The sequence below is a fragment of the Rana temporaria genome, chromosome 2 (assembly GCF_905171775.1).
Source record: "Rana temporaria chromosome 2, aRanTem1.1, whole genome shotgun sequence".
NCBI lineage: Eukaryota > Metazoa > Chordata > Amphibia > Anura > Ranidae > Rana > Rana temporaria.
The window spans coordinates 394,777,392-395,065,749 of NC_053490.1; the positions used below are offsets into that span (position 1 = coordinate 394,777,392).

Consider the following 288,358-nt stretch of genomic DNA (forward strand, 5'->3'; position numbering starts at 1 on the left):
CCCACAGTACTTTGGTGCAGTGCCACATTCACCCATTGTGGCTTTAAGGTGTGGCATTGCCCAGAGTAGGGCTGTGGTGACATTATAGGGTCCCAGGTGGGTGGTTACTAGGGCCTCTCTCTGGGGGGCTGTTGGGGATGTATAGCCCAGCTCCCTTTGTTGGACTGCATGCAATCCTTTTTCCTGATTTAGGTGAAGATCTTTTATTGAGAGTGGGTTTGGGGAGGTTTTTGATAGCTTGGGGGTTTTCTCTGCAGGGTCAGGAGGTGGATGCTTTTAGTGGGGTTTTTGATGTTGTTATGTGCTGCAGTTTTGTCATAGCCATAATAAATTTTGTGGAGGTAACTGTGTTTGGGTGTGTTTTGTCTTTCCTATTTTTTGTTTTTTAGTTTCTTCACATACATATTTTTGATTACACCCTCTATTTATTATCATTGGATGAGTACCCCACTGCATATTTAGAGCAGGATTGCCATATCCATATTAATTTTGTATATTTTATAAAAAAAACAACAACATATTTAGTTCTATGAAGCCAGGTAAGCATATTCACTGTTGGTTTTAAATAACTATTCTTAACTACTCATCACAAACAAGATTATAATATAAAATGACAGCCTGAGGTGGCTCTGGAAAATATAGACTATTTTTCTCCTGAAAGGAAGACCCAATTTTATTTATTTATACTGTTGCACAAAAATGTGTGGCAAGGTAAGGCTGCTGCCACAGGTATCAGTGATATCCCTAATAAACAAAAGGAGTCGCGCTATATAAATGTGATAACAGAAACACCAATTTTTGAAATACAAATTTAAAAAGTGACTGTTAGAATAACATAAATATCTCCACGGTAGTAAACGCAAATGGAATAAGAGCAAGCCAAGAGGTTTAAAAGGAGTCCAAAGGAATGGTGATGAGATAGTCCCAGATGTCAGTGATTGTTAACCACGCTGTGATCCGGACAAACAGGAGACCTCCACCACAGATATTACTGACTCTTACCGCAAAAAAATGAAATAACAGCAGAAAGGGTAACAGATCCACAGCAGCAGCCACAATGATCAATCCTCCAGTAAAGGTGTCTCTAGCCTAGGATTTCCCATTCAAAAAAGCTCCAGACATATGTAAAGAAACACCAGGGAACATACATAGTGTAATACTGCGCAGACTTTAATGAAGGAAGTAAAGTAGCCAATTGCTTACTTACATTTAGGACTCACTCACGTGAACAAGTCCCCATTGTGACGAAACGTCGGGAGGAGACGCCTTGACCGTCACCGCGTTTACACGTGTGAGGATCCGGATATCCGGACGCACGCCCACACACAGACCGGCTGGCTGTGTTTTTTTATCGTCTGATTTTTATGTACGCTTGAAGCCTGCTTTTTAAGTCCTAAATGTAAGTAAGCAATTGGCTACTTTACTTCCTTCATTAAAGTCTGCGCAGTATTACACTATGTATGTTCCCTGGTGTTTCTTTACATATGTCTGGAGCTGATTGCTGGCTGCCATTTGAATGGGAAATCCTAGGCTAGAGACACCTTTACTGGAGGATTGATCATTGTGGCTGCTGCTGTGGATCTGTTACCCTTTCTGCTGTTATTTCATTTTTTTGCGGTAAGAGTCAGTAATATCTGTGGTGGAGGTCTCCTGTTTGTCCGGATCACAGCGTGGTTAACAATCACTGACATCTGGGACTATCTCATCACCATTCCTTTGGACTCCTTTTAAACCTCTTGGCTTGCTCTTATTCCATTTGCGTTTACTACCGTGGAGATATTTATGTTATTCTTTTTTTTTCATATTTAACCTTTTTTTTTTATTTTCTTGTAGTCAAGGTCACAGAGTAATAACACAGCATAAATCATAAATACATAGACATATAAGAATCAACTGTACATTCTAATAGAGAGTCAGCTTGAAAGCAAACCAGAAACAACCTAGACAGATAGTGGGAAACCAGAGCTATAACCGTCCCGGTTCCCTTACTCTGTTCTTGTTTTAACTATCTTTTTGTCTCTGCCATGCCCTCCACTCTCCCCCAGAACCCCGTGTTGATCCATACTTCTGTCCCACTCTGTTCCCTTTACCTACCCCGTGCCCTACCTATCGACTCCCAAAACTTAAAACCAAATCAAACCCTCACAACCACAAAATGAAAAAAAAAAAAAAAAAAAAGAGGAAAAGAAAAGAGAGAGAAAAAAAAAAATGAAAAAAACAAACTTATATCAATGTCCTCCCCTCCCCCCTCCCCCCTCTCCCCTCCTCCTCCTCACCAGAGACAGATATAACCTTGTTTAGGTTATTTATGTTATTCTAACAGTCACTTTTTAAATTTGTATTTCACAATATTGGTGTTTCTGTTATCACATTTATATAGCGCGACTCCTTTTGTTTATTATGTTTGTTTTGTGCTGTATGGCACACTTGAGACGCAGCTGATGTATGCACTATAGGTTGGGTGTGCGCAATATTTTTCTTTTTTTTGCGCCATCGTAAATCCTAATCTGGCCCGGCCTATCTATGCGACTGATTCTTAGAATCAGTTACGCATAGATATCCCTTAGATCTGACAAGCGTAAGGCTCTTACGCTGTCAGATCTTAAATGCATTTTTTTTCCCGCCGCTAGGTGTCGCCGATGTCGTTTTCTCCCTCGCTTATGTAAATTAGCAATTTACGACGATTCCCGAACGTACGCGCGAACGACGCAGAGAATTTACGACGTTTACGTAAGCGTAAAATTGCCCCTGCTAATATGAGGGGCAAGTTTACGTAGGTCCGTCGTATGCCATGTTAAGTATGGCGTCGGGTCAGCGTCGACTTGTTCCGTCGGTTACGTCGTTTTCCTAAGTCGTCCGTGAATACGACTTTACGTCAATGACGCCCACGTCGGCGTCATTGACGTTTTCTGTCGAGAACTGGAGCATGCGCACTGGGCTATTTTAAGCCCGGCGCATGCGCAGTTCGATCGGCGCGGGGGCGCGCTTAATTTAAATACAAGCCGCCCCCTTTGAATTATGCGGCCTTACGCCGGGCAAATTACACTATGCCAACACAAATTACGGAGCAAGTGCTTGGAGAATACGGCACTTGCTCCAGTAAGTTGCGGCGGCGTAGTGTAAATGGCTTACGCTATGCCGCCGCAGATTCTACAAGAATCTGGCCCTATAGTTTTAAGTGGTATTACAAAGAAATGCATCTGACTGATCTTGTATAAAAAACTTTCCTGGGAACAATATGAAACAAATTTTCACAACCAGTCCTACACCACATTCTACAGATGGTTATTCCACAGCTAGCTCTTATCATTCTTTTGGCATGTTCCCCATCCCCACCCAAAACGTGTCACCTTCCTCATTCCACAGTCAGGGTAATCCATTGCTAAGCCAGGTACTCCTCCATATTTTATAGCCAAACAACCCTTCCTCGTCATGCCAGGCCTCTCTATAAAAGATACTTTTTCCTGTCCCTCATATACACCCTCAAAATACCGTATTTTCCGGCGTATAAGACAGCATTTTATACTTAAAAATATCCCCCAAAAATCGTGGGCCATCTTATACGCCGGTATAAAAGGTCAGCCCGCTGGATGTTTCATAATACTATATGTAGCTTTCGCCAATCACAGCGAGCGATGTATTCTATTAACCACTTGGCATCCTGCCTATTATCAAAAGACGGCCACAAGGTGGCTCTCAATTGCCGGGAGGATGTCTTTAGACGTCCTCGGCTCCTCCGGCCACTGGGGGGCGCGCGCGCGCGCCGCATCACTGAGATGCCGATGCACGTGCCTGGCGGCTGCGATGTCCGCCAGGCACCCGCGATCGGCGGTTACACAGACAAGGACGTGGATCTGTGTGTGTGTGAACACACAGATCCACATCCTGTCAGGAAAAGGAGGCCGATGCTGTGTCCCTTGTACATAAGGACACAGATCGGTCACCTACCCCAGTCAGTCCCCTCCCCCCACAGTTAGAAACACTATGCAGGGTACACATTTAACCCCTTCCTCGCCCTCTATTGTTAACCCCTTCCCTGCCAGTTACATTTATACAGTAAATAGTGCATATTTATAGCACTGATCACTGTATGAATGTGAATGGTCCCAAAAATGTGTCAAAAGTGTCCGATGTGTTGGTCATAATGTCGTAGTCCCAATAAAAATCGCAGATTGCCGCCATTACTAGTAAAAAAAAATATATATATATAATAATTCTGTCCCCTATTTTGTAGGCGCTATAACTTTTGCGCAAACCAGTCGCTTATTGCGATTTTTTTTTTTTACCAAAAATATGTAGAAGAATACGTATCGGCCTAAACTGAGGAAAAAAAATGTTTATTTATATATTTTTGGGGATATTTATTATTGCAAAGTAAACAATATTGATTTTTTTTCAAAATGGTCCCTCTATTTTGTTTATAGCGCAAAAAATAAAAACAACAGAGGTGATCAAATACAACCAAAAGTAAGCTCTATTTGTGAGGAAAAAGGGACATCAATTTTGTTTGGGAGCCATGTCGCACGACCGCGCCATTGTCAGTTAAAGCGACGCAGTGCTGGAAGCTGAAATTTTGTCTGGGCAGGAGGGGGGAATATGTGCCCAGTAAGCAAGTGGTTAATCAATACAAAGTCTGCTCGGATTGGAGTAACAACCTCTACCAATCCGAATAGGCTACATACAGTATACTGTATACTGTACAGTATACTGTACACAGGCAGATCCCCTTTCTGCCCCAGTGTAACGCGATCACGGGTCGCCGGTGAACATTGAGTTCGCGGGACCCGCGGGCACACTCTCGTAGTATGCCCTCAGTGTCACATGTAACATTATCAGCCTGCGACTCTCTGACTCTCAAAGCCAGTTCGAGCAGGCAGTAATTATACTTTCTATTCCATTATAGTCTATTCTATTCAATTATTTTCTATTCTTATGTATTCGAATCCAAACGTATTATATTTGAAATTCGAATTTCAGAAGATGGTTACAGTATATTCTTTTTATTCTATTAAATTATTTTTTATTCTATTCAATTCTTTTCCATTCAATTATGTTTTTTCTATTCTATTCTATTTCATTCTCTTTGGAAATTGGAAAGCAAATTGAAAACTTTTCGAATTGGAAAATCTTTTGAATTCGGATTCGAAAACCTTTCCAAATTGAAAACTTTGGAATTCAAAAATGTTTTGAATTTGAAAACTATTCCATTTAGAAAACTATTCAAATCCATTTAAATACAAATTTCATCTGAATTTATTTTTCGTTTAAATTCGCATTTGTTTAAATTCGGTACTATTGTAAATGGAAAATTAGTCTGAATTTCAATTTGGAATGAAACAAACTGAACATGTCTACTGGGTACAATCTACATAAAAACAGAATGCAATGTTTTTAAAATCGTAAAAAAACAGAATGCAATGTTTTTAAAATCGTAAAATAGAAAATAGAAAACATATCAAATATTTAACCAAACTTCCAATTTGAATTAGGCGGGCTTACGCCGGCCTATTTACGCTATGCCGCCGCAACTTACAGAGCAAGTGCTTTGAGAATACAGCACTTGCCCGTCTAAGTTGCTAAGGCGTAACGTAAATCGGATACGTTACGCCCGCGCAAAGATACGCCGATCTACGAGAATCTGGCCCTTAGGGCCAGATTCACAAAAGGGATACGACGGCGTATCTCCTGATACGCCGTCGTATCTATGTTTCTATCTATGCGACTGATTCATAGAATCAGTTACGCATAGATATCCATAAGATCCGACAGGTGTAATTGTTTTACACTGTCGGATCTCAGGATGCAGTACCGCGGCCGCCGCTGGGGGGAGTTTGCGTCGTAAACCAGCGTTGGGTATGCAAATTAGGAGTTACGGCGATCCACGAAGATTTTTCCCGTCGTTACGTCGTCGCAAGTGTTAGATTTCCGTCGCAAAGATAGGGCACCTTTAACATGGTGTAAAAGTACTCCACCATGTTAAAGTATGCCCGTCTTTCCCGCGTCGCTTTTGAATTTTTTAAAAAAAATATATTTTTCCCGGCGTAAGTGCTTTGTTGACGTCGCGATTCACAAAACGACGGCGCATCGTAATTTCGCGCAAAGCACGTCAGGAAATTTACGACGGGAGCATGCGCAGTACGTCCGGCGCGGGAGCGCGCCTAATTTAAATGGTACCCGCCCCATTTGAATTGGGCCGCCTTGCGCCGGACGTGTTTACGATACACCGCCGCAAATTTCCAGGTAAGTGCTTTGTGGATCGGGCACTAAATCGGAAAACTTGCGGCGGTGTAACGTAAACGGGTTACGTTACGCTGCGCCGCCTGTATGTGAATCTGGCCCATAGTGTCTACAAAATAGGGGATAGTTTTATGGCATTTTTGTTATTTTTTTTTATTTAATATGTAATGGTGGTGATCTGCGATTTTTATTGTGACTGCGACATTATGGTGGACACATCAGGCACTTTTGACACATTTTTGGGACCATTGTCATTTATACAGCAATTAATGCTATAAAAATGCACCGATTACTGTGTAAATGAAACTAGCAGGGAAGGTGTTAAACACTACGGGGCGATCAAGGGGTTAAGTGTGTCCTAGGGAGTGATTCTAACTGGGGGGGCTGGTCTCACTAGCACATGACAGAGATCATTGCTCCTGATGACAGGGAGCAGTAGATCTCTGTCATGTTGCTAGGCAGAAAAAGGGAAACACCTTGTTTACATAGACATCCCCGTTCTGCTGCTCCGAGACACGATCGCGGGCACCCAGCGGACATAGAGTTTGTGGGATACTCGGTCATACTCACGAAGCATGTGGCGCATGCCCACTATGACGCGATTTAAAGGTCGTGCGGTGGTCGGCAAGTGTTTAAACTTAGAAAATTTACCAGTTTACAAAAAAATAAGGTAACGTTGAAATTGATGGCAGCAACAAGTCTCAAAATAGTTAAAAAATAAATAAAATAAAAAATAGCAAATAACACACTGAATTTTTGACAAGTTTTTTAATAATAATAAAAAAAAAATGACCCATAATGTAAATCCATCATCATTCACGTTATCCAGTGGTAGCTATGCAAGGCAAATTAAAAAAAATCCCACTGACCCCTGACATGATCTGCTCCTGTTGCCTTCTTGAGCCAAATCTCCTGGGGCCCCCTCTGCTAAAAGTAATTAAAGTGGTGGGATCTCACGGTTGATATTGACCAAATACGGACATGTCATTAGAGGAATCCAGCCTGTGGAGAAGCTGTAACAACCAGCAGCTCATCATTTCTATATATATATACTGTATATATACAGTACAGACCAGAAGTTTGGACACACCTTCTCATTCAAAGAGTTTTCTTTATTTTCATGACTATGAAAATTGTAGATTCACACTGAAGGCATCAAAACTATGAATTAACACATGTGGAATTATACATAACAAAAAAGTGTGAAACAACTGAAAATATATTTCATATTCTAAGTTCTTCAAAGTAGCCACCTTTTGTTTTGATTACTGCTTGGCACACTCTTGGCATTCTCTTGATGAGCTTCATGAGGTAGTCACCTGGCGCAGCACCCCATCACTCTCCTTCTTGGTCAAATAGCCCTTACACAACCTGGAGGTGTGTTTGGGGCCATTGTCCTGTTGAAAAATAAATTATGGTCCAACTAAACGCAAACCGGATGGAATAGCATGCCGCTGCAAGATGCTGTGGTAGCCATGGTGGTTCAATATGCCTTCAATTTTGAATAAATCCCCAACATTATCACCAGCAAAGCACCCCCACACCATCACACCTCCTCCTCCATGCTTCACAGTGGGAACCAGGCATGTAGAGTCCATCCGTTCACCTTTTCTGCGTCGCACAAAGACACGGGGGTTGGAACCAAAGATCTCAAGTTTGGACTCATCAGACCAAAGCACAGATTTCCACTGGTCTAAGGTCCATTCCTTGTGTTCTTTATCCCAAACAAGTCTCTTCTGCTTGTTGCCTTTCTTTAGCAGTGGTTTCCTAGCAGATATTCTACCATGAAGGCCTGATTCACACAGTCTCCTCTTACCAGTTCTAGAGATGTGTCTGCTGCAAAAGGTGGCTACTTTGAAGAACCTAGAATATGAAATATATTTTCAGTTGTTTCACACTTTTTTGTTATGTATAATTCCACATGTGTTAATTCATAGTTTTGATGCCTTCAGTGTGAATCTACAATTTTCATAGTCATGAAAATAAAGAAAACTCTTTGAATAAGAAGGTGTGTCCAAACTTTTGGTCTGTGCTGTATGTTTTTTTTTATTTACTTTTTTTTATCCTTATGTTTTATATTTAATGTTCTTAAAAGTGTAAAAAAAATATATAAATTTTGGTGAGAAAATTAGTATATTGTTATAGTCAAATTGACCAATGCATACTGATGCTGCTAAATGTATGTGTCAATGACCTCTGGGCACTAAAGGGTGAATTATAAACCCATATGACAATAAACAAATACAAATAACTAAAACCCTTTACAGAAGGTTCTTTTTTGTTTGATATAAGACAAACATTTGACCGAAAATGTGAACAATAAATTTGGAGCAGCACAAGCAAACCATTTTCCATTCAGTTAACAACTGCAAAAGCCACAGCGCTTTAGTTGATCAGGGTCACATCAATAAGAAAATTTGTACAATAAAACTGAAGCATGTTGATGTATTCCGATTCAAAAGGAAGCAAGGAGAAAGCAGCAAATTGAAAACCCCGACCTTCACTCTCACATAGAAATACATTTTACTGATATAAATACTGTACATAGAACCTCAAGGATGCAAGGCACTTCAAATTAAAGTATTAATGTATGATTTTAAAATTCCACTAAATTACAGAAGTGCTTTTGTATACAGTATAACTCATACACACGTTCAGAATATACTTTTGAAGTGGCCAATCTTGATATATTTAATTCTCAAAACTTGTTTTTGTTTTTTAAGTGCTTCCAGCAGGAGGAAATCAACAAAAAGAGAGAGAGAGAGTATAATGGAATCATGCAAATCCCAAAGATTCTTGGTTTATTTAAAGTGCTTTTAGTAGGGAGAAATTTGCAGTAAAAAGCATGCAAGTACAAAAAAAAGTCCCCTAGCACTGCACTTTCACTTGGTTGCCAACATTAAATTATGTTAGATATTGATGACTAAGTTCACCTTTTGAGAAAAAATAATAAAAGCACATATTTTTGAAGGGAGAAAAAAGTGAATTTAGATTTTTTTTCTCCTCAGGAGCCTGCAAAGCATTGTACCAGTGATCAGAGGTGCAATATCAGGTTCCTGCAGACAAGCCCTGTAGCTCTCAGCCTGTACCTCCGATACAGACTTAGGGCCCATTCACACGGACGTGTCCGTGTACAGGCTCCACTTTGCTCAGCAGGGATCGCTCCGTCGATCCCCGCTGAGCAGGCAGATGACAGTTCTTTCTCTGCACACTGTGCAGGGACCAACCTGTCAGAGCGCCGCTCTCCTCTATCGGGGATCAGATGGAGACGGACCGTAGGGTCCGTTCTCATCCGATCTGCCAGACGGATGGAAAATAGGGTTTCCATCTATCACACTTTAGCGGATCAGAGTGGGTCGGATGTCAGCGGACGTGTCACCATTAACATCCGTCGCTCCATAGACCTGTATGGAGTGTCCCTTCAGGTCACCTTTCTTTAAAACTGACAGGCGGACCTAAACGGTCTGCCCGTGTGAAAGGGGCCTAACTGTTTACATGCTACAGGGCTTGTGAATGAACTATGAGAGAGCTCACCAGCACCCTCACAGATCATTGAGAACTACATGATGTCAGCCACAATGGATGACTGTACTTGTAGTTCTCTCATTCACAGATCGCTGTGAATGAATGACAAGGCTATGTAAGCAGAGCATGTTACACATTACACCCGAATTATGGGTTAAAACATGTAACATGCTCTGAAAGGTGAACCTGTCCTTTAATACTAACCTGGTGCTACTTAGCTTGTTTCTATTGCCCCTACAATTCCATAAAACAGTATTTACTAATACACACCTACATATTGAATTTACTAGGACTAGAGCAGCCAGGGTGGTAGATAAGAGGGGAGGGGGATCCAAGCTCCCCCAGAGCATCTTCCCAGTGGCACTAGTCAGCAACAACGCAGCTGTAGCAGTAAATCAAATTGTCCACCAGGTGACAGGCGGAAGGATCCACAGCTACTTATCACAATGTGATGTAACATTACCCCCCTGCTGCTTATGTACCACCCACCTTACTCTACTTTTGGCACCTTGTACTGCAACAGGAGTCAGGAGACTGCAATCAAGAGACAAGTAGCAAAGGCAAGCAAGTACCTGAACATCTCCCACGGCTTATTACTTGTCCTTTCACAAACCAGTAAATCAGTTAGTGCCAGCTGGTGGGTTCTCCTTTTGGTAGGGTGGCAAATGTACACCAACACCACCATTCTGCAGGTGGCACGGCACTGACCACCCAAGGCCACGCGGCACTGACCACAGCGGCACCCGCCGGACTGACCTCCCACGACACTGACCACCAGCAGGACCACCCGTGCAATCAATGAGCAGTAACAATATGCTCCAACCTCTAGCAACCAATCACAATTTCTGCCTGACCTGATTTTGAGTCTAGCTGCTATTTATTGTATTTCTCAGAAAAGGGGAGAGGGAAGCTGGGGGGTCCAAAGGAAATGTTTGCCCAGGGTTCAACCAATATTAAAGACGGCCCTGCTGAGAACCATGGTTTAATTGTTGGATTTTCGGTGCTACAGGCTCCTATCTAACCAAATGGTTCCTTGCTTCCAGAATATTTCACATATGGTTGACTTACTGAAACTATTTCAAATTTACTTTGGCCAATGATCTGCATATATGAAACAAGGAAGACTTTTTTTTTTGATGTATGGTTTGTGTACATACCTTTTAACCATATAGACTGTGTACCACATATCAATAAAGGCCTGGGGAATGCCCAGGAAAAACCAAGCCTACTTACCAACCAGCTTACAGACAACCAATTAACTGGTCTAACAGTATGCGTTAAAAACAGGGGTTTTGTCTGCATGCATTTGCAAACGCATGCGTGAGCCACAGAGCCACAGAGTCACGTCACGGCACCCTGGAGTCTGTGGTCCTAACATTAAAGTATGAGTGTCCCCACAATGGAGGCACATGCATTCTGATGGATAGATGAGAACAGGTGGACTGAAGGGCAGCCCATCCCTTCTAAAGGTACAGGAGCACACCAGATACCCAGCATGTAGCACAATGGCTGCAAAGGTGCTGGTGCGCTGCTGGATCAATACAAACACCAAAAGGTGAAACAGACATGTCCACCGCCCTCATCTATAGCTGGCCATCACAGTAAGCAGCATTGGGAGGCTGAAACAGATATCAACAAAGGCCTAGGAGATGCCCAGGAAAAACCAAGCCCACTTACCGACCAGCTCGCAGACAACCAATTAACCTGTCTAATAGTATGCATTAAAAACAGGGGTTTTGTCCGCACGCATTTGCAAACACATGCGTGAGCCACAGAGCCACGTTATATACAGTCAGGGCTACTGATAGGGCAGTACACTCAGTCCCGTTGTACTGGGCCCCGTCCCCATCAGGGGCCCCAGCAACTTTTTAGTCAATGTCTGCCAAATAAAGAAATGGGGCTTACTAATGTAGCGGGTGCCGATGTCCGTGCCGATCAAACCCCCCCCCACACACATTCGAAAGAAGGGTACTACTCAGGGCAGTGACAGGGCGGACTTTTCAGGCAATAACAAGGACATAGAGTTTTTTAGAAAAATATATAAGTTTAATTACAAAATACATAAAATAAATTTCAATAAAATATGATGAAAAAAATAGAGAATGCCGTCAAAAGCAGTGTTTTCAATCGTCTCGCCTACGCGTTTCGCCTAGCGGCTTCTTCAGGACGAGTTTTGAGAAAATGTTTTAGACACTAGAGTATTGCTGATTTCAAATCTAAAATGAGATATGAAGACTTTATGACATACAGGAGACATGAAAAATTAAAACACTGAAAGTCAATATGCAACAAAGAATCTCAAACAATACCAATTGAATTGTTAGCCATCCACGTGCGTCGAGGACCAGGTGGAGTAAAGGATGTACAGGTGAAATCAATGGTGGTAAAAGCTGAAAAAACAAATAGTATATTGTACTGTATATGCTTGCATTGGACGTTAGGACATAGGTTTGAAAATTAATAGCACACCTACCCCATTGAAAGGAGAGAAGAAAGTCTCCTATGGCTAGCAACGAGTCATGATGTATCAAAATATATCAATAAGTAGGTTCTAGGGGGTAAGAAAAAAGGTGAAAAATGAATCGGTACGTCCATGTATGCTCACTAGCAGAAAAGAGGTTTGAGGATAAATTACAGAGAATATGTGTTTACCTGACATAAAGGTAAAAACCAAATCAAACCGGGACCAGTGAGGCAAGGAGCAGGTGGAGAGAGCCAAAAGGGAAAACAAATCCAGCCAGAAGGCAGCCAACACTGCTGTGTCTATTGGTGGACAATCCAAACAAATGGAAGCCTGAATAGAGTTTAAAATGAGAAAAACAGCTTTGAGCAGAAATTAAATAATTAAAGCAAACGGGCAATGAGTCTGCCCAGAGAAGACGGAGCATAAGGAGAGAGATCATACCTCAATGTGGAGAGATCCTTGTGTGTCCCGGGGGGTAGCCTGTGCTGCACGCCGAGTACTCGCTGTTGCAAGTGGCAATATATAGGGTAGAGAGAGAGAGGGGGCGGGTGCTGGCGTCACATGCAAAAGACGCGCTGACGTCATATCTGGAGCGTCACGAGTGGTGGCGCATAAACAAAGAAGGAGTAAGTGTGGAATAGACCGGGTGCTGTGATACGCCGAGGCCCCGCCCACCCGAGTCGGCGATAAGCCATAGAGGGAGCAGGCATCCATAGGAGGCGGCGTTTAAGCAAGCCATCGGGTCCCGCCCCAATCCATCAATCAGGATGGACTGGGTGTGTCAGAAGGCAGTGACATTCAGATCGCAGCGTCGTGTCTAGTCTGTCCTATCAGAGGGCGAGTATGACACTTAACCAGCCACAGTAAACAAGGCATCTCAAACATTCGAAATTAGGGACAGAGATGACCCGATAAGGGAGCCCTACAACAGCGGCAAGCATCTGCCCTGAAATCAGGGAGTGAGGCATATTCAGGATTACATTTAAATGCCAAACCAAAGCAAAAAAACGGCTAAAGCCACCAGACAAGAAAACCCCCATATATGTAATTTGCAAATTGGGTTCACACACACACACACATTCCACCAGCCAGGACAGTGGCACTGAAACTGACAGACTCATTGAAGGGATACAGACAGAGCCGCAGCTGTAGGAGATTTCCTCCCCCTCCCCTTTACACAGAGAGCAGGGCAGGTCAGGACTACTGCCTGCTCTCTTCCTTTGCTCATTGTCTGTGGCCACGGCCAATGAGAGGCAAGAGTCAGAGCAGGAGAGGATCTTGGGACATGTAGTCACAGGTACCAGTGACCCCATGGCGACCTCTCCACAGGGAATCACCTGTTGATGATATTCTACTTGTCAGTCCTGCTTACTTAAGCCGTCCAGCCCAGATCTTCTTTGCCTTTGCCTGATCAACATCACAGAGACTCTCTCCTGCGTGGCTGTTAAAGACTTGCTTGGCTGATGTCTCTTCTGGTTCCAGATCCTGCTTGCTGTTCCACTATGCTGATTCCTGGCTTGTCTGACTATTCATTCCGGTTACTGAACTTTGGCTATGTTTTGACTACGTTTGTTCTATTTACTTTTATTATTATTATTAAACAAGTGTGATTTAGCTATACTTCTGTCATGGTCTGATTCACGGTTTTTGACAGTAGGCGAAGGCCATGAATTCGGAACATGCAGTTAATCCGTTTGTTGGTAATATTTTTTCCAGATTGGATGACCAGGATCACCGCGGCTCACCTGGAATCTCCCACTGTGGCTGCTCCGGTACAACCTGTGTTGCAGGCCATCCCTGCTGCTACTCCCGTTTCTGTGCAGGCACCTGCCTTGAGTATTACCACTGTAAGAGGTATATCTGGTTTCACTATGCTTTCCCATTGATTTGGGGGCGATCCAGTTCAATGCATAGGGTTTCTCAACCAGGTTGGGATATGCTTTGAGATGCTGCCCCAGGCGTTTCCGACGGACAGAAGAAAAGTTGGTTTTGTGATACCTTTGCTTTCTGAGAGAGCCTTGGCATGGGCAAACCCTCTATGGGAGACACAAAAACAATTGTCCTGGTTTACCCAGAGTTTGTGGCTTCCTTTAAAGGGGTATTTGATGTTCCTGCACGCTCCACTTCAGCTGCCAAAATATGTTGCCGATTATGCCATTGACTTCCGTACTTTGGCAGCAGAGGTTGTGTGGAACAATGAGAACAATGAGACCCCCGTGGTTGCTTTTTCTCATGGTCTCTTGGATAACATCAAAGATGGGATAGCAGCCCGAGACATACCCACTGAGCTGGAGAGGTTGATCTCTCATTCTCATTGACTCCAGACTCCGGGAGAGACCTACCTTTAAGGAGTGCTTGCGGAGGCCTCCTGTACCTTTTGGCTCCAAGCTTTGCAGTCCCACCTTTGCCTCCCTCACCTCCCATGCATCCTGGTACAGAGTCGTTCAGTGAAGGTGAACTCATGCACTTGGGCTTCACACGTCTCTCTGCGGATGAGAGAGCCCTTAGGAGGAGGGAGAGATTGTGCCTTTATTTTGGCCAGGCAGGTCACTTTTTGAAATTTTGTCCTACCCATCCAGGGAATGCCCGAACCTTGAGGTCCTGTCACGAACAGATCTTAGGTGGTGTTGTTTCGTCCCCAGTTATCCAGAAGGATAAGTCCCTGGTTCCAGTTACCCTTTCTTAGGCTCAGTCGTCCGTCGATATACAGGCTCTAATTGACTCTGGGGCTGCAGGCCTGTTCATTGATATAAGTCCTTTGTATCGAAGCACTCGATTCCGCTGCAGCTGCGTGCCACTCCACTTGCCATTGAGGCTCTTGATGGGAGACGTCTACAGCCTGCACATGTGACTCATGAGACTGCTTCGTTGTCCATGGCCGTAGGGGCTCTTCACCATGAGATAATTCAATTACAAGTTATTTCCCAACCTAAGATTCCGCTGGTTATTGGTTATCCTTGGTTACAACCCCTCTTTGGATTGGCTTTGTGCTGAGGTTCTCTCCTGGTCACCACAATGCAGTAAGATATGCTTTCAGAAGGTGGCTAAGGTCCTGTGCACCTATTCACTCTCCACCCTGCCGCAGGAGTACTGTGATTTTAGCGATGTCTTTGAAAAAGGTCAAGCCTGTAGTTTGCCTCCACACCGGTCATATGATTGCGCAATTGACCTTCAACCTGGCGCCATACCCCCTCGTGGCCCGGGTTTACCCTTTGTCGGTCTCAAAGGATAAGGCCATGGAGGAGTATGTTGCAGACGCATTTTCTCGTGGTTTCATCTGCAAATCCTCATCTACTGTCGGCGCTGATTTCTCCTTTGTAAAGAAGAAGAGTGGTGGACTGAGACCTTGTATTGTTTATAAGGGTCTCAATCATTTCAAGATTAAGAATGCATATCTGATTCCGCAGATTACAGAGTTATTTGACTGCCTCAAGGGAGCAACATTTCAAGAAGCTTGATTTGAGAGGGTCATACAATCTCGTGAGGATTAAGGAGGGTGACGAAAGCAAGACTGTGTTTAAAGCGGGGGTTCACCCTATATAAAAAATTATTTATTTATTTTTTTCCTCTAGCATTAAATTCGGCATAGTAGCGCGAGCTACAGTATGCCTGTCTGTATTTTTTTATCCCCGTACTCACTGTGCTATTGTACATTGAAGATTCCGGGGAATGGGCGTTCCTATGGAGAGAGAAGGTGATTGACGGCCGGCCCTGGCATGTCACGCTTCTCCGGAAATAGCCGAAATAGGCTTGGCTCTTCACGGCGCCTGCGCATAGCCTGTGCGCAGGCGCCGTGAAGAGCCGAGACCTACTCCGGCTGTCTTCGGGGAGCGTGACGTGTCAGAGCCGGCCGTCAATCATCCTCCCTCTCCATAGGCACGCCCATTCCCCGCGGGAGTCGGAATCTTCAATGTACAATAGCACAGTGAGTACGGGGATAAAAAAATACAGACAGGCATACTGTAGCTCGCGCTACTATGCCGAATGTAATGCTAGACTGTTGTTAAGGAGGGTGAACCACCGCTTTAATACCAGAACAGGCCATTATGAGTACCTCGTAAAGCCATTTGGCCATTGTAACGCTCTGGCAATTTTCCATGATTTATTAACAATGTCCTTAGAGATTTGTTGCAGTTATGTGTGGTGGTTTATCCTTATATTGTCCAAGTCCCTAGAGAGCCACCACACAGATGTTTGTCCAGTGCTTCAGAAACTAAGAGAGAACAATCTCTATACAATCTCTATTGTAAATTGGAGAAGTGCGAGTTCCATCATGAACAGGTTAAATTCCTGGGTTACGTCATTTACACCGCTGTTTTTTTATGGACCCAGAGAAACTTTCAGCAGTGCTACAGTGGCCCCGACCCATGGGTTTACGTCCTCTGCAAAGTTTATTCATAACTTTTCATCTCTGGTCAAGCCCCTGACTGATATGACCAGAAAGGACGGTAACTCACAGAGTTGGTCTCTAGAGTTCATTAGGGCATTTGAGAGTTTCTGCTCCTGTGTTGGAACATCCTGACCCTACGTTACCCTTTATCCTTGAGGTTGATGCTTTTGAGACTGCAGTCGGCACCCTTCTGTCTCAATGTCCTACCTCTAAGAGCGCTATGCATCCTTGTGGCTATTGTCACCTGCAGAATGCAACTACGAGATTCGAGACAGAGCTGTTAGCGATCATTTTAGCCCTGAAAGAATGGAGACATCTCCTCGAAGGTACCACTGTTCCGGTTCTCATTCTTACTGACCAAAAGAACCTCACATTCTTGTCTGAGGCTAAACGCCTCTCCCCCAGTTTCAATTACATGGTCTCATTCTTACCCGGTACTAAGAATGTAAGGGCTGACGCTTTGTCGCAACAATTTTCCTCCACCTCTAAGATGGAGTCGGTTCCTGTAATTCCTCCTGATTATATTCTGGCTACGGTTCGCACCAGTCTCACGTCTCCTTTGGGTGATGAAATTCTTGCCGCTCAGGACCATGCTCCTCTTGAGAAACCTTGTGACTGCTGCTTTGTCCCTGAGAGTCTCTGTACTGCCGTGCTCCAGACTTGCCATTCTCTCAAGGCTGCTTTGCCATTCTCTCAAGGCTGCTGGTCACCCTGGGAAGAATCAACTCTTTTGGGCCATTTATCAACAATTCTGGTGGCTTAGTCTATGTGCTGATACAGCCGCCTTCATAGCTTCTTTTTTCCGTGTGTGCTCAGATTAAGACTCCACGACACCTTCCAGTGGGTCTCCTACAACCAGGGCTTTTTTTCTGCTGGAACTTGCCGGAACGCAGTTCCGCCACCTCAGGCAGCCCTCTCCTCTGCAGTCTGTCACATAAAACAGAAGCCGATAGAGGAAGTTTTCTATACCATCCACAGCTGACTGATCAGTGCCCGCAACTATCGGCATTGATGGGGGATTTCAGAGGCAGCTATCCCCACCTGCTGTCTGTCATATCTGTGTAGCATGGAACCAAGTTAAGCTCTCTGAAACTCCTCCTCGGTTCTGTGTTCACACTGTTCTGACAGGTGGAGCTGCACTACTGCACAGTAAGCTGAAGGGAAAAAAAGCCTGATTTGACAGAACAGAAGTCTGCTCTCTGCTGCATGGCTCTAATACCAATGAAGGTGAGATATTTGTGGAGGGAAAGGGGGAGAAAGGGGGGCTGGTTGTGCAGAGAGAGTGTAAACTGAAGTTGTGGATGTTCTGCAGAGGTCAGGGCTGGGGGGGGGGGGGGGTAGATTGTGCAATGTGAGAGTTGTGAGCAGGGGAAAGGTGAGCAGAAGTGAAATGTGGAGGGGGAGATAGGCTGTGGATGGGAGTGCAGAGGTGATTGTGGACTGGAGGTGTAAGCTGTGGATGGGGGGTGTGCAGAGGTGACATGTTGACAGAGGTTAAAAGAGGAATTGTGGATGGGGGGAGGGGACTGCACATGGTAATGTGAATTGTGAAATGTAGGGGCCAAGGGGGTGAGCTGGTTGTGGATGGAGGGGGATAGTGAACTGTGGAGAGTGGGGAGAGGGGGAGGTGAACTGTGGAGAGGGTGAGCTATGGGGGGGGGTGAACTGAGAAGAGAAGGTAACCTCTGCATGGAGGGAAAGGTAACCTGCGTGTGTGTGTGGGGGGGTGAGCTGTGGACAAGAGAAGAGAAAGTGACCTGTGGATGGGGAGGTGAGCTGTGGACAGGGAGAGAGAAGGTAAAGAACACTTTACTTCTCTTTCCCAACGAATTGCGGCATTGAGGGCGGGAATAGGGGTGGGTTGGGGGGGTAAAGGGGGCGGGGAGTTGACTGGGGAGGTTGGGTTCCTGCACCTATTCCCTGAGAAAAAAAGCCCTGCGTACAACTCATACCCAATGGACAGAGGTATTGGACCCACCTGTCTATGGATTTCATTGTGGAGTTATCCAACTCTCAGGGCAACACAGTCATTCTTATGGTGGTTGACCGGTTTTCGAAAATGTCTCATTGTATTCCACTTAAAGTGGAGGTTCACCCAAAAAAATCAATTTTTAACATTAGATTGGGCCTAATTACGGGAAGCAGAATCGGGTGTTTTGTTTAAAATCAATGCAGTACTTACCGTTTTAGAGATAGATGTTCTCCGTGGCTTCCGGGTATGGGCAGCGGGACTGGGCGTTCCTATTTGATTGACAGCCTTCCGACCCTCGCATACAGCACGTCACCAGTTTCCGAAAGTAGCCGAACGTCGGTGCGCAGGCGCCGTATAGAGCCGCACCGACGTTCGGCAACTCGTGACGCGCTGTATGCGACCGTCGGAAGGCTGTCAATCAAATAGAAACGCCCAGTCCCGACGACCATACCCGGAAGCGGCGGAGAACATCTATCTCTAAAACGGTAAATACTGCATTGATTTAAAAAAAACACCCGATTCTGCTTCCTGTAATTAGCCTCAATCTAATGTAAAAAAAAATGTTTTCGGGTGAACCCCTGCTTTAAGAAGTTGACCACATCTAAGGAACTGGTTTCCATTTTTTCCCGGGAGATCTTCTGCTTACATGGGCTACCCAAGGTGATCGTCTCCGACATGGTAGTCAGTTTGTGTCCCGGTTCCTGGTGAGCCTTTTGTGCACAGTTGGGAATCTAGCCTGCTTTTTCCTTTGCGTATCACCCGCAGTCTAATGGGGCCGCAGAACAAGCTAACCAGTCCTTGGAGCAGTTCCTATGTTGCTATATTTCTGAGCATCATAACAACTGGTCAGACCTCTTACCTTGGGAGGAGTTTTCTCACAATAGTGCCTTGAATTCTGCTTCCCGATTGTTTATGGTGTTTATGTATTTATGGTGAACTATGGTTTCCAACCTTCCATGTTGCCTGACTCATTTGTTCCACAGAGTATTCCTGCGTTAGAGGAGCATCTCCGATGTCTTCATTCCACTTGGGCACAAGTCCAGGAGGCTTTGCGACATGCCAATGAGAGGTACAGACTCCATGCTGACCGCAGACACCTGCCTGCGCCTTCCTACCAGGTACCTCGCAACCTCCAACTCCGTGTTCCCTCTCTGAAGTTGGCACCTCGGTTTATTGGACCTTTCCATATTCTCTGCAGGATTAACCCAGTGGCTTACGCTTTAGACCTTCCTTCTAATATGCATATCTCAAATGTTTTCCTTGTCTCCTTATTAAAACCTTTGGTCTGCAACCGCTTTACCACCTCGGTGCCATGTCCTCACCCTGTACAGGGTGAGAACCATGAGGAGTATGACGTACAGTCCATTGTTGACTCCCGTAGGTTCAGTGTGCGCATACAATACCTGGTGCATCGGGGTACAGTCTGGAGGAACGCTCTTGGGTCTCATCCTCAGACGTACATGCCCCTGTCCTCCTCTGTGATTTCGATAGACATTTCCCCCTCAAGCTTGGAGAGCCTCCTCCGAGGAGGGGTCATTGAGGAGGGGGTACTGTCAGGGCTGGGCTCAGCTCTTCCTTCTCTGAGCTGGCTTCTGAGCTGTCGGTTATTTGCTAGCTCCTATCTCTCCACAGGGACTCACCTGTTGATGATATCCTGCTTGTCAGTCCTGCTTACTTAAGCCGTCCAGCCCAGATCTTCTCTTCCTTCGCCTGGTCAACATCACAGAGGCTCTCTCCTGCATGCCTGTTAAAGACTTGCTTGGCTGACGTCCTTTATGGTTCCAGATCCTGCTTGCTGTTCCACTACGCTGATCCCTGATTTCCTGATTTGTCTGACTATCCGTGCCGGTTACTGAACTTTGGCTATGTTTTGACTAAGTTTGTTCTATTTACCTCTATTATTATTATTATTATTATTATTATTATCATCAAGTGTGATTTAACTACTTCTGTCTCGGTCTGATTCATGGATTCTGACAGACATTGAGTCTGGCTGCGTGCACGCGGCCCACAGTATCGATTGCATGAAACTATGTACAGGTATGTCGTTTCATGCAATAGAGCTGCCCTGCCGCAGTATATGTGTGGTGGGCGGTCTTAAAGTGGTTAAAACTTTGTTAGTTATAATGTGCATTTGTCTCAGGGCTATGCTGCTCAATAATTAGAGTTGGTTATAGATAGTTATTACTTGGCTATATACTACTGTTTGCTTTATTACAAAGAAAAAAAAAAGGTGTTTCAGTAAATATACTCTATCTGGTTTACAGCTGTTGTGTCTACAATATTGTTTAATTACTAGGTGTGTGTTACGGAACCATGAACCAGACGTACAACAAGAGATAAGTGAAAATAAGAAGGCTTTATTGAAAATCAAGCTGTAAAGCAAAAGTCCAAACGGATGGTGAAACCAGAGGTCAGGAACCAGAAGGGTAGTCAGACGAAGCCAGGATCAGGAACCAGCAGGGAAGTCAGACGAAGCCAGGATCAGGAACCAGCAGGGAAGTCAGACGAAGCCAGGATCAGGAACCAGCAGGGAAGTCAGACGAAGCCAGGATCAGAACCAGAAGCAGCAGCAGCAGTCTTAGAAGCATGTGAACACAGGAGGACCAAGCAAGGAACTGAAGCCACAGACCTCCTATATATGTGAGCCAGGCATCCAGCTCCTCCCAGTGGGAAGGAGGAGCCGCAGGGTGGGAGGCTACAAGAGACCTAGAAACCAAGATGGCCGCCAGCACATGTCAAATGAAGGAGACAGGAGAGAGGTAAGACCATGACAGTACCTCCCCCTCAAGGGCCCCTCCTCCGCGGTGCAAAAAACGGTTTCTGAGGGAAGCGTGCGTGGAAGGCTCGGAGCAAGGCAGGAGCATGGACATCTGCGGAGGGAACCCAGGAACGCTCCTCTGGACCATAACCACGCCAGTGGACCAAAAACTGCACCCGACCGCGGACCAGGCGTGAGTGCAGGATATTGCTCACCTCATACTCCTCATGATTGCCCACTTGGACCGGACGAGGCCGAGGAACCGAGGAAGTTAAGCGATTGCACACCAGTGGCTTCAACAGGGAGACATGAAACACGTTGGAGATCCGCATGCCAGGAGGAAGCGCAAGGGCATAGGCTACCGGGTTTACCCTGCGAAGCACTCGGAAGGGACCAACAAAGCGAGGGGCCAGCTTGGGAGTGGGCACTCGAAGGTTGAGGTTGCGAGTGGACAACCATACACGGTCTCCGACCTGGTAGGAAGGAGCAGGCGCTCGTCTGCGATCAGCCTGGAGTTTCTGGCGCTGCGCAGAGACCTCAAGGGACTTCTGGATCTGTACCCAAGAGGCGCGTAGGACGGAAAGGTGATCCTCCACAGCCGGAATATCCTGGGGAGAGAATGCCTCCGGTAACACGGCAGGTTGGAACCCATAATTGGCCATGAAGGGAGACGTCCCAGAGGAAGAGTTCACAGCCGTGTTCCTGGCAAACTCAGCCCAAGGCAGGAGGTCAACCCAATTGTCCTGGTGATCGGAGACATAGCAACGAAGGAATTGCTCCAAGGCCTGATTGGATCGTTCTGCGGCCCCATTGGACTGAGGGTGGTAGGCCGAGGAGAAGGAGAGATGAATCCCCAACTGGGAGCAAAAGGTGCGCCAGAACCTGGACGCAAACTGACTCCCCCGATCCGACACTATCTCCTTGGGCAAACCGTGCAACCGGAAGACCTCCCGGGCAAAAATCGTGGCCAACTCTTGTGCAGAGGGTAACTTCTTGAGAGGAACACAGTGGCACATTTTGGAAAACCGATCCACAATCATGAGAATGACCGTATGGCCTCGGGATGCAGGGAGGTCCACAATGAAATCCATCCCCAGGTGTGACCATGGGTTGCAGCAGGCCCAACGGAAGGTGCCGAGGGGACTTACTTTGGGCACAAACGGAGCATGCCGCTACATATGCGGCGATGTCGGAACGTAGGGAAGGCCACCAGAACAGACGTGAAACAGCCCAGGACAGCTGATTCTTACCAGGATTCCCCGCGGTCTTGGAGTTATGGTAGGTTCGCAACAACCGAGTGCGCAACTCCTCAGGCACAAAACATCTGCCGTTGGGTCTCCCAGAGGGAGCACCAGACTGAGCCGCCAAAATCTGCTCACCAAGGGGAGAGGTCAGGCTGGTGCGAATGGCGGCCAGGATCTAATTCGGAGGTATGACCGAAGTCGGTATAGATTCCTCCCTGGACAGCTCGGAGTACTGCCGTGATAAGGCATCCGCCCTGATGTTCTTGGAACCAGGTAGGTAGGAGACCACGTAATTAAAACGTGACAAGAACAGAGCCCATCTGGCCTGACGTGGTGTCAATCTCTTGGCCTCAGAAAGGTAGGTCAGATTCTTGTGGTCCGTCAGGATGAGAACCGGAACCACCGAGCCCTCGAGCAAGTGCCTCCACTCTTTGAGAGCCTGCACTATGGCCAATAACTCCCTGTCACCAATCTGATAGTTGCACTCCGCGGGTGACAGTTTCCGGGAGTAAAACCCACAAGGAAGCAGCGGACCCTCTGGTGTTCTACGCTGAGACAGAAGGCCGCCTACTCCCGTCTCAGACGCGTCCACCTCGAGGACAAAGGGCAACCCAGGGTTGGGATGAGACAGAATCGGAGCCGACACAAAGGCGGATTTTAGGGCCTCAAAAGCCCGGATGGCCTCGAGCGGCCAGACCTGGGAATTACTGCCCTTCCTGGTCAGATCCGTGAGAGGCTTGGCCAGCATGGAGAAGTCCCTGATGAACTTCCGATAATAATTGGCGAAGCCCAAAAAGCGCTGCAAGGAACGAAGACCACTGGGCTGAGGCCACTGTAAGACAGCCGAAACCTTCTCAGGGTCCATGGAGAACCCCTCAGCGGAAATGATGTAACCTAAGAAGGTTACCTGGGATCGGTGAAATTCGCATTTCTCAAGCTTACCGAACAGCTAGTTCTCTCGTAACCGTTGCAACACTCGCTTGACATCCAGAATGTGGGCCTCCATGGATTCAGAGTATACCAAGATGTCATCCAAATAGACCACCACACACTGCTGCAACAGGTCACGGAAAACATCGTTGATGAATTCCTGAAAGACTGCGGGCGCATTGCACAACCCAAAGGGCATAACCAAGGATTCATAATGCCCAGTCCTGGTGTTAAACGCGGTCTTCCACTCATCGCCCACCTTGATCCTTACCAGGTTATATGCCGCCCTCAGGTCGAGTTTGGTAAAGACCGTGGCCCCCTTAAGGCGATCGAACAGCTCGGAAATCAAGGGTATCGGGTAAGCGTTCTTGATCGTGATGCGATTAAGGCCCCTGTAATCGATGCAAGGCCTCAACTCACCGCCCTTCTTTTTCACAAAGAAAAATCCAGCCCCTGCCGGGGACGCGGATTTGCGAATGTGACCACGGGACAGCGCCTCCCTCACGTACTCCTCCATGGCCTCATTTTCCGCAACCGACAGTGGATAGACCCTGCCGCGAGGAGGAACGGCACCAGGTTGTAACTCTATGGCACAATCGTATGGGCGGTGCGGAGGTAGGGCAACTGCGCGCACCTTATCGAATACATCCCGGTACTCCTCGTATTCAGGAGGCAACAGAGAGTCCGAGGAAGTACACAGCAACTTGACAGGCCCATGGATGCAACTAGCCCCACACTGTGGTGACCATGAGAGGATCTCGGCCGATCTCCAGTTGAAAGTCGGATTATGCTTCTGGAGCCAGGGGTACCCCAAGACCACCGAGTAGTGTGGAGACGAAATAACCTGGAAGCAGACCGACTCTCTGTGAACGGCACCAATGGCTATCCCCACTGGAAGGGTCTCATGAGTCACGTGTGACGGCTGGAGGGGTCTGCCGTCTATCGCCTCTAGAGCCAGCGGGGAACCTCGAGCCTGCAGAGGAATGGAATTGGCGAGTCCACCAACCCCTGGGTCGTCACCGAGCCCCCGACCCAGGAGAGGACAACAGTGATCAGTGGTTTATCAACACGGGAAACCGGGGACGAGGAGACTCCACCCAAGATCTGCCCCCGACAGGATCTCAGGTGCGAGCGTTTCCCGGACGGTTCGGACATGCCAACCGAAAATGCCCACCGAGACCACAGTACATGCATCGGCCCTCTCGTCTCCGGAGTACCCTCTCCCCCTCGGACAGGCGAGCAAACCCCAGCTGCATGGGTTCACCCCCAGACAAGTCAACCCCAGGAGGCATGGGAGGAGAGGGAGGCACGGGTGGGACAGCAAACGTAGGCGCCAAACTGTTAGGAGGCCTCCGCAGGCTCTCCTTAAAGGAAGGTCTCTCCCTGAGTCTGGTGTCAATCAAAATCAGGAAAGAAATAAGAGCCTCGAGCTCCACTGGTAGGTCCTTAGCTGCAACCTCATCCTTCAAGGCATCCGAGAGACCATGAGAGAAAGCAGCGACCAGAGCCTCATTATTCCAGCCCACCTCTGCTGCCAGGGTACGAAACTCAATGGCGTATTCGGCTACGGATCGTGAACCCTGTCTGACGGACATAAGGAGCTTCGCAGCAGAGGCGGCGCGAGCCGGCACATCGAATACCTTCCGAAGAGAAGCAACAAAACCGGAAAACTCGGCAACCACCGGATTGTTGTTCTCCCATAAAGGGCTGGCCCAGGCCAGGGCCTTGTCCGAGAGCAGCGAGATCAAGAAGCCCACCTTTGATCTCTCAGTGGGAAAGGCATGTGGCAGCAACTCGAAATAAATGCCCACTTGGTTAAGGAAACCTCGGCACTGAGTTGGCTCTCCCCCAAATCGCTGTGGAAGGGGGGCAGAACCGGTCATACCCCGAAACACCGCAGGCGCAACAACAGGTGTCGGGGTAGACTCTGGCGCAACAACCGGAGCGGCAGTAGGAGCGGGCCCAGGAGCGACAACCGACCCATCGGCAACGGGAGCGAAATGAACCGTGCGTTCAAGCAGGGTTTGCAACGCCACGGCGAACTGACCCAACAGGTAATCCTGCTGATCAAGTCTGGCAACCAGCGTGGGTAGCAAGGATGGCCCTGTACCGTCAAAATTCATGGCTTGGTCCTAATGTTACGGAACCATGAACCAGATGTACAACAAGAGATAAGTGAAAATAAGAAGGCTTTATTGAAAATCAAGCTGTAAAGCAAAAGTCCAAACGGATGGTGAAACCAGAGGTCAGGAACCAGAAGGGTAGTCAGACGAAGCCAGGATCAGGAACCAGCAGGGAAGTCAGACGAAGCCAGGATCAGGAACCAGCAGGGAAGTCAGACGAAGCCAGGATCAGGAACCAGCAGGGAAGTCAGACGAAGCCAGGATCAGAACCAGAAGCAGCAGCAGCAGTCTTAGAAGCATGTGAACACAGGAGGACCAAGCAAGGAACTGAAGCCACAGACCTCCTATATATGTGAGCCAGGCATCCAGCTCCTCCCAGTGGGAAGGAGGAGCCGCAGGGTGGGAGGCTACAAGAGACCTAGAAACCAAGATGGCCGCCAGCACATGTCAAACGAAGGAGACAGGAGAGAGGTAAGACCATGACAGTGTGTTAGAGGGTCTGAGTCTGTTCTGGGGGTTGAGTACAGAGTACAGAACCAAATAAATATACTCCAGCGGCTCCTATGAGGTAGCGCTACCCTAAAATACACCCCCCCACTCCTATATGCTTTGGGGGTGTATAAACACATTTTCCTGGGTCCCATCAGGTCAGCTGTGGGGCAGAGAAGGTCAGAGCATTGCAGGGACTTTTTGATAATCAAGGCATAAGTACATACTTGCAACCTGTTTTGCTAAATTATAGTTCAGGTCATCTGGCTGCCTTCACAGGCTGATTTTGTGTACATGCTCCACTCCCTCAGGACAGATGCAGAGGCTGACTTGAGACTGCCGACACTGACAGGTGTAGTGATCTCAATGTGTAGTGTCCAGTCCGGTTAGATAATTGATATTTAGATGTTATTAGTATGATGACTATAATTCAGGTTGTTTCGCAGCAACACACAGGCTCTCCAGAGAACGCATTTTTAATTAACTTCCAATAACGAACAAAGTTCAAATTCCACAGATGATACAAATCCAACAGAGTATATTGTGAAGGATGCTTCAGTTTAAATTCTCCCTGCTTGGTTAATGCTGTTAGAAGGTGATTTCAGGTGTGACTCACTCCTCTAACAGACTATTGATATGTTAATGACCCTTCCTCAGCCAGCTCCCTATTTCAAAGGGTAAATTGATCTATTGTGTGTGTGAAGAAGCCCTGTGGTTACTGTTTACTGTGATTAGAAGGGGCTCATGTTAATTATTCTGATTGCTTCATTGTGGTAATTATCCCTTCTATCCACGGGGCCAAGCTGTCTAGATAATGTATTCTGTTTGAACTAGTAATTAACGTCACTGATGTCATTATCTAAAGAAATGTCGTCAGGGACGGCTCCGTCGTGTCTGCCTAATCATCTGTATGGGAGCCCCCACTGTGTGAGGGGGCGGAGATTTGTCATTGTAACAGTTTGTAAAATTACATATAAGCTCTGTGTTATACCATTAAAACCTGTCTTGTTCCAGCAGTAAGCGCTGACCCATGTGTGGCTTATTGGGGCGATTCCAGGAATGTTCCTCCTCGTGGAATATTGGGTGATGCTCTTTATGGAAGAAGGGAATATTTGACGGGGATATCATTCTAATACCGTCACAATTGGTTGGCAGCAGCGGGATTTTCCCTTCTACTCTACTTTACACCCGGATTCCAAGCAGACACTGGAAGAACTACTGGAAGTCGTGGAAGGATTGCTAGCAACAAAACCAAGCGGGGCATCATAGCAGAATTAATGGAGCTAGACCAGGAGAACTTGGTTGCAGCAACGCCAGCAGTACAAGAGATGGAGACACCAGTGATTCAGGAAGAGGAATCACCAGCCAACAAGCTAATGAGAGAGAAGCTAGCATGGTTCGGTCCGAACCCAACGGCGGATGTGGTGCTGAAAGTGATGGACCTGTTAGCGGAGGAGGCTAAACAAATAAGAGACGCAGAACTACAGGAGGCTAAACAAATAAGAGACGCAGAACTACAGAAGGATAAACAAATAAGAGACGCAGAACTACAGTTAAAACTGGCAGCAGTCCAACAAGCAGCCGCACATTCTCCAAACAGTGAGTACAGCACAGCAGACGCAAGGAAGATTCCGTTTAGCGCTTTTAAAGCTTTTGATGAAAAAGACTGTGAAATTGATAACTACCTGGCAGATTTTGAGCGACAATGTAACCTGCACCGAATAGCTAGAAGAGAGTGGGTTGCAATATTGTCAGGCAAACTGTCAGGCAAAGCTTCTGATGCTTTCCGGACCGTGCCAGATCAGGATATCCATAGCTACGCCCAGGTTAAAGAAGTGCTCCTGGCTCGTTATGCAGTAACCCCAGAGTCCCACCGACAGAAGTTCAGGGATTCACGCAAAACCACGAAAGACTCTTACGCGGAATGGGCATGCCAGTTACCCCTGTCGGCCTCTAACTGGGTTAACAGCAGCCAGGCCACCACCGCAGAGGACATTTTGCAACCTGGAGCAATTTTACAATCACATCCAGACAGACGTCAAAGACTGGGTGAGAGATCGCAGCCCCATGACTCTACCAGAGGCCGCTAAGTTGGCGGATGAATATGCGTATACTCGCAAGACGAACCAGGTCACACCACAGGAACAACCTCCACGACCAACGGTGCCCTCACACCCACCAACCGCTAGATACCAACCTCCTAACAGACCGATGACATCTAGCCCTCGCTATCCACGCCAGGAGGACAACGAACAACGCTGCTTCCGGTGCAAACAGCTGGGTCACTTCAAGCAGAATTGCCCCATGAATGACAACACCAGGTCAAATTGGTCTCAACCTGGGTACCGCCCACCAGCAGCAGCCCATTGTGTAGACTCGGCTTGGGATCTCCAGGAGCTGGGTCAGGAAGAACCATTGGGCACCCCTTACGAAGTCCTCATGGTACAATCTGTTATTACGGACAACAGGGAACACCATTGTCAGCTGGTCATGGGTAACGGAAAAACCGCCCGGGGATTAAGAGACGGCCAGGTGGGCGACAGCCATGAGCCGGAGGGGCCCTGGAGGGAGCTGGGCAGAAAGAGGCACCGCCGGCTACCCTCCAAGAAGAAGAGGTACTGGAAGCCGTATAACAAGCTGACCTGGGAGGAGAAGAAGCGACTGGAGGAGAGGGAGAGGCAGCGGGCGTCCCAGATGCGGGCCGAGATGTTCGCCAAGGGCCCACCGGTGGCCCCTTACACCACCACCCAGTTCCTGATGATGAAGGACCACGTGGAGAGCCTGCAGGACATGAGCAAGCAGGAGCTGATCCGTGAGTACATGGAGCTGGAGGAGTGCATAAGCCGCATGGAGGAGGAGAACAACCACCTGAGGTCACAGCCGGCTGACCCCCCCAGGCTCCATGAACTGGAGATGGAGCTGGAGAAGCTCAAAGAGGAGAACCGGCGGCTGCGGAGGGAGCAGAGGGTGGCTGACCCTATGGGGCACTGATTCCCCCCCCCCGGAACTCTGAGCACCAGTGCTACAGCATTTCAACAAATATAACTTTTTCTTTTTTTTATGAATCTCCTGTGATTGTCACTTCAGAGCCATAACCTCCCCCTCCCATAGCGGGAGGCGCACAGACCCATTCGCCGTCTTCACACTGACTTCTGGTGACTCTGCAGATCGCACAAAGACTTGGGGACTGACCGGCGTGTGATCTGACGACCCGGTGGCATACCTGAGTCTGGAGCAGTTGCCAAGGGAGGTCAGTCACGCCAAACGGAGTTAACCTCGGACTAAAAGCTCTGAACCCGTCAACCCTACTGGACCAGGGAAGGTCCAACCGGGTTGCCGGAGCAGGGAGAAAAAGGGGGGCCATTGTGAAGGATGCTTCAGTTTAAATTCTCCCTGCTTGGTTAATGCTGTGTTAGAAGGTGATTTCATGTGTGACTCACTCCTCTAACAGACTATTGATATGTTAATGACCCTTCCTCAGCCAGCTCCCTATTTCAAAGGGTTAATTGATCTATTGTGTGTGTGAAGAAGCCCTGTGGTTACTGTTTACTGTGATTAGAAGGGGCTCATGTTAATTATTCTGATTGCTTCATTGTGGTAATTATCACTTCTATCCACAGGGGCCAAGCTGTCTAGATAATGTATTCTGTTTGAACTAGTAATTAACGTCACTGATGTCATTATCTAAAGAAATGTCGTCAGGGACGGCTCCGTCGTGTCTGCCTAATCATCTGTATGGGAGCCCCCACTGTGTGAGGGGGCGGAGATTTGTCATTGTAACAGTTTGTAAAATTACATTTAAGCTCTGTGTTATACCATTAAAACCTGTCTTGTTCCAGCAGTAAGCGCTGACCCATGTGTGGCTTATTGGGGCGATTCCAGGAATGTTTCTCTTCGTGGAATATTGGGTGATGCTCTTTATGGAAGAAGGGAATATTTGACGGGGATATCATTCTAATACCGTCACATATATAATTCAAACCTCTTCCTAGACATGTGCTATATTTCTCAGTGACAAGACCAACTGAATGCCAGCTTGACTGCCTCAAAAGCTGGTCTCACACTGGAGGGAGGGGTTCTTCCAGGTCAACCAAATGTTTCCCTGAATGAATACCCCCATCAAGTACCAGGCCATCTCACACACCTAGGTAGTCTTAGATAAGATTAACACATCAAAGGGTCCTCTGTACCTCTTGATCTGTGTTTGGCCACTAAACCTTTTGGTCAGCAAACATCCTTTGATGTGTAACCTTGAATGCCTGTATGTAACACACAAATACCATGCCATACATATAACACAATATTTTAAATACCTACACATCTATATTAATATTACAACAACAGGGAGCGGAGGCGGCGGTGTGGCAGCAGTGCATCACATAGTGAGTGACACCAGTATCCAAATAGAGTGCCCAGAATCCTCACTGTGTCATATAAACATCACAATTAGGATATACACACAGCAGTTGCGGTCAAGGGAGAAACCAAGGGTGGGACTGAGGGCGGGGCCAAGAGTGGAGTCAAAGGCAGGGCCAAAGGGGCCCCCCATCAGGTAGGCTGTACAGGCCCCATGATTTCTAACAGCAGCTCTGTATACAGTACCCACATGCCACAATCGTATTAAGTAATATGGCGAAAAGGTGACTGTACTTGTCAATGTGGTTACAATGCAGTTAGAGATCTCAGTCATGTATCATTTGGAAACCAAACCAGCAAGCACAATGATGCAAAACATTGCAAAAAAAAGTTCTAATACTATGGGACGGATAAATTAATCAAACTAAGTCTTGAATGCAAGCAATTTGAAAATCAAAGAAGACCAATTACAATGCTGAGACAATTTAATTCAAGTCTGATAGTTTTCTTTTTACTTCTTTCACATAAATATAATCTGTGAATATGCAGAACACACAGACGGTTTTGATAAGCTGTTGATGCTCTTGCCAAGTATTAGCTTCCCTTGGGCAATCTTCCAGTGGTCCTTTAACTTAGATTTTTCAGTAAGACACAAGTCTACAAAATGTAGGCCTTTAACAGGGAAGAAAAAGAATGTGATGGACGAGAAGAAAAAAGTAACTAATCTTTTTGCAAATGAAATCACAAACAGAAGACACATTGCAACTATGTATGAGGACAATAAATTATCATAAATGACAATGTTGACTAATGGTTTTGGCTGAGATCTGCTAAATCTTAGAAGTTTACAACAAAGAATTGTTTATTTCTGTTTAATATTATTCTGTCAGTACCAGCAAATGTGCACCTGTTAATTGAATGGTAATTTCCAATGCTGCAAGGTATATATTTTTTATTAGGCTTCTTTCATTTCTAGCTGAATAAAAGAGAAGCAATTAGGCAAAACAAAGCACTTATTATGTGCACTGTACAGTAACGAATAACAACCAGAAATTACTTTTTGAAGGATCAGTAGTAGCTAGGTAACTTCAAACTTGCCTCGTTTCCCTGTATCTCCAGCTCATAGGAATGCATCTCTGCTCAGCTGTTCTGCTTACCAAGTAGAAATGAATGGGCCACACACTGATGCCCTCAAAATGTGGCAGACGACGTGGCAAGTGACAATCCACAATGTGTGGTAGGTGACGTGGCAAGTGACAATTCACAATGTGTGTCAGGGTACTAGCTCCATCTCTGACAGATTCCCGCACATGCCCAGTAGAATGACATTTCGGCGCATGCCTGTGCGTGGTTTGCGCGCACGCATGCGCGGTACGGCAGCGCGCCGTGTGCGTGGAAGCGCGCACGTGCACGTATGCGGCAACCCTGGGGCCAATCAGAGGCCAGACATTCCTATTTAAACCAGCAGCCTTCCCTGAACAGGTTGCTGGTTTGTCTTCAGCTCCTATGTGTTTACCTGTTGCCGTACCTGCCTGTTTTGACCCGGAATTCCTGACGACTCTCCTCTCACCTGGAACCTCTGACCCTTTGGCTAACGTTACCTGGATTGCTGTTGTCTCCTGCCCCTTGACCTTGGCTTGCTCTCATGGACTCCCTCTGAACTCTCCTGCCCTTGACCCTCGGCTTGTGACTCGGATTTGCCCTCATCTCCTGTGGACCCTACCAGACTCACCTACCAGTTCCTGCCTGACCAACGCTTGTCTCCAGTCTTCTGCACCTGCCCTGCTTCTGTCAGCTGCACCAAGTCTTCCTGCCAGCTCCCGGCGCCGGTGCCTCCTTGTGCCGTCCCTCCTCTGTCCCAACTCCAGGGAGTGGTCTGCACAGGGTCGCAAAGGTGAGCCGCCCTCAGCATCTCGGTCTCGGTGAGTACAGGTCCTGACAGTACAAACCAGCCAGATGTCTGAGACCGACAGGGCGCGCTCACCCTTTGAGACGCTGTGCCAACAGGTCTCCGCCTTAACAGAGGCAGTCCAGAAGCTTCAGGAAGGCTACCTCCAGATTGATGGCCGCCTCCAACAACTGGCCGGTTCCCCAGGTCCATCCACTGCGGCCCTAGCCTCTTCACCCGGACCTTCTGCTGCCCAAGCTCCTGCAAGCCCTGCCATGATGGGGAGTAATCCCGAACCCCGGGTCTCCATGCCCGAGCGATTCTCAGGCGACCGCCGGAAATATCGGGCTTTCAAGAATGCCTGTTCCCTTTACCTGGCCTTGCAACCTAGAACTTTTGCGACCGAAGCTGTTAAGGTTGGATTCGTAATCTCTCTCCTTTCTGAGGAGCCTCAAGCATGGGCACACTCCTTAATGGAACAACGCAGTCCAATACTTGACTCTATGGACACCTTCTTCACCCACATGGGGAAATTATACGACGACCCCCTACGTGCAGCCACCGCAGAGGGTACTCTGCACAGCTTAAATCAAGGGAGACGGCCGGTGGAAGCCTACACCGCCAAATTTAGAAAGTGGTCTGCTGACACAGGCTGGAATGAGTTGGCCCTCAGGTACCAATACCGCCAGGGCCTCTCTGAGAACCTAAAGGATGAGCTTGCAAGGTCGGCACCCCATGCCTCTCTGGAGGATTTAATCCAAACCGCCACTCAGCTGGATAGGCGCCTTCGAGAACGTCGTTCGGAGAGGTTCCAGTCCAACCGGCCTAACTGGGTTCCACCAAGATATGCTCCAGTACCTCCGCCTCACCCAGCTCCACCAAACACCTCATTACCCGACCCAGAGCCAATGCAGCTTGGTATAGTACGGGCCCCTCTGACTCCAGAAGAAAGACTCCGGAGGCGTCAATCTAACCTCTGTCTGTACTGTGGAGCCGCCGGACACTTTTTGCGCACTTGCCCAGTAAGGCCTTGTAAGTCGAAACCTCCATCTGCTATCAATTTCCCTGTTACCAGTTTGCCTCAGACTTATGTTATCCTCTTTCTTTCCCTACAGCTCCCGGAAGGGGCAACACGTCTGCCGGCGATAATTGATTCCGGGGCCTGCAGCTGCTTCTTGGACTCATCCTTGGCCCAAAAGCTGCGTATCCCCTGCCGTACCAAGGATTTTCAGCTGCAAGTTCATCTGGCTGATGGCTCTCTTCCCCGTTCCGGATTGATTACCCAGGAAACCCTTCCTCTTTGTGCCATCTCAGATTCTGGGCACCGGGAGTTCCTCTGTTTGGACTTGATCCCGTCCCCCATGTTCCCTATCATTCTGGGTCTCCCTTGGCTACAAGTTCATCTGCCCTGCATTGATTGGCTCAAGAAAGAAGTCAGCTTCCCTTCCACCTACTGTTCCCAGCACTGTCTCGCACCTGCTCCAGTCGCCTGCTCCACGCTAGCTACTCCACCTGAAGACCTACAGCATGTTCCTCCAGCCTACCTAGACTTCAAGGATGTCTTTGACAAAAAACAAGCCGATTGTCTCCCACCACATCGGTCATATGACTGCCCCATTGACCTCTTGCCCGGATCTGAAATTCCCTTTGGGCGCATATTCCCCTTGTCAGAGACTGAGTTGAAGACCCTCAAGGTCTATATTGAAGAAAATTTAAGTAAGAAGTTCATCCGTCCCTCCTCCTCGCCAGCGGGGGCGGGGATCTTCTTTGTCGAGAAAAAAGATGGATCGCTTAGACCCTGCATTGATTATAGGGAGTTAAACAAAATTACCATCAAGAACCGGTACCCGCTGCCTCTAATCCCCGAGCTCTTTCAAAGGTTCCGATCAGCTCGGGTTTTTTCTAAATTGGACCTTCGGGGCGCCTACAATTTGGTCCGAATAAGGGCAGGAGATGAGTGGAAGACAGCGTTCAGGTCCAGATTCGGGCACTTCGAGTATCTGGTCATGCCCTTTGGGCTCTGTAATGCGCCCGCCACCTTCCAGCATCTAGTCAATGACATTTTTCGACAATTTTTAGATGACTTCCTCGTAGTCTACTTGGACGATATTCTCATCTTTTCAGCCACAAAAGAATTACATCGGCAACATGTCAGGCAGGTTCTCACCATCTTGAGACAACACCGTCTTTATCTCAAATCAGAAAAATGCGAGTTCGAAAAGACATCAGTGCAATTTTTAGGATTTATCATTTCTGTGCATGGGGTAGCCATGGATCCCCAGAAAATCAGTGCTATTCAGGAGTGGGCACCTCCAACAGACAAAAAGGGCGTTCAGCGCTTCATTGGCTTCGCCAATTTTTATAGACGATTCATCATCGGTTTTTCATCAATTGTTTCTCCCATCACCAAGTTGACCCGCCAGGGGCACCGCTTCCAGTGGCCACAAGAGGCTCAGGAGGCCTTTATCAAACTCAAAACGGCCTTTACCTCGGCACCTGTACTTTGTCATCCGGATTCTACGTTACCTTTTGTTCTAGAAGTGGACGCCTCGGAATCTGCTACAGGCGCTATTCTTTCCCAGAGACAGGGACCGAAGTCGCTTCTTCACCCAGTAGCCTACGCCTCTCGGAAACTAAGTCCTCCTGAGCGCAATTACGACGTAGGCGATAGAGAACTACTGGCCATAAAATTTGCACTGGAGGAGTGGAGGTACCTGCTGGAGGGGGCAGCGCATCCCATTATCATTTTCACTGACCACAGGAACCTGGAATACTTACGGTCTGCAAAACGCCTTAGGCCCAGACAAGCCCGTTGGGCTCTTTTTTTTGCTCGCTTCAATTTCCATATTACCTATCGTCCTGGCGCAAAAAATAGAAAAGCTGATGCCCTCTCCAGGATGTTTCCAGAGACGCCCGATACTTCCGAGCCCAGCACGATCCTGTCACCTCAAAATTTTTTGCTTCTCCCTCAAACAGATTTGTTGACTGCTCTAAAGACCGCATGCCAACGGTGCCCTGATCATGAGGTTTCCTCCTTGGAGAAAAAGGACGACCTGCTGTGGTCTCGTGGGAAGATTTTTGTTCCAACAGAGGCAAGACAGTTAATCCTCAGCACCTTCCATGATCGTAAATTGGCTGGCCATTTTGGTACCCGTAAAACTTCCGAACTGATCTCTCGCTCCTTCTGGTGGCCTAAATGGAGGTCCGACTGCAAGGATTATGTCTCTTCCTGCATTCGCTGCCAGCGGAGTAAGGGGCCAAACACGAAGACCTGGGGGCTGCTGAAACCCCTTCCTATCCCAGAACGGCCCTGGATTGACATCTCCATGGACTTTATTGTCGATTTGCCTCCTTCAGCCGGGTTTACCACGATCCTAGTCGTGGTGGACCGTCTGTCCAAGATGGCGCATTTTTTGCCCATGGTGGGTACGCCCTCCGCGGCAGACACAGCCAAAATCTTTTTTAAAGAGATTATCAAGCTCCATGGAGTGCCCAAAAGCATAGTATCTGACAGAGGTACTCAATTCACATCCAAATTTTGGAAGGAACTTTGCAGAGCTTTGGAAGTGAAGATCTGTCTGTCCTCGGCCTATCACCCTCAAAGTAATGGCCAGACAGAGCGCACTAATCAAACGCTAGAACAGTATCTACGATGCTTTTGCTCAGTCTCCCAAGACGATTGGTCCTCCTTGTTATCTACAGCCGAGTTCGCTTACAATAATTCCATACATTCTTCCACAAACCAAACCCCGTTCTGGGCTAACTTCGGTTTCCATCCTTCCTTTTTGCCGGACTCCATCCCGGAAACATCTGTGCCAGCGGTCCAGGAACGTGTGACCTGCATCCAGCAAAACTTTCAGAAGTTACAGGAAAGCATGCAGCAAGCTCAGCAGGACTATAAGAGGTTCCATGACAAGGGGAGGAAGGATTGCCCTGTCTTCAAAGTGGGTGAGAAGGTCTGGCTATCCGCCATCAACCTCAAGTTACCTATTCCCTCTCGGAAGCTGGGTCCAAGGTTCATCGGGCCATTTGAGATCAGGCGAGAAATCAACCCAGTAGCTTTTGAGTTGGCTTTACCCAGGTCCTACAAGATCCACCCTGTGTTTCACGCCTCTCTGCTTAAGCCCGTTGTGTCTGACCCCTTCAACGGTAGAGAAGAACTGCCACCTCCACCAGTGGAGATTGAGGGTGAAAAAGAATTTGAGGTGGAGGCTATCTTGAGCTGCAGGAAAAGAGGAAGGCAGTTGCAATACCTTATAAAGTGGAAGGGATATCCCCCTGAAGATAACTCTTGGGAGCCTTCCCGGAATCTCCATGCCCCTCGCCTGATTCGGGCCTTTCACCTGGAACACCCGGAGTTAATGACCAGTTTGGGCGTCCGGAGTCCGCCCCTTGGGGGGGGGGGCACTGTCAGGGTACTAGCTCCATCTCTGACAGATTCCCGCACATGCCCAGTAGAATGACATTTCGGCGCATGCCTGTGCGTGGTTTGCGCGCACGCATGCGCGGTACGGCAGCGCGCCGTGTGCGTGGAAGCGCGCACGTGCACGTATGCGGCAACCCTGGGGCCAATCAGAGGCCAGACATTCCTATTTAAACCAGCAGCCTTCCCTGAACAGGTTGCTGGTTTGTCTTCAGCTCCTATGTGTTTACCTGTTGCCGTACCTGCCTGTTTTGACCCGGAATTCCTGACGACTCTCCTCTCACCTGGAACCTCTGACCCTTTGGCTAACGTTACCTGGATTGCTGTTGTCTCCTGCCCCTTGACCTTGGCTTGCTCTCATGGACTCCCTCTGAACTCTCCTGCCCTTGACCCTCGGCTTGTGACTCGGATTTGCCCTCATCTCCTGTGGACCCTACCAGACTCACCTACCAGTTCCTGCCTGACCAACGCTTGTCTCCAGTCTTCTGCACCTGCCCTGCTTCTGTCAGCTGCACCAAGTCTTCCTGCCAGCTCCCGGCGCCGGTGCCTCCTTGTGCCGTCCCTCCTCTGTCCCAACTCCAGGGAGTGGTCTGCACAGGGTCGCAAAGGTGAGCCGCCCTCAGCATCTCGGTCTCGGTGAGTACAGGTCCTGACAATGTGTGGCAGGTGACGTGGCAAGTGACAATCCACATCTGGTAACAGGCGACGTGGCAGGTGACACACTCAGGGCTCCCACTGATTCTGCATTATGGTGAGTTGAACTTTTTCATTTTTATATTACAATGTAATAATAGAAATAATGCGCTTCAATCATCCTGACACCATAACGACAATGGTGCCAGGATAATTACCAACCATTTCCCCGATAAATTGCCCCCCAAAAAAAGTATTTTCTGGCAGTGCCCCTCCCGGGGCAAGACTCTGGATCCGCCCCTGTTGACAGGTATACCTGTCAACCTCCTTCTGTACTACATTTGACCTTGTTTTAAGCTGATTAACCTAAGCTGCTTGTAAATTCTTTTTGACTTGTATCGGGGGGGGGGGGGGGGGGGGGTGCGGGGGGAGGAGTTCTGATGTGAGCCAAAGCCCACCAACACAAGCCTTTACTATGGTATACTGTTAAATCAAAATTTTATATAAGCCACGGCAAAGTCCCATTTTCTATCAACCTGGCAACCTTTTATGACCGCAACACTCTCCCAAGAGGACTACAACACCTTCAACCAATACTCTTTCTCGTACTTTAAGTCTCCTCCACCTGTATCCTCGGGTGGAGACACGTCACCTGTTGCACTTTCCACCACTCCCGACTAAACTGGGCTGAACTGTTGCTACTGGTCTGGATGTCACCACCCCCCCCCCACCCCCCCTCCCTCCTTGGTGCTCATCTGAGCACTGCTTTTATCATGGTGCCCCCCCCTCCTCACCTTTTAGATCTCCTCCCTGCTTGAGTTCTCTTTGTTCCACTACAATGATGCAATGCCACTTATAGCTGTTGGTATCTAGGGATCATCCTTCAGGTGCACCCTGGTCACATCTTTATCTATCGTCCAGATCCCACCAGTTCATATCCATGTGGAGGCGGTATCCTCCTTGGCATCCCCCTCCTGGTTTGGGGGTATGCGGACGAGGATCCTGCCTCTACCGTGACTTATACCCGACTATTTGATTGTTTGAATGTCCTGTTTCTGCTCCGCTAAATATAATGTTTCTGTTACACGTATGTTAATGCATTGCTGGGGCTGCGCCCTCCTCTTGCTACGTTTTCTAACTTGCATCGTTGATCCTATTTGCTGTATTTTGTGAAAACTCAATAAATACTTTTTGAATTTTTTTTTTTTTTTTTATATATATAGCTACCCTGCTAGTCTAAATAATATTCAATCAGCATAAAAAAGCCCCCAACCAGATCTTACTTGTCCCTGTCTGACGAATAAAATGTTGCAATGGCAATTATAAATCTGTAAAATATGTTAATTATAAATATTAGCACTTAAGTTGCAAACAAAATTATTGCGAATCTAAAGCAAAATGAGATGTAGCATAATTCAAATAGAACAGATGCCCAATTCACATTTCCCCTTCCAAATAAAATCCTTTATCCTGTAAAAATTTAAAAAAAATTGCATTTGATAACAATAGAATTTAATTCTATATTTCAGTTAAAATACACAGAGATGCCATCTAGTGGCTGCATCTGACTGTGTACACATCTAACTGCCAATAGGACAAATCTGCAAAAATGTAATTGTTTAGTAATGTAATTGTTTCACAAAAAAGCTCCAAAAATGTAACATGTAGTGTAATATTAAGAAATACAAATTGGGAAGGATTTATAATGCCAAAATGAAGCCTAAAGTGTTTAACTCTTTCACTGCCAGGACCTACAGAACAGCTTGTAGCTGGTCAGGCCCGTACGCCGTACGGTCCTCATTCCTCTTTGTGTTATAAGTTCATGGTCACTTCAGTGACCATGAACTTATATCAGAACTGTTCAGCAGACCCTGCTGAACAAAACCTTAACTCTGATCAGTGGATGAGTATCCGCTGATCAGAGCTATAACCCCAAAAAGAGCCCACCCCGCCGCAGCGGCTACACTGACATTTCTCCCTGCTTTACCCTAAGGTAACCCCTTCCCCACCTAACTAATCCCTACAGCACCTCTTACTAACTGCGTACATTAACCCCCCGCATTAATTCCTCACCACCTGTTTTAACCCCATTTTTTATGATAAAATGTGCCGCATCTGTATGCATTGCACGTAGTTGTGGGGCGTTTGCGACGCTCCCCCTTTAAATGTGTAGCGTTCAGTGTTTTAAAAAAAATCTATGGTTTAGGGGGTCTTTTACAAACTCTGAAAGATATAAGTGAAAAGTGTCTCCAGCTCATCAGAGTACCCGAGTACCTGTCACCAGCCCATCAAAGTACCCGAGTACCTGTCTCCAGCCCATCAGAGTACCCGAGTACTTGTCACCAGCCCATCAGAGTAACCGGGTACCTGTCACCAGCACATCAGAGTACCTGAGTACCTGTCATCAGTCCATCAGAGTACCCGAGTACTTGTCACCAGCCCATCAGATTAACCAATTACCTGCCACCAGCCCATCAGAGTACCTGTCATCAGCCCATCAGAGTACTTGAGTAACTGTCACCAGCCCATCATGCCGCGTATACGCGACCATTTTTAATGATCTAGAAAAAACAAAGTTTTTTTCAACCCGATTCTTGTCAAGCCTGCCTTGCCTACACACAATTGTGAAAAAAAAATGCTCTAGCAAAGCGTGATGACGTACAACGGCACTATAAAGGGGAAGTTCCATTCGGATGGCGCCACCCTTTGGGCTGCTTTTGCTGATTTTGTGTTATTAAAAGTTTGGTGAGAGATGATTCGCGCTTTTCAGTCTTCATGCTTTTCAGTCTGTTACAGCGTGACAAATGTGCTATCTCCATAACGAACGCTATATTTACCAGAACAAGCGCTCCCGTCTCATAACTTGCTTCTGAGCATGCACGTTTTTTTCACAGCGTTAAAGCCTACACACGACCGTTTTTTACGACGTGAAAAACGACAACGTGAAAAACGACGCCAAAAAATAGAGCATGTTCTAAATTTTTAATTTTAATTTACATCATGAAAAATGCTCTGGAGCCCACACATCGTTTTTAATGACATAAAACAAAAATGTAATTTTTCACGTCATGAAAAACGGTTGTGTGTACGCGGCATCAGAGTACCCGAGTACCTGTCACCAGCCCATCAGAGTACCCGAGTACCTGTCACCAGTCCATCAAAGTACCCGAGTACCTGTCACCAGCCCATCAGAGTAACCAAATACCTGTCATCAGCCCATCAGAGTACCCGAGTTCCTGTCACCAGCCCATCAGAGTACCCGAGTACCTGTCACCAGTCCATCAGAGTAACCAAGCAACATTGTGACCTGGGGATTAGACGTTACAAGATTCCAGTAACACATAGCATGTTTTACAATTGTGTATTGATCTGTGTCTCCAAAAATAATTTAAACGCTGTCAGGCTAATACTAACAATTTAATTATAGGAAGTAAGACTTATGTCTCCAAAATCCCACCAAACATGGCCGCTGCCTAAATATTTGTGGTCTTCGGTCTTCAAAAACCTACCCAAAATGGTGGGCGATCTATTTAAGGCTCCAGTCTTCAATATTACACCCAAAATGGTGGCAGACAGGTCACGGTCTGCTATAAAAAGGAAGTGAAAGTGACGCTCAGCGTGTTCCAGATGAAGTAACACGACGAAACCGGTAGAACACGATACGAACGCATCGTACTTTTGTCAGACTTTTGTCAACATTATATGCCATACTGTTTTTGTCTACATGTGAGTACCCATTTTTCGTTTATTTAAATAAAGTATAAAACAATACTACACTATCTGGGGCTCCTTTCTCTCCTATGTATGGGCTATTACTGGACTAACATCATCAGCGCAGGGGGACGAGTATTGGCCAGAGGGCTACACAGTGGCCTATACTGTGAAGGCACCAGACCCTAAAAAGTTGGTGAGTGCGGGGTGTATAAGAGCATGGATTGCAGTGATTACGGCATACAACAAGAGCACAAAGCACTTTTAGAATCACTCAGCACTTGGCAATTGGATTTGTTAACTTCCAATAAGGACATTATAAAAAATGTTGTTTATCAGCACATCTTTTAACCACTTCCATACCGGGCACTTACGCACCTTCCTGCCCAAGCCAATTTTCAGCTTTCAGCACTGTCGCACTTTGAATGATAATTGCGCGGTCGTGCTACACTGTACCCAAACAATTTTTTTATCATTTTGTTCCCACAAATAGAGCTTTCTTTTGGTGGTATTTGATCACCTCTGCGGTTTTTATTTTTTGCGCTATAAACAAAAGAAGAGTGACAATTTAAAAAAAAAAACACAATTTTTTACTTTTTTATTTAATAAATATCACAATTTTTTTTAAAAAAACTTTTTTTTTCCTCAGTTTAGGCCGATACGTATTCTATTTTATTAATTTTTTTACTAGTATTGGCGGCGATTTGCGATTTTTTTACTGTCACCGTGACATTGCGGCGAACACATCGGACACTTTTGACACGTTTTTGGCGCCATTCACATTTATACAGCGATTAATGCGATAAATATGCACTAATTACTGTATAAATGTGACTGGCATTCAAGGGGTTAACACTAGGGGGTGAGGAAGGGGTTAATATGTATACCTGTATTGTGTTCTAACTGTGGGGGAAGGGGGGTGACTGGGGGAGGTGACCGATCTGTGTCCCTATGTACAAGAGACACAGATCGGTCTCCTCTGTCCCCTGACAGGACGTGGAGCTCTGTGTTTACACACAGAGCTCCACATCACTGCTCTTTCGTTACCGATCGCTGGTACTTGGCGGACATCGCGACCGCCAGGCACGCGCATCGGCATCTCGGGGACGCGCCGGGCGCGCGCGCCCGCCGCCGGCGCGCTCGCGCGCCCCCCAGTGGCCGGAGGAATCCAGGACGTCATATGACGTCCTGTTGAGTTTTCAGAGTCACCGTGGAGCCGTCATTTGACGATGGCCCGGTACTCTAGTGGTTAAAGGGTACCCCAATGGTACAGGAATTTTATGTTCTGCACATTTTCTTTACCTAGCAGTGTTTACATAGGCACAATAGCATTTTAATTTGCACAGCACTGTGATATATATGCTAAGGCAAGAAAATAAATGTATTTAACACTGTCAAATGACAACACTTGTAAACCAAAATTCAATGATAAGGCAGCTGGTTCAACACAATGGGAAACAAAATGTATTAATAGATGACCACAAAGCCGCTCTGCATATAACTTCAGGTGCGACATGACGTGAGGCTGCCCAAGAAGTCGACATACTCCAGTTTGAGTGTGCAGACACTGCCTCTGGAGGAGCCAAGCCCTGGGCTTTGTATGCCCTCTGGATTGTCTGAACTATCCAAGCTGCAATGGATCTGATTGAGGCCCGTTTTCCTTTGTTCTTTCCATGAAGAAAAATTTAAAGAAAATCAGTTTGTCTGAAAGATTCTGTCATTTCCAGATATTGACTTAATGTGTGCCCCACATCAAGGGGATGAATACTTTAATCTTCAGATAACCCAAAAGTGGGCAGTACAATTTCCTGATTTTCATGAAAAATGGATGTAACTTTAAGATTTGAGCCCAGCATAGGAATTAATACTGCTCTATCTGGAAAGAAGGTCAAAAATGGTTCTTTTGAACCCAGATTTCTGATGTCAGAGACTCTTTTAGCTGAAGTCACCATTACTAGAATGATGGTTTTGAGAATAAGATCCTTGGCTGATAGTGGTTTATCCGGATCAGAGCTAATCGTGGTAAGATAGTCCAGGACAAGAGGCAGGTCCCATTTGGGGAACCTCGGTTTCCTCTGGGGTCTAAGCCAGATGGCACCCTTGAAGAACTGGTGAACCAAAGGATGATTGGCCCAAGAGATTCCAGTAAGTGCAGAGATGGCTGAGATTTGCACTCAGAATGAACTGATTGCTAAAGGCAAGTCCAAACCTGTTTGTAAAAACTAAGTATATCTTGGACCTCGGGGGAACTGCAAGGGTTAGCTCTGGAAGACATATGATCTGTAAATTTTGACCAGATACGCTCGTAAACTTTGTTAGTACTATTTCTTCTAGCGTTAAGAGTTGAAATGACTTCTTCTGGACATCCTAATGCTTCAAGCCTTCCCCTCTCAAGAACCACACCCTGAGGTGCAGATGAGCTGGACATGGGTGCAACGTTGTGCCCTGAGAGAGGAGATCCGGTCTGAGAGGAAGAGGGATCAAGTCCCGGTAACTGAGAAGCATTAGGAGGGAAAACCATGGCCTGTTGGGCCAAAATGGAATCACTGCTAGGATTTCTACATCCTTTGATCTGAGTCGGCGAAGAAACTGAAGAATCACAGTTACTGGTGGAAAGGCATATGTTATGCTGAATTTCCATCGATCTGTGAGAGCATCTATTCTATCCCATAGGCTTGGGGATCCCGGAACCTCGAATAATACTTGATCAACTTGTGGTTGTATGGGGACGCAAACAGATCCACTTCTGGGGACACTCCCAGTGTTAGAAGCCAATTGAACACTTCTATGTGCAGAGACCATTCGTTGTTGTTCAATTGGATTTGTAATAGAAAGTCCGCTTGAACATTCTGGACCCCTGGAATGTACACTGCCCAGATGTTGGCTAGGTTCTTCTGGGCCCAATTCATAATTGTCTCCACCTCTTGGAGTAAGGACCAGCTGTGGGTCCCACCCTGCTTCCTTATGTAAGCAACAGCGGTTGTGTTGTCCAGCCTGAGCATCACATAGGAATACATTAATAGATGACGGAAGGATATGAGCGCCTAAAAGGCAGCTCGTAGCTCCAGTATGTTGGATACAGTTCCTTGAGAAGGTGTACTCCACTTGCCCTGAGCTATTTCTGACAGGCAATGAGCGCCCCAGCCCTGATTGTTGGCATCCGAGGTTATTGTAACCCAAGTGATGGGATGGATAAAATGACAGTTGCGGAGAATCTTCCCCTGAAGCCACCACAGAAGAGACTTTCTCATGGGTTGAGTGAGCATGATGCGTTGACTCTTGCTGGGGAAGTCCCATTGCTGGAGAAACCCTTTTGGAATGGGTGATTGTGTCACTGAGCCCACTTCACCATAGGAAACTGCCATGGTACCATATCATCGGCCGATCTTGATCGTAGGAACAATCGTCTTCAGGTAGGAGAACCAAAAACACATGGTCCTACAGAGGAGGACAAAAAGGAACATGGCTGAGAGCCCACAGCTGAAATTTATAGGGAGGGATCCTATTGGGTAGTTATGGAAACATGCCAACCCACACGTATGTTGCCATGGAGCATGTCAAATATTTTTTTTGGTCACTGTGTTGCAAAACTAATTGCACTCCTGTGACCCTTAGGAGAAGTACAGCCTAAAAAGCAGGCACAATTTTGAAGCATGACATGTTGGGTATCAATTTACTCAGTGTAACATTATCCTTCACAACATAAAATAAATTGGGCTAACTTTACTGTTGTCTTATTTTTAGGTAAAAAAAAGTGTATTTTTTACCAAAACATTTGCGCTTGTAAGACCGCTGTGCAAATATGGTGTGACGTAAAGTAATGCAACAACCACCATTTTATTCTCTAGGGTGTCTGAAAAAATATATATAATGTTTAGGGGTTCAAAGTACCGTATATACTCGAGTATAAGCCAAGTTTTTCAGCCCTTTTTTTAGGGTGAAAATTACCCCCTCGGCTTATGTCTTGTTTTAGTGTGTTCCGGCAGTCACTCAGGGGTCTCCGTATCACGGCGCGCAGCTAGTATCACTCCCGCAGTGAATTTCTCCCTGCGTCTTTCTCCGCTGCGCTGACAAAGCTGCCGCCGCTGTAACTCAAGCCCATGCCGTGCACTAGGATTGTCTGCTGGGAATGCCATGTCCCAGCACCCAGTGACGCTGTGCACTAGGATTGGCTGCTGGGACTGCCATGTCCCAGCAGCCAGTGATCATTGTAGCTCCTCCCGACTACCTGCCTGCATGTTTATTAGATACTCCTGCAGCGGGCGGGAGTCAGGAGGTAAAGCGGATGTGAGGCAAGGAATAAACAGTGTGGTGGCTTTAACGATGTGAAAAATGTTTTTTTCTTTAAGGCTGTTCCTGGTCGACCGTTCCAAATTTCTTCCAGCCATTTTTTTGTTCCGTCTTCATCCAACCAGCCTTTAAAGGGGTTGTAAAGACCAAAATATTTTCCTCTTGAATTAAAGTCTGACAGTAGCTGATAAAGTAAAAAGTAATGTTTTGCATTATAACTAGTTTGATACCTGTTGAAATCGAGCTGTTTTATTCACCTCCGTCACTCCTGAATCATTATTCTCACTGACTTCCTGGTTTGCGGTGCGCATTCATTCTTGCTACATCACGGCCTAATGGGAACTACAGTTCCTATTAGGCTTGGCCTCCATGCCTGTGAGGGATAAGAGAGCATCTTCACGCAGGGCTGTAGTCATAGGGAGGGGGTGAGCACATTCTGCTTTCCACCATGCAAAACAGCTCAGATGCTGGTGGAAAGCAAGAAGAGGAGAGACAGGAAATGGTATTTTCAAACCTAGATTACTGTATTTTGGAGGTCAAAAGGAAAAACGAGGTAAGTGATATTTAAATGCTCTTGCTTACAGCAATCAATTGATCTAATAAAAAACAAACCTTTAGTGTTCCTTTAATATGAGTGTGCACTGTAATTCCAAGTGGGAATTTGACCTTTTTAGGCAAAGTCCTTCTTTTAAAAATAATGACAGGCCGCAGCTTAGTTCCATTAGCCAAACATGACAGAACAACTGTGAAATGTTTTTTTTTCATTTCCTGTGGTTCTGAGAAAAATATTTTTTCTCCCAAACTTGCCACGGTTCTGTTGTTTGGAAGATCAAAGGTCCATGGGTGTTTCGTCCATATTCCCAATAACTCCCAGGTCATAGTTATGAATCCTTCTTTGTTTTATGATGAATGAATGGAATGACATCACTTTTTCTTCAAGGTCTTTTGGCAACTTCTGCAAAATCTTCTGAGAAAAATGCTCTGGAGCCCACACACAATCGTTTTTAATGACATTAAAAAAAACGTAATTTAAATTTTTTACAACCCGAAAAATGGTCGTGTAAACGCGGCAAAAGATTTCGCAGAAGTTGCCAAAAGACCTTGAAGAAAAAGTGATGTCATTCCATTCATTCATCATAAAACAAATATTGGGAATATGGACGAAACACCCATGGACCTTTGATCTTCCAAGCAACAGAACCGTGGCAAGTTTGGGAGAAAAAAATATTTTTCTCAGAACCACAGGAAATGAAAAAAAAACATTGGAACTAAGCTGCGGCCTGTCATTATTTTTAAAAAAAAGACCTTGCCTAAAAAGGTCAAATTCCCACCACGAATTACAGTGCGCACACATATTAAAGGCTGGATGGATGAAGACGGAACAAAAAAATGGCTGGAAGAAATTTGGAACGGTCGACCAGGAACAGCCTTAAAGAAAAAAACATCATTGCTAGTTTGGGATATGTTCAGAGCCCACACATCTGATGCCATAAAAACATTGGCAAAGTCTTCTCAAGTTACTTTGGCCATTATTCCAGGTGGGCTTACATCTGTATTGCAGCCCCTAGATGTGTTTAAATTAACCCTTCAAAGATCGTGTGCGAAAGATGTGGCATGAATGGATGTCATCTGGTCAAGCCTGACTGACAAAAGTTGGAAATCTGGTGAATTGATAGCGAAGTGGGTTCGTGATGCATGGGAAGAGATTCCAAAGGACATGGTGCAACACACCTTCAAGAAATGTGGCATTAGTAATGCTATGGATGGCAGTGAAGACAGCGTTTTGTATGAGAACGATGGTGATGACTGCGAACTCAGTGATGATGACAATTTCTACGCTGATAACCTCACAGCAGCTAATGCTGAAGCTCTCTTTGGACATACAGATGATGAGGAGGAATCCAGTTTTGAAGGATTTTAACTTGTGTTTTAGCATTTAGCTTGGTTGCTGATTGAGCTACCATATTGTTTTTGTTGACCCTCTTTTGCACTTACAGAGCTAGTTTACTGTTTGTCTTTTAAATCATTTTTTCAACAACATTTAATCTACTGATACCTCAATTAATGTAAATTTATTGGTAACTATTTTTATTTTGGAAATTTACCATACCAGTAGCTGTAGCAGTAGCTCAATACGTTTTCAGTTTTTTGTGGTAAAATTAGGTGCCTCGGCTTATACTCGGGTCGGCTTATACTCAGGGGCGGACTGACCATTGAGGCACTCGGGCACTGCCCGAGGGCCCCATGCCACTAGGGGGCCCCATCAGTGTTGCCAGGCTCAGTAAAACCAGGGACAGTATGTAAAAATTTGTGTTTTTTTTTACACCTGTCCCTGATATGTCTGAAACCGACATGCTTTTGATGTGAAAATCCCGAGATTTTAGCTGCCCCGCCTCTGCACTGCATCCTGGCGTGGTGACTATCTGTAAGCCCAGTTGTCAGTCCGGCCCTGCTTATACTCAAGTATATACAGTAATTTTCTAGCAAAAAAAAGTGTCAGAAAGAAGCTCTGCCTTTAAAGTGGTGTTCCGGACAATTATTTTTTGATCTGAGCATTAATAATTATTCATTTAAAAACCGAGTATACAATGTTCGTTTTGGATGTTGCTGAAATCAAAATTTTATACTCACAATTTTGTCCCTCCTGTTGTGGCCGTTTCCATCATGATTGTGGGCATCTGAAGCCCAATCGCTAATTCTTCCTGGATAAGCTTTGCAGAGGTGCATGCTGGCTAACCAGCATGCACCTCTCGATCTCGCACATGCGCAGTTCACCGGCGGCTAATTACAGCACTGCCCAGAGACTCATGGGAAATGATGACACATAATTTCCCAGGAGCACAGGCGAGAGAGAAAGTGACGAGGACTTCATAGCAACAGGGCGATTTTGGTAAATAAAAATCTTTTTTTTTTATAGGTTTAGAGTAATCTAATGCTAAAAAAAATATTTTCAGGGTGGAACTCCGCTTTAAGTGGTTAATTAAAGCGGAGTTCCACCCAAAAATGGAACTTCCGCTTATTGTAATCCTCCCCCTCTCCGGTGTCACATTTGGCACCTTTCAGGGGGGAGGAGGGAGCAGATACCTGTGTAATCCAGGTATTTGCTCCCACTTCCGGGCATAGATAACTGGGGTGACCTACGCCACGTCCGGCACCTACTCTGCCCCCCCGCTGTCTTCTGGGAGACACATGTCCCAGAAGACAGCAAGGACCAGTGGGATCGCGCAGCACGACTCACACATGCGCAGTAGGGAACCAGGAAGCTTCAGGTGGCAGCACCCGAGAGCCAAGGGAGAGATCGCTTCGGGTGCCAACATCACAGGCGCCCAGGTCAGGTAAGGGCCCTTTCACACGGGACTTGCTCAGCGTGGATTGCTCCATTGATCACCGCTAAGCCAGGGGATGACAGGGCGATCCCCGCACAGGCACTGTGCAGGGACCACCCTTTCAGATCTCCGTTCTCCCCTATGGGGGGATCGGATGAACATGGACCGTCTGTCTGTGTTCATCCGATCCGATGAAGGATGGAAAAATAGGGTTTTCCTCCGTCTGCAGAATCGGAGGATTGCGGACCCGGATGAGATCAGGTGTCTCATAGGGATCAATGTATGTCCCTTTTTCATCCGTAAAGGAATGGATGAAAAAACGGACATACGTTCCGCATGTGTGAAAGGGGCCTAATGCCGCGTACACACGACCGTTTTTCGGGTTCTAAAAAACAAAGTTTTTAAGGGTCTAGAAAAACAAAGTTTTTTTCAAAAATGCTCTAGCAAAGCGCGTGACGTACAACACGTACGACGGCACTATAAAGGGGAAGTTCCATTCGCATGGCGCCACCCTTTGGGCTGCTTTAGCTGATTTTGTGTTAGTAAAAGACGATTAGCGATTTTCTGTCTGTTACAGCGTGATGAATGTGCTTACTCCATTACGAACGGTAGTTTTACCAGAACGAGCGCTCCCGTCTCATAACTTGCTTCTAAGCATGCGTGGATTTTTCATGTCGTTAAAGCCCACACGACCATTTTTTACAACCTTAAAAACGTCGTGAAAAAATAGAGCATGTTCGAAAAAAAAATTGCCCGTTTTTTAGAACCCGAAAAATGCTCTGAAGCCAACACACGATCGTTTTTAATGACATTAAAAAAAAACTTCATTTTTTAGAACCCGAAAAACGGCCGTGTGTACGCGGCATAAGTGTCCATGTACCTGCATTAAATGTCAGCAGCTGCAGTATTTGTATTTCGGCAGAACTCCGCTTTAAACAATTGTTTTTTACAAACAAATCCAATTTACAAAGCTAACTTGAGATCACTTTAACAGAATGTACAAAATCTACCAAAAATATCTTGTATTTATGCAAATTCCAGGCTCAATAAATAAGAACAACAGAATGGCTCAGTATCTGCTGCAGACTGCACAGTCAAACTGGTGCTCCACTCTACACAGAAATCATGCACAGGAAACATGTGACCTCCACTTCCTGTAGTATCGTCTAGTTGTTGTTTGTTACATTAAAGTTCATATAAAAAAGGTGGAGGTCACACGTTTCCTGTGACAGTGGAGCTCCAGCTGTAGACAATTCACAATAAAGTTCAGTAAAAAAAAAAAAAAAAAAAGAAGTGGAGTGGAGGTCACATGCTTCCTGTCATCGGCGATGCTCCACTTTGCAGCCATCTGCATCAAATGCGTGCTGTACGTGATTGCATCACCCACCAAAATAGCCAGAGAAGTCATGGCTGCCAGGAGAGGTAGGAGACGAGGGGTCATTGGTGTACAATGGGTGGGGAATGTGTGTAGATAGCGGGAGCTGGGTGTATAGAGCAGTATGTGTGTGGAGAATGTTCTTCTCTGTTCTGAAAAATTGTTACAGCAAACTGAATTGAGGGGGGCTACAGGGGGCGGGGTAAGGGTTCATGTCACGTATGATAAGATAGGTAGATACTGCTGGGTTATAGTGAGAGGAAAATCCCTGAGTAACACCTCATATCGATCCCTCATATCTTAGTGGACTGGATATCTTCCTGAGTTTGATCTCTAGAATTCTGGGACCTGAGCAGGAAGTCTGATTACAAAACTTCCTATCCCTGAGGAATTCTCTACCGACCTCTGCGACTCCTAGACTGAAAGTGAAAGAAGTGTTGTAGGAAATCTGTGGATATTACTTAAAGGGGAGTTCCAGCCTTTTTTTTAAGTTTATTAAAAGTCAGCAGCTACAAAAAGTGTAGCTGCTGGCTTTTAATAAACAGACACTTACCTGGTCCACGGTTTCAGCTCCTCGCCGGCCGGGGCTCCGCTCCTCGCCGGCCGGTGTCTTCATTCCTAGTGTGGGCACCCGGCAGTGACAGCTTTCGGCTTCACGGCCGGTGCATTGCCACGAAATGAGATTTGCCATGGAATGAGATGGTCCGCCTCCATCACATCCTATTGGCTCACTCCTGTCACGTGACATATTTAAACATCAAGTGTCGACGCAAACATCAGTCTCAGCTAGGCTATCATAGGGAGAGGATGTCCTCTCCCTGTGATAGCCGAAGCTGCACGGAGCTCGCTGTCATGCCTCCCCGCGAGCGCGATAGATCCACAGCGCTATCGGATCCCAATGCCCGATAGCGCTGTCAGCGTGCCTCCCGCCAGCGCTAACTACACCCCACGCCCGCAGCTCTACTCCCCGTCCCCCGTTAAGGCTCAGGGAACGGGGAACAGAAAGTACAGCATCGGGTGCAGATAAAGTAGTAGTGCGCAGGCACTACTGTGAAATCATACATAGAATTTCATACATAGTGTGAAAACTACATCTGTGAAAATTGCTAATTGCTATGCATGCGCTAGTCTACGCTATTAGGTGCATTGGGATCCCGATAGCGCTGTGGATCTATCGCGTTCGCGGGGAGGCATGACAGCGAGCTCCGTGCAGCTTCAGCTATCACAGGGAGAGGAGATCCTCTCCCTATGATAGCCTAGCTGAGACTGATGTTTGCGTCGATACTTGACGTTTAAATATGTCACGTGACAGGAGTGAGCCAATAGGATGTGATGGAGGCGGACCATCTCATTCCATGGCAAATCTCATTTCGTGGCAATGCACCGGGCACCCACTGCGCATGCGGCGCCGTCCGATTGGACAGGCGCTCGCCTACAGGGAGGGGCTGCAATAAGGCGATTAAGCTAATCGCCTTACCAGCCCCTCGGCGGAAGGAGGAAGTGGGACAGGAAGTCCCACTCCTCCTGACCCCCCACTACCCCCCCCCAAAAAAAAATTACATGCCAAATGTGGCATGTAAGGGGGGAAGGAGTGGATTAAGCGGAAGTTCCATTTTTAGGTGGAACTCCGCTTTAACCACTTGCTACCCAGGCCACTTCGCTCCTACATGTAAAAATCATATTTATTTTTTTATCTAGGAAAAAAAAAAATAATAAAAAAATAAAATAATATATATATATATATATATATATATATATATATATATATATATATATATATATATATATATATATATATATATATATATATATATATATATATAGTTTTTTTTTTTTATATAGCAAAGACCCTAGGCAATAAATAAAAATCGTTGCAACTTTTTATCTCGCACGGTATTTGTGCAGTCATTTTTTAAACGCGCCTTTTAAGACCCTTTCACACTGGAGCCTAAGGTGGCGGTAAGGCGTCGCTACTTTTAGCGGCGCTTTACAGTTGGAATTGCGGTGGTATTTGGCTGCTAGCGGCTAAAAAAGGGTTAATACCGCTCGCAATGCGCCTCTGCAGAGGCGCGTTGCTGGCGGTATAGCCGCGGTGTCCCATTGCCTTCAATGAGAAGGAGCGGTAAACGCACAGCTCCTTCACTGCTCCAAAGATGTGGCTAGCAGGACTTTTGGAGCGGTCCTGCTAGCGCACCGCGAGAGCTTTCACACTGGAGAAACAGCAGCCGCTGTTTCAGGTCGGTTTGCAGATGCTATTTTTAGTGCAATAGCGCCTGAAAACCGCCCCAATGTGAAAGGGCCTTATTGTTTGACAGTTTCGGTCGGGAGCCTCTGTACTGACCATGCAAGGTTAGTCCAGCGATCTCGCCCCCTGCCGCTGAGCTGTTGTGTTCTGACAGAGGGACCCCCTCCGAACACTCCGATCAGTGCTCTTTGCCATTGGCTGAGCGTGCTGATCGGGAGTCAGTTGGCTGCTGGTTTTTAAGAATGAGCTTGAGCGTGTTCGCAAACCTGAGCACAACAGGAAGTTGGCACTGCGCTAATTGCAGGCAGTGACACATATCCTGATCTCTGCAGCCGCGCATCAGGACAATGTCTGACTGCCTGTGATTAGTGCAGTGCTAACTTCCTGGTGGGGTTTGCGAACACACCCGCGCTCATCCTTGCTGGTTTTCCAGCATGCACGTCTGACAAAAGCCAGCCGAACAACCAGCTTCTGTCGGGTTGACAGACATACACATGGGCAGAATGTCAGCCTTTTTTATCTGCAAATGTCTCCCGACAATCTACCTTTTGTGTACAGGGCTTTTTTCTGACACTTTTTGGGGACCAGTGACACTAATACAGTAATCAATGCTAAAACAATTGCATTGTCACTGTACTAATGACACTGGCTGGGAAGGGGTTAACATTAGGGGCAATCGAAGGGTTAGCCAGTGTTTTACTTTACTGTGTGAGGTGCTTTTACTAGGTGAAGAGATGGAATTTATTCCCTGCTTTGCAGAGACACAAGTTCCATCCCTTCCCTCAGAACGGCAATCTGCCTCATCCACATAGACTGATCGCAGTTCTGTCTTGCTGCCTAATGATCAGCGGGTGTCAGAGGACATCGGGTACTGTGCATCCACCGGTCGGCTTCTGCCGTGTAATCGCAGGGGAAGCAAGGTGGTGTACATGTGTGCCCCCCTACCTAGAAGTCTTAAATCACGTGTGTGTAAATAAAAATATATGATCTGGCTAGTTAACGGAGATGTTTGCGTTTTATAAAAAATAAAAGTGTAATTCATTGCTGCAGCTTTCCTTCACGAGAGAACGGAGTGATTGCTCAGTTCTCAGTCCACATCGTAGGGCAGTGCCATGACTGTCAGCCACTGGAGCAGAGGGGTAGGTACAGCTGGCTTTAGTTCTGAGTTGTGTGCTGGGAGGCGGAGTCAGCTGTCAATCCAGCAGCTAGGTGGACCCTGACTAAATGATTGGGATCTTTCCAGAGCTGCTCTGCCACATCAGCTGACAGCAGGCAATAGGTCACTAACTCTGGGCCACAGGAAAGCGAACATAAGGGAAGTCTTGTGGCCTACAAGGAAGTCTCCCCGCTGTCGGGACAAAATTACACAGCGGGTAGGACTTCTACATCAAGTGTGTGGATGGGGCAATCGGGTCAGTGTTTTTTTTTTTTTTTTTTTTTTTTTTTTTTTAACCTGCTCGACTCGTATGGCCGTCTTGAGTAAGCAGCTTCCTTGGCTGTAAAGGATAGGAGGGTTCAGTTCCATATTAAAGCCCAAGCACTAGAAAAATTCTAAATTTTCAGAGCCCAGCCCCACTGCAAGGGTTAATAGTTTTTTTTTTTGTCTGTCTAGGAAAGAGGCAAACTGTTTTACTTGATCCTCCGCTCCCCCAGCACATGTCGCTCCCCCTCGATCCACGGTGTCATTGTGTTTAATGCAGGGCTATGGATCCTACTTTTGGTCTTGATGATGCCAGGAACCTAGACTGCAGGAGCGTGGGGGAGAAGAAACTCTGGGGAAGAGCAGAGGGTTGGGTAAGTAAGTCCTCCCCCCCCCCCCCCCCTAGGAACAAACTTAGCAATTAAACCTTGCAGTGTGAGCACAGTCCAATTTTTTTTTTTTTTTTTTTAGTTTCCTGCAATGACTAGGGTGATAAGTTAGTTCCACGTTAGGACTCATTCACATGGGTGCTCTGCCCTGGACAGCATGAAGAGCCCTATGTTTACTTTTCTGATTTAGCGCTAAGCTGTGTGCGGCAGTTCATATTAGTGAATGGATTGCATCTGCTGTGCCTTCTTTTTGCACAGCTGAGTTTGACACTTACACAGTGGCGGGTACATGGATCTCAACAGCCGTGCACCCGTCATTGTGTATTTGTTAGACTTGACTGTGCAGCTGATGTGTGTCCATTCACTAATATGGACTGGCTGCATGCCAACAGAAAAGTAAACCTAGGGCTCTTCATGCAGTATGGGCTTCCTGCTATTGGCTGATGCGGGTGGGTGAGTGGATGGCGTCTATCAGTTTCTTCCTGTGATTGTACCTGCGGCTGTCTCTGAAATGTATACAGCACTACTGAAAACTTTTTTTTTTTTCACCAGGTTTTCTTCTGGTTGTAACAACCTCTGTAAGCTCCCGAACCACTTATTTTCCTCTCCACTACCATTTGTGTGGAGTTAGCAATGCACATTGGTTGAGGCCACATACACTGTTCTTGTCACACTACAAATCCTATAATCCATACTCCATCTTGGGAGATATCCATGAGAGGGCAGCTATGTTAATACATACAGTGAGACCAATGAGAATGAGTGTAGCTATCCTCTAACAGGAAGTCACAGCAGCAAAAAAATAGGAATTTGGAGGGCAAGAGTAATAGAAGGCACTTTATTGCGTTAAAACAGTACTAAAGGAGAAGTATGGGTTTATTTTTTAATTTTAGATTCATATTTCCCTTGGTGGATGAAGCATCAGACCGATGCTCCATCTGTCCCCGCCGTCTCTGCACTGAGAACCGAGCCACCGAACATCGCCGCTGGCTCGGTTCTCACAGATCCCAGAGAGGAAAGAAGCTGACTGTCAGTCAGCCTCTTTCCTCTCTACTTCTCCACGCTCATTGGAGTGCTGAGCCGTGGAGGGGTGGGTAGAGGCTGTCTCAGCGGCTTGCTGATACGCTGACTTGGGAAGTCATGATGACGTGCTGCCCCCGACTGATGGCAATGACGTCAGCTGAGAGTGGACTTCAGACTGCTCTCCACTGAAAACGGGTCACAGGAGTGCAAAACAAATTGCACTCCCGTGACCCAGAGGAGAAGCCCAGCCGAAAAAGCTCTTCTTCTTTAAGCACAAAAGCCAATATTTATTATGTTGCAGCTTACCAATTCTTAGATGTGATGGCTGTACTGATGATGATTATTCTTATTATATACATCAGGGCTTGACAAATTTGCTTGGAATCTACGAGCCAGCTAAAAAAGTTAGGAGCCAGGAATGCGCCCTGTCCTGACAAGCTTGCATGCAGAAGCGAACGCATATGTGAGTAGCGCCCACATATGAAAGCGGTATTCAAACCACACATGTGAGGTATCGTCGTGATTGGTAGAGTGAGAGCAATAATTCTAGCCCTAGACCTCTTCTGTAACTCAAAACATACAACCTGTAGATTTTTTTTTAAACCTCGCCTATGGAGATTTTAAAGGGTAAAAATGTATCGCCATTCCATTAGCGGATGCAATTTTGAAGCGTGACATGTTGGGTATTAATTTACTCGGCGTAACATTATCTTTCACAATATAAAAAAAATTGGGTTAACTTTTACTGTCTTTTTTTCCAAAAAGTGTGCTTTAAAGGCCGCTGCGCAAATACAGTGTGACAAAGTATTTCAACGACCGCCATTTTATTCTCTAGGGTGTTAGAATAAAAAAATCATATAATGTTTGGGGGTACAAAGAGCCAGGAGATTGTCAGGCAATGAAAACATTCAGGGAAGCTCCATTAGCATTGCTAGTTGTCTTGTCATACCAACGGCCACCACAAGAGGGCGCCAGATTCCAGAAAGAAGCATAGGACTGCAGAAGGCCGCGGCCTCAATTACCGGCCGGCGTGGCCTGATGCGCCAGGCCGCTAATTCTAGTCGCAATTGCAAAATGGCACCCGGGGTTTGTCGAGCCCTGAGAGAGATATATATATATATATATATATATATATATATATATATATATATATATATATATAGGCTTTTGTCTTTTATTTTAACCTGGTGATCCTGCCAGTTTCTCTGTTGTATTTCAGCAGAACAAGCTGTCCTGCAGATTTAGCAGTTAGAGGGTTGAGACAAACAATTTAACACTGATAAGGGGGATTATAATGATCTGTTTCTGTAACTGCTTAAAACGTGTTGGGCTCAATTTGTTAGTGCATTACATTAAATCTGCTATCTAGTACATTGAATACTCACCTCACCCTACGCTAACAATGCTGCTATCCAAAGGAGTCTCTGTTGCTCTTTTATCCAGAGTACAGGCACTCTAATACAGGAGGTATGTTACTGGCATGCTCACCAGGTGAAAACAGCCTAAAAAAGGAAAACAAATGCAGCCACCACATCTAATGATTGGTAAGCTGCACTATAATACATTTTTGGTTTTGTTTATTACCGCTTTAAGATTACATACTTGAATAGAATTTTCTATTCAAATTAATAGACAGTGACAGTTACTTGCCCCTGGATGATTCTAGGTGTGTGATCTCTATTGCCGAAGATTTTGTCACAAAGTGGAGTATTCTTCCAGAAGATGGCTCTTTTGATTCTCACATTACCAAAGTTTTAACCATTCCTATCATAGACGCTCCATCCTTTTAAACAAGACCACTAGCATGCGGGGGTTTGAGGGCCAGAGAACGGTCTTGTGCTTGGAGGATCGGTGGATTAGGCAAGTATATCTCCGCTCTTCTCAGCCCTAGACTGAGCAGTTAACAATGCAGTGGAATTCAGTGGAGACCTGACTGACAAGAAGTTGGAAGCATTTTTTTGATCCATCTACTTTTTTGGTGGGATTGCTTTCAGCCTTGCTTGCCCATCATTCTTATTTCCACTTCTTTAGCTGGTGATAGTTGTCACATTTTATGTGGACACGGTGCTAAATGTTGATGGAACAGCGTAGGAAGCCTTTAAAATAACTACCTTTTGCGGAAAAAGGTCTTTTCAGCTCCTTGTTTGGAGAACATTTTGAAAAAAGCAGTAGGAGTTAAAAGTACTCACATGCCCAGCTATTGAAAAAGAAGGGTCAGTGGCAGAGGTTGACACCTTATTCTGGCACGGATGTTTCTTTGTCAGGTTTCAGTTCCTTTGTGTCAAGTTCCATTTCCCAGGCCCACAAGTCTTCTTCCACTACCTTGGGCTAACGACTTGCAGAGCTGCGAGGAGGGAGCAGGGGGCGTTGCGTGCCCAGTGCTGTGTGTTTGAATGGGCGCACACACAAGGTGGTTCCTTACTAGCTGTCTAGTGATAGGAGACACCCACACACCAGAGAGGCAGGGTAATGGTTTAGAGATTGGCAGAACCAGAAAAAGAGAAAAATTCCAAGGAAGAAGACTACACATATTATGTAAGTCTTAACTTCCATAACTGAAATAAACATATATATTGGGTTAAATGTCCTATTAATGTTTTATCACAGACACTAAAATGTATTCATTGAAGAATACCCACTAAACCCAGGGGAGGGAAGTTCCGCTTTAAGTATTGAAGGAAAACTACTTTGAAACGAAAAGCTTTGTTGACCGCTAAAGTCCATATGACGCCCCGGAACAGCTCATGTGTTTGTCGCCCCCTTCAGGTTGGGGTGATCTTTATTTTTTTGTTTACAAACATTTATTATTGAAAAAAAATTGTGGTACAAATCCATACAATTAAGGCATATACAAAAAGAAGGATAAAACCTATGACAATTAGGGGCGTCTGGAGAGCCATGGGTTGTGGGCTTTTTGCGGTACTATCATATAAGTAGGAGCTTTATTATGGCGCTCACACGACTGGTTTTAACACTACTGTTTGCCTGTTCTGGAGGATTTCATTGAATAAGTATTTTGGGGATAGGGCATATATTCTCCCGGCTCGGGTATGTTAGATGGACTTGACACATCTCTTGCATGTACCATTGTTCAATGTCATGTTGTTATTTGAAAAACCTTCAATAAAAACCTTTAAATATAAAAACCTATGACAAGTCTGTCTGTGTACATACATTAATACAGAGCTTAAAGGCCACATTAATTTATTCATATTAGCAGAATTCTAAACAGGAAGCAGTGCAGCGGCCTAGTGCATTACCACAAAAAACACCCTTTATTAATAAAGGGACACATAAATACTCACACCGGCTTTGAATGCACAAGCATATTGTGGACCCTGTGGCAGGATCTCTTCACACCTGGAAGGACTGAATACCAAATAGGAAGATCTGTGGAACACTGCGCTGCAAGAACTTGTGCATTTCGAGGGATATACCCTCTTTTTTGGAGTTTAAAGAAATTGGTGTTTAGTGGTAATGCACTAAGCCCGTGCACATTATTATTATTATATATATTTTTTGTTTTTATTTATTTTCAGGTTTCTGACAAGATCCTTCAATATTTTAAAGGAAATGTTGTTTTTGTTGGCCACAGCAATAATTGTTAGTGTTTACCCTTGCAGGTTTCCAATACAGCATTGAAAAATGAATGAAAGTACCAGTTTGCCAGTGGCAGCCAGAACAGTTCTTCGCACATTTTCCATCCTTAGGCCTCTTTCACACTGGGCGGATCAGTAATGATCCGCCCCGTGCACCTCCGATCGCTCCGTTGATCCCCTCTGAGCCAGCGGATGACGGGGCGGTCCCCGCACACTGTGCAGGGACCGCCCTGTCTTTTCTCCGCTCCCCCCGTTCCGATCCGCCAGACGGAAGGAAAAGTAGGTTTTTCCTCCGTCACACTTTGGTGGATCGGAGCGGGTCGGATGTCAGCGGGCATGTCACCGCTGACATGCGCGGCTCCATATAGGAGCACGGAGCGCCCGTACAGGTCCGCAAAAAAAATTGACAGACGGACCTGTACGGGTGTGTGTGTGTTTATGTGTTTATGTGTGTTTATTATTTATTTAGAATAATATATGTTCCTATAAATGTAGATTTGCTAATAAAGGTATTTACTGAGTGGATGAAAGCACTGTGCGGTTACAATAGTGCCTTTTACATATACAGTTAAGGTGCACTTTCCATAACTGTCCCCTTTCCCTCCACAAGCAGTTTGGTCATTCTTTATACATGTTACAGTCCCTAAATGGTTTTTTATTCACCTTTTTACTGCATGTGCACTGTGGTCTCCGTTTGCTTTGGTGTAAAGCACACTCACAGCTTGTCAGTTTGAAGGCACACTTTGTATTAACCTCCCTGGCGGTATGATTCTGTCAGAAAAAACATGCTAAAAGCGGTACCATTATTTGCAAGGAAATTTGGCGTTTTATATTGTAGGTCTGTAATTTTTAGAAATAACTCACTTAAATCTGACCAAACAAGATTCTAATAGGCATCCCAGGTATGACATTTTTTTAAAAACAAAATTATAAATTATAATATAATAAATAATTATAAATAATTATAACAAATAATAATATAATTATAATAAAAATTATTCAATAATGTAATCAAATCAAAATCACTGAAATTTGCTCAGTTGCAGAATTGTTGCTGTCATTATTTTTTTTTTTATGACGAATTTCCCCACAAATCGCTATCGCACATTTCTGCAAGTGATTATAATTTATTATCGCTGTTTTTTAGCTGATCTAAAACTATTTTTGACATAAAGGGACACTTTTGGTTGCTATGGACAATCTACAGTTTGCAGGGAGAAAGAAACGTTTTTATTATATAAAATGACATGCATGACACAGGACAGACCACTAGGGACAAGGGGGGTGTGTTTTTTTTACATACAGTACTGTAATCTATAAGATTACAGTATACTGTATGTAAGGTGTTTGTTTACTTTTTTGAATTTGGCGCCGTTCTCCGTCCCCGTGCGTCGTAACGTCGCAGGGAACGGAGATCGGCGTCACACGGAGGCACTGTGTGAATCGAGCGAGGTCCCGCTCGCTCACACAGCGCGGTGGCATCGCTGGATCCAGGGACAAGGTAAGTAACTTGTGCCTGTGGATCTAGCGAGGCAAGCCCGAGTCTGACTCGGGGTTTCCGCTCGCAGCAGGAAAATCAAACCCCGAGTCAGACTCGGGAAGACCGCCAGGCAGGTTAAGATTAACAGGTTGCACATAATGCCTTGTACACACGAGCGGAATTTCCGGCGGAAGCTTTTCATCGGATATTCCGTCCGTGTGTATGTCGCATCGGATTTTTTCCGTCGGAAATTCTGACGGAATTAGATAGAGAACATGTTCTCAATTTTTTGAGATGAAAAAAATTTCTATCGCCATTTCCGTTCGTCTGGATGCAATTCCGACGGACTAAAAAACACGCATGCTCCGAATCAAGTCGACACATGCTCAGAAGCATTGAACTTAATTTTTCTCGGCTCGAGTGTTGTACGTCACTGCGTTCTTGGCGGTCGGAATTTGATGTGACCGTCTGTATGCAAGACGGCTTGAGCGGAATTCCGTCAGAAAAACCGTCGAATTTATTCCGGGGGGGAAACCGGTTGTGTGTACATTGCATAAGAGAATATTTTGCAGTAGCAGAGTTTCTAGTGAAAGTATAGAGGCGACTATAGCTCGCATATTATGTTTACCTCTCTAACACACTGCTGTCCAAACTTTTGTAGTGCTGTTCTTTAAACTGCAATAACAAAATGTATTGTATGCTTATGGTTTTTATGGTTTGCTATCTTTTAAAGAACCGAGCAGCGATGATGAATCTTATGAAGTATTGGACCTCACGGATTATGCTAGACGGCACCATTGGTGGAGTCGAGTCTTTGGACGAAACTCTGGGCCTCTTACAGAAAAGTATTCGGTAGCTACTCAGATTGTAATGGGTGGAGTATCGGGCTGGTAAGGTGACACTGATTTTATTTTATAATTCAAACTGTTGCTTTTATGGGAAAATTTTAATACAACCTAACACAGTGGACAAAGTCTTCCGCTCACACGTTACTAACCTTGACCTTGTTTTCTCCCATCTTTGCGCTCCCGACAACCTCACCAACACCTTTCCTCTCTCTGATCACAACCTAATCACTTTCACAGTGTCCTTGTCTTCAACCACCTATCTCTCCAAACGGCAAACAATTACGCGTAGAAACCTTTGCCACTTAAACCCTTTTTTCTACTCTGCAACTAACCACCTCTATGACAAATCGCCCTCCCTGTCCTGCCCTGACCTGGCCACTTCTGTTTACAACAGTTCGCTCTCATCCACACGGGACTCGCTTACTCCTCTCACTACACAAAGTATGAGCCCCCAACGATTACAACCTTGGTAGACTGACGACACCAGAAATCTTAAAAGACCTGGCCATGCACTGGAGTGATTGTGGCGTAAAACCAAATCCCAGCAGGCATTCACCCTATATAAACCCGCCTTCTTAAAATACAATTCCTCCCTTCATGCTGACAAACAAGCCTACTTTGTCACTCTCATTAAAACATAACCCTCTACTTTCTCCACCATCACCTCCACCCAATAACCTTGCTCACGAGATTGAAAATCGGTTCAAAAACAAGATTGATGCAATTTGTGGGGGCATCTCCACTGCACAGATATCTATCCCACCTAACATACCCTGTACAAAAGCACCCTCAACACTCCCCTCTCTTGACTTTGCTACCTACCAAAGAGGTCCTAAACTTTTCTCAGAAACCTGCCTTACCACCTGTTCTCTCACAACTCCTACGGTCACCTTCTTCTACCCTTTGCTTCCTTAGTCATATCTTCAATCTCTCCTTCTCTACTAGCATCTTCACCTCTCCTCAAAAACATGTGCCGATCACCCCCCACACTTAAAAAGCAACTTAAGACCCATCTCCTTGCTCTGGTTTACTTCTAAACTTTTAGAACCTTTAGTCTACAGCTGTCTGAGCTCCTACTTCACTGACAACCTTCTTGACCCCTTACAGTCTGGCTTCCACTTGCTACACTCCACTGAAACTAGTACTAAAACTCACTAATGATTTATTCACTGCTAAAACCAATGGTCCCTACTCCATACTCTTACTACTAGACCTCTCTGCAGCTTTTGATACTATTGACCATCCCCTCCTCTTGGCCTGCAAAGCCCTGATCTCTCCTGGTTCTCCTCCTACCTATCACAGCACTTCTTATTTCTGTAGGGGTCCTCCAAGGTTCTGTCCACGGACTCCTCCCTTGTTCACATGATAAATTCCCATGGCTTCCAGTACAATATCTATGCTGTTGACACTCAAATCTATCTGTAGTTCTCGCCTCACTCCTTTAGTCTCCTCTCGTATTACTAACTGACATATCAGCATGGATGTCGCACCACTTCCTCAAACTCAATCTTTCTAAAATTGAGCTCATAATATTCCCTCCTGCCCATGCCCCCTCTCCTGATTTCTCCACCAAGATCAATAATACAAATGTCAGTCCCTCCTCTCATGCCAGAGTGCTAGGTGTAACCCTGGACTCTAAACTGTCCTTTCAGCCCCAAATCCAATCACTGTCCAAATCTTGTAGATTTCACCTCTGTAACATCTCCAGAATATGCCCCTTTTTAACCGTTGAAGCCACTAAGCAACTTATTTACTCCCTTGTTGGCTCTCCCCTTAACTATAGTAACTCACTCCTCATTGGCCAACTCTTCGCAGGCTATCCCCTCTTCATTCTATCATGATGGAATGCTAGACTCATCCACCTTACCATCTGTTCAGTTTCTGTCACCAGTCTCTGCTAATCTTTTCACTGGCTTACCATTGCACTGCAAATAAAATCCAAAACATTAACAATAACATACAAATAACTCTGCCCCGAGCTTTTCTCCAAATATCACCCAAACCATCCCCTCTACTCCTCCCAAGATCTCCTGCTCCCTTGTCTCCTTCTCCCATGTTCGTTTCCAAGACTTGTTCAGAGCCTCTCCCATCCTCTAAAACTCCCTATGCCAATCTGTCTGGCTTTCTCCTACTCCTATTTTTAGACCATTCCAAAAAGTTATCTCTTCAGGGAAGCCTATCCTGCCTTCATTTAATAACCAAATCTTCTCTTTCTTCCATCAGTACATCCATCAGTTATCTTTCCACCAGCCCCTCCCTATTAGATTGTAAGCTTGCAGGAGCAGGGCCCTCTTAACCCTTGTGTTTTGTTTGCCTTTATATTTTAAAGTGCAGTGCAAACTGTTGGCGCTATATAAATCCTGAACAATATAGAGCATAAGACTGTCTTTGTACCAAGCTGATTATATTTATATATATATATATACATACAACTTATAATTTGCATTTTTACTGTCCAATTAGTTCAAAAGGTTTAAAATATATCCATTTTATAATAAAAAGAGGATTAGCAGACAAAATAAAGTATTTTCTTTCGGCCATTCAACACTGGACATTAGAGCTGCTTCTCTCCCAATACAAGTCTATAAGAATGCAAAAACATATTGAAGTAGGTAATAAGGTGGACAACTGCAGGTCAAATGCACCTGTCGTAAATTCAGAACGATCTTGGAAGTGGTTTGAACTGATGTCAAGTGCCAGTTCGTCTATACCAGGGATATGCAATTAGCGGACCTCCAGCTGTTGCAGAACTACAATTCCCATGAGGCAAAGCAAGATTCAGACATCCACAAGCATGAACCCAGAGGCATGATGGGACTTGTAGTTTTGCAACAGCTGGAGGTCCGCTAATTGCATATCACTGGTCTATACTATCCCTCAGCAACTACCAAGATGCAGAGAAAGGGCGTCAGGCAGTAGGTATGGTGGTGGTATATTTTGCAAATGTAACATTTTAATTTTTCATACTGAAAGCCCTAGCTACCTATGGACACAGAGAAAGCATATGGTTTTTTGATATTTGGGATATTATTTTCTTGAATCATGGATATATTAGGAAATAATCATTGGTTTTCTTCTGTAGGTGTGCGGGCTTCTTGTTCCAGAAAGTTGGAAAGCTTGCTGCAACGGCAGTTGGTGGTGGCTTCCTTCTACTTCAGGTATTTTATTGACCTGTTACATAGGAACTCTTGCTTCATTAGATAATTAAAGGCTGTCAGCCCTAAAAAAAAAAAAAAACTATTCTTGCCTTTTAGTTTTGGCTATTCCATGCTGGTAAAACCTCCCGTGGCAATGTGGTAAGCTGCATTGAGTGGAAAGCAGAATTTATATGGCTAACACATGATTTAAAATGGTTCTAAAGAACCAAGCTTTTTTTTTTTTTTTTCTATGCATGATGGTATAAAACTTTCTCTGTGCAGCAGCCCCCCCTAATACCTACCAGAGCCCCATCGCGATCCAGTGATGTGCACGAGAGCCATAGATTCCCGGGGACTCTCCTTCCTCATTGGATGAGACAGTCAGTCACAGCCAAGCCACGGCTCTGTGTGTAAATGGACATGCAGAGCAGCAGCTCAGGAGCAAGTATGCTTGGGTGCCCCCATAGCAAACTGCTTGCTCTAGGGGCACTCGGTAGGAAGCGTGCATGGCGTGGGGGACCCGATAAGAGGAGGATCAGGGGGTGCTTTATGCAAAACTAATGTACAGAGCAGGTAAGTGTTTTATTTTGTTGTTGTAAAATAAACTAATCGTCTTTTAATATCACTTTAAAGTAGACATGTTAAAAACCAAGTATGAGTGCTCACCCCCCCTCCCACACCACCACTGTTTATAGCAGTGGTTCTCAACCTTTTATAGTGCTGTGACCCCTTGATAACATTTAGTTGTGGGGACCCCCAACTGTAGAATTTTCATAGCGTGGGTTGTCAGCACCCAGGGCAAGACAAGTATTTTGTGCCCCTAACCCACGGACATTTGGCGCTCCCTGAGTCCCTTCCACTCAAACAGTATTAAAACCCCCTCATGGTACATTTTAGGATCTCTCTCTGTTTCTCTCTCTGTCTCTCTCTGTCTCTCTCTCTCTCTCTCTGTCTCTCTCTGTCTCTCTCTGTCTCTCTCTGTCTCTCTCTGTCTCTCTCTGTCTCTCTCTGTCTCTCTCTGTCTCTGTCTCTCTCTGTCTCTCTCTTAATTTCTTGTTTTTTCACCTATCCCTCTCTCTAGCTGTCTTTCCTGTTCGTTCTCTGATTCTTTCTCCCCCTTTTTTCTTTGTTCCTCCCCCTCTTTTCCTCTCCCTTCCATGTATTCTCTATTTGTTTTCCTTCTCTTACTCCTTGGGGGGAGGGGTTGGGATGAGTGGCAGTGCTGATCAGCCAGCTTAGGTGCTCTTGATCAAGGTCATCTGCTGATCTGAGAACTGTAGTGGGGACTTTAAATGGCAACTATAATCACAGGTAGTGTTACTCACTGTGTCTTCAGCTCTGTGGTGTCTCGCAGCAGTGACACCTATGACAACATCAGGAGATGGGGTCTCCTCCAGCCCCTCACACTTCACATTTCTCACCAGTCTGCTGACCTCTAGTCCATGCTCCACAGCCATGCTGTGAACTGAATGGGCGGCCGAGGGCTCCAGTAGTAGTTTTATGCTTTAGTTGTTTAGTAACTGGACTAAATGTGTGTTCATTGACACTAATTAAATGCTTTGTTTTTCTAGATTGCCAGCCATGGGGGTTATATACAGATAGATTGGAAAAGGGTGGAAAAGGACGTTAACAAGGCTAAGAGGAAGATAAAGAAACAGGCAAATAAATCTGTACCCGAAATCCACAATTTAATTGAAGAGGTAAGATGATGTTTTATGTGCTCTGTTTTAAAGCACATTATGATTTAGCAGCTATGTTTTTCTCAATTTTCAATTTTCAGCTTTCAGCACTGTCACACTTTGAATGACAATTGCGTGGTCATGCTACACTGTAACCATTTGACATTTTTATAGTTTTGTTCACACAGAACTTTCTTTTGGTGTTTTTTTTATTTTTTGCAAAAAAATAAATGAGGTTTCATAGTTATAAATACAATTTTGAGAACGGGTAATTTTTTTCTCCATTGATGAGGCTGTACTCATGGGCATTCATAGGTTACACTGCACCGATGGTTGGCACTGAAGGGCATTGATGGGATGTACCTGTAGATGGCACTGGTGGGCACTGCATAGCAGCAGTGCCTCTCCCTGTTCGGGACCGATGTCCCTCTGTTAGAAGCCGGTGATCGGTTTTTATTTTTCCCTCACGCTGTTGGCGTAAGGGAAAGAAAAAAGCTGATTACCGATTTCATTGGCTGACAGCTGATCACGTGGTAAGGGGCTGGAATCGGCCCCTTACTGCGATCTGTGATCAGCCGAGTCTCATTGACTCTGTGATCACAGAGCGCGCAGGCAGCTCATGCACAGGAGGATGTCTATTGACGCCCTCCCGGCAATTAGGGCCTGCGCTGTAGCCATCATTCAGCTATAGCACGGGCGGAGGAGGTTAAAAATCTTTCTTGTTCGCATTTTTTTTTTTTTTTTTCTTTTAGGTAATGTTTTGTTTCAAGGGAAGGACAGAAATTCTTTATCTGCTCTGCTCTGGTTTATAATCTAAGTTTTGAAATAAATAGGTCACCATGACAACTTGGCAAGTATTACTTCAGCAAGGGAAGTCAACAATGGATGGGTTCCTTATTTCTCTCATGACCACTTTTCTTTAATATAATTGTTGGTAACATCACTTTACTTTTCAGATGAGATGATTCACTTCAGATCTTCTTTATCTGCTGAGTTATTTGATAAATGGACTCTTCCCCCTATATGTGTATTTTTTCCATTCAGATATTGTTTCTCTTCAAGCAAAAATCCTATGGTATAGTAACCTAACAATGCATATGTGTGATTTTTGTGTAACTGTAGACCCAGCGAATTGACCATTCTTTTGTGTTTTCTTGTGTGTTTTTTTTTTTTGCAGTCAACCGACTTTCTTAAGCAGAACATTGTCGTATCTGGTGGATTTCTAGGCGGTTTCTTACTGGGTCTTGCCTCTTAAGTGACAGTGAAGCAGAAGCTGTGAATTGTCTCTCAGTACTGGAATCTGAGTGGAAGTGAAAATCAAGATGATGGAAAATACCTGTCTGCTAACAAAGATGCCTTGGTTTGTGTTTTCTCTAGAGCGGGTTTTCTTAAAACGCTTATCTATAGGGAGTGCTTGCAAAGATTTCATGGTATAGTCTGCGCCATCATCTAAGGACTGAACTGTGTTCTTTATACCAGATCACTACTTGTATTGCTGTTTGTCTACTGATATTAGTTAAGAACAAAAGCATATTTCTGGACTTCTTCATTCTGTTTTGTGGTTTTACCATGGCTGTCAACATGATAGGTCTACAGATGTTCGTGTTAACTCGTATGTCTACTTTTTATATTTATTTAATGGTGTGTATTTTTCTGACTAGTGCCAAAACAAAGTACAGTAATTGGCAATCAAAGGCTCATCAGTGAATGTTAATCTAGCAAAAAAAAAATTCACTGTGTGCAATAGCTAATTCTATACCAGTAGACTCGATAAAAGTTGCAAAAATAAAAAGAATAAAGCGTTACTTTATGTAGAATTTATTTATCACACTGTGGAATAAACAAGAAAAAAATTACTTATACGAACACAAAAGAAGAAAAATTGTGAACATCATGAGGGAAAAGTGTGTTATCCTTTTAGAAATTTTCTAGATCTTTGCAATGACTGTTCTAAATGTGGTCTGATCTGCATTTAAATTGTAATGATGAATAGTCCTGTCACATTGCTGTATCTCTGCTGAACTAATTGTTAAAAAAAAAAAAAAAAGTAAGTGATAGACGCATAATCTTTTTTGGGCACAAATTTCAGTCATTGAGTCCCGTAGTTTTAAACTATTAACGTCTGGGTTTAGGTTGAAAGTGCTTGTCTCCTGAGGGGAGTCTGGAGCTGATGCAGACATCCTTTGGCCCGACCACGTCATCCATTGACAGTGTCCTGTGGATTGAAAAAGTATAAGTCCGACAACCTTTGCAGCTGTCGGCTTGTAGTTTTCAATGAAACTACCACAGCGCTGTGGAGATGGTAGATCTTCTTGAGACCTGAGGGCACCAGCAATCTACGGCTCACTTGTGCAATGCTTTAAAGGTTTCAAAAATAAATAAGAAATGCATTTTTTTTTTTTTTACCGGCAAATCTTTATCGGGTGGCCCTCTCATTGGGCCATAGATAATGCAACTCTTGCACATTAATAGTATATTTTCAATAATTGGCACTACGCTCAACTCGGCATCTTACAGAATGGCATGAGGGTCTGTCCCCACCTTCATCCAAAACTACATTGACAACTTCTCTAACATCTGGGTAAGGGAAGTAGGGTCCACCAGCTACAAGGCAGATGTTCTCTCTCAGATTTATAAAAAATGTTTCCCTTGCAACGATCGGTAAGCTGTTAAGTGGTATGGTTTTGGCTTTAACTACTTAAAGTGATTGTAAAGGTGCCTTATTTGTTATGTCATATTTGCCTGCTCTGTGCAAGGTTTTTTCACAGAGGGCCCCCCAATGCTCCTCTTTCTGGGGTCCCCCACTCCTGGCTCCTCCTCGGCAACTGCCGATTTCCATAGGGGCACACGTATAAGTGTGCTCCCGAGTCCTGCTGCATCCATTGACACAGACCGCAGGACTTGGTCCCGTGTCTCTGGATTTGATTGAAAGCAGCAGCAGCCGCCAATGGCTCCTGCTGCTATTAATCTATCCAATGAGGACCCGAGACAGGACCTGGAGCTGCTGAGCTTGCGATCGTCAATGGAGCTGCAACACAGAAGATTTTTCACCTTGGTGCATTAAGGTGAAAAACCCTGAGAATTTACAACTCCTTTTTAAATACAGGGCACTTTCATCCCCTTCCTACCTAGGCCAATTTTCAACTTTCAGTGCTGACACTTTGAATGATAATTGCGTGGTCATACAAGACTGTTCCTAAATTAAATTTGCATAATTTTGAGACCGAGCGTTTATTTTTTTATGTGATATTTAATCACCACTGTTTAAGAAAAACATTTTTTTTTTTTTTTGTTCTAAAATTTTGCAAATAAGTAATTCTTCTTCACTGATGTGTTACAGATGGGGTGGCAATGATCATCAGTATCAACCGTCTGTTGACTGGCTCGCCGTCATCATAACGCCTTTTCTCACACAGACACTGAGTGTGAGGAAAGGACTGCTGCTAACTGGCAAGTCTTTGATTGAGATTACAAATAGAAAAGAACAAAAGGAAACCTGGGTGACCAAATACTAATGTAAAAAGGCAAAGTAATGAGGAAAAATATAAGGCCAAAGGGTCAACATCGCCATTCCAAAACTACAATGAATGCAGTAAGAAATGCAAAAGCATAATCAGGGCAGCTAAAATTGATTTATGAGAGACATGGCGGAAGAGAGTAAAAAATAAAAATCTTAACAGCTTTTTCAAATATAAAGAGGGGCCCAAATAAATGTATACACACACTTCAACATATTCAAAATAAATAAATAATAATTACTAGATTTATATAAACATCAAAGGGTAGCTGTAAGTGAAATTTGAATTATGCAATCACATTTGATGCTCAAAGTCATCCTTAGCAACCAGACACGTGATTTCTGTAAACTACTGCATGAACAACATTGACTAGAGTGTCCACAGGAATTTCTCAATGCACAATGTTTCAATTTCTTCTCGTAGTGCAGTCAATGTAGGTGGTTTTGTACAGTAACCACATCCTTTGGTCTTCCCCCGATTTCTATCTGTGTGAGTGTTAAGTCCAGGGAAAGTGGAGGGAATTCAACAGCACCTCTACGGAAAGTTGCCATGTTTCACACATCTTCCTTTCAATCAATTTTATTAAGGTTTTGCAAATACAAAGTACAATTCAAACATTGTGCGTCGTGCAACGACCGTATGTAATAAGGAACAAGTTGGCAACTAGCAAACTGATGTTAATCCTTGCAGCTTGGCCAAAACAAGTGCCATGGTCTCCTCTCCCTCCCGGTCACCCCAAATGGGTTCATTCTGTGACTTAGGAAGGGAGACGAAGCCAGGATTGGAGCCCTGCGGAGGGGGAAACCTCGCAGGGTACATACCAGGAAAAAGAAAACATAGTAGGCATACAAGCAAGCTCTCGTGTACTGCGGCTTATAAGTGGTCATATTGTTCGGTCAAGAAGGGTCTAAATAGCGAATTAAGTGCGAGTTACGTTATATGGTCATCGTAGTTCTAGAACATTGTACCCAGGGACTCCAGGCCATGTTTCACACATCTTGTGCTTAGTCATAACAGTTATGTCGGTTGGCTGCTGGTTTTCCAGCATGCTCGTCCGACAAAAGCCGACCAAACAGGCCTTGCACACGGTTTCTATTAAACCGGCCAATGTCGCCTGACATTCGAAGCGTGTGTATGGGGTTTAACATTCAAAGTATGTAAACTAATGGATGGAATGATAAGGAGCCATATCCTAGAGCAGTGATGGCGAACCTTTTTGAGCCCGAGTGCCCAAACCGCGACACAAGAGCAATTTATTTCTTGCAAAGTGCCAACACAGAATTAAACCTGCCAGCGTCTCTGTACAGAGGATGGGACTTATCTAAATGAGCCCTAAGGGACTAGAAATGTACGATTCTGCCAGATTCGCTCAGACTGCAGGAATGCATTGTGCTTAGAATGCACTGTGCAACATACACTGACCATTACACTCACCTACCTGACCATTACACTCACCTACCTGACCATTACACTCACCTACCTGACCATTACACTCACTTACCTGACCATTACACTCACCTACCTGACCATTACACTCACCTACCTGACCATTACACTCACTTACCTGACCATTACACTCACTTACCTGACCATTACACTCACCTACCTGACCATTACACTCACTTACCTGACCATTAAACTCACTTACCTGACCATTGCACTCACTTACCTGACCATTACACTCACCTGACCATTATACACTCACCTACCTGACCATTACACTCACCTACCTGACCATTGCACTCACCTACCTGACCATTACATTCACTTACCTGACCATTACACTCACCTGACCATTATACACTCACCTACCTGACCATTACACTCACCTACCTGACCATTGCACTCACCTACCTGACCATTACACTCACCTACCTGACCATTGCACTCACCTACCTGACCATTACACTCACCTACCTGACCATTGCACTCACCTACCCGACCATTATACACTCACCTACCTGACCATTACACTCACCTACCTGACCATTACACCCACCTACCTGACCATTACACTCATTTACCTGACCATTACACTCCCCTACCTGACCATTACATTCACTTACCTGACCATTGCACTCACCTACCTGACACATGCAATGACACCAATAATGAGGCACAATGTTCCCTAATGACACCAATAATGAGGCACAATGTCACCAATAATGAGGAACAATGACACCAATAATGAGGCACAATGTTTTCCAATGACACCAATAATGAGGCACAATGACACCAATAATGAGGCACAATGTTCCCTAATGACACCAATAATGAGGCACAATGACACCAATAATGAGGAACAATGACACCAATAATGAGGCACAATGTTTTCCAATGACACCAATAATGAGGCACAATGACACCAATAATGAGGCACAAGGTTCCCTAATGACACCAATAATGAGGCACAATGACACCAATGTATGCAAGTGACAGTAAACAAAAGAAAAGTATGAATGACAATAGTCAAAACAGTTCGGTGTGTACTGTAGCAGCGCTACAAACAGAGTATGCACTCTGAAACAAGTTCTATGGTGACATAGGTATCCCAAATAATGGTGCGGGTGGACAGCGGCAATAAACTGTGTTTTCATCAATCTGTGCTTCTTATCACCAGGAATATTTGTGTTTCACCACGTGGGGGGATAACAACCCCTTATGGGGATGCACTCACCAGACCAAAGGTATAAATCAGCATTGGATACATCAGCCTCTGCCACCAGCCTTGCACTCTCCACAACTCTTGCTTAAGTGTGTCTTGCTCGTATACATATAAAGGAATGAACTTTTGATAGTGTATTATCGTTTAAAAGTTTATTTAGCAAACCCACAGGTCCCCTTACAATATATGCGTACCATAGTGCAATAAAACATAAGCATGAAATGTACTGTGCCTGATTGTAAACAGTAACTGGCGCTCCAGCGCGTTCCTCTGTTTCTGATCCACCAGGCTGACAGTCTGTCGGTCGTTTGATGTTGGCCACACCCTGACGCGTTTCGTCATTGGCTGACTTCGTCTGAGGGTGTGGCTGCAACATTCGGCGACCTGTTAAATAATGGAGCGACTCTCTAGGTACCGCCCCCCTAATGCCGTGATGGCGTCTGTCCCGCGCATGCGTGTTAAGCATCGCGAGGTCCGCGTCAGGCACAGGGCAGAAGTGGGGCGTGTATTCACACTCCTTGTCCAATCCGGACCGGGAACGTGTGATGCAGCTTAGTGACGCTGGTCTCGGACGCATTGACGTCCGTGAGGCCAGTGCCCACAGTAGGGCGGAAGTGAGCTCCGAGGCTCATTATCCAGCACAGCCGCACATTGTGGAATGAAGCCTCTGCCCACAATGGGTCCGGACTTAACACCACAATGTTGTGACAAGTAGGATGCGCGCGCATCTCGATAACGAGAACTGCAGGCGCGCTCATCCTTATCACTTCAGCCAGTCAGTTTATGGTGTCAGAATCTCTCATTGCGAAATCACACACGGATGTTTGTTTTTAAAGAGTGTTCACCCAAGCGAGAGATCCATACATAAATGTATGCACCTAATAGCTGTGCCATTGGAAACCAGATAATAAATAAATCATCAATATATATATATAAAACCACATCAATATATATAAAAAAACCAAAGGCATCAGTAATAAAACAGACCATACTCAAACATAAATAGATTAATATATAAAGCCTACGTAAGACATAAGCACAATATAAAATCTAAAAAGAAATCTTAAAAAGAAGTCAATATTAATACAAGTATAAAACCATATAGATATAAACTCTATATTAAAATGTATGTTTAAAAGGGGGCCCCTTAAATATAAATCAATATAATACATTAAGACATAATAATAAATGTTAAAATACATAACGACCACACTGTGACTAAGAAATCCTTAGTCTAAAAGATGCACAGCTCATATTATTGTGTGCATGTTATGTAAACTCCAAAGAGACATGAGTGACTGGTCAAGGAGCTAAATGTGCTCAGTATCATAATATAGGTTCCAGGAGAACCGGATCTAATGTGGAAATAGCTTATGTGTCACTTATGAAGCAATTAATGTCTAGTTCAATGTTCATGCCTTTAGGCGCAAGCGATTCGGTCAAATAAATCCATTTCGTTTCGCATTTCGATAGTTCACGAACTCTATGGCTTCCTCTCCAATTTTGCATTACATGTTGGACTCCCCAGAATTGTAGTCCGGTTGGATCTTGATTGTGCTTCAATTTGAAATGGAGGGACACATTGTGGTCTTTATATCCTATCTTTATGTTATTAATGTGTTCCATCACCCGTATTCTCATTTTTTTCTTAGTCCTCCCGATATAGAGTAGGCCACAAGGGCATTTCAATGCGTATACAACATGATCAGTGTTGCACGTGATAAACTGCTCTATATCAAATTCCGTATTCTTGGTTGGACAGCCAAATTTCTCCAGTCCTCTCATCGTTCGTGTTACTTCTCTGCATGGTTTACATTTTCTACATGCAAAGAATCCATTTTGATTCCAAAAGGTTTCTGGTTTGGCTGGCGGGTCAAGTACCTTTTTTACCACTCGATCACCATGGTTAGGGGCTTTTTTATAAATAAACTGAGGTTTGGGAGGTAGAAGTGGTCCCAGTTTCTTGTCAAGCAATAATATATGCCAATGTTGATTGAAGATTTCTTCAACTTCTTTGTACTGGGAGTGGAATTGAGACAAAAAACCCCACTCCTTTGTGTTTGTCATTGGTTCGTTGCTAGACTGTTTAGTTAGTAAACATGTTTCTCTTGGGATAGTGCGTATTTCTTCTACCAATTTGTGCATAGTGTCAGGGTGATAACCTCTGGCTTCAAACCTTTCAGTTAGAATTTTTGACTGTGTAATAAAGTTTTCTTCTTCCGTACAGTTCCTTTTCACCCTCATGATTTGGCCTTTGGGTATATTTTTAATCCATAGGGGATGGTGGCCACTAGTGGTAGGGAGATAACTGTTTCTATCAGTTGGTTTAAAAAATACCTTAGTGGCCAGCTTAGTGCCTTGTCGATATATAGTTACATCTAAAAAATTGATTTCAGTAGCGTTGGATTCAGAGGTAAGCTTAATATTGTTACTGTTGTTATTTAAAACATTTAAAAAGTTTAAAAGTGAGTCATTAGTGCCTGCCCAAATAAAAAACAAATCATCTATGTATCGTTTATAAAACAGTAATTCACTCCGTCTGTCTTTAAAAATCACCTTGTCCTCCCACTCAGCCATGAAAAGGTTCGCAATGCTTGGTGCGAACTTAGCGCCCATAGCTACTCCTCTTTTTTGTGAATAAAAACGGCTGTCATACCAGAAAAAATTATGTGAGAGACAAAAATCTAAAGCGTTTCCAATAAAAACTTTTTGATTATGCGGTAGATCGTCTCTTTGGCTTAATGCCCAATTGAGGGCAAGTAATGCATCATCATGTTGTATGATGGAATAAAGAGACGATACATCCGCAGTAACCAGTAAAATGGGTGCATTCTCCTCTAGAGTGATTTCTTGAAGACATAATAGCAGATCTTTCGTATCTTTTAAATATGATTTAGTCATTTTTACACTTTTTTGTAAAAAGGTGTCTAGATACTGTCCCATTCGTGAGGAAATGGAGTTAATGCTATTCACAATTGGTCGTGCCGGAGGATTCAGGGGATCCTTGTGTATCTTTGGTAGAGTGTAAATAGTTGGGACCTTACTACTAGCTGGTGTCAAATAATTTTTCTCTTTTGATGAGAGGACACCCGATCGGGAACCCTTCTCTACCAATGCTAGTAGTTGTTTTCTATAAGGTTTAGTGGGGTCTTGATCCAGTAAACTGTATGTCGACCTATCGGCCAACATATCAGAAATCTGGTTGTGGTAAAAAGTCTTGCTTAAAATCACCACTCCACCTCCTTTGTCAGCCGGTCTTATAACGATATCTTTGCGTTTCTCTAGCATATCAATACCCTCCTGAATATGTTTTATATTGACCTGTCTTTTTGGTTTTAAGTGGTCCAGATCCCTCAACACTAGACCTTTGAACACCTCTACTTGGTGATTTGGATTGTTGAGAGGGTTGAAGAGTGACTTATTTCTTAGTCCACTGTTTATAACAGACTTTGTGTTGTTAGCTGTGGTGTCAATACGAGGAGTAATTCCAACAAAATATTTTTTCATATTTAGTTTGCGGATATACTTATGGATGTCTATGTAGACATTAAACTTATTGACAGGTTTCTTCATACCACATTTTAAACCCAAATTTAAAATATTCAGTTCTTTGTGTGTGAGTTCAACTGGGCTTAAATTAAAAATGCCACCTATTCCTGCTGCCTTCTTCTTTTTCTGCGTCCTCCATCCGGCCCTGCACCCTCTGGTTCGTCCTTTTTCGAATAAGGGAAGCGGTCCTTTCCCCATTGGTTCGTTGTTTGCCATCCTTTCCATTCCTGTTCCTGGTAATGTCCCGGGGGGTATTGTGTTGGAGGGTAATAGGGTTGGGGCTGTTGTCCCAGTGGGTGTTGAGATGGAGGGTATTGTTGGGGTTTTCCCCTTCGTGGTGGGTAGCCTCGACCCCTCCTTTGTGCTCCCCCTCCACCCCTCCCTAAAAAAGGACGCGGTGGTGGTGCATTTTCATAATTCTCTTGATAATTCCTCAACGGTAAAAATTTATTTTGGGTAGGGACCTGGTATCCCATGTTCTGCGGATGTTGGTGTAGGTTGTCTCTCGTGCTACCACCTCTATTTCTTCCTCGTCCTCTAGGTATTGGTGTTGAAAAATGTTCAGGTGTGTCTATAGTGATCTCATCATTTACATATACATTCATTTGTTCCCTCAATATTGGAACTGGAAGTGATGCCTTTACCGGTTGTGGTTTTTCTGTGAGATTATTGCTATCTGGTAGCGTTTGTTGCCATGCAAAGATGGTATTAATCTTAAAGTCACCCATGTCTCTGTGGTACTTTTTAACTTTCTTTTTTTGAGTATCCTTATCAACTTTCTCAAGGCGTTTATTGATCCTAGTGTTAAAATCAATAATTTCTTGTGAATCTTTGATAGGATCTAGCTGGGTGGTCAATTCCTTGATTTTAGATTCCAAAAGAACCATTTTGCGTTTTTTCCTTTGTAGGATGAGTTCCTGCAGTTTGAACCCAACCCCAATGAAAAAATCGAACCATTCTTGAATTGACCCTGGGTCATCAAGACCATCTTGTGGGACTACTTCCCATCGTAGGCTTCTGATGATAATTTTATCCTTAATATACTGCTCCAGAGTATAAATGTCCCACCAGGCTCTAACTTGTTTCTCTAGAACATTGCCGAGTGTGGACATTGTGCTATTGTAATTAACCTGAGTTGTAGTAGGTTCATTATTTGCAAAAACATTGTTGATGTCTAAATTCCTATTGGTCAGAAACCTTAGTGCATCCATAGCAGCTGAGAGAAAGAAAACAGACTATGTAAAAAATGCTTCACTCCGCCCTTCCTAATAAAAAAGCACTGCTCAGCGCACAGGAATAAGCAATTAAGGTTACTGATAAAAGGCAAAATAGGCACCTGGATACACAATAAGCAGCCGCTTATAAAAGAAATATATGCAAGTGACAGTAAACAAAAGAAAAGTATGAATGACAATAGTCAAAACAGTTCGGTGTGTACTGTAGCAGCGCTACAAACAGAGTATGCACTCTGAAACAAGTTCTATGGTGACATAGGTATCCCAAATAATGGTGCGGGTGGACAGCGGCAATAAACTGTGTTTTCATCAATCTGTGCTTCTTATCACCAGGAATATTTGTGTTTCACCACGTGGGGGGATAACAACCCCTTATGGGGATGCACTCACCAGACCAAAGGTATAAATCAGCATTGGATACATCAGCCTCTGCCACCAGCCTTGCACTCTCCACAACTCTTGCTTAAGTGTGTCTTGCTCGTATACATATAAAGGAATGAACTTTTGATAGTGTATTATCGTTTAAAAGTTTATTTAGCAAACCCACAGGTCCCCTTACAATATATACGTACCATAGTGCAATAAAACATAAGCATGAAATGTACTGTGCCTGATTGTAAACAGTAACTGGCGCTCCAGCGCGTTCCTCTGTTTCTGATCCACCAGGCTGACAGTCTGTCGGTCGTTTGATGTTGGCCACACCCTGACGCGTTTCGTCATTGGCTGACTTCGTCTGAGGGTGTGGCTGCAACATTCGGCGACCTGTTAAATAATGGAGCGACTCTCTAGGTACCGCCCCCCTAATGCCGTGATGGCGTCTGTCCCGCGCATGCGTGTTAAGCATCGCGAGGTCCGCGTCAGGCACAGGGCAGAAGTGGGGCGTGTATTCACACTCCTTGTCCAATCCGGACCGGGAACGTGTGATGCAGCTTAGTGACGCTGGTCTCGGACGCATTGACGTCCGTGAGGCCAGTGCCCACAGTAGGGCGGAAGTGAGCTCCGAGGCTCATTATCCAGCACAGCCGCACATTGTGGAATGAAGCCTCTGCCCACAATGGGTCCGGACTTAACACCACAATGTTGTGACAAGTAGGATGCGCGCGCATCTCGATAACGAGAACTGCAGGCGCGCTCATCCTTATCACTTCAGCCAGTCAGTTTATGGTGTCAGAATCTCTCATTGCGAAATCACACACGGATGTTTGTTTTTAAAGAGTGTTCACCCAAGCGAGAGATCCATACATAAATGTATGCACCTAATAGCTGTGCCATTGGAAACCAGATAATAAATAAATCATCAATATATATATATAAAACCACATCAATATATATAAAAAAACCAAAGGCATCAGTAATAAAACAGACCATACTCAAACATAAATAGATTAATATATAAAGCCTACGTAAGACATAAGCACAATATAAAATCTAAAAAGAAATCTTAAAAAGAAGTCAATATTAATACAAGTATAAAACCATATAGATATAAACTCTATATTAAAATGTATGTTTAAAAGGGGGCCCCTTAAATATAAATCAATATAATACATTAAGACATAATAATAAATGTTAAAATACATAACGACCACACTGTGACTAAGAAATCCTTAGTCTAAAAGATGCACAGCTCATATTATTGTGTGCATGTTATGTAAACTCCAAAGAGACATGAGTGACTGGTCAAGGAGCTAAATGTGCTCAGTATCATAATATAGGTTCCAGGAGAACCGGATCTAATGTGGAAATAGCTTATGTGTCACTTATGAAGCAATTAATGTCTAGTTCAATGTTCATGCCTTTAGGCGCAAGCGATTCGGTCAAATAAATCCATTTCGTTTCGCATTTCGATAGTTCACGAACTCTATGGCTTCCTCTCCAATTTTGCATTACATGTTGGACTCCCCAGAATTGTAGTCCGGTTGGATCTTGATTGTGCTTCAATTTGAAATGGAGGGACACATTGTGGTCTTTATATCCTATCTTTATGTTATTAATGTGTTCCATCACCCGTATTCTCATTTTTCTCTTAGTCCTCCCGATATAGAGTAGGCCACAAGGGCATTTCAATGCGTATACAACATGATCAGTGTTGCACGTGATAAACTGCTCTATATCAAATTCCGTATTCTTGGTTGGACAGCCAAATTTCTCCAGTCCTCTCATCGTTCGTGTTACTTCTCTGCATGGTTTACATTTTCTACATGCAAAGAATCCATTTTGATTCCAAAAGGTTTCTGGTTTGGCTGGCGGGTCAAGTACCTTTTTTACCACTCGATCACCATGGTTAGGGGCTTTTTTATAAATAAACTGAGGTTTGGGAGGTAGAAGTGGTCCCAGTTTCTTGTCAAGCAATAATATATGCCAATGTTGATTGAAGATTTCTTCAACTTCTTTGTACTGGGAGTGGAATTGAGACAAAAAACCCCACTCCTTTGTGTTTGTCATTGGTTCGTTGCTAGACTGTTTAGTTAGTAAACATGTTTCTCTTGGGATAGTGCGTATTTCTTCTACCAATTTGTGCATAGTGTCAGGGTGATAACCTCTGGCTTCAAACCTTTCAGTTAGAATTTTTGACTGTGTAATAAAGTTTTCTTCTTCCGTACAGTTCCTTTTCACCCTCATGATTTGGCCTTTGGGTATATTTTTAATCCATAGGGGATGGTGGCCACTAGTGGTAGGGAGATAACTGTTTCTATCAGTTGGTTTAAAAAATACCTTAGTGGCCAGCTTAGTGCCTTGTCGATATATAGTTACATCTAAAAAATTGATTTCAGTAGCGTTGGATTCAGAGGTAAGCTTAATATTGTTACTGTTGTTATTTAAAACATTTAAAAAGTTTAAAAGTGAGTCATTAGTGCCTGCCCAAATAAAAAACAAATCATCTATGTATCGTTTATAAAACAGTAATTCACTCCGTCTGTCTTTAAAAATCACCTTGTCCTCCCACTCAGCCATGAAAAGGTTCGCAATGCTTGGTGCGAACTTAGCGCCCATAGCTACTCCTCTTTTTTGTGAATAAAAACGGCTGTCATACCAGAAAAAATTATGTGAGAGACAAAAATCTAAAGCGTTTCCAATAAAAACTTTTTGATTATGCGGTAGATCGTCTCTTTGGCTTAATGCCCAATTGAGGGCAAGTAATGCATCATCATGTTGTATGATGGAATAAAGAGACGATACATCCGCAGTAACCAGTAAAATGGGTGCATTCTCCTCTAGAGTGATTTCTTGAAGACATAATAGCAGATCTTTCGTATCTTTTAAATATGATTTAGTCATTTTTACACTTTTTTGTAAAAAGGTGTCTAGATACTGTCCCATTCGTGAGGAAATGGAGTTAATGCTATTCACAATTGGTCGTGCCGGAGGATTCAGGGGATCCTTGTGTATCTTTGGTAGAGTGTAAATAGTTGGGACCACTTAAAACCAAAAAGACAGGTCAATATAAAACATATTCAGGAGGGTATTGATATGCTAGAGAAACGCAAAGATATCGTTATAAGACCGGCTGACAAAGGAGGTGGAGTGGTGATTTTAAGCAAGACTTTTTACCACAACCAGATTTCTGATATGTTGGCCGATAGGTCGACATACAGTTTACTGGATCAAGACCCCACTAAACCTTATAGAAAACAACTACTAGCATTGGTAGAGAAGGGTTCCCGATCGGGTGTCCTCTCATCAAAAGAGAAAAATTATTTGACACCAGCTAGTAGTAAGGTCCCAACTATTTACACTCTACCAAAGATACACAAGGATCCCCTGAATCCTCCGGCACGACCAATTGTGAATAGCATTAACTCCATTTCCTCACGAATGGGACAGTATCTAGACACCTTTTTACAAAAAAGTGTAAAAATGACTAAATCATATTTAAAAGATACGAAAGATCTGCTATTATGTCTTCAAGAAATCACTCTAGAGGAGAATGCACCCATTTTACTGGTTACTGCGGATGTATCGTCTCTTTATTCCATCATACAACATGATGATGCATTACTTGCCCTCAATTGGGCATTAAGCCAAAGAGACGATCTACCGCATAATCAAAAAGTTTTTATTGGAAACGCTTTAGATTTTTGTCTCTCACATAATTTTTTCTGGTATGACAGCCGTTTTTATTCACAAAAAAGAGGAGTAGCTATGGGCGCTAAGTTCGCACCAAGCAGTGCGAACGTTTTAATGGCTGAGTGGGAGGACAAGGTGATTTTTAAAGACAGACGGAGTGAATTACTGTTTTATAAACGATACATAGATGATTTGTTTTTTATTTGGGCAGGCACTAATGACTCACTTTTAAACTTTTTAAATGTTTTAAATAACAACAGTAACAATATTAAGCTTACCTCTGAATCCAACGCTACTGAAATCAATTTTTTAGATGTAACTATATATCGACAAGGCACTAAGCTGGCCACTAAGGTATTTTTTAAACCAACTGATAGAAACAGTTATCTCCCTACCACTAGTGGCCACCATCCCCTATGGATTAAAAATATACCCAAAGGCCAAATCATGAGGGTGAAAAGGAACTGTACGGAAGAAGAAAACTTTATTACACAGTCAAAAATTCTAACTGAAAGGTTTGAAGCCAGAGGTTATCACCCTGACACTATGCACAAATTGGTAGAAGAAATACGCACTATCCCAAGAGAAACATGTTTACTAACTAAACAGTCTAGCAACGAACCAATGACAAACACAAAGGAGTGGGGTTTTTTGTCTCAATTCCACTCCCAGTACAAAGAAGTTGAAGAAATCTTCAATCAACATTGGCATATATTATTGCTTGACAAGAAACTGGGACCACTTCTACCTCCCAAACCTCAGTTTATTTATAAAAAAGCCCCTAACCATGGTGATCGAGTGGTAAAAAAGGTACTTGACCCGCCAGCCAAACCAGAAACCTTTTGGAATCAAAATGGATTCTTTGCATGTAGAAAATGTAAACCATGCAGAGAAGTAACACGAACGATGAGAGGACTGGAGAAATTTGGCTGTCCAACCAAGAATACGGAATTTGATATAGAGCAGTTTATCACGTGCAACACTGATCATGTTGTATACGCATTGAAATGCCCTTGTGGCCTACTCTATATCGGGAGGACTAAGAGAAAAATGAGAATACGGGTGATGGAACACATTAATAACATAAAGATAGGATATAAAGACCACAATGTGTCCCTCCATTTCAAATTGAAGCACAATCAAGATCCAACCGGACTACAATTCTGGGGAGTCCAACATGTAATGCAAAATTGGAGAGGAAGCCATAGAGTTCGTGAACTATCGAAATGCGAAACGAAATGGATTTATTTGACCGAATCGCTTGCGCCTAAAGGCATGAACATTGAACTAGACATTAATTGCTTCATAAGTGACACATAAGCTATTTCCACATTAGATCCGGTTCTCCTGGAACCTATATTATGATACTGAGCACATTTAGCTCCTTGACCAGTCACTCATGTCTCTTTGGAGTTTACATAACATGCACACAATAATATGAGCTGTGCATCTTTTAGACTAAGGATTTCTTAGTCACAGTGTGGTCGTTATGTATTTTAACATTTATTATTATGTCTTAATGTATTATATTGATTTATATTTAAGGGGCCCCCTTTTAAACATACATTTTAATATAGAGTTTATATCTATATGGTTTTATACTTGTATTAATATTGACTTCTTTTTAAGATTTCTTTTTAGATTTTATATTGTGCTTATGTCTTACGTAGGCTTTATATATTAATCTATTTATGTTTGAGTATGGTCTGTTTTATTACTGATGCCTTTGTTTTTTTTATATATATTGATGTGGTTTTATATATATATATTGATGATTTATTTATTATCTGGTTTCCAATGGCACAGCTATTAGGTGCATACATTTATGTATGGATCTCTCGCTTGGGTGAACACTCTTTAAAAACAAACATCCGTGTGTGATTTCGCAATGAGAGATTCTGACACCATAAACTGACTGGCTGAAGTGATAAGGATGAGCGCGCCTGCAGTTCTCGTTATCGAGATGCGCGCGCATCCTACTTGTCACAACATTGTGGTGTTAAGTCCGGACCCATTGTGGGCAGAGGCTTCATTCCACAATGTGCGGCTGTGCTGGATAATGAGCCTCGGAGCTCACTTCCGCCCTACTGTGGGCACTGGCCTCACGGACGTCAATGCGTCCGAGACCAGCGTCACTAAGCTGCATCACACGTTCCCGGTCCGGATTGGACAAGGAGTGTGAATACACGCCCCACTTCTGCCCTGTGCCTGACGCGGACCTCGCGATGCTTAACACGCATGCGCGGGACAGACGCCATCACGGCATTAGGGGGGCGGTACCTAGAGAGTCGCTCCATTATTTAACAGGTCGCCGAATGTTGCAGCCACACCCTCAGACGAAGTCAGCCAATGACGAAACGCGTCAGGGTGTGGCCAACATCAAACGACCGACAGACTGTCAGCCTGGTGGATCAGAAACAGAGGAACGCGCTGGAGCGCCAGTTACTGTTTACAATCAGGCACAGTACATTTCATGCTTATGTTTTATTGCACTATGGTACGCATATATTGTAAGGGGACCTGTGGGTTTGCTAAATAAACTTTTAAACGATAATACACTATCAAAAGTTCATTCCTTTATATGTATACGAGCAAGACACACTTAAGCAAGAGTTGTGGAGAGTGCAAGGCTGGTGGCAGAGGCTGATGTATCCAATGCTGATTTATACCTTTGGTCTGGTGAGTGCATCCCCATAAGGGGTTGTTATCCCCCCACGTGGTGAAACACAAATATTCCTGGTGATAAGAAGCACAGATTGATGAAAACACAGTTTATTGCCGCTGTCCACCCGCACCATTATTTGGGATACCTATGTCACCATAGAACTTGTTTCAGAGTGCATACTCTGTTTGTAGCTAGTGTTGAGCAGAATATGCCATATTCGATTTCGCGATATATCTCGAATATATATTCGAATATTCGAGATATATTCGCTAAATTCGAATATTCGTGATATTTTATCGAAATTAAATGATTGCGATTTTTCGCTATTGCGAATGCGAAAATAATTGCGATTTTTTGATAACTGCGGTAGGAGCACTCTGATTGGCTCAGAATATTCGTGATATTTTATCGAAATATCGCAACATGCGAATGCGATATTTATTGCGCAATTTCGAGAAATGCTGGAGGAGCGCTCTGATTGGCTCAGAATATTCGTGATATTTTATCGAAATATCGCAACATGCGAATGCGATATTTATTGCGCAATTTCGACAAATGCTGTAGGAGCACTCTGATTGGCTCAGAATATTCGTGATATTTTACAATACAAAATAATTGCGAATATTCGGCAAATGCAGAAGGAGCACTCTGATTGGCTCAGAATATTCTTGATATTTTACAATACAAAATAATTGCGAATATTCGGCAAATGCGGAAGGAGCACTCTGATTGGTTCAGAATATTCTTGATATTTTACAATACAAAATAATTGCGAATATTCGGCAAATGCAGAAGGAGCACTCTGATTGGCTCAGAATATTCTTGATATTTTACAATACAAAATAATTGCGAATATTCGGCAAATGCAGAAGGAGCACTCTGATTGGCTCAGAATATTCGTGATATTTTACAATAGAAAATAAAAAGTGTTTTGCATTGGTGGTGATTCTTTACTCTATCCATCTGTCACAGCCGTTTGTCAATCAAACACCTTGAAGATTGAACACGTTCATGCTGCATGCTTTGGACTTTTTTTCACTTCACATATCAAAGACATTTTTATGAAAGATTATTTTTCTATTATTGGGACTATATTTCTTTATATATTTGTTTCACTGTGTATTTCACAAGTTATTTGCGCTTGCTTATTTTAAAATTTGCCCACATGTCTTGTCACTAGACATATTTTTTATTCTTGTAGAGCGACTCCATTTTCTGTCTTGTATTAAATTATGTTGTATAACATTTTTGAGTTGCTGCTGTATTCTCCCCTTTTTTTAAGGTATGCGCAATTTTTTCCTTCTTACAAAAAAAAATAATATCAAACATACAAATATTCATAACAGAAACATACACAAAGCCCCCCCCCTTTTGCATCAGAGACAATCAGAGTTCTCCTACCACAGTTATCGAAAATTCGCAATCATTTTCGCATTCGCAATAGCGAAAAATCGCAATGTTTTTTTTTATATATTCGGCAACATAAAAGGATCGCCTCAGCTTAGCTACTCGGCCCAGGGTCTCTAATCATACCAGCAATGCTTTTAGACGTCGATAGGATGTGATCTGTTTTAAAAATCAAATTGAAAAAATGCGAATATTCGGAATTGCGAATATTCACCGCGAAATTCGAAATATAGCGCGATTTCTCGAATATGCCATATTCGAGCCGAATATTCGCAATGCGAATATTCGTGAGCAACACTATTTGTAGCGCTGCTACAGTACACACCGAACTGTTTTGACTATTGTCATTCATACTTTTCTTTTGTTTACTGTCACTTGCATATATTTCTTTTATAAGCGGCTGCTTATTGTGTATCCAGGTGCCTATTTTGCCTTTTATCAGTAACCTTAATTGCTTATTCCTGTGCGCTGAGCAGTGCTTTTTTATTAGGAAGGGCGGAGTGAAGCATTTTTTACACAATGACACCAATGATGACAAAAAATAGGGGAGCACAATGTTTCCCAATGACACCAATAATGAGGCACAATGACACCAATAATGAGGAACAATGACACCAATAATGAGGAACAATGACACCAATAATGAGGCACAATGTTTTCCAATGACACCAATAATGAGGCACAATGACACCAATAATGAGGCACAAGGTTCCCTAATGACACCAATAATGAGGCACAATGACACCAATGATGACAAAAAATAGGGGAGCACAATGTTTCCCAATGACACCAATAATGAGGCACAATGACACCAATAATGAGGCAATGGCACCAATAATGAGGCACAATGTTCCCTAAGGACACCAATAATGAGGCACAATGACACCAATAATGAGGCAATGGCACCAATAATGATGCACAATGTTCCCTAAGGACACCAATAATGAGGCACAATGACACCAATAATGAGGCAATGGCACCAATAATGAGGCACAATGTTCCCTAAGGACACCAATAATGAGGCACAATGACACCAATAATGACAAAAAATAGGGGAGCACAATGTTTCCCAATGACACCAATAATGAGGCTGATTAACACCAATGATGGGGCACAATGTTTCCCAATGACAGTAATGAGGCTGTTCTTTTTGCACAATTGATTATTTGCTGAGCTAGCACCTGATATCTGAGAGTGGGGCAGGCTTAGGTCTAACAAGATAACTGTACTGTACACTGCACATTAACTCCTGTCTCCCAGTGTCTGACCTTGCTCCAGCAGCTTATTATTCCCGCCGAAAGGCTCCTCTGATTCCAGCCGTGTGTGCTCCCAGTCACGTCACCGCTGATTTGTGCGGTGTGGATGAGACAGCTTCTTTGATTGGATCAGCGTGCGTACGCACACATGCACGCACGTCACCCCCGGGAGTTTCTTCTTTGTCACTCCCACTCAGACACGTCATCAATAGCCCTAGAGAACTGTGGGAGTTGTAGTTTGGGGTGCAGTGGGGACAAATGGATTTTAGTGTGTTCTTTGAAATTTTTCATAGCGTGTGGCGTGCCCACCGAAACAGCTTGCCGTGCCGGGAGCGGCACGCGTGCCACGCGTTCGCCATCACTGTCCTAGAGTTTGCTCATGGAAACCGTATCATTACTAGTAACCAACATGGATTTATGAAGGACTGTTTTGGCCAGACCAATCTTTTAACATTCTTTGAGGAGGTAAGTTGTAATTTGCATAGGGGAAGGCTTGTGGACGTACCTAGATTTCATATAGGCATTTGATAAAATACCCCATACATTTTAAATTAACAAATTAAGGTCTTTTGGCATTAATGATATTGTATGCACCTGGATAGAAAACTGGTTGCAAGAGGCTTACTGTAGGGGTGAGTGGCTTCAGGTGTGACCACTGATCGTCGTTCCCTATAACAGGAAACAGACGATCAGTGACACTGCCACACAGAAGAACGGGGAAGGTGTGTTTATACACATCTCTCCACGTTCTTCAGCTCCTGTGACCCGATTGCGGAACACCGGCGGCGATTGAGTCCACGGTCACGGAGCTTCGGCCCGGGTTGCGCGTGCGCCACGGCTGGGCTCTTAAAGGCGACGTACAGGTACGTGCATGTGCCATTCTGCCGACGTATATGTGCAGGAGGCGGTCCTTAAGTGGTTAAAGTGAAATAATAAAAATGAAAAATTCCTTTAAATATAGTACCTTGGGGGGGGGGGGGGGGGCTTAGTCTGCCTGTAAAGTGGCGCATCTGTACTGTGTTTAGAACCTGCTGCAGAAAAAATGAAACTTTCCCTACAAGCTTTCTTTATTTTATAAACAACAGCTTAGAGAGCCAGTCTGTATGATGAGGCCACAAATTAGTGCACTCGAAACAATATTCGATTTTTTTTTTGGGATAAATTCTGGTGTCTGTTTTGTAGACATATAGCTAGATTCAGGTAGAATGGAATAAAGTTACGGCGGCGTAGCTTAGCGTGTTTAGGCTACGCCGCCGTAAGTTAGCTAGGCAAGTAATGATTCTCAATGTACTTGCCTGCTAATATACGGCGGCGTAGCCTAAAGCGGGCGGGCGTAAGGGCGCCGAATTCAAATGTGTGTTAGGGGGGCGTGTTTAATGGTAATAAGGCTTAACCTTACGTTTTTGACGTTTCTTGGTTACTGCGTATGCGCCGGGTGCCTACATTTCCCAGTGTGCTTTGCGGCTAAGTACGCCACACGGGCCTATTGATTTTGACGTGGACGTAAACTACGTAAATCCCGATTCGCGGACGACTTACGCAAACGACGTAAAAAATTTGAATTTCGCGGCGGGAACGGCGGCCATACTTAACATTACTATTCCACTAGGGCCAATCTCTAACTTTACGTGGCCTATCTCTTACGTAAACGGCGTAAAAGTACTGCGTCGGCCGGGCGTACGTTCGTGAATCGGCGTATCTCCTCATTTACATATTCTACGCCAACCGCAATGGAAGCGCCACCTAGCGGCCATCCGAAATATTGCAATCTAAGATAGGACGGCGCAAGCCGTCGTATCTTAGATATGTTTAAGCGTATCTCTGTATGAGCATACGCTTAAACATAGGTCGGCGTAGATTCTGAGTTAGGTCGACTTATCTACTGATAAGTCGGCCTAACTCTTACTGAATCTACCTATTTGTATAGAAGTAACAGGTGAGGAGGAAAAATTGGGCTTTGGGTGAAAGCAAGAATTTACTTTGGCAGTCCACAGTCTTGCACAGATTACACATCCCAAAAACACTTGATTGACAACATCAGCATCAGGGACTGGATAGCTACTGCTGGAAAAGGTAGCTCATGTATACTGGCATGTGGTTTCCATCATCCCTCGTATCAATTGAAAACTGAATACCTCCAAATGGGTGGGGTTTTTGAGGTAACAAAAATTATATGCGACAACTAAGGTCATAGAAAAATATATTTTTTACAATACATAATCAATATAGAATATCAAAATATCAAAAACAAAGTTAAAAGCATTTTTAGAAAAGTACTGAGAGTCACCCCAGGGCTAAGCTAAGAGCATGCTGGACAGTTTTCCAACGCGTTTCAAATGGTATACATCCTTCTTCAGGGAAAAATTGTACAGTATCACTTACTAAAGGGAATACAAAACATAATGAATAATCAAATAATAACAACTAAGGGTAAAAAACAGACTCAGACATGAAAGAGAAGGGGGTTATCGAGGAAAACCACTCCAAAAAGCAGAGAGGAGGGACCATCAGAAAAAACTCACCCTCAATTCAATAGAGAACGCACCCCAGGACCCGAGACGTGGATGCCCCAGACCAGGCAGTGGGTGTCACGGAAGACACATCGGATTGGCATATGGGCCGCTGACTCCCCAGACTCCAAACCATAAGGGGCGGAATAGGGAAAGAATTCCTCTTTTGCCAAAATCCAAAAACAAAGCTCCTCTCCCGTAGTATAGCTGGAGAAGTGGGAGAGTATAAGGATATATAATGTATAAATGTCCAGATAACAAGATCCATAGAGTGTATATGTAAAGGCCCCCCAGCATCAAAAGATTAGTGGGGGAAACAGAAAACACACTCACCAATCCAAGGGAGGGGCCTGCTCAAAAGAGAGCTCCGTCCACCCACAATGAAAGGTCCGGAGGGATCTCTGGACAAAAAAACATCAGACAACAAGCAAAACGCCACATATGCTCCTACTCCTTCAGGAGATAGGAGAGAAATGGATGCCAAGGCCACCCCCCTGGCGTCCTTAAGTACGTACCTCGGTCAATTAATTGGACTAATAATCACCTCCCCCACTGAGCTCTGTCTTGCTTCAAAAAGGCGGGAAAACGAAGAAAAATGAATAGGAGTGTCCATGAAACGGAGAGCCCATGGAGAAACGAGGATCCAGGAACGCCATTGCGTCTCGTCTCTCCATGGTGTGGGCCGCGTCACTCCCATGCAACCGGCGCATACGTCTGTGTCACAACGCGACGGGTCACGTGACATTGATGCGGCACGTATAGAACAGCCGCGCCGACATCTCGCATTGCATGGGATGCGATGACGCGGGCGTCGAATGTCAACAAAAATAGACCAGCTGCGCCACGTTACTCCAGGGCGACGCTAGGTATGCAGGGCAGCGGGGGAACCCCACAAAACAGGGAGAGCCACCCGCCGTATCCGGCCAGCCTCCCCAAGGTGGTCTAATACGAGGGAAATATAATAATAAAAAAAATAGATAAGGCAATGATTATTAAGACCTCCAGAAAAAGAGAAATAGAGAGAAAAGGAAAAAGAATGTTAAAGCAGACTGAGAGAGGTGAAAAGCCAATGAGGGAAAATTATGTCTCAAACTTCTATATCCCCTAAATCATGTCTGAGTCTGTTTTTTACCCTTGGTTGTTATTATTTGATTATTCATTATGTTTTTTAGTCCCTTTAGAAAGTGATACTGCACAATTTTTCCCTGAAGAAGGATGTATACCATTTGAAACGCGTTGGAAACTGTCCAGCATGCTCTTAGCTTAGCCCTGGGGCATGTGGTGACTCTCAGTACTTTTCTAAAAATGCTTTTAACTTTGTTTTTGATATTTTTGATATTCTATATTGATTATGTATTGTAATAAATATATTTTTCTATGCGGATAGCTACTGCTAATCCAGGAATAATTCCTAGTACGTGATCCTGCACTTCCGGGTTTGGGGCATGTGTGCTGCCCACGGCCTGCTTCCCCTGGACAGCAGGAGCTCATTGAGGGTATGGTGGACTCAATGTCTGCCGGCACCCCCGATCCTTCAGTACACAGGCAAAATGATGGTATGTAAACAAGCCAGATCGCTGTTCTGTCACTACAGAAGACATGAATCCTGTGTCTCTGCTAAGCAATGTGCACTGATCCATGCCTTCTGTTTGTACAAGCACTCCTCCCCTCCACACAATAGTAAATCACTGGTCAGGCACACATTTAACCCTTTGATCTCCCCTGATGTTAACCCCTGCCCAGCCAGTGTCATTAATACAGTGATGGTACATATTTTTTAGCACTGATCACTGTATTCGTTTCACTGGCTCCCAGAAAGTGTCAGTGTCCCGACTGTCCACTGCAAATACCACAGTCCCGCTATAAGTAGATCACCGCCATTACTATTAAAAAAAGTATATTCTATAGGTTGTAGATGCTATAACTTTTGCGCAAACCAACCATTATAGGCTTATTCTGATTTTTTTATTTTGTTTATAGAGAAATTAGATTTTTGAATTTTTTTTTATTGAATTGGTTTTATTGCACAAATTAAAAAATATATATATATTTTTAAATTGTCTGCATTTTTTTTTTATTTATAATGCAAAAAAAAACAAAAAAACGCAGAGGTGATTAAATACCACCAAAAGAAAGTTCTATTTGTGGGAAAAAAAAGGACACCAATTTTATTTGGGCATCAAACAACCGTGCAATTTTCAGTTAAAGTAACGCAGTGCTGTATCACAAAAAATGGCCTGGTCATGATGGGGGTAAACCTTCTGGAGCTGAAGTGGTTAAAAAAAAAAAACATGGGCCCGGATTCAGATACAATGGTGTATCTATCCGCGAGCGTAACGTATCTCAGATACGTTACGCCGCCGTAACATAGGGTGCAAGTTCCGTATTCATAAAGAACTTGCGCCCTAAGTTACGGCCGCGTAACATATGTGGTCCGGTGTAAGCCCGCCTAATTCAAATGTGAATGATGTGGGCGTGTTTTATATAAATTTATTGTGATCCCACGTAGTTGACGTTTTTTACGAACGGCGCATGCGCCGTTCGTGAAAGAATCCCAGTGCGCATGCTCGAAATTACGCCGCAAATCGTCATTGCATTTGACGTGAACGTAACTTACGTACAGCCCTATTCGCGAACGACTTACGCAAACGACGTAAAATTTTCAAAATTGGACGCGGGAACGACGTCCATACTTAACATAGGATACGCCTCATATAGCAGGGGTAACTTTACGCCGGAAAAAGCCTAACGTAAACAACGTAAAAAAATGCGCCGGGCGGACGTACGTTTCTGAATCGGCATATCTACCTAATTTGCATATTCCTCGCATAAATCGACGGAAGCGCCACCTAGCGGCCAGTGTAAATATGCAACTAAGATACGACGGCGTAAGAGACTTACGCCAGTCGGATCTTAGCCCAATTCCGGCGTATCTTGTTTTCTAAATACAGAAAAAAGATACGCCGGAGCAACCTAGAAGTTACGCGGCGTATCAATAGATACGCCAGCGTAACTTCTTTATGAATCTACCCCATAATCTTGAAATACTTTCAAATGACATATGTGAAGTCTCTAATGACATTGAATGTACTGACGGGATTTTTTTTGTACTAATGTCCGTTCGAAAATCTACCAGTGCATGACCGGCTTAAAGCCAACCATACACAGATTGAAATATGGCAGGTTCAGCAGGGACTGGCCAAATTTTGATCCATGTATGGGAAGACTGGTTGTAGTAAAGTTGTTTTCTGTACATGCTGGGAAATTTCTGCTCAATCAGTACCGCAGGCAGTGCTGATCAGAGTCTTCTGATAGTGGAAAGATCTGCCCGCTGTCAGAATACAATTGCTCAACAGGAAGGTTTCCCCATCCCCATCGAGTGTGTGGATGGAGGAATCAAGTCCTTTTTTTTTTTTGTTCAACCCACAAAACAAATTACTAATGTATGTGCTGCTTTACACAAAAGCAGACACAACTGACAAAAGCCTCCACAGCTATTGTTTAGACTTGAACGTCACAACTGCTCCTTTGAAATAAAGCTGCAATGTAAAAAAAAAAGTTTCCCTGTCAGCTGATGAGTTACCAAGTAACAGTCAGTAAACAAAGCTGTCTCCATGGTTCCCCTGTCAGTGTTTCAGTGTGTGTGATAGCCAAAGAGGAATCAGCATGGCTCTACCTCTCCTTCCTGGGAATTCCTTTAATAGAAATGTACGTATTCTTTGATGATTTTCTTTTTTACATGTACATGATATTTATATAGAATTGCCCATAGAACTTGTTACATACTTTCTCCATAGTGTGTGTGATAGTGTAACAAAACTGCTGTATAACTAAAGTGACCTAAAGTAGTATTGTTTCTTTTTTTTTTTTCTGTTTTCTTTCCCAACATAGCATCTAAAAGTTTTATATTGAAAGTTAAGGTCGTTTCATCTCACTGGCTGCGTTAGAGCCAATTTTTTGAAACGTCAAATAGTACAGTTCATTATGTTCTATTGGCCACAGCATGGTGCGAGGTGGAGGATTGCGTTGCACTGCATTGAAAACAAATTTGTGCATGCCATAATTTCAAATGTGCTGCCTGTGTTAAACCTTCCTTTGCCAGTTTTCAGATTCAAAGAGCCCATTAAGCTGTGGTTCAAATTGGTGCGATTTGGCATGCGATCTGACATTACAAAATAGCATGACAAGTCGCACCCCATTGCCGGCAATGGAACTGTTCAAATGGTTACAATTCAAGTTGCAGCGACTTTGAAAACGTATCCTGCACCCTTTTTTGGGACTTCATTGCGAATTTCATAGACTTCTGTTAAATTAAGTTGCAAGCCACAATGAAAGAAATAGCAGTGTTTCCACAATACGTGTTGATACAATTGCATCGCAATACATCACAGCACTGCAGATTTTTATTTTGGTATTCCGAGGACCCCTTTAACCCTTTTACACCATCGCCGCACGCGGCTCACAGCAGGGGTCCGGTGCATCCTGGTTCACTATTTCAGGTCCGATTTCTGCCTGAATTCCGACCTGAAACGGGCCAAAAGGTGCACAGGGCTCCTGTACCGCAGAGAAGATATGTGAACCGGCTCCATAGAGTCTCCTGCTATTGTGAATTGGATGCAGGTTCCTGACTATAGGGGCCTGACTATACTCACACGGGGTGACACAGGCCACCAACAAGAGTGCCAAGGACTGACATAGTGCGAGGACCCTTGTCTTTTTTTCTGGGTCAAATACTGAGTATGGTGGTCACGAACTCCATAAACGGTGCCAGGGCTTGTGAGATCTACAGCTATTCATCCTGTGATCCTGTGATACTCAGCCAGAGATCGCCTGTGCAAGCTAAAGGCCTTGGCTGGGCTATAGCCACATGCCTTTTTTGCTTGCCTTTCGGTAAGCAGGTTTCTCTTAAGGTGACAGGCACTTTTTGGTTGAATTCACTGTGGTGCCATTAGGAAGATGATTCATTCCATCCTATATGTATATCAATAACATGCCGTTTTAATGAAGATTTTTTTCCTGCAATATTTTTTTATTTTATATTGACTAAAGGTAGAGTTATTAGCACTGTAAGATTTATTTTTGCCATCTGTGTCCAATTGGGGAGATTACCCTTCACCCATGTCCCATAGAAAAAACAGGAAATAAAAGGAAACCCTGCAAAGTGAGGGATTCATTGGTTTTCACTTAGCAGGGTTACCATAACTAGTGTCCCCATTGGAAAATATTCCCACTATTACTGTTCTTGGATAAACCCATAGGTGTGCGCAGCCTATTGCATTAAGGTGTGCACCTCAAAGCTCAAACACATGCGTGTGTGTTTACATATTTATGGCCCTGGCACATTGGTCTCCCTGCTACCACACAGAGCAATAATGCTAATGAGCACTAGGTGATTAGGGTGTGCCCAGACACATTGGCACACCCTATGCTCACCCCTATAGATAAACCAAAACTTGGGATTTTCTTTTACTTTCATTGAAATTTGTAAACAGGACAAATTGAGAGGACAAATCTCCTTAACAGGAACACAGACAGAAATAAAAACTGACAGGCGCTCTAATCCCTCTCCATTGTATCCAAAGCTAAAAGAAAAAGTTTAGCTTTAGTTATATTTTAGTGCCTGAACCCAGTTTTGCAATTTTGACATATATTAGTAAAACTGTACATATCATCACAATTACCTAATATATGCAGGTGGATTATACCTTGTTTTTTCTCTGGACAGATTGAGGGATTTTACTTGGTTGCAAATGATGATGAATATTTCCTGATTTTTATTATTAAAGGAAAACCAACCCCCAAATTTTTTTTTTAGCAGCTTGCAGGCCACCCACAGTACATTTACTGTGAACAGGAGGCAGTTGCAGTTCCAACTACGTACCCGTATGTTGGTTAGCATATGCACACTAGCGAGTCCCCTGGGGCATGATCCCGTGACCGCTGTGTCCATGACCGTGACTGCTATGACCATGTGATTTCTATAATTGGTCATAGTGATCGCATGATTACAATGTAAACATAACAGTGAGGAATGGCTTCCATTCATGACTGTTTTTCTTACTATTGTGATGCTTTCATTGGCCCACAGCTATCACATGGTACCTGGGTCAATCACAGCACCCTGTACCATGTGATTAGCTGTAGCCAATCACAGATCACAATAGTAAGCAAGCTGTCATGAATGAAGCCATTCATGGCAGCTTAAACTATTGCTTAATAAATAAAAATCCCTGATCACTCCCACTCTCACTGTTACTATGGACACTGAACTACTCTTATGATATTATGTAAATATTCACAAAAGTGATGTGAACTGGCTGGCTGGAGGAGATACAGCACATGGAGACATTGTTTACATTGAAACTGGGCACGACAGAAGAGGTGTGATTAAAAAAGTAAAGGAAATTGGGTGTGGGGGGAGGAGGAAGGCAAGGAGTTGTGCTTGGTAAAGGAAAGGAAGTGGGGGGAAGTTGAATGTGGGAACTATGGAAGGCAGGGCAGGTATGATTGATAAAGGGAAGGTAGTGGGGGAAAGGGCGATGTGGAAAGTGGGGTCCACAGGGAAGGTGTTATTGATAAAGAGAAGGAAGTGGGGGGAAGTGGAATGTAGAAACTAGAAAATAAAAGAGAGGTGTGATTGAAAAAGAAAAACAAGTGTGGGGGGAGTGGAATGTGGGAATTGAGAAAGGCAGGGGAGGTATGATTGATAAAGGGAAGGTAGTGGGAGGTGTGGAAAGTGGGGTTCACATGGAAGGTGTAATTGATAAATGGAAGGAAGTGGAATGTAGGAACTGGGAAGGTGTGATTGAAAAACAAAGATGTACAGAGATGTGAGTTTTTCTGCACTTGTCTCTGCAAGAGCACAAAGAAAACAATTGTTTTCTATGTGCCTTGTTCACACCACGATTCTGGTATAATATGCATATTTTTTCTGTGTAGGGTTTCCCCGCATTACAATTCGCATGTCAGAGATTGTAACTGGTTCAAACGTCGCCAGAGCCCCTCTGGTGCAAATTGCACAGAAGTCCTGTGCGTCTTCTGGTCCGTTTCAGGTTCGAATTCAGCCCAAAAATCGGACTGAAATCAGGCTGAAACAGTAAACAGGGACGCACCAGACCACTGATGTGAGCCGCTCTGTGCTTCAGTGTGAACCCAGCCTTACAGTTTTTATGCCCATATGATGCCCATATGATGAGAATGAGTCTTTTAGTGATTGGAAAGACTAGACCTGTGTTCCTAATATTAGGTATAGTGGACCCCAATGACGTCAGAGCATGCTGACGAAACGTGTATGCGCAGGGTGCCTTGAGCATGATACGTCATTCCCGCCCCTTGCAACATAGCTGGCGCGCATACAGCATATTGTATGCTGCGATTGATACATTGGCCTTTTAAACTTTTTTAAATAAATTGTGAAGAACTTCACTATGGGAGTCCATTTCTTCCTTTCATTGTCCCACTGATGTATGGACATTTGACGGCACGATTCGATATCAGGAGAATTTCCTTTGTTGGTCTGTTGTCTCTGTGGTTTTGACTACCTGTAATGGGTGTCATGGTGTTCTGGTGAGTAGGATGTTTGGTAGGTGTTGGTGGTGGAAGATACACTCCTAATCGTTTCACCAGGATTAGGAAGACTTATATACACAAATTTATTTGGACAATAATTTCTTGACATTTATTTTTAGATTTTTTTTAACTATTACTATTATGAACACTTTATATGTACTTGGCTAATGTTTAATGTTTTTTGGAGCATGCACTTAAATTATGCACTTGCACTTTATTGTAGTGTATATGATTTATTGTATTAATAATCAATATTTTGACTACTATTTTTATACATATCACAGAGAGCGCGGTTCAGATACATTTATTAATACATTTTTATATCACATATGTTTTTTCACTTACAACAAGCTGCTCTTATTACCAGTATTTGTTCACAGCTAATAACCATTTGCCCAGTTTTGGGGCTAGACCCCTTTTCTTCCCATAGTCTACCCTGTAGTACCAATTGTATAGAAAGTTCTCAGGCTGGTGTTTCGAGCACGCTGTCAGATTCTCAATGTGATGGATTTCTTTAATTTTGGAAAAGTATAATGCAAGGGTTGGGGGTGTCCTGTTTCCAAAGGCCTGCCACCATCAGACATCCCCCCTGTCACCATCATCCCCCCTGCGGGCTGCTTGTCTCTGTCTTTCTCTGAGACTGTAAGTGCACTCACCACCAAGCTCAGTCAGCCTCAGCCAGGCAGGGGTCCATTGCACCAGTGCAGTCCACGCAGCGACCGACTCCCACACGCGCCAGCATCTGTTCAGTGCTCTGTCCACTCTACCATGACGAGGCTTCTCAAATCCGCCCACTCAGACCCTGCCTGACACATCATTGGTTGTGCGGCGGGTGGGCTGGGCTTAGCAGAGGCAGCAGTAAGACTCGGCTTAGGAAGATCGTATGTTCTCGTCAAATTCCGGAACTGCGCACGCGCAGTTCTGTCACGAGCCGGTCGCCGCGATTTTTACTGCCAATTTTATCCTGCCATGGACTTTCAAGGACAGGAGAAAAGTGCCCTGTTTTTACGAGCTGTCCATAAATCTACGGACGGTTGACAACACTGGTGACAGGGTGAGGACGGCTTGGTCATCCACTCTACCAACTCTTCTGCATGTTGTGGCTCAACACGGGCATCTGCTGCCGAAAAAAAATGCCAAGCGTGCCCCACGGCCACGTGCTGAGGATGCACCGTGTCCACGACCACCACTGTTGGCTGTAGACACAGAGTCTGCTTGCCCTCTTTTAGTGGCCTGTGAGTGTCTGCCTCTTGTTCGTGGCCTTTCAGACATACTGTACAATTAGATTAGCAAAACAACGCCTGAAGTTTACTAAAAACAGTACACCAGGAATGATCTACAGTCAGGTATAGGCTTGGCTAGACTATGATGCAGTGGATACATATTTTATGAACTGCAGCTCACTGACTCGCCTGCCTGAAAGTGTCTTTGAACACATACACCAGGAATGGCCTACAGTCAGGTATAGGCTTGGCTGGACTACGCAGTGGATATATATTTTATGAACTGCAGCTCACTGAGTCACCTGCCTGCCTGCCTGAATGTATCTTTGAACATGTACAACAGGAATTGCCTACAGTCAGGTATAGGCTTGGCTGGTCTACAATGCAGTGGATATATATATTATGAACTGTAGCTCACTGAGTCACCTACCTGCCTGAAAGTGTCTTTGAACACGTACACCAGGAATGGCCTACAGTCAGGTATAGGCTTGGCTGGACTACAATGCAGTGGATATATATATATATATATATATATATATATATATATATATATATATATATATATATATATATATATATATATATATATATATATATATTATGCACTGCAGCTCACTGAGTCATCTGCCTGCCTGAAAATGTCTTTGAACATGTTACACCAGGAATGGCCTACAGTCAGGCATAGGCTTGGCTGGACTACAATGCAGTGGATATATATTTTATGAACTGCAGCTCACTGAGTCACCTGCCTGCCTGAAAGTGTCTTTGAACATGTACACCAGGAATGGCCTACAGTCAGGTATAGGCTTGGCTGGACTACAATGCAGTGGATATATGTGTAGCGCCTGGCTACTTTCATAGCCGGTGCTGCTGTAAATTTAGAGGGGTCAGAGAGTTAGTTGCCTCTGACCATGTTTATTTGGGCTAAATGTAAGGCCTCTGTTCCAGCTCTGGCTGTGCTGTGTGCCCATGCATGCTGTCTGGGGACTTCCAGGCACCCCTAGATGGTAGGTGGCAGAAGAGTCAGGGTCGTGTGGATACTTCTCCTCGGCAGCCAATCAGGATGGTTGATCGCCTCGCTGTGCATGCTGGGGAGGGGTATTTAGGGGGCAGACGCCATTGGTTGGGCGTCGTCGCCTTGCTGCCATCCACCTGGGCAGTCATCCCACAAACCCATGTGTGGCCCTCCTGGCCGGGGTGTATGTGTTGCAGTGTTTCTGGCTCCGGAACCACGTTGGCCCGGAGCACCTAATCTACCTGCGGGCCCAGTATATAGGCTGGGTCCGTTATATTCAAGTGGTCCTGGGCTGTCCGTCCTATGGGAGGAGGCCGATTGCTGGAGAACCTGTCCGGGAGATACCGAGCATGAGGCTGGTGTCTCAGGAGAGGCCTAATTGTTCATCGAAGGACTCTTCATTTCTGAGAGGCTGGACGATGGTCGCCTACCAGTTCCTGACTAAACTAAAGCTGTTAGAAGGAGATCCGGGTGCTGATTCCAGTTGAGAAGGATTTTGGACCAAATCTATCTCCACCTTTGGGAGGGTCTGTGGCAGAGACTTCACCCTGGGGTTTCCGAGTGACACTCTGGCTGCTAGGCTGGTGAGAGAGGCCTATCCAGGTGCGCTATACCCACTTTGGCTAAAGTGGCGAAGAGAATTGTCGTTGGAAGCAGGACTGTTTCCAGTAACCAGTTAAACCTGAATCGCCTTCCATACCTTCTATCCCTTCACCTTTTCTACTATTTACCATTTTTTACCCTGTTGGGTAATAAAAGCACAGAAAAGACACCTGTTGTGTGGACTTTGACTTTATTACAGCTCTCATCCAGTACCCTAGACGGCGGGAAGACAGGGGTAACGTGCCACCCAAATCAAACCAGCAGCTCTTTCGGGGGTAGTGCTACATATATGTAAGAGACTGGATATATATTTTATCCACTGCAGCTCACTGAGTCGCCTGCCTGAAAGTGTCTTTGAACACGTACACCAGGAATGGCCTACAGTCAGGTATAGGCTTGGCAAGCTTGTATGTATATATATATATATATATATATATATATATATATATATATATATTAAATGCACTGCAGCTAACTGAATCAACTGCCCGCCAGAAGTATTTTATAAACAGTACATAGTTACATAGTTAGTCAGGTTGAAAAAAGACACAAGTCCATCCAGTTCAACCACAAAAAATAAAAAAACAAAAATAAAAAACACAGTAAAATCCTATACACCCAACTCCATTCCCACAGTTGATCCAGAGGAAGGCAAAAAACCCCAGCAGAGCATGATCCAATTTGCTACAGCAGGGGAAAAAATTCCCTCCTGATCCCCCGAGAGGCAATCGGATTTACCCTGGATCAACTTTACCTACAAATCTTAATACTCAAGTTATATTCTGTACATTTAGGAAAGAATCCAGGCCTTTCTTAAAGCAATCTACTGAGCTGGCCAGAACCACCTCTGGAGGGAGTCTGTTCCACATTTTCACAGCTCTTACTGTGAAAAAACCTTTCCGTATTTGGAGGTGAAATCTCTTTTCCTCTAGACGTAAAGAGTGCCCCCTTGTCCTCAGTGTTGACCGTAAAGTGAATAACTCAACACCAAGTTCACTGTATGGACCTCTTATATATTTGTACATGTTGATCATATCCCCCCTTATTCTCCTCTTCTCAAGAGTGAATAAATTCAGTTCCTCTAATCTTTCCTCATAGCTGAGCTCCTCCATGCCTCTTATCAGTTTGGTTGCCCTTCTCTGCACTTTCTCCAGTTCTCCGATGTCCTTTTTGAGAACTGGAGCCCAAAACTGAACTGCATATTCCAGATGAGGTCTTACCAATGATTTGTACAGGGGCAAAATTATATCTCTGTCTCTGGAGTCCATACCTCTCTTAATACAAGAAAGGACTTTGCTCGCTTTGGAAACCGCAGCTTGGCATTGCATGCCATTATTGAGCTTATGATCAACTAAAACCCCCAGATCCTTCTCCACTACAGATCCCCCCAGTTGTACTCCCCCTAGTATGTATGATGCATGCATATTCTTAGCCCCCAAGTGCATAACTTTACATTTATCTACATTAAACCTCATCTGCCACTTAGTCGCCCAATTAGACAGAGCATTGAGGTCGGCTTGTAAATTGGAGACATCCTGTAAGGACGTTATTCCACTGCATAGCTTGGTGTCATCTGCAAAGACAGAAATGTTACTTTTGATCTCAGACCCAATATCATTTATAAATATATTGAAAAGTAAGGGTCCCAGCACTGAACCTTGGGGTACACCACTGATAACCTTGGACCATTCAGAGTAAGAATCATTAACCACGACTCTCTGAATTCTGTCTTTCAGCCAGTTTTCTATCCATTTACAAACTGATATATCCAATCCTGTAGACCTTACCTTACACATGAGCCGTGTGTGCGGAACTGTATCGAACGCTTTTTCAAAATCCAAGTATACCACGTCCACAGCCACGCCTCTGTCCAGGGTTTTACTTACCTCTTCATAAAAGGAAATCAGGTTTGTCTGACAACTGTCATTCATGAATCCATGTTGTCTGCTGCTTAAATAGTTTTTTTCCAGCAAGAACTCATCCATGTGGTCTTTTATTAAACGTTCCAGTATCTTCCCAACTATAGAAGTTAAACTAACAGGTCTATAGTTACTTGGTAAAGACTTTGTTCCCTTTTTAAATATGGGCACCACATTGGCCCTGCGCCAATCCAGTGGTACTATTCCTGTCTTTAATGAGTCCCTAAATATTAGATACAGTGGCTTTGAAATGACAGAGCTCAACTCACCTAGGATCCGTGGATGGATGCCATCAGGTCCAGGTGCTTTATCCACCTTTATTCTGTCTAAATATTTCTGGACCATATCACTTTTGAGCCATTGTGGATTTGAGGCTGTGTCACTCCCACCCCCATTTTGGACATGAGCTCCCCCATGCTCCATTGTATACACAGAGCTGAAGAAAACATTTAATAAATTTGCCTTCTCTTTGTCCCCAGTCACCCACTCTAGATTATTTTGTAAGGGGCCTACATGCTCAGACTTCACCTTTTTACTATTAATATATTTAAAGAATTTTTTGGGGTTTGTCCTACTATCTTTTGCAATCTGTCGTTCGTTTTGAATTTTTGCATCCTTGATTTCCTTTTTGCATATCCTGTTATATTCTTTGTAACATTTAAACAACACTAGTGTTCCTTCATTTTCATATTTTTTAAAAGCTACTTTCTTTTTGTTTATAGCTTTTTTAACTTTGACCGTGAGCCACATAGGTTTTATTTTTAGCCTTTTAAACTTATTGCCCATGGGAACATACTTTGCAGTGAGGTTCCACACAGTCTTTTTGAAGAATTCCCATTTCTGTTCTGTGTTCAGCTGTGCCAATAGTCCCTCCCAGTCCAAGTCCTGGAGAGCAGCCCTCATCCTTGGAAAATTTGCTCTCTTAAAATTTAGTGTTTTAATATTTCCTGTATGTATTTCTTGCTTATAGTTAATATTAAATGAAATCATGTTATGATCACTGCTACCCAGGTGTTCCTTTATCTGAACATTAGTAATAAGCTCTGCATGGTTTGAGATTATCAGGTCCAACAGGGCATCATTCCTAGTTGGGGCCTCAATAAACTGCACCATAAAATTGTCCTGCAATAGGTTTTTAAATTTTTGTCCTTTAACTGTCCCAGAAGTGCCATTAATCCAGTCAATTTCTGGGTAGTTAAAATCCCCCATTATTATCACCGTCCCAGACCTTGCAGCCCTTTCCATCTGTGCAAGGAGCTGAGTCTCCACCTCCTCATTAACATTGGGTGGTTTATAACAAACTCCAATGATTAATTTTGAACTACGCACATCTGTATGCAGTTCCACCCATAATGCTTCAGCCTCATCACACTCTCCATCAACCAGGTTCTCTTTCACGCTTGCTTTGAGGTCACTTCTCACATAGAGACAGACCCCTCCACCTTTCCTTTTTACCCTGTCTTTCGGAAAGAGAGCATAGCCAGGAATATTAATAGCCCAGTCATGTGAGGATTGAAGCCAAGTTTCAGCAATACCGATTACATCATAGCTCTCCTCATGCACCAGAGCTTCCAGCTCACCTGTTTTGCTTGGCAGACTTCTGGCATTGGTGAACAAACACTTAAATGTATTGTTACATTTTTTTTCTCTGGTGTTTTTCATATAATTTATAGTAGTACAAATGGCACTATTATTTCCAGTGGCTGTTTGCAACATGGGAACTTTCTTGTCACCTGCCATAACCTTTCCCCCATCTATCCCCATTCCACTCTCCATTAATGTCTGACCACTAACTGACCTGTCTGCTCGATGTAATTCTAATTCACCCTCCCCCCTCAATCCTACACCAGGAATGGTCTGCAGTGAGATCGAGCTGCACAGGATACAGTATATATATACATATATAAAAGCTGGGATGTATATATATTGAATACGCTGCAGCTAACTGAATCAACTGCCTACATGAAGTCATTTAGAAACAGTACAACAGGAATGGTCTGCAGTGAGATCTAGCTAAACTGGATACAGTCTATATATATATATATATATATATATATATATATATATATATATATATATATATATATATATATATATATACAAACCCGGGATGCGTATATATATACTAAATACACTGAAGCTAACTATCTCTCTCTCAACAAACGCCACCAACACAATACACACGGCCGATGTGCAGGAGGCATTTTATAGTGTGGGGCGTGGACTTAACCCCCTCAGCCATAATTGGCCAAAGGCACCCCAATTACGGCTCTCCTCGCTGACAGCGCTGTGATTGGCCAAAGCATGCGGGTCATAGTGCATGCTTGGCCAATCATCAGCCAGCAATGCACTGCGATGAACGGCCCATAATGTTCGATCTTCATCGAATGATCGAACAGCCGATGTTTGAGTCAAACTCATGTTCGACTCAAACAGGTAGCCCATCCCTAATTCTGAGCACTCACTGAAGTAGTTTTTGTTGATTAGGTGAAATTGGCTAAAATGTTTAAATATGTATGGAACTTCAATGTTCATTTCCTGCCAGTATAATCTTCTCTGCTCTGGTCATGCGTGCATAGTCCATCCCCAAATTGTATTGTAATGTTGTGATATATAGTGCGGTATAGCTGTAAACTATATACAGTATACAATATATTATATATTTTTTTATATTTTCAGCTAGGAAAAGAAAAGTTCCATAAGTCTCAGCATTTTGGCTACTCCAATGATATCTCTATGTTGCTGGGTGAAGAGAAGTCAGGCATTGGAGGAGAACCACTTCCTGGACAGAAATTGAAGCCTAAGTACAGTGTCTTCCCTCGAGGAATAGGCAGTGATGCTCCTTCTTGGGTTGCATTTGATAAACAGGTGTGTATTTTGTTTGTGCAAATATTGGTGGGTTGGATCTGGATAAGGTATGGAAGAATTGGTACTCAACAACTTAAGACCCGGACCATTACGCAGGTAAAGGACCTGGCCAGTTTTTGCGATTCGGCACTGCGTCGCTTTAACTGACAATTACGCGGTTGTGCGATGTGGCTCCCAAACAAAATTGGCGTCCTTTTTTTCCCACAAATAGAGCTTTCTTTTGGAGGTATTTCTTTTCAAATTTTTTATTGAGTAGTCACACACAGAGTACAAAACAGGTATTTTCAGATTGTCATATCAAGAAAAATGTCATGGTACAGACTTAGCGAGCCAAATAAAACCATATTAACAAGAGTGCAGTATACAAGCCATGAACAGCAAACAGTCAGATCATGGAATGTTAGATACATTGAAGCAAAGTAGATAGACCATAGGTCCAACATCAGAAAACGTATAAAGAAAACATTAGAAAGGGTAAGAGTGCCAATCCGTTATCAACATACATTTAGGAAGAGTACTCAGTAGTCAAACGAGGGAAAGGCCGTAAAATAAATCCAGGCACTAGTCAGTTGGTGTGCCAGAACGGATTCACTTAGGGCATTTCAGGCAAAATAAAATGTAAAAAGGGAAGGGGAAAGGGGAGAGAGAAAAGAAACGAAAAGGAAAAGGAGGACAAAAGAGAGAATAAGTAAAGATAGAGAAGGATAAAGGAAGAGAGTCGGCCGGGTCGCACAGACCCCGGAAGGATGTAGTGTAATAGGTCAAGGTTCCTGGTTATGTTTTAGTTACACTGTTACAACTCTTCTCGTTCCCCGGATGACTACGTCACCAGCAAAGCAGTGTCAAAGTCTGGAGGAAGAAAGTGTTCCACCCAGGGGGTCCAGGTTTTGTCGTGTTGGGCCATTCGATCCAAAATTGTAGCCTCTATTTTACTATGTATCATAGCTTGGGTCACCCTGTTTTTTACTTCCGCCATGTGTATATTCGGGGTCTTCCAGGCCCTGGCTATAGATTGTTTAGCAGCAGTGGTCAATTGTAATAAAAGCCTAATTTGGGCTCTGGTGTAGTCCTGTTGCACATGATTTAAGAGAGCTAGGGATGGATCAGGAAGAAGTTCGTCATTGAGGAGGGTGGAGGCCATACGGAATATTAATACCCAAAACCGTTGCACTACCGGGCATGACCACCAAATATGTTCATGTGTTCCCCTCCCTCCGCATCCCCGGAAGCAAATGGGCGGATAATTTGGCAAAAATTTAGAAATCCTTGCGGGGACCAAGTACCACCGCATGAGGACCTTATAGTTGGCCTCGAGGGCCACAATATTCTGGGAAGAGGATTTTGTGCGGGTCCAAATTTCGGTCCAGTCCTCCCTATCCAGTGTAATCTGAAGGTCCTTAGACCACTGTGCAGCATACAGGGGGAGATCATTCGAGGAAGTGGTGAGGTGACTGTAAATTCGAGAGATAACACCAGGGGCATGGGGGTCCGACTTACAAATATTTTCATAAAAGGACATGCTGTCCAGGGAGGAGCAACCACCAATTACTGAACGTACAAAATGAGTTATCTGAAGGTAACGAAAACATTCCCCGGAAGGAAGTTTGGCCTGGGTCTGTAGATCCGGGAAGGATTTGAGAGTAGTGCCTGTGAGAAGATCACCTACCCGGTATAACCCTGCCTAGCGCCAGAGCCGGAAAGACTCAGGCTCCGCGTAGGCAGGATAAAAAAGCGGGTGACCTAGGAAGGAAAGTAACGGGGCATGGGAAGACAACAGATGAAAACGTCCAGATAAACTGTCCCAGAGCTTGAGTGAGTGGCGCGTAACCGGGTTTATGATAGGGCCTCGGGCCAACGGAGGCAACCAGAGGAGATTAGACACTGGAAAAAGGGAAAATATCCACGGCCTCTAAACTGACCCATATTGGAGTTTCCGATAGAGCGTGATAAAGTGTGATCTGAGAAAGCTGAGCGGCCTGGTAATAGCGGGCAAAGTTGGGGATCCCCAAACCTCCACTAGGTTTATTACGAAGGAGAACAGATCTAGAAACTCTGGGTTTTATGGGGCCCCAGATATATTTAAAAACCCTGGATTGGATAACACGGTGAAAGTAAGAGGGGACAGAAATCGGGAGGACTCTATATAAATATAAAAGTTTTGGGAGTAGGGACATCTTGACGGCTGCTACACGTCCTAACCAGGAAACGCAGAGTGGTTTCCAGGAATCCAAGAGAGAAGTTAAGTGTGACAGCATATTCCTATGTAATTAGACCTGTAAAGAGAGGACGGATCAGATGGGAGCTGTATACCCAGGTATGGAAGAGATGTGGTGGACCAAGTAAAAGGAAAATATTCTTGTAGATGGGCAACTTCTGAGCAGGGAAGAGATACATTGAGGGCCTTTGATTTGGCTTTGTTCACTTCTAAACCAGAGATACCTGCAAACTTTTCCATGATTTGGATAAGGTTCGGGAGAGTTGTGCGGGGAGAGGTGACAAATAGAAGCGCATCATCTGCGAATAAGCAGACTTTATGGGTAGTAGAAGCCACCTCTAAACCTTTGATGTCAGGGCTAGCCCTAATCAGGGCCGCCAAGGGCTCTATCGCCAAGGCGAATATTAAAGGGGAGAGGGGGCACCCCTGCCTAGTTCCTCTACGTATCTGGAGACTTTCTGAGCGGAAGCCAGAATATTTAATGTAAGCTTGAGGCTGATTATAAAGGGAATTCACCCATTGCAAAAAATGTGGACCGAAGCCCCAACGGGCTAGGATGTAGTTTAGATAGGGCCAGGAGACCGTATCAAAAGCTTTTCTAATGTCCAGGGACAGCAGGTGCATAGGAATCTTACGTGTTCTGGCTAGATGTTGTAAAAGAACTACTCTTCTAATATTATCACCGGCCTGTCGGCGCGGAATAAACCCTACCTGATCCTTATGAATCAGTCTACCTATAATGGGATTAAGGCGTAGAGCCATTACTTTGGCCAATAATTTAACATCAAGATTAAGTAATGAGATAGGCCTAAAGTTTGACCAAAGCGAATTGTCTACATTGGGTTTGGGAATCATGGCTATTATGGCTGTCAATGTGTCTCGACCAAAAGAGTGATGTTGAAGCAAGGCATTGAAGGACTTAGTGAGAAGTGGGGCAAGGGTACTGGCAAATTTTTTGAAGTAAGTGGCTGAGAGTCCGTCAGGTCCCGGTCTTTTGTGGGTTTTAAGAGTCTTGATAGCGGCAAGGATCTCTTCAGTCGTGATGGGCTTCTCAAGGGATTCACGATTAGAGTCTGATAGAGTGGGAAAAGGGACATTTTGAAATAACGCCTCTGCAGTAGAGGAAGAGAAGGAGGACTGGACATTATAAAGGTCCTGTAACCGTTTCCGGAACTCGGCTAGAACTTTCACGGGATTGCTAGTATACGTGTTTTTATCCGTACGTAGTCTGATAGGAACGTGGTTCCTATCTGGACGACGAAGACGAAGGGCCAAAAAGGAGTCTGGTTTATTAGCCTTAGTGTAGATAGTATGATTCGACCTGCGAATAGCCTTGTCAGCTAATTCAGCCAGTGCTAAGTCTAGTTCTGTCCTAGCTTTTTCCATTTGTATTCTATAAACCTCAGACGGGGAGGACTGAAATTGGAGAAAACACTGATGGAAAGCACGTTCCAAGTCAGCTAGCCTGGCTTTCCTATCGCGATTGAGGTGGGTAGAGACTGAGATGCATTTACCCTTAATTACAGGCTTGTGTGCTTCCCAAAGAAGAACAGGAGAAATGTCAGGGGTAGAGTTAAATTTCAGATAATCTGTCAGGGCAATTTGGATGTCAAAACAATAAGATTGATTAGTAAGGTGAGCTTCATTTATACACCAAGTACGGTCCCTGGACATAGGGATTAGGGAAGAGACCGTGGTAAGTACTGCACAGTGATCAGACCAAGAGATAGGCTGGATAGTGGAGTTAAGCAATATGGGGGAGGAAGCAACTGGGATAAAGATATGGTCAATTCTAGAGAAAGATTTATGAGGGTATGAATAGAAGGTGTAATTTTTCTTTGTTGGGTTGCATTCACGCCAAGAGTCAAGCAAAGAAGCCTGTTGTAAGAGTTTCCGAAAACGCACAGAGGGAGAATACTGATCAGGAGCATAAGGTGATTTATCTATGTGAGGTTGTAATGTCAAATTGGAGTCACCACATAGGAACAGTGTTCCCTTACAGTGAGAACGGACCACTTGGAATAAGTGTGTGAAGAAGGGGTTCGGGTTCGTATTTGGGGCATAATAAGAGACAAGGGTAGTCTCCACATCTTGTAGGTGACCCACTAGTATAATATAGCGACCTTCGGGGTCTTTGATTTCAGAGGAGACTGTGAAAGGAAGAGTGTGATGAAAAGCAATCAGGACTCCGCGGTGTTTTGTGTGAGCCGATGCAGTGAATACTTGGGGATAACGGGAGCTAAAAAATTTGGGAGTAGATTGAGTAGAAAAATGTGTTTCCTGAAGGGCAACTATACCTGCTTTCAGAGATGCGAATGTTTGAAAAGCTTTGACCCTCTTATTAAGGAGCCATGAGGGAACGGATGAGAAAGATAGGAATGACACCTTCAGGACCATGGGACCCAGCCGACCTGGGAAAAAGAGTAACAGAGAGAAAAGAAAAGGAAGTAGAGAGGGAAGGTAAAAGACAAGAGTAACCATGTAGGGCAAGCAAATGGTCATGGAGAGGGAGAAGAGACTAACTCTATCGCCCGACCAAATAGTACACCAACACAGAGGCCAGCCAGCTAGCCCGTGGGTGGGTGGACCGTGGAAAGGGGGAGCAGTGACAGGTCCCCGCCACTAACGGGATATACAAAACACATATTCGAGAGAAAAATTTGCAACAGTCAATTGACTAACTAAACGGATTGTGCTTAGGAGCATTAATAACAAGACAGATAATAAGTACCGGAGCCTTCACAAATATTAGGACTAAAATCTACAACCAAACCCCTCGGCCACCCCGAGGGGGTACCCGAGAAGGTCCGGTCTATCAGGAGGCCAAAAAACAAAAAACAAAAAAGAATACCTAGGGATAAAGGCCGGGGGGGAGGCCAGGGGAAGGCGTGGATGTGGGTAGGGGAGGGAAGGGAAGGGGGAAGGAAGGACAGAGGCAGGGAGGATAGAGGGGGGGTAAAGGGGGGGGACATAAAGAATAGACATAAGGAATGAAGGGGGGGGGGGAAAGGAGGGAGGAGGGGGGAAGGAGGGAGTGGGGGGGGAGAGGAAGGACTGGGGGGGGGGGAGAGGGAAGAAGGGGGGATTCAGAGGAGCAGGGCCTAAAAATACATTCAGTGATAAAGAGTAATAGGGTTAGCCCTGCATCAAGTAGGTAACAACAGGGGATCTCCAGCTCACAATGCAGCAAACACTGGTGGTCAACACCCGTCAGCACCGAATGGATACAGGCGGAGGTCGAGCCACACCTGCATAGGAATATTTAGGGCGAGGGGAAATAGGCTAGCACATTCCATCTAAAGCATCAGCATCAAGAAATATAACTGTAGAACTTTGTAAAACTGTCATTAAAAAAATAAATAAATAAATAAATAAAAATAAACAGAACAAAAATCCACTACAATGTGGTGTAACACTGAACCTGGGCAACCCCTAGGAGCGATAGGAGATTGCAGCAGCCTCCTCCTCGGGAAGGGGGAGACCAAAGGCAGGCAGTCCCTGAGTGCCTCGAGTGGAGAATCGTCAGTGGGTATAGCGATGGATAACAGAGGATCCAGACGATTCGATCAACTCAGCAAAGGAGGCTTGTTCCGACATCAGGGGAGATGCAAAAAACCTGCAAGAGAAAAGGGTGAACAGACACACTCAATGGGGTGAGTACAGTTGGCGATCGGATGATCCATCTTTCGGCAAGCGGGCAGGGTTTCCCTTACGAACAGAGGATGGTCCCGGCTGGGATCTCTGTGGGGTGGCCGCGTATGGGTGAGTAGCGTTACGGGCCGGGGTGCGAGGCAAGGCAGTCTCTGAAATCTGTGCCGGATCAATCAGATGAAGAGTTTCCAGTAGGCGCTGGAGGGATTCCGGCGATGTGCAGGTATGTTGTTGACCTTGGTAGGAGAATTGCAGGGCAAAAGGAAATCGCCATGTGTACTTCAGTCGATGCTGCATGAGCACTTGTAGTTGTGGTTTCATGGCCCGTCGTTTTGCGATTGTAAGTGGAGCCAGGTCAGAAAAAAGCTGGTAGGTATGGCCCTGGAACAGGAGAGCGTCCTTATTGCGGGCAGCCGCGAGCAATTGGTCCTTCGTGCGGAAGTAATGCAATTTTACGATGATGTCCCGCGGGGGGCCTTCTTGCTGGCGTCGGGTTAGGGCCCTGTGAATACGGTCAAATTCCAATCTTTCGATCGGTATAGAGGACGCTGAGAGCTCCTGGAACAGGGCAGTGGAAAAAGACTGGAGATCGTCAATAGTCTCGGGAATGCCGTGAATGCGTAAGTTTGACCTACGAGAACGGTTTTCCGCGTCCTCTAAACGTGAGAGGAGAGCGGCATTCTCATCACGCAGAGCCGCCTGCTCCTGGGCCTGTTCTTGGAGGGTGAGCTCCATGTCATCTACCCGAGTCTCTAAATCTGATGTCCGCTGGCCGAGCTCTCTGATCTCACGGGTTAGTCTATTGGTGATTTGATCCGAAGTCGTTTTAAGGGCCCTATGCAGCATAGATTCCATATGTTTAAGAAAGTCTGTCTGGGACATACCTGACGATGGTAAAGCATGGGAATCGCTGGTATGAAATTCGGTGCATTCATCTTCCTCGCTGTCTGCCTGCAGGGCTCTGTCCGGGGAGGCGGCCTGTTGCTTAGCCAGGGCCTTCGCCGCCATCTTGGAAGAGGCGCGGGCCAGGGCTTCCTTGATCGGTTTAGGCTTCGTTTTGCCGCGATGGCCGGTTAAAACCATCCCGGATGAGGCAGAGTCCGTTCCGGAGGAGGGTGCTCGAAAAAGCAGGGTTGCTGCGCGGTTCAGGAGGTTGATTAGGTCCCGATATAGTGGCGGGGAGTGCGGAGCTCTAAAGGAACACTTCCTCCATCGTGAGCCTCGCGCATGCGCCCTCCCTTTTGGAGGTATTTGATCACCTCTGCGGTTTTTATTTTTTGCTCTATAAACAAAAATAGAGCGACAATTTTGAAAAAAAAACAACAATATTTTTTACTTTTTGCTATAATAAATACCCCCAAAAAAGATATAAAAAAACATATTTTTTTCTCAGTTTAGGTCGATACGTATTCTTGTACATATTTTTGTTAAAAAAAAAATCGCAATAATCGTTTATCGATTGGTTTGCGCAAAATTTATATAGCCGGGTTCTCAAAGACTTACGACGGCGTATCAGTAGATACGCCGTCGTAAGTCCGAATCCGCGCCGTCGTATCTTTAAGCGTATTCTCAGTCTGACATATGCTTCTCTGTTGCTAAGATACGACCGGCGTAAATCTCCTACGCCGTCGTATCTTAGCTGCATATTTATGCTGGCCGCTAGGGGCGTGTACGCTGATTTACGCCTAGAATATGCAAATGACCTAGATACGCCGATTCACAAACGCCCGATACGCTGTTTACGTAAGGCGTTTTTCCGGCGTAAAGATAAACCACCAAAAAGATGGCGCAGCCCATGCAAAGTATAGACGACAGAACAGCCTTTGGATTTTACGTTGTTTGCGTAAGCGTACGTGAATGGGGCTGGGCGTAGGTTACGTTCACGTCGAAAGCAAGAAATCTTTGCGACGTGATTCTGAGCATGCGTGCGCATGCGCCGTACCAACGGCCCTCATTTACATGGGGTCACGAGTAATTTACATGGAGCACGCCCCCTACCTGCCTAATTTGAATTAGGCGGGGTTACGCCGGGTCATTTGCGCTACGCCGACGTAACTTAGGAGGCAAGTGTTTTGTGAATACAGTACTTGCCTCACTATCTTTTGTCGGCGTAATGCAAATGAGATGCGCTACGCCGACCTAAAGAAGCGCCGCTCTACCTGAATCCGGCTAATAGCGTTTACAAAATAGGGGATAGTTTTATTGCATTTTTATTAATATTTTTTTTTTACTACTAATGGCGGCGATCAGCGATTTTTTTCGTGACTGCGGCATTATGGCGGACACATCGGACAATTTTGACACATTTTTGGGACCATTGTCATTTTCACAGCAAAAAATGCTATAAAAATGCATTGTTTACTGTGAAAATGACAATTGCAGTTTGGGAGTTAACCACTAGGGGGCGCTTAATGGGTTAAGTGTGACCTCATATGTGTTTCTAACTGTAGGGGGGCGGAGCTGGACATGTGATGTCATTGATCGCCTTTCCCTATATCAGGGAACAGACGATCAATGACAGCGCCACTGTGAAGAACGGGGAAGGTGCGTTTACACACACCTCTCCCCTTTCTTCAGCTCCTGAGACCGATCATGGGACTCCGGCGGCGATCGGGTCCACAGGTCCCGCGGTCACGAAGCTTCGGACCGGGTCGCGGGCGCGCGCCCGACCCATGGCTGGGCACTTAAAGAGGAAGTAAAGGTACGTGCTTGTGCCCAGCTGTGCCATTCTGTCCACGTACTGTATATGTGCAGGAGGCGGTCCTTAAGTGGTTAATGTATTTCTAAACACAAATACTTACTTTTAGTTTTGGAAAAGTAAGAATTGATTAAAACCCATGTTAATTGTTTTATTTTATATATATTTTTGTTTTATTATTCCTGCTGCATAGATATATGTGCCCCACACACACAACAGGAAGAGAGAGGAAATGTTCACTCTAAGTCAGTTGGCACCTATACAGGTGTTCCTGTTAAAATGTATCCTTTAGACCCCTTTCACACTGAGAAGCTTTAGCACTAAAAATAGCACCTGTAAAGCGACTGAAAAGCGCCTCTTAAGCCTCCCAGTGTGAAAGCCCCGAGTGCTTTCACACTGGGGCAGTGTGCTTGCAGAACCGGAAAAAGTCCTGCAAGCAGCATCTTGGGGCGGTGCGGGAGAGCTGTATACACCGCTCCTAAATCGCCCCTGCATTTGAAATCAATGGGCAGCGTTACAGAATTAAAAATGTACTGGTTTCACAAATAAATAACTAACTAAATTAATGAATAAAGGACTATTACACATTCTATACAAAAAACATATCTTCTGCATAATTTATGTTATTATGAGTAATAAATAGCTGTTTATTTCAGGTTCTGTCATTTGAAGCATTTTTTGAAGAAGATGTTCAACAGAGACAAGAAGAAACCTTCCGCATCAGACAGTGTAAAATATATTTCTATCTTGAAGATGACACAATTCAAGTAGTGGAGCCTCAGATAAAAAACAGCGGAATGTCACAGGGTATGTACAGTTTGATTTCATATTAAACTACTCTTTGAAGGTATAGTCACTGTCTTTTTAATTTGTATACCTATTTGACAATGTTCCTTCATAAAATGTATTACATTTTTTTGTCTCATTTGAAGTGCTAGGTCTCTTTACCCCATTCCTGCCCAGGCCAGTTTTCAGCTTTCTGCATTGTCACACTTTTAATGACAATTTCACAGTTATGCAACACTGTACCAATATGAAATGTGAAATGTTTATAATTTTTTGCTAAACAAACACATTTTTTTATGAATATATATATATATATATATATATATATATATATATATATATATATATATATATATATATTCATAAAAAAAATATATATATATATATATATATATATATATATATCAAATACATATTATGCCTAATCTTTCTTCAATTACACTATATACTGCCACCGAGTAAACAGCCTTATATAGTGTGGGGTGTGGACTTAGCCTTTGGCCAATTATGGCTCTCTCAGCAGAGCACGCTGTGATTAGCCAAAGCATTCAGGTCAGGTGCATGCTTTGGCCAATCATCAGACATCAATGCACTGCGATCTCGCAGTGCATATTTTTGGCGTTCCGTGACTCTCAAATTTGCCAAGAATGCCCCATAAAATTCACTGTTCGAACGGGCGTACACCCGATGTTCGACTCAAACTTACGTTCGACTCGAACATCAGGCTCATCCCTAGTAATAATACCTGTGATTGTTGATCCAGAGAATATTAGGTTGCCATCGGGGGATGAGGAGGACATGTTGTTTTCCCCCCACTGGAGTTAACATTTATAGGTAGTAACACTAGAGATTGTTGATCCAGGGAATTTCTGATTGCCTTCGGGGGATGAGGAAGACATGTTGTTTTCCCCCACTGGAGTAATGCTTTATATGGCTTTTTTTTGCCTTCCTGTGGTTCAACTGTGGGTATAGGGTTCTTTATGAGAAGGTATTCTTTTTATTTATTTATTATATTGGTTAGATGGGCCTGTATCTTGTTTCAAACTAACTATGTAATTATCGGTATGTATATAGCTGTCTTTTTTAAGAGCGTTTTTCAAAATCACATGGTCTATGTGGTGAATTTTGGCAAATTTTTCTTAGTAAAAAAGTATTAAATAGACACAGACGGCTGCATTAATAATCTATCATACATTCATAGGGGGAAGGGAAAATAATATATCTGTGGTAAGATAGTTAAATGACTTTAAGGAAAAACATTTTCTTTTCAATAAAGGAACAATAATCAGACGCCATCGAATTCCACTTCCGCCTCCCAACGATGACCAGTTTTATACCGTGGATCATTTTAACATCAATAAAGATCTTGTGTTTTATTCAAGAACCTTCAAAATTGTAAACTGTGATGAGTTCACCAGGAACTTTTTAAGAAAGCTTGGAGTCAGAATAAATCCACCAGACTCTACTCCACCAGACCCATACTCCACAATGCGCAAACAGGTAAAGATCTCTGCTTTCCTTTGTCTTGGTTATTAGAGTAGAGAGGAACTTCCACCTTGCGTAACTTTGGTGCATTTTACATGGTAAATACTTCTGTATCTTTGATACATTTAGGTAAAAGATTTGCCCAAGTCTGCTATTTAATATAACTGTTCTTCCCTATCCTAATGAAAATGTTTTTTTAATTTTAATCCTGGTTACTACATCTTACAGCATAATTTTTTAAAAGAGTACATTGTGTTTCATTCCCGCTCTTTTAACTTAACTTTCCATGAATGTGCGTCCAGCAACTGCTGGCATCTGAACAATGACAAAGAAGGATTCAATTATACTGGGGAGATGTTATTAACTTTCTTACATACATTTTCCTTCTGGTCATATGATGCCTTCTAGTATTGGCTATACAGCAGTAGATTTTCAAATGGATGTTTAAAATGTACATTGTTCTCTAACTTTCCATGAATGTGTGTCCAGCAACTCCTGGCATCTGAACAATGCCAAAGAAGGATTCAATTATAACGTGGTGATGTTACTAACTTTTTTACCTAAATTTTCCTTCTAGTCATATGATGCTTTCTAGTATTGGCCATACAGTAGTCGATTTTCAAACAAATAAATGTACATTGTTCTCATCAATACATTTGATGATTTGACATACTGTATGTTGTTAAAAAAACTTTTGCCTTTAACATACATTTTTAGAGTGAATGGAATTCCCCAAATAGAAACCACGGGCCAAATCCACAGAAGAGATACTCCGGCGTAAGCCGTCTTATCTCTGGTTCTAACTTTGGAACTGATCCTCAGAAGCAGTTTTCCTAAGTTAGGCAGAAGATCCGACATCTGTAAGGGACTTACACTGCCGGATCTTAGGATGCAGTACCGCATCCGCCACTGGGGGCATTTCGAGTCGAAATGCCTCTGTTAGTATGCAAATTAGCACTTAGGGCGATCCTCAAAGCTTTTGTGCCTAGTTTTTTCGCCGTAAGTGTTAGTTTGCCTGGTGTAAAACTAGGGCTGCTTTTACAAAGTGTAAAGTTAGTCACACCTTGTAAAGGCCCATTCAAGCGACGGCATTTGGTATGCATTCCCGAGGGAGAACTCCACGGCAATTTGTAAATTCCAAACCGGCATGGGTTCCCCCCCAGGAGCATACCAGGCCCTTAGGTCTGTTATGGGTTGTAAGGAGACCCCCCTCCGCCGAAAAATTGACGTAGGGGGTCCCCCTACAATCCATACCAGACCCGTATCCAAAGCACGCTACCCGGCCAGCCAGGAAGGGAGTGGGGACGAGCGAGCGCCCCCCCCCCCTCCTGAGCCGTGCCAGGCCGCATGCCCTCAACATGGGGGGGTTGGGTGCTCTGGGGCAGGGGGGCGCACTGCGGGCCCCCCCACCCCAGAGCACCCTGTCCCCATGTTGATGAGGACAGGACCTCTTCCCGACAACCCTTGCCATTGGTTGTCGGTAGGGTTGTCCAGATACCGATACTAGTATCGGTATCGGGACCGATACCGAGTATTTGCGGGAGTACTCGTACTCGCACAAATGCTCCCGATACCTAAATAGAATACTTTTTTTGTATTTATCAACATGTTCTATGAAAATTCTTTGAGTTTTTTACTACTGCGTGACAAGCAAATAAAACATTTTTATTCATTTTTACTCATTTTTATTCTTTTATAATGTCTTGAGTTAGAGGTCTTCATAATTCTAAAGAAAATATCCTTAGTCTGTATTGTGGTTTGAAAACTGTCACATGACATTTAAAAAAAGTATCGGTATTCGGTATCGGCGACTACATGAAAAAAAGTATCGGTACTTGTACTCAGTCCTAAAAAAGTGGTATCGGGACAACCCTAGTTGTCGGGGTCTGCGGGCGGAGGCTTATCGGAATCTGGGAGTCCCCTTTAATAAGGGGGCCCCCAGATACCGGCCCCCCACCCTAAGTGAATGGATATGGGGTACATCGTACCCCTATCCATTCACCTGTAGGCAAAAAGTAAAAGTTAATAAACACACAACACAAGGTTTTTTAAAATATTTTATTATTCTGCTCCGGAGGCCCCCCCTGTCTTCGTTATTAGCTCAATTACCAGGGGGGGCTTCTTCTTCCACTCTCCGGGGGTCTTCTCCGCTCTCCGGGGGGGGGGGTTTCTGCTTCCGCTCTCCGGGGGGGGCTTCTCCGGACTCCGGGGGGCTTCTTCCATCTTCTCCCCTCTTCCGCTCTTGACTCGGCGAACCCCGGTTCTTCTGCAGCTCTCCGGTGCCTTCTTCTTCAGCGCTGGCTGCCTGCTATGTTTGTGTGTTAGCTCGATTTCTAACAGGCAGCCGGCGCGGTCTTCTGTGACGTCATCTTCTCTTCTGTTCTTCTCCCCTCTTCCGATGTTGCCTCGTCGCCTGTTGTCGCTGTAATGATGGAAGCGCGCCTTGCATCACATTTATATAGGCATCACCGTCCCATCATGCTCCGGCAGGTACCCACGTGGTGTCACAGAAATGTCACAGAACTGCATTCCTGATCCACTCATTTTTAAATCTATGCTGATACACAGTAAAACATGTGCAGTAATCTCCATTTATCAAAGAGATGAATAGAGGCCTGCCATTATCGTTTGACATCTGTCAAAGTAATAGCAGTACAGCTGACATTAAGGTCTCAGTTCTTCACACCTGTTTACTAGAAGTGCACCCTTAGAGGTAACGGTTTAAATTAATTCTGTTATCGTACTAAAAAGTGTAGAATAGAAAATATCAAAAATATGTATAGATGTGTGTAAATTTGAAACACAACATAAATTATTAATTTAAATATTAAGATGAATTTAACATCATCAAGAATAACCAAAATAACGAATAAATTAAACAATAAAGAGACAAGCCTGAAGCGATAATGAACCCAGGCAACAAACGGTCCCTACAATGTACCTTTATTTTATATGAACATTTTTTTCTGTAGAAAAAAAACTATTTTGAATATGTAACTGCTATGTCGAGGGTAGATGTGTCAAATGATTCAGAAATTATGGATTCCAGATCAGATTACTTCAGATCAAATGACAACAATTTGTATATATAGGCCTTAGGTGGAGACTTGCTATGATTGCAATTTGTAATTAAGGAACCCCACTAAACACTGTTTGCACCTAAAGTAACCACATAACATAATCTCTTTTATGCAACTGCTTCAACTATGGTAAAGGTATCAATAACTTCTGAATTTAAGGATGCAATATCAGATGACTTCAGATCAGATTACAGGATTTGTATACTTACAGTATCTCACCAAAGTAAATACACCCCTCAAATTTGTGTAAATATTTTATTATATCTTTTCATGCGACAACACTGAAGAAATTACACTTTGCTACAATGTAAAGTAGTGAGTGTACAGCTTGCATAACAGTGTACATTTGCTGTCCCCTCAAAATAACTTAACACAGCCATTAATGTCTAAACCGCTGGCAACAAAAGTGAGTACACCCCTAATTAATGGTGGCCACCATAATTTTTCAGCACTGTCTAAACCCCCTTGGGCATGGAGTTCACCAGAGCTTCACAGGTTGCCACTGGAGTCCTCTTCTACTCCTCCATGACGACATCACAGAGCTGGTGGAGGTTAGAAACTAGGGTTGTCCAGATACCGATACTAGTATCGGTATCGGGACCGATACCGAGTATTTGCGGGAGTACTCGTACTCGCACAAATGCTCCCGATACCTAAATAGAATACTTTTTTTGTATTTATCAACATGTTCTATGAAAATTCTTTGAGTTTTTTACTACTGCGTGACAAGCAAATAAAACATTTTTATTCATTTTTACTCATTTTTATTCTTTTATAATGTCTTGAGTTAGAGTTCTTCATAATTCTAAAGAAAATATCCTTAGTCTGTATTGTGGTTTGAAAACTGTCACATGACATTTAAAAAAAGTATCGGTATTCGGTATCAGCGACTACATGAAAAAAAGTATCGGTACTTGTACTCAGTCCTAAAAAAGTGGTATCGGGACAACCCTATTAGAAACCTTGCGCTCCTCCACCTTCCGTTTGAGGATGCCCCACAGATGCTCAATAGGATTTAGGTCTTTAGAAATTCCTGGACAGTCCATCACCTTTACCCTCAGCTTCTTTAGCAGTGGTCGTCTTGGAGGTGTGTTTGGGATCGTTATCATGTTGGAATACTATCCTGTGGCCCAGTCTCTAAAGGGAGGGGATCATGCTCTGCTTCAGTATGTCACAGTACATGTTGGCATTCATGGTTCCCTCAATGAACTGTAGCTCCCTAGGGCCAGCAGCAGTCATGCAGCCCCAGACCATGACACTCTCACCATCATGCTTGACTGTAGGCAAGACACACCTTTCTTTGTACTCCTCGCCTGGTTCCCACCACACACGCTTGACACCATCTGAACCAAATACGTTTATCTTGGTCTCATCAGACCACAGGACATGGTTCCAGTAATCCACCCCCCACCCCTTCAACCTCTGCAGCAATGCTGGAAGCACTATTACGTATATTTCCCAAAGACAACCTCTGGATATGATGCTAAGCACGTGCACTCAACTTATTTGGTCGACCATGGCGAAGCCTGTTCTGAGTGGAACCTGTCCTGTTAAACCGCTGTATGGCCACTGTGCTGCAGCTCAGTTTCAGGGTCTTGGCCAACTTTTTATAGCCTAGAACATCCTTATGTAGAGCAACAATTGTTTTTTCAGATCCTCAGAGAGTTCTTTGCCATGAGGTGCCATGTTGAACTTCCAGTGACCAGTATGAGAGAGTGAGAGTGCTAACACCAAATTTTACACACCTGCTCCCCATTCACGCCAGAGACCTTGTAACACTAAGGAGTCCCATGACACTGGGGAGGTAAAATGGCTAATTGGGTCCAATTTAGACATTTTCACTTAGGAGCATACTCACTTTTGTTGCCAGCAGTTTAGACATTAATGGTTGTGTGTTGAGTTATTTTGAGGGGGCAGCAAATTTACACTGTAATACAAGCTGTACAATCACTACTTTACATTGTAGCAAAATGTCATTTCTTCAGTGTTGTCACATGAAAAGATATAATAAAATATTTACACAAATGTCAGGGGTGTAATCACTTTTGTGAGATACTGTAGGCCTTAAGTAGAGACTTACTATGGCTGCAGTTTGTAATTAATAAACCCCACTAAGCACTATCTGGTGACTGCATAACATAACAAGAGCAGAAAGGACAGAAGTGGACAAAATCAATGATTAAAGTATAACTAATGGCATTTTTTTTTAAAGGACGCGACTCTGCATACCAGTTATAAATTAAACCAAAGCTGCAAGCACAAAAGCGAAAAATCACTCAACAGAAGTGCTGCACTGAAACATATACCAAAAACATAAATAAATAACCAAATGAAAATAGTGCTACATATAAACCTGTGTATAAAATATCATCCAAAATCACCATACAACGGCCATTCATATAAATGTTTGTGAATGAGGTTGTGATACAAACCACTAATTATGATCAAGTCCACATAAATAGTTCAGTATAAAGATAACAGATTGTGTAATAGCAGACACCTCCACCAATCCCATTTTGGGCACATGCTCCCCTTTTGGTCGTCTCTCATTACAAAGGTTTTATTGTGCCTTTAATCAAATCAATCGAAATGCACAAACCCAGCTGGACTCTCCCAAGGCAAAGAATCAAACAATCCTCTGCAGAATTTGCACTTAAATCCAGCACTACTCTTAGCTCAGGTGATAAAGCATGGATCGGTGTTCAAAAAAGATACAAAAGATGACATTTTTATTAATAAAAAAGAAAAAAATATATTCATATAATAACTGAACAAAATTGCCCAAATCACTTTAAAAAACATTCCAATGCTGCTCTGGTGGAAGGCTCTAACATTGGTAATATACAAATACCTCCAGTCGCATTAAAAAAACCCTCTCTCACAAAGCTCTACCAGGACAAGCAGGCGCCAGTCTTCCAATGGGGTCATCTCTGCTGACTCTGATGACAACTAGGGATTCCCTTACTTTGAAGGAGGGATTTCCTCTTACTAACTGCTTTGGCTATAGGAAGTGAAGGAAAATCTCTCCAATGGGACACATTGCAAAAATTAAATTAATGACCCTCTCTTATGCTATACATAATGGTAAAAAAAGGTTTTGCTTTTCGTTCTACTTTAATGTTTTCACAGTTATCTAGGCCATACCTCCCAATTTTTCAAGGTGAGAAAGAGGGACTTGTTTTTTACGAGGTATGTAGGCAAACAACACACTTCTTAAGCCCCATACACACTATCAGTTTTCCTGACAGTTTTCTCTTCAGGTTTACCAAAACCATCTAATATGAGGTAAAACCTCAAGAGTTTCAATTTGTATGCAATCAGGCAGGCCCTTGCACTACATGGTTTTGGTAAACCTGAAGAGAAAACTGACAGGAAAACTAATAGTGTGTATGGGGCTTGACACATCCACAGTAATCCACAGTAATCCAAAATAGTTGATGATACACAAAAAAATGTGTAAAGAGGAACTAAACCATCTTTTACAGCCAAGGAAGAAAGGTTTAGAGCATTCAACCCTTTTGGTAGATAATAATAATAATAATAATAATAATAATAATAACTACAGTTTTATACATCAGCTCAAAAAGAGGGAAATCTGAGACGGAAAGCGGGACATGGAGATTGGATTTCTAAAAGTGGAAAATGCCCTCTAAACAAGGGACAATCTGTGGTGTAGGATCTAGGCTGTATCTGGAAACCCCACCATCCCTTAACATGGCTGTCATAGCCAGAGCCTTCTGTTCCAAGTAATTACTCACTAAAACAAGTTATCTGTATAAGACTCCACAAGACGGTAGAGGACACACAGAAATCTTGTATCGTTCCCTATTATGTTGATTCTCTAGTTAGAAAATTCACTGGACCAGGGATGTCTAAAGCTCAGTTGAAATGTTTAGGTAGCCCAATATAGCTTTTTCTATAGTGGAAAAAAATCCTTTGTCTCTAATTGCGGGTTAAAAAGTTTGAATTTTGAATAAAATCCACTAGTGTTTCTACAGAAATATGTTCCTATTAACTGTTAATTTTTATATTTTTTATATTTGTTGTTTGTAGATGGAAGACAATATGAAGCCTCTGCGTCCTTACGAGCGCATAGATACACTGAGACAGTTCCTGGAACATGACAGGCATGTTCTGAGATTTTACTGCTTATGGGATGACACTCCGTGCCCTTTTGGAGACAAGAGAGAGCTTATATTACATTATTACCTTGCCGATGACACTATCGAAATCATAGAAGTTATACCACCAAATTCGGGCCGAGATTCTGTTCCAGTCTTTCTCCACAGAGGAAAACTTCCCAAGGTGAAAAATGGCATAAAAGGCTTAAAATGCATCCTAACTTAATAACACAAATGTAATATACAGTGCTTAGGTCTTGTTCGCACAGAGCGTACTAAACCGTACTTCCATGTACGGGCATATTTACTTGCATGGGGATGCACAGGTTGTACTGTGCAGGCATGTCTCATTGATGTAAATTGGGACATAGTGGCTGCACGGACATTAGCCACTGTGTCCCCAGTATGACATTCGTGTGAGTGCAGGTGTGCGTCCCTGACTGTGTCCCAATTGCAGCTGTGTACCAATTTACATCAATGGGATTGCCTGCATTGGGGTGCATGGAACTCCTTGTGCATCTACATGTGGCTAAACACATCTCCGTGTGGGTGTAAGGTATAGTACAGTTTTCTGTAATCGCTGTGACATCATGGTTAAAATTTTACAGGGAACTTAGCTTTCTTTGCTGCTTGATCTGCAGATATATAACATTGCTCACTATTTCAAACATACTTATGTCATATATTATACTAAGTCACGTGGCTCCATTATGACATCTCTTGATTGCTGTAGAGATGCACATGCATGTATAAGGGTTGTTACTCAGAACTTTCAAACCTGGGGATCTGCTAGTTATTATTAGACATATGCATTCGTTTTTGTCCGAATGCATTTTCGTCCAAATTTTGGGGATTTTCGCGTTCGTTATAGATAGAAGATTCGACATGACAATGACAATAGCGATCTGTGTCTATCGAATCTGCGGTCGAATGTGCCTAACCTTAACTCTATTAGTCCAAGACTATTCGACATTGGTTGACTAGTAAAAATAATTAATAAATATAATTATTACTAGTCATACAACATTAGAATTCTACTATAGCTTGTGGGCGGAGCATTAAACCGGAAATGTACGATCATGGCGTTGTACAGTTTAGCTGCTCCGTCAAATCTTCTTAGAACATTCGACAGACACCATAAGCCTTCAATTGACAGATTCGACCTTAATTCAAATTTTCGGATGAATGCATTTTTTAATGAAACTAAATAAATAAAAATTAATTTCGGGAGTAACTAAATAAATGTATTTTTCCGAGAAACCGAAATTCCGAAATTACATATTTCAGTGTGCACATGTCTAGTTATTATTGGTGAGTTCTTTACACCTGTTGTACTTTCCAGAGCAAATTTGTGAAAAAGATTCTAATGTCCATGAGAGGAATATGGGGGCTTCTTGACGTATTTTTCAAATTGGGCCCAATTAGCCAATTTCCTTCCCCGGTGTCATGTGCATCGTTAGTGTTACAAAGGAGCAGGTGTGTTAAATTTGGTGTTATCGCTCTCATGGTGTCAAGTGTGTGTGGTGGCAACCAGAAGGAGTACAAAGACAAGTGTGTCTTGCCTACAGTCAAGAATGGTGGTGAGAGGGTCAAGGTCTGGGGCTGCATAAGTGCTGCCGGCACTGGGGAGCTACAGTTCATTGAGGGAACCATGAATGTCAACATGTACTGTAACATACTGAAGCAGAGCATGATCCCCTCCCTTCGGAGACTGGGCCGCAGGGCAGTATTCCAGCATAACGATCCCAAACACACCTCCAAGATGACCACTGCCTTGCTAAAGAAGCTGAGGGTAAAGGTGATGGACTGGCCATGCATGTCTCCAGATCTAAACCCTATTGAGCATCTGTGGGGCATGCTCAAATGGAAGGTGGAGGAGTGCAAAGTCTCTAACATCCATCAGCTCTGTGATGTCATCATGGAGGAGTGGAAGAGGACTCCAGTGGCAACCTGTGAAGCTCTGGTGAACTCCATGCCCAAGAGGGGTTAACACAAAAACAATTCCTCCTGCGCTCTGGTGTTTTCCTGCTATAGGGCAATGTCATCCAATTTTAGTGTAAAGTCTATTGTCTTGCAGCCCTTCTCAGAATCATGGCAATTCATAAAGCTAGAAAAGAAAAGAAAAGAAAAGAAAAAGAAGGGCGCACCGACCTAGTGCATTATCACTTAAAAGGGATTCTATTGAATAAATTAAAACAGTAGTCATACTCACAAACAGAGTAGAAAGACAGCGCTTATCGGACAATTATACTGGTAGACAGTATCGCTCAGCAACCACGGTAACAACACGATCAGATGGCATCAGACCGACATTTTTGGCTTACGTGTTTCAGAGGCGAACCTCCTTCACTAGTGTATTAATGAAAAGTTTTAATATATTCCATTATATGTTGCTATTAATCTGGCTAAATTACATTTGTGTAGTTTTTGTTGTGTATTTTACCCACCGCGTAAATTTTAAGGCTCTGTGCATGTGAGCCTGTGTGGAGATGCTTTATGGGGATTGCTGTGTTCTAATATGGGCTCCACATAAATCGTTATACAATTCCCTCTTTGACCATTAGAGGGAGCTTTGATTATAGGAACTCATGTACTAGATAGAGAGAGCTATATAGATACATTCTTGCAGCCATGTCCCTCCAACCACCATGAACTTGTATAGTGGTGAGGGGGAGAGAGATATAGCTGCCGAGCGCCCATATTTACTAGTATGCGGGTGGAACGCATATACACCCGCACTTCCGGTTTCAGTATGACTACTGTTTTAATTTATTCAATAAAATCCCTTTAAATGATAATGCACTAGGTCGGTGCTTCAAGAGGGGTTAAGGCAGTGCTGAAAAATAATGGTGGCGACACAAAATACTGGTGGCAACAAAAGACACTTTGAGCACAGTTTGGACATTTTCACTTTTGTACTCACTTTTCTTATTTTGACGGGACAGCAAATTTACACTGTTATACAAGCTGTACACTCACTACTTTACATTGTAGCAAAGTGTAATTTCTTCAGTGTTGTCAAATGAAAAGATATAATAAAATATTTAACAAATGTGAGGGGTGTACTCAATTTTGTGAGATATTGTACATATACCTAATATAATATACATATATGATATCTCTCATCTGTCCCCCTGCTACAGCAAGGGATGCCCATAACCAGGAGCATTATTCACATTTATTGGGCCATTTGGGGCAAGTCTAATGCCCCTTACACACACACAGGTTTCCCGGCAGGCTTTTTAGCGCCCGGAAACCCAAGGGGAAAGCCGAGACCCGGCTTGACAGCTTTTCCCCCCTACACATGGCCGGTTTTCCTGACAGGAAAATTGCCACGAGAGCTTTGGCCAGGAAACCCGGCCGTGTGTATGCTCCACCGCCGCAGTGTTTGCCATAGGAAAGCTGCCGGGAAAAGGACCGCCGGGAATCGTGGAAGGAAAAAAGAGAACATGTTCTCATTTTTCCCACCGGGATTTCCGGCGGTTTTTCTGTCGGGAAAACTGCCATGGAACATACACACAGGCAGTTTTCCCAGCCAAAAGCTGTCATGTCAGTTTTCCTGACGGGAAAACTGGTCGTGTGTACGAGGCATAACTGTTTGAACATGGGAGTATCAATTTTGTGTGTAACATCCCTTTTAGTAAGATTCTTTTGTCTTGCCTTGTTCTGTAATATATGCCTATTTATTTAGTACATTTTTGTGCATCTTGTCAACTCTCAGGAAACAAACTAAAACAGCAGACATTGGCATTGAAGCTGATGTTTAAAACTACACTGTGCTTTTTAAATGTACATTCCATGCTGACAAAGGTCATGGAAAGCTATGTAGGTCTGAATAAGGATTTAATGCAGCATTAACCATCTCTACCAACATTGTTTTACAGAATGCACCAGCAAAAATGTATAACCCCGGTGAGATTACTACACGTACTATCCTTAACGTTTTTGGCCCAATGGGACATGGAGGTCGCTTTATTCTGGATAATCTTAAAGTACGAATTGAAGCCTTTTATGCAATATTTGTCTATGATGTTATTTAAATAGGAAATGTAGCAAGTCCAAATTCTAAGCTACAATACAGTATTTTAAGAAATTTTAAATTCAAGAATTTCTATATTTGGTCATATAATGATTACTGAATGTGAAGATATTCATTGTAAAAATTTGCAAACTTGCCAAGTGTAAGCTAATATATTCTTTAGGTATAGCACACTAGAAAAGTTTGATAATTTCTATCTATATATATATATATATATATATATATATATATATATATATATATATATATATATATATATATATATATATATATAAATATATATATATATATATATATATAAATAATAAATATATAAATATTATATATTATATAAAAATATAATTTTTATATATATAATCTATCTCTCTCTCCCTCTCTCTCTCTCTCTCTCTCTCTCATATATATATATATATATATATATATATATATTATATATATATATATATATATATATAAAATATATATACATTTCTATCTATCTATTTATCTATCTATCTATCTATCCAAATTAAGAATTTCAAATGTAAAAAAGTGTTTATTATAGTTTGAGAAAATTATGGGAAAATCTATCCTATTCCTAAACCACTGCAGGAAGTGTTTACATGCAGGAAAAACCACATTTATGCTTTCCGACTTGCAATTGAATCTGGTGGTTTGTCCTTGAGTGTTCACTGATTACAGGTCATAAAATACTAACATTCATTTTGCAGACCGGGTCCGTGCACCAGGAGTTTTACAAAGACTGTGATCTGACAATTGGAGCCGCAATCAGTGCTTGGGGACGCATGATAATTCTATGTGATTGTGATGAATTTACAAAGAACTACTACAGAACAAAATATGGTATTGGTAAGGAAACCTAATTTGCTCTTAAAATTCTGAATACACGCTAGGGAAAAAACTTTTTTTTTATTACCAAGCAACTGGAAGCTGCAGTGATACATTGCAGGGTTTATTATCCCAGCATGCAGCAGATTATTAAACATTATTCAGTAAAGAATATCACATTAAACTGAAAGATGTTGGCATCAATCTTTAGAAATTAAAGGAGCTCCGGTCTGGAGCATTTAGCAGTAAACTTGTTACTTACAGATTCCAGGCATCCCAGCACGGAAAGCTAAAAATCAGTTCCAAACAGCATAATATTCTATGATCAACATATTTTAAGTGGGTCAGTTGTTTTAACAGATTACATTGTTGGCAAAGACTACCGTACTCCATAATTCATATAGAAAGCTGGTGTCTCTCTCGAAGGACAATTTTTCATTGCCAAAGACCCCTCTCACACTGGGGCGTTTTTCAGGCGCTTGGGCTACAAAAATAGCGCCTATAAAGCGCCTGAAAAACACCTGACCTGCAGTCCAAGTATAAAAACCAGAGTGCTTTCGCCCTGAGATGCTGCGCTGGCAGGACGTTAAAAAAAGTCCTGCGAGCAGCATCTTTGGAGCGGTCAAATAGCGGTATACACACTCCTCCACCGCTCCTGCCCGTTAAAATTAATGGGCACCGCTGCTGAAGCACCTGCAAAGCGCCTGCAAAGCGCTTCGGCAGCGGCGCTACACAGGCACATTTAACCCTTTATTCGGCTACTAGCGGGGGTTAAATGCACCCCGCTAGCGGCCAAATAGCGCCGCTAAAATAATGGTAAAGCGCTGCTAGATCTAGCCGCGTTTTACCGCCAACGCCCGCCCCAATGTGAAAGGGGTCTAAGGCTATGTTGCCACTGTTAACAGCCATGCACTAAATGCTAGCTCCAGCATATCTGCAACCAGTAATTAGCTCTAAGGGGTCTAATTTATAAAAAAAAATCCTTGGACCACTATGACAAGCATTAGTCCACCCATGACATATTCTAACTGTATTTTGCTTAATAAAGTGATTTCTTATGATTCCCAGCTTCATCTAGTGCAGGGGTGCCCAACCAGTGGCCCGGGGGCCACATGTGGCCCGCGGAGCCCTCTGATGTGGCCCGCGACCTCCTGCTCTGGGATGGAATAAAATAGAATAGAATCCTGTTATTAAAGGTACGTTTTTTAATAAAATCACAGTGTATATATGGGCATTTCTGTTCTGCAATGGTAACTGGGCTGCTTTCAAACTGATCCACAGGTGTAGAGAAGTGCACCTGTGGGTTACCTGCACTGAGCCATAGACTTCTATTACCTGCGAGTTTGGTGTGCTGAGAGTAGAGTGGGCTCTATAGAGCCGAGTGGGCTGCCATCCACCCGCTCTGCTCATTGTGGCCCGCGACCGGTTACCAAGTCGCTTAAGTGGCCCTTGCTCTTCAAAAGGTTGGACACCCCTGATCTAGTGGCTATAATGTGGTATTTTTCCTTTAATACGAAAATCATAAAAAATACTGCATTATGGCCACTAGATGGCGCTGATTATCATAAAATCACTCTACTAAGCAAAATACAGTCATAATTCATCAAGGATGGACAAATGCTTGTCGCGTTCTCACATTCATCCAACTATTTTTTTTTATAAATAGACCCCTTTAGTAACTACAGTATAATTTATATTTTTTAACCCATTCTTCCCCATCTTCCCTTATCTTTTTTACAGTTTATAATTTCACATATTTTTTGATTTTTGTAGCCCTTCATTTCAAAAATACACAACTTTTGATGCTTCCTAGTGATTGGAGCTCTAGTTCTGACTCAGAGCAAGGGTCTTTCTATAGAGCGTGGACAGTTTTTTCTATTTAAAGCCTCATGCACACAGGCTTTTTGGCCCACGTGCGTCAAATTCCATTGTTTTTGGATGCAAGGAAGGCACAGGTGCAGCTGTCAAAATCTATGACAGGCTGAAATACGCGGTTGTTGTTGGCGGGTCCCTTTTCCGACTATGCCAAGTGTGTTGACAAGGTCATCTGTGCCCGTGCATGTGGGGGGGGGGGGATATCTCACATGAAGCGCTCATCAATGACTGGCACCAGGCAGAGACTGTGGTCATGTTAAAAGTCTAACATTAATGGAGTTCCTGATTTAAAGATGAACTTTGACTGCGTGTAGTAATACACTGCAGAGTTCCTGTGAAAAGCCATTTGTTCCATGTCACTACACTGTAACTTGTATGTTGCATTAGGAGGGGTGTGCTGAGACTGCACCCTCTCCACCAGTCCAGTGTACTTCTGTTACCTCACTCCCAGTAATTGAATGGGGTCCCACCGAGCACCTAGCGCAGACTTTATGCAAGTTCTCACTTAACTCTTTTCTTCCCATACCTCATGATCAGACCATAGATCCCTGTAACTTAGGTTCAGACCTGGCTGCTATTTAATGCTGACCGCTAGGGAGGGAGCTAGAACACTGACCCCCTCACTATCGGAGAACCTGCCACCTTACCAGGTACCTTTCTTAATGACTGGTTGCTTGTAGCTTGTTCCTTGATTTGGTTACCCATAGCAAATATATACAGTAATGGCGCATGCTGACACATAAGCTAAAACACTTATCCACAAAAAGTCCTTTGAGCTATGATAGCTCTGTGTGAGATGACAGTCTTTTGGTCTGGGCAGCCTTGCAGGGGGAGCCGAAGCCAGACTCCAGTGCATGTAACAAGAGAGAAACAGAGAGCAGGCGCCACTTAGATAAAACTGTACACTTTAATAATAAAAAAGTATCAAAGCACTCACAGAACCAGCAAGTAACTTCAGACCATGCTCATAATGGTTAATATAACTTTACTGAACATGATGTGCCAAACAGGTCAATATGAACAACGTCCTGTCCCTAATCCTAACAAAGATATTGTAGTGGCCCAGACTTACCTCCATAAGGTGAACGTTGATAATGGCATTATCCATGGCTTGGATGTTCTCCGCAATTCCTGGTTCTGGTAGCACTCAAACTCACTAGTACCACACTCTTGTTCCCACTCCCACAGCTGACAGCCACAGACCTTAGCTGATCCCACTTTTTGTAGCACAGGTGGGCCGGCTAGGACCAAAAGTCTGTTAACTGAGCTAAAACGCTTAACCCTTTCCCCATTCTGAGCTAGCTGCTGCCTAACTAAACTATACATTTTTTAACCTGCCTACACAGTGGCAGGCTAAAACTAATGACAGGCTAAAATACATGGCTGCTGGACCTCGCTGGACACTATACCAAGGGGTTGTTGCTTTTATGGTAGTATGTTTTCAGGAATGTGTGCGCAGAATGCAGGAATTCTGCTTTTCGGGTCATATGTCCCTGAACGCATACTGCCCTAAGACCCCTTTCACATTGGGGCGGGGGCGTCGTCGTCCAATTTTGAAGCGCTATTACCCTCGGCTAGTGGCCCAAAAAGGGTTAAAAACCACCGCAAAGCCCCTTAGCAGAGGAGCATTGCCGGCAGTATAGCCACGGTGTCCCATTGATTTAAATGGGCAGCAGCGGCTGTTTAGGGACGGTTTGCAGCCCAGGGGCTAGATCAACTTTTGCATCGGGGCCCACAAGCTTCAAGCTACGCCTCTGCCTCAGACAATGGCTGCTTTCTGAAGAAAATAACAGCAAGATATTACAAACTTTTTGTTTTTATGCACCTGAAATGTGCTCCATTGATTTAAATAGAAAGCTTATTTGTGGGCATAGATAAGCATCACACTCTCTTATATGTGCAGTCATCTTTGGTAAGCGTAACCCAAGTCCATCTAGATCAGTGGTTCTTAACTCCTGTCCTCAGGACCCGCTAACAGGCCAGATTTTAAGTATTATGGGGAGATTCAGACTAGAATACTGCAAAAACTGAGCAGCAAATGATATCACCTGTGAATGATGTATTTTAGTTATCTTGCAAACCTGGCCTGTTAGTGGGTCCTGACTCCTGAGGACAGGAGGTGAGAACCACTGATCTAGATTGTAACAAAAACATTAGCATTTTATCATATTGATGATCCTGACGAGTCAGTATTGTAGCGAAGGAGGAAAGTGGGGTTGAGGCAGGACTTTAATCCTGTGTTGCTTAGAAGCAGCGGCGGTGCTACCACTAGGCAAACTAGGCAGCTAGGGTGCACTGCTGCCTAGGGGGTGCCTGGCCACTGGTGTTTCTACTCTCTTCTCTCTGCAGCAAGCAACTAAGTCTCAGAATCAGCAGGCAGCCGCCGCTCTGTTTGTAAATAGTGTCAGAGGCGCATCGGTGAAGGACTGTGTCTGTGTCCCCGACTTTCGAATGAATAGAAGCAAACAAACATTCACTGATGGGCACTGGTAGGCTGCATTGATGGGTGCTGGTAGGCTGCATTGATGGGTGCTGGTAGGCCGCATTTGATGGGCGCTGGTGAGGCCGCATTTGATGGGCGCTGGTGAGGCTGCATTTGATGAGCGCTGTTGGGCTGCATTTGATGGGTGCTTCGTTAAAAAAGTGGGGTATACATTGGCAGGGCAAAGGGAGTGGAGTCAGGGGTGGAGCCAGGGGGGCGGCAAATGAGGTTTTGCCTAGGGTATCAAAAATCCTTGCACCAGCCCTGCTTAGAAGAGATACATGGGAAAAAAGGGCTTAGCAGTAAACCGCTTTATAGAAACTAGGAAACAACACAGAAAATAATTAATTTACTGTATGCATTTTGCCTAAAAGCAGAACTCCAGGCAAACCACTAAATACATAGATACAACGCATATATGGGAGCTGCTTAATTCTACTCATTCAGTTCTGAAATTTAACACAGCTCTGTTGCTGTTATATTTTCACTTACAAGTCCCATCCTCTACCCCGTCCCTGTGGCTGGGCAGTGAAAGGTGAAGCAGCACAAGGAAAAGCTCATCTCCTTGTCACCTTGCTCTCCCCTCTTTTTAGCATGCCTTAAACTTGATTGGCTCCTTATACTGCTTCTTCCTCCCCCTCTCTGAGCTCTGCTGTACAGAATGTGTAGTAGACTACAAGATGCTAATGCCAAATAAAATTCAGGCATTTGCACAGTTTGAATTTAAAGTGTAAATAAACCCCCCTATTGTTTTCAGCCAAGGAAGCTGCCATTTTTGCCTCTGTTTAATCTACAATTGCCATGATGCTGCACATGTGATCCATTATGACACCAGCCATTGGATTTGACAGTTTGGTCAAGAGCACGACCAATGGGAGTGTTACATTTCCGGCAAGTGCCGGAAATGAAACAGTTTTTTGAAACTGGTAAATGGATGGGTTTACTTCCACTTTAAAGCCCAACTCCAGGATATTAGCAACTCCCCCACTCAACCTATCCAAATGCCCATTAAAGCCACAGTCACACAACAATCCTCTATTCTATTTACTTCCTGGGGTATTTTCTTAGGTGTCCATATCACTGCCTGTGCGATATGGACAACTCCTATTGGTGAAGGCAACACTTCCAGTGGCCTTGTCCTCGCTCAGCCTTCAGAGTCAGGAATCCATAGAACTTACAAAGGTGGTGAGGGGATTGGCACCCAAGAGGATAATGAGCAGGGAACAATGTCTGGTATCCAGGTTGGGAATTTAGCTTGGCTCATAGAGAAAAGGATGTCTTTGATCCATTACACTGCCACATGGCTTAGGAAGAGGAGTCTAGATCCAAGACCTAAGCCCTGTACACCACTGGGATCCATGGCGGAATAAAGTCCGCTGGGAATCCCGACGGGATAACTGAGAACCTGCTCGGTAACTTGTCCCGTGTACACACGAGAGGTTTTGCCGTCGGGAAAACTGCGGGAAGAACTTTGGCCGGGAATCCCGGGCGTGTGTATGCTCCCTCGCAGTGTTTCCCCATAGGAAAACTGCCGGGTTTAAAACCGCCAGGAAATCCCGGGCGTGTGTATGCTCCCTCGCAGTGTTTCCCCATAGGAAAACTGCCTGGTTTAAAATCGCCGGGAATCCCGGCGAGAAAATAGTGAGCAGGTTCTCTATTTTCCCGTTGGGATTCCCGTCGGTTTTCCTGTCGGGAAAACTGCAAGGAAGCATACACACGTCCGGTTTTCCTGGCCAAAAGCTCTCCCCGCAGTTTTCCTGGCAGGAAAACCGGTCGTGTATATGGGGCTTAAGGAGTAAGGCCACTGATGCACAGTGCACCATTTAAATGTAATTTATGCTTGGAGTTGGGCTTTTAAAAAAGACATTTAATGGTGTAATACTTATTACAAGCTGCAGGAAAGTGTGTCTTTTGTATCTAACTGGATTTCAGCTTAAATTGTTTTCACTCTACAGTTTTTAAAAGTAAAATATGGATTAGTCGGCTTACTAGGTGAACCTTTGCAGAATTGAGAGCTTGTAGTGACATTTGCCATGGGGCCCAGTCAGTTGATGTGAGTTTCTTCGCTCTGCCTCCCATACACAAGTGATCCACTAGACAGTGTACTGTTGACATTATTTCCTGATTATTCAGCATTTTTTAATAAGATGTATTATATTCCATTGATGGAATGTAAACATAGTCCAGTTTTACGCATTCTGATGTTATCTGTTCCCCTTTATAGTGTTTTAAATTACAGTAAACACTGATTAAAGTAAATATTGCATTACGCAACAAATTTATTTATTACACCCCATGGCTGTGTATTCACAAGAAGGTTCATGAAGCTGCACAGCTGCAGCAGACCACTCACATTCCTTTGAATAATGTCATCCAAATGTCCATTTCGTTAACCCTTAAAAGTAACACTAAGGCCCCTTTCACACTGGGGCATTTTTCGGGCGTTATTTGAGCGTTTTTTCAGGCGCTTTGGCGTTAAAAAAAGCCTGTAAAGCGCCTGAAAGAAGCCTCATCTGCAATCCCAATGTGAAAGACAATGCTAAGACCCTAACGTTTTAGGGCCCGCCAGTGCAATGCCTCAGTGTAAAAGGGCAAGGCGTTTTTACAGCGCTTTCAATTCATTTCAATGGAGAGGGGCGTTTTTGGAGCATTTTTTTCCAGCACCCAAAAGCTGCTCCAAAGATGCTGCCTGCAGGACTCGGTGTAAAAGGGTCCATTGAGATGCATGGAGAGCGTTTTATGAGCGGTTTAATAGCACTATTTTTAACGATAAAACGCTGTAAAAACGCTTCAGTGTGAAAGGGTTCTAAACTCAGTTTTGAGTATTTTTAACCACTTACCGACCACCCCATGGAAGTTTTCCTGCTGCAGGATGGCTGCGCTGCGCAGGATCACTTATATATACGCTGTGATTCTACATAGCGGGAGCTGACCAGCGTGTCCCGCGGACCCGATGTCCGCTGGCACCCGCTGATCATTCTGTACAAAGGCAGAATGGCGATCTGTAAGGCCCCGTACACACGACCGGATCGATCCGCTGGGATTGATCCGCGGATCAGTTCCAGCAGATAGATCCGGTCGTGTGTACGGCCTAGCGGACATTTTCAGGCGGATAAAAATCCAGCCGACGGATTTTCAGCGGATAAAAATTTCTTAGCATGCTAAGAAATCTATCCGCTGGGATCCTGTCCGCCGGACTTATCCGGTCGTCTGTACAGACTCACCGGATAAGTCCGTCCGATCCCATCCCTCGCATGCGTCGTATTGATTCGACGCATGCGTGGAAGTATTTACCTTCCAGGGTCGCGCACGTCGCCGCGCCATCGTATTCCGCGGGGATTTTGATCTAATGGTGTGTACAGCCATCAGATCAAAATCCGCCAGAGGATTTATCCGCTGGAAACGGACCGTCTGTACGAGGCCTTAAAGGTAGATTGACGTTCTGACAGCACAGAAGGCATGGATCCTGTGTTCCTGTAAAGCAGGAACACCGACCCATGTCTTCCACTAGTAAAAGCACCTCCCCCACTAAACTGAAACACCAGTTAGGCACACAGTTAACCCTTTGATTGCCCCTGATGTTAACCCCTTCCCAGCCAGTGTCATTAGTACAGTAACAGTGCCTATTTTTAGTCCAATTTGCTCGCCACAATATTACAATGACGCTATAAGTCGCTGATCACTGCCATTACTAGTAGAAAAATAAAAAAAAATCCATAAATATATCCCATTGTTTGTAGCCGCTATAACTTACGCAAACCAATCAATATACGCTTATTGGGATTTTATTTTACCAAAAATATTTAGCAGAATATATATTGGCCTAAACTAAAGAAATAAGATAAAAAAAATTGTGGTTATGGTTTGTATTAATATCATTATACTGCGGCAAGTCGGCTCGTTTCCGTGGACCATCGTAGCTGTACGTCGTTCCCTTTAAACGGGATAGGGGCGCACGCGTGCACTGCATAGCGGGGGTGCTGATGCTGATAACCGCCAGCCACAAGTGATCGTGGCGGCGGGCAAGAGAGACAGAACAGTGTGTGTAAAAATGTTTTACATTTTTATTTTATTTTTAATTGGGATATTTAGCAAAAAGTAAAAGATATTCTTTTTTTTCAAAAGTCTTTTTTTGTTTATAGTGCAAAAAATAAAAACCGCAGAGGTGATCAAATACCACCAAAAGAAAGCTCTATCTGTGGGGAAAAAAAGGACGTCAATTTTGTTTGGGTACAGCGCCACATGACCGCGCAATTGTCAGTTAAAGCGACGCAGTACCGTATTGCAAAAAATGGCCTGGTCATTGAGCAGCCAATTCTTCTGGCGCTAAAGTGATTAAGCACATACAGAAATTGCACAGTTACTATTGTACATTGTATTCGCAGTGTCTATACTGAAAGAACTAAGTCATCTTTAGATCTGACTTCAGTAAGGTGAAACCTCATTGTTTTATGTATATAAAGCCTCAGGATTTCAAATTGATAAAGAGATCAGACTCATAAAAAGTGCACATATGTTAATAGTACTGTGTTTTTCAATGTTATCATGTTTTATTCCACAGAAGATTTCACTCCAGTTCAGTACAAATTTCCACAGCGTACAAAATATGAGAAAAAGCTTCCACCTTACAATGGCTTTGGTTCAGAAGAAGATTCACTTTGTTCCTGTTTGGGTCTGTTACCAAAACCACCCCAAAGGGATTTCAAGAAATTCATGGAAAAAGACAGGTATCTTTATTGTGTAAAAAAAATGAGAAAAAACTACAGCGCTACTAATCTTAAATAACAACACATAAATTAATAACCAAATGTAAAAAAGCTGCAATAAGTAAATGGTGACCCAACCAAAATAGGAATTAAAAAATTATAAATATTGCGCTAAGAACAACTAATAATGTGATACCAGTACAAATAATGAGGTGCAATCAATATTGAATTGATAATAATGTGTCCAAATAAGAGTAAAACATATAGATGCTGCTCTCTAATACTAAGGCCTGGTACACACGATAGGATTGATCCGCGGATACGGTCCTCCGGACCGTATCCGCGGATAAATCCTCTGGCGGATTTTGATCCGTTGGCATGTACTCACCATCGGATCCAAATCTGCGCGGAATTCAACCGCGGTGACGTGTCGCGCCGTCGCTGCGATGATGACGCGGCGACGTGCGCGACGCTGTCATATAAGGAAATCCACGCATTCGTCGAATCATTACGACGCATGCGAGGGACGGGTTCGGACGGATCGATCCGGTGAGTCTGTACAGACCACCGGATCGATCCGCTGGAGCCGATTCCAGCGGATAGATTTGTTAGCATGCTAACAAATTTTTATCTGCTGGAAATCGGAAATATCCGCGGATAAATATCCGCTGGAACGTACACACCAGGGGATCTATCCGCTGAAACCGATCCGCTGAGATTTTTCAGCGGATGGATCCTCTCGTGTGTACGGGGCCTAACAGTGCATATCCTACAACGTGCAAACAATAATTTATTGTTTGCACCTGATGATTTGTACTGGTAATACAATATTAGTCATTCACGTTGTAGGATATGCACTGTTAGTATTAGAGAGCAGCATCTATATGTTTTACTCTTATGTGAACACATTATTATCAATTCAATATTGATTGCACCTGATTATTTGTACTGGTATCATATTATTAGTTGTTCTTAGCGCAATATTTATAATTTTTTAATTATCTTTATTGTGTACCAATGGAAATTAACTTTTCAGTATTAAATAGGTTTGATCATATAATTATAGCACTTTTTTTTACATACTGTCACCAGTGCACTACATCGTCATCATATGACTGGTGTCCCGGTGCTCAGGGACACTGACTGGTGACAGTATGTTAAGAAAAATAAAATTGCTGTTACAATGATGATCACACTCAACAGCAATGTTTTGAACTGGCAATTCATACCATCTGTGATTGGCTACAGCTAATCAAATGCTGTGATTGGCCCAGGTACCATGTGATAGCTATGGTCCAATAACTGTATTAATGTATAGGAAGCATACCTGTTATGAATGACATTGATTCATAACAGTTTTGTTAACATTGTGATCATGTAATCGCATACCGATCACATGATCCCCGGGCTGCTCAAAAGAAGCAGCCTCTGGAAGCCGCAGTCCCCTGTGTCCAGTGGACACAGATGTCGCAGGAGTGGCACACTGTGCACCCCAGGCTGGCCCACATACATGTACCTGAGCCAGCCTGCCCATGCTGCTCGCCCGCCTGCAGTAAATATACTGTAGGTGGTCGTCAAGTAGTTAAACCATAACTGTGAATACTTAATATTTTCATGGACTATTTGTCCCAGATTTTTTATTTCCAATATTGTAACAGAAGAGCTGTTAATATGGTGACCTTCCAAATATAACTCAATATTGCAGTTGAATTTAAAGCGGAGTTCCGGCCACAATTTCACTTTTTAAATATAAATACCCCTGTAATACACAAGCTTAATGTATTCTAGTAAAGTTAGTCTGTAAACTAAGGTCCGTTTTGTTAGGTTGTTACAGCATTTAGACACTTTATAAAATAGAAATTGACTGGGGCCATCTTAAGTGTGGGCATCATGAAGCCAGACTGTATGACTTCCTGGATTTCAGCCTTGCAGATCTCGCACATGCTCAGTGCTGCACAAGCAGTGTAATAGGTTTCAGATCAGGTTTCAGCACCTGTACTGTCCAAGTCACATGATTCTTCGAGACTGGGGAGTGCACAGACTCCTGGAAAGTTACACCCACTACATTCCCAGGAGTCTGTGCAGTGTAGGTTAAGCACCTAGGTGCAGGAAGAGGGAAGATTAACTATTCTGCCTAGCAACAACACTTTGAAGGCATCTAAAAAAAAAAAAAAAAATTCTTAAAGGACTAATGACATTTTTTTAAAACTACTGATGTAATGTTATATTTATGGGTGGAACTCCACTTTAATATGCTCATGTGCTGGCCAGTGGAGAATTGTATAAGTTTTGTACCACTCTAGAAGAAAATCAAGTTCTTGTTTTTCCCATAGTCTGTAAGTTACCTTCTAATTGCTCTCTTTTCTAGGAATGGCCTGGAGAGCAATATTCTTAGATTTGTTGCAAAACTTGTTACAGAAAACCCCATAGATTTGGAAAGAAAGTTCATCATCTCCTATTTCTTAAGTGATGACACCATAGCTGTATTCGAACCACTACAGCGAAATTCAGGTACCGAACAAATATATAAGTACAAATAACTGTGGTTTGATATCGGTTCTATTTGACAGGTAAATGTATTCATGTCGTCTATCCACAAAGATGGAAGATGGCCCATGATCTTCGAGACCATTGTACTTTTTTTTATTCCTGTGCTCAATCACCTGCATTATACCTACTAGCGTTTTACTATGTATCTGTCAGGACCATTAAGGTAAGTACTCACCGAGGCCAAGATGCTGAGGGCGGCTCACCTTTGCGACCCTGTGCAGACCACTCCCTGGAGTTAGAACAGAGGAGGGACGGCACAAGGAGGCACCGGTGCCGGGAACTGGTAGGCAGACTTGGTGCAGCTGACGAAAACAGGGCAGGTGCAGAGGACTGGAGACAGTCGTTGATCAGGCAGGAACAGGCAGGTAAGTCCAGAAGGGACCAACAGGAAACAAAGGCAAATCCGGGTCACAGGCCGTGGGTCAGGAGTTGGAGAGATCAGAGGAAGTCCGTGAGAGCAAGCCAAGGTCAAGGGGCAGGAGACAACAGCAAATCCGATAAGCAGGCATGGGTCAAGTGTAGGAGACGGCAGAGAATCGTCAAGGTCCAATCCGGGTCAAGCAGGTCAGGGTATTCAGGTTTCAAGGTTCTCTCACAGGGTAAAGCAGACTGGAGCAGGTTGGTTGGTGTGGAGACAGGTTGGGTTACTGGCAGGATCATCTTGGTTGGGAAAAACTTTCGTTTTTTCTTGGGCTTAGCCACAGAAGCTCTGTAGGTAAGGGGTGCAGCGGACTGGAAAGGAGGATTGGGATATGGCAGAGAAGAGGGAACAGTAGCTGGAGGAAGTTTTTGTGGGTTAGTAGGCGGCTGAGAAGAGACAGGTGGGTTGTATGCAGGATAGGTACAGGGAGCAGAGACTGGATATTGGTATCTGGTGGGAAGCAGTGTATACTGAGCAGAGACTGGGGTTGCCATTGGTGATGGACAGATGGATATTTGGGAAGGTGAGTGGTTAATGGCAGGGCTGGAAACAGGTGGTTTGGCAGAAATCAGGAGATCTGACCATGCCTGCAGCACAGGCTGAACAAAAGCAGGTTCACACACACACCTTGCCTAATCAGAGACTGCACAGAACAAATGCACTCAGACAACTTTTGCTGGGGACAGGAGGAATAATGTTCATCAAAAGAAACTGGATCATCCTCTAATAACCACACCAGGGATTCAACTTGGTCATGACTGAAGGGGGGAGAGAAATCGTCACTGCCATCAGGAATAAATGACAGAGCTGGCTTTACACACAACCGAATTAATGCCTGAACATCATCATAAGACATATAACCCTGATCCACCATGGAATGGGCTGATCGGATGGCTTCCATCAGCTGGTCACTTGTCCATCCCTCAAAAACCTGGCGACAATACTCCTCATCCTCCTCTGCCAGCAGAGAAAAGTAAGTGATTTCATTGAAATCCATCTTTAGAGCCACACACTACACCAGTATGGTTCCTCAAAGCAATCACGTCTGATCAAGGGATGGCCCTGGTATACTGTCAGGAATGCTGGTAGATCAGACTGTGTGACCGCACAGAGGAACCAAACAAGGTGAGTAGTGAAATAAAAGGTGTTTATTTACAAATGTGTGAACCACCAGTGCACAATAAAACGACAAACAGTATGTACAAATAAAGGGGAATACCGTATTCATAAACGAGCCAAGCCGAGGTCATACACATGGGAGGTCAGTAGATGGGTGAGGATGGGAACACAGCGGATCAGGGAGTGGATGGATGGACAGGCTGCGGGGCAGGAATCCAAGAGGGAACAGGAACCAATGTAAACAGGCAAAGGGAAGAACGGGTCCAGGATAAGCTCAGGATGGGGAACAGAAACAGAGTCCAGATCGCAGGGTCAGATAACAGGCTCAGGTCCAGGAGGTATGACGATACCAGGGCGAGGAGTTCTTCCCTGGTGGTGCTATGTTATCCTTGGGCTGCAGTACTGGCGTCCACCAGCGGGGCGTTCTTGGCAGTATGGAGCATACAGCCCTTCCTGCGTTCAGGTGTGACCTGAATGCAATCAGCACGCCTCTATAAATACCCGGCGTGTGTAATCACTCCTCGCCCTGGTATCGTCATACCTCCTGGACCTGAGCCTGTTATCTGACCCTGCGATCTGGACTCTGTTTCTGTTCCCCATCCTGAGCTTATCCTGGACCCGTTCTTCCCTTTGCCTGTTTACATTGGTTCCTGTTCCCTCTTGGATTCCTGCCCCGCAGCCTGTCCATCCATCCACTCCCTGATCCGCTGTGTTCCCATCCTCACCCATCTACTGACCTCCCATGTGTATGACCTCGGCTTGGCTCGTTTATGAATACGGTATTCCCCTTTATTTGTACATACTGTTTGTCGTTTTATTGTGCACTGGTGGTTCACACATTTGTAAATAAACACCTTTTATTTCACTACTCACCTTGTTTGGTTCCTCTGTGCGGTCACACAGTCTGATCTACCAGCATTCCTGACAGTATCCTATTCTTTCTGGTGCCTGTTTGTAGGTACTGTAGGGTTGATTTACTAAAACTGGACAGTGCAAAATTGGGTGCAGCTGTGCATGGTAGCCAATCAGCATCTAACTTCAGCTTGTTTAATTAAAGTGGATGTAAACCCGATTCATGAAATTTGAGCTGGGCACATATATCTGCAGTATTTTGTTATCTCTCTTCAATGAGCTAAGTCCTGTAGCTCTCTCCTGAATGGTTCCTCTGTTATCAGCCTGAGAACTCCTGACATATTTTTTTACTTTTTAGACAAAAGCAGCCTGAAACTTTTGTCAAAGGAGGTTTGTAAAATAGATTAGCAGAGAGCAGCTCCTATTACAAAACAGCTCTGACAGTCTCTGCCTATGAGGAGAGCAATGTTAACTGTCTTGGCTGTATGCCCAGACATCACACTCTGTGTTAACCAGGAAGAGAAAATCTCCTAACAGGATCTCAACTTTCTAAACAGTATATAAATGTGAAGACAGCAGATATACATATACAACCTATGTAGGGAGATTTGGTTAATCTCTGTGTATCATCTGAGGCTGTTCACTTCACTGGGTGTATGGAGGGTTTACATCCACTTTAAGCTTTGACAAATAAACCTGGAAGCTGATTCGTTTTTATGCAGATCTGCACCAAATTTTGCACTTTCCAGTTTTAGTAAATCAACCCCTGTGTGATGATAAGCATTATCTGCAGGTAAATAGGAGTTGCTTTATGCTGGTTGAATTTCTGTCTGCTATGATATCGGTCACTGCTAATTGGTTGGTTCATATATCTGAAAAACACAAGCCTTGCCTATTTACAATTTATATAAAAGTTATAGGTATCTGTAATGGGGATACAACTATTCCCTTAGTTATTTTATGTCAGTTGTCTCATACTATGGATTTATTTATTCAGGAATTCTAGGTGGCAAATTTTTGGAAAGATGTCGTATTAAGAAACCAGGACAGGAATTATTCAAGAGTGAGATGTCCGAATACTTCAATGCTGCAGATGTGTTCGTTGGAGCCAGGGTTAATTTTAACGGACACAAGTTTATCTTGGTTGATGCAGATGAATATGTGTTTGACTACATGGAGAAGCATGTGCAGGAGGTACGGTATATGGATAGATGATCTAATTTTGTAGAGTATAATATTGTGCTTATTGTTTAATAGATTTCAGCTCTGTTTGATGTTGAAGATCACAGTTTATATTATATGAGAGCCTCGCTGTTCTGAGTTTAAGGAGGAAACTAGAAAGATGAACATGGGATATTAATATAATTAACCACTTCAGCCCCAGAAGATTTGGCTGCTCAATGACCGGGGCATTTTTTGCGATACAGCACTGCGTCGCTTTACCTGACAATTGTGCGGTCGTGCGATGTTGTACCCCAACAAAATGTATGTACTTTTTTCCCCCACAAATAGAGCTTTATTTTGGTGGTATTTGATCACCTCTCCGGTTTTAATTTTTTTGCGCTATCAACAAAAAAAAAGCGACACTTTGAAAAAAAATAAAATAATATATATATATATATTAGAATATAATATAATATATATATATACCGTATTTATCTTCTTATAGCGCACACCGGCGTATAGCGTGCACCCATACTCTAGGAGGGAAATTCCTGAAAAAAAAGAATTACTTACAGTTTGTCGGTGTCTTGCCCGGCGTCCATCGGTGGCCTTGTCCGGTCCGGCGTCCGTCTGCGGCCTCGGTGGTGTCCTCCCCGCTTCTCCCGCGCTGTCTCTGAGCTCTCCCGCGCTGTCTCTGAGCGCCGCGGCCGACATATACCGAGCGCAGTACACTCGGCTATGCTCGGCCACGCTCGGCTCCTCTCACATAAAGGCTAGGAGGCGGCACATGGCGTGACCGTGAGCTTTGCCGAGCGCGGCCTAGCATAGCCGAGTGTACCCGAGTGTACTGCGCTTGGTATATGTCGGCCACGGCACTCAGAGACAGCGGATCGGCGTTTAACACGCACCCACGATTTTCCCCTGATTTTAAGGGGAAAAAAGTGCGCGTTATACGCGGATAAATACGGTGTATATATATATATATATATATATATATATATATATATATATATATATATATATATATATATATATATATATATATATATATATATATAAAAATATATATATATATATATATATATATAAAAATATAGACACAATATCTTTTACTTTTTTACTTTAGTAACTATTCCCCCCTCCCCAAAAAAAAAACGTCCTTAGCTTAGGCCGATATGTATTCTTCTACATATTTTTGGTAAAAAAAATCGCAATAAGCGTATATTGATTGGTTTGCGCAAAAGTTATAGCATCTACAAATTGTGGGAATGATTTATGGCATTTAAATGGCGTTTTTTTTTTTTACTAGTGGTGGTGATCTGCGTTTTTTTTTTTTCAGTGTTGCGGTGGACAGGTCAGACACTTTTGACACATTTTTGGGACCATTGACATTTACAGAGCGACTAGTGCTATAAGTATGCATTGATTACTATGTAAATGTCACTGGCAGGGAAAGGGGTTAACACTAGGGGGCGATCAAGGGGTTAACTGGGTTCTCTATTGTGTGTTCTAACTGTGGGGGAAGGGGACTGACTAGGAGACATGACAGATTGTGGTTTCTACTTTATACAAACACACAATCTGTCTTCTCTCCTCTGATAGCACAGGGATTTGTGCGTTTACACACACAAACCCCCGAGCTTCCGCTCGTGCACGTGATCGCGCCCAACGGCCACGCACCCTCTGGTGGCTCTCCTGGGCAAAGCCGTATATGTATGGGATTTCGGCCAGGAGAGACATTCTGCCACAGTAAATCTGCATGAGACGGCCCGAGAACCGGTTAAAGGCACCTGTTCCACCTCTTAAAATAGGTGTAAATCCTAACTGAATTACATTTAATTTGCAAAAGCATTTTTTATCACAAATATTTGCACAAATGTTTGCACCTTTTTAGATTTATTGTTGCATCTCGGTGATGCTGCATTTATTAATCCTCTTTGCAACCCTTTTCTCTCTATATGGGTACACTCTAGCAATGGTTGCTTGGCATTTTGAAGGTGGGTTTCCTGATAGTGCCGATATTGGACCATGCCTATGCAATGTGCGTTTGAAATAGTCACTTGTAGTCCCAATCAGAAACCTTTGCGACAGATTGCCTCTGAGATTACAGCTGGCAGACAGGTGTAGAGCATTACAGGAAGTGCCCGAAAAAGACCTTCTTGGCAGTATCACCAGGTATTGTTTTAAGGTTTAAAGTCCAAACATTTTTTTTTACATTTGGATACATTAGGGAAGGATTAAAAACTCTCTGTTTTTGAAATCTATATACTACTAGAGGGAATTCTCTCATTTCCTGTCTTGGAGACCCAACTTTGTCACCAATGGAATACTTTCCTACCACTTGCTCTCAGGGAAACTCTAAAACTCAGGATTTACCCTTATTTGTCTCTTGTTGACAACGGTCAATGGACAAATAGAGAGGATGAATCACCCCAGCACAGGCAGCAAAAAAAACAGAGGGGTAGATTCACGTACCTTTAGGCGGGCGTAGCGTATCTCCTATACGCTACACCGCCGTAACTTTGAGAGGCGAGTATGGTATTTTCAAAGATTTTGCCGCCGAAGTTACGGCGGCGTAGCGTATTAGGGCCGGCGTAAGCCCGCCTAATTCAAATGTTGAAGCTGTGGGCGTGTTTTATGTATATTAACTGTGACCCCACGTAAATGACATTTCGATCGAACGGCGCATGCGCTGTCCGTGGACGTATCCCAGTGCGCATGCTCCAAATGACGTCGGCAAATCGTCATGTTTTCGACGTCATGGCCAGCCCCATTCACGGACGAGTTATGCAAACAACGTAAAATTTGAAAAATTTGATGCGGTTCCAACATCCATACTTAACATTGGATGCGCCATGTTTTTGGTGGTTTATCTTTACGCCTGAAAACCCCTTACGTAAACGGCGTATCTTTACTGCGACGGCCTGGCATACGTTCGTGAATAGGTGTATCTAGCTGATTTACATATTCTAGGCGTAAATCAGCGTACACGCCCCTAGTGGCCAGCGTAAATATGCAGTTAAGATACGACGGCGTAGAAAACTTAGGCCGGCCGTATCTTAGCAACATTTAAGCGTATCTCAGTTTGAGCATACGCTTAAAGTTGCGACGGCGCGGATTCGGACTTACGACCGCGTATCTACTGATACGCCCGTCGTAAGTCTTTGTGAATCTACCCCAGAGTTTTCACATTTTCCCCATGCTAGCCCTACCAGCATGTGGGCTGGAAACACTGGCATAAAATGTTAAACCTAAAACTTTTTTTTTTAATATATTGCAGCTTACCAATCATTAGTTGTGGTGGCTGTATTAGTATTTTTTAGGCTTTTGTTCCCTCCGTTTTTCCATAGTGACCTTGCCAGTAACATGAGCACAGGGGGCACGTTTGAACAGCAGCATTTTCAGTCTGGGGGGAGTGGAGTGTTAGATAGACTAGCAGATTTAATTAAAGTAATACATTAAAGCTGAGGTCCAGCTAATACTTTATAATCAGTTACAGCAAACAGTTTTTTTTCCTTTTGGGATAACGTTTTTACATTTTAAGTGCCCCTGCCAGTGTTAAATGGTTTGTCTCATCCCTGTAACTGCAAGTGAGCTTCTTTGATTGAAAAACAACAAACTTACTGTCTGGATCACCAGATGAAAATAGAACACAGATAGGCCAAAAAAAGGAAACTAACACAGACGTCATACTTAAGAATCAGTAAGGTGCAATATAATGTTTGCTTTTGGGTTTAATAGTGCTTTAAAGCGGAGTTCCAGGCATTTTTTCCACTCCCCCCCACCCGCATTTGTGATCAGTTTGTGACAATTATTTGGACACTTTTTTTTTTTGCAGCAACCTTGTATGTAAGCTTAATCCTCCACTTCATGTGTACGTCAACGAGGTACATCATGTCCACCATGTCCACCGCCAATTGGCTCCTGGGATTGATGACACACATATACCAGGAGCCAATGGGCGGGTGAACAAGACGCTGCTTGGAGCACCACATTGCACTTTGTAGTTTATGCACATGTGCGAGATTGGGAGGCGCATGCTGGATAGTCAGCAGCGCCATATCCCGGAAAGAGTAACGAGTGGGCTTCAGATTCCCCCGCTAAGGATGGGAGTGCACTCACTGGAGACTAGTGATGGACGAACATCCGACGGGACGGTTCGTGAACGCTAACCGCAAACTTTTGCAAATGTCCGTGAACTGCAAGTCTGCGGCAGGCCCCATTGACTTTAATGGCAGGCGAATATTAAAAACCTTCAGGTCATATTTGCAGCCACAAAATACTTACTAGCTGTGCACAAATAGTCCCACAACATGGACACTGACCTACCAGAAGTATTAAGTGAAAAACCGGATACATAAGTAAGTGCCGGCCATTACAAGTTCCAAATATTAGCCGACAGGCATTCACCTGACAGCAAACAACTTTGTATTATGTGGCTGGAGGTACATTAAGCTATTCACCGGATACAGAAGTAAGTGTCGGCCATTACAGGCCCCAAAAATTAGCCCACAGGCGTTCACCTGACAGCAAACAACTTTGCATTCTGTGGCTGGTGGTACATTAGGCATTCACCGGATACAGAAGTAAGTGTCGGCCATTACAGGCCCCAAAAATTGGCCCACGGCCACAGGCGTTCACCTGACAGCAAACAACCTTGTATTCTGTGGCTGGTGGTACATTAGGCATTTGAGGCGGTACCTATCCACGCACGACATTTCGTCACTTCCTGTCCTGCTGGCTCCGAACACCACCTAGGTGGAACGCACGCTCGGGACACATGTCCAGCACTCAGGATCCTTGATTCTAACAAACGCGAGCAAGCCTCAGTTCCGGGTTCGAGGCACACCAAAAAGTAAGCGGCCATTTGGCTCTCTTTTTTTATATATCTTTTTAATAAACAAGTTACACTATGTTGCCATCATTCTATTCTTACATGCACAAACTGGGATACATGTGATTGCAAGAACATCAAGTGCCAGGACGCATCTGTTTACACAGGCTTGACCTGTAAAGCATTACATGACTCCTTTTTTGGTACCAAAATAAGGAGCAATACCATCTGGTATGGAACCATCTTTAATATTCACTTCGGGTGTCTATCAGCATACACTGGTGAAGGTGGAACCTCATTGTGATTTTCGTGAGCACTCGTTTGTTTTCAATCGTCCAGGATTGTTTATGGACTTTATTCAAAGAACTATTCTTGCACTTTTTTGCACTTTAAACTTATATGAGTTTTCATTCATTTTGTCCGGCACCAGACCGGTCACTGTGATGACGGTGTGAACATTATTATCACGGACTTATGTGCTGGATCATTACTAACACTATTGTCAATTTCTAGGCGTTGTTGTAATAATGCACTTTACTTGTATATAAGTTAGACATACTTATTGATATGTATTGAGTATATATTTTTAGCGCACCCAACCCCACATATACCACTGTTTATAATCTGTTGATTATTTTTTGGGTAGCAGCTGAGTTTAATTTAATTTGGCGCAAGATATTATTTGCACATTGTAACAGCACTGGTGAACGGAGTGAACCACAACTGCGGTTAGCAAGGAATTCAATGCGATTCTCTATGCGACAACTCAGTATTAGGCCCCGGGCGTCACTCCTAGTGTTGAGCAGAATATGCCATATTCGATTTCGCGATATATCTCGAATATATATTCGAATATTCGAGATATATTCGCTAAATTCGAATATTCGTGATATTTTATCGAAAGTAAATGATTGCGATTTTTCGCTATTGCGAATGCGAAAATAATTGCGATTTTTTGATAACTGCGGTAGGAGCACTCTGATTGGCTCAGAATATTCGTGATATTTTATCGAAATATCGCAACATGCGAATGCGATATTTATTGCGCAATTTCGAGAAATGCTGGAGGAGCGCTCTGATTGGCTCAGAATATTCGTGATATTTTATCGAAATATCGCAACATGCGAATGCGATATTTATTGCGCAATTTCGAGAAATGCTGTAGGAGCACTCTGATTGGCTCAGAATATTCGTGATATTTTACAATACAAAATAATTGCGAATATTCGGCAAATGCGGAAGGAGCACTCTGATTGGCTCAGAATATTCTTGATATTTTACAATACAAAATAATTGCGAATATTCGGCAAATGCAGAAGGAGCACTCTGATTGGCTCAGAATATTCTTGATATTTTACAATACAAAATAATTGCGAATATTCGGCAAATGCAGAAGGAGCACTCTGATTGGCTCAGAATATTCTTGATATTTTACAATACAAAATAATTGCGAATATTCGGCAAATGCGGAAGGAGCACTCTGATTGGCTCAGAATATTCTTGATATTTTACAATAGAAAATAAAAAGTGTTTTGCATTGGTGGTGATTCTTTACTCTATCCATCTGTCACAGCCGTTTGTCAATCAAACACCTTAAAGATTGAACACGTTCATGCTGCATGCTTTGGACTTTTTTTCACTTCACATATCAAAGACATTTTTATGAAAGATTATTTTTCTATTATTGGGACTATATTTCTTTATATATTTGTTTCACTGTGTATTTCACAAGTTATTTGCGCTTGCTTATTTTATAATTTGCCCACATGTCTTGTCACTAGACATATTTTTTATTCTTGTAGAGCGACTCCATTTTCTGTCTTGTATTAATTTATGTTGTATAACATTTTTGAGTTGCTGCTGTATTCTCCCCTTTTTTAAGGTATGCGCAATTTTTTCCTTCTTACAAAAAATAATAATATCAAACATACAAATATTCATAACATACACATACACATACACAAAGCCCCCCCCTTTTGCATCAGAGACAATCAGAGTTCTCCTACCACAGTTATCGAAAATTCGCAATCATTTTCGCATTCGCAATAGCGAAAAATCGCAATTTTTTTTTTTTCAATTTGGCAACATAATAGGATCGCCTCAGCTTAGCTACTCGGCCCAGGGTCTCTAATCATACCAGCAATGCTTTTAGACGTCGATAGGATGTGATCTGTTTTAAAAATCAAATTGAAAAAATGCGAATATTCGGAATTGCGAATATTCACCGCGAAATTCGAAATATAGCGCGATTTCTCGAATATGCTATATTCGAGTCGAATATTCGCAATGCGAATATTCGTGAGCAACACTAGTCACTCCTCGCAACAGGAGTTTGGGGGATCTATACATCATCTCTGTGTCACATAAAGAAAGGCGTTGAGCTTCTAAGCATGGACGCATTACAACATACGACCAAGGCTTAGCGTTTAAAATTAGTTCAAGGCCAATATCCCAATACACCACTTCATGCAGGTGATTATCAGTAAGGGACCCCAAGGCGTCACTCCTAGCAACAGGAGTTTGGGGGTTCTCTACATCATACCAACCCTAGCATGTAGAGATGTATTTAGGCCACTAGGGGAGATGCTATGAAATGGCATCAACCCCTAGCATAGAAAAGTTAGAGCGAACATGTTCAACAATTAGGATGAGGCCTATAAGTATTCTACACTTCTGTTAAGCACATAGTAAATTGTATTTGTAGTAACAAATATTAATTGCATACAAGAGATAGTGTAGCTCAGGTACTTTGAGGATACAGGTATAATACACAAGTTGTACTGGCAACTATAGCTCAGGTACTTTGAGAGTACATATGTTATTTGTAGTAACAAGTATTAATCGCATATGAGAGGCAATATAGCTCAGGTACTTTGAGAGTACATATAGTATTAGTAGTAACAAGTATTAATTGCGTATGAGAGGCAATATAGCTCAGGTACTTTGAGAGTACATATAGTATTAGCCCACGGCCACAGGCGTTCACCGGACAGCAAATAACTTTGTATTCTGTGGCTGGTGGTACATTAGGCATTCAACGGATACAGAAGTAAGTGTCGGCCATTACAGGCCCCAAAAATTAGCCCACGGCCACAGGCATTCACCGGACAGCAAACAACTTTGTATTCTGTGGCTGGTGGTACATTAGGCATTTAACGGATACAGAAGTAAGTGTCAGTCATTACAGGCCCCAAAAATTATCCCACGGCCACAGGCGTTCACCACCGGACAGCAAACAACTTTGTATTCTGTGGCTGGTGGTATATTAGGCATTCAACGGATACAGAAGTAAGTGTCGGCCATTACAGGCCCTAAAAATTAGCCCACAGGCGTTCACCAGAATTTGAATGAAACATGGTCTACTGGTCACATGTGTTAAATTCCTTCGAGATCCATGCTTCATTCATTTTTATAAATGTGAGGTAGTCAACACTGTTATGAGCTAGGCGAGTGCACTTATCGATCACGACACCCCCTGCTGCGCTGAACGTCCTTTCGGACAGGACACTGGATGAGGGGCAAGCCAACAGTTCCATTGCAAATTGTGCAAGCTCTGGCCAGAGGTCAAGCCTGCCCACCCAGTAGTCCAGGGGTTCATCACTTCTCAGTGCGTCCACATCGGCCGTTAACCCAATGTAGTCGGACACCTGTCGGTCTAGGCGTTCCCTGATGCTGGATCTGGAGGACAGCTGTCGATGGGTCGGCTGAAAGAATGATCTCATATCATTAGTGACCAAGACATCTTCAAACCGCCCTCTTCTTGCAGGCGCTGTTGGAATTGGTACCCAAAACTGTTTCTCTGTGAGTGGAAATTCCTCTGCCAGCGGACGCAAAAGCAGAATGCAGCATTTCTTGAAGCAAGGCCTGGAAGTGCTGCATTCTGATAGCCCTCTGTGATGGTAGTAACATTTCCGCTAATGTTTTGTTTGTACCGGGGGTCTAAGTACGTTGCCACCCAGTACTGGTCCTTGTCCCTTATGCTTTTTATACGAGGGTCCCACTTAAAACACTGGAGCATGAAGGCCCCCATTTGCAATAAACTGGAAGCGCTGTACTGGCCTGGCTCTTGCTCATCATCCAGGATAATGTCGTCCTCGTTCTCCTCCCCCCATCCACGGACAACACCAGGGATCCCAGAAAGGTTTAAATCTCTTCTTGCTCCTCCTCCTCCGCCCCAGCATCATCCTCCTCTGACTCCTCTTGAGACTCCCGTTGTTGACTTGTCTCAGGTGGAATAGCCCCCCCTGGGAATTCACCCAGCATTGCGACTTCCTCATCTTCCTGCTCCTCGACGGTTTGATCAATGACACAACGCAATGCACGCTCCAGAAAGAAGGCGTAAGGTAAAATATCACTTATGGCGCCCTGGCTGCGACTGACCAGTTTGGTGATCTCATCAAATGGCTGCAGAAGTCTGCATGAGTCGCGCATGAGCAGCCACTGGCGCGGTGCAAAAAAAAACAAGCTCCCAGAACCTGTCCTGCCGCAGAGTTCGTACAGGTAGTCGTTAACTGCACGTTTCTGCTGGAGCAGCCTATGAAACATATACAATGTTGAGTTCCATCGCGTCGGGCAGTCACAAATAAGACGTCTGACAGGCAGGTTTTGTCACTGCTGAATGTCAGCAAGGCAAGCCATGGCCGTGTAAGATCTTCTGAAATGGCCCGAGATTTTCCTGGCCTGCCGCAAGACGTCCTGGAGCCCAGGGTATATGGCAATGAATCGCTGCACGACCAAGTTCAGGACATGTGCCATGAATGGCACATGTTTAATTTTGCTCTGTTTCAGCGCACTCAGCATGTCAAATAGGTTCTGGGGATCTTGGGCGGCGCAGCGGAAGAGACGGTAGCATCGGAAAATGAGGAGTCAGCCGAGGAGGACGGGGAGGATGGAGTAGGAGGAGGAGGAGAAGAAGAGGCAGGCCTGCATGTAATCCGTGGCGGTAAAATCAAATCTACATGGGTGCCACGGGTTACATGCTTGATGGCCGTCAGAAGGTTCACCAAGTGGGCAGTGAAAGTTATATACCTTCCCTGCCCGTGTTTGCTAGACCACGTGTCTGTGGTCAGATGTATCTTGGCACCGACACTGTGTGCCAAGAGATACATTCACTTGCCGCTGAATATGGCCATATAGCTCTGGAATGCCCTTCTGTGAAAAAAATGTCCTTCCTGGGACCTTCCATTGTGGTGTTCCAATAGCCACAAATTTTCAAAAGGCCTCCGACTCCACCAGTTTATATGGCAGTAGTTGGCGGGCTATCAGTTCCGACAAGCCAGCGGTCACCTGTTGGGCAAGAGGGTTATCGGACATCATAGTTTTTTTTATGATGGAACATTTGGGCCACGGAAACCTGCCTTTTTTCAGAAAAACGTGAGGAAGGCATGATAGAAGGTGGAGTGGAGGACAATTGTGAGCATAGAGGGGTAGGGAAAGGAGAAGAGGCTGGACGGTGAGAGCCTGGAGTGTGGCTTTGTGGGTTCTGATGGCGTTGCTCCCACTGGGCTCGATGATGGCAGGCCAGAGGCCTTCTTAAGGCGGTCGTCCCTATGTGAGTGTTGGGCTCGACTTATGCGTTGACTGCAAAGGCTGCAGATGGCAACACTATTGTCTGCAGCAGACACGTTAAAAAAAGCCCACACTGCGGAGCCATTGGCCGGCATCGTGGGAGCGCCAGATGTGACCGTACATGGTTGATGGCTCGCTCCTAATACATTAGGAGTCTGGTTTGTCCCTCCTGTGCAATGTAAGTTCGGCCTGCTTCTCCTCCCTATCTGCTGGTCCATCTCTCCCTCTGAACTCCCCTCCTCTTCCTCTCTTGTGGGCACCCACGTGACATCTGTAGACACGTCATCATCGACGTCACCTTCCCCATCACTAACAATAGAGATCTCAGAGTAGGCAGCAACAGCAGGCACCAACCTCCTTGGGCTGATCTGAGTACTGTCGTCAGATTGCTGAGTGCCGGCTGTTGCTACCTCCTCTTCCTAATCCAATGCCAAGAATGGCTGCGCATCCGAAATGTCTTCTGATGGATCGGAAAAGAATTCCTGTGACTCAAGCGGAGGGTATATGGTGGTGGTGTTGGTGGCGAGCCACTCAACTAAGTCTGGTGCGTCCTTTGACGTAATTAAACGAACATTGTGCCACTTACCACTTTGGCTCCGGCCTGGTGCTCCTGCCCTACCCCTACCACCCCTGCGGAAGTGCCTGCCTTTTCCTCTGCCTTTCATTTTTTAAATGACCCTGTGACAACAAAAGTCTCTAGAGAAGCGCAGTATATGTGGAAGAAGGTATATAACACCCCGCTTCAATCTGTCGTTTTGGGGGGCCACTGGTTTATCGCACCAGTTATGAAACTTTTTTTTTAAGGAAATTTTGTCACTGTGTGTAGCAGAGGTAATGCAGCGAAATTATCAAAAATTCTGCAGTACCCAAATACACAATTTCTAAAGTATATTTTTATATAACACCCCGATTCAATATGACGTTTTGGGGGGCCACTGGTTTATCGCACCAGTTATGAAACGTTTTTTTTTTCAGGAATTTTTTTTAATGTGTGTAGCAGAGGTAATGCAGCGAAAGAGGCAAAAATCCAGCAGTAACCAAATACACCGCCAGTCACAATGCTGCACAATACAAATCCACTATAATATGCTTTCTATATTCAAAAGTATATTATAAGTGTATATTACACCTATATACTGCAGAGCAAGTAGCACACCTATACCAGTGCTTGAAAGGACTTTTGTGGACCTGTTAGGTAGCGATTTGTGTCGCTAAACTCTGTCCCTGCTGGAAACGCCAACCTCTCCCTACACTGACAAAAAGTATATGAATGTATTACACACTATCATGTACTGCAGAGCAAGTAGCACACCTATACCAGTGCTTGAAAGGACTTCTGTGGACCTGTTAGGTAGCGATTTGTGTCGCTAAACTCTGTCCCTGCTCCAAACAGCACCCTCTCCCTACACTGACAAAAAGTATATGAATGTATTAGACTCCTATATACTAGAGCAAGTAGCACACCTATACCAGTCCTTAAAAGGACTTTTGAGGACCTTTTAGATAGCTATTTGAATGAATACAGCCTGTCCCTGCTCCAAACAGCACCCTCTCTCTACACTGACAAAAAGCAGAATGTAAGATGGCTGCCAGATCAGGTCTATTTATAAGGTAGGGGGTATGTCCATGTGCTGAAATGTCTCAATTGGCTGTTCTGCACCACCTGATGGATGTGTCATAGGTCAAAGTTCTTACCCATGTAACATTGCGGACCGCCGCGAACATCGCCAGATGTTTGGCGGACCGCGAACGACCAAAGTTCGCCGCAAAACGACCCCTGGGCGAACCGGCAGGCCATCCTTACTGGGGAGTACAAAGTGAGTTCATTTTAAAAGCTCATGATTTATAATAGCTACATTTCACACACATTCCATTATAAATAGCATTAGGTGCGATCATAACAAGGGTTATTTTAAAATTTTTAAGCATTAAATCCAAGAACTGAAACAATCAGCTCCTGTGATTACTGATCTTGCTACACAGCACTCCATAGTTGCAATTGTTGCAGATCACCGTAAACATATTGCTTTATGGGGGACGTAACAGCACTTCCTTCTTGTACGCAGGCTCAGGCAAAGCCTTTACCTACCCCTCCCTATAGCAACAAATCACTCCTATAGTGATCAATCAGCCAGCTACAGTTCACTACTAGAAGTGATCTATTGCTGCACAGCTATATATGGTATCTAGATCAGGTCTCCACTGTCCAGATCCCCCCCCCCAAAAAAAAAATAAACACTGTATATTAAATGATATACATATTTATTCTGACTTTCTCACAATGTAGACTCTGTGATATTTGTGTTTACAGCGTGGGCGTGGGCGGCAAATGCTCATGTAAGTGAATGCAATGTCATTTAGAATTTTAGCAATCACAAACCTATAAAAGGTGGCATCATGCCAATTTGTGTCCTTGCCAACCCAACCTGCTCTATCTGAATATTTTGCTAAAATAAAAAAAGCTGTCCTAAAGTAAAATGTAAACCTTCACCTTGAGCGTTACTATTTTGTTATTCTACGTACAAATTGCATTCCTTTTTAAAATATTCTTTAATCAGAAAACTTTGAAGGTTATATTTTGGGGTACATATCTGTGTCTATGCTAATTATGTAGAAGTTGAGTTGGGAAGAATCACAGAAAAATGTATTCTTAACAAATATTTTCACTATTTCTAAATAAAAAAAATATATGTTGTTATCAAGTTAAAGCTCTATCTGTCCCAAGAATAAAAATGTATATATGAATGGTTTATGGGTAGACTACAAAACCCCAAAAATATATGGTAGGAAATTGAGACATTGGGGGTAATTTACTATGATTCCTGGAAAGTACTGGGCGCTTTATATGTAATAGCGCCCATTTCAGGCAATTAAAGCCCTGTACACACGATCGGTCCATCGGTCCATCTAACCGATGAAGCTGACTGATGGTCAGTCGTGCCTACACACCAATCGGTTAAAAAAACGATCGTGTCAGAACGCGGTGACGTAAAACACAACGGATCTGCAAGTGCCAATTGCTACCAAGTTATTATATAGCACTGCACTGCAACCATGATCCATGTATGTGAAGATAACATTTTTATGTGAGATGTGCTCTACCTCGTGTGCATCTTATGATGTATATTGCAATTAGTATTTCTTATTTTTTTTCTTCTTTTGCTAACGAATGCTGTTAAGAATGAGTATTGCAGAGTAATGACTGCTATTCTGTAAAGTTACTTTGTTAAAGGGGGCTTCCAGATTCCGATAAGCCCCCACCCGCGGACCCCAACAAGCCAGGGTTGTCGGGAAGAGGCCTTGTCCCCATCAACATGGAGAAGAGGTGCTTTGGGGGCATGTGCCAAGGTGCCATGTTGAGGGCATGTGGCCTGGTATGGTTCAGGAGAGAGGGTGGTGTTCGCTCATCCCCAGCCTGACCTCCAGGCAGAATTACTTATTTTTTTCCTTTTAACGTTATTTTTATTTGTTTATCAAAATTTAAGCGGAACAAAATATGCTTACATAGTAGTAGTAAGAATACATAGGGAAGGAAATTAAAGGGAAAGAAAACATACATACAAGTATCAAGTAGTATAGTTGATTGTCCTAAAAATAACAAATCATTAACCATATGGTTCACATTACAGTAGGATAAGCATAACAAAAGACATAGTCAAAATGAGCAGTATTACAACTAGGGATGAGCTTCATGTTTGAGTCGAACATGAGTTTGACTTGAAAATTGGCTGCTCGCCCGTTCGCCGAATAGCTTTTTCGGCAGACCTAAACGGCCGTTCCATGCTTCTCTATGGAGCGTCGGATGTCAGCGGTGACATGTCTGCTGACATCCGATCTGCTAAAATCACACGGATGGCGATACGTCGCCATCCGTCCATGGAGGATCGGATCGGGTGAGATCTGATGAAAATGAACATGCTGTCCGTTTTGGTCCAATCTCTCTATAGGAGACAGCGGCACTTGACAAGCCCCTCCCCACTCAGTGAGCAGAGAGGGACCTGTCATCCACCGGCTCAGCGGAGATCAACGGAGAGATCTCCCGCTGAGCTGGCGGACTGCTGCAAGTGGATCCGCGCCATGTGGAAGGGGCCTTACACAAGTCAAAGTAACAATAAAAACCAAAGCAGTATTTGTTTTTTTCACACATTTGATTTAAACCACTTCCAGCCCAAGGCCGTCATATGACGTCCTTGACTTTCAGTGGGAATATCTAAATGATGCCTGCAGCTACAGGCATCATTCAGATATCCTCGTTTTCAGCAGGCGATTCAGTGCACCATAAGAATGATCATAGCGGCAGTTCCACCGCTTGATCGTTCTTACAGGCGATGGGAGGGGACATCCCCCCTCCCGCCGCCATCCGGTGCTTCTCCGGGCTCTCCCGTGCCATCGGGGACCCGGAGAAAGAATCGGCCGCTGCCAGATGACGACCATAGAGATTTCCGGTGACCATCTCTTTGACCATCAGAGGCCTGGGCGCGATGTTATGACATCACGTCTGGGCCATGGATGTAAACAAAGCCGCGATCGTGGCTGTCAGCATTAAATCTGTGAATTTGTTTTCTCAATCCCATGCTTTCCAGCCTGGAGGAGAGATGTGGGGTCTTGTTGACCCCGCATCTCTGCATAAAGAGGCCCTGTCACTAACCATTCCTATTACAAGGGATGTTTAAATTTCTTGTAATGGGAATAAAAGTGATAAAAAAAAGTGTAAAAATAAAAATGAAATGAAAAATATTAATTTATAAAACGCCTCTGTCCCGGTAGCTTGCGCTCAGAAGCGAGCACACACATAAGTCCCGCCCACATATGTAAGCGGAGTGCAAACCACACATGTGAGGTATTTCCGTGTGCGTTAGAGTGCGAGCAACAATTCCAGCACTAGACCTCCTCTGTAACTCTAAACTGGTAACCTGTAAAAAAAAATGAAAGCGTCGCCTATAGAGATTTTTAAGTACCGAAATTTGGCGCCATTCCATGAGTGTGCGCATGTTGGGTATCTATTTACTTGGCGTAACATCATCTTTCACATTATACAAAAAAATTGGGATAACTTGTTATTGTTATTTCTTAATTAATTAAACAGTTTTTTTCCCCTAAAAAAATGCGTTTGAAAAATTGTTGAGCAAATACCGTGCAAGATAAAAAGTTTCAATGACCCTTGGGTGTTTGCTAAAAAAACATATATAATGTTTGGGGGTTCTGAGTAATTTTCTGGCCAAAAAAATTTGATTTTTACATGTAGGAGAGGAGTGCCAGAATTGGCCTGGTATGGAAGTGGTTAAATAAGCTTGCAAAAGGTACATAACGAGGATGATACTCGGATAAATATTTTGCATTGACTTTATTGTATTACTTACATGAGACAAAAATATGTGGTTCTGGCTAGCAAACTAAATTCCTTAAAATAAAATGTAAAAAGTCTAAAAAGCATAGAGTTATGTTTGGGAAAAATGTTTAGCTATCACATAACAGATACTTGGTAATATGAGAGGTTAATACACCTCATAACCCAGGCATTCCACATAAACTCTTACCCAAGGCATTGACGTTGGCTCCGATGCGACATTTAAAAATAACCTCTCAAAATCCTTAACATCGTTTAAAAGTTGAGCTTGGCTAGAAAGTTAACACGATAAGAAAAGTTTATACGTTTTATCCTTAAAATATTCACAATCTATAAAAACATCACCAGGCAGTACACCAACACAACAGTAAAAGTTATTTTTTCAGTGACATTCCATGGTTTATTAATGCATTTTTCTGGCCAGGAACAGCTAATTTAATTCCATAACTCTGTTTTTAAAAACAGGCATTTATAATTCATACATTTATGCCTGCCATTTTGATATATGCTAAATTTTTTCAAAGTTCCATGCTGTTTCATAGGCTTATTTTCTGTCTTTATGAATATACACAACAAGGAAACAATGTTTAATATATAAATGTTTTATTGTTACCATTATGAAGTATTACATATGGTTTCTGAAGGTTGTCTTTTTGTTTTGATGGGATGCTATTTGAGTGAGTGTGTGAACATCAAAGCAGTTTTGTTGGTTGGGCTCCATGCATACTGGGCTAAAAAAAAACGTCTGTGAACTTGGGAGTAAAAAACACCCATATAGAGCATTTTTTGTACAAAGTCTAGACGAGTTTAGAAGAGTTTTAATTTTTTTCTGCCAGTGAGCTCCAATCCGAAATGCGAACCAGAAGGTTTTTTTCCCCCTGCTATATAGAGATTCTAGACGAGTTTAGAAGAGTTTTACGTTTTTTTTTCTGCCAGTGAGCTCCAATCAGAAATGCAAAACACAAAGGTTTTTTTTTCTTGCCATATAGAGACTCTAGACAAGTTTAGAAGAGTTTTACGTTTTCTCTGCCAGTGAGCTCCAATCAGAAATGCGAACCAGAAGGTTTTTTTTTTTCCTGCTATATAGAGATTCTAGACGAGTTTAGAAGAGTTTTATTTTTTTTCTGCCATTGAGCTCCAATCAGAAATGCAAACCAGAAGGTTCCCCCCCCCCCTGTTATATAGACACTCTAGACGAGTTTAGAAGAGTTTTACGTTTTTTCTGCCAGAGAGCTCCAATCAGAAATGCGAACCAGAAGGTTTTTTTCTTCTTGCCATATAGAGACTCTAGACGAGTTTAGAAGAGTTTTACGTTTTCTCTGCGAGTGAGCTCCAATCAGAAATGTGAACCAGAAGGTTTTTTTTCCTGCCATATAGAGACTCTAGACAAGTTAAGAAGAGTTTTACGTTTTCTCTGCCAGTGTGCTCCAATCAGAAATGTGAACCAGAAGTTTTTTTTCTTCCTGCTATATAGAGATTCTAGACGAGTTTAGAAGAGTTTTACGTTTTTTCTGCCAGTGAGCTCCAATCCGAAATGCGAACCAGAAGTTTTTTTTTTCCTTGTTATATAGAGACTCTAGACGAGTTTAGAAGAGTTTTTACATTTTTTCTGCTAGTGAGCTCCAATCAGAAATGCGAACCAGAAAGTTTTTTTTCCCCTGCCTCTAAACGTTGAGCTCAAAATATGCCTGTTAATGTCCTAATGTACATAGGCACATAGGATAACATTGAGTTGCTTCTGCAGGCAGAACACAAAACTCCTGTAGAAGCAATGTTTTTTAAATCAGTGTGCATGGAGCCTTTCCATATTGTGTACTCTTATTTAGAGCCTAAAATTGGCTGAGCAGAAACCACAGGTGAGATCTTCATAGTATCCCCCAGATCAGTATAAGTACTACACTGGTTGATATTGGGCAAATAGGCCTCTGGTTGGTGTTTTAATACAAGCAGCGAGTGGACAGTTCACCTACATGACACAATCTGGGTAACTGAATTTAAAATAAAATAAAAAAATACATTAGTGTAGTGCATAGAGGTCATAGACATAGGACACAGAGGCTCCAAAAAGTGTAGAGATGTGCAACTCCATGGATAAATCTGTGTGCAGCCTCCACCTTAGACACTACTAGCCGCTCACCTCAGATATAGGACCCCTAAGTTAACAGGTAGGTCAAACACACTTGCCCATGAAGGGTGTATTTACTTACGATGCTGTCAGGGATAATCTTCCAATGCAGATGTAGGATCCAGGTAAGTCAAAAGGAAGTATCACATCAGCATGTACAGGTAGACTTTCCTTGAAATTGTCACAGGGATAATCACCAGTGACAGGTGGTCTGGTATATGAAAATAAATACAAGAAATATAATGCTCTCTGCTAAAACTTAATTTATTGTAATCAAAGGTAAAATACTTACAAAGGCGGCACTTCAACTAAGTGCAGGTAACGAGCGCTTGGTACAATCAAATCTGGAGAGATGGCTGCAGATGACATCACGTGACTCCTTCCTCTTTACAGCTATAACAGCTTCAACTCTTCTGGGAAGGCTGTCCACAAGGTTTAGCAGTGTGTCTCTGGGAATGTTTGATCATTCTTCCAGAAGAGCATTTGTGAGGTCAGGCACTGATGTTGGGTGGGAAAGCCTGGCTCACAGTCTCCGCTTTAATTCATCCCAAAGGTGTTCTATACGTGCAGGTCAGTCAAGTTCCTCCACCCCCAAACTCACTCATCCATGTCTTTATGGACCTTGCTTTGTGCACTGGTGTGCAGTCATGTTGGAACAGGAAGAGGCCATCCCCCATAAAGCTGGAAGCATGAAATTGTCCTGGTATGCTGACACCTTAACAGTTCCCCTTCACTAGAACCAAGGGGCCAAGCCCAACTCCTGAAAAACAACCACACACCTTAATCGCCCCTCCCCCAAATGATTTTGACCAGTGCACAAAGCAAGGTCCATAAAGACATTGATGAGCGAGGTTGGGGTGGAGGAACTTGACTGGCCTGCACAGAGTGGAGACTGCGAGCCAGACCTTCTCATCCACATCAGTGCCTGACCTCACAAATGCACTTCTGGAAGAATGGTCAAACCCTTCCATAGACACCTAAACCTTGTATATATATATATATATATATATATATATATATATATATATATATATATATATATATATATATATATATATATATATATATATATATATATATATATATATATATATATATTTTTAAATTCAAAGAAGAGGATGTGAGGAGAAGCTCCATTATGGATATGCACAAGGCAGTAAAAACCTTGGCTTCCTAATGCTGAATAAAACTATAACAACGTTTTGGCAGTACTTAAAACACATTTAAATGTTATTTATTTTCCACTAATGTTTTTTAAAAGCCACTCCTGTGATTTATACAAATCTGTGTTATTGCATATTCAGGATGGAGTCACCACTGTAGCTTCCTGTGTGAGCTGCTTACTCATTGCCTGTTTATTGCACAATAAAAGAGAATAACTCTATTGAGTTCCCTCCTGTTCACTCCTTCCCCTATAAGAACACCCGTAAGGCCCTGTACACACGATCAGTCCATCCGATGACAACGGTCCTTCGGACCATTGTCATCGGTTAACCGATAAAGCTGACTGATGGTCTGATGTGCCTACACACCATCAGTTAAAAAAACGATCGAGTCCAACGTGGTGACGTAAAACACAATGACGTGCAGAGAAAAATGAAGTTCAATGCTTCCAAGCATGCCTCGACTTGATTCTGAGCATGCGTGGGTTTGTAACCAATGCTTTTGCGTACTAACCATCGGTTTTGACCTATCGGTTAGGCGTCCATCGGTTCAATTTTAAAGCAAGTTCTCTTTTTTTGGACCGAAGGACAACTGACTGATGGGGCCCACACACAGTCGGTTTGGACCGATGAAACTGAACCTCAATCCGTTTTCATTGGTTTTGTCCGATCGTGTGTACAAGGCCTAAGAGGTAATGGACTTCACTGGAGGATGTATCGGATTGCGGCCCTGGGCATATGGCAAATGACTGAGGCCTCGTACACATGACAGAGGAACTCGTCGTAAATGAAACATCGTTTTCCTCGACGAGTTCCATGTTAGGCTTGTCGAGAATCTTGACAAGCTTTCTTTGCGTACACACTGTCAAGACAAAATCTCGTCGTTCTCAAACGCGGTGACGTACAACACGTACGACCGCACTATAAAGGGGAAGTTTGATTCCACTGGCGCCACCCTTGGGGCTGCTTTTGCTAATCTCATGTTACTGCGTGTTAAGTAAAAGTTTGGTGAGAGACGATTCAAGGTTTTCAGTCTGTTACAGCGTGACGAATGTGCTATCTCCATTACAAACCCTACTTTTACCAAAGGCACGCTCCCATCTCATACTTTATTCTGAGCATGTGCAGGTTTCTAAGCATACACACGAACGTGTTTCTCGTCGTAAAGCAGCCCGACGAGAAACACGACGAGGAAATTAAGACTCCCGATGAGAAAAAAGAGAACTTGTTCTCTTTTTTTCTCGTCGAGTTCCACGACAGTTTTCTCGACGAAAAACATACACATGACCGTTTTCCTCAGCAAAAAAGCTCTGCCACCAAGTTTCTTGATGGATTCTGTCAAGGGAAACGGTCGTGTGTATGAGGCCTAAGTGTTTGGACCAGACCGACATGCAGATTTAGAAACAGAGACAGGCCAAATGTTAAGACGGGCTTCGAACAAGTGCAGTCAAGTAGCTGAAGTTGGTAATGTGGGGAATAAGGAATGCCGGTCTGCAGTAGCCAGCACAGATTGAAGCAACAATTGTTGGTCTTAACATAGCTAAACAGTGAGATTAATTGACAGGCTGGGTGAGGACTGATTTTGTAACTGCTATATCAATTGGTAGGTGCAATCTGGCCATGCCTAAACAGTACCTCCCAGTCATGTGGATCATAGAAGCAATGCTTTATCCTGGCCTAGGCCAACGAGGCCCAGGCCTAGGGCAGCACTTTGCAGGGGGGCAGCACGAAAAGAGTCCCCGCCGGCTTGCGCTACACTGTTAGGCAAATTAGTCTAGTCCCCCAATAAAGCGGCTTCCGGTATGCGGGCAAATCTTCTCATTTTGACTGTCCTATGATCCTGGACCACAAACCTTCCTGTGCTATATGTTTTTCTGCTGCACCATTGGCATGGTTATATCTTCTAATGCCCCGTACACACGGTCGGACTTTTGACCGGCCAAAATCACATCGGAAATCCGACGGAATTCCATCGGAGTAAAAGAGAACATGTTCTCTATCTAAACTCCAACGGAATTCCCTTGAATTTCTGATGAAAAAAGTCAGATGGGGCTACACACTGACTTTTTCCATCGGAAATTTCGATTGTGTGTACAAGGCTTTTTTAGTCCTCTCCATAATATTATTAGAAATTTATGCTTAAAGTAGAACTATAGGCAACACTTTATTTTTTTATTTTTACATTTTGGATAGAGTAAGGGAGGGTTATAGCCCCTATCAGATAATTTTTTACCATCCCTGTCCCATTGCAGAGATTTCCCTTAACTTCCTCCCCCATAGCCAAACAGGAAGTGAGAGGAAATCTATACAAATTAAGGGAATCCATTGCCCCCCCCCCTCCATGCCCTAGTGTCCCCACTCGAAAATTTCAGGGCGGATCTTCAACAAAAAGGGGTGGGGCCTTTGCAGGAAGGGGTGGGTCATTTTTAAATTAGGGGGTGCATGAGTTTCGTCAGGCCTAGGGCAGCACAAAACCTAAATACACTACTGCATATTAGGCTGTAGTACAAAGCAAGTGAGATTATATTGTAATAGAACAGATTTGCTCAAAAAATGCTAAAAGTCGCCCTTCCTTCAGTATATTAGCACAGCTCAGCGCTTAGGATGCACACTGGGATAATTCGGTCATAGATATAAGATAAATGGTATACAAGCAGCTGCTTAAAAGCATCAATCATAAAATAAACAGTAAAATATAAAACTTAAAACTAAAAAGTCCAAAGTTCAAATATGAAACTGTAGCAGCGCTACTTCCAGACTATCGTCTGAAACACTTCTATATGTCCAACCAAATATAGGAAATCAGATGATAGTGCAAATGGATAGATAAGTAGAAAGAGATTCTTCAATCTGTGCTCCTTTCACCAGAGGGGGCGTACACCACGTGGGGGGGAACTCCCCTTATGGGGATGCACTCACCACAATTATGGATAAAAAAAGCCTTGAATATAAATCTCTGCATATCTCCTGGATGCTGCACTCTCCACCAGCCAATGTGTTCTGTATTCACTCAAACCGCCGTCACATAAAAATAGAGGTCGCCCTCAGAAGAAGTCAACCAATGACGAAACGCATCAGGGCGTGACGCTAATCCAATGACCTGACATGTGACCTGACATTCTGTACAGCCCCCCGGGACCAGGAACAGGAAAAAAGTTTGTTTCCAGCAACTTCACTGTCCAGCCAGGAGAGGCATACAGGCACAGTACTGACACCAATTACATTGTTTGCTTGTCACTTTTGCATTTATGGTACGCATATTGTATTAGGGGATGTGTTTGGGGCTCAATAAATCTGTTTTTTTTTTAAAACAATATCACACTATATGAGTTCCCTCTATTTTTATGTGACGGCGGTTTGAGTGAATATAGAACACATTGGCTGGTGGAGAGTGCAGCATTCAGGAGATACGCAGAGATTTATATTCAAGGCTTTTTTTTATCCATAATTGTGGTGAGTGCATCCCCATAAGGGGAGTTCCCCCCCCACGTGGTGTACGCCTCCTCTGGTGAAAGGAGCACAGATTGAAGAATATCTTTCTACTTATCTATCCATTTGCACTATCATCTGATTTAATAGAACAGGTTTGCTGCTGATCTGTGACACTAGGGAGGTTCAACTGAAGTTAAATGCAAGCCACAAGCTGTTCATAAAAATAGCATGTTTGAATATAGTGTTGCTCTTACAGTCATAGAACAGCTCATTCAAAAACTGCTTTTGCAGTTGCATCATCTCCTGGATAATCTTTGGATGAGTTGTGGGTGCTCAGGTGTAGAGAGGTGAAAAACTTGGTGGCGAGTAAAGCCTCGTACACACGATCGAACTTCCATCAGACAAATCCGTGGATTTTGGTCCAAAGAACGTTGGCCGTGAACTTGTTCTTCATACAGTCTGATCAATATTCCAATCGCACACATTCCTGGTAAAATGGCTCCTACAAAATGGTGGGTGCTGCAACGATTACCAGCTGGATCCTGGAAACATCAAACAATCAAACATATTCGCCAGCACACCAAGGATCATTCATTTACGTCCAAAAAGGTTTTATTACAAAAAAAAAAATGATGTGATTTTTTTGTAATAAAACCTTTTTGGACGTAATTGGACGATCCTTGGTGTGCTGGCGAATATGTTTGATTGTTCTGCATACAGACGGCAGAACTTTTTCATCCAACATACACCAAATCACGTGTTTTTTTAAGCTCTTTACCGCCACCCTTTGGGCAACTTCTGCTTTTGTTGTCTGATTTTTAGCATTGGTTTCAGAGCATGCGTGTTTGTACTTTGGACATTAGTCCGACGGACTTGTGTACACACAATGTAACAGATTTATTGTCAGACAGTTGGTGAGCATGAACAGCCAACATTTGTTGTCGTTAATTCCGCCAACAATTGTCTGATGGAACAAAAAAGAAAACAAGGAAGGGTATATAGGTGTGCAAAGCACACTAGTATTTGCTCACTAGCATTGTGTACCCAATGTGGGTGGTGTCAAAGAAGACTGCATATAAACAAAAAATTACAATTAAAGACAATTATTGTCGTAAAATCTATGAGCCTTTAGACTGAGAGAAGAGGCCAGAGTGGAGCAGTTAGTGCCTGTTAGCAATGTCTTGTAGAAACTTTCACAAAAAATGCATGCATCTCATTTCTGAAGAAAAATCTCCAAAATGTAATATGAGATGTTTTGGACATTGAGCAAAAATATACTTTTTTAAAAGTTCATTTTGGAGGCAGCTGAAAGGACTAGTGGACAGAGGGCAGTTGGTGTTGTGGAAAGAACCTTAGTAACTGCTGGTTGACACCTACAGGAATGGAAGCTGTCAAAGTAAATAAGGTGGCCTTTAAGTCGGTGCTCACTGAAGGTTAGGGTGCCCACGTGTCCCGGATTGCCCGGGACTGTCCTGCAATTGACACGTCTATCCCTGGTCCCAGGCACCTTCATTTCGGGACAATACAGTGTCCCGGAATGAAATAGAGAATACAGTCACCCCCTACTAACTAGTAACTACATTTTCGGAACTGGTTGCTAGGGCTGGCGCTGCCTGGCGTCTTGCAACCAGTGACAATTTACTCTCAGACAGTGAGGCCTGGAGCGAGGCCTGCGCCTAGTGCAGCGCTGCTATCCCCACCCACCTCTGTACCTTCTCCGGCACCTAGCGGCAAGCAGCAGGGACTGGTGTGATCTTCACTATCCAGATAGCGACTCCACTCCTTTCCTGTAATGCACGGGGCTCATGCAGAGGAAGTGACCGCAGTACTGCATCTGGCGGAAGGCTATGGGTGGCAAGCATCACTGCATGTGATGGCAAGTGGCACATTCAGCTGACAAATAACCCACCGCCAAATTCCCCATTAACCCCGTGACTACATTTTCCCCTGCCCCCTCCCTCATCTTTTTTTGGGGAAGGTGAGGGTGGGCAGGGTGTTCCTAAATGGCAGTTTGGAAATGTGGTCACCCTACTGAGGGTTGAACTGATTACACTGAAAGTGTAAGTGCAAAGGTTACTCAAAAATGCAAAACAGAGGTATTAGAGGAATGTAGTGAACGTTGTTAAAGCTGTTTATTGACCTTATGATTTTATTGATGCTAGTGCAGGATATCTCTCAGATTGTTCTTATCAGTTTTTAAAGATCTTACTAATCTTCTTGTCTCAAGGTAGTCAGTGGTTTGGTTCTCAATGCCAAAGGCTGCATAACAGTTATACCCCGTATACAGGATAGGAATTTCCGATGGAAAAAGTCTGATGGACTTTTTTCATTGGATTTTCCGATCGTGTGTAGCCCCATCAGAGTTTTTTCATCGGAAATTCAGATGAATGCCATCGGACTTTAGATATAGAACATGTTCTATATTTTTCCAATGGAATTCCGATGTGATTTGGCCGTGGAAAAGCCTGATCGTGTGTATGCGGCATAATACCACTCAGTAGATTCATTTAAGAAAAAAAAATGTATTCAGATTTTTTTTGAAAAATAAGTGTGTGAAACTCTTCTTTCTTAAAGCTTTATTAAACCCAAAAGCAAACATTTATTATATTACAGAGATTACCAACGCTTAGGCCGCGTACACACGGTCGATCCATCCGATGAGAATGGTCCGACGGACCGTTTTCATCGGTTCCCTGCTGAAGCAGACTGATGGCCTGATGTGCGTACACACCATCGTTCCAAAAACCAATCGGGTCAGAACGCGGTGACGTAAACCACACGACGTGCTGAAAAAAACGAAGTTCATTGCTTCCAAGCATGCGTCGAATTGATTCTGAGCATGTGCGGGTTTTGAACCGATGCTTTTGTGTACTAACCATCGGTTTGTACCTATGGGTCAGCGGTCCATCGGTTCGATTTTAAAGCAAGTTCTCTAACTTTTGTCCGAAAGGACAACAGACCGATGGGACGTACACACGGTCGGTTTGGACCGATGAAACTGAACTTCAGTCCGTTTTCATCGGTTTGGATCTTAGACGTGATTGCTGCATTTATTATTTCTTTTGGGCTTCCTTTCCTTTATTTTCACAAGGTGTTCTGCCCAGTAAGTCTGTTTTTTTTTGTTTTTTTTAAAGATCAAGCTCTTTTCCAGATGTTGCAGTTAGAGGAGTGATACAAACCATTTAACATGGATAGGGGTACTTACAATGATCAGCTTTTATTGATTTATGTTGAACCTTTATCCCCCCTCCCCCAAAATAACTGTTGTTGTAACTGCCTATAATGTGTAAACTGGAGTTTGGTTTCATTTTATCAGTGTATCTAAATCTTTGATTACATCTTACATTCTCCTCCCCCCAAATTAACAATGCTATCCAAAGGTGCCCCTGTGCTCTTTCATCCAGAGTGGGGGCCATCTAATACAAGAGGTGTGTTACTGTCCACATCATCAGGTGAAAACAGAGGGGGAAAAAAATAATGATTGGTAAGCTACAATATACAGTAAAACCTTGGTTTGAGAGCGTTTTGCAAGACAAGCAACATTTTTTAATACATTTTGACTTGATATACAAGCGATGTCTTGATATAAGAGTAGCGTCATGTCACAACTGAGTATAAAAAAGAAGAGAGGAGCCTTTAAGTGTAGCAATATGGTTACATTTAATGAAGGTACAACATTTAGCAACTTATTGCTACACTTGGAGGTGCCTCTCTTCTCTTTTATACCCTGTGAATAAAATGCTTTGATATACAAGTGCTTTGGATTACAAGCATGTTTCTGGAACGAATTATGCTTGCAAACCAAGGTTTTACTGTATTAGATTATTGGGTTTGGGTTTTAATATCTCTTTAATTTACTAATGACCTTCTAGTAGCTGAAATTCTGAAGAGCGTTGTATGGTCTTTAGAAGAGAACTCTTTAGGGTAACTTTAAGTGGATTAATGGATTTCAGCGTACCACTTCATCATAACATGTTATTTAATTGGAAATACTTTCTGCAATCATATTGGTTGTCCTTGTAAATGTATTCCTCTCTTTGTAAAGATACATCTATTAAATTTCCATCTAATGCCTCTGTGTAAATATAAGAATACATAAATTGTGGGTCAGAAAAAAAAAATGTAATATGAAATAAAACTCCATTCTGACAACTTGAAATGCATGTTGATTTCTACCACTAGGGGGAGAGATAATCTAAGGAATGAGCTAAGTAATTTACTGGCGCAATAGCGGCTGCCGGCTAAATCAAATGTTATTTCATAGCTGGAATTCATTCTGCCACAGGTAAATTGTCATGGTGGCTTTGGAAATCCATTAATGGGATATATATTGCTAGAAGAATAATGTTTGCATCAGCTTTGGTTTTAACTCTTTAAAGCCTATGGAATAAAGCAATGTAAGGCTGCATATGTACTGTACTTGTTACAGTTATTTTTTTACAAAATACTTATTTAATTATTGATGCATTGGATACGGAGGGAAAATATAGAAAAAGGTGAGCTTTTTATGATGCTGATCAAGTTTTTTTTACATAGAGACCAGCCTGCATATTTTTAAGTTGTACAAAAAGCCCCCGAGCCAGACTCGGGATCGCATTGCAGGATACAGGGGGAAGTTACTTACCTTGTCCCTGGATCCTGTGATGCGTCCCCGCTGTGTGTGCGGGCTCCTCTACTGTGTCTCCAAAAAGTGAAAAACACAATACACATACAGTATACTGTAATCTTATAGATAACAGTACCGTATAAAAAAAATACGCAACCCTGTTGTCCCTAGTGGTCTGCCCAGTGTCCTGCATGTTCTTTTATATAATAAAAACTGTTCTTTCTGCCTGCAAACTGTAGATTGTCCATAGCAACCAAAAAGTGTCCCTTTACCAGCAAGAAAACAGCGATAATAAATTAGAATCACTTGCAGAATTGAGCGATAGCGATTTGTGGAAAAATTTGTCATAAAAAAATAAAAGTAATGACAGCAACAATTCTGCAACTGAGCAAATTTCAGTGTTTTTGATTTGATTACATTATTGAATAATTTTTATTATAATCACATTATTATTTGTTATAATTATTTATAGTTATTTAAACTTTATCATACCCGAGATGTCTACTAGACTCTTGTTTGGTCAGATTTAAGTGAGTTATTCCTAAGAATTACAGGCCTACAATATAAAACGCCAAATTTCCATGCAATTTTTTTTACCACTTTTGGTACAAAATTCCAGACATAATCATACCGCCAGGGAGGTTAAAGGGGGCTTCCATATTCTGATAAGCCTCCCACCCGCAGACCCCCCCCTAACAACCGGCCCAGGGTTGTGGGGAAGTGGCCCTTGTCCCCCCCGAAAAGATATCCCCTGTTAAGGGCATATGTGGCCTGGTATGGTTTGGTTGGGAGTACACACTTACCCCCCTCTTTCCTGGCCTGCCAGGCTCCATGCTTGACAAAGGGTCTGGTATGGATTTTGTGGGTCTTTTTTTGTGTTTGGTCCCCCTAAAATGCATACCAGACCAGAAAGGCCTGGAATGAATCAAGGAAGGAACCTGAGCTGTATTTTTGGGGGTACCCATTAATATTTACAGTATATCAGACAGTTATCTAGGATAACGACCTGGTATAGATGAAGGGATTCCCTTGCTGCTTTGTTGAAAGCTGAACAAAGCAACTGGGAGCTGTCAATTTTGCTCTAGTAGGTTGTATACGTTGCACATTTGCACCACTTTATAGGCAGGATCAAGGCATCCCTATGGCATGTTATTAAGTGGAATTTTTTTTATTTGGTAGTTCACTTTAAGTATCAATGAAATTGCTACTTCCTGCCAAATGGAACTTTTGAAAAAAAGTTTTACTTTGGCCAGCAATATTGTATACATTTTAATGTGGAACTTCAGCCAAAACTTTTCTTTATTTTTGGATAGATTAGACAGCACTAATTGCACTAACCTTTTAATTGTCCAATGTTGGTCTTTCATGTTTTATTTTCTGTTACTTGTAAATGACAATATATAATGTTCATCATTCTATTGCCAGCTTGCAAAAAAAAACAACGTATTTAAGAGGTCTGTAAATTGTTGTGGCTGCTTTCTTGTCTGTCTATAAACTTTCACAGAAATGTACTTCATAGCACATTAATTTATCTTTCAGTAATAAAAGGATGCTATGGAACTGTTATATGACAGTGAAGGATTCACTTTGTTGAGCATTGTGGGCTCATAGCCAGTGACTTCTTTAGCTCATAGACCAGCTCACATGGCCACCTAGATGCTATAGTTGGTAATGCACGACTAAGGACAACATAGATACATTTAAGATGATAGGTTTAAAGGATAAGTGCACCCTAAAGCCCTGTACACGCGACCGGGATTGCCAGCGGTAAAAAGTCCGCTGGGAATCCCGGGGGGGAAACCGAGAACCGGTGAGGTGAAAGCTTTGGCCGGGAATCCTGGCCGTGTGTATGCTCCACCGCAGTGTTTCCCATAGGCAAACTGCCGGGAAAAAGACTGCCGGGAATCGCGGCAGGAAAAAAGAGAACATGTTCTATTTTTTCCTGCCAGGATTCCCGGCGGTTTTCCTGTCGGGAAAACTGCCATGGAGCACACACACGGCCAGTTTTCGCGGCCAAAAGCTGTCATGGCAGTTTTCCAGATGGGAAAACTGGTCGTGTGTACGAGGCATAACACTAAAATCTCTACATCTACAGAAATTGATGATCTACCACTAACCTATCTATCCCTGTAAAGACTTAGACCCAGATTCACAAAGGACTTACGACGGCGTATCTCCACGTACGCCGTCGTAAGTCCGAATGTTCGCCGTCGTATCTACGCGCCTGATTCTTAGAATCAATTGCGCTTGAATTCGGCCAAGATACGAGCGGCGTAAGTCTCCTACGCCGTCGTATCTTGGGTGCATATTTACGCTGGCCGCTAGGTGGCGTTTCCGTTGATTTCTGCGTCAAATATGCAAATGAGCTAGATACGCCGATTCACGAACGTACTTGCGCCCGGCGTATTAAAATACGCTGTTTACGTAAGGCGTCCAACCGGTGTAACTTTACCCCTCATAAAGCAGGGGTAAGTCAAGTTAAGGTATGGACGTCGGAAACGTCGGAACAGCGTCATATTTTACGTTGCGTAAGTCGTACGTGAATGGAGATGGGCGTAGGTTACGTTCACGTCGCCTAAGCATTTAGTCGGCGTAATTTAGGGTGAAAATATAACGTGATACTGAGCATGCGCGCGCATGCACCGTTCGTTAGGCGCGTCATTTACGCGGGGTCGCGATTCATTTCCATACAACACGCCTTCTACCAGCCTACTTTGAATTACGCGGGCTTACGCTACGCCGCCGTAACTTCGGGCGCAAGTTCTTTCTGAATACGGTACTCCCCTCACTAAGTTACGGTGGCGTAGCGCATATGAGATGTGCTATGCTCGACTTAATATACGCCAGTCTTTCTGAATCCGGGCCTAAATCAGTATACATACTTTTTTTAAGCCGATCTGACCCGATCCCACGCTGAGCTGTGGCTTTGCAGTGGAGGCGGATGCAGAGTAGGCAGCCGACAACAGAAGACCCATAGTAAGTCTATGGGTGATGTCACTTCCTATTCATTACACAGCCGTTGTTGGCTGTGTCCTCTGCAAAGCTTCAGATCGGACCAGATAGGCTTCAAAAAAGGTATGTATACTGATTTCCTCTTTATAGGGCTAGATAGGTTTGTGTTAGTTCATGGATGTCTGTAGATGTAGCGATTTTAGTGTTGGGTTGGACTTATCCTTTAAGTTAAGCTAAGTTAGAAGAAGATTCACTAAAGACAAGTACACACTCATAGTAAGCAGCTGGTAATATCTCATAAGATAACCTGAACCATGCAGCTGATATACCTTTTATACCTTTTTCACGCTATTATCCTAATGTCTTTGCTTCTTGGCAGTTGTGATGATGAATGACCCCCAGCAATTGTACAAGATCTTTATTAAAAGTCATTAATTATATGGCAGAATGGCTTCACTTGATAAACAATGAATTATATGAATAACTTATATAATCGCTACACAAAACATCCTGCAATTTAATGCTATTGTTAAATCGAACCTTCCATTTCAATATGCATCTGCTTTCATTTTCTATGCTATGATTTTCTAGCTGCCAAAAAATGTGAAGGTCAATTTCTTAAAACCATTAGCAACACTGAGTACAGAAAGCCCCCAGAAATCACATTTCCTCCTCATGTCCTTAGCTCACTCTATTTCTACCTTCAAGTATATCTAAATTCAAAAACAAAGATTGAATCCAATCATTAGATGTGGTGGCTGCATTTGTTTTTATGTTATTGATTTTTTTACTTTTATTTTCTCCTGGTTATCTGACCACACTTCTGTCTTAACCTAGGTTTACCCTAGCACTGCTGCATAATTATGCATTTTCGTAGCATGTCTGATGCCCTTTCACACACCTCCTAACTTTTTGAGATGGGAATGAGGGACACCTACTAGCAAAAGTATTTAATCATAGGACACGCCCCCTTAAAGGTGAATTAACCAAAACAAAAGATAGATAAACCCACAACAGTTTTTGTTTTATCACTACCATTCCTTTATATTGGCTTTTGGAAATTACAAATGCAGCAATTTAGAATTTGGATGAAAGGTTTAGCACTGGGAAACACCTTTTGATAGATAAATAGTGCATTTTATATACAACTATATAGATCAGACCAAAATGAGGGACAAATGAGGAGCAAAGAGGGACTTTGCTACAAGTCAGGGACAGGGGAGACTGATTTTTAAAATGAAAAACTCTGCCAAAACACACCAAAAACGCTCCGAAATGCGTCTCTTTGTCCTTTTTATATTTGTCATGATACAATAAAGATAACAGATGTTAGATCCAGAGTGCCAGCTCTTCTCCAGTTTTCTTAAACTTTTCATATGCTTCCATTGAAATTTAAAGGGCCAAAAATGCATTATGCTGTTCTTTTGGTTCAGCATAATGCATTTTTGGCCCTATGAATTTCAATGGAAGCACATGAAACGTTTATGAATACTGGAGAAGAGCTGGCACTCTGGATCTTAAAAAAATCACACTGCACCATGTTGCATTGATGTAAATGAGCACCAATAAGATTAATGCTATTAACATTGTTATGCAATGCAGCGCAATGGCAGGCACAGGAGAAATTGCGCTAGTGTGAACAGGGTGTTAGGATGACTACACTCACTTCTCCACCTATGGAAGAGCAACATTGCCACCCTTGGAAAAGAGCAATATCACCCTGTGGAGAGGGTAGTGGACTAGATGGACTAGTAGATTTAGATGGACTTTACCATAATTGATAACAAAGTAAAGCCTAATGCCCCGTACACACGATCGGAATTTCCGATGGAAAAAGTCAGATGGACATTCCAATCGTGTGTAGCCCCATCTGATGAATTCCATCGGAGTTTAGATATAAAACTATTTTTTTCCGAAAAGCCCGATCGTGTGTACGTGTGCATAGCTCTAGCCTACACTCTCTTAAACAGCTACAGAAACTTTTTTTTTCTTGGGATAAAGGTTTAAACTAGAATATGTACAGAGCTGGAAGTCAAATTCTAGCCATGCCAAAGTAAATTTTTTACAAAAAGAAGTTCTAATGCCGCGTACACAAGATAATTTTTCAGCATGAAAAAAAAACTTTGTTTCTCAGCATGTCCAAAAAACGACGTTTTTCCAACTTCATCATTAAAAACGATGTTGCCCACACACCATCGTTTTCAAAAAATGATCTAGCAAAGCGCGGTGACGTACAACACGTACAACGGCACTGTAAAGGGGAAGTTCCATTCGCCTTTGGGCTGCTTTAGCTGATTCAGTGTTAGTAAAAGACGATTCGCGCTTTTCTGTCTGTTACAGCGTGATGAATGTGCTTACTCCATTATGAACGGTAGTTTTACCAGAACGAGCGCTCCCGTCTCATAACTTGCTTCTGAGCATGCATGGGGTTTTTTTACGTCGTTTTAGCCCATACACGATCATTTTTTACAACCAAAAAAAAGAGATAGTTTAAAACTATGTTAAAAAATGCAGCATGTTCGAATTTTTTTTTTTACGTTTTTCAGAACCTGAAAAATTATGTGTAGCCCACACACGATTATTTTAAATGAAGTTTTTTAAAAACTACGTTTTTTTCATGCTGAAAAATTATCGTGTGTACGCGGCATAAGGCTCTTGCACACCTAAAGAGATACAGAGGCTGCTTCTTTTCTTATGGCAACACAGAGACTGATCAGATTATAATAATGAAGGCAGATGCTTTCATTTACTATTAGAAACATTTTAACTTAAGTATATTGTGGCTCTCACACATCGAAACATTTTATTCAAAAATTTATAAAAAACATGAAACAAATAAAACCATTTTATTCAGTCCTCTTAAAAGAAAGCATTGTCTGATTATAGAAGATCAACCACAGCACTGCTTCCATAAGGATGTATGGACCTTATGTTACATAAATTAATAACAGGGGCATCATCCCATCGTTGTATTGTAGAAATATCCTACGAGAGGGTTTGCCAGTCAAAGTTAGGTTCTTTTTATCTTTTAAGTGGATTTTTACTGTGGTACCAATGACTCCCCCTAGTATATTGCATGATTTTTGCCTAATCTATAGATATTTCTAATTTGGTATTTTTTTTTTGTAATTTATACTAGGCTTCCTGGTTTGAGTTTTTTTTATTGTGGTTGTCTAATCCTACAAAATACATAGCAGTCACTTTTTAAAAAATTGCTGACAGGGTTCACATCAATATTTAAAGTAAAAGCGTAAGAATATAATTTACTAAAATCCTTACAATTGATATAGTTTTCCTGCCTGTAGTGGTTATTTTTTTTCTCAACAAATATGTTACCCGGTCTCTGAATACATTTATGGAAATTGTGTTACTGCAAATCAAATTGTGTCATGCGGAATATTTCAAAGTTACAGTTTAATGTGTTTTTTCAGTTTATTTTATTAGTTTGCATGTATTTTTTTCACAGTTTAAGTTATTTTTACTACTAGACTAATTTTATGTTTATTTATTCTACTTACTTCATGATTACACAAGGAGACTGTGCTAGCATATATAATTTTTAGCTGTAAAAAAAGCAAATCTCAGTAGACTTAAAACCGGCATAAAAAGCTTTTATTGTACTTTAGGCTCAGTTTACAAAGCTTTAGCACAAGAATAAGGATTTTTTATTTTAGCCATTTGCCTTTAATTTTCAAATTTTATTGGACTTTGCACTGTCATTTTCTTTTAAATAAGGATCCTTCATTATACTGGTTTGTTAGCTTTGTAAATGAAGCCTGTGTTAAAAGTGTATGAGGAAATAATTGAATATAGTTTATAAAGCCAGAGAGTCAGCTGTGCAGTTGGTTGGGGTTATTCTGTAATACAGTTAATATAGTAGGATGTAAGGGATGTAAGGTGACTCAAATACATTCTGAGTTTGGAGTTTATATTTTTTTAAAGATGCATTTTATTGCTTTTAATTATGTAATATAATAAAATACAGTTGCAAAAACATAAATCTTTTTACTTGTAAAAAAATATTACTAAAAAAAAATTGTAAAAAATAACAAAATAAAATAATAATAATAATAAAAAAAAATACAGACACCAATCCCATCCCTACTGACACCGTCCACTGCTCTACTGCACACGTGTGTTTGATCTTTGTGCACACCCATATGCAATAGGCTGCACACACCTATGGTTACATTTGAATCATATGTATCTCATACTAGCATATTATGTGAAACGTATCTGAAAACTAAGCCTTCCAGCGATGCGGTGTAATCCCTGGAGGCAGTGTCCATCTTCACCCTCCTTTCAGCTCCACGGACTCCGGCTGTGTGACTGGCCTGAGCTGGGGAGCCGTCATTTATGGCACAGATATCTGAAGGAACGGCGCTAATTATGACATCATTGGGTGCATGTAATGCAAATATCTCCTAAAGAGTGCGTGTTTAAGAGATAATTACACTACCTATAGGTAAGCCTTATTACCTATAGGTACAAAGTATGCCTTTGAGTTTACTTTTTTTGGCTCCTGTCAAAATTGGCCATAATATGTTTATATATGAATGTGAGTTAGGGACCTTAGATTGTAAGCTCCTAAAGGGCAGGGACCAATGTTAATATATATATGTATATATATATATATATATATATATATATATATATATATATATATATATTATAGTGTATGTGAAGAGCTGCATCAATTAACAGTGCTATTTATGTGCCTGTAATAAAGAAGTACAGTTGAGCTCATATGTTGACATACCCTGGCATAATTTATGATTTCTTGGCCATTTTTGATAACACAAAAACGTTTCTTTCACTCATGGTTAGTGTTTGGCTGAAGCCATTTATTATTAATCAACTGTGTTTACTCTTTTTAAATCATAATCTCAACAGAAACTACCCAAATTACCCTGATCAAAAGTTTACATGCCCTGGTGATTTTGGCCTGATAATATGCACACAAGTTGACACAAAGGGGTTTGAATGGCTATTAAAGGTAACCATCCTCACCTGTGATCTGTTTGCTTGCAATTAGTGTGTGTGTGTATAAAAGGTCAATGAGTTTCTGGACTCCTTACAGACCCTTGCATCTTTAATCCAGTATTGCACTGATGTTTCTGGATTCTGTGTCATGGGGAAAGCAGAAGAATTGTCAAAGGATCTGTGGGAAAAGGTAGTTTGAACTGTATAAAACAGGAAAGGGATATAAAAAAGATATCCAAGGAATTGAGAATGCAGATCAGCAGTGTTCAAACTCTAATCAAGAAGTGGAAAATGAGGGGTTCTGTTTAAACCAAACTATGGTCAGATAGACCAACTAAAATTTCAGCCACAATTGCCAGGAAAATTGTTTGTGATGCAAAGAAACCCCCACAAATAAGTTCAAGTGTAATACAGGACTCTCTGAAAACATTTGGTGTGGCTGTTTCAAGATGCACAAAAAGGAGGCACTTGAAGAAAGATGGGCTGCATGTTCAAGTCGCCAGAAGAAAGCCATTACTACGCAAATCCCACAAAATATCCCACTTACAATACACCAAACAGCACAGAGACAAGCCTCAAATCTTGTGGCACAAAGTCATTTGGAGTGATGAGACCAACATTTTTGGCCACAACCATAAACACTACATTTAGAGAGGAGTCAACAAGGCCTATGATGAAAGGTACGCAATTCCTACTGTGAAACACGGAGGTGGATCACTGAAGTTTTGGGGATGTGTGAGCTACAAACGGCACAGGAAATTTGGTCAAAATTGATGGCAAGATGAATGCAGTATTTTATCAAAAAATACTGGAGGAACACTTGCATTCATCAGTCAGGAAGCTGCGCATTGGATGTACTTGGACATTCCAACATGACAATGATCCAAAACACAAGGCCAAGTCGACCTGTCATTGGCTACAGCAGAATAAAGTGAAGGTTCTGGAGTGGCCATCTCAGACTCCTGACCTCAATATCATTGAGCCATTCTGGGGAGATCTCAAACGTGCAGTTCATGCAAGACAGCCCAAGAATTTACAGGGACTGGAGGCTTTTTGCCAAGAGGAATGGGCAGCTTTTCCATCTGAGAAGATAAAGAGCCTCATCCACAAATACCACAAAAGACTTATAATAAATGGCTTCAGCCAAACACTAACCATGGGTGAAAGAAAAGTTTTTGTGTTATCATTCATATTCTCTGAAAAATGGCCAAGAAATCATAAATTATGTAAACTTATGAGCACAGCTGTAAATACATATAAGAAACCAGAGGCTGACTCTAAACTAAAATTCTCTAAAACTGATTCTTTAAGATAAACCTGTGCTTTGGGCAAGAAACAGGTTCACTTTATTAATCCGCCACAGCTTCTCATATTCGCTATATTAAAAGCCCAATGCACAGATTGATCCCTGTCAATGTATACACAGGGTGGAAGACTCTCCCACACCTTCATGTGGCAGTTCTGGACTAATCAATCAACAAGCTTTTTCACATGTGAAGAAGGTTGAGAATTACATTATACTATACATGAGAGTACTGGATAGTTCTCTTCACTTCTGTTTCCAAACAGAATGGAATAGGTAGTAAAGAAAAGATGACGATATACAGGAGGAAGACTGGGCATTAAAATGAACCAGTAGCTCTGTCCTGCAAAGAGCAGGTTGACTTGGAAAAAAGCTCCACAATGTCTATGAATGTTTGACATGTTCCTTTAAATGACCCTTTAAACATACCAATATACTGTATGTAACCTAATGAACTCAACATTTTCTTCTGTTCTAGTTCCCTATGTCAGACATTGCTTCGATTATAACGAAGTTAAGGAATATTGGCGAAATGAAGTCCAGAGAAATCAAGCTACTCTTCGTAGCTAATGACCCTGGAAACAGACATGAGATGACGTATGAAACCTTCAGGTATGGAATGTGAATGTAAAAGATGGCTGTGCTTTTCCAGTGTGTGCTATATTTATCACTTTTTTAGAAGAATCTATCCCAGCATGCTTTCACTATGTGTGTGATGACTTCATGGTGACCAGAAAGGCAACAAAGGTTACACTTGCATCGCTCTGGTTTCCACAATCTTTCTATTTAGAAGACCGTGCTGAGAGGTCTGATCTATCAGCGTGATTTAGGAAGCCTTAAGATGAATTAATCGTCTTCCTTACAGCACCAGTCTGTTCTTGTGTATTCACAGCTGCACTTCCTAAGTGCATAACTATAACTCTTGTTTGTTTTGGGACATGCAGCACTTGACATGTAATATATATGTCCTAAATGTCATCAGTTTGAAATCTCTGACCACCTACTAACATCTCTTGGTGTTCTTGTCTGATGTTCTGTTGTTAAAAAAAGGTCTGTATCTTTAACAAGTTTTAGATTAAATGCTTAATGTAGATCTGCACTCAAATATTACTTAAATGTTATAAAGTGGAAGTGATGAGCGCAAACTGAAAATCTAAAAGTGAATATAAAGACAGTCCAAAGACTGATACCATCTATAGATCAACGAAAATTGGCAAAAGGTGAACCATAAATAAAATCCAAAACTTAAAACCAAATACAACTAATGTATCAAAACATATGGATAAAGTCCAATGTGTATAAATCCAGTGAATCAACTTGTGTAAAAGCTTCTGCCCTTGAACATCAATATGGACAATCTGTATGGAACTTCACAATGATTGAGCTCACAGAGCGCTTACCTCCAATAAGAGGATAATGCGTATCAACGAAATCCTCGAGATGTTGGGATGGTTCCAAGAGAAATCCCCTCCAGTCAAAGGATGATGTGTGTCCCCGAAATCCTCCTATTGCTGGGTTGAACTCCAGGAGCGTTCTCTGTGTACACTAGTAGTCTAGGTCTCGATGAGGTGGAGTCAGCTCACAGGTGGCCACAAGTAATTAACAGGAGCAAAAATGGAGATAAAAAACTCTCATCGTGAAGTAAGTAAGCACTTAAAGAAATTTAATGAAGATAAAATGTGCTTACATCAAAGAAACGAATAAAACGCCAAAAACAGCGGCACTTCCGGTGGACGGTCAGGGTATCGCGTCACTTCCGGTCACGTCTACCTTACGCGTTGCGTCACGTCACGTGACTTCATCAGAGTTTTGTTCGTTTCTTTTCGGGGACACGCATCATCCTTTGACTGGAGGGGATTTCTCTTGGAACCATCCCAACATCTCGAGGATTTTGTTGATACGCATTATCCTCTTATTGGAGGTAAGCGCTCTGTGAGCTCAATCATTGTGAAGTTCCATACAGATTGTCCATATTGATGTCCAAGGGCAGAAGCTTTTACACAAGTTGATTCACTGGATTTATACACATTGGACTTTATCCATATGTTTTGATACATTAGTTGTATTTGGTTTTAAGTTTAGGATTTTATTTATGGTTCACCTTTTGCCAATTTTCGTTGATCTATAGATGGTATCAGTCTTTGGACTGTCTTTATATTCACTTTTAGATTTTCAGTTTGCGCTCATCACTTCCACTTTATACCCTATATTTGTTGTTAGCACATTTTAGATTTGAGCAGCATTTTGAGTTATTGTATTGGTCACTTATCATTTTCACTGTTGGCTAGCGCTTTAGTTACCCACTTTTTTATTACTTAAATGTTCTTAAAGGACAGTATATCTAAAGCCAAAACAGTTTTCTCTCGGTTTTTGATAGCGTAGGTAAGAGTTAAAGCCCTTGTTAGTTTTTTTTTTATACTTGTGTCCCATTGAGAATATTTTCCTTCACTTCCTGTCCAATAAAAACATCAGGAAGCAAGAGCAAATCTTTAAAAAGTGAAGTATTTTCTTAGGCTGCCATTATTGTAAAAAGAATTACCATGGGAGGATCGGATTGTTTCAGTGACAACTCAAAATTTAGGATTTTCACTCCCTCTTAGTCTCAGTGACAACAATTGCTAGGACAAGCAGAGAGAGCGAAAGTACATAGCAGGGAGACAGATGCAAAATAAACCTGACTCTATTCTGTCCAGCGTAAAGATCTCTCCAACAAAGCCCTGTACAGCAATACAAACCCACCAGGGATTCAAATTCTTCCCTACTCTGTTCAAAACTGGATTGAAATACATGTCAACCCTTCAAGAATATGTTCACCTTTCATAACATGTTACATGTTACACCCATATTCATGGTGTAACATGTAACAAGTTATAAATGGACTGGCTCGCGCTTCCCCCCAGCAGCTAACTCATTCACAGTCCTTTTTGAATAGAAAACTACAAATTCCAGGCAGACTTTGCATCTGTCAGCTTGTAGTTTTCATTAAACTATCATGGTGCTGTGGTAGTTCATTCTCTCTTCTTGTCAGATCATATCTACCTGCCCGTACTGTGTGCACGGGCACACAGATATACTGACAGTCTGCAGGAAACTTGCATGGCACTAGCTGTCATGTACCTGGTTGAGGCTGAGCTGACAGGAGCGCTTCTCTTTACACCTCCTGTCCTGTTTCTCCTGAAGGTGGTGACAGGATATAGCAGGGTATGGAGTGGCTAGGGTGCCTGATTGGAGATCCTGGATGGAAGGTACTTAAAGCAGGTACCAAGCAGCAGGCAGTCTGGTGGACAGGCAGATGCGGATGCATGGCAGCAGGTGTCAGACAGCAGGCAGACTTGTTGATTTGCAGATGCAGATGCACGGCAGCAGGTGCTGGACAGAAGGCAGACTGGTGGACTGGCAGATGCAGATGCATGGCAGCAGATGCCGGACAGCTGGCAGACTGGTGGATTGGCAGAAGCAGATTCACCACAGCAGGCACCAGACACCAGGCAGACTGGTGGACTTGCAGATGCAGGTACACAGCAGCGGGTGCAGAACAGCAGGCAGCAACCAATCAGCAATCGGTTCAGAAACAAGGTATTAGGAACAAGCAGGTTCAAACAGGCTGGGTATGCACAGGAACAAACACAGGATCAGGTCACAGATGGTAGGAACTGACGACCACTCAACAATCTTCTGGTCTCTGGAACCACCTTAAAAAAGCAAACGAGCGCAAGGTATTCAATCACACTTGCGTTATGCGTATGCACACGTGCACAGAGACATGCGAGTTGGGGCACGTCTAGTTGTCATTATTGAGAATTATTACGCGCATGCGTGCAAATTAGGGAGCCTCTAGTTGTCATTATTATTAGCATGTGCACATCTTCATGCATGTCTTTGTGCACGGCTGTGCATACGATTTCCCTGACAACAGTGATCTGCTCATCACTGGTGCAATGTTTTAGAGGCTCTGCAAAAAAATTAGCATTTATTATTTTTTGTTAAATGGTGAACTTATCCTTTAAAGGCTAAATACAGCTTTAGCAACATGTTACATACCGTGCCCGTATTTAGGGTGTAAGATGTTGGTAGGCAAACCCTACCCCTAAAGCGGTTTCACTGTGACAGCTTTCACTTCTGAAATTATGGGGCTCTGCCCACACAACCATATCATTCATTCAGAGAGCTCTGCAAATGATTGAACTACAAATCCAGTCAACCACCGCGGCAGGCAGACTTGTAGTTTTCAATGGAGTCAGCGCACTCTTAATCCATTGACACTTTTTCCAGCTTTCCAACTGAAAACCTGTACAGAGATACTGACAGAGACCTGCAGGAAGTTTGCAGGAGCCTGACATTGCACCTGTAATCCACTGACCACGGTTGCAATGCGTTGCAGACTCCTATAATTTTTGTTTAATGAAATATGCATTATTTCTGCAAAAACATGTGCATGTTTTATTTTTTAAAAGCTGAACATAGCTTTTAAGTACACGCCTAACTTAAATTGCTTATTTACATCAGTAGAGTCGTATATCTTTAGTTATACATTTATATTATTTTCTTAATTTTATTTTGGGGAATACCTAAACTGGCTTACATACTAAAACACAGTACAAAGAGCAATGGTGTGCAGTAAACCACTGCAACTAATCAGATTAGTTTTCATTAGTCTGTGTACTTACTGGAACATTAATTATAATTACCTTCTTTAGGTAGTTGCACATTATTAGTTCTAATTGTACCTTTCTAGATAAAATGCAAAGTCAGTCCAAATCAATAAAGTGTTACTTTAAAATATTTTAATTGATATTAGGTACTTTTTTTTTTATAAACAAATAGCATTAGGTTATACACCCTCTGCGCTCTACAAAGGTTCCTGCTTTGAACCAGGGATGTGCAATGAGGTCAGTGGCTGGTGAGGCAATGGCTATTATCAGAGCCAGATACACACAGGTTACATACGCCATGAATGTTAGGCCTCGTACACACGACCGAGTTTCTCGGCAAAAACCAGCAAGAAACTTGCTGGGAGATATTTTTTTGCAGAGGAAACCGGTCGCGTGTACATTTTCGTCGTGAAAACTGTCGAGAAACTCGACGAGCCAAAAAGAGAGCAAGTTCTCTATTTCCTCGACGGGAATGGAGAAACTTGCCTTGTCGAGTTCCTCGACAGCCTAACAAGGAACTCGACGAGGAAAACGATGTGTTTCGCCCGTCGAGTTCCTCGGTCGTGTGTACGAGGCTTGAGAGTGAGAGCAATAATTCTAGCACTAGACCTCCTCTGTAACTGTAATCATGTAACCTGTAAAAAAAAAAATGAAGTGATGCCTAGATTTTTAAGTACCGACGTCTGGCGTCATTCCGCGAGTGACATGTTAGATATCTATTTACATGGCTTAACATCATCTTCCACATTATACAAAAAAATTGGGCTAACTTTAAATTGTTTTTTTTTTAATATTCATAAAACTTTTTTCCAAAAAAACATGTTTGAAAAATTGCTCTGCAAATACTGTGTAACATAAAAAGTTGCAACAACCACCATTTTATCCCCTAGGATATCTTCTAAAACAATATATAACAATCTATAGATATAGATATATAGATATATATATATTGCTTGGGGGTTCCGAGTAATTTTGTAGCAAAAAAATATGTATTTTTACACGTAGGAGAGAAGTGTTAGGCCTCATACACACAAGAAACTTGGTGGGAGAGCTTTTTTGCCGAGGAAACCGGTCGTGTGTACGTTTTTCATCGAGGAAACTGTCGAGGAACTCGACGAGGAAAAAAGAGAACAAGTTCTCTTTTTCCTCGACGGGAGTCTCAATTTCCTCGTCGTGTTCCTCGTCGGGCTGGTTTTCGACGAGAAACACGATCGTGTGTATGCTAAGAAACCTGCGCATGCTCAAAATAATGTATGAGATGGGAGCGCACCTTCGGTAAAAGTAGCGTTTGTAATGGAGATAACACATTTTTCACTCTGTAACATACTGAAAAGTGCAAATCGTCTCTTACCAAACTTTTACTTAACACGCAGTAACATGAGATTAGCAAAAGCAGCCCCCAGGGTTGTGTCAGTGGAATCGAACTTCCCTTGCCATTGTATGTGTTGTACGTCACCGCGTTTGAGAACGAGGAGATTTTGTCTTGAGCGTGTGTACGCAAAGCAAGCTTGTCGAGTTCCTCGACAAGCCTAACAAGGAACTCGTCGAGGAAAATGTTGTGTCTTTTCCGACGAGTTCCTCGGTCGTGTGTACGAGGCCTTAGACTTGGCCTGGGTGGCAAGTGGTTAATTACCATAAGTAAGTAATATACAAATAATTATATATTGTTTTTAAGGTAATTTACTATATTCTTAAAAACTGTACTCAAGCAGGTGGCTTAACTGAAAAATTACTGAAGTTTGAAGTTATAATGTCAAACCAGTAATTTCACAATAAATAGATAAATAATAAATTATTATGCTTTAATAAAGCTAAATCATATATTATTATGCTATATGTTGTAACAGTACCTTTTCAGCAGGCAGCAGATTCTCATTCTCCCTCTTAACTGTGTGAGGAAAACATGGGATTATGGGTAAATCTTATACTCATAAACCCATGTTTTTTCCTTGTAGTTAAAGCGGGAGTTCAACCAATTCCTTTTTTTTTTTTTTTTTTTTTTTTAGCTTCCTGCTCGTTTTGTCTAGGGGAATTGGCTATTTGTTTTAAAATATGATCCGTACTTACCAGTTTTCATGATGCATCTTCTTCCGTCGCTTCCGGGTATGGGTCTTCGGGAGCGGGCGTTCCTTCTTGATTGACAGTCTTCCGAGAGGCTTCCGAGGGTCGCATCCATCGCGTCACTCGTAGCCGAAAGAAGCCGAACGTCGGTGCGGCTCTATACTGCACCTACGCACCGACGTTCGGCTTCTTTCGGAAAATCGTGACGCGATGGATGCGACCGTCGGAAGCCTCTCGGAAGACTGTCAATCAAGAATGAACGCCCATTCCCGCAGCCCATACCCAGAAGTGGCGGAGAAGATGCATCTCGTAAACGGGTAAGTACGGATCATATTTTAAAACCAATAGCCGATTCCCCTAGACAAAACGAGCATAAAGCGAAGGGGAAAATGTGTAAGGTATGGGTGAACTTCCGCTTTAAGAGGGCTGGGCTGGAAGGGAGAATTTGTCTTTTAGACACATGCCCCCTTCTATAACACTGCAGTGAGAGGACAGCCTCCACTGCAGCATTTTTATTTGACAGCTTGTTCCAATGGTGCTTTATCATTGGTCCAAGGCTCTAAGCTGTCCATTAAGCTCAGTGCTCCTGACAAGAAGTGAGAGGCACTGTGAGCTCAACCTTTCAGTCTGCTGCAAGCAGAGTGTGTCAGCTTGTATTTAAACTGACCGCTCTCTATGTAGCTTTTGACAGGCTGAACAATAAGCCCCGTCTCTCTGGAACTATAGGTGGCAGGAGCCCCAAAATTTGAACAGTTGTGGGGTAGGACAAATTTGGGGTCTCTGCGACCTCAGTTCACCGAGCTACGACTCTTAAAGCTTGTTAATTTTGTTTAATGTTCTTTTGTATGCTCTGCCTCCCCTGACTGCATTTCCCTGCTTTAAACTACATCCTAACATTTGTTTTGAACTGAATTCAGTAGTACGGCACCTATTGATTACTTTATTATTAAATTATTCCTGATTTCTAGAACTCTGTAAGCCAGACATAGTGGCTAATTGAATGAGAATCAACTGGGGATATGACTTAATATTTAGTACATTATCGTTGCAGTTCATTGCAGTTTCACTGAGAGAGTATCCTTCCTCCTGCACACATCTGACTAGTTGACACTCTTAGGCCCCGTACACACGACCAGTTTCCTCGGCAGAATTCAGCTTCCGACCGAGTTTCTGGCTGAATTTTGCCGAGAAACCCGGCCGTGTGTACACTTTCGGCCGAGGAAGCCGACGAGGACCTCGGCGAGGAAATAGAGAACATGTTCTCTATTTCCTCGTTGTTCTATGGGAGCTCTCGGCCCGCCGAGGTCCTCGGCGGCTTCAGGGCTGAACTGGCCGAGGAACTCGATGTGTTTGTCACGTCGAGTTCCTCGGCCGTGTGTACGGGGCCTGATTCTAAAGTCTAGTTCACAGGATCAGAAAATCTGACAAAAAATACAGCTTTCAAAGCGATCATATGATAATCTGATTGTTGGTACACAGCTTTCGAGAGCAGATCACAACCGTTCATCTGAGAATATCCGAAGTAACAAACATGAAAAATGTTCTGGTATGATACCAGATTATACACTTTTCATTTAATCATTACCGTATTCATCCGAAAAAGATTAGAAGAGCAAGACCTCGCATGCTCGGAAAAAAAATAATACATTACAATACAACACATTACATCCCTTCCAAAGTTGGATTTTGTCATACAAGAATTTTTGTAACTTTAGTAACCTCTTCATTTTTGATACGGACGATTATTCATCCAATATTCTCACTTATGCCTCGTTTCCACTGAGCGGATCGGTTCGGTACGGTTCGGTACGGTACGCTATTTTGGGTGTTTCCATTATGAAAGCGTGCCATAAAACCGAACCGTACCGCACCATTCAGGGTCCTGCTTCTCATGTGGGTCCATAGAAAATGGAACGGTACGGTTAGGGCGGAGCTACTGGCGTCACACAGTACTTTCCACTGATTGGTGGTCAGAAAACATCAATGCTGACGTCAAAGCAAAGCGCCAAACAATCACCACGTCGCCTTATTAGTCCATATAAAGGAGAAGGATGCCAGCAAACAACAGCAGGGTCTGGTTATCTGAGGAACTATCTACGTTCTTAGCAATCATCGGCGATGGCGTTATTCAGAGTGAGCTTGATGGATCAGTGAGAAATGAAAAGGTCTATAAAGATATTTCTCAGCGGATGGCAGCCGAGGGATTTGAACGGACGTCGGGCCAGTGTAGGGCAAAGCTTAAAAAGCTTAAAGCACAATATAAAAAAATTAAGGACGCCAACAGCCGTAGTGGAAACTGTCCAACTGCTTGGAGGTGGTACGACGCCATGGACGCCATTTACGGTCATCGGCCAGCAAACCAAGGCAGGGAGGGAGGTCTGGACTCTGCAACTGTAATTCTCGAATCTATGGTAGACCCCTTTGGTAAGTTTTTTTTTTTTAAAACTTTGCATAGGATATCGCTCTGCTTACCATTTAAAATATAATATCTAACCATATGTTTATTTTCAGAAACAGTTGATGGACTCTCCACTGATGCATCAAACTTATCAGAAGATGGACCTTCAATGTCTTTCAGCAGCAACAGCAGCAGTATTTCCTCAAGCCAACCACAGAGTAGCCAACCACAGAGTAGCCAACCACAGAGTAGCCAACTACAGAGTACTCCCAATGCACCAAGGCACAATGGTAAGACATGATGATAATAAAGTAATTTTTAACTGCATTTTCTTAAACTAAAACAGCAGTGGGGCAGATGTGCAGGAGGTACAGTGTTGGAATAGATAAGAAGGGGGAGATCAGCTGTGGGGGAGATGTGCAGGAGGTACAGTGTTGGAATAGATAAGAAGGGGGAGATCAGCTGTGGGGGAGATGTGCATGAGGTACAGTGGTGGAAGAGATGAGAAGGGGGGGACCAGCTGTGGGGGAGATGTGCAGGAGGTACAGTGTTGGAATAGATAAGAAGGGGGAGATCAGCTGTGGGGGAGATGTGCATGAGGTACAGTGGTGGAAGAGATGAGAAGGGGGGGACCAGCTGTGGGGGAGATGTGCAGGAGGTACAGTGGTTGAATAGATGAGGAGGGGGAGATCAGCTGTGGGGGAGATGTGCATGAGGTACAGTGGTGGAAGAGATGAGAAGGGGGGGATTAGCAGGAGGTACAGTGGTAGAAGAGATGAGAAGGGGGTTCAGCAGTGGGCAGATGAGCAGTGCTGTGTATTGGTGTAGCAGATGAGCGGGGGGAACAGAGGTGTGGCAGTGAATCAGTGTGGTACAGTCTAGTGGGGCAGATGAGAAAGGAGCTTACAGTATTGGTTTGGCAGATGTTACCAAAAGCAATATTTAGGTCTTTTGTATATTACAGGTGAAAGGAGAAGGTTCCAGTTGGATCTGCGCACAGTTATGGAGGATATGCGGGCAGCAGAAGAAAGGCAGCTGGAAAGAATGGATAACCTTTCTGAGAGGCGGTTTCAAGCACTACGTCAGGATGCACAGGAAGCTATGCGCCAGGAGGCAGAAATTGCCCGGCAGCAGATGGAGCAGTTGGCTACCTTCAACCAGGCCTTCCTCGGTGTCCTTGGTCAGCTTGTTCAAGTGATTGGAGCCAATCGTCAACCCAGGTCACCACCCAGACATTAGTGCCTTTCATGCAGCACAGGACCTGTACCCATGTTTACGTTTAAAAATAAAGTGGGTTTTAAAGGTTAGATTTTTTTTTTAATAGGCTCCTTTGAGCCATCAGCGATCACACAAGATTGGACACATTTGCTCCTTGCTGCACATGGCTTTCTTTGTGCTGCTGCTCTGATTCCCTTCTGCCTCCTTTGCGTTATCACCCCCCTTGGACGGTGGAGCCTGGATTTCAACAAAGGGCACCCCCGATCGCTTAATTTCTTCTCATTTTTGCATTGTAGATGTAATTGCGAATATACTTGGCATTTTTGGTTTACCTTTTCCTTTAATTTCCTTTTTAGATGTTTTTTTTCTTGGTCTGAATTTCTCACTTCCTGTTCCTTCTCAGTAAACCTGACAACATCATCTGAGCTGTGTTTAGTCAGTCAGCACAGCTTATTGAACAGCTTACTAAGGAGGAACGGGAAGTGAGAAATTCAGACCAAGAAAAAAAAAAAAAAACATTTATTGGTAGTGAAATTGAAGAAAAAAACTACAATGCAATAGCTTAGGGATATGCAATTAGTGGATATCCAACTGTTTCAGAACTACGATTCCCATGTGGCATAGCAAGACTCTGACAGTCACAAGCATGACACCCAGAGGCAAAAGCATGATGGGACTTGTAGTTCTGCAAAACAGCTGGATTTCCGCTAATTGCGTATCCCTGCACTAGCTTAATAAAAAACAAACCTTTACAAGCTCTTTATTGTAAACAATGTTTCTACATTTTTTTTTCTTGGTCTGAATTTCTCACTTCCTGTTCCTTCTCAGTAAACCTGACAACATCATCTGAGCTGTGTTTAGTCAGTCAGCACAGCTTATTGAACAGCTTACTAAGGAGGAACAGGAAGTGAGAAATTCAGACCAAGAAAAAAAAAAAAAAACATTTATTGGTAGTGAAATTGAAGAAAAAAACTACAATGCAATAGCTTAGGGATATGCAATTAGTGGATATCCAACTGTTTCAGAACTACGATTCCCATGTGGCATAGCAAGACTCTGACAGTCACAAGCATGACACCCAGAGGCAAAAGCATGATGGGACTTGTAGTTCTGCAAAACAGCTGGATTTCCGCTAATTGCGTATCCCTGCACTACCTTAATAAAAAACAAACCTTTACAAGCTCTTTATTGTAAACAATGTTTCTACATTATCAAAATTTTGCTTTTACAAAATATGTATGAAGATGATTTTTTTTGTGGAATAAAAAACAAGAACGACTTCTCTGAGTATGTCTGATTTTATTTAGCATTTAGCAAAAAGTAATTAAAGATTTTAATTATTCACGGTAACAACGTTAACGTTAAGGTGCCTCATCAGAGCCTGACGTATTTCGCTGCACTCTTCTTCCATATCCTGTGCTGCTATTACTGGTACTGGCTCTTCTGGAGATGTATTCCAATCCTGGTCAAAGTCTTCTCCATGGCTTTCACAAAGATTGTGAAGAGTACAGCACGTTAGGACCATGGATTTTGTAAGTTGAATGTCACTGTCATTCCTCTTCATAAGACACCTCCATCTACCCTTTAGTCTTCCAAACGCATTTTCCACTACAACACGTGCCCTGGATGTTTTCTTGTTGTAGATTTGCTGCTCTGTTGTTAGGCGCCCATTGTCAGAAAATGGTTTCAGGAGCCAATTTTGTAAAGGATAGGCAGAGTCCCCAAGCACATAATAGCCAACATTCACCCCACAAATGTTCTTAGTGCTAACAGGATACAGGCCTCCCTGGCCAACCCAATCCCAAAATGTTGACAATCGGAGAACCCGAGCATCATGCAAACTCCCAGGCTTTCCTACATTCACATTCCAGAATAGTCCCTTGCCATCCACTACTCCCTGAAGGACGATGGAATGCCAGCCTTTTCGGTTGAAGTAGTCAGTGTGGTATTCTTGTGGTGCTATTATTGGTATGTGTGAGCCATCAATAGCACCAACACACTGTGGAAGGCCCCACCTGTTCTCAAAGTACTCAGCCATGTCTTTGAGCTTTTCCCTGTTAGGAAAATGAACAATTTCAGGAGCTAGCAATGTGCACACAGCCTTACAGAAGTCCTGCACACACCGGCACACTGATGATTTGCTGACACCAAAAAGATGACCTATACTCCTATATTCACTGTTGGTAGCCAGCTTCCACAGTGCAATGGCAATTCTTTTCCTTACAGGCAAACAGGCTCTGAAGTTGGTGCTTTTCTTTTCCATCACTGGACGTAGCTTGGCACAAAGGAATGAGAAGGTTTCCTCTGACATCCTTAAATTCTGCACCCACTGTCTGTGGGTGAATCCTGGGACGGTCACATTCCACCACTCATTGGCACGAGGGAATGCCCAAATCACTGGTCGGCGGCGCTGCTTTGCCAAAAGGAGAAGCATCTGTAAAAAATGCAGTGTGTCAGTGTGTATAGGTCAGTGTGTGTGTGTGTGTGTGTCTCAGTGTGTGTGTGTGTATAGGTCAGTGTGTGTCAGTGTGTGTGTGTCAGTGTGTGTATAGGTCAGTGTGTGTGTGTGTGTCAGTGTGTGTATAGGTCAGTGTGTGTGTGTGTGTCAGTGTGTGTATAGGTCAGTGTGTGTGTGTGTGTGTCAGTGTGTGTATAGGTCAGTGTGTGTCAGTGTGTGTGTGTATAGGTCAGTGTGTGTCAGTGTGTGTGTGTCAGTGTGTGTGTGTGTGTGTCAGTGTGTGTATAGGTCAGTGTGTGTCAGTGTGTGTGTGTATAGGTCAGTGTGTGTCAGTGTGTGTGTGTCAGTGTGTGTATAGGTCAGTGTGTGTCAGTGTGTGTATAGGTCAGTGTGTGTGTGTGTGTCAGTGTGTGTATAGGTCAGTGTGTGTGTGTGTGTGTCAGTGTGTGTGTGTGTATAGGTCAGTGTGTGTCAGTGTGTGTGTGTCAGTGTGTGTATAGGTCAGTGTGTGTGTGTGTGTCAGTGTGTGTATAGGTCAGTGTGTGTGTGTGTGTGTGTGTGTCAGTGTGTGTGTGTGTATAGGTCAGTGTGTGTCAGTGTGTGTGTGTCAGTGTGTGTATAGGTCAGTGTGTGTGTGTCAGTGTGTGTGTGTGTATAGGTCAGTGTGTGTCAGTGTGTGTGTGTCAGTGTGTGTATAGGTCAGTGTGTGTGTGTGTCAGTGTGTGTATAGGTCAGTGTGTGTGTGTGTGTGTGTGTGTGTCAGTGTGTGTGTGTGTATAGGTCAGTGTGTGTCAGTGTGTGTGTGTCAGTGTGTGTATAGGTCAGTGTGTGTGTGTGTGTGTGTGTGTCAGTGTGTGTGTGTGTGTATAGGTCAGTGTGTGTCAGTGTGTGTGTCAGTGTGTGTATAGGTCAGTGTGTGTGTGTGTGTGTGTGTCAGTGTGTGTATAGGTCAGTGTGTGTGTGTGTGTGTCAGTGTGTGTATAGGTCAGTGTGTGTGTCTGTGTGTCAGTGTGTGTATAGGTCAGTGTGTGTCAGTGTGTGTGTGTATAGGTCAGTGTGTGTCAGTGTGTGTGTAGGTCAGTGTGTGTTTCAGTGTGTCAGTGTATGTGTGTGTGTGTGTTTCAGGTAAGTCAGTCAGTTGTGCTTACCCTATAGCGCTGCCGTCTTTGTCTTAGCAGCACAAATGTATACTTCTCCTCCCGGCTACACATCCAAGCTAAAAGTTTTCTTCTCTTTTCGGCTGTGTTTCTCATTGCCGCTCGCAACCTTCTCTCATACAGTGCGGTATGAATTTTGCCTATAAAGAACCAAAAGGCTAGCAGAGAAAAGACGAGCTGCTGAATGACCTCCATTGTTGTTGTTGTTGTTTGGCTGACGCTGAGTGACGCTGCATCACGTTTCTCGTCGCACTAGTGTGACATCATGAGAGGCATTTTTTCTAAAACCTGTATGGCCCTGGCGGTCCGATTTGCAGTGGAAACGCTCACCAGAATAGACCGGACCATTCAAACCCGTTCCATTCTAAACGACCCGAACCGATCCGCTCAGTGGAAACGTAGCATAAGTGTACAAGGCTTAAGCTTTTATTCGTCTGGAACTGAGCACCTTTTGTGGGGGGCAAACTTGGTGAGTGTAGGTTTCATTGCAATGCATGAATTATATATCTTTCTGTGCCAGTCTTCTGTCTCAGAGCTAAATTAAAAGAGCAGGATACTGCATGGTAAATACAACACGTGAGGGTTGATTTACCCACTTAAGCCCCGGACCAATATGCAGCCTAAAGACCCAAGGGGTTTTTACAGTTCGGGACTGCGTCGCTTTAACAGACAATTGCGCGGTCGTGCGACGTGGCTCCCAAACAAAATTGGCGTCCTTTTTTCCCCACAAATAGAGCTTTCTTTTGGTGGTATTTGATCACATCTGCGGTTTTTAGTTTTTGCGCTATAAACAAAAATAGAGCGACAATTTTGAAAAAAAAGCAATATTTTTTACTTTTTGCTGTAATAAATATCCCCCAAAAACATATATAAAAACATTTTTTTTCCTCAGTTTAGGCCGATACGTATTCTTCTACCTATTTTTAGTAAAAAAAATCGCAATAAGCGTTTATCGATTGGTTTGCGCAAAATTTATAGTGTTTACAAAATAGGGGATAGTTTTATTGCATTTTTTTTTTTTTTTTTTTTTTTTACTACTAATGGCGGCGATCAGCAATTTTTTTCGTGACTGCGACATTATGGCGGACACTTCGGACAATTTTGACACATTTTTGGGACCATTGTCATTTTCACAGCAAAAAATGCATTTAAATTGCATTCTTTATTGTGAAAATGACAGTTGCAGTTTGGGAGTTAACCACAGGGGGCGCTGTAGGAGTTAGGGTGCACCTAGTATGTGTTTACAACTGTTTGGGGGTGTGGCTGTAGGAATGACGTCATCGATCGTGTCTTCCCTATAAAGGGAATGACGCGATCGATGCGCCGCCATAGTGAAGGACGGGGAAGCCGTGTTTACACACGGCTCTCCTCGTTCTTCAGCTCCGGGGAGCGATCGCGACGGAGCGGCTATAAACAAATAGCCGCGCCGTGGTCCCGGATCGCTCCCCGAGCGGACCCGACCTCCGCATGTAGCGGGGGGGGTCCCGATCGGACCCCCCACCCGCTAATAGGCGAGGACGTACCCATACGCCCATGTGCCTGTACGTGCCATATTGTGGACGTATATGTACATGGGCTGGTCCTTAAGTGGTTACTAAAGGCAAATAGGCTGTTAACTTTGCAAAGGAAGTTGCAGTTTGCAAGAAATTATGGAATGACAGCAGAGCTTTACCTCATTCACTAAGCTGTGGGGACAATTACTTTGCAAAGTAGACAGTCTATTTGCCTTTAGCAAATCAATGCCAAGACATATCTGCATAGAAAGAGTTCCCATCTATAAACCTCACACTGGCAAAACTAATGCCGCGTATACACGAGAAAAATGCATTTTTTTAAATTGGTCGTGAAAAACGGTCGTGTGTAGGCTCCAGAACATTTTTCTCGACAAGAAAAATGAGCGTTAAGAATTTAGAACCTGCTCTATTTTTTCTCGTCATTTTCGACGATGTGAAAAGTGGTCGTGTGTACGCTTTAACGAGGGGGAAAAAAACGTGCATGCTCAAAAGCAAGTTATGAGATGGGAAATTCAAATTAGCATAAGCAGCCCAAAGGGTGTCGGCATTCCAAAGGAACTTCCCCTTTATAGTGCCATCGTACGTGTTGTACTTTGCGCGAGCATTTTTTTTCACGTGTGTATGCAAGGCAGGCTTGAGAGGAATCACGTTGAGAAAAACATATTTTTTTTCCATGACGTGAATAACGATCAGGTGTACGCAACATAAGACAATTAAAGTGTTACACAATTTTTTTTCTTATATTGGTTTAAATGGGGCAGCACAGTGGGCTAAATGGTTAGCACTTCCGCCTATCAGCACTAGGACCATCAGTTAGAAACCCAACTACCGCACTACCTGCAGTGCGGTTTGCATGTTCTCCCTATGCTTGCGTGGGTTTCCTCCCACACTTCAGAGATCTGCTGGTAGGTTAGTTGGCTCCTGTCTAAATTGGCTCTAGTATGCATGAATGTGAGTTAGGGACCTGAGACTATAAGCTCCTTGAAGGCAGGTACTGATGTGTAAAATATATAATACTCTGTGTAAATTGATGGCAGTACCTGTAATTAATAAATAAATGAAATAATAAATGCAGTCAATATTAATTCCCTGGAATTTTAGCTGCACGAATTTGTGATTTGTTAACAAAATACATTTTTATCCTAACCGTGGTAATACAAAAAAAGTTTTTACTTATGCCGGTGGTCCTGAGGATCTCTGACGTTATGTCTGCCCTTATTTAAATGGTTGCAAACAGATTTCAGGATTAGCTACAGCTGCTGCTGGGCTATGGGCCATGATGCAGATGGAAACATCTGCCAGTCTTCATGGGTTTTCATGCTGTGTCAATAGCTTTGAATCTTTAAATGTAGCTGGTGCCGGCTGATTTCCTGTATTTTATACCAAACTAGAAAGACTCTATCTTGGACATTTTAAAGTGCATAGAACCAATTTACTTGATTCTACCTTTGGACTTAACCAATTAAAGAGAATTTTTGCAGACTGAAAATCACTTGATGTTCTGAATGCCATTGGCAAAAACAAGTAAAAAAAAAAATGCCCCATAAGTTGTCAGCTGTGGCTATGATCACATGCAACAATACTTTATGTGTTAAAACATATTATGTGCAACACATATTTGGCTAGGTCGGGTCTTCTCTTCTGGGTGGCAATGTAGACTATATGAATAGCTCACAAGATCTTCTTGAACAGGCCATTGTGCTTGTACAGTTATTTCAAATTCATCTTGGCTCAGTTACAAAGACAGTTTCCTCTTTTAAGTAACCAGCTTTCTTTTTCTGTCCTTCTCTGGCACCCTGAACGTTGTGTGAGCCTCACATTGTGCAGTGCTCAAGTGTCAGAAGAAGACACGCTGTGTACAAGGTGGAGCAGAACATAATGTTCTGTATACATCTCTGCATGCGAGCAAAAGACTTGTCTTTTGCAAAGGAAGAAAAAGTGATATGGTTTGTGGATTTTAAGAATTCCAGCACAGGCTGAGCTTATATTGAATAGACTGGCATGCTTGTGACATAATTACAACTTGGTAGTAAAGTTTTAGAGCGTCTTAATGGCATTTACTTAGAATACTATAGTATATTATCTTCTGTTTAAAGTCATTCTGATGTCAATGCACGGATATTTTAATGCACCATCATTGATCAAATCTAACTTTATGACCTTAAGTACTGCTGTCACTGCTTCTCCGGTACACTTCAACTCACTCCACAACCATCTGTGTCTAATGCTCCTTCTGCTCCTTCAAATGTGGACTGAGAAGCAGCTGCTGGATTTAGGGCATTATGATGATTGAGGGACCGAAAACAAAACTATGGCCCAGATTCACGTAGATCCGCGCAAAAATGTGCGGGCGTAACTTATCTCATTTACGTTACGCCGCCGCAAGTTTTTCAGGCAAGTGCTTTATTCACAAAACACTTGCCTGTAAAGTTGCGGCGGCGTCGCGTAAATCACCCGGCGGAATTCAAATTCGACGGGTAGGGGGCGTGTATCATTTAAATGAAGCGCGTCCCCGCGCCAAACGAACTGCGCATGCGCCGGCCGCGACGGAATCCCAGTGCGCATGCTCCAAATGACGTCGGCAAATCGTCATGCTTTCAACGTGAACATAAATGACGTCCAGCCCCATTCACGGACGACTTACGCAAACAACGTAACTTTTTAAAATTTCGACGCGGGAACGACAGCCATACTTAACATTGGCTGCGCCTCATAGACCCAGGGGCAACTTTACGCCAGGAATTCGCGTATCTAGCTAATTTGCATACTCGACGCGGATTTCGACAGAAGCGCCACCTAGCGGGCCAAAAAAAAATTGCAATTAGGATCCGACGGTGTAAGAGACTTACGCCTGTCGGATCTAATGGTTATCTATGCGTAACTGATTCTAAGAATCAGTCGCATAGATACGACGGCTCAACGCAGAGATACGACGGCGTATCTGGAGATACGCCGTCGTATCTCGGTTGAGAATCTGGGCCTAAGTTTCCACCAACCTTCTCTGGCTTCCATTTGCCCAACTAATAAAATTCAAAACACTGATGCCTCGTACACACGACCGCTTTTCCCGGCGAGAAAACTGCAATTTTTTTAGATTGGTCGGGAAAACCGGTCATGTGTACAGGGCATAACAGCTTACCTGCTTGATCCCCTATGTGGCGGGATGTGAGCATCATATAAAGAAACAGAATTTCTTCTATATTTGACAGCTTTCTGCTGTCAATTGTCCCTAGGAAAACAGTGGGAGCAGGCACCCGCTGCATTCCTAGCACGGTCACCGGCACATTGGCTTACATGGCTGGGAATCTCTGGCCATGGTAATATTTAGTTAGTGATGTCACCACTATCTCCAAACCTTCCCCTATATGGCTGATGATAGTTATGGGATGGCGAGCATTGCAATTGACAACACACTTTTTGGGGATTTTTATTTATTTTTTAAATAAAGGACTTTCCCCTTTGTGAGGGTATGTGGTATGGTTCGGGGGGGGGGGGGACACGTGGGATTTTTCCCATTCCTTTTATGGCTAGCCAGGCTGCATGCTTGGATTAAGGATCTACAATGGATTTTTAAAAGGATCTCATGCATTTTGTTTTTGTTTTTGCATGAGGATCCACTTTTAAATCCATACCAGACTCAAGTGGTCTGGTTTGAATTTTGGGGCGAGGTGGAAACTACACATTTCTTTTTCATTCTTGTTGTATTGGATACCAAAGGAGGCCATCTTGACTAGGAATTGCATGAATAGACGATACTGCATCGAGTGGTGTGCCTGCAGAGTAAGATAGGGCCCATAGAGGTTGATTTACTAAAGGTAAATAGACTGTGCAAAGTTGCAGTTGCACTCTGCAGGTTCAGTTCCAGAGATTAGTAAGTTAGGTAAATCTTCATTTTGCAAAGAATACCCAATCACGTGCAAGGAAAATGAAAAATAAAAACAACAGAATTTTTGCTTACACGTGATTGGATTATGGAAGTCAGCAGTGGTGGTGTGTCCATAGTGGGTGCAGGAGTGCCGCCTCCTCTCTCCTGGACGCACCCGTCACTCAACAATAGATACATTCATGCATTGCATAAATATATCTATTGTCGCCGCTGCCGACCACTATTCAGGTGTCCGGCCCCCTGTTGAGCGCCGGCTATCTGAATTACAGTGGTGGGTGTGTTTTGGAAGTGCCCGATTAGAGCCTGTGGGCTTTAATCGGCTTCGAAATGGTTAAACAGCGGGCGCACGGCTGTGCGTTCCCTGTTTAAACAATGCTGTGTTAGGGAATCGCTTCCCTAACACTGACCAGCCTCTCAGCCAATCGGGTGCACCGGTTCTGGTTACCGTTATCTGATTGGCTGAAGCGACATTGAGGACGGGAGAAGACATCGAGGGAGCGGAGGGAGCGTGGAGGAGGACGGCGCTGACCCGAGGAAGGTATGAGCTGGGCTGGGGGGAAACTGGCTGCATTTGGGGACAAACTGGCTGCATTTGAGGGAAAACTGGCTGTATTTGGGGACAAACTGGCTGCATTTGGGGGGGAAACTGGCTGCATTTGAGGGGAAACTGGCTGCATTTGGGGGGGAAACTGGCTGCATTTGGGGGGAAACTGGCTTCATTTGAGGGGAAACTGGCTGCATTTGAGGGGGCACAGTGGCGGAGTTTGATGGGCACAGTGGCTGCGTTTAATGGGTACAGTGGCGGCAATTGATGTTTTTTTTTTTCAGTTTGTTTGCACCCCCCCCAAAGATTTTGAGCACCAGATGCCACTGGAAGTCAGCAGAGCTCCTACTCATTTACTAAGCCCTGGAGCAACTGCACTTTATAAAGTGCACTTTAGTAAATCAACCCCATAGGAACGCAACCCGCTGGTTAAAGAGGTTGTAAACCCATTAGAAAAAATAAAAACCCCTGCAAGACAAAGGCATAATGAGCTATTATACATTGCATACTAGATAATTTTGAAAATACGTATCTTAGAATGAAGCTGGCACCCGCACACTGCTGACACGGCCGACATCTTTCCTGGAGTTTCTTCTGGGTTTGCGTGCTCCGGCATGAGCTCGGGATCCACCGTTCACATCACAGGGCTTCTGCTCATTTACTAAGCTCTGGACCAACTCCTATTGCAGAGTGCAACTGCACTTTGCAAAGTACACAGTCTATTTGCCTTTAGTAAATCAACCCGATAGGCCCCATACTAAAAATTGAATTAGTGAAAAACCTTCTTTGTCGTCTTCTTATTTTTATATAGGATTTATATAGTGCCAACTGTTTGTATTGCACTTTACAATAAAAGGGAGACAGTACAAATACAATACAATAGGCTTAGACGGGCCCTGCTCATGTGAGCTTACAATCTTCGTATCACACGCTTGATATTTTGCTCAGCCTGCCACAATTTTTATAAACAAAGCTTTTTATCTGTAACCATCAGTGATTGTTAGACAGTTGTTTGATGGAATGTGAAGGGGTCTGTACATATTTCTTCAACACCCATAGCGAGTTTGTTGAAAGTAATTTTAAGTTATGATGAGTACTGATCTTTAAGTGGGTTTTAGACCCTAGATGTAAACAGAGATTATAGAGCACTGCATGTTCTTTTAAGACAGAAAACTGTCTTAAGAACTATATAAGCTAATATAAATATCAGTCCTATACTTGTGCTGTGTCCTCATATATACTGTCTATCCCTTTCAACTTTTCCTTTCTACACCTGACTGCTTCAATATTTTGAAAAATGTAGAGCAAATGATAAGCTGAGTTATATGTTTCTGGCTGCAACTTTTATAGCTTTGCTCCATAGTTTATAATAGCTCTGTGGTTTTTTCCTGTCAGAACTAATTGTTCTTTTTACCTCTCTAGAAATGTCATGGTGGATATTGCTGAGAGAAGTCTCACAGAACATGAAATAATGACTCTCGGACGCTACTACAGTGTACGTGAGAAGCCAGAGGTTGATTTAGGCCTTCTGATGGCTGTAGCCCAAGAACAGCTGAAGAAAAAGTCATTTGAGAACTTCAGCAAACTCACTGATGCTTTTGTATATAATGACCGCGAAAGGTAAAAAATTTGTCAGAGATTATATATGTAGGGAGTCAGCAACCTTTATCTCCCAAATAGGTTTTACATTTTGAGTCAGCATCCTGTGTGTACTACAAAGTAATTTGGTGAACGTTCAAAAACACTGGAATCCTAACTTTTGGCATTTGCGTCTGTTTATATATGGTAGCTGAAAGCTACCATCTAAGCACTTCCCCTCTAGAGCAATTTGTTTTCATTTTTTGAACATGTATAATTATATTTGAGTGCAGAGGCCTTTTAGAATAAAAAAAAATTATTTGTACAAAATAAAAGATGAAATGGTGTCAAGTAGGATAGATAATGTAGGATATGAAGCCTTAAAACTGCATTTGCCCATGAAATAGTGAGAAAATACTGTACTTAACATTATCAATATTTCTTTAAATATTCTTTATTTATTCCTATATTAAAGTATCTGACATTTATTCCATTTACCAAAAACATATTGATGAAATATGACAATGTACCAAGATTTGCCCATGAAATAGTGAGAAAATACTGTACTTAAAATTATCAATATTTCTTTAAATGTTCTTTATTTATTCCTATATTAAAGTATCTGACATTTATTCCATTTACCAAAAACATATTGATGAAATATGACAATGTACCAAGATTGTTAGCTAAATAATACAGAGATATACACCCATCTATAAAGTGTCATCTAGAGCAGGCCATGTTTTGGGAATTTCTCTTAGATAAAATAGCTGTCCAAAATACCAAGCCATTGACTCCGATTTAAAGCACCTGTGCAAGTTAAAGGAAAACCTGAAAACAGGGCCTGTTGGAAATACTTGAGGGCAGGATTGAGACCCACTGATCTAGAGCACAGATATCTGCAATTTCCCAAAAAGGCTTCACAGATGCTTCCTCAACTGTCTTAATCAACCTTTCTCAAAGAGGGTTCCTCCAGAGGTTTCTAGTAGTTCCTTGAGCAGTGACATATTTATCCCCCACCAACACTAGGGATAAGGTTTGTGTTTGGATAGCAGTTGGGTTGATTTTCAAGATTCATACCCCATAGATTTTACTAGGGTTCAGTTTTTAAGTTCATAATTTTCAAATGTAATGATGGGTTCAACAAATTCCCAACAAACAAAACCCAAACACATTTGCTCACCTCTATCCATCACTTCTATAAGAGATAGACTTTTCCACAGACATCCAATGGTAGGTGTTGGAAGGCAAACATGGTTTAATAAAATATTTGTGGAGTTTTACTGCCTGGTTGATACAGCCATTTGGTCTAAGTTGGAATTTGTCATCTTGGAATGCCAGGCCAGCTGTTACAGAAGGATGACCCAGGTCAATTAGAGGTGATTCATGTGGAGATTACAGCATGCTTCCTGGAGGATGGACAGAAGAAGAATATACTTCCTGGTGATTAGGAAGGACTGTCTGTTATGGATTTTTCATTTAACAGAGGGCTATACAGGGTGATTATGTGGGGGGTGTCTAAGTGAGCTTTAAAAGTAGTGGCCAGCTAGAGTTCCCTCCTCTTTTCCATTGAGCTCAGCCGAGACACCATATCCAGGATGACCTTACGTTATATATATATACTAGCTGAATACCCGGCGTTGCCCGGTCTTCCTATCTTAACTAGAGTTGAGCGGACACCTGGATGTTCGGGTTCGGACCCGAACCCGGACTTTGAAAAAAAAGTTCGGGTTCGGGACCGAACCCAAACCCGGACTTTGACCCGAACCCGAACCCCATTGAAGTCAATGGGGACCCGGACTTTTGACTACAAAAATGTCTCTAAAAAACTACTGGAGGGCTGCAAATGGCAGCAAAATGTCGGGAAGAGCATGGCAAGTACTCTGGAAATAAATGTGGATAGGGAAATAACTCAAAATAACCTAAAAAAAATTTAAATAAAAAATATAATGATTTTGAACTTGGAGGACGAGGTCCATACAGTTTTGTTCAAAATTATTCAACCCCCCAATGCTGTAAAGGGTTTTAGGGAATTTAGTGTACATTTGTAATTGTATTCAGAATGAAATCCTACAAGGACTTCATAAAGAACCATATGCAACTAAAATGATATCAATTGGTTTTGTAATACAGTAGTAAATGCAAAATTCAAGGCAATGGGCACTGTTGAAACGCTACCTGGTCGTGGCAGAAAGAAGATGCTGACTTTGACTGCTGTGCGCTACCTGAAGCGTAGAGTGGAGAAAAGTCCCTGTGTGACTGCTGAGGAACTGAGAAAATATTTGTCAGATGTGGGTACTGAAGTTTCTGCTCAGACAATATGGCGCACACTGCGTAATGAAGGCCTCCATGCCAGAACTCCCAGGCGCACCCCCTTGCTGTCTCCAAAGAATAAGAAGAGTCGACTGCAGTATGCCGAAAGTCATGTGGGCAAACCACACACGTTTTGGGATTGTGTTGTGTGGACTTATGAATCAAAATTACAACTGTGTGGGCCCATGGCTCAACGCTATGTTTGGAGGAGGAAGAACAAGGCCTATGATGAAAAGAACACCTTGCCTACTGTGAAGCAATGGCGGGGGGTCAATCATGCTTTGGGGCTGTTTTGCTTCTGCAGGTACAGGGAAGCTTCAGCGTGTGCAAGGTACCATGAATTCTCTTCAGTACCAAGGAGATATTGGATGACAATGTGATGCAGTCCGACACAAACCTGAGGCTTGGGAGACGTTGGACCTTTCAACAGGACAATGATCCCAAGCATACCTCCAACTCCACTAGAGCATGGTTGCTGATTAAAGGCTGGAACATTTTGGAGTGGCCATCGCAGTCACCAGACTTAAATCCAATTGAGAACCTCTGGTGGGACTTAAAGAAAGCAGTTGCAGTGCGCAAGCCTAAGAATGTGACTGAAGGTGGAAGCGGCGGTGTAGGAGGAGGAGGAGGAGGTAGCCAACACAGCAGGTTTTGGTTTTTAATTGATTTATTTTTTAAATTAGAGTAAACCCCAAAATAGTTAGACAGATCTAGGGTTGCTACCTCATCCCTTTAAACCTGAACACAGAGTTACACAGGTTCTGGGGCTAATTTAATGTCGATAGACTCGATAAGGCACCAAGTGAGTTTCATTAACAGCACCTTAATCAGCCAGAGAACCTGTGTAATTAATATGTTTTTGCTTTGAAAGGAATGAGATGGCAACCCTAGAAAGCTCAGAAAAAAACAATGGCTGGGTAAGGCCGGCCCGGTGTCTATTCTGCACAAGGTACGGAAAACTCCTCTGGGATCCATGCCTGGTTCATTTTAATGAACGTGAGCTTGTCCACATTGGATCTGGACAGGCGGCTGCGCTTGTCTGTGATAACGCCCCCTGCCGTGCTAAATACACGTTCAGACAATACACTGGCCGCAGGGCAGGCCAGCACCTCCAAGGCGTAAAGGGCAAGCTCAGGCCATGTGCCCAATTTGGAGACCCAGAAGTTTAAGGGGGCATTGCCGTCATTCAGTACGTGTTGGGGTGTGCTGACATACTGCTCCACCATGTTGCTGAAATGCTGCCTCCTGCTAAAACGTTCCATATCAGCTGGTGGTGCTGTTTGTTGTGGCGTGCTGACAAAGCTTTTCCACATTTCGGCCATGCTAACCCTGCCTTCTGAGGTGTTGGCGGTGCCCCTGCTGCGTTGGCGACCTCTTCCTCCTCCTCTGCCTTCACCTTCTGCTTCCACTGTGGCCCCGCTGCCAGGTGGGAATTGCACCAGCAGCGCGTCTAACAGCGTGCGCTTGTACTCGCGCATCTTGCGTTCACGCTCCAGTGAGGGGATTAAGGACGGTACATTGTCCTTGTAACGGGGATCCAGCAGCGTGGCCACCCAGTAATCAGTACCTGTCATAATGTGCGAAACACGCCGGTCGTTGCGGAGACACTGCAGCATGTAATTGCTCATGTGCGCCAGGCTGCCCAGAGGCAACGAAAAGCTGTCCTCTGTGGGAGGTGTATCATCTGTGTCCTCTGTATCCCCCCAGCCACGCACCAGTAATGGCCATGAGCTGGTCTGGATGCCATCCTGCTGTGAACATGGTTCCTCCTCCTCCTCCATGTCTTCCTCCTCCTCATCCTCCACCGCGTCATCCTCCAGAACTGTGCCCTTGCTAGACAATTGTGTACCTGGCCTTTGTTGGTGCACGAACCCACCCTCGGAGCCACTTGTGAATGACTGCCCTGAAAGCCTTGCAAATGATCCCGATTCCTCCTCCTCCTCCTCCTCTTCCTCCTGTGCCACATCCTCTTCCATCATCTCCCGTAGCGTTTTTTCAAGGAGGCATAGAAGTGGTATAGTCACGCTGAGAGCGGCGTCATTGGCACTGGCCATGTTGGTGGAGTACTCAAAACAGTGCAACAAGGCACACAGGTCTCGCATGGAGGCCCAGTTATTGGTGGTAAAGTGGTTCTGTTCCGCAGAGCGACTCACGCGTGCGTGCTGCAGCTGGAACTCCACTATCGCCTGCTGCTGCTCGCACAGTCTGGCCAGCATGTGCAAGGTGGAGTTCCACCTTGTGGGCACATCGCATATGAGGCGGTGAGCGGGAAGGCCGAAGTTACGCTGCAGCGCTGCCAGGCGAGCAGCAGCAGGGTGAGAACGCCGAAAGTGCGCACAGACGGCACGCACTTTCTGCAGCAGCTGTGGCATATTGGGGTATGTTCTCAGGAAACTCTGCACCACCAAATTCAGCACATGCGCCAGGCAAGGAATGTGCATCAAACCGGCTAGGCCCAGAGCTGCTACGAGATTTCGCCCGTTATCGCACACCACCAGGCCCGGCTTGAGGCTCACTGACGCCAACCACTCATCGGTCTGTTGTTCCATGTCCCTCCACAACTCCTGCGCGGTGTGTGGTTTTTCCCCCAAACAGGAAAGTTTTAAAACTGCCTGCTGGCGTTTACCCATGGCTGTGCTGAAGTTGGTGGTGAGTTTGTTACTCTGACTGGATGAAGAGTCGGTAGAGGATGAGGAAGCGGAGTAGAAGGAGTTAGGAACAGGAGGCAAACTGAAGCGCCCTGCAATCCTCGGTGGTGGAAGGACATGTGCCAAACTGCTATCCGCCTCAGGCCCAGCCGCCACTGCATTTACCCAGTGCGCTGTTAGGGAGATATAACGTCCCTGACCGTGCTTACTGGTCCACGTATCCGTAGTTAGGTGGACCTTAGCACAGATGGCATTGCGCAGTGCACACCTGATTTTGTCCCCCACTTGGTTGTGCAGGGAAGGGATGGCTCGTCTGGAAAAGTAGTGGCGGCTGGGCACGACGTACTGTGGGACAGCCAATGCCATCAGGCTTTTAAAACTCTGCGTCTCCACCAGACGGAATGACAGCATTTCAAAGGCCAGTAATTTTGAAATGCTGGCATTCAGGGCCAGGGATCGCGGGTGGGTAGAGGGTTACTTCCTCTTACGCTCCAGTGTTTGGGAGATGGAGAGCTGAATGCTTCCATGGGACATTGTGGAGATGTTTGTTGACCCAGGTGGTAGTGTTGCTTGCCGGTCCTCTAATTGAGGGGTGGCAGGTGGCACTGTCACTACGGAGGTGGATGAAGAGGCAGAGAGGCCCGACACTGATGCAGAAGAGGAAGCAGGAGGAGCCAGAGACCTTTCTTGGTTTTTGCGGTGTCTACTCCACTGCAGCTCGTGCTTTGCACTTAGATGCCTGGTCATGCAGGTTGTGCTCAGGTTGAGAACGTTTATGCCTCGCTTCAGGCTCATCAGCACATTGTGTGAAGAACTGCCACGCTAGGGAACTCCTTGGACCTGGCTTTGGTGTGCTCGGTCCCTCGCTGCGTTGGGCAGTAGCAGGCGTACTGTCTAGGGGACGGACGCTCTGCTTTGGCACCCTGCTCCCTCTTCTGCTGTGCTGGTGGCTCTGTGCGACCACCGCCTCTTCCTCCGAACTACATGGGTCACCTGCATGAGGTTGATTCCATGTCGGGTCGAGGACCTCATCGTCCTCCACATCATCTTCCACCCAGTCTTCACCACTGCCCTCCTTGTCGGTCTGCACAATTGCAAAAGCACCAGCAGTTGGCAACTGTGTTTCATCATCATCATGCAAGACGTGCTGTGATGGTCCCCCCATGAACTCATCCTGAAATACAAGTGGTTGGGCATCGGTGCACTCAATCTCTTCCCCTTCTGGGGCTGGGCTAGGTGGATGGCTCTGGGAACACATGCTAACAGACTCATCAAAAAGAAGAAGAGACTGCTGCATGCTTTGGGGCTCAGACTGCTTGGCTGATTTGCAAGGGGGTGAGGTGAAAGACTGATTGTGGACATCGGCTGCAGGCGCCAACTCTGAGCTTTCAGCACAAGACTGGTTGGAAAACAATGTGAAGGAACTGGAGGCACTGTCAGCAACCCAATCAACTGACGCCTGTTCTGCTCCTGGCCTCAACATTCGTAGAGCTGGATTAGGCCCGACCAAATACCGCTGCAGGCTCTGTCGGCTACTCGCACCTGAGAAAGGTGTTTCACTTGTGCTTGTAGCTGGCACAGATCGACCACGTCCTCTCCCTGTAACAGGAGCTCCACCAGCAGCACCACGCCCGCGGCCACGTCCCTTATTTGACGGTTTCCTCATATTTCTCAAATTTAGGGTCTTGCCCTTATTTTGAGAAATTTTAAATACAAAAAAGTGTAAGCTGGTGAAATAGGCAGAGATTCACCTATATATTTCTCCACCTATAGCAAGAAGCAGGAAGCCAGCACTAAACAATGTACTGCACAGACAGTATATCACAGGGGACAGGTGCAGTGCTGTTGAAATATACAGAGTCACCTATAGAGTGCTGACTGCCCCTATAGAAAAAATATTTCAGGAACCTGTGCCTGCCTGACTATGTACTTGACAGAAGCACAGTATATCACAGGTGCACAGGTGGTGTGGCAGGTGTACTGTTGTTGAAATACTCAGTCACCTTTAGTGCTGACTGCCCCTACAGAACAAATATTTCAGCAAAGTGTGCCTGCCTGCTAAGGTACTTGATAGAAACACAGTATATCACAGGTGGGGTGGCAGGTGTACTGTTGTTGAAATACTCAGTCAACTTTTGTGCTGACTGCCCCTACAGAACAAATATTTCAGCAAAGTGTGCCTGCCTGCTAAGGTACTTGACAGAAACACAGTATATCACAGGTGGGGTGGCATGTGTACTGTTGTTGAAATACTCAGTCACCTTTTGTGCTGACTGCCCCTACAGAACAAATATTTCAGAAAAGTGTGCCTGCCTGCTAAGGTACTTGACAGAAACACAGTATATCACAGGTGGGGTGGCAGGTGTACTGTTGTTGAAATACTCAGTCACCTTTAGTGCTGACTGCCCCTACAGAACAAATATTTCAGCAAACTGTGCCTGCCTGCTAAGGTACTTGACAGAAACACAGTATATCACAGGTGGGGTGGCAGGTGTACTGTTGTTGAAATACTCAGTCACCTTTTGTGCTGACTGCCCCTACAGAACAAATATTTCAGCAAACTGTGCCTGCCTGCTAAGGTACTTGACAGAAACACAGTATATGACAGGTGGGGTGGCAGGTGTACTGTTGTTGAAATACTCAGTCACCTTTAGTGCTGACTGCCCCTACAGAACAAATATTTCAGCAAAGTGTGCCTGCCTGCTAAGGTACTTGACAGAAACACAGTATATCACAGGTTGGGTGGCAGGTGTACTGTTGTTGAAATACTCAGTCACCTTTTGTGCTGACTGCCCCTACAGAACAAATATTTCAGAAAAGTGTGCCTGCCTGCTAAGGTATTTGACAGAAACACAGTATATCACAGGTGGGGTGGCAGATGTACTGTTGTTGAAATACTCAGTCACCTTTTGTGCTGACTGCCCCTACAGAACAAATATTTCAGCAAACTGTGCCTGCCTGCTAAGGAACTTGACAGAAACACCGTATATCACAGGTGCACAGGTGCTGTGGCAGGTGTACTGTTGTTGAAATATTCAGAAATAAGATGATGCAGATATCAAATTAATAAAGTGTGCCTCTTGATATTTCTGGATCAGTAGAACAGCATAGACCTAACACTTTCCCTCAGAACAATCAGGAACCTTCCCCTCACATAAGTACAGCAGTGACAATGAGCCAGATACAATAAGATGATGCAGATATCAAATTAATAAAGTGTGCCTCTTGATATTTTTGGATCAGTAGAACAGCATAGACCTAACACTTTCCCTCAGAAGAACAATCAGGAACCTTTCCCTCACATAAGTGAAATCCAGCCAGATACACCTAACTTTCCCTATGCAGCAGATTCCACCAGCCTTTCCCTATCTACAGTGAAGCAGAGTGACGATCTGTGCTGTGTGCCTCTATCTAATATAGAGGCACGTCACATGATGGGTCACATGCTGCACTGGCCAATCACAGCCATGCCATAAGTAGGCATGGCTGTGATCAGTTCCCAGTCACAGTTGTAACACGAATGGCGATTGGCTGCCGTGCAGCGCGCCGAAACATACCCGAACACCGAACCCGAACCCGGACTTTTTCCAACTATTCGGGTTCTGGTCCGGGTTCGGGAAAAACCCAAAGTCCGTACCGAACCCGAACTTTACAGTTCGGGTTCGCTCAACCCTAATCTTAACCTTTTGGGGAGGAAAATCATAGTAATATAAATATACCCATCTTTTATATAAGGGTGTAGGTAAGGGTTAATTTAACTGTCATATATTTTTATTTGGCATATAAGTAATATGTGTACCAGGTATTATTGAAATATCTCCAGGCGTACAGAAGTTATGTGGGAACATACATTTCCCATTGATTTGCATGGGACTTTAAACAAAAACCCCGACCCTCACAAATGGGGGTAGTTAAGGGATAAATTAACTATCCTATAGTTTAAGTGGACATATAAGTAACATGTGACCAAGTGTTATCGAAATATGTACAGCCGTTTGGAAGTTATGAAGTAACATGTATTTCCCATAGAGTTGAATGGGACTTTAAAGAAAAACCCCGACCATGGCAAATGGGGGTGGGTAAGGGTTAAACCACCTATCCTATGTTTGTTGCTGACATATAAGTAACATGTGTGCCAAGTTTCATGTTAATATCTTTAGCCGTTTGGATGTGATGCTGGAACATACATACATACACACACACACACGTTGAGTTTTATATATATATAGATATATATGTTCTTTTGTTTCATATGCTCTATAATATTATTTTAGTGTTTCATGGTAGCGTTTCTACTTTTTGTTAAATAAATGAGACCCTTGCTTATTTAAGCAGTGTGTTTATTTTATAGCTAGCATTGTTGTTATACCATCATCATTAACCTTATCAGAGCTTTGATAGCCTAGCTAATTATAGGAATAGACAAGATAATATATATTTAGAATAAATAGGGGAGATCCAAAACCACCCCATATTTATTTCAGTAGGGGACACTTCTACATTGAACACAAATGCCAGGGGACATTAAACTGACCACCAATATAAGGGGGTACTTTTCCACTGATCTCCAATTAAAGCAGGAATATCTCTACTAACAACCAATGCAAAATGCTCTTCCCCTACTGACAATCATTGTTAGAGGGCATTTCTCCACTGACCACCACTGTAATGGGACATTTTTCTACTGACCTCCAATGTAAGGTAGCATTTCTCTACTGACCGTTAGCATAAACGAACACTACAATTTTCATTGTCTGTGTTTCTTTTCTGTTCATTATTATTACTGTTTCTTTGCTTTATTATTATTAGTGTAAATAAGTTTGGGGGTATGATATGGATCCCTTCAATGTACATTGACCTGCAAAAATAACACTTTTCAGCAGGGGTACAGTGATATACCTTGACCTGCAGATATAATCACTTTAAGTAGGTTACTCGTAACTTACCTAATTTTGCTAGTTCCCATTACAAGATATATGTTGCATTGAGAAGTAAAAATGGTTTCCAAAAGAGTTTTCTAGTCTAGCCCTTTTACCTCACTCAGAACAAATAAGACCTCAGAGCCATGATGGCATGGAGCTAGCATATATGACCTTATAAAAGACACTGCTTGGTTTACATCCTGTGCTTTTGGATTTCTTTCCCACTGTACCACCAATGCATTTTGACCCCTTATAGGAAATAATTGTCCTGTCTCTAGAGAATGGAGATTGGAGCCACCCTCATTATTTCTCATTGGAGTCAATGCCACATGTTAAGGACTTAGGGAAAGAAATGCTCATATGCTAGGTGCAAACCAATTCACCACTTCCAACATGCTGCACCTGTCAGCTCCAGGTAAGCAGGCACCTGAATTCAGTATCCTACTATAAAAGGGTGCGCTGTCTCCTTAAATGTATCAAAATTGTAGTAAAATACTCTTGTGCATAAAGAATTTATCAATATGTGCCAAAGTGCTCATGTGCTTGAAATAACTCATACAGACATTTTTTAAATAATTGTACAAACTTGTGCAAATAATGAGTGTGTCCTGACACAAAACACATTGGGAAGAGCCTAATTGTGAGGTCATTGTGCATGCTGTTGGTCAAGCAACAATGCAGTTTTTATGTCTGATACACTCTGCTGTTTGTGAGTATTATACTATTTAATACATTCCGCTTTTCTGGATGATATTGGGCTATGGAGTTTGGTTTATTGTTTTTTGAAGTGACACAAGGAGCTTTGGCTGGAGACACTTGAAAGCCACAGGGGGGGGGGGGTTGAAAGACATCTGGTTGGTAGCTAAGCTGTTGCTGCTGAGATCATAGAGAGTTTTTATGCTTTTTAGCCTCTTATAATTTGAAGGTTAACATCTTTTGGTTAAGCAGTTTGCACAGGTGGAGGTGATACACATAAAGGTGCATGGTAGTTCTTAGAGATTTCACAAATCATATGGACTTTGGATGCCTTGGATCATATGGACTTTGGATGGAATTTGATGTATTTGTTATGCACAAGAGCACTTTTCGAATTATATGCACATGAGTTTGTACAATTATTTGCAAATGTCTGTATACGTTTTTTTTAAATGCACATTGGCACTTTGGCGCATATGAATCCATTCTTTACGCACAAGAGTACTTTATTACAATATTGTTACATTCAAAGAGACTGCACATGTTATTATAGTAGTATTGTATATATATCCTGTATTCGGATGTTTTTGGATGCAGCAGTCTCCACAATCATTGTGACACGGAGAGCAGGTTGACCTTCCCACAGAGTACCTGCATTCAATAACAGGGTTGCTTTTGTTCTGAGAAGGAAGGTGTTGGCTAGGAGAACTCTATCTAGGAACCACACTTACTCTTAAAAGTACTTGTAAACAAGTAAGGGCAAACTATGTCTCCCCCTTTTCTTCCCTAGTCCAAATATTTCTCCAACGTCACAGAAGTCAGCAACTTCCTCATCAACAATGATCTCCACCACCTCTGGTGATTCTGCATTCCTCTTCACTGAGTCAATGGATTAAACATAACTTTTTCACTATAGGCCTCAATGGGGAAACCATCTTTTTGCTTGCTTGCTTGCTTGCAAGAAGAAAGCTTCTCCATTTTGGCCTATGAAGAAACGCTACAGTCCACTGACTTGGTTGAGAGGTGGGTAAATTTGGGATGGGGGCATCAACATAGTTTTAGTACTGTTATATGGTGCATGGCCAAATCTGTTATACACCTATTCTAATTAAGCTTAGGTTAGGTTACCTGGACCATGCATATGAGCCCACACATTACAAATGTATTATATGTTGTCTACATACCACTCAACATTATAACACAAAGCAACTCAAGAAAGTAAACATTTGTTTAAAATCTTGGGACCTCAAAAACTGACTGTAGGAGCCCAATAAGGGTCTTGTTTCACACGTTGCATACAGATGTACTAGAATGTACAGTATTTCTAGCCAGTCCTTGTTGCTATTGTATTTGGGCTTATATTTTGCACTTTGCAGTTATTTTATATCTGTATGTATGCTGTACGGTGTAGTCACTTTTTTGTTTAGTTTGTATGTTGTGAAAATTTTACTTTTTTTTCATGTTTTATAGAAAAGGTTTGCTTCCATTCCAAGAAACTAAAACTATCTGCAAAGCCTTCAAACTACCATTAGCTGATGACATTCTTCGAGTTATTTTGGAAAAGTAAGTAACATCCTTATATTTAAGACATGCTTGTATATGTAACACTTAATAAAGCATAAAATATTTCTGCGAGAATGAGAAAAGTGTATGAGAAAAACACACACACACAGGCCCGGATTCACATACATCGTCGCATATTTATGCCGCTGTAGTGTATCTAATATACGTTACGCCGACGCAGCGCAGAGAGGCAAGCACAGAATTCACAAAGCACTTGCCTCCCAAACTGCGCTGGGTTTCCTCGGGGTAATCCGGCGTAGATGGAAGTGGGCGTGAGCCATGCTAATGAGGCGTGACCCCATGCAAATGATGGGCCGAGCACCAGACAGATACGAATAATGAACGGCGTATGCGCCGTCCCGTGGACGCATCCCAGTGCGCATGCTCAGAATCACGTCAAAACCACTGCCTAAGATACGTCGAATCACTGCCTACGGCGTGAACGTAACCTACGCCCAGCCATATTCACGTACAACATAAACAATGTAAAATACGACGGCTTCTGTTCCCTGGTCCATACCTTTTCATGGGTTGCGCCTCATATATGGGGAATAACTTTACACCGGACTACGACTTACGCAAACCGCGTATATTATGCGCCGGGCGCAAGTACGTTCGTGAATCGCCGTATTTGCCTCATTTGCATATTTGAATCGAAAATCAATGGGAGCGCCAGCGTAAATATGCGCCCACGATACGCCGGCGTAGGCAAGTTACGTTGGTCGGATGAAGCCTATTTTTAGGCGTATCTCAGATTGTGGGCACGGCGCATAGATACGACGGCGCATAGTTACACTTCCGCTGCGTATCTCGGGATACGTCAGCGTAAGTGCTTTGTGAATCCGGGCCATATTCTTTTAAGAATATAATTTTTCAGTTCAGCTATAGTACTTGCCTTCATACAGACTCAGCAAAAGATAAGTGAAAGCTTATATCAGCCTGCGGTGAAAGTGCTTAGGAGTAGGAACTCTTGTTCTTGGACAAAGTAGAGCGCTCAGGATGGTTGTCACCAGTATAGTAGGCGGGAAGTGACACAGTTTGCAGAGCTGCAGAATCTATTAAGTCACTTTCCTGATACTGTAATGCAATAGGAATGGGAGTATCACAAAAAATATGCATTACTTTACAACTTTTGTCAGGTAAACATCTGAAACACATCTATATGTTTCAGATGTGTATTTTGGCTGCTTGACTGGAGATGCCCTTTAAAATAATATTGGCACATAATCAAGTGCATGATTGAACAAAGTGTATATGATCTAAATGTTAAGTTGTGGTCCTTATTTTACATAAAGGTATGGATTGCGAGACATATTATTTTGTTTTTGTACCTTCATCTGTAGATAGATAGATAGATAGATAGATAGATAGATAGATAGATAGATAAACATATACTTTATTGTAATTGTATTCAATACAATATTTGGCAAAACTCCTCTACAACAACAGTAATAAATAGCATACAAAAATATAACACAGCCATATCTATACACCATTAACAATTATCCAAAACACATACCTTCTTTGTATACTTATAAGATAACCTATGATAAAAATCCCCAAAAATCAAGATAACATACTTTATATTGTATTCCCTTTACAAACACCATTTCTATCAGTGATGGCCATCCTTCATGTCAACCACTCTATCCACTGAGGAAACCTCTATCCTTGTTAACTCATTCTGTTACTTTCAAGGTCTACTACAAATGCACAACCGTGCTAGCAACACCTGATGTGGTCTTTGCAAGAACTTCATCATAGCTAGTTTGAGCTAAATTCACCAACCTTTCTTATAGCACTTCTACGATCAGGACTCCTAGGACTGATCTTGGTTATTAGTTTTACCTTAACTGTTCCCCCCGTCTCATTTCTTTCTGTGTGGTATTATCTCTACACCAGGGTTGTCCAAACTGTGGCCCTAGGGCCAGATGTGGCCCTTTGCTTGCCTTTATCCGACTCTTGGGACAATATTACATCTACAATTAGGGCACTAATGATGGTGCACTTTTCCTCCCACTGACACCAATGATGGAGCACTATTCCTTCCACTGACACCAATGATGGAGCACTATTCCTTCCACTGACACCAATGATGGAGCACTATTCCTTCCACTGACACCAATGATGGAGCACTATTGCTTCCACTGACACCAATGATGGAGCACTATTCCTTCCACTGACGCCAATGATGGAGCACTATTCCTTCCACTGACACCAATGATGGAGCACTATTCCTTCCACTGATACCAATGATGGAGCACTATTCCTCCCACTGACGCCAATGATGGAGCACTATTCCTCCTACTGACACCAATGATGGAGCACTATTCCTCCCACTGACGCCAATGATGGAGCACTGTTTACTCTTACTGACACTGGGGCATTTTCTTCTCCCAGTGGCCACAGTGCAGTGCGGCCCCCCTGAAGGACAGTAAACTGGCCCTTTGTTTAGAAAGTTTAGAGACCCCTGTTCTACACTATACTTTCTTATTTTCTTTACCCTCTCCCCTGCCCAGTATTGTTCCATTCATGTCTCTATGGGGGTTATTTACGAAAGGCAAATCCACTTTGCAGTACAAGTACAAAGTGCACTTGAAATTGCACTGAAAGTGGTAGATCTGAAATTATCGGAAGCTCTGCTGATTTTATCATCCAATCATGTGCAAGCTAAAATACTGTTTTTATTTTCCTTGCATGTCCCCCTCGGATCTACAGCGACTGCACTTCCAAGTGCACTTTCAGTGCAATAACCCCCTATTTCTCTTCTTTAAGAAAAGTCCCCCTTTATCCAATTGTTTAAAGCGGGGGTTCACCCAAAAAATTGATTGACAGGCTTCCGACCGTCGCATACTGCGCGTCACGAGTTGCCGAAAGAAGCCGAACGCAGGAGCCGTATAGAGCCGTATAGAGCCGACCCGCAGTCCGGCTTCTTTTGGCAACTTGTGACGCGCTGTATGCGACGGTCGGAAGCCTGTCAATCAATTAGGAACGCCCAGTCCCGCAGAAGACATACCCGGAAGCGGCGGTGAAAATACAGTATGTACGGGGATAAAGTAAAAAAAAACTGCCGATTTTCATTATGACAACTCGGCTGAATGTAATGTTAAAACATTTTTTTTGGGTGAACCCCTGCTTTAATGTACTACTTATGTTATGAACCCTGATGTGATTCTGTTTGTTTTTCTTTGCTTTTGTACTCTGCAAAACTCAATATATTCTAAAAAATAAAAATAAACATACTATAGCAAAAACAAATAAAAATAGATAAAACTTTCCAAACATATCATTGGTAAAATGAAATCATGTGCATTTTGGCAAGTACAGCCCTGGGAAAGAACCCGTACTGCAACTAAATTGTGCATGTTTCAGTTGCCCTGTATCTTTTCCTTGACAGTAGTGGAGTAAACTTATTATATCCTAGATGTGCTGGGTCACAACTAGCACTGGCTCTTTTCTTTAATCAGCTAGCATATACTGCATCCAAATTGGATAAATCAATGCCTATAATCTTCTGTGCTGTTCCTACCACATGGGATAAATGCTTTTTATTCTCCAACATGCAGCCAACATACAACACTATAAAACAGTGGAAAAGGATGCTCTCTATAATGCAGTGGTAACAGTTAACCAGGAATTGTAATGGCAATCCAACCTATTTAAGTTTCTTGAAGTGGAACAGTCTCTGTGCGTTCTCAACTAAATTGTAGATATTAAGGGGCCATGACAGTTCTTTTGTTATAAACACTTTCAGAAATATGATGTTATCTACACTCTCCACCTACTTAAAAAGTTAACAAGCTGACTTATTATTCTGTTGAATGCTGAATGTCCAAGATGGTAGGCTTGATTTCAGTGGAGGCTGGTGGTAATATTTTTTTGGGGGCCATAGATCGGGCAACCCCCACCCCTCCCGGTCCGGTCGGTCGATTAGGAGCCCGCCACTTACTTCATCTATGGCAAGCAGCGCTTCCCGATGGGCAACTGATTCCCCTTCCGCTGCTCCCCTCCTCTGCATCACTGTGGCTTCTCCTTCCCCTCTATGGTGGGCAGTGCTTCCTGACTTGTGGCGTCTTACCCTTCCCATGCTCTCCTTCCAGCTAGACCAATTGGAATGCTTCTACTTTCAGTCAATTTGGAAAACATGTCTCAGAGCCATGCTTCTTGATTTGTGGAGAGGTGATTCAGTGTGAGAATAGTGAATATTCATTTGCTATTCTAACACACCTGGGTGGACTCCGACCGCAATGCAACCCACCCTATTTTGATGCCTTTTAGAGCCTCTGGCTCTAATCAGGTTCCCTAACACCCCCCCCCCCCTGCCACTGTAATTCATGCAGCTGGCATCCTGAAAGAGTCCGGACTCATAGATAGGGGGTGGCGTCGGTAAGGATAGGGGAGGCGGCGCCTGTGCGCCCATGCATCCTTAATGGTCGGGCCGTCCCTGCTTGATTGTACATTGACTACATCATCTGCCTATGTGTGTAGTAGCTGTTATAATGCTTTAGCTGCTCCTGAATTCTGAAGCTTGTCTCGTGCACCTGATATCTGCACCATTTTCTCCTTTGAAGGGGTTTCCATTTAGAAGAGGGAATTGTATACCCCAACCTTGGATCATAGTAAATACAGCCTGCTCTATAGTAGCTAATGCATTCACAGCTAGTCAGCTTACATTTTCTCACAGAACAAAAGCGACTAATCTCTTACTTAGGAAAAAATTGATTTTGTTCACTGTAGTCTTGCAGTAAAAGCAGGCTATGTAGCTGATCAGCGGGGTAGGGACTAAAACTACTGGTTATTATTTACAAATCAAAGTTTTTTTTCCCTTTTCTTTTTTTTTCTGTGATTGGGAATATTCTGCTAAAGCTGAACGTTAGGCATATATAAAAACTTAAATTACTAAAACTTAAATTATAGTAAACTTAAACTTAAATTAATACAGTTAGGTGTTAACTAATATTCAATAATTTTATGTTTTAGGCAAGCAGGTAGGCAGGATTTTAAAAAAAAATCCTGTGTTTTAATGCAGTTTTTTACAAATAGTGGTACTGTTTAAGTATGTTGCCACTCATTCAGAAGAGCATCCCACTACACATTCTGTATACAGTAACCAATGCACCTGCACTAAAGCACACCACAATACATAGATGTCAATGATCTGTACATTTGTGGTGTACTGTGTTGCCCAGAAGTATTTTTCATGTGTTGTGTTTTTCAACTCGTTTAAAGTGACACTAAACTCTGGTTTAAGATACATGTACTCAAGTATATTTCTAGTACCTTCTATTGCTCTCAGCCTCCTCTAAATCTCAAAAATCCTTCTTTCTTTCTTTTTTTGCTGCTGTGATTCAACTTTCTTTTAGTGGGTGGCTACATTCATTCTTCATGGTCCCAATGGGGTTCATTTACTAAAACTGGAGAGTGCAAAATCTGGTGCAATTCTACATAGAAACCAATCAGCTTCCATTTTTCTTTGGTCAAAGCTTAATTGAACAAGCTAAAGTTAGAAGCTGATTGGCTACCGTGCACAGCTGCACCAGATTTTGCACTCTCCAGATTTAGTAAATCAACCCCAGTGTGTGTGTATGAACATAGCCACCCTCTTGCTCACTGCTGAGATGGACTGGGAATATGGACTATGGGATTTGTAGTGTGTATAAAGCAGTCCACAAAAAGGAGACATTTAAGAGCTCACAGAGGACATTACAAGGAGGCAGAAAAACACAGTAATGAATAAGCACATCTTTGGGTGAAACGCGTCTACCATTTGAACTATCTGTAATCACTTGGGACTTTCGTTCATTAACCTCCCTGGCGGTGTTCCCGAGACTGACTCGGGGTTAAATTTTCCTGCTACGATCGGTAACCCCGAGTCAGTCTCGGCTCGCCTCGCTGAATCCACAGGCACTTTTTACTTACCTTGTCCCTGGATCCAGCGATGCCACCGCGCTGTGTGAGCGAGCAGGACCTCGCTCGATTCACACAGTGCCTCCGTGTGACGCCGATCTCCATTCCCTGCGACGTTACGACGCACGGGGACGGAGAACGGCGCCAAATTCAAAAACGTAAACAAACACCTTACATACAGTATACTGTAATCTTATAGATTACAGTACTGTATGTAAAAAAAACACACCCCCCCTGTCCCTAGTGGTCTGTCCTGTGTCATGCATGTCATTTTATATAATAAAAACGTTTCTTTCTCCCTGCAAACTGTAGATTGTCCATAGCAAGTCAAAAATAGTTTTAGATCAGCTAAAAAACAGCGATAATAAATTATAATCACTTGCAGAATTGTGCGATAGCGATTTGTGGGGAAATTCGTCATAAAAAAAAAAAAATAATGACAGCGACAATTCTGCAACTGAGCAAATTTCAGTGATTTTAATTTGATTACATTATTGAATAATTTTTATTATAATTATATTATTATTTGTTATAATTATTTATAATTATTTATTATATTATAATTTATAATTTTGTTTTTAAAAAAATGTCATACCCGGGATGCCTATTAGATTCTTGTTTGGTCAGATTTAAGTGAGTTATTTCTAAAAATTACAGACCTACAATATAAAACGCCAAATTTCCCTGCAAATAATGGTACCGCTTTCAGCATGTTTTTTCTGAAAGAATCATACCGCCAGGGAGGTTAAATAAGAATTTTGATGGATCTTGGAGTGCTGCCATTTCTTCAGGGTTAAAGTTCATGAAAAATAGATCACACGGCTATGAAGTATTGGATGTGTATAGATTCTTTTTTGGAGAATAAGGATATGTTATGATGTCACTTTAAAGGAGAAGTTTTGCACTCCTGTGACCCGTTTTCAGCAGAGAGAGAGGACTGAAGTCCGGTCTTTGCTGACATCACAGAGTCGGCCCAGGCTTGGGAGTCATCACGATCATAGAGTCAGGATCCACCCAGATCCCTGGACTGGGCACCTTGCTCAGCCACTTAGCGAGCCACTGAGAGCCTGATCTGGCTGCTCTCGCCCCTCGCCAGCCCAGCGCTCCAGTGAGGGGGCGGGAGCAGAGCAATTCTCTGCTCACAGAGCTGTGAGAACTGAGCGATTGTTTTTTTTTTTGATCCCTCGGTTCTCAGTGTTAGAGGCGCCGGGGGACAGATTCAACATCGGAGTGATGCTGCATCCACCTAGGTTAGTATGGTTCTAATAAAAAAAAACACAAACCCATGCTTGCATTTTCCTGATATTAGGCTGTAACCTCTGCACGGTAGACCAGGAAAGGGTATGTCAGCACTCTAATCCAACCAGTCTCTGCTGCATGTATATGTGCTAACAAGTAATATGCTGACAGAAAGAAATATGGAAGAGGTAGCTTAATCAGTTTGCTGCTTCTTCTTTTTCCAATTACAGACTTGGGACAAGGAAGTGTCCAAATTATATTGATCAACTGCAGTAGAGAACAGTGAGGTCACCAACCTTACTGCTGTCTGGCAGGACTTGCTAAACTAAATTACAAATACTTTGGCAGCTAAAACTTCAGTTGTATTTTAAATGTGTATTTATTGGTTTGCCTGGAGCTCAGCTTTAATGCCTGTAGTGGAAGCATACTACATCCACATCCTTCACTGTAAACCCTATATGATATCCATATTACAAGGCTCATGGCAATTCATACAGAAGTACTCATTTTACTTTATGGTTCACAATAAAGTCATAATGTTTTGTGAAATGGGACAGGATGGCCAAATGGTTGTCTCATTATGTAAAAGCATGGAATATTACAAAAACATGGTTCAGCAGGGGACAGAAAAGAAGTGATGATAGAATGAAAACAGTACAAAGACACACCAGACTCGCATCAGTGTAACAAACTCACCATGTCAACAAATGTAACAAAATATATGTAGTAAGCGGCAACTGCACAGATTCCACATGTGGTTCCAGTTTGTGAAATTTTTGGGACTGATACTAAATCTGAAAATAAAGAAACTGTAATGTTAATCTTTGTAATGTTCATGTAATGGTCCCCGTGTTGGGTCTATGCCAACATCCACAACTGAATAATCCAATTAATTACATGTAAAAAAAATGTAGTAGCTTTGTTTGAGTCATGTATATGTCATGTATATGTATTCACTTAATATATGTTGTTTGGTTTGTGCAGACATGAAGAAAGTGGAGGTGCAATTAATTATATGAAATTGGTGTCAGGCCTTAACTGGAGAGAAAATCCAAGTCCAGCAAGACTAACCACACCAATTCAGGTAAACCATAAGAACCTGTTATATTAACGCATATATACAGCTTCCCTTAGCCTTCTGTGTCCCCCCACCTGCTCTTTCACTTGTACTTTCTGTGTCTTTTGTTATCGTTTTTCAGAAGTCTTCAGGCCACTCAAGTGAGGTGGTGGTCCTCGGTGGTCCATAATGATGCAGAGAGCAGTGCTGGCATAATGGCATCAGCACTCTTCTCTACATCATTTTACTGTGATTGTGGAATGCCATAATGATCCCCCCCCCCCCCTGAGGTTGGCCCATAATGCCTTGCATTCACAGGAAATGGCTTGAATGGCACTGGAGCTTATTGAACCCATAAGAAACCAGCTCTGGATAACAGAATAAGTGGGTCTGCGAGGGACAGCAAGAGCTGTGTTTTTTTTTTAATTCCTGGGGATCCTATTGGGTTTTAGGGTGCCCATCCACACAACGAGTATAGGGCAAATTACATTTCTTTAGACCTAATTTAATATGATGTTACCAAGTTTTGCATGGGCTGCATCAGTGAATATAGTTACGTCTCATATATTTATGGCTGTTGCTCTCTCTACGGCCTATACATAGAATTTGTCCATGAATACGGATGTTTTAATCTAATAGATTGCCTGTACCCAAATCTAGGTTTAATCTGTGCGTGGATTTACTGTGTGTGGCAAGGTTTAATTACATTTTTCAGCCTCAAACTGTGCAAAAACACAATATTAATAATGGTATACCTAACATCAGTGTATTAAAATTTGGTGCTAAATGTCAACCATAGCCTGAAAAATGGCAAGGTAGAACTTTAAAGGATAAGTTCACTTTTCTGAACATGTTACACCTGTATTTAGGTGTACCATGTTCAGCAACCTCGCTTTGCACCACCGACCCCCGCCCTCATCGTGACAGCGGTTGGTCATCTTCTCCCCTTACCTGAAGTCGCAATTTGAAAATAACGTGGCTGTGCAGGGCTTCACCCACCCAGCCATGTCATTCATTCACAGAGTCCTGAGAATGAATGAACAACTGCCATTGCAACAGATGGCTTCTAGTTCTCATTGAACTGTGGGAGCGCTAATGAGCGCTCTCATAGTGCTCTTGTAGTTTATTGATTTTTTCCTGTTCTCCAATAATTGTCTGCCTGCCCCACCTGTGAGGTATATATATATATCCATAGGTTAAAAAAAAACAATCTTGTTTTAAATTTAACTTTGTAGGCACGTCCATCGGTTAAAAATCCAGGCATGCTCAGAATCAAGTCGATGCATGCTTGGAAGCATTGAACTTAGTTTTTTTCAGCACGTCGTCGTGTTTTATGTCACCGCATTCTGACACAATCGTTTTTTTAACCGATGGTGTGTAGGCACGACTGACCATTAGTCAGCTTCATCGGTTAACCGATTAAAACGGTCCATCAGACCGTTCTCATCGAATGGACTGATCGTGTGTACAGGGCTTTAGAAACATGAGTTTAGTTGCACACATTTGCAAATACATGTGTAATTTGCAGAGCCACTTCACGGCACCAGTGTTAATTTTGGCCGAAAATTTCAATTTTGTTTTAGTCTTAGACTTAAGACTAAAGGGCCTAATCCTCAAAAACCTGGCGCAACGTAACTTTTGCCATTTAAGTTACACCGCCGCAAAATCTCTAACTAAGTGCCCGATCCACAAAGCACTTACCTAGAAATTTTGAGCGGTGTAACTTAAATCCGGCCGGCGCAAGGCGTTCCTCTTCAACTGGGGGCGATTCCCATTTAAATTAGGCGCGCTCCCGCGCCGGCCGTACTGTGCATGCTCGTGACATAATTTTCCCGACGTGCATAGCGCAAAATTACGTTACGCCGAGCTTTGTGGATCGCGACGGGTCAATAAAGTTGCGTCGGGAAAAAAAAAAGATACAGCGAAAAAAAAAAAAAAAAAAAAAAAAAAAAAAGCGTCGCTGGACAGAAGGGTCTACTTTTACAAGGTGTAAACAGTTTACACTTTGTAAAAGCAGCCCTAATTTTACACATGCAACTTAATACTTACGGAGAAAAAACGAAGCTGAAAAGCTTCGTGGATCTCCGTAAGTGCTAATTTGCATACCCGAGGCGGCATTTCGACGCGAAATGCCCCCAGCGGCGGATGCGGTACTGCATCCTAAGATCCGGCAGTGTAAGTCCCTTACACATGCCGGATCTTCTGTCTATCTCTTGGAAACTGATTCTGTGGATCAGTTCCAAAGATAGAAACGGATACGACGGCGTATCAGTAGATACGCCGTCGTATCTCTTTTGAGGATCTGGCCCAATGTCTTTAGACTAAAATTGCATTTTATTTTTAGTCTCATTTTAGTCTTCTGCAAGTGTTTTAGTTTTAGTCATAGTCTTTGATTAAGATTGCATTTTAGTTTTAGTCCCATCTTAGTCATCGTATTTTAATTGACTAAAATCTCCAGTACATGTTAGTCTAATAAAATCATTTTAGTCAACTAATAATGCATTATTTAAGCATTTCTCTAAAATTTCCAAACTCTTTATATACTTCTGAAGTAAAACAAATTTGATATCATGTTATTATTTATGGTATTAAGGTTTGAACAAACTCACAGATACAGATTTAGCCGCTCTGGGCAGTCTGAGGAGGCCTGTAATACTGTACAGTGCTCGGAAAGGTGGTCTGAGGATGCCTGCAATGCTCCAGGGTGTTCTGGACAGTGGCCTGAGAAGGCCTGTAATGCTGCACAGTGCTATGGTGGTTGTCTGAGGGTGCTCTGTACGGACGATGGTCTGAGGGGAGGGGAGGGGAGGCCTCAGGCCTGCTGTAATTGTAATGTACCACAAATGTTATTACTGTACACTCACAGTCTGCCCTGCTCTGGGCGCCTGACAGTGTGCTTGCTTGCTGGGAGCGGATTGCAGAAGCTCTGTGATAGACTGGAAGTTACTTTACGAGGGTTAACGTCCCTGCCTCCCATTTTCATCCCTTTTTCATCCTTTATCTGATTTTCGTAGCAGTTTTCGTCAGTGGACGAAAATGTGCTGTACTTTTTGTTTCGTTTTTGTCACTGTAAAAATGTGGCTCACGAAATCTTTTACGAACACGTTTTCATTGATGAAATTAACACTGCAGCGCACCCCATTAATATTTGCAGTCCTAACTCTAAATCGTGAGAGCCTCCATAATAGAAGCAAATGCATTATAATGGATAGGCAGAGGGCAGATGAGCCTGGAGGGAGCCCACCCCTCCTAAAGGCACAATGGCGCACAGCACACCCAGGATATAGCACAATGGCAGCAAAGGTGTCCAGTGTCTCCCCTCACCAGTATATACTATATATACTATACTGAGGGTATGCAGGAGCCTGGCATTGCATCCATGAAAAAAAATTAAATAAATGCACATTTTTTTAACCTGCAAAAATTGGCATTTTTTTTTTTGAAAGTGAACGTATGCTGTGTCTGAATAAGAAAATTACTGTCTCCAGGTTTTTTTTTTTTTACAATATAAATATCATAGACAATATTTTCAATGTAGAGAAAGAAGACACATGATTCAGTAACAGTTTTATGTATTTGCTGCGTGGTGGAAAATATACCGCATGTGAGAGTAGATAGGAATGAATGTAAGTCATTCTATTCTATTTGTAGTGCACAATTGTGACAACTGATATCAGATGTTTTAAGATTTTCCGAACTATTATTGTCACAAATGTGAGACCAAGTATGAAATTGGGTTTCTGTATGATAAAAACAGTATAAAAATATAACCATTGTGCCATACGGTGGCAATACATGGCAAGCTTTTGTTGTGATATCAGTCATCTGGAATGCATTTTACAATACACATGGGCCATTTATAAACTGCAGCATAACACACAGTGTCCTAATTATACCAATTTATCTACTTTGGCTGCAACCAGGTATATGCCAGCTGCTTAGTCGGATTACTGTGTGGCATTTTCCCTGAAAAGAAAAACAAACCTACTTTTTAATTGTCCTCCCTACCTAGCACGACCTAAGGTTTAAGACTTTGCTTTAGGGTAAATTTGTGACAAAATCTGCGCCGATGGCCCTTACCTCTTATCTGCATAAACTCAATAAAATTAAATTAGAATTTTAGGGAGCACTAATTAAATTTGTATTTTATTTTTTAAAATACCTTACATTCCCTTTATTTCTAGCAAGAGCCATTCTGTCTCAGTTTGCCTCATTCCATAGCTAAGCATTTGCATTGGACGTTATAAAAAAGCCAGTAACGTTAGCTGTAGAAAGCTGTAGCTGTAAAATTAGTTTTTCTGCGTTTTTATAATTTTTTAGCTTTATTTTAAAGTGGTTGTAAACTCTTATGCCGCGTACACATGACCGTTTTTCGGGTTGTAAAAAATTACGTTTTGTAAATTACGTTTTGTCATTAAAAACGATCGTGTGTGGGCTTCAGAGCATGTTTCACGATGCAAAAAATGGCCATTAAAAATTTCGAACGTGCTCTTATTTTTTCACTACATTTTTAACGTTGTTGTTTTTAACCTCGTACAAAATGGTCGTGTGTGGGCTTTAACGACGTGAAAAAAATGCGCATGTTATGAGACGGGAGCGTTCGTAATGGAGTAAGCACATTCATCCCGCTGTAACAGACTGAAAAGCGCGAATCGTCTTTTACTAACACGAAATCAGCAAAAGCAGCCCAAAGGGTGGCGCCATCCGAATGGAACTTCCCCTTTATAGTGCCGTCGTACGTGTTGTACGTCACCGCAATATGCTAGAGCATTTTCTTTTCCACGATCGTGTGTAGGCAAGGCCGTTTTAACGATCGGGTTGAAAAAAACTAAGTTTTTTCTAGACCATTAAAAATTTAATTTTTTACAACCCGAAAAACGGTCGTGTGTACGCGGCATTACAATCTACTTTTTGCTACAGGTAAGCCTATAATAAGGCTTATCTGTAGCTTCCCAGGATACCTGCTAAACCTGCACAGTTTAGAAGATATCCCTTGTATTTGCATGTGGCGATTTAATCGGCACATGCTCACTGCGTGCCATTACTTCAGTGAGTGCGCCATTATCGGCGGCACCCGCGCGCAAGCGTGGGAGTGACATCATCGCTGCTCCGGGCCAATCACAGCGCCGGAGCCGCCATACCTGGAAGTAACTCCGGGAGCAATGTCGCCGGCCGGAGGGGGGTACGAGGACCGATGCGGGGGCTTCGATGTAAGGTAAGTAATTTATAATGAGCTAGTATCCTTGCAGGTGTTTTTTTTTTGTGTTTTCTTTCCCTAGGGTTTACAACCACTTTAAGCAAAACTATACTCCCATAAAAGATTGTGCCTCAAAAACGCTGATAAACACAGAATAGCTGCGTTTTTCAGCATTTTTAGCTTTTTTTAGAGTTCGAGCATTTTTACACCTGAAAAACTTCTCTCAAAACCCACTCATTCTGGAGTTTTTTTCCAGCTAGAAAACTCCCCTGCCAAAAACTGCTGACGACAGCTGATGTGTGCATGGACACATAGGATAACATGCTGGGGAGTTTATTGGCTGCAGAAAAAAATGCCTGAAGCCAAAAACAGCAGCTGTAGTAACTTCCAGTTTGCATGGCCTTAGGCCTCGTACACACGGCCGAGGAACTAGACGTGCCAAACACATCGAGTTCCTCGGCCAGTTCAGCCCTGAAGCCGCCGAGGAGCTCGGCAGGCCGAGAGCTCCCATAGAACAACGAGGAAATAGAGAACATGTTCTCTATTTCCTCGCCGAGCTCCTCGTCGGCTTCCTCGGCCGAAAGTGTACACACGGCCGGGTTTCTCGGCAGAATTCAGCCAGAAACTCGGTCGGAAGCTGAATTCTGCCGAGGAAACTGGTCGTGTGTACGGGGCCTAACAGTAAATAACAACCAAATCATGCACTAAGCTCTCTGAAAAAATGCAATTATGTCCTATATGGCAGTCCTGCAGTTCGTTGTGGTAAGTTAGCGTTTGGGCACACTTTGTCTTTCGTAAAAAAATAATACAGTTCGCCATGAAAAGTTACAACTTGAATATGAGCAGTTTAAAGCTCTAATGCAGGCACATCAATTATTACAAAATATGGGGGGTTTGAATTAGAATAAGAAATTAGGAAAAACTAGGCTTATTTTTTGAAATGGGGATCTAGTCAGTATGTGCAATAGAACAAACAATTTCTCCAGCGTCTAAAAGGACAGACACCAGTCAGGGATAGATGCATGGTTTATGCAATCTCAAAGACAATGCTTCAGCAGGGCCACCCTCCTCAGACAGAGGAATCCAACTCACAGCTGCAAAAATAACACACAAGGGGTGCAAACGCCTAGTGTATTACCAAGGTTTATTGAAGGAAACCAAACAGCCAAATAAATACTCACAAACAACAGATGTAATGTGCATGACATTCCCTGATGGTCAAATATCGTGGCAACTGGCAACAGATGACCGAGCAATAGTCGATGTCGGCAGGCTGGCATATTTCGGGGATGCATCCCCTTCCTCAGAGATCAAACCAACAAATGTTTGCCTCTTGAATATATACCTGCTAGGCACCCTATGGTTCCACCCCCAATAGGGTGGGGTGTCACAGCATCAGACAAGGTCAAGCCAGCCTGCCAACATCGCCTATTGCTCAGTCATCCGTTGCCACGTTGATTGACCATCAGGGAATATCATGCGCATTACATCTGTTGTTTGTGAGTATTTATTTGGCTGTTTGGTTTCCTTCAATAAACCCTGAGTAATGCACTAGGTGTTTGCGCCCCCAGTGTGTTGTTTTTGTGCTAATCGGTATGTATAGATGTATCATCATCATGCATATAGTAAATGTATCTGAGGGTGGAACCCAACCCCAGCCAAACTTGTTATGAATAACGTAGGATAAGTTTAGATCCTATGGTTTGTAAATACTCATAGATGAAGACAAGGATGTGGGGCACTGGATCACTTTGTTCAGGTATGTATCTTGATGTAGATTTAGGTTAGACATGGCGTTTTCTAAAGTAAAGTGTGTTTCTTTGTGGGTAAGGAACGTGCATGATTTTGCCTTATAAAATATGATATACACTATACATTCTAATCATTTTGTTCTTTGTTTTCAGTTTGATGCTGAGTGGAGTGGACAAGCTACAGGCAGTGTTGTAATGAACGTGAACTACCTGCTCCTTCTTGAAGAATGGATGGGGCTGCAGAACTGAAATTATAACAATTGTCATGTTCATAACACCTTTATGTGTACATGCACACCCAATTTTCATTTTTCATTTCAGTTGGGTCCTATATGAAAAATAAAGGCAGTGTAGAATGATAACTATGTGTGTACTGATATTCTTGGAGTAATATAGGCTCATAGAAGATTATGTGCTTTTTTCACATAATTCTCATATATATATATATATACACATATATATATATATATATATATATATATATATATATATATATATATATATATATATATATATATATATATATATATATATATATATATATATATATATATATATTTTTTTTTTTTTTTTCATTTACAATGGAGCAAATTAAACATACAGTAAGTATACAGGTTTTGTCATTATTGAGCAGTCACTTGCATTTTATCTTTACAACAAATAAAATCACATACTGATGCTGACCTTCATTTTGATTGTGTCCTCTAAGAAGAAAACAGTCTGTTGCATACTGTTTATAGAATGTGATAGATGTCAATGGAATTTATTTGTAACCCCAGAGAATTTCTCCCATTAGTAGTCAGAGTCTTAATCAAATGCATAACTGAATTGATATCATAGGTTGTGGACTTATTTTGTCTTACTGTACATCTATTTAAGTAGTATTAACCTCCCTGGCGGTATGATTCTTTCAGAAAAAAGGTGCTGAAAGCGGTACCATTATTTGCAAGGAAATTTGGCGTTTTATGCTGTAGGCCTGTAATTTTTAGAAATAACTCACTTAAATCTGACCAAACAAGAGTCTTGTAGGCATCCCGGGTATGACATTTTTTTTAAAAACAAAATTATAAATTATAATATAATAAATAATTATAAATAATTATAACAAATAATAATATAATTATAATAAAAATTATTCAATAATGTAATCAATTTAAAATCACTGAAATTTGCTCAGTTGCAGAATTGTTGCTGTCATTATTTATTTATTTTTATGACGGATTTCCCCACAAATCGCTATCGCACAATTCTGCAAGTGTATATAATTTATTATCGCTGTTTTCTAGCTGATCTAAAACCATTTTTGACATAAAGGGACACTTTTGGTTGCTATGGACAATCTACAGTTTTCAGGCAGAAAGAACCATTTTTATTATATAAAAGTACATGTAGGACACTGGGCAGACCACTAGGGGCAAGGGGGTGTGTATTTTTACATACAGTACTGTAATCTATAAGATTACAGTATACTGTGTGTATTGTGTTTGTTTACGTTTTTAAATTTGGCGCCGTTCTCCGGTCCCGTGCGTCGTAACGTCGCAGGGAATGGAGATCGGTGGCACAGGAGGACGCGAGCGAGGTCCCGCTCGCTCACACAGCGCGGTGGCATCGCTGGATCCAGGGACAAGGTAAGTAAACAGTGTCTGTGGATGCTGCGAGGCAAGCCCGAGTCTGACTCGGGGTTACCGATCGCAGCACAGAAATCTAACCCCGAGTCAGACTCGGGAACACCGCCAGGAGGGTTAAAGTGATTGCAAAGTCAGAAGGTTCTGTACCTAACTGCACAGCAATCATTGCTCTGTTTTTTTATGAACCAGTGCTAGATGTCTGTGGTGGAAGCACATATCAATACTGACTGGCACATCTATTAGCACTAACGATAGAAAATGCGTGTATGGTTCCAGTTGTGCTCAGAGTCAAAGAATTAAAGATTAATTATTAAAGTGGATGTAAACCCACTATCATCCTTTTTAAACTACTGCCATAGTGCTGATCTATAAGGATCTATAAGGATATAGATGCCTCCTGCATGTATATTTACCTATCAAATGTCTCCCCTCTGTCTCTTATAAGAACTGAAAAACTGCAGATTCTGTGGGTGGATCTGTTGTCTGGAGCTCGGTGGGTGGAGTCGTGATGTCAGTAGACTCCCCGCCCACCTCTACACTCCCCTTGTCAACATGCATTTTCTCCTGTGTATTCCTTACACTAAATTCTGCTATGATCACTAACATCCAGTCAAAATCAAGAAAAGTAACCACATGACTTCAGAAAAGGAGTGGGGGTGGGAATTATAAAATAATGCCTGTCTCCAGGCTAGTGCATGAGATATGTAAATAACCTGTCACTCACAGCAAGGGGGTGGAACGGACTAAGGTTTTTCTCTGTAAATTCGTTTTATTTCACTGAACAATAAATGAGGATTGCTCAGAGCTGGATTAACTCTGTGTGGCAAGACTGGGCACAGATGATAGGAAATCTTATTCTCTACATTGTGACATCAAGAAATAAAATAAAAAATTTAGGGTTTACATCCACCTTTTCTGAAGTAATGATTTTTGTACAATATTTGGCCCCCTTCTTCCTTGTGTTTCTTGTCACAATTTAAAAATCTAAAATTGAATTAAGCTCCAAATAGTGCAATATAGCAATGCCCTCTTTCATATTTTTGAAGTTGAGAAATTCAGAAAACATTTTCTTGAACCTTCGTATATGATCACATTTTGAAAATTGAACGAATATATCTGTTGCACTCAACTGAACTGGTTCCAACACTGAGGGGGTTATTTACGAAAGGCAAATCCACTTTGCACTACAAGTGCAAACTACAAGTGCAAAGTGCACTTGAAATTGCACTGAAAGTGCTCTTGGAAGTGCAGTCGCTGTAGATCTGAGGGGGAGATGCAAGGAGTATAACATTTTTTTAGCTTGCACATGATTGGATAATAAAATCGGCAGAGTTTCCTACTCATTTCAGATCTACCCCTGAGATTTACAGCGACTGCACTTCCAAGTGCACTTTCAGTGCAATTTCAAGTGCACTTTGCACTTGTAGTAAAAAAAAACCTGAGTCTCATGATATGATTATACAATTTTTAGAGGCACATAGGCACAATCTATTGCATAAAAAAATCGATATTCTCCTAACATGACATTATAGACCACACACATATTTCTGTATTGTAAGGGGGAGGGGTTGCCAGTAGACACTAGTAGCTAGATTCATAGAAGTTTACGCCAGTGTATCAGTAGATACGCCGTCGTAACTCTGAATCTGCGCCGTCGTACATTTAAGTGTATTCTCAAATTGAGATACACTTAAATGTAGCTAAGATACGACTGCCTGCGCCGTCGTATCTTAGCTGCCTAGTTCCGCCGGCCGCTAGGGGCGTGAACGCTGATTTACGCCTAGAATGCGTAAATCAGCGAGATACGCCTATTCACGAATGTCTGCTTGCCCGTCGCAGTAAAAATACGCCGTTTACGTAAGGCGTTTTCCAGCGTAAAGTTAGTCGAACAAAAAGCTGGCCTAGCCAATGTTAAGTTTGGACGTCCTTCCCGCGTCGAATTTTGAAAATTTTACGTCGTCCGTGAATGGGGCTGGACGTAATTTACGTTCACGTCGAAACCAATACGTCCTTGCGGCGTACTTTGGAGCAATGCACACTGGTATATGTCCACGGACGGCGCATGCGCCGTTCGTTAAAAACATCAATCACGTCGGGTCACGAGTCATTAACATAAAACACGCCCCCATGTTCCTCATTTGAATTAGGCGCGCTTACGCCAGCCCATTTACGCTATGCCGCCGTAACTTAGGAGGCAAGTGCTTTGTGAATACAGCACTTGCCTCTCTGACTTACGGCAGCGTAGCGTATAGGCGCTACGCTACGCCGGCTCAAAGTTAAGCCAGTCTTTCTGAATCTGGCTATAGATATTGTAAATGCTGACATTGGGAGATCCAAATAAAGAAATCTTTTTATTTTTTATTTTTATTTGACCGACTCCCATTTTATTCAAGTGAGTTTATGAGATGAACACAAAGACACACACACACACACGTCCTTAAAATGTTCCTTTAAAAAGACCACAGTGTCTAGCACTGTTCTTGGTTCAAGGATTTTATTTTGTCCCTTCTTCAGAACAGAAACACAGGAAGATTTTTTTTTTTGTATAAAATTTGTCTCAAGTTGATGAAACACATCTGTGAAGTAAAGGTTCTGTTTTATAACAGTATGGTAGCTCTGAAGTCATGCCAAATCAGCAACATTGGGAAAATCATAAAGGTTGCTTCATGTTTCCCTTGCTTTTATTGCTAATTTATCTAGCATATATACAGCCCTGATCTTATCTTCATTTACGTTACTTTTCTCCAACACCTCCAAATTTTCCATGCTTTGCTGCATCTTGCTGCTATTTATAGATTAACCAAAGGTGACCTCTCCCATTCCGTTCATGAATTTGAAGCTGTGACTTGCCTGATTAGTAGGAATTACGTATAGTTTTATGGAAAATGCTGACATTTAGGCAAAATAAAATGTCAGTATATTCAAGGGAATGCTTTGGCCTGACATTTATTGTCAAAAGATAAAGCAATCTTTTAGTACTTGATGTATTGGTGGCCCCGAGATTGATGGCTGAGCATCTGAGGTCACTGAGGTAGATACAAGACAACATGGTTAATAAATAAGAATTATAAAATGCTAATTGCTACTTTGCTTTATGTAAACCCTAAACCTGTTTAGCTGATGGGACACTGATCCTCAATGCGTAGGGTGTGTTCCTAGATGTGAACACATTAAAGTGGAGGTTCACCCAAAAAGTTAATTTTTAACCTTAGATTGATGCTCATTTTGTCAAGGGGAATCGGGTAGTTTTTTTAAAATCTAAGCAGTACTTACTGTTTTAGAGAGCGATCTTCTCCGCCGATTCCGGGTATGGGCTGCGGGACTAGGCGTTCCTATTTGTTTGACAGTCTTCCGACAGGCTTCCGACGGTCGCGTCACGATTTTCCGAAAGTAGCCGAACGTCAGTGCGCAGGCGCCGTATAGAGCCGCACCGACGTTCGGCTTCTTTCAGCTACTCGTGACGCGATGTATGCGACCGTTGGAAGCCTGTCGGACTGTCAATCAAATAGGAACGCCCAGTCCCGAAGACCATACCCGGAAGCGGCGGAGAAGATCGCTCTCTAAAACGGTAAGTTCTGCTTAGATTTTTAAAAAAAACTACCCGATTCCCCTTGACAAAATGAGCATTAATCTAAGGTTAAAAAAAAAAAATTTCGGGTGAACTCCCGTTTTAACATTTAAATAATCCTGTTTTTGCTCCTTCTGTTACACTCAGGCCTCGTATACACGACCGAGTTTCTCTGCAAAAACCAGCAAGAAACTTGCTGGGATTTTTTTTTTGCCGAGGAAACCAGTCGTGTGTACATTTTTCGACGAGGAAACTGTCGAGGATCCCGTCGAGCCAAAAAGAGACCATGTCTTCTTTTTCCTCAACGGGAATGGAGAAACTTGCCTTGTCGAGTTCCTCGACAGCCTAACAAGGAACTCGACGAGGAAAAAAATGTGTTTTGCCCGTCGAGTTCCTCGGTCGTGTGTACGAGGCCTAAGGCCGCATTCACACCTGAGTGTAGCGTTTTCGGTCGTTTTTTCCGGCGTTTTGTCGCAATTTATTTACATGGATTTGCGCGTTTGCATACAGCGTTGTCCAACGTTTTTGAACTTTGTCGTTTTTTTTTTTAGTCAATAGGAAAAATGATCATCTCTTTCATCACTTGTTGCTATGTTTGTAGATTTTTTTTATCTTCTTCCTGGGTGAATGTTTTATTTCACAGAACAGATTAAAGCGACAAAACGCCCATAGAAACGCTCGTTGTCGCGCTAGACGCTTGAATCGAGCGTTTCCATTAGTTTCTATGGGAATACAAATGTTCAAAAACGCCCAAATCAGCCCGATTTGCGCGCATTCGGCTTCAGGCGTTTTGGAGTGGAGATGTGAACCATCTCCATTGAGAATAATGGATTTTTTCCCCTCTAGTGTTTTGGAGCTTCATGCTTCAGGCTACAAAATGTGTGAATGCAGCCTAAGGCAGGGGTCTCCAAACGTATATCATATATTTTACAAATTTTACAAGAATTAGCTTTCTATCAGAAGTCTCTCCCTTCACACCAGAAGCTTCCCCATCACATCAGAGCCCCCATTTCAGATCAGAGTCTCCATACATCAGTGTCCCCATCAGAGTTCTTCCTTACATAAGGATCCCAATTATGCCTCGTACACATGGCCGGACTTTCCGAGAAAAAAAGGTCAGACAGGCTTTTTTTCTCTGAAAGTCCGGCCGTGTGTAGCCTCCATCTGACTTTTTTTGTCGGAAGTCCGACGGACCTTAGATAGATAACCTGTTCTCTATTTTTCCGTCTGTCTTTCGACGGACTCACGACGGACTTTTGCATGGTCAAAAGTTTGACCGTGTGTACAAGGCATTAGAGTCCCGCCTACATCAGGATCCCCATCAGAAGCTGAGACCAGCTAATCTGAATCCTCAGTCTGAAGATATGCTACTGATCCTATAAGTAGTGAGCCGCATGTGGCTTGCAGGCCGTAGTTTGGAGTCGTCTGCACTTGTCAGCATTTTATCTGAAAAAAAAAAATACAAAAATACCAGTAAACTAATCAATGAAGTTTGCATGCACCAACCAAAGTAGAACATTTTTAAATATGCATACACTGTGCTTCTGGAGCAACGAAGACAGCATACCTATGGTTATTTATCAGTGGAAACTCAGTGTATAAAATCGCAAATGTAGGTTCAGATGTTGGAGCATACAGTCAATAGCAAAGCACACCATTTCTTAGATTTGGCCTATGTACACTGCAGCCTATATGCGTGTGTGCATATGTAGTGCACCCCACATAGGAGCCACTGCTGAATAGAGATTCCCCACCCTTCACAGCCAATCACACCGATTTTCCACAGGCACACTTATGCCACGTACACACGATCGGAATTTTGGTTTTTAGAAATAGAAAATGTTTTACTTTTTTCCAATGGAAAAAAACTGATAGGAAATTTCTATCGTCTGTGTGCAACTCCGACAGAGGAAAAACCCACGCATGCTCAGAATCAAGTCGACGCATGCTCGGAAGCATCGAACGTCATTTTTCTCGGCTCGTCGTAGTGTTTTACATCACAGTGTTTTGGACTGTTTTGGAGTGTGTATGCAAGACAGCTTGAACGGAAATCCGACGAAAAATTCCATCAGAAATTCCGATCGTGTGTACGGGGCATTAGAGTCAGATAAACAGTCCAGCAACTTTATTTTTTATTAGAGGTATTGAAATTGAATGGGGATTATTATGGGATGTCCACTTGACTGGAACAAAAGTCTCTTCAGGGACACTTCAACTCTATATACTCTCTATGCACACCCCTTTTCCTCAAGCACACCACTTGCTTGCAGAACAAAAATCACAGATCTAGCTGGCACACTGTTAGTTGATCTGACAAAGGCAACAGTCAGATAAAGCAAAAGCCCTTTACAGGCAGAGACCCTTGTGTGTAGAAAAAGTTCCAGTGTCCAGCTACATTCCTGTGGCTACTGTTTCCAGCACCACCTCTTCAGGCACTACCAGCCCACCTGGCTGCCACTTCTCCTTTCACTAGCCCTCCTGCCTACTTCCCACAGTCCTCTCAGACTGTCACACTCACCAGCCACCAGGCTGTCTTCTCCCTGGAGATCTCCTGGATGTGCTTGTTGGCTCCTGCTCTCCTCCCACCTGCTCCGATGCCCCTGGATTCCTCCTTGTGTTTTCAGTGGATCGCTCCAGCACTCGAGCCCCAGGCCCGAGTTCACCGCCCAGACTAGAACATTTGCCTCAATTGTCTTTGACAGCCTCCTCAGCGCTCCATATCCAGCTTCCACCAAAACTCCACTCTGCCCTGCTGCTGTTTTTAAGAGGTGCCCTCCTGCCAGCCCATTTGGTCGGGAATTGCCTCATCAATACTCCAGGCAGCTCCTCCTAACCTCCCTCCCATTCTTCTGGAAACATCTCCAAGATTCCAGCAAGTAGAGGGAGGTGCCAGATATGTTGCCTTGTAGGTCATTCCAGGCTCCTTGGATCATTCACCCTCACCGAGATTCAAAACACAGGCTTGGCTGCCTGCCAAGCCTAAATTTACCTACACTATAAAAACGTATGTGCAATCTAATCTAGCACACTAGAGGGTGCTGCACACATATTATGAGCGCATAATAAATATCTTTAACATACACAAGGAAACCTGTTCCGATGGGAATCACACCTGTAAGTCTTCTCAGAAATATCTGCCTGTAAATGTAAGGTAAAAGTGAGAATGTAAAAGTGTAAGAATAATCTTCTCTGATAAGAACAATATGTAAGGTGCAGCAACCAACCAGAAAGTATCTTATTACTCTTGTATATTATATACTTTTATATACAGAGAAAAAGTAAAATTTGCCTGTGCGTTTGTTTATATGGTATGTAGAAAAAGAACTGTTGTTTTATTTAAAAGTCAAAGTCATGCTTTTCAAAAATAAGTTGAAGCCAAGTCTTTCAAAAATATTTGAATTTGACAGTCCTTCATTTGGCAACCTGTGCATGCCAAGTGGTGTAGACAAATGACCAGCTGTTTTACTATATAAGAATGCCTGTTCTGATGGGAATCGAATATGTACGTTTTCTCAGAAAAAGCTGCCTATTAAGTGAGGTGACAGGGAGAATGAAAACGTTGGCTATTAGTGTCCTAACCATGAGATTAGTCAAAGGTTAAGCTGCAGTCACACAAATATGTCCCATCTGACATTCTTTCTAGACAACACTAGTAAAAATAAAGATGGTTAAAGATAAGCCACTTGCAAATAAACATATTACATGTCACAGCACCTGATTTGCTAATGCTTATGGTACTTGAAGGCAGACTGTATAGTCTAGAAGCAATACCAGATTTTTGCTGAGGCTATTCCTCTAATTATTGTATGCTTAAAATAATAAACATGTTGGGTAGAATTTATAGAGGGGCAGTTCATTTCCTTCAGCAATTCACATTTTAATTACTGCCCGACAATATGATTTGTACAGAGATCTGGAATCAATGGCTAGTCTTTCTGCACTGGTGCCGTTTCCAGCAAGAAAATAGGTCATCCTTTCTCTTCAGTTCTGAATTATACTTTACTTCCATGGGCAGTAGGCATCTGGGAAAACATACCTATATTCATCATAGCATCCAAACACTTCAATGTCTCTTGTGTAATAAAGAAGAATTAAAAGGTAAGTGTGCTTGGTTGTTGCAGAGGCTCTTTTATGCATAATGTAATGCAGTGGTCTCTAAACTGCGGCCCGTGGGCCAGATGTGGCCCTTTGCTTGTCTTTATCCACCCCTTTGGGGCACCATTCCATCCACTGACCACTACATCCACTGACAACAATGACGGGGCACCGTTCCATCCTCTGACACCAATGATGGTGCCCCATTCCATCCACTAACACCAATAATTAAGCACTATTCCATCCATTGACCAACAATGATGGGGCTCTAACCCTCCTACTGTTACAATTCCTCTTATTAAAACCAATGGTGGGGCATTGTTTACTTCCACTGGCACTGGGGCATTTTCTATTTCCACTGGCCAGAATCTGAACCCCCTAAATTATGAAAGACAGAAAACTGGCCCTTTCTTTAGAAATTTTGGAGACCTCTGATGTAATGAAACGAATAACAAATATGCATAATAGAGTTGGGCGATTGGTTCGGACCGAGCATTGCCTGTTTACCTGTTCAACAAACACCCAAATTTGCGGGAAGCTCAGCAGGATGTTTGCCCGTCGAGTGGCCAACAATGCTCTGTGCACTGCATTCTAAGCCCTGATTGGGCAAAGCTTTGTGAATAGCATGTTGTTAAGGAGTGGGCCGGGAAGACGGCTGCAGCATCTTTAACAACGGATGAGTAATCAGTTGTCAATGGGCTTCCCCACTGACAGCTGAATGAAAAAAAAAACATTTGCTGGCAATAGAAAAATGTGAAAAAAGACGACATGGGGTCCCCCCTAAATCCATACCAGACTCTTATCTGAGCATGCAGCTTGGCATGCCAGAAAAGGTGGGGGCGAGCGAGTGCCCCCCTCCTGAACCATACCAGACCACATGCCCTCAGCATGAGGGGGTGCTTTGCTGTTTCCCCCACCCCAAAGTACCTTGTCCCCATGTTGACAAGGGTCTCTTCTCCACAACCCTGGGCTGTGGTTGTGGGGGTCTGCAGGCAGGGGGCTTATCGACATACACTGATTTTGACAATTCCTTTATTAAAAATAAAAAACAGAGTCCCCCATGTAAATCCATCATCAATCACGATGTCGCTGCTACCGCTGGACCCACAAAAATAAACAAAAATGCTCCGCCCACAACAAAGGCTAACCGCTATCTGTCTGCTCTGCCATTTGACAGTTCTTACATAGGTAAGAACTGATGTCACCTGGTGGCACTGCCCTTTGTGATGTCACTGACCCAGCATGCTCTGATTGGAGATGTCACATGGGGACAGTGCCACCAGGTGATGTCCCCAGGTGGCTCTGCCTCTTACCTATATAAAAACTGTCAGAAGGTGGAGCAGGCACATGGTGGATAGCCTTTGTTGCGGGCGGTTCCTTTTTTTTCATTTTTTCCGGGTCCAACGGTGGCAGCAAGGGCTGAGTATGGATGGGGGGGGGGACCCCCACACTGTTTTGTTTTCCCATTTTTCTATTGCCGGCAATCGTATTGTATTCTTTTGTATTTTCTTTATAAGTGTCAGCTTTAGGCCCCTTTCACATTGAGGCGTTTTTCATGCGGTACAGCGCTAAAAATAGCGCTGCTATACCGCATGAAAAATCATGCCCTGTAGTGTTCAATGTAAAAGCCCGAAGGCTTTCACACTGAAGCGGTTCGCTAGCAGGAGCGCTCCAAAAGTCCTGCTAGCCGCATCTTTACTGCGGTATAGGAGCGGTGTGTTCACCGCTCCTATACTGCGCCTTCCCATTGAAATCAATGGGAAAACACGGTATTAACCCTTTTTCGGCCGCTAGTGGGGGTTAAAACCTCACCGCTAGCGCCCGAATATCGCGGTAAATACGACGGTATAGCAGCGCTACAAATAGCGTGGCTATACCGTCACCGCGGCTCCACGCCTCAATGTGAAAGTCTTACTGCAGCAGGTTCTTTACACAGTATAGATGCACCACTTTACAGGCAGACTAAGGGGACCCCCCCAGGCACTATATTTAAAGGATTTTTTATTGTTTCTCTTCAAGCTTTATTAAAATCACTGCTCCTTTAAAAAATATATGTTTTTAAAGTTTTTTTGCATTGGAACATGTCCCCCAGGGCAGGACCTGTGTCTCCATACCCTTTTTATGGTCAATAACTTGGGTATAAGCCTTTAAAATGGGGACTTTTGGTTTTTCATGTTCGGGTCCCATAGACTTCAATAATTTCAGGTCTGAACTTTTGCCATGTTCGAGAGTTCTGTGCAATACCTAGCCTATGCTTGTGGAAGCTGGAAATCACTGTAGTAATGGTGCTTACTACAGTGATTTCCAGCTTTTACGAGCTTCTGGGTCCCAGGTCGAGCAACTGGCCTCTTGCTGCTTAGTATACACAGGAGGCATGGGTGCCATTAAGGGAACACGTTGTATCATCTTATGGAACGCAAAGCAACATCTTATTGGATTAGGTAAAGATCATGACGTCACCACCCTGCTTCTCCACCTTCTCCAATTAGAGATCACTTTGCATTCATTGAGATAATGCAAATTGTTCTCTCAATGGCTCCCATGCCAAACACATGACCTGTGTTCACTATGCAGCAAGGTAGATGCTTGGCACGGGACCCAGAAGTTACTGACATTCGTAGTAGCAGTGCCTTCTACAGTGATTTTCAGCTTCCATGGGGATCAGCCAGGTATGGCACATACACATTTTTACACTGGTTCAAGCTAAATTTAGATATGCAATTAAAATATTTTTATATTACCTTTTCACCTGTCAGAGATTTGTAATTTTGTCTTGAGATTTACACAGCCCTATCAGACGGAAAGACCAGGTTGGTGACTTTAATTTTCTTTACTACATTTGGAAAAAAAACAGCTTGGTCACTTTTGCACCCTCGGTCCTGATTGGTCAATGAAGGAGCAGCAACAGACTGATGAGGTTATTACTCTTATCTCCTGCATGCAGAAGATTCACTAAAAATACTATCTTTCCTCTCCAGGTCAGAGGGCTGTTATTACAGGGCTTGCTTAGCAGGAGAGTGACAGCAAGACAAATTTAGATTTCCCACACTAGTTGTATTTAAAAATACATTTTATGTTATTTCCATATTTTATTTTATTTTTTTACTTCTGCATAGAATTCTGCTTTAATGTACATAAACACAATACATTGTAAAAACATCAAGAAATGCATTGATAATTTGCTGCTGAAAGAACCGTAACAGTGTCAGGGACAGATCAGCATATGCTCTTTTTTATTTTCTTGCCTACTCCCATGCAACTCTGATGCTTATAGTTGCAGAAATAATGTTCCTGACAGATTTATTCTATGTTTACCACATCAATATCATTCATTGTGTTTCCCAGCCCTGTTTGTTTGCTGACATTTATAACCCAGTGTTATGATCATAGATAGATCGTATTGTTCCACAAACTATATTATTGCCATCTGTAAAGTTCTGCCTTTACTCAGTTTTACCATCAGTGCCAACAAGTGCAATAAGCAGAAGAGATGTGACACAATGTTTTATTTGTCAGTGGTTTTGGGAGAGACCTGGCTTTTCTCTATATAAAAGCATCATTTTTTTTTTAAGTATCCAGGTTTAGGGGCTGCTATGAAAAGGATGCCAGAAAGACACAGCCATTCATTTTCTAAGAGTTCTAATCGCTATCTCTTTCTGGGAATAAAGGCACCCTTTCCATAACAAGTGTTTCAGACATAGTCTGCAAATCATTTTCAAATTTTTTTCAAAAAAGCTGGTCATACACTTGCTAATGTTTTGCAATTCTTTGTCTACATTTTCCAACTGCTTCAATAAATAAAATAAAAAGATCCCTTGGAGGTGGACAGTCGACAAGAACCTGTCGCCTATCAATTTAGCCATCCCATGGTGAACCAAGTGATTACAACTGTGATGGAAATCAATCCAAACAACCCTAGAGCCAGTTTATAGATACTTTTCAGTCAATTTATTTTCCAACAATTTTTATTGAAAAAAGTTTTAGGCAAACAATGAGGTACAAAATAGTACAAGTATATATAAAGCCATGTTGTTACAGTGAAAATGATCAAAATCAACACATTCTAGTTGCGATAGAACTATACCATATCATAACCATATCATAACTACTGTCTACAGCCATCTGCTCCAGAGGGGCCTAGGTGTGCAACAGTCAAGATAATCTGTACATTATAGGTAAAATATGTTAAGTATCAAAATATATGGCAATTTAGAAACAATGTTCATGTCTGGTCCTTAAGCAGGAAAGAAGAGGGAAGTCCTGTAAAGTAAATTCTGCATAGATGGACAAAATTTGCATATGTCAATCCAAATAACACCACTTTTCCAAACATGGGCCAGGTTAAAGTCCTTAAAGCCCTTTCTGAGATGTACAGAAAAAAAAGATCAGGTAAAAATTGTAACTCATAGTAGAAGTTAAATGAAAGAAAAGGATGAAAATGAGGAGAAGAAAGAAGATTTACCACTGATCCCAATGCTCCAGACCACTGCCCCCTCTCCACCCCCCATGAAGACTGAAGATATCTAACCCTGGGGTTCAAGACCTTTTCAAAGCGATGTCACAGAGGGTACTAGCTAATTTTTCCTTAATTATGATCCAGGAGATTTTGTTTTTCACTACAGTGGAACCTCGAATTGCGAGTAATGCGGTTAACAAGCGTTTCGTAATACGAGCACTGTATTTCCTAAAATCATAACTCGGTTTGCGAGTGTTGTCTCGCAAAACGAGCAGGATTCAGGCCAAAGTGGTGTGCAGTACCACGTTTGGCCTGGGGTGGGGGGGCAACAGAGCCAAATGTCGCCATTCGGACACGGCTGAAAATGCCCGAGGACAGTTCGGCTGACCTCGGCAAACCTCGGAAAGGCTTGTGAACGGAGTCTTTCCGAGGCTTGCCGAGGTCAGCCGAACTTTTCCGGACATTTCCAAGGCTCGGCGGTGCCCCCCACCTCTGGCCGCATGCGGTATTGCATGTGATTGAAGTCAATGCGGAACTAATTATTTTTGTTTCCATTGTCTTCAATGGGAAAACTCGCTTTGATATGCGAGTACTTTATATTACGAGCATTCTCCTGGAATGGATTATGCTCATAATCCAAGATTCCACTGTATTGCCATGTTCATAACAGGAGTTTTCCATGCTCTTGCTATGGTGATCTTTGCTGCCAGAAAGATAAAGAAGGTGAGAGTCCTAATATTTTTGGGTAACTCATTTGATAGGTCAAAAAATAGCACCGATTTTTAGGAATTTTCAATCCGGTCACTGAATATACCAGGTTGAATATTGTTATCCAGTACCGTTTTACATTCGGACATGCCCACCAAATGTGAAGCATGCTTCCTTCCTGGCCACAGCCCCTGAAACAGAGAGGGGATGCATCTCGGTAGATTTTTGCCAACCTTGTGGGTACAAGGTACCATCATGACAATACCTTATAATTAGCCTCCACCAGGGAAGTATTTAAAATTCCCCTGTGCACCATGGTCGACCACTGGAACCAGGTGTCCTCATCTATAGTCTCCAGATCTGACTACCAAGTTAGTTGGTAATAGAGTTTAGAACCCTGATCCGCAAACAGAGTATACAACTCTGATATACTGCCGCGCATCCCAGGGCCACTCGAACATTTGTTTTCATAAAAAGTCCGTGCAGTGATATCACCCTGATCTCGACACAATGTCTGTAAATAGTGAATCATTTGGCAGAGTCTAAATGTCTCAGATGGGGAGATTTTTAAGGTCTCCTGAAAATGTGAGGGTTTTATAATTCCTTTATGGTCTATAACATGAGCTATCCTGTAAAGGCCCTTGTTAATCCACAATGTAAACTGTCGTGCATGTTGCCCAGGTTAAAAATGTTAGCTGGAGGATTAGCGAACAATATATGAAGTAGGGAAAGAAATTTGGGCACCAAGTTTGAAATAGTATGGAATAGAAAAGGCCAAGATACAGAATCAAAGGCCTTGTGAAGGCCAAATGATAATAACATTCCCCGCCTGGGGCCTAAACCATTCCAATTAGAACGCAATAAGGATATGAGATCTACAGCCCTGCAGTTTTGGTCTGCAGCCTGACGTCCCGGGACAAAACCCACCTGATCTACATGAATATACTGTGCTAAACTTTTTAGTTTTCAGTTTTAAGGCCATTTTTTTCATTTGGTTTCTGGAGACTAAGAAACAAAACTGTGGGTGGCAGGTTGCTATAGATCATTAAATTATATGTATTCATGTTTGCACGGAAAAAGTGACATAAAGCTTCCAGAACTGTCACAAAATTTACAAGCTCACACAAAACAAATCATCCCCTTCTGCTGCCTCTCACACTGTGTATTGCCAGAAAGTTACGTTAATGTAGTCCCCTTATCACTAGGGAAAGGAGTCTTAGGAAATTCTTTCCCCTGCCTGCAGCAGTCTAATGGCATCATTCTACCAGGATACATTTATCAGGTAGACCTTGGGGGACTATCACTTGGCTGGAGCTCAAGGACCACATTTTTGTAATAGAAGAAAGATTTTGTTTAAGAAAATTATTGTTGTATACCATGACACATCTGGGATATATTTATATAGGCTTGTAAAGTTATTGGTGTTAAAAGTTTCTGTGATAAATTTAGTGCTGAAGTGAATGTACCAGGTATCTGTGGAGGGTTCAAGCACCAAGATGGAGACCTTGGTTCCTCTACCCAGCCTTTGCATGAAGCCTCACTGCTGCACCAGTTGCAGTGTCCCTAATCACTGCCATACCAGTCATATTGTCCCTAATCAACGCCACACCAGTTATATTTTCCCTTATCACTACCACACCAGTTACAATGTCCCTGATCACGCCACAACAGTCATATTGTCTGTAATCACTGCCACACCAGTCATATTGTCTAATCACCGCCACACCAGTTACAGTGTCCCTGATCACCGCCACACCAGTCCCAGTGTTCCTGATCACTGCTATACCAGTCACAAAGCAAGGTCCATAAACACATAAACGAGGAGTGAGTTTGGGGTGGATGAACTTGACTGACCTAAGTCCTGACCTCTACCCGATAGAACACCTTTGGAATGAATTAGAGTGGAGACTGTGAGCCAGGCTTTCTTGTCCAACATCAGTGCCTGACCTTGACAATGTGCTTCTGGAAGAATGGTCAAAAATTCCCATAGACACACTCTAAAACCTTGTAGACAGCCTTCCCAGAAGAGTTGAAACTGTTATAGCTGCAAAGGGTGTGCCAACTCAATATTGAACCCGGCAGACTAAGACTGGGATGCCATTAAAATTCATGTGCGTTTAAAGGCAGGCGTCTCAATACCTTTGACAATATAGTCCATATGACCAATGGTTCCTTCAGTGACTACCACTAATCACCCCAATCCAGCGTAACTCACTAGATCATATTGCCTCTCATATATAAAATAGGCAAAAACGCTTTAGAACAGTATCCAGACCAGTTTTGTATCTCCTCAACAGGCACCTCTTCTTCTGAACTTCACTTTCAATGTGATAATAGTGACATGTTAGGGAAAAAAAGGCTTCCAATAGTGTAATAAAATCCAAAATTCTATATTTTATTTCATATAAAATAAGGCTCAACAGACACATTCTCGATACTTATGACATAATTCACATGACCACTGTATGTACATTGAATGAGTGAAATCACTCCCTGTTTACTTGTCATTCAAAGTATGACAGTGCTGAAAACGTAAAAATGGCCTGGGCTGGAAGAGAGTGTCTGGTATTGTGGTGTTTAAAACACTTTTACCCCTTTTATCCCTAAACATTAACCATAACTTAACAAAAACCCTAACCCACCTCCTTAAATGTCGTCTTAACCCTATAAAATGCACAATTACTTTATTGGGTTCTGAAACCCTCTGTGCCAAAAAGTCTCTTTGTTGTTCTGACATTTACCGGCACCTAGCGCTTTGCAATGTAAACCACTGCTTGTGACAGCTCTTTCTTCACCTGAAATTTATAAGAAAGGCATTTAGATAAAAGTATTAAGGGGAAGTATGTGTTTTACTAGGCATTTTATGTTGGTAAAACCAAAAGACACCTTTTTCATAGAATAAGAGATAATGTCACCCCTTTGAACAAAAAGAAAATGGAAACACCAATCAGTAGGCATATGGGGCTGTTTCATGCCTTTGATGCCTCAAAAATGTTTTTTTTTGCACTAGAACATGTACCTGATTTCGATAGGGTTGGAGACATTGATAAGGTACTTCTCCAACGAGAATTTAAATGGATACATACCTTATCTGCTACTATCCACCCAGGCCTCAATGAATCTCTGAGCTTCAAGCCGTTTCTATAGTGATATAGCCATTGTAAATAGGGAATTTTATTTTCTTTATTGTAAATTGTGTTTATTCAACTATCAAATATGTGTATTCAGGATAATTGTGAATGGACTGAACGTTTTTTGATACCTCTAATGCCTGATTTGGACCGTTGTGTAATTTAAATGGGAATAGAGAACACATACTTTAAACAATTTGATATTCCCTTGGTTATGACTATTTGCTAACCTTAAGGGAATTCTATCCTACAATTTGTGTATGAGATATACTATATGTGGAATGATGGGGGATTAGATCTATCATATGGACACCCAAGACGTTTTTCCTTAGGGGATGCCACTTTAGCTTTTCCGAGGATCTATCTTTATTTTTTTCAACTTGGTCTTAAAGTTGCTTAAGCGTTTTTTGCTTTATTACTTCCATCTCTGCACCATTTTGATGTCTTTTGTCATCACTGAGCCATCGTAGGCTTCCATTTGCTGACAGAAGGTGAATAGATGGATCCTAGTGATCTTCCTATCATCTTCCGGTGCCTTATGGTTGCCGGTGTGTCACTTCCGGTGCACATGGATGACGTGAAGCGTCACTTATGGTGCGACGGGATCCGACGTTCAGTGTCATATGTGTCCTCAGTTCAATTTGGCGCCAAGTGAACTGGGGAGGGGTATAAGAGGAGACTACCATCACTCATTTGGATGTTCGGTCCACTGAAGGAAGGAACCTTGGAAGTGCTCCAGTTATTAATATGTATTTGGATGACCGACTAAGTCCTATTATACCATCTGCCCTATTAGTTTAGTAAGCTTTTGACTTTGTTTGATTTAAGGAATACCCGGGACATCACGGCAACAGCCATTAGGGAAAACGTCCCTTTTTTGCTGGTTTTCCTTTTCTGACAGAGTTTTTGAAGTCTTTGGATCCCAAGTTCTTACGGGGCAAGGGCATTATAAAGGTAGGACTTTCTCTATAGATCAAACGTCTTTCTTTTTTTATATATAGTGAGGGATATATGTTTTAGATATGTGTATCTACCTTATATACAGATGGACCTATGGATCCTCCCAGTCCTACACCCTTCTCTATGATACTCCCAAATGATCCTATACACAGGGCCGTCTTAATAGCATCATGGGCCCCTGGGCAAAGCAATGCTCTGGGGCCCCTACAATGGAGACAGTGCAGGTAAACTTACATCAAGTAGGTAGGAGGCAGACAAGCGGAGCTTCTCCTTTTGGGTGGAGCTCCACATTAACTACATGAACAATCATTCTGTACAGAAAAGAAAGAGTGGGAAAATACTACATACATAAAGTAACAAAGCTGTCCTGTGCATAAAATATATCTGCTAAATTGATGCTTTCCCAGCACTATGGCCCCTCTACGCCCTAGATATTACCCCAGCACTCTGAGCCCTCTACACCCCAGATATCACCTTAGCACTCTGAACCCGGGCAGCGTGAACTCAAGGACCAGCTGCTTTGGGGAAAGTGCAGGGGCCCTTGGGCAGTGCCCAGGTGTGCCCTCTCATTAAGACAGCCCTGCCTATACATCCTTTAACAAATAATTGGGGTTCCATTATTGAATACACAGGTTGGTTCTATGATCAGAGCATGGGTTGTATCTTTTTCGTTTAAGTCTGCAATATAATATTTAAATATTTGAGTATAATATGTTTGTTTTCTTTAGTTATTGGTTTGTAACATGTATTTTTTATTGTAGTGATCAGCTTTTATACAGTACAGTGCCTGTTGAAAAAGATCTCCTAAAGAAGCCGTAAAAGGCGAAACATGTATAAAAGATACATCAGATATGCACTTGTTGCTTGTATATTCTACTGATCCAACATGTGAATGTTTTATGTATTCAATTTATGATTTTTTTTTCTATAAAATTTTCTATTTTTCTAATCTTGGTGTATATGCACTTTAAAAGTCCTAACAAACCTATCTATATTCTATGTACATATTAGGGATGTGGCGCCTTTAATCAAGTTTTCAACAACCTAGCTCAAAAACCTATTTACTTCTCATGTTTGGAGGGGCTCTTGCCAGGGGCCAGAATTGGCTGCCAAGTGCCCCAATTTCAATGTCTGCCTGTACAGGGCATTGCATAAACCAGATCACGAAAATTATTTAATATATCTACAATGTCCTTTTAGCATAAAAACGTATAGAATGGAATGAATAAATGCGCACATGAGTGATACGTTTGTTTATTGAAATCATACATTTCTTCTACAACCTTGCCTTTCTCTAATATTCAATAAAGTGACCCAAGGGTACATGACATCTTGGCAAACATAAACAGAAGTACAGCCAAGTATAATATCTGTACATTCATAAAGTAAATATTTATATGATTATTCTGGTAATTGGTACCATACCTTAATGGAAATCCATCTGTCCGAACCCCATTATTTGAACTTTACGGAATTTGGCCATCATTATTAGGAAGGCTATTTGGCAAGCATCAACGGGGAACAAACTGTTTTAGTACAAAAGATAGACTGATACTTTGATAACAACAAAAAGTGCACATAAATCTATTTATATATATCATTTCACACTTATCAATCCCCAACTATCATGGAATCTCTTTATCTGAGATCTCATCTGGCCTTTCTTTTCCAGAATAGTGCTGTTTCTTGAATGATGTCAAAGAAACCAGTTCCCGAACAACTACATCTTGTTGTAAAGTAAACTTTATCTCTAAAATTCAATTTTATGCCAGTGTTAAATCTGGTGTGCATGTGTTACACAGGCATACTATTACACAAAAACAGAAAACTCTTCATCTTCTTTATGCTTATGTGACTAGCATAAATCCATTGTAAAGAAAATTAGGGGGAGTGGGGCTGCATCCATTTAAAAGAAAATATTAGTTACATTACATAGTCATAAAATTAATCTTAAAATTGTTTAGGAATTCTAAATCATTAAAGGGGTTGTAAAGGTTCGTTTTTTTATTTTCTAAATGGGTTCCTTTAAGCTTGTGCATTGTTGGTTCACCTACCCTTTCCTTAGATTTCCCTTCTAAGTTTTTTTCTTCTTTGTTTTCTTTGTCTGAATTTCTCACTTCCTGTTCCTCCTCAGTAAGGTGTTCAGTAAGCTGTTCTAAATGACTTTCCACCGCTCGGATGATGGTGGAAAGCTTACTTAGGAGGAACAGAAAGTGAGAAATTCAAACAAAGAAGAAAAACATTTAGAAGGGAAATGGAAGGTAAAGGTAAGTGAACCAACAATGCACAAGCTTAGAGGAACCCATTTAGAAAATAAAAGACGAAACTTTACAACCCCTTTAACCATGAAAGCTAGTCTCTAGAAATCACAACAAAGATTGCGTGAATATAAATGCTACCTACATATCGCAATTCATATTATGGTTGTGCAACTCTATAAAAAAGGCCCCTCGTTAGAATATATAATGTTGAAAGAACCATAAAATCTGCCGTCATCCACCAGAGATAAAGTAAATATTTACTTTTAAATATGAAAACCTGTTGGAAAAAGACACACGTCGATCTAGTCCAACCAACACAAAATATAAACAAACAGAAAACCTCCATATACACAATCCTATACCCAGTAATGTGTAGCAAACCCCCTAGGAAGCTGCTTTTGTTTGTTCAGTCCGTTACTCTGCCTTTCAACCCTAATTGACTATCCCAGCCCCTCTGGCACACCTAGCTATGTGATTAATGGAATAACTCACCAGGAATACACAACACAGTTATTCTTGTAGTTTACTTGAAGAAAAGTAAATTTCAGGTTACCATTAGTCAGCCAGGACCTGTGTAAGTACCCAGGACTTGGTTGAAACAGTACACTATGCAAACAACAAAAGAAATAGGTAGCAGTACAGATTAAATAGACTCCCCAATAATTTTTGGTGTGTGTGGGATGCTGTGGCTAAAGGGGAACCCCAGGCTGGCCTACGATACCTCTAGTACACACCCAGTGAATTGATATCAATACCCGTGGTGTGTCCCCTTTAAGAGCAACCGCGGTAATGTGCTGGAGGCAAATCTTTGCATTTTATTATCTTCACCGGCAATGTAGGCGCTCTGTGGACAATATTTGGATGTGGTATTCTATGAAAAGCATTAAAGGTTCCTGGGCAAAGCCCCCTCACCAAATCCTGTACACAGTCAGCGGTCCTCCCCTGAGCGATCGATCGATCTTAGATGCAGGGATGTCCCAGTGGCATTCAGTCCTTGAGCTGTTGCAGGGTGTCCTGGGCTGGAGCTGCATGAACAATCTGTTCCTGATCTGGGCTGTAGTTGCAGGCTGTGTGTCCCCTGGTAGGCCGCAATTCCACACACACATAGAATGCAGATGCTCTCCTGATAAGGTTTAGGCAAAAAGAGGCTCTCGCCTAGTCCCTCTGGCTTTTAATCTCCTCCCCCACACTGCTTTGCTGCTGTCTCATGATTGTCTCAGGCTCTTCCAATAGGGAGTTTACAGACAACCTCCAATAGGGAGTTTCCAAACAAGCAGTTCTGAGTATCTGTGTGTGAAGAGAGAAAAGGGGGGGGGGGGTGGAAAAAAAACGCTGCTGCAGCAGACAGCTGTCCCCTAATAGATTAGATCAGTCTGGAGAAGTACCTGCTACAAATGTATTTAGGGTTTGTCCTGCCCTACGCCTGACTAAACTCGTGCACCTCCTAATTTAAATATGACCTACCCATCCTGTCAAGGCCACACCCCTTTCTGTTTAAGAGTGGGGACACTAGTTCTTAGAGCCTGGGGGGCATTGGATTCCCTTAATTTGCATAGGTTTCCTCTCACTTCCTGTTTGGCTATGGGGCAGGAAGTGAAGGAAAATCTCTGCAATGGGACAGGGATGGTAAAAAATAAACTGACAGGGGCTATAACCCTCCCTTACTCTATCCAAAATGAAAAAAAAAAGTGTTGCCTATAGTTCTACTTTAAGCACAAATTTCTGATAATTTTATGGAGAGGACTAAGAAGATATAACCATGCCAATGGAGCAGCAAATATCATATAGCACAGTGAGGAAGATTTACGGTCCAGGATGATAGGATAGTCAAAATTAGAAGCAGCTTGCGCAGGGGTGTAACTAGAATCACAGGGCCCCATAGCAAAATGTTGGCCCCCAGAGCCCCCCAGAGCCTCCCTAGTGTCAATGCAGTGTGACCTGTGCCCCATACAGCGTGACCTGTGCCCCATACAGCGTGACCAGTTCCCCATACAGCGTGACATGTGCCCAATGCAGCGTGACATGTGCCCCAAACAGCGTGACCTGTGCCCTATGCAGCGTGACCTGTGCCCCATACAGCGTGACCTGTGCCCTATGCAGTGTGACCTGTGCCCCATACAGCGTGACCTGTGCCCCATAAAGCGTGACCTGTGCTCCATACTGCGTTGCCCGTGCCCAATCCAGCCTGGCCTGCCTGTGCCCAATACAGCCTGGCCTGCCTGTGCCCCATACAGCGTGACCTGTGCCCAATACAGCATTGCCTGTGCCCAATGCGGCATGACCTGTGCCCAATACAGCGTTTGTAGAAAGAAATGTTTGGACAGCCGCACTCTGGAAAAACCTTCTCGGTTGCCTTTTATTGGTAAAAGTATTCAAACACCACACATCACAGCAAAGACAGGGGCATACAGCTGACGTTTCGCACTATCAATCAGTGCTTATTTATAGCGTTGCCTGTGCCCAATACAGCCTGAACTGCCTGTGCCCCATACAGCGTGACCTGTGCCCAATACATCATTGCCTGTGCCAAATACAGCCTGGCCTGCCTGTGCCCAATACAGCCTCACCTGTGCAGAGGAAGAGGCAAGCCGGCCGGATCAGCAGAGAGCGGGATTGCCCGCTGTAATAGCTTTCATTTGAATTTCCCGTCTTCCCGGGGCTCATCTTCACATAGCCCCACCTCTTAGCCCACCGCCTTTGATGACGTCACATGTCCCACACTGGACCGGCGCTCTGTCGATCAAAGGTTCCGGGCCAAGAGGTGGAGCTATGTGACATGAGCCCCGGGAACACTGGAAGTTCTAATGAAAGCTACTACAGCGGGCAATTCTGCTCTCTGCTGATACGGACAGCCAGGGCCGGTGCAAGGATTTTTGTCTACTAAGGCGAAGGTGCATTTTGACGCCCCCCCCCCCCCGACACGTGCACACACGCACACACGCACACATAAACACACATTATATCTGTGCTCCATTAAGCTTTAATGGTTATGATGCTTAAAGTGATCGTTTAACTTATTTATCTTTTACAGAGAAAGATAGCATAGATGGCGTTATTCTGCATTGCGCTGTATATAATGTACTATTGCTGGGATTTGTAGTCCTCTATAGCTGGTGGTATTCTCCATTACGCTGTATATCGATTATACTGCGCAATGCAGATTACCACTGACCAGTTATAGAGGAACTACAAATCCCAGCAATAATATATTATACAGCGCAATGTAGAATACCAACAGCTATAGAGGAACAACAAATCCCAGCAATACATTATATAAAATGCAATACAGAATACCAGCAGCTATAGAGGAACAACAAATCCCAGCAATAATAAATTATATAAAACACAATGCAGAATACCAGCAGCTATAGAGGAACAACAAATCCCAGCAATAATACATTATATAAAACACAATACAGAATACCAGCAGCTATAGAGGAACAACAAATCCCAGCAATAATACATTATATAAAACACAATACAGAATACCAGCAGCTATAGAGGAACAACAAATCCCAGCAATAATACATTATATAAAACACAATACAGAATACCAGCAGCTATAGAGGAACAACAAATCCCAGCAATAATACATTATATAAAACACAATACAGAATACCAGCAGCTACAGAGGAACAACAAATCCCAGCAATAATGCATTATACAGGCTGCTTAATATATTATTGCAGGGATTTGGTGTTTTTTTTAAAACAGGAAACTTTAAAACAGGTCCCCCTTACCTATTTGTGAAACATTGTATGTCGCGGTGGCGGCTCTGCGGGCGTGTGTCCGGACTGTGTGGTGAGCAAACCTCCCGCCTCCATTAGTACAGACCGCCCCCCCCAATAAAGCACCCCCCATTATTACAGAGCCCCCCCATTAGTAAAGAGCCCCCCACAAGCCATCCCCCATTATTACAGAGCCCCCCACAAGCCATCCCCCATTATTACAGAGCCCCCCACAACCACAAGCCATCCCCCATTATTACAGAGCCCCCCACAAGCCATCCCCCATTATTACAGAGCCCCCCACAACCACAAGCCATCCCCCATTAGTACAGAGCCCCCCACAACCACAAGCCATCCACCATTATTACAGAGCCCCCCACAAGCCATCCCCCATTGTTACAGAGCCCCCACAACCACAAGCCATCCCCCATTAGTACAGAGCCCCCCACAACCACAAGCCCATCCCCCATTATTACAGAGCCCCCCACAAGCCATCCCCCATTATTACAGAGCCCCCCACAACCACAAGCCATCCCCCATTAGTACAGAACCCCCCACAAGCCATCCCTAATGAGTACAGACCCCTCAACTAGTGCATTCACAGAGGCCACCACAAACCTCCCCCCTCAGGACAAACCCCACCCGGGCGGCAGCTGGAGAGGACAGTGTGCAGCTGCGACGCCCGGGTGGATCGTGGAGAAAGATTTTAAAAAAAAGTAAATACCGCACCGCTGCCTCAGACAAGGAGAAGGAGAAGGAGGGAGAAGGTGAACTGCACGCGCGCGGCGCTGCTGAGGTCTCGATTGCCACAGAAATTCCGCCCTGTCCCCTGGCCGGCGCTGGCGCCGTTAGGCAAGCGCCAAAGTTGCCTTGCGCTAGCGCCGGCCCTGCGGACAGCTCGCCTCTTCCTCTCCTCTCTCTTCCCTTCACGGGGCCCCCCTGATCCTCACTCAGCTGCGGGCCCCATAGCGCCCGCGTGGGTCGCTATGGCGGTAGTTCCGCCACTGGTGGAACCCCAGCCTCACTTCCCGCGCTCCGCACACAGGAAGTACGACTGCATCCCGCACAGCCCATCTACAGGACTCAGGAGACATGCTTTCTATCCTAGAGCGGGAAATGTGCAGACTTCCGTACAGTCACGCGGGAAGACTGATCTCCATACCGCCGTACACATCGCACCCCCTCCCCTCAGCTGCCTCTACTAACAGATAGCGGACAACCCCTCCCCCAAGCCCACAACCACTGACGTGTCAGTCACACCACACCTAACTCTCGCTGTGATTGGTGCGCACACTACTACTCGCGTTCTCATTTCTTCCTTAATATAGTAAAGGCATGAATGATAAAGCCCCACACAGCAGACGGAGTCACTCAGCCTCCCTCTACACCGTACTAGCTCCACATCCTAAACCTCTGCCATTGAACGTTCTGCCACCAACTCTCCTCAACCAACTTCCAACCCTACGCTGTCTAGGCGCGCAACCCCGCTCGTTCTACGTGACACCAACATTTAGCCGCGACTTCCGCCCTAACCCCTCCCTCTTATGTCTGTCGGGGGGAGAGATTCCACCAGCAGTGTCCCTGCCTACGATCTGACATCAAAGTGTGGGCAGAAGCCGTTGCTTCCTTGCCCCTCCGTAGACGTAGCGCACGGAAACGTCCCGGGGCTGTGTCAGTGAGAGAGAGCGAGCGCAGAGACGCGTACGAAGCTAGGCAACAACTAGACAGCATCGGGCCCCCCTGATCCTCACTCAGCTGTGGGCCCCGTAACGCCCGTATGGGTCGCTATGGCGGTAGTTCCGCCACTGAGCTTGCGTTACACTAACAGTGTAGCGCAAGCCAGCGGGGACTCTTTCCTGTGCTGCCCCCCTGCAAAGTGCTGCCCTAGGCCTGGGCCTTTTTGGCCTAGGCCAGGATACAGCGTTGCCCATACCCACAGTTTCAGAGGAAGGCAAAAAAACAGAATAAAGCATGATCCAGTTTGCTTCAGCAGAGTAAAAATGTCCTTTCTATTCCCTTAATCAACCATCTCTGGTGTTATTGCCTATAAATCTTAATATCCAGTTATATTTTGTGCATTTTGGAATGCATCCAGTTCTTTTTTAAACCAGTCTATTGTGCTGGTGAGAATTAGATCTTGAGGATATCTACTCCACATGCTTACATCTCTTACTGTGAAGTAGCCTTTCTGTATGCGAAGGTTAAATCCCTTTTCCTCAAGACGTAAAAAGTTCCCCCTTGTCCTCTGTAATGGTCTGAAAGTGAAGAACTCTACAGTTCACCTTATGGCCCGCCTTTGTATTTATACATGGTGATCATATTCCCCTTAATCGCCTCTTCTCAAGAGAGAATCAATTCAGTTCCTCAAATTTTTCCTCATAGCTGATTAAACTCCTCCATGCCTCTTATCAGTTTGGTTGCTCTTCTCTGCACTTCCCCTGTTTCTCCAATATCTTTTCCTTGTGAACCGATGCCCAAGCTGAACTGCATATTCCAAATAAAATCTTAATATTGATTTGTACAGGGGCAAAATTATATCTCTTACTCCGGAGTCTAAACATAGAAGAGGGCCAGATTCAGGTAGATCAGCGGATCTTTAGATCCGCGTGATCTATCTGATTTAAGATACGCTGCCGCAAGTTTGAGAGGCAAGTGGGTAATTCACAAACCACTTACCTCCAAACTTGCGGCGGCGTCTCCCAAATCCCCCGGCGGAATTAAAATTCTGCGGCTAGGGGGAGTGTACTATTTAAATCAGGTGCGTTCCCGCGCCGATTTAAATGAGTATGCGCCATCCGCAAAATTTCCCGGCGTGCATTGCTCCCACTGACGTCACTAGGACGTCAGTGGATCCGACGGTGTAACACAGTTACACCTGTCAGATCTTAGCCATATCTATGCGGAACTGATTCTATGAATCAGGCGCATAGATACGACCAGTGTAAGTCAGAGATACGATGGTGTATCAGGAGATACACCCTCGTATCTCTTTGTGAATCTGGCCCAGAGTCTACGCTCATATAAACATTTACTGGCTGCACATGTAAAATAGAATTTCTGTTGTTAAAATTATGCACAAAGCTACCTTGGGTTATCTGTGTAATGAAGTCATAATTTATCTAGCATTTGTACACTGCCATCTCTTTTAATTTAGGTACAGTTTTGGTAAAACAAATTCCTTAGTGAAGTATTTCTTCCCTGAAATACATTTAACCAATAAGAAAACATGCTGCAGGGGAGAGATAGCAAAATACAGGGTGGTTTATGAAGCTGGAGCAAAGAGAAAACTAAACTGATATTATGGGGGCACAGTGTGGGTAGACAGTGTGAATGAACTACAGGATTTGCATAGAAATGTGATGCAGCGCTTTTATATGAAAATCCATGGCTCATTTATATGCAAACAATACAGATAATTCCTGGGACACAGCCAAACAGTGAAAGTGTCTCAGCAAATCCTGTCCTGTCCTGGTGATGCGCTCATATCAACTCATGTGCAGTGTGAGTCATACATATATATTCAAGCAATTAAGCCTGGTGCAAAAAACACTCTTAATATAAATGTGAATAGATCATGAATCAGTCAGTCTGCAATGCTCCTTCCCTAATTGCCAACACTCGTCAGTCACGTGACTTAATCATGGGTTTCTACTCATGATTAAGTCACGTGACGAGTGACGATACGCGTGGGGGAGGAGCCTACAGTGACGGACCATCGGATGTCTATCCTGAGTGAGGAGTCCACTTAACTGAGCGGCAACATACCCTCTCTATAGCATATGCGAGGATACGTGAGTGCACTAAGTGCAGCCTTTATCCATATCCACATGGTACAATTTTCTTTCCTCCTCTTTTGCATGTGACTGAATTAGACTGGAAACATCTTATCGCTGTTGGAGGTTGTTGTAACCTGATCACACTGAAGTGAGAGTTGGCAATTAGGGAAGGAGCATTGCAGACTGACTAATTCTTTATCAGGACTTTTTCATGATCTATTCACATTTATATTAAGAGTGTTTTTTGCACCAGGCTTAATTGCTTGAATATATATGTACGACTCAAACTGCACATGAGTTGATATGAGCGCATCACCATTATTTAATTTATTATTTGGTTTAGTTCACCGTTATGATTGCAGCTGTATAATTTAGTTATTTTTGTGTGGTTTTTCTTTGAGATTATTTGTTAGTAGCGCTGTAGTTCATTTCACTATACTTAGAAAGGATCCTGTTGGCCCTGAGACAGCTGCAAATCCTCCTTTTTCTCCTGCTGCTTTGCCTCCAGTGTCCATTAGGCCACAGAATGTGTCTTCCTGGAGAAACATAAGATGGAATGTATTACTAGTCCTCAACTTGTAGCGGCTTACCATTTTATCAACCCTATAAATGGTGCCAACATTCTGCACATGTCCATGAATGATGAGCCAGAGGAGTTAGAGAATGAGGCCAGTAAGGAGCAGGGGTTAAAGGTGACCATGCTATGCCCATTGTACAATGCACATCCCCACAAATGGCACATCCTAAGCCCTTGGAAATCCTTGTGAGTCTTCCCTGCCTGAAACTAGAGGGTGCAGATTTTGCAGTATATACAGCAGGAGAATCTTGTTGGAGTGGGGGGATGTGGAAAGTGAGGAACAAGAAGTGCAGGCCCTTTGCTGCTGACATGTCTCATTGATGTGCTGCTCCCCCTGAGCTCAGTGGTGCAGATTCATGTGTTTCCTCATGCATGTAGTACCCAAATGACTTGTTCTTTTATCACAGCTGATATGATATGCAGTGGCTACAGACTACAAAGGCGCTGATGGTAGAAGATACATTTAAAAAGGTCCACTCTGCAGGGCTCTGTGGACTGGCCCTGGGTATAGACATAGCCTGTATCTGTGGGACAGTGCCACTAGATACATTAGGATGGCTGTTCCCTCCAGTTCTCTGCAAGGTGTCTCTGCCCTTCTAAAATATCATCCCTCGCTGCTGTTCTGCCTTTCATTTAAAACCTTCCTCCTGTCCTTTTGGCGGCTCTCATCAAAATCCACCACCTCATCATCATATTATTTTCAATGCTGGAGTCCAATTGGAAGTAAGCTCTATCTGCTGTCATTTCACTGCTTCTTGCTGCTTCCTGTCTGATGTACCCTCCTTCTATGGTCCTGGTGCTTTCTTCTGTCAAAAGTTAGTAGTGCTCCTGTTCCATTACAGCTGCTGGTCTCATTCTAACATCCTGGTTTTGGCTCAGCTGTATTCTCCCTGTCTGCCTATAACCTTCAAGGTAATTGATGTAGCCAGTCTCTGGGTGGAGACCAAACCTGTTTTACGCCAGCTAAACCCTCAAGCTCCTTGTTTGTCTGCCCTGTACCTGTGCCTGCTGGTTTGGATTCCTTTGGTGATGACCTCAAATCGAATATCGACTATGCTCAAAATTCATCCTGCCCTGAACCTGGACTGCACTGACTAATAATCCTATCTTTGAACCACAAATATTTGTTTGCTGTGCTCAATTCAAGTACCTGATTGCTGTACTCAGGGCGTGCAATCGCGGCGAGATGCCATATGGCGTTGGCCCAGAACAAGAGAGCATAGACAAATGACGGTGGGCGTGAAGCGGTTAAAGAAAAGCCCACAAAAAAACATCCTATCCCCATTTTTAAGTTTGGATTTCTTAATAGTAAATTTTTCACCCCCTCAATCTCCTCAAGTATCACAAATTTACTGAGCGACATATCAGTATGGATGTCACACCACTTCCTCAAACGTATTCTTTCTAAAACTGAGCTTGTAATATTTCCTCCTCCCTCCCTCCCCATGAATTTACCATTCAGCACAACCATTGGTCCCTCCACCCACGCCAAGGTGCTGGGTGTAATCCTAGACTCTGACCTCTCCTACAACCCCACATCCAATCACTGACTACATCTTGCCACATTAACCTCCGCAACATTTCTAGAATTCGCCTCTTTCTCAATAACACCGCACAACAACTTATTCACTCCTTGGTTATTTCCAGCTTTGATTCCTGCAACTCCCTCCTCAATGGCCTACCCTTACACAGGCTATCCCCCCTTCAGTCTATTATGAATGCTGCTGCCAGACTATTACTCCTTAATAACTGATCTGTTACTGCTGCTCCTCTCTGCCAATCCCTTCACTGGCTTCCCCTACCCCATTGTATAAAATTCTAAATACTAACCACAACATACAAGGCCATCCACAACATTGCCCCCAGCTACATCACCAACCTCATCTGCAGATATCACCCAAATCGTCCTCTCCGCTCCTTCCAAGACCTCCCGCTTCCTTCTCACCTCCTCCCATGCTCGCCACCAGGCCTTCTCCTGAGCCTCTTCCATCCTCTGGAACTCTATGCCCCAGTATGTCTGGTCAGCCCCTACTTTGTCCACCTTTAGGTGATCCCTGAAAACTCACTTATCCAGGGAAGCCTACCCCACCTCCACCTAAGAACTGTACCCAAGTCATCCCTATCAGTTCATCCCCTGCAGCTATTACCTTTTGTACAACCCCCCCCCCCTTTTAGATTGTAAGCTCCATGAGCAGGGCCTTCTATTTCTTCTGTATTGAATTGCATTGTAATTGTACTGTCCCCCCTCTACATTGTAAAGAGCTGCGTAAACTGTATATAAATCCTGTATAATAATAATAATTTAGTTTTGTCTTGTTCCATAGGTTCGTAAAGATTCGTAATTTCGTAAGACACGCGTTTTCCTATTCTGACCCGTTCATATTTCGTAAGACGTAAGTTTTCCTATTCGGACTTGTTTGTATTTTCGTAACAGTTTTATTTTAGTTTATACTGAATGATTCGAAATTCTGTCTAATTTATTTTCGTTGATTCGAAATTCTCAATTTTGTTAGATAATAATTTTCGTTTAATGGATTCGTAATTGTGTACTTTCGTAAATACATTGCGGCGCGGTCATTCGCAATCTCGTATTTTAGTTTAATTTTCAACACGCGGCTAATCCATATTAAGATAGACTTTCTCTTAAGCCCCGGACACGGTCTGACTTTTTGCCAACAAACTTCAAAATGAGCATTTTCCAAAAAATCCGACCGTGTGTACGCTCCATCGGACAAACTTTTTTGGTTTCAAAAGTCTGGCCAACTCCCTTCGGACAAAAATCAACGGAAAATTTGGTTTGAAGTCCAATCATGTGTACGAGGCTTTACATTGTCCAATGTGACTCAGCACAAAAGAGATAAGCTGATTGGCTAAGATATTAAGTAAGATACATCACTCACTAACTACACTGCCTATTCGAAAAAACGATACGAGTACACAAATTTACGAACAAAGAAACGGATTTACAAAACACACAAATGAAAATACAAACATACGAATGAAAATACGAACAGACAAAGGATTTAAAATACGGAATGAAAATCGTTTGTTATAGATGTCATTTTCGTTCTTTTGCTGTTTCGGTGTTTCGTATTTTAGTAAGATTGTCCAATCGTATGTTTGTATTTTCGCTTGTTCGTTATTTGGCTTAATCGTGATTCCGTTATTTTCGTATTTTGGTTCTTTCAGCTTTTCGGATGTTCGAATTGATCCGAATGTACGAATACTAACAAATTCGTACAAAAAAACATTTGTTACGAACGGGAACGCACATGTCTAATTTCTCATACTTACTTATGAATGCCTGTACAGTCTGTGCACAGAATAAAGAATATAGTCAGGCTTGACATGATCAACTCTTTTACTTAGTACTTCACAGACACCCATTATCACATATAACCTATACTGTAGATTTAATCTCTGATCTTCTCTCCTCTAATGGCTACACAGTCACTGTGGCTTGCCTCTAAAAAAAAAAAAAATGAATATTTTATCCTGCTAAGGAACCTTTTTTCAGTTTTGGCATTGGCTAAGATCAGTTTTCAGGTAATTTTTCAATTTCACAGCCTCTCTTTTTACATCTCACATATCCCAGAACTCTGTTCCTCTATTTTAATGCATCTTTATTGAAACAGCTTAGTAATATGAATAAAAACATTCTACATTTTCCTGTCTTCAAGTTTTATATTTAACCTGATAAAATATGATCTTCAAATATGACCTGTTGGGTTTAAATCACATCCTGGCTGTTGGAGAGTAAGCAAACAGTCCTGAGTCATGCTTAGAAAAACTCAATAAATCAAACACAAACAACCTGACGAAAGACCATCTGGACTCCAACACCCTGATTTATTTTAGTTGCACTTACAAATGAAAAGTGATAAATGATCTTAGGTAGATATGGGTTGGAGAAATTGGTTTTGATGAATAGTCACCAGTTGGCATTCCACATTGTATTGTATGCTTCTTTCTATCTCAAGGGACCCTCAACACCAACATTAATGGAGACAAACAGCTGCTAAAGAATGTCTTTCATTTAAGCCTGGGTTTTTGAAAAAATAAAGAACAAGTGCATCGGCATGTACAGACATAGTTGTTTATTAAATGTAAAGGTATAAAAAATGATCATTACAAATTCAGACCTTAACCTTCTCCCACCTGCGCTATGACCGAATGATGGCTACAGCGCGGGCCTCAATTGCCGGGAGGCCATCATATGACGTCCTCCCATGTATGAGTTGCCTGCGGCGTGCTCTATGATCACTGAGTCTATGAGATCCAGGCCCCTTACCACGTGATCATCTGTCAGCCAATGACAGCTGATCACGTGATGTAAACAGAAGATCAGTGTGAGCGGAAAAAAAAGCAGATCACCAGCTCCCTCACACAGAAAACCGTAGCTGCCTCATCTGTGCCCACCAGTGCCACCTATCAGTACCCCCCAGTGCCACCTACCAGTGCCCACAGTGCCACCTACCTTTGTCCAACAGTGCCACCTATCAATGCCCACCAGTGCTGCCAATCAATGGCCATCAGTGCCTCATCATCAGTCAAAAAGAAAAATGCATCCTCACATGTAGTGTGCATGTGGATGCATAATGATAACACGCATGCCACGTCCTAAACAAATTTTATAAAGAGAAAATGGACTGGGGGCTAGTCATGGACTTTACGGGCATTATATGTCGGTAAGGATATCAGTCATCACAAAAGGGAAATTTATATAAAAATACTATTTATTACAAAAATATATTTTAAACAAGTTAAAAATATTCTCCAAAAGATGTGCACATGATAACAGGGTAGCACAGCGTTAACAGGGATTATAGAGGCTAAGACGTAGAGGGTTACACATGGTTATAATCAAAGGACATTCAAGTCAAAAAATGATAACAGAATAGAAAATAGGAGCAATATCGTGGTGCGAACACCCGTTTTAAACCATGAATATGTAGTGTAACTCCTGGAGAAGGCCTGCAAGTTAATCCACTGAAGATCTTAAATGGTGACGCTGGACTGGTTGTGGCCCGACATGTTTCGCGCTTACAGATACGCGCTTCTTCAAAGGACCTGTTTAAATCAATGTGCTATAATAATGGAGAAGAGGACATAAATATATAGTATAGTTTTACATACGTATGTATACAAACAAATGTGTATATATTAACAAAATACTTGTGAGCGCTGAAAGACACCATGCATGTATAGCAAGGGGAAGGGACCAGAGCGAGGAAATTCACCAAAGTGTACCAACGTTGGTAAAAAGGAGCCCAAGACACCACAGAAAGGCTGACCGCCAGAGATCCCAAAGATTCCACTACAATGGAGACATGGGGAGCAATAAAGAAAGGTATAATGATGTAAAAAGGAGTGATAGCACCAATGCTTACCTGCGTGTCAGAAAATGTAAATGCTTGGTAAGAAGTGGAATGGCAACATAAGTCCAGTACTGGACAGATGGCACCTTATTGTATGGATAGAATGGCTATTCAAAGGAGCCAACAAAGAGTGACCAAATAGATGAACTCAAATGGAAGGCCTGGTGTACCCCTTGCTATACATGCATGGTGTCTTTCAGCGCTCACAAGTATTTTGTTAATATATACACATTTGTTTGTATACATACGTATGTAAAACTATACTATATATTTATGTCCTCTTCTCCATTATTATAGCACATTGATTAAACAGGTCCTTTGAAGAAGCGCGTATCTGTAAGCGCGAAACATGTCGGGCCACAACCAGTCCAGCGTCACCATTTAAGATCTTCAGTGGATTAACTTGCAGGCCTTCTCCAGGAGTTACACTACATATTCATGGTTTAAAACGGGTGTTCGCACCACGATATTGCTCCTATTTTCTATTCTGTTATCATTTTTTTAATGTCCTTTGATTATAACCATGTGCAACCCTCTACGTCTTAGCCTCTATAATCCCTGTTAACGCTGTGCTACCCTGTTATCATGTGCACATCTTTTGGAGAATATTTTTAACTTGTTTAAAATATATTTTTGTATAAATTTCCCTTTTGTGATGACTGATATCCTTACCGACATATAATGCCCGTAAAGCCTCATCATCAGTGCTGTCTATCAGTGTCACCTACCAGTGCCCATCAGTGCCACCCATCTGTGATCATCAGTGCCACCTATTAGTGTCCTTCAGTGCCACCTATCAGTGCCCTTCAGTGCTGCCCATTAGTGCCAACCATCACTGCCACCCACCAGTGCTACCTCTCAGTGCCCATCAGTACCACCTACAAGTGGCACCTATCAGTGCCCATCAGTGCCACCTTATCAGTGCAGCCTATCAGTGCTAATCAGTGCAGCCTCATCAGCACACACAAATGAAGGAGAAAATCACCTGTTTTCAAAATGTTAGAACAAATTATGAAAAAAATTGCAAAAAATAAAAACCCAACAGTGATTGAAAAACCACCAAAAGAAAGTTCTATTTGTGTGAAAAAAATGATAAAGATTTAATTGGGTACAGTATTGTATGACCGCGCAACTGTCATTCAAAATGTGACAGCGCTGAAAGCTAAAAATTGGTCTGGGCAGGAAGGGGGTATAAGTGCTCAGTAAGCAAGTGATTAAGGATGGCTCGATTCACCAGGGGTTTGGCTAATCTTGTTCAAAATTCAGTAAACCCAAACTTAGAGGTGAACCCTATTAAAGTATATTACGGGTGAATCTTGTTGGTAAATTTGAAATAATTTTGGGGCTAATGGCACAAGTGAGTGATATATTGTGAAGTGGTTTCAGCGCACACTGTTCATACACTTGGTTTTCTGTTCTTTCAAATAATACATGAGGTAGCAAAGGAGATAGCTTGTTACGGTCTGGATTCACCTGTAGAAGTCACTGAAGTAAGGGTCACATAGCATTTTCCTTCACTCACTCCAACTCAGAAAAGTAATTGGCTTGTTTTTTTGGGATGAGGTTGGGGAATTATGGGATACTACTTTTGCCAAGGGACTAAGAGTTTCTTCCTGTAATGGGCCTTTGCTGAACTAGCAGCAGGTGCTGTACATTGGAAAGCTTTGTGCAGGTGAAAGGAAAAAGAGGACTTTTGTGTATAGGGGGTAAGTTGTCCCTGATTTTGTGTTTGAACATTTTCAAGTTGGGCATCCCATAATTCCCCAACCCCATCAAAATGATCATCCCAAAGAAAAAAAAAAAGCTACTACACTGCAATGCAGGTGATCCGAATGGTTCAGTTACCGCAGCTTGATGCTGGCACGGTTATTTGCACAAATGTGTACTTAATGCTAAATATTTTTTGATGTAATACCTGTCTGATGGTTTTGTACGATTGTTCTTGTGCACAATAAAAAATCTTTATAAAGAAAATAAAAAAGTTATCACCCCCCCCCCCCCAAGAAAAAACAAGCGCAAAGTTACATAATTTATGAAATATATGCATGCGTGTAATCTGCAGAATTTAATTTACCTCTGCAACCAAACTGAAACACCAGCTATACTTATTTGGACATGGAATGTTGTTGCAGTATATTGACTGTCTGATGTTAATAGCTGCATAATTAATACTATATTTGGTTTGAACTATACACATGAGTAATGTTATATACTTAAGGGGTGGCCACATCTGGGGCGGATCCAAGGGGGGGGGGCAATGGGGAAATTGCCACCCCTGAGAAATTGGTGTTAGTTGCGGAACTTGCAGCGCCCGCAAATCTGAGTGGACGGCTACGTGTGCGAGTGACAGAGCGGCTTCACGGGCAAGTGACAATTTGCAAGGTGTGGCAGGTGAGGTGGCAAGTGACAATCTGCATCTGGTGGCAGGTAAGTGACATTCGGCAACTTATGGCAGGTGACGTGCAAGTGATAATTTGCAACATGTGGCAGGTGATGTGGCAAGTGACAATCCACACCAAGTGACAATCCACAACATGTGGCAGGTGATGTGGCAAGTGACAATCCGCATCTGGTGGCAGGTAAGTGACATTCCGCAACTTGTGGCAAGTGACAATTCGCAACATGTGGCAGGTTATGTGGAAAGTGACAATCCACAACATGTGGCAGGTGATGTAGCAAGTGACAGACTGCATCTGGTGGCAGGCAAGTGACATTTCGCAACTTGTGGCAAGTGACAATCTGCAACATGTGGCAGGTGATGTGGCAAGTGACAATCCGCAACATGTGGCAGGTGATGTGGCAAGTGACAATCTGCAACTTGTGGCAGGTGACGTAGCAAGTGACAATCCGCAACATGTGGTAGGTGACGTGGCAAGTGACAATCTGCATCTGGTGGCAGGCAAGTGACTTTCCGCAACCTGTGGCAGGTGACGTGGCAAGTGACAATCTGCAACTTGTGGCAAGTGACAATCCGCAACAGGTGGCAGGTGATGTGGCAAGTGACAATCCGCAACATGTGGCAGGTGATGTGGCAAGTGACAAACCGCAACTTGTGGCAGGTGACGAGGCAAGTAACAATCCGCAATATGTGGCAGGTGATGTGGCAAGTGACAATCTGCATCTGGTGGCAGGCAAGTGACATTCCGCAACTTATGGCAAGTGACAATCTGCAACATGTGGCAGGTGATGTGGCAAGTGACAATCCGCAACATGTGGCAGGTGATGTGGCAAGTGACAATCCGCAACTTGTGGCAGGTGACGTAGCAAGTGACAATCCGCAACATGTGGCAGGTGACGTGGCAAGTGGCAATCTGCAAATTGTGTCAGGTGACGTGGCAAGTGACAATCTGCATCTGGTGGCAGGCAAGTGACTTTCCGCAACTTGTGGCAGGTGATGTGGCAAGTGACAATCCGCAACTTGTGGCAGGTGACGAGGCAAGTAACAATCCACAACATGTGGCAGGTGAGGTGACATTCTGCAACGTGTGGCAGGTGACGTGGCAAGTCACAATCCAAAACGTGTGCAGGCGATGTGGCAAGTGACAATCCGCAACGTGTGGCAGGTGACGTGGCAAGTGACAAGCTGCATCTGATAACAGGTGACCTGGCAGATGACAGGTGACCAGGTGACACACTCGGGGCTCCCACTGATTCTGCATTATGATGAACCATTTAATTTTATATTACAATGTAATAATATAAATAATGCGCTTCAATCATCCTGACACCATAAGAACCATGGTCTAGTGATCATTGAGGCGCTAACACCAGTCATTTCCCTGATAGATTGCCACCCAAAAACTATTTTCTGGTAGTGCCCCTCCCGAAAATATGGATCCGCCCCAGGGCCACATATGATACTTGGATACCATCACTGGACACTATTTGATACTCAAGGCACTTTAAGGTTGTGAGAGGTTATTTTTTTGTGTAGCTACCAATATTCCAGTTCCAGAGTTTTTCAATGTGTTCAATGGTTTCTTCACTTTATTTTGGAGAATGTGGACAGTTAACATGATTTCTGACAGGACCGCTTTAAGTTAGGGTTATATTTTTGCGATGGTAATGATTACATTATGCTTATTCTTGTATTGTGATACGTGTGTGCACATACTTATTTTAATGATATATATTTGTTATGCATCCACACAAAGGGCCAGATCCACAACCAGCGGGCGCAACGTAACTTTTGTGATTTAAGTTACACCGCCGCAAATTACACAAGTTAGTGCCCGATCCACAAAGCACTTACCTGGAAATTTGCAGCGGTGTAACTTAAATCCGTCCGGTGCAAGGCGGGCCAATTCAAATGTGGTGAGTCCCATTTAAATTAGACGCGCTCCCGCGCCGGACGTACTGCGCATGCTCCCAACGCTATTTTCCCGACGTGCTTTGCGTTACGTTACGTTGCGCTGAGTTTTGTGAATCGCGACGGGTAAAAAAGAGATGCGGCGGGAACATTTTTTTTTAAAAATAAATCTGACAGCGACGCGGGAAAGACAGGTATACTTTTACATGGTGTACTAACTTTACACTTTGTAAAAGCAGCCCTATCTTTGCGACGGCAAACTAACACTTACGGAGGCTTAACGAAGGGAAAAAGCTTTGTGGATCTCCGTAAGTGCTAATTTGCATACCCGACGCTGGATTTCGACGAGAAATGCCCCCAGCGGCGGCCGCGGTACTGCATCCTAAGATCCGACAGTGTAAGTCCATTACACATGTCGGATCTTAGGGATATGCGTAACTGATTCTATGAATCAGCCGCATAGATAGAAGCAGGGATACGACGGCGTATCAGCAGATACGCCTGCGTATCCCTTTTGTGGATCTGGCCCTTAGGGTTTAGTCTTTTATGTCCTAATAAAATATACTTTTTTTAAAGATAATTATTTGAAGTTAATTATGTTTTTCTGTATATTTGTGTCAATGAATGTAGTGTGACAATATTACAAAATGTTTTACAATATTACAAAATGTTTTTTTGTGCTACTAAAAGTAATCCAGGACTTATCTTCCTTTTATAAAACTTGTGTTCATTAAGTAAAACTGGAAAGTGCAAAATCTAGTGCAGTTGTGTATGGTACCCAATCAGCTTCTAACTTCAGCTAGTTCAATTAATCTTTGACAAAAAAAAAAATGGAAGCCGATTGGATTCTATGCAGAGCTGCACTAGATTATACACTCCACATTTTCTCCTTTAAGGCCTCGTACAGACGAGAGGATATCCGTTGGAAACGGTCCGCCGGACCGTTTCCAGCGGACATTTCTGCTCCCGATTTTGATCTGATGGGCTGTACACACCATCAGATCAAAATCCCCACAGAAAACATACGCGGTGACGTGCCGCGCCGTCGCCGCGACGATGACGCGGCAACGTGCGCGACCCTGGAAGGAAAATACTTCCACGCATGCGTCGAATCACTTCGACGCATGCGAGGGATGGGGATCGCTTGGACTTATCCGTTGAGTCTGTACAGACGACCGGATCAGTCCAACGGACAGGTTTCCAGCGGATAGATTTCTTAGCATGCTAAGAAATTTTTATCCGCTTGAAAACCGTCGGCTGGAGAAATCTCCACCGAAAAATGTCCGCTAGGCCGTACACACGACCGGATTTGTCTGCTGGAACTGATCCGCGGATAAATCCCAACGGACAGATCCGGTCGTCTGTACGGGGCCTAATAGCAGTACTGGCCAAAAGAGATACTACCATTTCATTAAGTAAAGGAGATGCTATTAAACATCCAAAGATACATAGAAATATTCTTTTTTTCTAACCATACTGGAACGGGATCGCTAACATATGGAAGAATTCCCAAATGTATGCTGTCAAAGTTTGGATGAGTGGTTGTGAGATTTAACTGATATATAGCCATTACTTGTTTGACTGTCCACACCTTCTATAATTGGCAAACTGGGGAGTTATGTATGTCCCATGAAACTTTAGAATATGAGAGAATAAAGACAGTGAAGCAATTCAGAATAAAATAAAAAGCGTTTGACAGATTCCTTATTTTTCAACTTTGACTAGAAGTCCACAATTCTGCTTCAAAGTCACTGGTGGGACCAAAGGTTATGTTTTCCGCGTCTTTTTATTGAACAATAACTCTCAGGAAAAAATATATATTGTACAGTAATACCAATTTCGTTGTCAGCCTGTCTTGTAATGACCTTATGATTCAAAGAAAAGGATTGCGGAACTGCCCACTCATCTTTGGTAAGATTTCTTGTTATTTTTCTGTCATTTTCATTACATAGTTGGCAGAATTCAGCTTAAACCATGTGCTAAAATGTGTCAGGGAAAAGACGTTAAGCCTGAATCGGTAAAGCAGACTTGGTTCTAAAAGAAGTGAGTACAATGTTTGTTAGCAGGCGATGGGACCAGAATGAATGATTCATTGTAGTCTCCAAATTGTTATCTATTAAGCCACCGTCCCCTTACAAAGAGTTGAGTGTATCCAATGTTATTTGATCATTAGAATGGGATACAGTTGGTTAATGCAGTATGTTGCTGTTATCTTAAGATACTGCTCTTCTTGTGAGGTTAAAGTGTATTCCAATCCAAAAACATGTTTTTTGTTTTGGATAGAATGGAAAGGAGAAGAAACCTGTTTGAGGTTTTATTGCCACCCAGTGCATCATTGGAGAGATGCCACCCTACATTCTGTCTCAGTCAGGGGCGGACTGACAACGCATTGGGCCCCCGGGCAACAGGAGATTATGGAGCCCCCAGGCAATAGAAGATTATGCGGCCCCCAGGCAATAGGAGATTATGTGGCCCCCAGGCAATAGGAGAATATGGGGCCACACTATACACACACACACACACACACACACATACAGTATGCATACACAGTATACACACACAGTATACATACACACAGAATACACTTACACACACTGAAAAGGTACTGGAGAGGCGGGGCAGCTATATTCTTGGGATTTTTAGACCAAAAGTATGTCGGTAAGGGACATTTCAGGGACAGATGTAAAAAAAACACAGATTTTTACATACTGTCCCTGGTTTTACTGATGCTGGAAACCCTGATGGGGCCCCCCTAGTGGCATGGGGCCCTTGGGCAGTGCCTGAGTGCCCGAATGGTCAGTCCGTCCCTGGTCTCAGTGACAACATTTTAAGTGAGATATATACAACAGGGCTGCAGATATCAACAAAAATCTGACAGGACTTCTAGCATTGCCTTTTTTACTTCTTTTACTTCTGTGTAAGTTGCTGTTAAAGAGCTCCTCCAACTTCCTATCTGATAAAACATCAGCAGGACAGTTAGAAGGTAATAATGAAAGGGTTTAATACTAAACTCACTGGCCCGGATTCAGATACATTTGCGTATCTTATCTCAGATACACTACACCGCCGTAACTTACAACGGCAGGTCCTGTATTCAGAAAGAACTTGTGCTGTAAGTTACGGCGGCGTAGTGTAACTGGGCCGGCGTAAGCCCGTCTTATTCAAATGTGGAGGAGGTGGGCGTGTTTTATGTTAATTACTCGTGACCCCACGTAAATGACGCTTTTCCGTGGACGTATCCCAGTGCGCATGCTCCAAATTACGCCACAAAGCCTCATTGGTTTCGACGTGAACGTAACTTACGCAAAGCCCTATTTCCGAACGACTTAGGCAAACAATGTTAACGACGCAAAATTCAACGCTGGCCCGACGTCCATACTTAACATTGGCTACGCCTCATAGAGCAGGGGTAACTTTACGCCGGAAAAAGTCTTACGTAAACGACGTAAAAAAATGCACCGGGCGGACGTACGTTTCTGAATCGGCGTATCTACCTAATTTACATATTCTATGCGTAAATATACGGAAGCGCCACCTAGAGTCCAGCGTAAATATGCAACTAAGATACGACGGCGTAAGAGACTTACGCCAGTCAGATCTTAGGGAAATCTATGCGTAACTGATTCTAAGAATCAGGCGCATAGATACGACCCCGCACACTCAGAGTTACGACTGCATATCTGGAGATACGCCGTCGTAACTCGTATCTGAATCCGGGCCACTGTTTGTTTTGGGTACTATTGTCATTGGGAGAGGGGCAATCCATTGGGTAATGAGTGGATGGGTATATCTCACAATGGGGGCACTTGTTCTGGGAACACCTGTAAGAGCTGGGATTTATCTTAAATCTGGAGGTAGTTCCACTTACTTCCTGGGAGAGGATATGCAGAAAAATCACTTTACGGCAATAGTAACTTGACAGAGGTTTTTACACTTTATAGAAGGATATTTTTGTCCTTTCTTATTTTGTGTTTCTTGTATTGAGAAATAGAACATTGTATATTTAAATTGTGATTTATTGCCTCTTTAAAAAAAGAAGAAGCACCACAAGAAGGGAGTAGAAGAACTGGGAGAAAAAAGTAGACATTAAAGTGGAACTTTAGTAAGAAAATTAAGTCCTGATAGATTACTTTATGCTGGCCCTTTTGCAGGTACTGAATAGCTATGTGGAAGATTAAAAATAGGTGTCTATACTGTTTAAAATCTATTAGGGTACCATCTCACCCTGCTCTGAACAGTCTCAGTTGTCCAGTTTCCCTTTTCAGCACTATGCCGATAATCAGTGAGCCACTAGAGGCTGATGTAATGATAGCTTCAAGTTTTGTTGCCACTGATGGGGAGAAGGAAACAACAGGAATAACACAGACTATACGGAGGGAGCACAGATTAGGGAGAGAGAAAAAAGCAGGAGAGGTGAGAGGACAAAACTCTGCTGCCTGGGAGACACAAAAGATTTTAATTCCCAAGGATAGTGTCTAGGGATGGTCCCGATGTTTGAGTCAAACTTAAGTTTAACTCGAACATCGGGTGTTTGTTTGTTCGTTTAGCCCTCAACATGGGGAGGGTGCTTTGGGGTCCTCTTCCCAAAAACCCTGGACATTGGTTGTTGGGAACTGCGGGTGGAGTGCTTATCGGAATCTATAACAAGGGGGCCCCCAGATCTCAGCCCCCCTTATGTGAATGGGTATTGGGTACATTGTACCCCTACTCATTCACCAAAAAAAGTGTCAAAAAGTAAAAATCTAAATAGACGGTTTTTGACAATTTCTTTAAAAAAAAAAGAAAAGTGTCCCACGATGTTATCCATCTTAAATCACACTGCCCGACGCACCCGAAAAATAGATAACAAATTTAAAAAGCTCTGCCTCGATGGGAAGCCTCCCGCTGGCTACTGTCTCTTGGCTGTGACAGCTGTTATATAGGCAAGGGTGGGGGCCACTTGGTGACGTAACCAAGTGACCCGATCCTTTCTGATGTCACGTGACGTCATGTGATGTCAGAGGGGGTGGGGTCATCTGGGTTATGTCAGCAGGTTACATCAGAGGGTGGCCTTGCCCTTGCCTATATAAGAGCTGTAAAAGCCAAAAGACAGCAGTCACTGGGAGGCCTCCCATCGAGGCAGAGTTTTCTATTTTTTGGGTCCTTTGGGCGGCGCGATTGACAAAGGATGTACATTGTGGGACATTCTTTTTTTAATAAAGGAATTGTCAAAAACTATTTTGTGGTTTTTACTTTTTTACACTTTTTTGGGTGAATAAGTAAGGGTACAAAGTAGCCGATAACCATTCACATGGGGGGGGGGGGCAGGATCTGGGGGCCCCCTTGTAAGATTATTTGTCCAGATTACGATAAGCCCCCATCCGCAGACCCCGACAACCAATGGCTAGGGTTGTTGGGAAGAGGCTCTTGTCCCTATCAACATTTTGCCCAAAATTTATTGTGCTACATATTTCTTATAAAAAAATTACAATAAGTGTATATTGATGGGTTTGCGTGAAAATGATAGCACCTACAAACTGTGGTATATACAGCGGGTAAAATAAGTATTGAACACGTCACAATTTTTCTAGGTAAATATATTTGTAAAGGTGCTATTGACGTGGAATTTTCATCACACCTTGGTAACCACCCATGCAATCCATACATACAAAGAACAAAACAAATACAGTGATACATTGGTTCACGAACGCTTCTGTTCACAACTCGGTTTGCGAACAGAAAAGTTCACAAAAATTAGCCTTGGTTTACGAACAAGAATCGCGACCATCTTCCCTTCTCTGATACAGGGTCGCTACTTCCTGTAGGTGGGATTGTGGTCACAGAGAGCACTCGGGCTTTCCCACTGGGGTGGCTTGAGAGGCGCAAAAATACCTGAAAAGCACCCCAGTGCGAAAACGGTCTTAAGGGCAGGTAAGCTGCAATACAGATAATTTTTGTTCTTGGGTTGGATACATCTTAACTAGAGCATGGAAAAAAGGACGACGTTGTGTGGCAGACCTAATTTTTCAGAAATGGATGGACAGAAACACAAATCTATTAGCAGATAAAACAGCACCTGTTTTATCTGTGTATACAGATTTCACAGATTTTATTTGTGTATACAGATGTTTGTCTAGAATTTAACCTTAACCACTTACGGACCGCCTAGCGCCGATATACGTCTGCAGAATGACACGGCTGGGCACAGGCATGTACCTGTACGTCGCCTTTAAGTTCCCAGCTGTGGGTCGCACCGCGCGCCACCGGCGGCGCGCTCGTGACCCTGTCGGAAGCTCCGTAACCGCGCCCGCGGGACCCGTGGACCCGATCACCGCCAGTGTCCCGCGATCGGGTCACAGGAGCTGAAGAACGGGGAGAGGTGTGTGTAAACACACCTTCCCCGTTCTTCTGTGTGGCAGTGTCACTGATCGTCTGTTCCCTGTTATAGGGAACGACGATCAGTGACGTCACACCTACAGCCACGCCCTCCTACAGTAAGAATCACTCCCTTAGGGCACACCTAACCCCTTAGCGCCCCCTAGTGATTAACCCCTTCACTGCCATTGTCATTTTCACAGTAATCAGAGCATTTTTATAGCACTTTTCGCTGTGAAAATTACAATGGTCCCAAAAATGTGTCAAAAGTGTCCGATGTGTCCGCCATAATGTCGCAGTCACAAAAAATCTCTGATTGCCGCCATTACTAGTAAAAAAAAATATTAATAAAAATGCTATAAAACTATCCCCTATTTTGTAAACGCTATAACTTTTACGCAAACCAATCAATAAACGCCTATTGCGATTTATTTTTATACCAAAAATATGTAGAAGAATATGTATTGGCCTAAACTGAGGGAAAAAAATGTTTTATATATTTTTGGGGGATATTTATTATAGCAAAAAGTAAAAAATATTGCATTTTTTTCAAAATTGTTGCTCTCTTTTTGTTTATAGCGCAAAAAATAAAAACCGCAGAGGTGATCAAATACCACCAAAAGAAAGCACTATTTCTGGGAAAAAAGGACGCCAATTTTGGCTAGGAGCCACGTCACACGACTGCGCAATTGTCAGTTAAAGCGACGCAGTGCGGAATAGCAAAAAGGGGCAAAGTCCTTAACCTGCATAATGGTCCGGGTCTTAAGTGGTTAAGAAAATGTCTCCAATACTTTTTTTAAAGAAGTTTGTGAAGATGGGGTGCTTGGCAATTATTGACATTCTTTATAATAAAGTCTGCACCGTTTTTCAAGCATACAATCACAAGAAAAGAGTAGAATTAAAGTAGCACTTTCCTCCACTATGTGGTTCCTTCATCTGCTCCTCAGCCCTACTACACCAGCGAGAGGGAAAGGTCAATCTTTATGTAACTCTCTCCAGAGTGATGATGGATTGCAAAGAAAACATGTTACATGATATTTATGAATGTGTTGGTTTTGCGGAGGAAGAGGAAATCTAGGTTGACACGAGACACAGCAGGTGCAAAGCTAAAGAATACTTTACAAGTTTGTGTGGGTTTGGGATACTAATCAATTTAGCACAGGTAATAAGGTCAGCATGTACAATTTGCTGTGGTTCATAAATAGCGCCCACTGAACATTTTAAAATATTTTTTCAGGCAGAGAAACTTAAGATAGCAGAGGTAAAAGCCAGAACTCAGGAAACTATAAATAATAGATAGATTTTAATGGAAATAGACAGACACTGTAAAGATGGTTTGTATTAACGTATATTTAAATCCTAAGCGAATCACATTTATGCCTTGTTTCCACTGCACGGATCGGTTCGGGTCAGAAAGAATGGAGCGGTTAGAATGGGACCGGTCTATTCTGCAGAGCATTTCCACTGCAAATCGGACCATCCGGGACCATGCAAGGTTTAGAAAAAAAGCCTAGCACGTCCACCAATCAGTGAGATGTATTTGTAGGTCCGCCCTAATGGAACCGTTCCATTCTCTATGGCCCCACATCTGAAGCAGGACCCAGAATGGTCCGGTACGGTTCACTTTTATGGCACGCTTTCATAATGGAAACACCCAAAAAAGCGTACCGTACCGAACCGTACCGAACCGATCCGCTCAGTGGAAACGAGGCATTAGTTTGCACAAGCATATCATAAACAATTCCCTTTTTTAAATAGAATACTTGTTTTTTAAATTTTTCTAAATAATTGTTGCCGCTCGGTACTGCTGATCAGCTGCAGCCTATTTGCATGTATTTCCTGTCTACGGGCATGACTGCGTGGCTTTTTTTATTGTGGGGTACCTTATGATGACAACAGTGGATCATATCTGGGTATTGTACTTCAACCACTTGCCGACCAGCCACCGTCATTATACTGCGGCAGGGCGGCAAGATCCCGCAAACTGTCGTAGCTGTACATTGGTCCCTTTAAGAGGGAAAGCAGGTGCGCATGCCAGAGGTTGCGTGCACACGCCCGCTGCATCGTGGGGGTGCTGATGCTCGTGACCGATGGTCGCGATTACCTCCGGCCGCGAACGATCGCGGTAAAAGAGGCAGAACAGGGACGTGTGTGTGAAAACACACAAATCCCTATTATGTTCTGTGAGGAGAGACAGATCGTGAGTTCCTAATAGCTAGGAACCACGATCTGTCATTTCCTCTAGGTCAGTCCCATCCCCCACCATTAGAAACACACCTAGGGAACACAATTAACCCCTTTCCCTGCCAGTGACATGTTTACAGTAATCAGTGCATTTTTATAGCACAGATTGCTGTATGAATGCCAATGGTGCCAAAAATGTGTCAAAAGTGTCTGATGTGTCCACCATAATGTTGCAGTCCCAATTAAAAATCGCAGATCGCTGCCATTACTAGTAAAAAATAAAATAAAAATAAAAATGCTATAAATGTATCCCTTTTTTGTAGACGCTATAACTTTTGTGCAAACAAATCCATACACTTTTATTGCGATTTTTATTACCAAAAATATGTAGAAGAATACGTATCAGTCTAAACTGAGAAAAAATTCACTTTAAAAAAAAATAAATGGGGATATTTATTATAGCAAAAAGTACAAAATATCGTATTTCTTTCAAAATTGTCCCTCTTTTTTGTTTATAGCGCAAAAAATTAAAATCGCAGTGATGATCAAACACCACCAAAAGAAAGCTCTTATTGTGGAAAAAAAAAGCACGTAAATTTTGTTTGGGTACAATATCGTACGACCGCGCAATTGTCAGTTAAATCGACGCAGTGTCGAATCTCAAAAAAATGGCCTGGTCATTAAGCAGCCAATTCTTCTAGGGCTGAAGTGGTTATGGTGTAACTCCACTTCTGTTGATAAAAAAAAAAATCCCCTTTCCTCAGTGTTTTAAAAAAGGAAATCCACAGTGTCTGCATACTGTTAGAAGTAGTTAAAGCGGTATTAAACACAAAAGCAAACATTTATTATATTGCAGCTTAGCAATTCTGATGCCGCGTACACACAATAATTTTTCAGCATGAAAAAAAAACGACGCTTTTCGGCATGTAGAAAAAACGACGTTTTTCCAACTTCATCATTAAAATGACGTTGCCCACACACCACCGTTTTTAAAAAGTGCTCTAGCAAAGCGCGGTGACGTACAACACGTACAACGGCACTATAAAGGGGAAGTTCTATTCGGATGACGCCACCCTTGGGGCTGCTTTAGCTGATTCCGTGTTAGTAAAAGATGATTCGCGTTTTTCTGTCTGTTATAGCGTGATAAACGTGCTTACTCCATTACGAATGGTAGTTTTACCAGAACGAGCGCTCCCGTCTCATAACTTGCTTCTGAGCATGCGCGGGTTTTTAACGTCGTTTTAGCCCTCACATGATCATTGTTTACAACCCGAAAAACGACATAGTTTAAAACGACGTTAAAAAATGCAGCATGTTCGAATTTTTTTTTTGTCGTTTTTTAGAACCCGAAAAATTATGTGAAGCACACACACGATCATTTTAAATGATATTTTTAAAAAACAACATTTTTTCATGCCGAAAAATGATCGTGTGTACACGGCATTAGATTTGGTGGCTGTATTCCTTTTCTTTTTTAGGCTTTCTTTTTTCTATTTTTATCTGGTGATCCAGCCAGTAAATTTATTATTTTTCAAAAGAATAAGTTATTTTGTAAATGTAGCTATTACAGAGGTGGGACAAACCATTTAACATTAGCAGGGGTATCAGTTTTTATTTCTAATACACCATATATATATATATATATATATATATATATATATATATATATATATATATATATATATATATATATATATATATATATATATATATATATATATATATATATACTGTATTTATTGGTGTATAACACTCAGGGTAAACTGTGCCTGCGTGTTATACGCAGGGGGCTGTGGAAAGTTTTTCTCCTGAAACTTCCCTCTTAAAGTTAGGGTGTGTGTTATACGCCGACAAACATGGTATATATATATATATATATATATATATATATATATATATATATATATATATAGACTACAATTACAACAAACAGTTATCCCCTGTCCTATCTGTATATTATATTATCCCTCTAGTACCCGGTGTTACTAGACTGACATCATATTTGTGAGACCAGATTTGTCGGCTGCACATCCATGATGCAAATCTCCGTATCTCAAAGGTGCTCTATTGGATTGAGATCTGGTGACTATAGAGCAGGGGCGGATCCAGAGTCTAATCTCAGTAGGGGCACTGCCAAAACCTTTGCGGGCAATTTGTAGGGTGGATGAAGACAGGTGGAGGGGAGGACAGGGCGGGAGAAGCCAGGTGGAGGGGAGGACAGGGTGAGAGAAGCCAGATGGAGAGGAGGACAGGGCAAGAAAAGCCAGATGGAGAGGAGGACAGGGCGGTAGAAGCCAGGTGGAGGGGAGGACAGGGCAGGAGAAGCCAGGTGGAGAGGAGGACAGGGCGAGAGAAGCCAGGTGGAGAGGGGGACAGGGTAAGAGAAGCCAGGTGGAGAGGAGAACAGGGTAGGAGAAGCCAGGTGGAGAGGAGGACAGGATGGAAGAAGCCAGGTGGAGGGGAGGAAAGGGCGGGAGAAGCCAGGTGGAGGGGAGGACAGGGTGGGAGAAGCAAGGTGGAGGGGAGGTAAGTTCTTACCTTGGAGGATAATAATAGAATCACTGGCTCCCTCCACCATACAGCCTCATGGTCTCTCTTCTCCTCTCTTCCTCCTCCTGCTTGGCATGCTGGGGGCTGCAGTCCTCTCAAGGAATCATCCTGGGCCTGCTGGTATCCTAGACTACATGTCCCATAATGCTCTGTTTCTAGTTTCCCAGCCATTGGCTCTGAATGTAGCCAATAGGAGCAGGCATTGGCAGATGAATTCTCTGCTCGAGGAGGAGAAGGAGGGGTGGAAATCCCACGCAGCTTGGCTCTGCCTGTGTCTCTACACAGAGCCTGTCAGTTTCGGCACCGCTGCCCTGTCCTGATGGGAGGTCAGCATCAGCACAGCCTGCTCACTAGTTTTTCGGGGGGCAATTGACCCGTTGCCCCCCCTTGGATCCGCCCCTGCTATGGAGGCCATTTCTTGTAAAGTGAACTTATTGTCATGTTCAAGAAACCAGTGGTGAGATGATTTGAGCTTTGTAACATGGTTCATTATCCTGCTGGAAGATGGGTACATTGTAGTCATAAAGGGATGGACATGGTCAGCTGCAATACTCAGGTAGGCTGTGGCATTTAACCACTTAAGCCCCGGACCAATATGCTGCTAAATGCCCAAAGGCGTTTTTACAATTCGGCACTGCGTCGCTTTAACAGACAATTGCGTGGTCGTGCGACGTGGCTCCCAAACAAAATTGGCGTCCTTTTTTCCCCACAAATAGAGCTTTCTTTTGGTGGTATTTGATCACCTCTGCGGTTTTTATTTTTTGCGCTATAAACAAAAATAGAGCGACAATTTTGAAAAAAATTCAATATTTTTTACTTTTTGCTATAATAAATATCCCCCAAAAACATATATAAAAACATTTTTTTCCCTCAGTTTAGGCCGATACGTATTCTTCTACCTATTTTTGGTAAAAATCGCAACAAGTGTTTATCGATTGGTTTGCGCAAGATTTATAGCGTTTACAAAATAGGGGATAGTTTTTTTGCATTTTTATTATTTTTTTTTTTTTTTACTACTATTGGCGGCGATCAGCGATTTTTTTCGTGACTGCGACATTATGGCGGACACTTCGGACAATTTTGACACATTTTTGGGACCATTGTCATTTTCACAGCAAAAAATGCATTTAAATTGCATTGTTTATTGTGAAAATGACAGTTGCAGTTTGGGAGTTAACCACAGGGGGCGCTGTAGGAGTTAGGGTTCACCTAGTGTGTGTTTACAACTGTAGGGGGGTGTGGCTGTAGGACTGACGTCATCGATCGAGTCTCCCTATAAAATGGATCACTCGATCGATACGCCGCCACAGTGAAGCACACGGCTCTCCCCGTTCTTCAGCTCCGGGGAGCGATCGCGACGGAGCGGCTATAAACGAATAGCCGCGCCGTCGTCCCGGATCGATCCCCGCGGGAATCCGCCCGCCGCACGCAACGGGAGGGGTCCCGATCTGACCCCCCACCCGCTAGAAGGCAAGGACGTATATATACGCCCCTCTGCCTGTCCGTGCCATTTTGCGGACGTAAATAGTCGTGCGGCGGGCGTTAAGGGGTTAAACAATGCTCAATTAGTACTAAGGGACCCAAAGTGTGGCAAGAAAATATCTCTAACACCACCAGCCTGAACTGTTGATACAATGCAGGGTGGATCCATGCTTTCATGTTATTTATGCCAAATTCGGGCTCTACCAGCTAAATGTCACAGCTGAAATCGAGACTCAACTGACCAGGCAATGTTTTTCCAATCTTCTATTGTCGAATTTTGGTGAGCTTGTGCGAATTGTAGCCTCAGTTTCCTGTTCTTGGCTGACAGAAGTGGCATCTGGTATGGTCTTCTGCTGATGTAGCCCATATGTTTCAAGGTTCAATGTGTTGTGCGTTCAGAGATGGTATTTTTCATACCTTGGTTGTATTGAGTGGTTATTTGAGTTACTGTTGCCTTTTTATCATCTCGAACCGTCTGTCCATTCTCTTTTGACCTCTGACATCAACAAGGCATTTTAATCCACACAACAGCCGCTCACTGGATATTTTCTCTATTTTGGACCATTTTCTGCAAAACCTAAAGATGGTTGTGTGTGAAAATCCCAGTAAAACAGCAGTTTTTGAAATACTCAGACCAGCCCGTCTGTTAACAACAACCATGCCATGTTTAAAGTCACTTAAATCCCTTTTCTTTCCCATTCTGATGCTCAGTTTGAACTTCAGCAAGTCATCTTCACCACATCTAGATGCCTAAATGCATTGAGTTGCTGCCATGTGATTGGCTGATTAGCAATTTGTGTTACCAAGCAATTGAACAGGTGTACCTAATAAAGAGGCCTGTGAGTGTATATATAAATAATATATATATATATATATATATATATATATATATATATATATATATATATAATTAGAAAATTTAGATATATTATATCTAACAGATATAATTCTTACCTCTGCTTCAATAGTCTGATGCCCTCAAGGTCCCTTGCAAGACAAGCTAATTTTGTTATTACATTTTGACTTCATATACAAGCAATGTCTTGATATAAGAGTAGCATCATGTCACAACTGAGTATAAAAAAGAAGAGAGGCGCCTCTAAGTGTAGCAATGTGGTTATATTAAATGAAGATACATTTTACAACATTTAATCATCAACACGGTTGAAGATTAAAACAGGCACATCGCCATCATGGACGTTGTCCCTTCCATGCTGAGCTCCATGAGCGGTTCAAGCCACGCTTTCAGATCGCTATACTGCAGGGTAGTCTTCCCGGTCACGATTGCAGACTGACAGCAGTGAGAGCCGGCGGTGTGGAGGATGATCTATGTAGACAGCTTTACCCTGGATGCCTGTGCCATGTGCCTCTTTTAACCATCAACCATGTGAGTTGCTAAATGTTGTACCTTCATTAAATGTAACCATATTGCTACACTTAGAGGCGCCTCTCTTCTCTTTTATACCTTGTAGCTCCTGCTGGATTTTGCTTCTAATCCCCTTGGGGAGGCTGCCATTTGTGGATGGACATTTTATGGTTACATTGCTATAATCTTTTTTATATGGACTATAAACAGAAGGACTTATGAATAAATGGTTGTGGAACGAATCATCTGAGTTTCCATTATTTCTTATGGGAAAATTTGCTTTGGATTGTGTTTTGGATTACAAGCATGTTTCCGGAAACAAATTATGCTCGCGATCCAAGGTTTTACTGTACCGTTTTACTGTTTTTCCTTCTTTAACCACTCCCCTACCCGCCCATAGTGATATGACATCCACAGATGGGATCTCCCATCCTGGGTGGACATCATATGACACCTTGGGCTTCCCGGCCATCTAGGGGGCACACGCGCGGCATCGTTTGGGACCCGGTGCACGTGCAGGGCAGGCGCGATGTTCGCCAGGCACCCGCGATTGCGGGTGCCCGGCGGACAGATCCACACACAGATCCACAGATCCACGGACAGATCCACACACAGATCCACGTCTTGTCAGAGGTGAGGAGACCGATGTGTGTTCCCAGTACAGAGGAACACACTGCCCTTGTGAGTCCCCTCCCCCTACAGTTAGAATCACTCACTAGGGAACATATGAACCCCTTCAGCGCCCACTAGTGTTAACCCCTTCCCTGACAGTCACATTTATACAGTACTCAGTGCAGTTTTATAGCACTAATCGCTGTATAAATGTGAATGGTCCCAAAAATTTCTCAAAAGTGTTCCGATATGTCTGTCGCAATGTCACGTCAAAATAAAATCTGCAGATCGCCGCAATTACTAGTAAAAAAAATACAATAAATCTACCCCCTATTTTGTAGATGCTAAAACTTTTGCGCAAACCAATCAATATATGCTTATTGCATTTTTTTTTACCAGAAATATGTAGAAGAATACGTATTAAAACTACTACATACTAAACCGAGGAAAAAAATAGTTTTTTTTATAGATTTTTTGGGGATATTTATTATAGCAAAAAGTAAAAAAATATAGGGCCGGATTCAGATACATTGGAGTATCTTTGGGCGGACCACAGACGTTACACCGCCGTAAATTAGGGCGCAAGTTCCGTATTCAGAAAGAACTTGCACCCTAAGTTACGGCGGCGTAACGTCTGTGGTCCGGCGTAAGCCCGCCTAATTCAAATGTGGATGATGTGGGCGTGTTTTATTTAAATTCACTGTGACCCCACGTACTTGACGTGCATGCGCCATTCGTGAAAAAATCCCAGTGCGCATGCTCGAAATTACGCCGCAAATCATCAATGCTTTAGACCTGAACGTAACTTACGTAGAGCCCTATTCGCGAACGACTTACGCAAACGACGTAACATTTTCAAAATTCGACGCGGGAAAGACGTCCATACTTAACATAGGATACCCCTCATATAGCAGGGGTAACTTTACGCCTGAAAAAGCATTACGTAAACGACGTAAAAAAAATGCGCCGGGCGGATGTACGTTTCTGAATCGGTGTAACTACCTAATTTGCATATTCCTCGCGGAAATATACGGAAGCGCCACCTAGAGGCCAGCGGAAATATGCAGCCTAAGATACGACGGTGTAAGAGCCTTACGCCAGCCGTATCTTAGTAAAATTCTGGCGTATCTTGCTTTCTGAATAATAGAAAGAAGATACGCCGGCGCTTCGTAGCACCTACGCGGCGTATCAATAGATACGCCGACGTACAGGCTATCTGAATCCGGGCCATAGATTTATTTTTCAAAATCGACGCTCTAATTTTGTTTATAGCGCAAAAAAATAAGAACGGCAGAGGTGATCAAATACCACCAAAGGAAAGCTCTATTTGTGGGAAAAAAGGACGTCAGTTTTGTTTTGGAGCCACGTTGCACGACCGCGCAGTTGTCAGTTAAAGCGACGCAGTGCCGAATCGCAAAAAGTGCTCTGGTAAGGAAGGGGGTAAATGGTTAAAGCTGCCTCCCACAGTGGAGAACCTTAGGATCCAACAAGGTGCCACCTCAGCTTGCAATCAAGTACAACCAGGCCTACGTCTTCTGGGAATGATTATAAGCTTTTGCAATTTTTTTATGAGGTGTTTATTTAGGCTGTGCAAGTAATGAGAAATTTGCTAAATGAAACACTTGTGAAAAGACTACTAATGTTTTTTCCTTCTTTAAAGCTGCCTCCCACAGCGGAGAACCTTAGGATCCAACAAGCTGCCATCTCGGCTTGCAATCAAGTACAACCAGGCCTACGTCTTCTGGGAATGTGTGTGCAGAAACTGATCTCAGATCATCAGATTCTCCAGGTCACTGAAGTTGTTGACAGAAAGCCCTGTGAAGCCCTTCAGTATTCACAATATAAACGGCTTCCTGGTGCTTAGCGTTCATTACAGAATTTCTGTCCACATAATTGAGGTCCTGAAGAGGCAGGATAAAAAATTATTTTTAAACTAGGCTAGTAATTATAAGGTAACCTGACATATTTTAAAGTAAAAACTCGACCATGTTCTCCTCATGACATGCTCTCTAGACAATACAGAGTACGGTAATGCAACATATAATTCATATTTGGAAAATGGAAACCCAAAGCCAGCTGTAAATCATATGTTTAGCGATCTTTAAATCAGACAGTGAGAAAGCCTTCCAGGCATTATTATGGCCTCATTACTAACATTTTCATAAGTACAGCGTGAACCTTTTGTCTCAGTCTTGTGAGTGTATCCTCAAAATGCAATCTGCAACAAATTAAAGGATAACCTGACCCTAATATGGTTTACAAATATATTTTAAAATTATGTGCTGATCTTCAGGGAGAATTCTAACAGCTCCATAGACAGTTTTTTTTTTAATGTTTCCTTTTAATAGCTCTATATGTCTTTTATGTCAGCAGCCATCTCAGGGTTTCCCCACAGAGCAACATTTTTTAAAGATATTTATTTGACATTTTTTTCTATGTTTTATGTCAAATTTAGCACAGGTTGTACATGTAAACTTCCAAAAACAGTGAGAACGTGATTATTAGATACTGTGGGAAAGTCCCTGGTGTAAAAATTCCAGGCATTACACCTATTACTTGGCCCCAGTGGAAATCAAACATGTAAACAAAATCATATAGTTATATACAGAATATGTTTTAACCCCTTCACGCTTAAAGCGGAGGTTCACCCAAAAAACAAGTATATAACATTACATTCAGTATACCTCAAACATGTACAGTATGCCGTTTCTTTTTTGGGGGGGTGTACATACGGTATTATCTGTATTTTCCTCCCGGCTTCCGGGTACTCGCTCCCGCGGGAGTGAGCGTTCCTGTGCAGTGCCGCAATGTCATCTGGGACTTCGCCCATATGATTGACGTGCCTGAGAAAAACTCCCCCGACGGATAAGACTTTCCGAAAGTAGCCGAAATGCGAGTCGGCTCTATACGGCGCCTGCGCACCGACTGGGAGCCGTGTAGAGCTGACTGCGCAGGCGCCGTATAGAGCCGACTCGTGGTTCGGCTACTTTCGGAAAGTCGTGACGCGCCTTATCCGCCGGGGGAGTTTTTCTCAGGCACGTCAATCATATGGGCGAAGTCCTAGATGACATTGCGGCACTGCACAGGAACACCCACTCCCGCGGGAGCGAGTACCCGGAAGCCGGGAGGAAAATACCGATAATACCGTATGTACACCCCCAAAAAAAAAAACGGCATACTGTACATGTTTGAGGTATACTGAATGTAATGTTATATACTTGTTTTTTGGGTGAACCTCCGCTTTAAGGGTAAAACAAATCTTAATAGAAAAGCACAATTTTGCAACTTTGACATTTGTTAGTAAAACTGTACATATCATCACAACCACTTAGTGGAAAAATAACCGTTTTATGTCAGGACAAATTGGGCTTTTATTTGGTAGTAAATGATTGTAGATATCTCCTGATTTTTTTTTTTATTATCAAAGGAAAACTGGTCCAAAATAGTAAACCTTAACCTACCACCAAAGAACAACCCGAACAAAATTCTCCTGCTAGTGATGATTGCAGCAATATCACATACTGTACAGTATGCATTTTGTATTTGTTGTCTGTACCCATAGTAGAGCTCAGAAACAATAGTTTGCATTTTTTAAATCTAAAATAAAAATCCTGCCCGAAAAAATATACTGACCCTAACTTTTGACCCTTACTTGACCTAAACACTAACCCTGGCACCAACCTAGATCAACCTTGATCTAGGTTTTTGTTCTTTGTTTTTTCTTTTATCTTTTAATGTTTATTTATTTAGGGAGCAGTAGATCTCTGAGCTGTCACTAGGCAGAACAGGGAAATGTCCTGTTTGCATAGGCATCTCCCTGTTCTGCAGCTCCGTGACACGATCGCGGGCGGCAAATTCAAAGCAACGTACAGGTACGTTGCTTTGCTGAAGTATATCGTCGTTAGGCAGTTGGCAAGTGGTTATAAATGTACATTTGCCTATTTGGCTGGAGCTGGTGATAAACTGTCTTTTTTATTCTGCCAACCTAACAGATTTTTCCATCCACAAAGACAAGGATACACTGATCAGAATACACCAATTGGCTGCGGCTGCTGCTTGAGAACATTTTTCCAACATGTCCCTTCAACAGTCGTCGACCAAATGATTGACTTCTGTTGAGCAGGCACGGACACACACACACTGACCAAAATTTGTCTGGTCCCACCTGAACCGGAAAAAAATTCAAACAGTGAGGCCTCGTACACACGACCGAGATTCGCGCTTTTCAGTCTGTTACAGGGTGACGAATGTGCTATCTCCATTACAAACCCTACTTTTACCGAAGGTGCGCTCCCGTCTCATACTTTATTCTGAACATGGGCGGGTTTCTAAGCATACACACAAACATGTTTTTATCGTCGTAAACCAGCCCGACGAGAAACACGACGAGGAAATTGGGACTCCCGGCGAGAAAAAAGAGAACATGTTCTCTTTTTTTCTCGTCGAGATCCACGACAGTTTTCTCGACAAAAAACATGTACACGACCGTTTTCTCGGCAAAAATGCTCTGCCATCATTTTTCTTGATGGATTTTGCAGAGGAAAACGGTCGTGTGTATGAGGCCTGAGGGGGTTATTTACTAAAACTTGAACGTCCAAAATCTGGTGCAGCTTTGCATAGTAACCAATCAACTTCCAGGTTTTAGAGTCGGTTCACACTAGGGCGACACGACTTCCAGCGCGACTTTCAGAGGCGACTCCGACACGACTTGAACGTGAACCACAGGGCGATCTGGGGCAATTTACAACATGACTTGAAGTCGTCTCCAGGACAGGAGACTTTCCAGTGGCCAATCAAACAACAATCAGCTCTAGGGGAGGGAGGGGGAGGGAGAGGTTTGCCTGAGAAATGTATGTTATCTTCCTGGAAAGTCGCTTCAGTTAAGACAGTGATCAGACTTGGAGGCGACTTCCATTGAAATCAATGGGTACAAATCGCCTACAAGTCGGATTGAAGTAGTACAGGAACTTCTTCTGAAGTCGGAGCGACTTGAGTAGTGTGTATTAACACCGCTCCCATTCACTTCCATTATTTTTCTCTACAGCGCGACTTGGGACGACTTGAGGCGACTTCAAGTCGGATCCCAAGTCGCCCCAGTGTGAACTGGCTCTTATTGACAAAGTTTAATTGGACAAGTTGAAGTTAGAAGCTGATTGGCTACCATGCACAGCTGCACCAGATTCGGAGTGCTCCAGTCTTAGGAAATCCCCAACTGTATGGCTAGCCTAAGGCTACTTTGACACTGAGGCTCTTTGCAGGCGATATAGCGCTTAAAAATAGTGCCTGCAAAGCGCCCTAAAAGAGCCTCTCTTTTCAATCCAGTGTGAAAGCCCGAGTGCTTTCACACTGGAGCTGTGCGCTGGCAGGACGCTTAAAAAAGTCCTGCTAGCCGCATCTTTGAGGCGCTGTAGCAGCGGTGTATACATCGCTTCTAAAACGCCCCTGCCTATTAAAATCAATGGGCAGCGCTGATGCAGCAGCGATTTGCCGATGGTTTTAACCCTCTTTCGGCCGCTAGCGGGGGTTAAAAGCGCTGCCAAAAATTACGGTGAAGCTCAGCTAAAAATAGCGGCACTTTTCCACAGACGCCCTCGCACTGGCAGTGTGAAAATAGCCTGAGGCCCCGTACACACGACCAGTTTCCTCGGCAGAATTCAGCTTCCGACCGAGTTTCTGGCTGAATTCTGCCGAGGAAACTGGCCGTGTGTACACTTTCGGCCGAGGAAGCCGACGAGGACCTCGGCGAGGAAATAGAGAACATGTTCTCTATTTCCTCGTTGTTCTATGGGAGCTCTCCTCCCGCCGAGGTCCTCGGCGGCTTCAGGGCTGAACTGGCCGAGGAACTCGACGTGTTTGGCACGTCGAGTTCCTCGGCCGTGTGTACGAGGCTTGAGAAAATTTAAGCACCCCTGTGATGTCATTACAAACATAGATTTATCTGGATGCAAAGTTTATTTCGGTCATTTGTGGTAATAATCAGTACATAATCGGATAATTATATTGTTTGTGGTCACACCCTGGCAAAATTAGGTTGGGAATACTATAATGCCCTGTACACATAATCTGAGTTTCGGTCGGAATAAACTCCAACAAGATTTTCTGACTGAATTCCGCTAAAGCTGTCTTGCATACACACGAACGCACCAAATTCCGACCGTCAAAAACGCGGTGACGTACAACACTACGACGAGCCTAGAAAAATGAAGTTCAATGCTTCCGAGCATTGTTTCTGAGCATGCATGTTTTTTTCTCCGTCTGAATTCCATAAAGACAAAAGGAATTGCCGTCTTTCTAACTCCGTCGGAATTTCCGATAGAAAAGTCTGATGGGGCATACACACGGTCGGAATATCCGTCCGTGTGTACGAGGCATTACACTGACGTACACAGTATATATAAAAGATGTCTTTTGAGTACTGTACCAAAGGCTGGAAAATATGGCAGATTACATATTGTGCTCTTTATACAGGCAAATAATCACTGAATCTTACAGCTTATGGAAAGTTTTGTTTGTATTGAACAGTAGATGTTCTCATTGTAAGGCCAACTGAGAAACTGCAGAAATCACTTTTGCCAATTCATACGTCAACATCAAGATATCAACACTTTTGGTGCAGTTTATTTACACGTTGTAGATATCTATTGTTTTATGCTGCACAGAGGCTGTATTAAGTTGAACTACATAACACTGCTATGCGTCTGGAAACTGTAAAAACGTATTCAACATGGCTGTGGCCAGAAGGAAATTATTATTACAGTGTAATAGTAATCTGGATACTGACAAACATTCAGCAGAAACATGTTATTTTAACTGATTAGTGAATTGCAGCATATGCAAGCATTTTAAGGTAGCAGATTCAATTTGATCAGTAACATGTACATTGGGGTTGATTTACTAAATGCAAAGAGGCTGTTCATTTCACAAGGGAATTTTCCCTTAGGCCTCGTACACACGACCGAGTTTCTCGGCAAAAACCAGCAAGAAAATTGCTGGGAGATATTTTTTTGCCGAGAAAACCGGTCGTGTGTACATTTTCGTCGAGGAAACTGTCGAGAAACTCGACGAGCCAAAAAGAGAGCATGTTCTCTATTTCCTCGACGGGAATGGAGAAAATTGGCTTGTCGAGTTCCTCGACAGCCTAACAAGGAACTCGATAAGGAAAACGATTTGTTTCGCCCATCGAGTTCCTCGGTCGTGTGTATGAGGCTTTTGGCTAGTTAACGAAATGACACTCTACTGACTTCCAATCGTGTGCAAGAACAATTATTTTTATTTTATGCATTTTCCTTGCATTTGATTAAGTATTTATTTAGTAAATTAAGCCCATTACATCGGCATTTTTTAGCTGCATTACTACATCATACTCAGGGTCGGATTCCTGCATAGCCAACATAAAACATGGCATAGGATGACAGGACTGCCAAGGGTGGCATTTCCAACTGCCGTTAGCATTTCCCTATGTATACTAATATATTTTGAACCTGCCAGCCTGTGTACTGTAACCCAGTCAGTTCCTCTTCCATGCTGCCCCTGTATAATGTGTGGATTTTTGTTGGTGGAATATGATTATACTTAAAGGGTCAGACATCATAAAATATCTATGGCTTATTACTATGTAGACCACACATTTCTGGTCTCCATAAGATGCAGTCTGGGCAATTTGATGATGTGCCCAATGAATATTACTTATACTCGTATTACTGTATAATGCAGATGTTCAAGTCAACATGTGAAGTATGTGGCTGATTAGATAATTAGGTACAGCACTAAAAAAATCCCTGGATTGGTGGGATGTAGTAAATGTAGTATTAAGTGTAAAGTGCGCTGTCAAAACTAAGTGTATAGGTTCAAAGACCTAAAAACAAATACCAAATGTGTGTAAACAATTGGTACAAAATGAAAAAAAAATTGAAACAAACCAGTGACACAAAGTCTGAAAAAGTCCTAGAATGAATTGAAAAAATATATTGGTGCAAAAAACTCCAAAGAGTTCAAAATTATGCTTACCGTTTATTAAAAACAACCTTAATAACAAAAAACTACATGTATAGACAAATAGTCCAT

At 43.1% G+C, this 288,358-nt stretch overlaps 2 protein-coding genes across 3 annotated transcripts; both read left to right on the top strand.

Moving 5' to 3' along the window:
- Positions 1-50,065: 50,065 nt before the first annotated feature.
- On the top strand, positions 50,066-67,774 carry FUNDC1 (FUN14 domain containing 1). 2 transcript variants are annotated; one of them, XM_040338061.1, is made up of 6 exons: positions 50,066-50,184; positions 61,027-61,183; positions 64,224-64,299; positions 64,396-64,437; positions 65,850-65,978; positions 67,135-67,774. In XM_040338061.1, the coding sequence occupies exons 1-6, from the start codon at positions 50,091-50,093 to the stop codon at positions 67,210-67,212; spliced, it is 576 nt and encodes a 191-aa protein (XP_040193995.1). In that variant the 5' UTR covers positions 50,066-50,090; the 3' UTR covers positions 67,213-67,774. The 2 variants fall into 2 exon arrangements, with proteins under 2 accessions (XP_040193995.1, XP_040193996.1); XM_040338062.1 differs by lacking the exon at positions 64,396-64,437 and having other exon boundaries at positions 50,072-50,184.
- A 24,656-nt stretch (positions 67,775-92,430) lies between these two features.
- Positions 92,431-227,533, top strand: EFHC2 (EF-hand domain containing 2). The gene is made up of 15 exons (XM_040338063.1): positions 92,431-92,538; positions 103,839-104,027; positions 113,248-113,398; positions 114,654-114,877; positions 121,996-122,247; positions 125,948-126,055; positions 126,813-126,951; positions 135,849-136,014; positions 138,362-138,504; positions 141,933-142,129; positions 178,891-179,024; positions 199,723-199,920; positions 211,928-212,020; positions 220,151-220,250; positions 227,325-227,533. The coding sequence occupies exons 1-15, from the start codon at positions 92,497-92,499 to the stop codon at positions 227,418-227,420; spliced, it is 2,232 nt and encodes a 743-aa protein (XP_040193997.1). The 5' UTR covers positions 92,431-92,496; the 3' UTR covers positions 227,421-227,533.
- Positions 227,534-288,358: the final 60,825 nt, after the last annotated feature.

Excerpts from the sequence above, each read along its gene's own strand:
- FUNDC1 (XM_040338061.1), top strand. The coding sequence starts at position 50,091 with ATGCTCCACTTTGCAGCCATCTGCATCAAATGCGTGCTGTACGTGATT. Across the intron at positions 64,438-65,849 it reads AAACCTCCCGTGGCAATGTG|ATTGCCAGCCATGGGGGTTA; the intron begins GTAAGCTGCATT and ends TTGTTTTTCTAG. Across the intron at positions 65,979-67,134 it reads TCCACAATTTAATTGAAGAG|TCAACCGACTTTCTTAAGCA; the intron begins GTAAGATGATGT and ends TTTTTTTTGCAG.
- EFHC2 (XM_040338063.1), top strand. The coding sequence starts at position 92,497 with ATGGCTCTACCTCTCCTTCCTGGGAATTCCTTTAATAGAAAT. Across the intron at positions 138,505-141,932 it reads ACCACTACAGCGAAATTCAG|GAATTCTAGGTGGCAAATTT; the intron begins GTACCGAACAAA and ends TTATTTATTCAG. Across the intron at positions 212,021-220,150 it reads CTTCGAGTTATTTTGGAAAA|ACATGAAGAAAGTGGAGGTG; the intron begins GTAAGTAACATC and ends TGGTTTGTGCAG.